We start from the raw sequence: 266,769 nt of genomic DNA on the forward strand, positions 1-266,769 counted from the left end.
CTGATCCCACGACCTCTATCATCCCTTCGGGACCCCCATCATCCCAATGGGATACCTCCCTTCTCTGCGGACCCCCCCAACTCTGTGGCCCCCATTCCTAGTGGACCCCCACCCCGTGGGACTCTATCCCACTGCAGTCCCCATCCTGGGATGACCCTATCCATGGGACCCCCATCCCCTGGGACCCCCACCCCAGTGCAGCCCCCCCATGTCCTGCTGTGCCCCCCGCCCCTGTCCCCCAGGCCAGTGGAAGCAGTGCTGTGAGGAGCTGATGCGGATCGAGGAGCCCCCCCCGCGCCGCCCCCCGGCCCCGCTGCCCCCCCCAGGGCTCCCTCTACCACCAGACGGGTGAGTGGGGCCGGGGGGGCCGGGGGGGTCTGGCTGGGGGGGCTCTGCTCTGTCTCCCCCCTCTCTGCTCTCTGCTCGCTCCTAACGCTGCTCTTCTCTCCTTGCTGTCACCCCCCTCTCTGTGTCCCCCCCTCTGTCCCCCCTTTTCTGTGCCCCCCTCTCTGCTGCTCTGCCACCCCCCGGTGCCCCCCCCAGCCCCGCCGGGCCCCCCTGGGCCCCCCCCGGGCGAGGGGCTCCTGCTGCAGGAGAACGTCTCGGCCGAGATCCGGGCGCTGCTCAGCTCCTACTACAGCGACAGGTGACGGGGGGCACGGGGGGGCCGAGACCCCACCACCACAGCACCCCTGGGGACAGCAAAGGGCCCCCAGGACTCCCCCCCCCAGCACTGGAGGGAGGCCAGTGGGGGCCTGAGAACCCCCAAAACCCATGGGGGCTGTGGGGCAGCGCTGGGAGGGGTGGGGGGGTGACTGTGGGACCCCTGAGACACCCCCCCACCCGCGGGGGCCATGGGGGGGGAAATGGGATGTCACCACCTGTGAGGGCCGTGGGGCACCTCTGGGGGTCTGGGGGGGTCTGTGCATAATGGGGGGGCTGTTTGCAGCCCCCAACCCACGGTGCAGCACCGGGGGCTCCGGGGGGCGTCTGGGGGGGCCGCTGACCTCCCCTTCCCCCCCCTTTGCCCCCCAGCTATTGACCCCTCGGACGACATCGCGGCCGTGACCGACATCCTGGCGCGGCACCGGGGGGGGTCCCCGCCCGCCGGGCCCCCCCCCGTGGCTGTCGCTGTTCGAGGGGCCCCCCCCGCGCAGCCCCAGCCCCCCCCGGCGGGGCCGCCCCCGCACCCTGTCCCTGGACGCCCGGCTCAGCACCCTCAAGGGCCGGGGGGGCCCCCCCAGGCCCCCCCACTCCAGCTCCTCCAGCAGCGGCAGCAGCAGCCCGGGACCCCCCCAGTGTGACCCCCCCAGGCCCCTCCAGTCCCGGGTCTGACCCCCAGCACCGGGGGGGCAGGGGATGGACCCCCCCCATCCCCTGCAGGGGCCGATGCCACAGGGGGTCTGGGGGGGTCTGGGGGGGTCTGGGAGCTCCCGGCTCCTTTTCTGGGGAGAAACTGGAATTTCTGCCCCCTCTGTGCTGGGGGAACAGAGCTAAACTCCAAAAAGTGGGGGGAAGGGGTGTTACCCCCCCCCCAGGGTGGGTGCTGGGGACCCCCCCACCGCGGGGTGGGTGCAGGGGTCCCCCCAGGGTGGGTGCTCAGGGTCTAACCCGGGGGGGGCACAAGGACCTCCCCCCCAGCTCTACTTTCCCTCACCTCTAACCTGGGGGGGGCAGCCCCCCCCGGCAGGACACTCCCTTATTAATAATGTGCATTAATAATTTGCATTAAAATTTATTTAACAGCTGCTGTGTGTGATTGGGGGGGTCCCTGTGCCCGCGGGGGGGTCTGTGCCCCCCAACCTCGTGCTGCTACCAGCAGGGGAGCTGGGGGTGCTGCCCCCTCCCCAAGCTGCTCGTTGGGGTGCAAGTGGAGGGTTGGGGGCTGTGCTGGGGGGTGATGTGTGGGGAGGGGGCTGTGGTGTCCCAAAAAGGGGGTGCTGGGCCCCCCGGTTACACGGCGTGGGGGGAGAGGTCCTCGTCCTCCGTGAGGGGGCTGGGACCCCCCAACAGCGGGGGGTGGGGGGTGTCACGGGCCAGCAGGAGGGCAAAGCCTGCGGGGAGAGGAGGGTGAGCTCGGGAGCCCGGGGGGGGTTCGGGAGGTTTGGGGTGGTGGGGTTTGGGGTACCTGGTGTGCCTTTGTGCAGGACAAGACTCTCGCTGGGCTCGTCCCCCCTGGAAAAATTGGGGGGGCCCTGAGGGTTCCCACAAGTCCCAGCCGTGCCCACCCCCTTTCCCAGGGGACCCCACCCCATCTCCCATCCTACCCCCACCCTGTTCTCCCCCTCCCCAGTCCCACCCCGACCCCCAGAACCAGCCCCCGGGGTCGTGTGTTCCCCCCACTCCTCTCCAGCCAGAGCCCCCCCAGCCCCAAACCAGCCCACCCCTCTTGCAGCCCCCCCAGTCCAGCCCCCACATCACCCTCACATTGCCCACAGCCCCCCACCACCCCCAGTCCCACTGCCCTCCACCACCCACGGCCCCCCCAGCCCCCATTGCCCCCAGTCCCTTCCCAGCCCCCCGCTGCCTCCATTCCCCCCAGCCCACCCTGCCCCCAGTCCGTTCCCAGCCCCCCCACTGCCCCCATTCCCCCCCATACCTGTCCCGGGACAGGTCCTGGCTCCCAGGGGGCCTCCCAGCCCCCCCACTCGTGCCCCCCAATTCCATTGCGCCCCAAGTCCTGGGGGTCCTGCATCAGGCAGGGGGGGCTGGGCCTGGGTGGGGGGGGCCTCTCTGGGGGTATCGGGGACCCCCCTCGTGGGCTGGGGACCCCCTCACCCAGTGGCCCCAGAGACCCCCATGCGGGGGGGCTGGGGAGGGGAGGAGTGTCCGGAGGGGGCCCCTCCTCATCCCGGGGGGTGCCAGGGGGGCTGGGGAGGGGGGGGAGTGTCCGGAGGGGGGCCCTCCTCATCCCGGGGGGGTCTGGGGGGCGACCCCAAACCAGGAGTACTGGGGAGGAGCAAGGGCTCTACCCCATAAATGCTGTCAGGGTACCCCGACCCAGGGGGGGCAGGGGGGGCCTCCATCCTGGGGGGGCTGAAGGGGGGCCCAGATGTGGCAGGTGGGGACCCCGACATGGTGGTGGCAGAACTGGGGGTCCCCGGGGTGATAGAGTGAGGGGTCCCTGTCCCCATGGGGCTGGGAGGGGTCCCAGTGGTGCCACTTTTGGGGGTCCCCATCACCACAGGGCTTGAGGGGCTCCTTGGGGTGACAGAGGGAGGAGTCCCACTCCCCGTGGGGCTGGTGGGGGTCCCGGTGGTGGCACGTTGGGGGGTCCCTGTCCCCACAGGACTGGTGGCATGGGGGGACCCTGCTCGGGCTGGGCTCGGGGGGGTCCCCAGAGTGGCAGAGGGAGGGGTCCCACTCCCCGTGGGGCTGATGGGGGTCCCGGTGGTGGCACATGGTGGGGTCCCTGTCCCTACAGGACTGGTGGCACGGGGGGACCCTGCTTGGGCTGGGCTCGGGGGGGTCCCCAGGGTGGCACACGGCGGAGTCCCTGTCCCCGCGGGGCTGGGGGGCAGGGGAGGCGGGGGTCGGCCCGGGCTGGGGGGCGGTGCCCCGCGGGAGGCGCCGGGCGGGGGGGGCCTGGGGGGGCTCCGGCCGGCGGAAGATGAAGGCGGATTCCGTCAGGCTGCGCTGGTACCGCAGGAACGGCCGGCGGGCACCTGGGGGGAGGGGGGTCAGCAGGGACCCCCGGCACCTCCCGCAACCCCGAACCCCGCCATGGGGGCACCTACCGGGGGGGCCGCCGGGCACGGCGGGGCCGGACGTGGACCCGGAGCGCTCCCGCTGCCGGAAGAATTCCCGGGGGTTCTGAGTGCGCTGCGAGACGAGGATGGCGGCTTCCTGCGGGATCGGGGGGTCAGCGGGGACAGGGCACAGGGACAGGGCACGGGGACAGGGCACTGAGTGTCCCCGTGACCCGGGGGCAGGGTGGGACCCGTCCCGGCACTCACGGCCGCCGTCCCGCTGCCCCCTCTGCTCCCCCTGCGCTCCCGCTCGGCCGCCTCGTGTTCCCGCTGCTGCTGCTCCTGCGGGACACGGGAACGATGGGAACCACGGATTCCCCGGGATGGAGCCCTGGATCCCCTGAGAGCGACTCCCTGGGTCCTGCTGGGATGGAGCCCTCACATCCCTCCGGGATAGATCCCCCCAGGATGCCCCTGAGACAGACTCCCTGCATTCCCTAGGGTGGATCCCGCAGGATGGACCCCCTAGATCCCTTGAGATGGACTCCCTCGATCTTCCCAGATCCCCTGGCATGGACACCCTGGATCCTGCAGGGATGGAGGCCCTGGATCTCCCAGGACAGACTCCCCGGATTCCCCCAGGACCCCCCTCCCCGCCCCCTCCCCTCTCACCCATCGCTCCTGCTCCTTCCTCCGCTCCTCCGCGTCCAGCCGTGCCTGCTCCTGCCTGCGGGGCCGGGACGGGGGTCAGGGGGGCCGGCTGGGCCTCCGTGCTTGGGACAGGGGGATGGGACACAGGGACGGGAGGTGGGCGTGGGAACATGGGGATGGCGGATGGGACACGGGGGCGGGACACGGCCGGGGCCCCACGCTGCCCCTCACCGCCGCTCCTCGATGAGCCGCTCCCGCTCCTGCAGCCGCCGCTCCCGCTCCGCGGCCCCGCGCCGCTCCTCCTCCAAGCGCTCCCGCTCCCAGCGCCGCCGCTGCTCCCGCTCCCGCCGCCGCTCCTCCTCCTTCCGCTGCTGCTCCTCCCGCTGCGCACACACCGGGATCGGCACCGGCACCGGGACACCCAGCGGCACCGGGAACCAGTGACCTCGGCACCGGGACAGGCACAGGGCCCCCACTGCCGTGGGCAACGGCACAGGGAACTGGCACTGGGAGTGGGACCCCCCAGCCTCGGCACCAGGACCGGGACCCCCCCCAACCTCGGCACCGGGACTGGGAACCCCGCCACACTCGGCACTGGGACCCCCCCAACGTCCACACCGGGACCCCACAGCCTCAGCACTGGGACCGGGACCCCGCTGCGCTCCACACCGGGACTGGGACCCCCACCGGGCTCGGCACCGGGACCCCCGGGCTCAGCCCCGTGGCCTGAGGCGACAGCCGTGACTCCATCTCCGGGGCACCGTGAGGACCCCCCAGCCCCTCCCCAGCCCTCCGCGGTCCCCACCTCGGCCTGTTCCCAGAAGGAATGGCGCTGGGTGCGCTGGATCTCCAGCGCCGGGTTGGTCTTGCGGTAGTTGGTTCCCTGGGGAGCACAGGGGGGGTCAGGGTGGGACCCCCGGCACCCCTCAACAACTCCCGGCCCCCCCTGCCCGGGGACCCCCGGGAAGGGTGAGCGAGTACCCGTCGCCCACCGGGTGCCCTCCCCATCTCTCCCCCCGAGACCCCCACTCACCACCAGCTCCGGGATGTCGGGGAGGGTTCCCCTCCTGGGGGGTCGGGGGCCGGGGGGCTCCAGCTGTGCCAGCGCCCGGCGCAGCCCCTCCAGCGTCACATCCTCAGGACGGCGGGCGCTGACCAGGGCCGTGGCCTCCTGCCACCGGGACGGGACCGCGTCACCCCCCCGGCACCCACAGCCCTCCCTGCACCCCCGCCCCCCTCAGGGATCCGGGGAATCCCGGCGCCATTCCCTTGGATGTGTCGGATGTGGGCTGGATCCAGATGTGAGGCCGGACCCAGATGTGGGACCGGATCCAGATCCCAGAGCCAGGCGGATCTCCGGAAGCCGGGCTGAGAGGATGGGGAGGGCAGGACCCCCCCCGTCAGGGCGGAATGGGGGGGCAGGGATCCCAACCACAGCTCCGGCGCCGCGGCCAAGACTGGGAGCACTGGGAACGCGGCGGCTGAGTCAGCAGCGCCAGGAATGCGCCCGGGCACAGGCAAAGGTCGGGCCGGCGGGATGGAGGGGTTGGGGGGGGAAGGAATGGGGGTCACGGGGGGAGTGGAGACCCCCACAGCCCTCCCGAAGCCCCCCGGGGGCTCCGCGCCCCCCACTCACCCTGAAGAAGCTCCGGATGGCCGGCAGGTGCCCGGCACGCTCCGCCCGCTGCGATTCCGGCACCTTCTCCCCGACCTGGCACCGCACCCACCGCTCAGCACGGGGGGTCCCATCCAGGGGTCCCCCCGGGCCTCCTCCCCACCACTCACCCAGCTGATGAGGACGATCCGGGGGGCGCCAGCGCCGGGATCGGGGACCCGGCACAGCCCGTACATGACGCTGCCGGCGGAGAATTTTCCAGCGAGCTCATCCGGCCCCCCGGCTGCAAGGAGGGGGCGTCAGGGGGGACATGGGGACATGAGGGACCCCCAGTATCTCCCCAGAAGCATCGCTCCCGGTACCTCCGGAATCCAGGAGCTTGAGGTCGTGGTGCTTCTCATAGCCGAAGACGGCCCTGGGGGGGCGAGGTCAAGGTGGGAGGGTCAGGGTGGGGGTCCCACAAGGGGGACCTGCCAGGTTGGGGCACCCCCCATGTTCCCCCATGCCACCAGCACAGGATGAATTCATGGAAGTGCCGCCGGCAGCATCCGCCCCCGGGACAATGGGAACGTGGGAAGCGCCGGAGCGGCGCAGCCCCCTCAAAGCCACCCCCCCCCGGCGACCCGGGACCCCCCGCCCGGCGCTGGGTGGGCTCCGAGGGCCCCATCCCGGAGGGACCCTCCTCCCCCGGCACTCCCAGAGCTCTGCTCTGCCCGCCTTTGTCTCCGCGTGGCTCCGGTTCCGGGCGCACGCGGGACACGGCTCGGCACGGCCCCGGGAGCACGCGTGGAGCGCGGCACGGCATGTCACGCGTGTCACGGCATGTCGCGACAGGCTGTGGCGTCACATGGCGGGACAGGGCCCGGCACGCGGGCGGGCGGGCGCCGGGAGGAGCCGGCGCTGGAGCGGGTCCAGCCGCGCTGCCGGGGCAGGGGGCAGTGCCCGGCAGGCCGGTGGCCACGGTGACGGGCGGCCCCGTGTCGCCGGGGGGCTGCGGGACCGGCGCAGTCCCGGGGCCGTCACCCCCGGCCCCGGGATGGGGGCTTTGGGGGACACCGGCTCCAGCCCCTCAGCACCGGCACCGGTGCGGGGCCGTCCCGGGACCACCATCCCGGGACCGTCCCGGGCCCCGCTTCTCCCCCGTGCAGCGGGGCAGGGCCCCCCCTCCGGCACCCCGGGGTGCCCCTCCGGCCCCACAGCCCCCCCCGTGCCCGCCCTGCCCCCTCCCAGGGTGGCGGCGCCGCTCCCAGCCCGGCGGCACCGGGAGGGACCGGGCAGGACGGGACGGGACGGGACCGGGCGGGTCTCCTGGTTCCCAGCACGGCGGCGGGCGGGGCTCAGGCCCAGGACCCCCCCTTCGGGCCTGCACCCCCCGGCCGGGACCCCGGTGCGCGCTGGACCCCTGTCCCGGTGCCGGTAGCGGTGCCTCTCGGACCGGCCCCGCCGTCCTGACGCGTGCTCCTGCCCGTTCCTGCTCCCGATTCCCGATCCCGGTGCCTGTTCCCAGTTCCCGGACCCAGTCCCCTCTTCCGTCCCCATTCCCGGTGCCGATTCCCCGTTCCCGTCCCCGTTCCCAGTCCCCATTCCCGGTCCTCCCCGCCCCCAGTCTCACCAGTCGGTCCCAGCCCGGGGGTTCCCCACGTCCTCCCGCGCCGCCAGCAGCGCCAGCCGGTACCGCTCCAGCCCCGGCCCCGCCATCCCGAGCCCGGGGCCGATCCCAAACCCGGGGCCGGCTCCGCCGCCGCCCTGCGCCCGCCCCTCCCTCCCCCGCCGCCCCCCCGGCACCTTCCGCCGCCCACGGGCGGCACCGGGCGGGGCGGGGGCGGGAGCGGCCGGGAGGCACCGGGACGGGACGGGACAGGCGGCGCTGGGAGCGCTGGGAGCGCTGGGACGCGGGTGCTGGGACGGGGCCCCGCACTGGGATGAGGTCCAGCACTGGGGCAGAGTCCCGTACTGGGATGGTGGCCCTGGATTGGAATTATGGTCCTGTAGTGGGATGTGGGTCCTGCACTGGGATGAGGGTCCCAGACTGAGATGAGGGTGCTGTGCCAGATTCCTGCTCTGGGACACGGGTGCAGGTCCCAGGATCCCTCAGAGGGATGTGGGTGCTGTGCCCGGGTCAGCTTTGGAATGTGGGTGCGGTGCCAGGGTCCCACACCAGGATGAGGGTCCCAGACTGGGATGTGTCCCAAGGGTCCCATGCTGGGATAAGGGTGCTGTGCCAGGATCCTATACTGGGATGACGGTTCCACACTGGAATGTGGATGCTGGGCCAGGGTTCTGGACTGGGATGTGGGTGCTGTGCACCGTCCCAGACTGGGATGTTGGCCCAGGTCCCAGGGTCCTACACTGGGATGAGGGTGCTGTGCCAGGATCCAGCACCGGGCCAAGGGGAGGGGTCCCCATCCCCATCCTGCCCCATTTACCCCCTGTCTGTTCCCCCTGTCCCCGAAGCCTCTCCCGCAGTTCCTTTATTATGCCAGAAAAGAGGATTTTGGGGTGCTGGGGGTGCCCCCAGTCTCCCCCCCTGACCATGAATATGGCCCTGGGGACACCCCCAGCCCAGCGTCTGGCCCGCCCCGTCCCCCCCTCCCTGTCCCGGAGCCTCTCCTGCCGTTCCCTTATTTGGGCACCGTGACTGGAAAATCCCAAACCCCCAGGGAGGGAAAAAATGCTGGGAAATGGGATCTTGGCCCCAGGGATGCTCCCAGCCCAGTGCCTGGCCCACCCTGTCGCCCCCCGTCCTAGTGCCCTAACTGGTGTGGCTGGTGTTACTGGTATGACTGGTGCTACTGGCACTACTGGTGTCATTGGTGTTACTGGTGCTGCTGGTCTCACTGGTGTTACTGCTGGCACTGGTGTAACTGGTGTTACTTGTCACTGGTGTCACTGATGTTACTGGTGCCACTGGTGTCACTGGTGTCACTGGTGCAAGTGGTGTTATTTGTCACTGGTGTCACTGGTGTCACTGGTGTAACTGGTGTCCAAGGTGTAACTGGTGTTACTTGTGCCACTGGTGTCACTGGTGCAACTGGTGCCACTGGTGCAACGGTTGCCACTGGTGCCCCTGGTGTCACTGGTGTCACTGGTGTCACTGGTGTCACTGGTATCACTGGTGTCACTGGTGTCCCTGGTGTCACTGGTGTCACTGGTGTCGCTGTGGCCGCTGGTGTCACTGGTGCCATCGCTGTCGCCGTTGTCGCCGGTCCCTGTCCCCCCCGTTCTCCCCCCGCGATCCCTCCGGTGGGCGTGGCATACTGAGGGGCGTGTCCCTGAGCACGCCCATTTGTGGGCGTGGCCGTACCCGGGTGGGCGTGACCGGGGCGGTGCAGTCACGTGGCGCGCGGCGCCCCCTGGCGGCGCTCCTTTGTCCGCGCGCGGGGCGTGGCGGCGGGGGGCGGGGCAGTGCGGGCGGTGCCGCGCGGGATTGGCGGGGCGGGGCGGGGCGGGGCGGGGCGTGCCGCGGCCACGCGCGCTGATTGGGCGAGTGGCGGGGAGGGGCGGGGCGGGAGGGGCGGGGGTCGGTAACGGGCCGGGCCCGGGTCGGGGCCGCGCGGGGGGCGCCGAGCGGGGACCCCCGCGCCCCCATGGACCCCGACGTGGACTACGAGCGCCCCAACGTCGAGACCATCAAGTGCGTCGTGGTGGGCGACAACGCGGTGGGCAAGACGCGGCTGATCTGCGCCCGCGCCTGCAACGCCACGCTGAGCCAGTACCGGCTGCTGGCCACGCACGTGCCCACCGTGTGGGCCATCGACCAGTACCGCGTCTGCCAGGAGGTGAGGGCGGGGGGCACCGCCGGGCACCGCCGGGCATCGGGAGGGCGACAGCGGGAGGGGGGCTACCGGGGGACGCCGGGCACGGGGGGCACCAGGGCGGGGGAGGCACCGGGGGCCACCGGGCACCGGGAGGGACACCGAGGGGGGAACCGGGAGGGGACACCGGGAGTATAGCGGGGTGGTGCTGGGTTTACCGGGCAGGGCGGTCGGTGATGGTGCCGTTCCCGGTGCCGGTCCCGGTGCCGGCAGGTGCTGGAGCGCTCCCGGGATGTGGTGGACGAGGTCAGCGTCTCCCTGCGCCTCTGGGACACCTTCGGGGACCATCATAAGGATCGGCGCTTCGCCTACGGCAGGTGGGACCCCGACCTGCCACCGGCACCCCGAACCCCCCAGCGGCACCCCGACCCCTCCAGCCCTGCCCACCCAGCGCACACAGAGCCAAAGGAGCCCCTTGGGCTCCTGCCAGCGCCCAGAGAGCAGCTCCGGCACCCCAAACCCTCCGAGGGGCGGTGGGACTGCCCCGCCCCCGGCCGGGGATGGCTTTGGGGGTACCCTGACCCCAACACTGCATCCCCCAAGCCCCTGCCCCGAGCAGAGATCCCGGGGGCTCGCGGCCCCCCCGGCGCTGTGGGTGGGGGGGCGTCTCTGAGGGGTTGTTGGAGTGTGGAACCCTTCCCTGGGCGCCTGGCCGCAGGAGGGGCCCCCCCCGGTTCCCCCCCCGGTTCCCTCGGCTGTAAACAGCCTTCCCCGTGGCCGCCGGCACGTCCGGGCTCTTATCGCCGCCGCCCCGCGCCAGCCCCGCGGCACCGCTAATCAACCCGCGGCACGGCGGGGGCGCGGGGCCGGGGGGGCGGGGGGGGGCCGGTGGCGGCTATCTTGGTCCGGGACACGGGCCCGGCTCCAGCGGCACCTCCCGGTCACGTCCCGGTCGAGCACGGACTAAAAACAACCCGGGCCTGGGGCCACGCGGCTGCTGCGGGGACCTGGGGGTGCTGGCACTCTCCCCGTGTCCCCTGGCACCTGCCCGGTGTCCCCTGGCACCCCCGTGTCCCCTGGCAACCCCTCGTGTCCCCTGGCAAGCCCCCATGCGCCCTGGCACCTTGCACCCCTCGAGCCAGGGCCAGGAGGACGGTGACAGCCCCACCGTGGGCACAGGGACAGGGCTGGGGGTGGCTGGCAGGGTCTGTCCCTGGTACTGGGGGCTGGCACCCACCCGGCCAGCCCCTGTGGGACCCCCCCGTGGATGCTCGGGGGCCAGGCCCCCCCGGTGCTGACCCAAGCCAGGGCAGCCCATGGCTTGGCTGATGGGGTGACCCGGAGCCAGGTCCCATCGGGTCCCTCTTTGGCCTCACTGCCCCTGCCATGGGGCCCTGGGGGCTGTGGGGCTCCTCGGGGAGATCATGGGGCCTCTGGGCTCTGTGGGGCTCCTAGGGTGTCCTGGGACCCCCTGGAGACCATGGGGCTCCCCTGGCCATGGGACTCTTGGGGGTCTGTGGGACTCTTGGGGGTCTGGGGGTGCCCTGGGGGTCTGTGGGGTTTCTGAGGGTCTGTGAGACCACCACAGTCAAGGGGCTCTCAGTGAGTCATGGGACTCCTGAAGGCTGGGGGCAGTGTCCCAGGATGGTGCCCCCTGAGCAGGGGGTGTTTGGAGCCGCAGGGTGACAGTGCCTGTGGCCGTGGGGTGACGCTGGGGTGGCACCGGGGCAGCGCTGCCCTCCCGTCCTGCTCGTGCCCCCAGGTCGGACGTGGTCGTGCTCTGCTTCTCGTTGGCGAACCCCAACTCGCTGCGGCACGTGAAGACCATGTGGTACCCCGAGATCAAGCACTTCTGCCCCCGCACGCCCATCGTGCTGGTGGGCTGCCAGCTGGACCTGCGCTACGCCGACCTGGACGCCGTCAACCGCGCGCGCCGGCCGCTGGCCAAGTGAGCCCCCGGGCCACCCACCTGGGGCACCCCCAGTGCTGGGACCACCCCAGCCCCACGGGGACGGGGACAGGGACCCCCCAGTGTACCATCCTGGGGACCCCAGCCGGTGCCATGGGAATGGGGACCCCTCCCTCTGCCACCCAGGGGACCCCCCGTTTTGCCACTACCAGGTCAGGGTGTGTCCCTGCCCGTGCCTGCGTCCCCCCGACTCCCCTGGGAGGGGGCCCCTGACAGCACCTGTGGGGTAGAGCCCCTGTCCACCCCAGCACTCCTTGGTTGGGGTGTCCCCCCGGAGCCCCCAGCACCCCCTGGGATGCCTGGGGAGCCGCTCCTCAGCCCCCCCAGCCCCTGCCCTGTCCGTGCCCCCACAGGCCCATCAAGCCCTCGGACATCCTGCCGCCGGAGCGGGGGCACGAGGTGGCTCAGGAGCTGGGGGTGCCGTACTACGAGACCAGCGTGGTGGCGCAGTTCGGGGTGAAGGACGTGTTTGACAATGCCATCCGCGCCGCGCTTGTGTCCCGCCGCCACCTGCAGTTCTGGAAGTCCCACCTGCGCAAGATGCAGCGCCCGCTGCTGCAGGCGCCCTTCCTGCCCCCCAAGCCCCCCCCGCCCCTCATCCAGGTGCCCGACGCGCCCCCCGGGCTGGGGGGTGGCCCGGCCGCGCTGTTCCGGGCCCCGCTCTGCGCCGACGTCGTGTTCCAGCTGCAGGGCGGGCACCGCGTCTTCGCCCACCGCGTGTTCCTGGCCACCGCCTGCTCCCGCTTCTACGACCTGTTCACGCTCGAGGGGACCCCCGGCGAGGGGGACGGGGGCACCCGCGACCTGTCGGGGTGGGGCCGGGGGTTCCTGAGCCTGCGCTGGGAGGAGGTGCCGGAGCCGGCGGCGGGGCGGGAGCGGCGCATGGCGGTGGTGGCCATGGACTCGGCCGTGCGGCCGGAGCCGCTGCGCGCCGTGCTGGAGTACCTGTACACCGGGCGGCTGGAGCGGCCCCACGCCGACCTGCGCCAGGTGGGCGCCGTGGCCGAGCTGCTCGAGGTGTTCGACCTGCGCATGATGGTGGCCAACGAGCTCAACCAGGAGAGCTTCATGAACCAGGAGATCACCAAGGCCTTCCACGTGCGCCGCGCCAACCGCGTCAAGGAGTGCCTGGCCAAGGGCGTCTTCGCGGGTACGGGGGCCCTGGGGGGGCTGTGGGGACAGGGGGGTCACCCAGCTCCGTCCCCTCCGGCCGGTGTGTCCCTCCTGTGATGTCGGCTTGGACACAGGGCTCCAGTCACCCTGATCCCCTCCCACCACTGAGGCCGTTGGGGTCTGGGGTCCCGGAGCCCTTGTCACAGTCGGTCATGGTGGGTGGGGCTGCCGGGAGTCCGGTGCTGACAGTTCTGGGCAGGGGTGACCAAGAGGTGATTGTCCCATAGTGGGGGGCTCTGGTGGCCAAGGGGGGCCTCTCCCTGGGCTGGGGTGGGCAAGGGGTGTCCAAGGGGTGGGTGGTTGTCCCCGGTCTATGGTGTCCGAGGGGTGTCTGTCCCCCCGAGCTGTCCCCTGTCCCCCCTGAGCTGTCCCCTGTCCCCAGACGTGGTGTTCCGTGTGGATGACGGGCTGGTGCCGGCGCACAAGCCGCTGCTCATCGCTGGCTGCGACTGGATGAGGGCCATGTTCCGGGGGGGCTTCCGTGAGAGCTACGCCCAAGAGGTAGGGGCTGGGGGGACTGGGGGGACCCACTGGCTCTACCACGGGGCTGCTGGAAGGGGGGCATCTTTGGGTGGGGTCTGGGGGCTGCTTGGACCCCCCTCCGAGCCCTGACACAGCTGGGTCCTGCTTCCCTTCCGCTGGGGAGAAAGTGGGGGGCTCTGCTGGGTCAGGGAGTTCTGTGCTGGGCCTGGGGGGATTATTCCAGGGCTGGGGGGCTCTGCTGGATCGGGGGGGGCTGTGCCAGGGCTGGGGGGGCTATGTTGGGGCTGGAGGAGCTGTTCTGGGTGAGGGGGATGGTATCAGGGCTGGAGGCCTGTGCCAGACAGGGGACTCTGTGCCAAAGTTGTGGGATGGTTGTGCTGGGTCAGGAGGGGCTGTGCCGGGGCTGAGGGGGCTGTGCTGGGTCAGGAGGGGCTGTACCAGAGTTGTGGAGGGGCTGTGCCGGGGCTGAGGGAGCTGTGCCAGGTCGGGCACTGCCAGGAGGGTCCCTCCTTGCCCCGGCCCCCCTGGGGGTGGCTCCAGCCCTGCCAAACCCGTCCCTGGTGCCGCAGGTATCCCTGCCCGGCACCAACTGCGCCTGCCTCCGCGCCGTGCTCGACTTCCTCTACACGGGGGTCTTCACCCCCACGCCCGACCTGGACGCCATGGAGCTGCTCATCCTCACGGACCGGCTGTGCCTGCCGCGGCTGCAGGCGCTCACCGGTGAGACCCCCCCGCCCCCGGCCCCGCCGTGTCCCCTGACGTCACCCGCCAATACACTGCCGGTGCCGCGGGGTCGGATCGATCGTCCCTCTGTGTCATTCCCCGGCCTTGCGCAATCCCGGGGGGGCCTGGCTCACCCCGGGGGGCACGTCCCCGGTGAGTGACCCCCCTGACTCGCTGCCCCCCAGAGCAATACGCCGTGGACGAGCTGCTCCGAGCCTTCATGCAGCGCGTGGAGATCGACGAGCAGGTCATCATCTACCTGGAGATGACGCAGGTACGGGGGGCTGGGGGGCACGGAGACCCCCAGGGGCAGCACAGAGACCCCCGAGGGGGTGCAGGCAGTGGGGTGACTCTCCCTGTGCCCCCCCCAGTTCCACAATGCCCACCAGCTGGCCGCGTGGTGCCTGCACTACATCTGCACCAACTACAACCGCGTGTGCCGCCGCTTCCCCCGCGAGATGAAGTTCATGTCCCCAGGTACGGGGGGCACTTGGGGCACGGGGGGACTCAGGGGGCGTCCCTGCCGTGCCCTAACCCCCGGGCTGCCCCCACAGAGAACCAGGCGCACTTCGAGCGGCACCGCTGGCCCCCGGTGTGGTACCTGAAGGAGGAGGATCTGTACCTGCGCTCCAAGAAGGAGCGGGAGCGCGAGGAGCAGCTCCAGCGCAAGCAGCACCCCCGCAGCAAGTGGTGCTTCTGGCGGCCCTCGCCCCCCGTGTCCTGAGCTGGGGACGAGGGGCTGGGACCCCCGCGTGGGGCTGGGGGGCTTGGCTGGACTGGGAGCCCCTGTGTGGGGCTGGGGGGCTCGGCCGGGCTGGGGGTCCCTGTGTTGGGCCGAAGGGCTCGAGGCTGGGACCCCCACATGGAGCTGGGGGCTTGGATGGGCTGGGGGTCCCTGGGCTGAGCTGAGGGGCTTGAGGCTGGGACCCTCACACTGGGCAGGGGAGCTCAGCTGGGCTGGGGGTCCCTGTTCTAAGTGAGGGGCTTGGGGCTGTGGCTCCCATGCTGGGCTGGGGGGCTTGGTTGGGCTGGGGCTCCAACGCTGGGCTGGGGGTCCCTGTGCTGGGCTGGGGCTCCCATGCTGAGCTGGGGGTCCCTGTGCTGGGCTGTGCGGCTCAGGCTCGGGACCCCCACGCTGGAATGGGGGGCTCAGCCCCGGGGACTGCACAGAACTGAAGGGCTGGGCCCTATGACCCCCACCCTGGGCTGGGGGGCTCGGCCAGCCCGCCCCAAGGGCCTGTTTACCTGCCCCACCCCTGGCTGTTTACAGGCTCTGCTGGGGCACAGCCCCCTGCCCACCGTGCCTTCCCCCGGGGGGCCATGCTGAGCCCCCCGGCAGGGCCCCCACCCCGGCCAACGCTGGTGCTACCTCTGACCGAGCAGTATTTGGGGCTGGGGGTGGGCAGGGAGCGGGGGCTCTGCCGCCCCCCCGTCTTTCTTGAGGGCTTCTCCCCCCGCAGGGCTCTCTGGTGCTGTATTTTCTCCCCCCCAGGGGGCGGGGGGGCCAAGCTGTGAGCAGGGGGGGGGGGTGGGCGTGGGGGGGGTCCCTGGGTGCTTGTGTGGCTGCGAGAGCCCCCGGCTCATCTCTGTGCCTTGGACGGGCCCCCGGGCTCTGGGCCCAGGGGGGACATTGTCCCTGTCCCTGGGCTGTGTCCCCCTGGAGTGGGGGTGGCACCGTCCAACCCCTCCGGGCTGAACTGCACAACCATTTTTACACTTTTTTACCCCAGGAGCACAGCGGCCCCTGGGCCTTCCAGGGCCCCCCCGGCCTGGAGTGGGCCCCCCCGGCCTGGAGTGGGCCCCCCTGGCCTGGAGTGGGCCCCCCTGGCCTGGAGTGGGCCCCCCCGCCTCAGCAGCAGCTGTTTTAACCTTTAATAAAGCTTTTTGTAACAGACCCTGACTCTGAGTGCCCCCCATCCTGCTCTGCCCCCCAAACCCCTTCCCACAGGAAGGAGCAACACTGGGGGGGCTTCATTGGGGTGTATTTATTGGGGTGGATATGAAGTACATGAGGGTTGGGAACAGGAATGGGGGGCCCTGACCCACACATGGGGGTGCAGCTCACGGGTTGGGGGAGACACAAGTGGGACACAGGGGTGGGGTCATTTACTGGGGGGGCAGATCCCTGTCCGTGGCTCGTCCCCCAGCGTGGCAGGAGTGGCTGGGGGGGCAGGCTGGGGGCTCCCCCCCGTCAGGGCCTGTCCCAGGCTGAGCCCCCCTTGTCTCTGTGTCCTCCCCACGGCCTCACAAGGCCCTGGGAGCAGAGCCTGGGGTCACGGCAGCTCCTGCGGGGGGGCCAGGGCAGGGCAGCCCCCCGGGGGGGTCAGGGGCAGCCGGGGGGACCTGAGGACGTCCCTGAGGTACTGCTGCAGCTGCTGCTGCAGTTTCCAGCCCCGGAGCACAGCTGGGGCCTCGCACATCTGGCCAGTGGCTGTGGGGCTGTGGGGTCCCACGGGGGTGTGGGTTCCCACGGGAGCTTGGGGTCCCATGAGGCTGTGGGGTCGTGGGGTCCTAGAAGAGGTTGGGGTCCCACAGGGCTGTGAGGTCCCACGGGGGTGCGGGGTCTCCCAGACTCCCCGTGTCCCCACTGTTCCCCCACTCCCTCCCATCCCGGTCCCCGTGTGACCGGAGTTCTCGGGGCGGGGCCGGCGGGAGCTGCCCCGTGGCTGGGCCGGGCTCAGGGCTGGGCCGGGCTCAGGGCTGGGCCGGGCTCAGGGCTCTCCTGGCCGGGGCAGAGCAGCAGGTAGCACAGGTTTCCCAGGATCCTCCCGTCTGGGCCGAGCCCGTTCCCAGCCACGCAGCCCTCCGGGAAGGGTGGGGGCCACGGGAGGATCCCAGGACCTGGAGGGGGGGCCATGGGAGTATCTCGGGGATCCCCTTGATGGGCTGGCTCCGGAGCAGCTCCGGCCCTCGGCAGGGCTTCGGGCACGGGGGGATCCGGCCCAGCTCCCCCCTCACATCCCCTCGGAGCTGGAGGGGGGTCTGTGCTCACCCCTCACCCTTGGTGCTGGATGGGCCCGACGTTCCCGACGTTCCCGGCGTTCCCGGCTCAGGCCGGGCCGTAGCAGAGGATCTCGCTCAGGTCGTAGCCGGTGACAGCGAAGGTGTCCCCGGCGGGGTCACAGAAGCGGGCGCCACAGACCTGCGTGTCCGTCACGCACTCGGCGTGGCAGTGCCGGATCTGTGCGGGAGCGGGGCCGGAGCAACGCCGGGACCGGGGCAGCCACGGCTCCCGGGGACACGGCCCAGGCCGCAAGGAGCAGATGTGGCTCCAAGGGCCACATCCCTGTCCCGGGCCCAGACTCACCTCGACGTCATCTGTGTCCGGGTCCCTGCTGAGCTTCCAGACGTGGACAAAGGAATCCTCTGCGCCCGACAGCAGCTGCGGGGGGAGCGGAGGGACCGTGGGGACACCGCGGAGGTGGCAGTGCCAGGGCCAGGGTGGGACACTGGGGTGGGATTCCAGGTGGGATTCCAGGGTGGGATGCCAGGGTGGGATGCCAGTGGGATTCCAGGTGTGAAGCCAGCTTGGCACGCAGGTGGGATGCCAGTGTGGGATGCCAGTGTGGGATGCTGGGGTGTGATGCCGGGTGTGATTCCGGGTGGGACGCCGGGTGGGATGCCCTGACCCCCCCGTACCTTTCCGGTGAGCGGTGCCAGGTCCAGGGCGTAGATCCAGCGGGCGTGGGCGCTCACCTGGGCACGGAGCTGCCCCGTCCCTGCCTCCCACAGCCGGATCTGCCCATTCCCGTAGCCCGCAGCCACGATCCCGTTCCACAGCGTCACCGACGAGCAGGTGCAGCTGGGGACAGGGGCTCGTGTCACCTCCTGCCTGGGGTCCCCCCAGTCACCCTCCCATGTGTCCGACACCCCACAGGACCCCCGGGGCTCACCCAGATCCCGGGATCTTTCCGAGCAGGGTGAACTCCTCCCCGGTGCTCCACAAGCAGAGGGTCCCAGAGTCATCAGCTGTCACCAGATCCCCAGCTGCCTCCTGTGAAAGAGGTGGCTCAGGATGGGCCCTGGCACTGCCCCTGGCTCCGGGGCTGCCCCACAGGCCCCGGAGGAGCTGACACAGCTCCCAAAGTGCTGACGGATCCGCCCGAGCGGGGCCGGGAGCGCCCGCAGCGGCTCCGTTGGGACACGTCCCTGTTTGCCCAAACAGCCACAGCAAGGGCGGATTTCGAGGAACAGTCAGGGTACCCCTCCCTCCAGGATGAGTCTCGGCTCCTCCCAGCCCCGGGAATCCCACACCCTGGCCCCAGGAGCCTCTGGAACCCATGGAGCAAAGTCCAGGGGGGCGTGTGAGGGGACGGTGACACAACAGCTCCATGTCCCTGTGGTGACACAACAGCTCTGGGAACTGGTTCTGGGGATGAATTCCTTGGGGATCCCAGTGCAGGAAAGTTCTGTGTGACTCATCAGGGAAAGTGCTGAGCAGTCTCGTGTGCAGGGAGGAGGCTGATGAGCATCTGCAGGGACCCAGCCCCGGCAGCTTCCAGTGCCTAACGGAGATCCAGGAGAGCTGGGAGGGACTTTGGACAAGGGATGGAGGGACAGGACAAGGGGGAATGGCTTCCCACTGGAAAAGGGGTGATTTGGTAGGACTTTGGGAAGAAATCCTTCCCTGTGAGAGTAGTGAGGCCCTGGCCCAGGTTACCCAGAGAAGCTGTGGCTGCCCCATCCCTGGATGTGTCCAAGGCCAGGTTGGACAGGGCTTGGAGCAACCTGGGCTGGTGGGAGGTGTCCCTGCCCATGGCAGGGGGTGGGATCGATGGGATTTAGGGCCCCCCCCCCCCCCCTTACCGGGGCCTGGCCCTGCTCGGCCGCGATGTCGGTGACGGGATCCCGGTGCTGCTCCAGGACCTCGCTCAGGGTCACGTTGGTGCCTTTGGGGGGGATGTCAAACACCAGCACAGCCCCGGAGGACGTCCCTGCGGGTCAGGGGGTCAGCAGGGCTCAGCCCTCCCGGGCTCCCTGCCCTGCCCACAGCCAGCCCAGCTCACCCACACAGATGAAGCGCTCCCCGGCCGCGGAGATGCCTCGGGCAAACACGGAATGTGCTGGAAGGGAAGGGTTTGTGTCACCCCTGGGGGACCCCAGGGCAGGGACTGAACCCTGTGCCAGGCACTGGGGGGTCACTCCCCAACCCTGGGGCAGGTTTGGGCACCTCACAAGACACTGAGGGGCTGGAGCGTGTCCAGGGAAGGAGCTGGGAAGGGGCTGGAGCAGCAGGAGCAGCTGAGGGAGCTGGGGGGGCTCAGCCTGGTGAGAAGGAGGCTCAGGGGGGACCTTCTGGCTCTGCAACTCCCTGACAGGAGGGGGGAGCCGGGGGGGGTCGGGCTCTGCTCCCAGGGAACAAGGGACAGGAGGAGAGGGAACGGCCTCCAGCTGTGCCAGGGGAGGGTCAGGTTGGATATTGGGAAAATTCCCCCTGGAAAGGGCTGTCCAGCCCTGGCACAGCTGCCCAGGGCGGGGGGATTTAACCCCCTGTGGATGTGGCACTTGGGGCATGGCCAGGCGTGTCCCTGGCCGTGCTGGGGGGCTCGGGGCACTCACCCGCCGGGTGCTCCGGGACGTCCAGCGCGTGCCAGAACACCAGGGTGGAGCCGTCGGCCTCGTACATCTGGGACAGGGGGGACAGGGTGGGACCCGGGGGGTGACAGCCCTGGGGGGGCAGCGGGACCTCCAGGGACCCCCCCGAGCCCCCCAGCCCTCACCTGGACACCGCGTTGGGACGTGAGGACCAGGAGCACCCGGGCTGGCAGCTCGCACCAGGCGGCCTGGGGGGACAGAGCGGGGTGGGAGGGAGGCAGGGGCAGGACCCCCACACCCTCCTCCTGGGGCAGGACTCCCACACCCTCCTGCTGGGACCCCCCAAAACCTTCCACCAGAGACAGGACCCCCCTCTGCTCTCCTGGGGCCCCCCCAGACCCCACTCCTGGGGGTGAGCCCGGCCATAGCCCCCCAGGGCCAGGTGTTATTTGGGGATCCCACGGGTGGGTACCTGTCAGCCTTGGGGACCCCCCCCAGTGTCCCACAACCCCCCCAAGGGGCTGCTTCCCTCTTCCCCTCCCCACAATTAGGGCACTGTGGGACCCTGGGACCCCCTCACTCTCCTCCCTGGCTCCGATGTCACCCGTAGTGCCAGGAGGGTGCCAGGCCCCCCCCAGGGCTACAAGGGCCCGGGCAGGGCCCCACCTGTGCCCCCTGCCCCTCACCTGTGTGAGCAGGGGGGTGCTGAGGGCCGAGCCCCCCCCCCGCGCCGGCAGCTGCCGGGGGGGCCCCTCGGGTCCCAGCAGGCTGAGGGTGGTGCCGTGCACGGCGCCGAAGGCCCGGGGGGGCCGCGCGGGGGGGCACAGCACGGTCAGGTTGTTGTACAGGGCGGAGCTGCTGTTCCGCAGGGCCAGGGCCCGCTCCCGGCGGTACCTGGGGGGCACAGAGAGCCGGGGCGTCACACCGGGCCGGGGGGGCCGAACTGATACAGGGGCACCGGGCGCAGATCCAGAGCGGTCACGGATAGATCCGGAGAGCCGGGGCAGCTCCAAGGGCTCCGAACAGCTCCAGGGGGCTCGGGGGCAGGGCCGGGGGGTTCGGGGGCAAATCCACCGCCCCTCCCCTCCCAGGGCCCTCCTGCCCCCCGGCCCAACGTTCTGTGCCAGGGACCCCAGAAATCCCCCCTGCCCAGCCCCCGGGCCGCCCCCAGTTCCCCCCAGCTCCCCCCGTCTCCCCCCCGCTCACCCGCTGCCCGCCGCCGCCATGGAGACGCGTCGCGGCGTGATGGCGCAAGGGAGGAGCGGCGCGCTGTGATGACGTCAGCGTTACCGTGGAGACCGGGACGCCAAGGAACGGGATGGCCGAGGTGGGACGGGGGGGGCACCGGGGCGGGGAAAGGGGCACAGGGGGGTGGGAGGAGCTGGGGCGTGTGTGGGTGTGGGGAGTTGGAGTGTACTGGGATCAGCTGGGATGTACTGGGATGAGCTGGGGGTCCGCGCTGGGGTGGGCTGTGCTGTACTGGTCTATACTGGGATGAGCTGGGGGCTGGGATGGGTTAGGGTGTACTGGTCTATACTGGGACGTACTGGGATGAGCTGGGGGTCCGCGCTGGGGTGGGCTGTGCTGTACTGGTCTACACTGGGGTGCGCTGGGTCAGTCCCACCCGGGATGCGGTGTCCCCGCTCGGCTGGGCAGGGGGAGCTGTGTGGGTCTCCTGTCCCCGCGCAGAAAAAGAGATCGTCAGCCCCCAAAGCGCGACGGGACAAGTCGCGCCCCCCCGCCCGGGCCTCCCCCCGGACTTCCACCCACTCTGACCACACGTCCTCGGCCGAGGGCGGGAGGGGGTCCCCGCCCGGGGAACCCCTGGACGTCGAGGACATCCTGGCCGAGCTCCTGGACCGGGTGATAGCCGAGAGCGTGCGGGCGGCGGTGGCGCGGCAGGTGAGAGACCCCCCTCCCCCGATTTGGGGGTCCTAGGGGTGTCTGGTGGGTCCGGGCGGGGGTCTCAGCGCTGTCTCTGCAGCGGGTGCCCTACACGGTGTCCCGGGCGCGGGACGCCATCCTGTGTGTCGTTGAGTGGCGGTTCCTGGCGCGGGACGAGGGGGACCCCGACCCCGACGAGGACCCGGACCCCGAGCGAGCCCGAGCCTGGAGCGAGGACGAGGAGCCCCAGCCCTGCACCCTGGACACCGGGGCGCAGGGCGTTGTCCCCGTCCGGCTGGTCCCTCCGTCCCTGGGAGAGGTGAGACGTGCCCCGACCACCCCGGAACCGCCCGGGGCCGCGGGACACCGGGTGTCACCCGCACCGGCCCCTCTTTGTCCCCCGGGCAGGTCCCGTCTCAGGAATCCCCCTTGACAGACGAGGCTTCCTCCGACCATCCTCTCCGGGCCCTCGACGCTGTCACCGTCCCGGCTGTCCGTCTGTCCCGGGGAGAGGTGAGACGTGCCCCGTCCCGCCCGGTGACCCCCCCCGCGCTGAGCCCCTGTAGCTCCGGGGCCACCCGGAGTGTCACCCGCCCCGGCTCACCCCACGGGGCACCCCGGCACCCCCACCCACACCGGCTCCCCTCTGCCCCCGGCAGGTCCCCGATGCGAAGTCACCGAGCCAGGACCCCCCCGCAGCCACCGGAGCTCCCCCCGCGGTTCCCGGCCGGGTCCCCGGCGCTGTTCCCACCCTGCCCGCGCCAGGGCCACCCCGCCCGAAGCCTCCCACCGCCCACCGGTCCCCCGACAGAGAATCCCGTCCCTCGCGGCCGCCGCGGCCCCGCCCGGCCCCGCTGGGCCCCCCCCGGCCCCCGGCCCCTCGCCCGGCCGAGCCCCCGGAGCCCCCGGCGCGGGGGGAACAGCGGGCATCCCGCGGGGCCGGGCCGGGCGACCAAGAGCCAGCACCGCCATCGTCCCCCCGCGCCAGCCTGGGCTCCCTCCAGCCGGGGAGACCCCCTCGCGGCTCGGAGGGGCCCGGCCCCGCCCCGGTGGTCGCCAGGCCGGGTCCCCGGCGCGGCTCCACGCGGGTCCGGCCGCAGGTGAAGGTGCTGGACGTGTTCACCGAGCCCGAGCGGCCGCGGCCCCGCGCTGCCCCCCGCGCCAGCCGGGCACCGGAGACGGGGGGCCGTCGGGGCCAGCCGCCCCCGCCGGGGCCCCCGCAGCCCCCACCGGGGCCCCCCAGCCCCGAGCCCCCGCCGTGTGACTCCTGGCTGAGCTCGGCGCTGCTGGCGCCCGGGGTCACCGTGCGCTGGGCCGGCGGCGAGCGGCGCGGGCCGGGCACGGCGGGGCACGGCGAGGACGAGGAGGAGGAGGAGGAGGGCGAGGTGAGCGAGGCCGAGCGGGAGCTGAGGCCCATCCTCTCCGTCCCGGCGTTCCGGCTCGCGTCGGACGGCGAGCGCTGAGGGCAGCGCCTGGAAAACCCGCTGGGAATGCGGCTGCGTCGGGCGCTGCCCCTCTTGGGATTGTCCCAGCTCCGGGGGGACCCCCGGCCCTCGGGGGGTCCTCGGCACCCCGTGTCCTACCTCCAGTCGCGCCGGGGCCGGCACCGGGACCGGAGCTCGGGGCCCTTTGCCAGAGCTGCTGAAGAGAACAGGAATAAAATCAAATCAGAGGGGTTTTCCGTCGCCGGGCTCCCGTCGCTGCCCGGCACCGGGAACGGGGCCCGGGCGGTCCCACCGGAGCGGGGCCGGGAACTCCGGCCGCAGCAGCCGCGGTGCCACCACCCCCCGAACCCACCCGCGGCGCGTCCCCGCAGCCCACCTGCCCCCAGAGGAGAAACCAGGGGGATGGAACGGGGTGACACGGGTGGTTTCACCCCATGAGCAAGCCGTGGGCCTCGCCCTGTCCCCGGCCTGCCCGTCCTGGAGGACCCGGACCCCGGGTCGGGGCTGCTCCGGGCATGGACCCTCCTGCAGCCGCCCCGGGGTGACAGGGAGGTGGGTGAACAGCCCTGAGGTGGCTCCGGGGACACTGAGGTGGCACAGGGGGCACCGGAGCGGCACCTGGAAACAACGCCTACTACTCTCTGTTGCTAGTGAGGCGTGGGTTTCAGTTCCTCATTAGCATAAGAGGGGAGTGGGCGTGGTTTTCGGATCTTCATTAGAATGAGGTGAGAGTGGGCGTGGTTTCAGTTCATAGCGTGATGCGCAGTGGGCGTGGTCTCGCCGTCGCACGTGCTCGGCACTTCATTCGGTCGAGCAAGACAAGTACCCCAAAATCAAGTGTCCTATTTGTCCCGCTCCCTACCCTTGTGCAGCTCCTCCCTTGTCACACAACGCACCGCAGGAAAACTTTGGGGTGAAAAGTAGCTGTTTGGGTCCCTCCTGGGCAGGCACAGAACTGAAACCTTGTTCCTTTTGCGGCTGGGGCGGAGGCAGCGCCCGCGGAGTTTTCAGTGACAGGTTTCACCACCGAGTGTTGATTAGAGGAAATACCGCAACTGTCGTTAACCCTTTCCAGCGGGGTGGCTCACGGGACACCGGGGTGGCACAGGGGGCACACAGCTCACCCTCCTGCCCGCTCCAGCCACTCTCCCGTCTGTCCCGGTGTCCCGGCAGCTCCCGGGCCAGAGGGGCCCGTGCCGTGCCCTACTGCCGGCTGGGCAAAGGTCCTGCTCCGACCTCTGTCCCCGGCCCCACCCGCGCCCGGCCATGGAGCTGCCGGGGGCCCTGAGCCCCCCGTGGTGGCTCCTGCTGCTCCTGCCCTCGGGGCTGCTGCTCTGGGCCAGGCGCAGACCCCCCTGGGACCCCCGCAAGTGTCCCACCGACCTGACGGGCAAGACGGTGATTGTCACCGGAGCCAACAGCGGTGAGCGGGGACGGGACATGTGTGTGGGTGACACGGAGCTGTGGGGTGTCCTGTGGAGAACATGGGTGTCCCTTCTCCAGCCCTGGAGCCCAGCCCCTGCCTCGGGGCTGCAAACGGCTGTGGGAGCAGTCGGTGGCTGGTCCCTGGGAACCCACAATGGGATCCCCATGCCCCGTGCCCATGGCACCTCATGCCGGGTGGGCACTCCCCGTGCCCCCTGCCCACTCTCGGTGTCCAGACTCTGTCCCGGCTGTGTTAATGACCGACAGCCAAGGTCACCACACTGCCGGCCACCACGGCCACCCCGTCACACCAGGGAGGGGGGCACTGCTCCCACCTGTGTCCCACTGCTGAGCACGGGGTCGGGCTGGCACAGCCGGGGACACTGGGACCCCCAGGTTGGGATTGGGGTGTCCCCGCGTGCCCAGGGACAGGGTGGCCCCACATGTGCTCGGCTCCATTCCCGCCCCGGTGCCCGTGGCTTCCCGCTGTGCCAGAGCACTGACACAGAGCTGTGTGGGCACTGGGCTGTGGGGGGGTTTGGGGCCCGCAGCAGGGGCTGCCCGGACCCTGGGGACAGCAGGTGATCCCCGGGGACCCCTCGCCGTGGGGACCTGGTGGGGATCAGCCCGGCCCGCTCCGTGTGCCGCAGGCATCGGCAAGTGCGTGGCCATGGACCTGGCGCGCCGGAACGCCCGCACCATCCTGGCGTGCCGGAGCCGGGAGCGGGGCCAGGCGGCGGTGGAGGAGATCCGGGCGGCCACCGGGAACCCGGCGGTGGTGCTGCGACTGCTGGACACGGGCTCGCTGGCCTCGGTGCGCGCCTTCACCCGCGCCGTGCTGCAGGAGGAGCCGCGGCTCGACGTGCTGGTCAACAACGCCGGTGTCACCGGTACGGCCTCGCGGCCCCGGGGGTCCAGCGCCCCGCCCCTTTTGTGCTGCCCACACAGTGCCCACCCCCCTTTTCCAGGGCTGCCCTTCACCATCACTTCCGAGCGGCTGGAGCAAACCTTCACCATTAACTACCTGGGCCCGTTCCTGCTCACCAACCTGCTGCTGGGTGTGTGGGGGACTGGGGGGCTCCGGGGTGCCCTCCCCTCTCACACCATTCCTGCTCCCCCCCTGCTGCTGGGTGAGCACAGGGGTGTGGGGGATCCCGGGACCCCTCCCCGCTCACCCCTGCTCCTCACAGACCTGCTGAAGGCCTCGGCGCCCTCGCGGGTGGTCAATGTCTCGTCGTTCCGGCACAGCGTGGGCACGGCTGACAGCAGGTTCCTCACGGGGCAGCGGCACCCGGGTGGGTACGACGCTGCCTACAGCAGCACCAAGCTGATGAATCTGCTCTTCACCGTGGAGCTGGCGCGGCGTCTGCGCGGCACAGGTGGGTGCCAGGCTCGGCCGTGCCGTGGGGCACCCGGGCACACCCAAGGGCCACCCCCATCCCAACCCCTCTGTGCTCTTGTGCCATGGCCCAGGGGCTGCTGATGGCGCTGGGGGGTCTCACCCCAGTCGGAGACTCCCCAGAACACGTGTGGGCAGCAGAACCCTGGCCAGGGTGGCCCTGGTGCCAGGCATGGCGGGGGCCCTGCTCCGAGGCCGGGCTGGGGGTTCTCCCACCGTTCCCTGTGGTGCCCTGGCGTGGCACTGATGCTGTGGCCTGGCAGGGGTGACGGCCAACGCGCTGAGCCCCGGCGTGGTGAGCACCAGCATCATGCGCCACTTCAGCTGGGCCGTGCGGGCGCTCTTCGTGCTCCTGCGCCCCTTCATGAAGGTGAGCGGGGCCGAGTCCTGCCCGGCCCGGGGCAGAGGGCGGGCAGGGGCTGCAGGACCCCCCTGACCCCCGTCCCCCGCAGTCGGCCGAGCAGGGCGCTGCCAGCACCATCTTCTGCGCCGTGTCGGAGGAGGCCGAGGGCATCAGTGGGAAGTACTTCGACAGCTCGTGCCGGCTGGCGCTGCCCTCGGCGCCCGCCCGCGACGCCGCGCTGGCACGGAAGCTCTGGGAGGCGTCGGAGCAGCTGACGGGGCTCACGGAGGGACCCCGGGGCTGAGCCCTCGGGACGTGGCCACACAGGGAGACCCTCAGGGTGGGGAGGGAGACAGGATCACCCCTCTGGTTGCCGTGTCCCCCCCGTGCCACCCAAGGGATGACACAGCACCAGCCAGGTGGGACTGTGACCCTTTATTAAAGCCCCCAGTGCCGTCACTCCCAGGTGATGTCCAGGTCCAGGCGCTGCCTCCGCACAAACTGCAGGAACCCGTCGTAGTCGCGCCGGTGGATGTCGGGGCAGCGGGACAGGTCCAGGCGCCGCAGGGGCCCCTCGGAGCCCAGCAGGTGCCACACGGTGTGGGGGGACACTTGGCTCCCAGCCAGCGAGAGCTCCTGCAGCTCCCCCAGCTCCGGCTCCAGCACCGAGTCCAGCGGGAAGGGCAGGGCGAGCAGGCGCAGGCTCTGCAGCCGCGGGGCCTGGCTCAGCACCGAGGCCAGCGTGGAGCCCAGCACCGGCACGTGGGCGGCCGGCACGGGCCCGGCCAGGGCCAGCGAGAAGCTCTGGAGCTGGGGCAGCCCCTGGGGCAGCAGGTCGGTGGCCCAGCGGGGCGGCAGGGCGGGGGGCTCGGCAGGGGCGTGGGGGTCCAGAGGAACGTGCAGCTCGGTGCTGAAGCTCTGCAGGCCGGGGCAGCTGGCGAGCAGGGCGGGCAGCGACAGCGGGTCTGGGCAGCTGAAGCCGTGCAGGGTCAGGGCGTGCAGGCGGGCGCCCAGGGCCTCTGCCAGCGGCAGCACCTCTGCCAGCGCCCGGCCACGCTGCCCGGCACAGCCCAGCGTCAGCCGGGACAGGCGCTCCCAGCCCGGCAGCTCCCGCAGCCCCGCGGGGCCGGGCCCGTCCCCCAGCCACACGCTGAGCTCCTCGGCCCGGGGACACACGGCGTGGACGGTGCCCAGGGCGTCCTCCTCCAGCTCCTCGAGCTGCCGCAGGGGCAGGGTGAGCGGGGGCCCCCCCGGCGCCGCCCCCCGGCCCCGCGCCAGCTCCCGCAGCGCCGGGAAGCCCTCGGGGTCGGCGGTGCCGTCCAGCTGCCCCGCGCGGAGCAGGCGCAGCGCGTCCGGCACGGCCCCGTGCGCCAGCACGTCCAGGTGCGGCAGGGCCAGCAGCAGGAAGGCCACGGCGGCCACCGCGTCCCCGTCGGGCTCCAGGTCGCGGGCCAGCAGCACGCGCAGCGCGGGGCAGCCGGGGGTCCGTGCCACGGGGTCGTAGCCCAGGTGCCGCAGGGCGCGCGGGGTCACCTTCCTGCAGCCGGACACGTCGAGCTCCCGCAGGAGGCGGCAGCAGGAGCCCACGGCCGACAGCACCTGCACGTTGGCCTGCGTGTGTGCCAGCCCCAGGCGGCTCAGCCGGGGCAGCCCCTCGGCCACGTCCACCAGCACGGCCGGGGAGAGCCGCCCGCAGCCCCCCAGGTCCAGGGAGCTCAGGCCCTGCAGTCACACGGGGAGACCCTCAGCGGGGCGGGCAGGGGGCACTGATCCCCTGTACCCACCCGTGGTGGGTGGGCACCCCCTGCCCCACAGAGGGTGGGCACCCCAAGATGCCAAGCAAGGTCTGGGACCCCCACCCACTGCCCCTTTCCCATGGACCCTGGCACCCCCAGCCCCACTTCCCCGGCCCCATGGTGGGTGGGCATCTCCAGTGTCACAGAGGATGGGCCCCACTCTCCCAATCCCATGGAGCACAGCACCCCCAGCCCCATGGAAGGTGGGCTTCCCCAGCTCCATGGACCATGGCACCCCCAGCCCCATGGAAGGTGGGCTTCCCCAGCTCCATGGACCATTGCACCCCCAGCCCCACAGAAGGTGGGCTTCCCCAGCTCCATCAACCATTGCACCCCAGCCCCTCTCCCCCATCCCCGCAGAGAGTGGCACCCTGAGCCCGAAGGCCCGTGGCAGCCCCCCAGGGAAGCTGTGCCCCCGCTGCCCCGTGCCCACCTGGCAGCGCAGGACGATGAGGTGCCCCAGGGCGTTGTTGGCCAGGGCGGGGCAGTGCCGCAGGCTGAGCTGGCGCAGGTGAGGCAGCAGCAGCAGGTGCAGCGCCGCGCGCGACAGGCGCCGGCTCGTCCCCAGCAGCCGCAGCAGCTCCTGCACCAGCCCGCAGGCTGGGGGCACGGCTCAGTGGGGCACCCACCCACCAGGGCAGTGGGGGCCAGCAGGGCTTGGGACCCCCACTCACCCCACACAAGGGTCAGCGGTGCCCGGCACCTCCACCCGCCCCGCACGGTGGTCTCAGGGCCCTGGCACGGCCACCCGCCCACCTGAGGGTCAGCGATACCCCTCCACCCATCTGGGGGTCCCAGGGCCCTGGCACCACCTCCTGCCCAGCATGGGGGGCTCAGGGACCCTGGCACACCCCCTCCCCTCCCCTGGGGGTCCCAGGGCTCACCCAGGTCGTTGAAGGGGCCCACGAGGAAGCGGAACTCGTACTCGTCCAGGTAGTTGTCACTGTAGTCCTTGGCCCAGAAGCTCTGCATGTGCTGGGCCAGGCTCTGCAGGCACAGTGAGGCCAGCGTGGGCACTGCCCGCCGACGGGGCATCCCTGGGGTGGCACAGGGATGGGGACAGTCAGGGATCAGCCCCCACGGCCGCCGCTGTGGGGACAGGGACACTCAGGGACGGGACGCGGCCCCGCCGCCCGGCACGGCCCGACCTCATTTTGGGGTCCCTCTCTCCCAGCCGGGGCAGAGCCGGCCCCGCCCGGCCCGGCCGTGCCCTCGGCCCCGCCCGGTGCCCGTTTTGGTTTCGGTTTCACTCTGTTCCCGGCTTTATCCCGGGCGGAATCCCACCGCGATCCAGGGATGAACCAGCGCGGCTCAACCTCCGAAACCCCCCCTGGACCCCCCCCGGGACCCCCCAAACCTCACCCGCAGCTCCCGGCGGGCAGCGGCGGCTCCGGGAGCGGGCCAGGAGTTATCCCGGGGTTAGCTGGGTCCGGGGACTCCCGGGGGGTGGCACCGGCCCGTGTCCCTGGAATTCAGCAAGGAACGAGGGGGTGAATCCCGAGGGGACATTAAAGCCTCGGCCCGACACCGAATTCCAGCTCCTGGATGTGTAAACCTGGGAGACATCCCGGAGCTCCCAGTGGGGTGGGGAAGGGTCACCGGGGTGGAAACTGGAGAGGGGGAACACCAGCCCTGCTGCCGGGGGGGCCGGGGACATGGGAACATGGAGACCGGGAAAGGACCCTCCGGGACTGGGAAAAGACCCTCTGAAACCCGGAAAAGACCCTCTGGGAGAGGGAAAAGACTCCCAGGGACAGGGAAAAGACTCCCAGGGACAGGGAAAAGACCCTCCGGGAGAGGGAAAAGACCCTCCTGGACTAGGACGAGATCATTGGAGACTTGGAAAAACTCCCGGGGACTGGGAAAAGACCCTCCAGGGCCAGGAAGAGACCCTCAAGACACTGGGAAAAGCCCCTCTGGGACCGGGATAAGACCCCCACGGGAGCGGGAAAAGCCCCTCCGGGGAGCAGCGCCAGGCACCGGCCGGTGGGAAGGGGCGGCGGGCACGGCAGGACCTCGGGAGCACGGGGGTAGGGGAAGGAGGTGCCCCCCGGTGCCGGGCACGGTGACACCGTCACTGTCACCGTCACCGTCATCGCCACAGCCCCGGGCACGGCCCCCGGGGGGAAAACTGCGGGACAGGGGCGGGAAAGGGGCGGCGGCGCCGGGATCCGGGCGCGGGGAGCGGCGGGACTCGGGACGGCACCGCAGCGCTGGGATCCGGAGCGGGTCGGGATCGCAGCGCTGGGATCCGGAGCGGGTCGGGATCGCAGCCCTGGGACACGGGGCGGCCGCGAGGGGGATCGGGGGCGGCGGGGGCACGGGGCCAGACCCCTCCCGGTGCCGGGATCAGCGGGGAAGGTCCGAGGCAGGGGGATCTCTCCCCCACACCGGCCGCTTTGGGGACCCCTCCTTGGGGACCCTCACTCAAGAGACCCCTCCTTTGAGACCCTTCCTTGGGGATACCCCCTTAGGGACTCCTCCTCAGAGACCCCTCCCCAGGGACCCCTTCCTTGGGGAACCCCCCTTTGGGACCCCTCCTTTGGGGACCCTTCCTTGGGGATATCCCCTTAGGGACTCCTCCTCAGAGAACAGCACCCCCCCCAGGGACCCCCTCCTTGGGGAACTCCCCCTTTGGGGATACTTCCTTGTGATGCCCCCCTTCGAGACCCCACCCCAGGGACCCTTCCTTGGGGAACCCCCTTTTGGGATCCCCTAATTGGAGACCCCCTCTTTTGGGACCCCTCTTTTAGGACACCCCCTTAAGGACTCCCCCTCAGAGACCCCACCCCAGGGACCCTTCCTTGGGGAACCCCCTTTGGGACCCCTCCTTTGGGGACCCTTCCTTGAGAAACCCCCTTTTGGGATCCCCTAATTGGAGACCGCCTTCTTTGAGACCCCTCTTTTAGGACAGCCCCTCAGAGACCCCTCCCCAGGGACCTCTTTTGGGGATGCCCCCCCTTCAGCGACCCCCCTCTTTGGGGACTCCCCCCTTTGGGACCCCTCCTTTGGGGACCCTTCCTTGGGGAACCCCCTTTTGGGATCCCCTAATTGCAGACCCCCTCTTTTAGGACACCCCCTTAAGGACTCCCCCTCAGAGACCCCTCCCCAGGGACTCTCCTCAGGGACCTCTTTTGGGGATGCCCCCCCTTCAGCGACCCCCCTCCTTGGGGCCCCCCCCCTTTGGGACCCCTCCTTTGGGGACCCTTCCTTGGGGAACCCCCTTTTGGGGGTTCTTTTAGGACACCCCCTTAAGGACTCCCCCTCAGAGACCCCTCCCCAGGGACTCTCCTCAGCGAGCACTTTTGGGGACCCCTCCCCTTCAGCGACCCCCCTCCTTGGGGACCCCCCCACTTTGGGACTCCTCCCCTTCAGCGACCCCCCTCCTTGGGGACCCCCCCCCTTTGGGACCCCTCCTTTGGGGACCCTTCCTTGGGGAATCCCCTTTTGGGGGTTCTTTTAGGACACCCCCTTAAGGACTCCCCCTCAGAGACCCCTCCCCAGGGACTCTCCTCAGCGAGCACTTTTGGGGACCCCCCCCTTCAGCGACCCCCCTCCTTGGGGACTCCCCGCCTTTAGCGACCCCCCCCTTCCCTTTGGGACCCCCTTGGGGGTCTCCTCCCCCCCCCCCCCTCCCGCGCTGGAATCAACACCAAGACCACACCACCAGGCCCAAGACCGAGCCCACCCCGCCCTGAGTGTAAACAACCCGTCTCCACGGCAACACCTCCCGGGACCACCCCTCCCCTCGCTACCACTGGCACCCACCAGCACCCACCGGCGGCTCCTCTCCCCGTCTTATCCCTTCTCTTCCCGTCTTATCCGTTCTCTTCCCGTCCCGTCCCGACTGGTCCCATCCCCTTTTTTTCCTTCCTCTTCCTCCTCCTCCTCCTCCCCTCTCTGCCAGGTCCCGCCATGACTACACTTCCCAGGCGTCACTGCGCGCTTTGCGCCTGCGCACAACGCGAAGGACCCCTTTTGCCCTTACTGACCCCCTCCGGGCTGCCCCGCGCCGTGCCTGACGCCCAGCGCGGCCGTACGGCCGCGCTGGGCGTCAGGCACGACGCGGGGCAGCCCGAGGGGGGGCCTTGTGGTCGGGCGTGGTCGGCGGTACCGGGAGCGGCCGGGCCGGAGGTACCGGGGGGGGGGGACATGAGGAGGGGAGGATTATGGGGGGACAAAGGGGGAGATTTGGGGCGCGGGGGGACACGGGGAGGTGTGGCGGGGGTGGCGGGGAGCGGAGCGGCCCCGGTTATGGGGGTGCGGGGGGTTGGTGTAAGGAGGGGGGGGGTGGGGGGCGTGTAAAGGGGGATTTTAGAGGGGGGGTCCAGGGGGTGTTTGGGGGTGTGGGGGGGTGTATAGGGGGTCTGTGGGGGTGTTTGAGGTCTGGGGGAGGGGTCTGGGGGCGATTATGGGGGTGTAGAGGCGTCTATGGCGGGCGTGGGGGGGTCTAAAGGGGGTTTTGGGGGGGTTCTGGGGGTGTTTGGGGTGTGTGGGAGGGGTCTTTGGGGGTTTTTGGGGTGTGTGGGACTGTCCATGGTGTGTGGGAGGGGTCTAGGGGTGATTGTGGGGATGTAGAGGGGTCTGTGGGGGCGATTATGGGGGAGTAGATGCGTCTATGGGGGGGTTAAGGGGGCGTGGGGGTGTCTGAAGGGGGTTTTGGGGGGGTCTGGGGGTGTTTGGGGTGTGTGGGAGGGGTTTTTGGGGTCTGTGGGGGTGTCTGAAGTCTGGGGGAGGGGTCTGGGGGCGATTATGGAGGTGTAGAGGCGTCTATGGGGAGCGTGGGGGCATCTAAAGGGGGTTTTGGGGGGGTCTGGGGGTGTTTGGGAGGGGTCTTTGGGGGTGTTTGGGGTGTGTGGGGCTGTCCATGGTGTGTGGGAGGGGTGTGGGGGTGATTGTGGGGATGTAGAGGGGTCTGTGGGGGCGACTATGGGGGGGTAGAGGCATCTATGGGGGACTTAAGGGGGCATGGGGGCGTCTGAAGGGAGTTTTGGGGGGGTCTGGGGGTGTTTGGGGTGTGGGGGAGGGGTTTTTGGGGTCTGTGGGGGTGTCTGAAGTCTGGGGGAGGGGTCTGGGGGCGATTATGGAGGAGTAGAGGCGTCTATGGGGGGCGTGGGGGCGTCTAAAGGGGGTTTTGGGGGGGTCTGGGGGTGTTTGGGAGGGGTCTTTGGGGGTGTTTGGGGTGTGTGGGGCTGTCCATGGTGTGTGGGAGGGGTGTGGGGGTGATTGTGGGGATGTAGAGGGGTCTGTGGGGGCGACTATGGGGGGGTAGAGGCATCTATGGGGGACTTAAGGGGGCATGGGGGCGTCTGAAGGGAGTTTTGGGGGGGTCTGGGGGTGTTTGGGGTGTGGGGGAGGGGTTTTTGGGGTCTGTGGGGGTGTCTGAAGTCTGGGGGAGGGGTCTGGGGGCGATTATGGAGGAGTAGAGGCGTCTATGGGGGGCGTGGGGGCGTCTAAAGGGGGTTTTGGGGGGGTTCTGGGGGTGTTTGGGGTGTGTGGGAGGGGTTTTTGGGGTGTGTGGGGCTGTCCATGGTGTGTGGGAGGGGTCTGGGGGTGATTGTGGGGATGTAGAGAGGTGTATGGGGGCGTCTGGGGGGATGTGGGGACATCTAAAGGGGGTTTTGGGGGGGTCTGGGGGTGTTTGGGAGGGGTCTTTGGGGGTTTTTGGGGTCTGTGGGGCTGTCCATGGTGTGTGGGAGGGGTCTGGGGGTGATTGTGGGGATGCAGAGGGGTGTATGGGGGCGTCTTGGGGGGATGTGGGGACGTCTAAAGGGGGTTTTTGGGAGGGTCTGGGGGTGTTTGGGGTGTGTGGGAGGGGTCTGGGGGCGATTATAGGGGTGTACAGTGTTCTAAGGGGGTGTGGGGGCACATAAAGAGGGGGTTTGGGGGGGTCTGGGGTGTTTACAGTATGTGGGAGGGCTCTGTGAAGGTGACTATGGGAGTGTAGAGGGGTCTGGGGGTGACTATGGGGGTGTAGAGGGGTCTATGGGGGTCTGGGGGTGACTATGGGGGTGTAGAGGGGTCTATGGGGGTCTAGGGGTGACTATGGGGGTGTAGAGGGGTCTATGGGGGTCTGGGGGTGACTATGGGGGTGTAGAGGGGTCTATGGGGGTCTGGGGGTGACTATGGGGGTGTAGAGGGGTCTATGGGGGCATCTGGAGGGAGTGTGGGGGTGTGTAAAGGGGCGTTTGGGGGTCTGTGTGAGGGATTTGGGGGGTCTGGGGGTGTTTGAGGTGTGTGTGCAGAGTCTGTGGGGTCTAAAGGGGAGATGGGGGTCTGTGTTTGGGTCTCAGGGGGCATATGGGGGTGTTTGGGGTTCTGTGTAAGGGGTTTATGGGGCATTTGGGGGGGGCTGAGGGGGTATGTGGGTGTGTTTGGGGGTCTGTATGAGGCGATAATGGGGATTTTGAGGGGGTCTATGGGGACCTACAGGCATGTGTGGGAGGCAGAGGAGTGTTTGGGGGTCTTGTGGGGGTCTTTGTGGGGGATCTGTGGTGGTGATGGGGGTAAAAAGATGTAGGAGGGAGTCTTTGGGGTCTGTGTGAGGGGGGTCTGTGTGAGGGGGGTCTGTGTGAGGGGGGTCTGTGTGAGGGGGTCTGTGGGGTCTGTGTGAGATGGGTTTTGGGGGTCTGTACCGCAGCAGGGCTCAGTCCAGGGTCTGTTACCCCCTGTGGGGTCCCCCCAATGCCCCCCCATTCCCCAGGGACCCCTAAAGATCCCCATTCCCTGGGCCCCCCGAGGTTCCCCCTCAGGGCCCCCCTTTTCCCAGGCGCTGCCTGTGGCTGCAGATCCCGGGGCTGTTCCCACTGCAATTCCCCTTTTCCCAGTGGTGCCAGGACCCTCCGCTCCCTGTGGGATGTTGGGGGCTCCTGGGGGGGCTCAGGGGGAGGAGTTTGGGGTGAAGGAAACCCCCCCAGTCCCTCGGGATTGCAGTGTGGGAGTGGGAAGGTTTGATGTGGAGCCGAGGTGGGAATGAGTCAGTAATTAGCGCCCGGGCTAATTGGGGGAGCTCATTAGGGCTGGCAGGGACAGAGCGGGGTTGGCACGGCCGGGAATTCCCAGTCCTGCATCCAGAGGGGGCCCAGCACCTTCCAGCAGGGAATTCTGACTGCTGGGAATTCTGTCAGCCCTGGTTAGTACAACTCGTGAATAATTAATTAATGGGATCAATTCTCTGTTAATTAATTACTAATTGGGGGGAGCTCGTTAGGGCTGGCAGGGCTGGATATCCCCAGTCCTGGATGCAGGGAAGGCAGAGCCCTTTCCAGCCGGGAATTCTGCCTGCTGGGAATTCCGTCGGAGCACGGCCCACCCCTGTTAGCACAGTGTGTGAATAAACAATGGGATGGATTAGCTGTTAATTAATTCCCTTAATTAAATTAACAGACCCCGGTTAATTAAGGGGGTCCAGGCCGTACCTGTGTGGGCTCCGAGGGGTCCCGGGGGCTCTGCTGGTGCCATCCATCCCTCGCTCCGGGGGCTCCTGGAATTCCGGGATCCGGACTGGTTGGGTGGGGACGGACCTTCCCGCGCCATTCCCGGGCCGTGGGGTCCTGGCAGGCCCCAGTTCCACGCAGCATTTTCAGGTTTCCATGTCTGTCACCCAAAGTTCCGGGTGCGCTCGTGTCCATCGGGAATTCCCGGGGCTGTCCCAGGGCACCTTCCCGGGGCTGCCAGGGGCTCCAGGCCGGGTGTTTGAGCACCTGCCCAGGTGACCTTGGAGCCATTCCTTCAGTCCTTCCTCCCTCTGCTCCCAAAGGAGCCGGGCGGTGGCTGTCACCTCCCTCAGGGCTGCGGGATTAAACCCGGGGATCGGATTCCTTTGGTGTGTCTGAGGGGGAAAACGGGGAATTTTAATGGATTTCAGCCTGAGCAGCTGTTGGGGCTGCCCAGGAGGTCACGTGTGACTGATGATCCAGAGCCCCAAATTCCACCCCCATGCGGCAGAGGAAAATTTTGGGGGGGTTTTGCACCCGTTCCTGAGCTTTCCAGTCTGCCCTGTTTGCTGGAAAAATGCCTGAGGAATGGAAAACAGCAGGGCAGGACGTGGGGGGTGGGGATGGCAGGGGTGCAGGAGCTTGGGGGGCAGTGCCCCCCGGCTGGATTGGCCCCTCAGCTCTGCAGCCAGCTATTCCAGGGATTGGGGTGCTCCAGGGATTGGGGTGCTCCAGGGATTGCAGTGTTCCGTGGATTGGGGTGTTGCATGAACTGGGGTGTTGCATGAATTGGGGTGTTCCAGGGATTGGGATGTTGATGGAATGGGGTTTATGGATTATGGAATCCCTGGGTATTCTCCCCCCCCCCGCCCTCCTTTACCTGCCCTCTGAGGGAGGAGGACGGCCAGGAATTCCGTAAGGAATGAGGGAGACAAGTTGAGGGCTGGGAATTGCTCGGAGCAGGATCCCGGGGGGTTTGTGAGGGAGGAAATCCGGGAGCTGCTGCTCCCGCAGCCGAGCAAAGTCCCGCAGGGAGCGGGCAGTTCTGCCGTTCCCCTTCCCCGAGCGGTGGAGCGGAGCAGGGACGCGGTTAAATTGGCTTTCCTGGGAATGATCCCACCTGGAATTGGCCGGGAATGCCGGGGGGGTTGGATGGGGATGAGCTGGAATCACTGACCTCCCGCCGCGTCCTTGGCGTGTCCGGGCGTTGCTGTGGCTGCGGAGCATCGATCCCATCCCGGATCCCTCTGGAGCTGGGATTGCGCCGGAGGGACCCGCGGGGGCTGCGGTGCCGCGGAGATCCGGGAGGGCGCAGAATCCAGCGGCTCAGCCGGGTCCTAGTGCCGGGATCAGCCCCACCTGGAGCGGGGGGGGGCTCAGCCTGGAGAGAAGGAGGCTCAGGGGGGACCTTCTGGCTCTGCAACCCCCTGACAGGAGGGGGGAGCCGGGGGGGGTCGGGCTCTGCTCCCGGGGAACAAGGGAACGGCCTCAGGCTGTGCCAGGGGAGGTTTAGTTGGATATTGAGAAAATTCCTTCCTGGAAAGGGCTGTGCAGCCCTGGCACAGGGGTGGAAACACAATCCCTGGGGGGATTTAACAGCCCTGTGGATGTGGCACTTGGGGACATGGTCAGGGCAGTGCTGGGCAGTGAGTGGACCTGGGGGTCTCAGAGGGATTTTTCACCCTAAGCTGTTCCATAATTCCATGGAAATCGGGGTGTGATCCCTGCAGGGAGTGCAGTGCTGGCCTTGGTGACATCCTGTCCCCCCCTCAGGTTGTTCCCAAGTGACCTGGCTGAGGAACTTCATTTTAGGTGCTGGATGTCCCTAATTTGGGGGGGCTGGTGAAGCCCCTGCATCCCTGAGCTCTGTGGCAGGAGAGGGAGGGGGGACAAGGGATGGAGGGACAGGACAGGGGGAATGGCTTCCCACTGCCAGAGGGTTAGATGGAATATTGGGAAGGAATTGCTGGCTGTGAGGGTGGGGAGGCCCTGGCCCAGGTTGGGCAGAGAAGCTGTGGCTGCCCCTGGATCCCTGGGAGTGTCCCAGGCCAGGTTGGACGGGGCTTGGAGCAGCCTGGGACAGTGGAAGGTGTCCCTGCCCGTGGCAGGGGTGGCACTGGATGGGCTTTAATGTCCCTTCCCACCCAAACCATTCCATGACTCCTTTATTCTGTGATTCCCCTCCTCAGGCAGAGCAGAGCCCAGGCTGACTTTTGGGGTCCCTGAGGGGTGTGCAGGGCTTAGAGAGGAATTAAAAGTCTCAAACTCATCAGAATTGATTATTGACACAACAACAACGAAACCCCAAGTGCTGGTTTAGAATTTCTCTCCTGAACTGAGTTTTCTGGCAAACTCATCTGATCCCAACCCCAAAGTCCCTTTTGTGAAGGGATTTCGTGGGGGACTGGGTGTATAAAATATGTATAAATGCAATAAGGTTGAGCTTTTTCTTGTGCTGGACGAATAGTGGGAGATTCTGAAGGGTTTTAACCTCCTGTTCCATGTGCTCCCTGAGCTGGGGGTGTTCCAGCTGGGTTTATCCCAGATCCCAGGGAAAAGCCTGGAGCATCGGGTGGGGTGTTTTTGGGGCTTTTTCATCTGTGATGAGGAGTTTCAGGGAGAGTTTGGGCACAAGAAAATCCATGTGGGTCCTGCAGGGCAATGGCTGGAGCGGTGTGTGGGGAGATCCGTGTGCTGGGAAGCGGAGTGGGGGTGGGATGGGTGGCACTGGGGATCCCTGGAGGTCTGTGACACCTCCTGCTTCCTCCCAGGGTCGCCCCAAGCCCGGCCAGTTGTGACCCCCGTGTGTGGAGGATGCTCCAGGCTGCTCCAGAGACTCTCTGAGTGGCAGTGGGATCACCCAGCAGCACTTGGGGTACGTGGCATTCCTGATAAATCCCCAAATTCCTGGGAAGGGGCTGGGCTGGGGTCCTGCTCCCTGTGACAGTCCTGTCCCCACCATGCCCACCCTGCTCAGAACAGCAGTGCAGTTATTGCCCAGGATTAATCACAAAGTGGGTGTGTTTCCATGGAAAATGGGACACTGGAGTTTCTGGGAGCCTCAGGAAGGTTTGTTCACCCTGGGGATTTCTGTGGCTGGAGCAGCTGCTCATCCTGACGTGGCTCTGCCTGACTTTGGGGAACAAATGGAATTGTTTTCCTCTGCACAGAGCAGGTTTGGGCCCAAATCCACAGGCTGTGCCGAGGCTGGAGCAGCCAAAGCCTCTTGGTGGTTGGGGTGTGCCTGGAATGCTCTGGAGCATCTCACAGTGCTTTAATAACTCCCCAAACTTCCCCTGTCCCCGTGATTCCAGCACTAATAAAGCTCCTGTCCCACCCTAACTTCTTGTCCTGGGCTCAGGATGCTTGTGGGTCCCTTCCAGCTCAGGGCATTCCATGATTCCTTCCCCCAGGGGTTCCTGTCCATGCACAGGGCAGGCAGTAAATAAACCAGGAGATGGGGAGTGGTGCTTGTGGCTTTGTTATGTTGGGAAATGGGATGGTGCCAATGGGATATCCATCAAAACCAGGGATTTAATGTCACTTCCATGACTTACTTCCAAAGTCTCTTCGTTTGTTTTTTGTGTTTGTACCCAATTTAGTGTGGCTTTAGGAATTCCCAGTGCACAGGGAATGTTGGGACATGTGTGGCCTTGTGGTGCAAGGCTGTGGGGACCCCCCAGTGCTGCAGCTGAGCACCCTCTGAGGGGTCTCCAAGGTTTTAATTCCAATTTAGCTCCAAGTGACCTAAAACTGGGGCTCTCCCCCCTTTTTGGCAGCATCTGTCCAGGCTGAGAGGCTCCACATAGCCATGGAATCCCTGTCCTTTGGGGCCACCAGGGCCTGGATTGGAACAGAAAATGGGTTTGGGTTTTCACAATGATGGAGTCGCCGTCCCTGGAGGGGTTTGGGTTGGATATTGGGAAAATTCCCCCTGGAAAGGGCTGTGCAGCCCTGGCACAGCTGCCCAGGGCAGGGGGGAGTCCCCATCCCTGGGGGGATTTAACACCCTGTGGATGTGGCACTTGGGGACACGGTCAGGGGTGACCTTGGCAGAGCAGATGGACTTTGAGGGTCTCAGAGTGATTCTCCAGCCTAAGGATTCCATGATTCTGTGATTCCATGGCTGTTTTCAGCACAGGTTGCCCAGAGAAGCTGTGGCTGCCCCATCCCTGCAAGTGTCCAAGGCCAGGTTGGACAGGGCTTGGAGCTGCCTGGGACAGTGGGAGGCAGGGAGTGGCACTGGGTGGTCATTGAGGTCCCTTCCAACCCAAACCGTCCCATGATCCTATGAAATTGTGTTTCTGTGGGAAAAATTGTCTCATGTTTCAGGTTTAAGGTGGAAAACTCTGACTGGGGAGGAGGGAGAAGGAGCTGTGTGGTATCTGTTTATTTTTGAACAAAGAACTGCTCTTCTACTCCACCTGGGAGCAAGGCCTGGCTGGTATTTCCTGGTATTCCCCTTGGTTTGGGTCTGTCCTGCTGTGCCCAGGGCTCTGTGGGAAGGGCAGTGGTGAGTTCCCATCCTTTGGAGGGTGGTATCCCAGGCCCCCCCCCTCCTGGAGCTGCCAGAGCACTCCCCCTTCCTCCCTGTCTGAATTCCTCACGAAATTCTGTGTCTCTTTCCATGTTTTCCTTGCACTTGGAGGGAGGTTTCTTTAATTTGAGTTCCCTCTTGGCATTCCAGCCCCTCCTTGGAACACAACTGCCGTGGGGTGAGCACCCTCCAAATGTTTGTGCACCAGGGCTGTGTCCCAGTCCAGGCTGCTCCCTGGATCTGGGACTGGCTGCAGGGGACAGGAACAGCAGAAATCCTTTAGGGTTTAGAAATTAGGAAGAAATTCCTCTCTGTGAGGGTGGGGAGGCCCTGGCACAGGTTGCCCAGAGAAGCTGTGGCTGCCCCTGGATCCCTGGAAGTGTCCAAGGCCAGGTTGGAGCAACCTGGGCTGGTGGGAGGTGTCCCTGCCCATGGCAGGGGGTGGAGTGGGATGGGCTCTGAGGTCCTTTCCCACCCAAACCATTCCAGGATTCTATAAACAGGTGACAGAGGTGATATTCCCTCCCAGATTCCCAGGGAAGCACTGGCAGCTTCCGATGCCGGAGGAGGTTCTTCCCTCTGGGGATAAAATCACTCAGATTTTCTAAAAGGGAAGAATTTTGCTTTAATACTTACCATGGAATCACGGAACAGTTTGGTTGGGAAGAGACCTTAAATCCCAATGATTCCACCCCTGCCATGGGCAGGGACACCTTCCACTAGCCCAGGTTACTCCAAGCCCCATCCACCCTGGCCTTGGACACTTCCAGGGGTGGGGAAGATACTGGAGAGACCCTGTGGATCCTGAGTGGAGCAGGGAGCCCCAGCATGTGCTGGGCCTGGGAGAGGCATGAGGGGGAGTCTGAGGGCAGGGGTGGTGTTTGTTTTGGGGTCTCTCTGTCCCACAGCCGTTGGGTTTGGGTGCCACGGGACCAGGACCCCCCCTGCTCCCAGTGCCCATCTGTGCTGGGTGTTCAGCTGCTTTGGGTGTGTTCCACTGTCTGGACAGTGCAGGCTTTGGCACTGAATGTCCTGGTTGTCCCTGGAGCTGAGGGGAAAGGGAAGGAGCTCGTTCTCTTTGTAGCTTTTTGGAGACTTTTGGGTGGATTCTGTGTGTGGGACGTTTCCCTTAAACCAGCGTGGAGAGGGGGAGCAGCTGGAGCTCCGGTGACCAGCAGGGCTCTGGGGTGGCTCTGCTTGAGGTCTTGGTGGCTCCAGTGAGAAATCCCCATTTTCCAGCAGGGTTTGGTGTTGTTTATCCCAGTTGTGTGTTGTTAAAGCTCATTCCCTTCAATGCCATTGCTGTGTCCTCGATGGCCACCAGCTTCATCCTGGCCTTCCTCTCTCTGTCTGTGCAATGCTTGGTGCCATGGCTGCTTTTCTGGGGCACATCCATGGTTTCCTCACTGTTCTCCTGGCTCCTGAAGCCCCGTTCCAGCTCAGGTGCTGGTGTTGGGTCACTCGTCCAGCCTGGAGGAGGCTGAGGGGACGCTCCCAAGGGGCAGCTCTGACCTGTGCTCTCTGTGAGCAGGGACAGGATCCAAGGGAGCGGCTGGAGCTGTGCCAGGGCAGGGTCAGGTTGGATCTCAGGGGAAGGTTCTTCCCCCAGAGGCTGGTTGGGCACTGCCCAGGCTCCCCAGGACAGTGGGCACAGCCCCAAGGCTGCCAGAGCTCAGGGAGGGTTTGGACACCGCTCTGAGGGACAGGGTGGGATTGTTGGGATGTCCTGGGCAGGACCAGGAGCTGGACTGGATGGTCCTTGTGGGTCCTTTCCAGCTCAGGATGTTCCATGGCTCTGTGGTTTGGGGGTGGTTCCGTGTGTCAGGGTCCCGGGGGGACACGCTGGGCACGGGATCCTGGGATGGGGGTGTCAGTCCTGGTGGCTCCCGAAGCCCCGTTAGCCTGATCAGCGCCGGGGACGTTAATTTGGGATCTGTCAGCTCAGCCAGGAACAGGACAATTAGTGATTGTTAACAACGCCCCTAATTAACCCCTTGGGCTCCGCTCACCTGTACCTGGGGGGAGGTTGGCACAGACCCTGCTCCGGGGGGCTGTTTTTCCTCAAATTCCACCATGGAGGGAAGAGCAGGACATGGCTGGGGGGGACAAGCCTTGGCTGTGTGCGGGGGCACAGCTTGGCTGTGTGCGGGGGCACAGCTTGGCTGTGTGCGGGGGCACACCTTGGCTGTGTGGGGGCACACCTTGGCTGTGTGGGGGCACACCTTGGCTGTGTGGGGGCACACCTTGGCTGTGGGGGCACACCTGGGCTGTGTGTGGGCACACCTTGGCTGTGTGGGGGCACACCTTGGCTGTGGGGGCACAGCTTGGCTGTATGGGGGCACACCTTGGCTGTGTGTGGGGGCACACCTTGGCTGTGGGGGCACAGCTTGGCTGTGTGGGGGCACACCTTGGCTGTGGGGGCACAGCTTGGCTGTATGGGGGCACACCTTGGCTGTGTGTGGGGGCACACCTTGGCTGTGGGGGCACACCTTGGCTGTGTGGGGGCACACCTTGGCTGTGGGGGCACAGCTTGGCTGTGTGGGGGCACACCTGGGCTGTGTGGGCACACCTTGGCTGTGTGGGCACACCTGGGCTGTGTGGGGGCACACCTTGGCTGTTGTGGGGGCACACCTGGGCTGTGTGGGGGCACACCTTGGCTGTTGTGGGGGCACACCTTGGCTGTTGTGGGGGCACACCTGGGCTGTGTGGGGGCACACCTGGGCTGTGTGGGGGCACACCTTGGCTGTGTGGGGGCACACCTGGGCTGTGTGGGGGCACACCTGGGCTGTGTGGGGGCACACCTTGGCTGTGTGGGGGCACACCTTGGCTGTTGTGGGGGCACACCTTGGCTGTTGTGGGGGCACACCTGGGCTGTGTGTGGGCACACCTGGGCTGTGTGGGGGCACACCTTGGCTGTTGTGGGGGCACACCTGGGCTGTTGTGCGGGCACACCTTGGCTGTGTGGGCACACCTTGGCTGTGCGGGCACACCTGGGCTGTGTGGGGGCACACCTTGGCTGTGTGGGCACACCTTGGCTGTGTGCAGGCACACCACCGCGGTGACGGCCGGGGGGTCCCTGTCGGGGGGAATGCGGGGGGTCCCTGCCCGGTGCCCGCAGCGGGAGGAGGCTTGGAATGGCGTGGGAGCCGTGGCCGTGCCCTGGCCGAGCCCGCTCCTGCTCCTGCTCCTGCTCCTGCTCCTGCTCCTGCTCCTGCTCCTGCGGGGAGCGTTAGGACCCAGCGAGCCGCCGGCGCGGTGACAAGTCTGGAGCAGCACTGGCGCAGAGTGGCTCCATCGGCAGCGCTGGAATTCTCTGTATCCCTCCCTCGGAGCATCCTCGCCCAGAAAAGGGCTTTTCCCCCTCTGTGCCGCCCGGCGGAGCCCCGGGAGGGGAGGGACGCGCGCGGGGATGCTGGGATCGGCCGGGACGCTGGGAAGCGCCGCTGGATGAGCTGAGAGCGTTGGCTGGGGTTCGGGAATCTCGGCGGCAGCATGGCCCAGGGCAGGAGGCACGCGTCCGGCCGGGTAAGGGGGGCTCCCCGGCTCCTGTCGCGACCGATCGCGGTGCCGTGGCAGCGAAAATCCCTGGATTTGTGCTGAGGTCTCGATTGTGCTCCCTGCGCTCCCGCATCCCTGGAATGTGGCACCTCCCTCGCCGACAATGATGCTGGGGGGGGTGGATGCTCCGGGCTGCACCAGGGCCGTGTCCTTTGGCCGGAGTTACCTGCCCGTGCCGGGAATTAACCCCGGCTAATTCCCCCGGTTAATTACCCCCGCTAATCCCCCCGGCATCGCGGCACAGCCTTCCTGGGGCTCGGGCACAGCCTTCCCGGGGCCGCTCGGCACAAAGATCCCGGGTGTTTTCCTCCCTGCGGCGGGTGTTCCCTCCCTCCGGGCCGCTTTTCCAGGCTGCACGGGAGCGACGCCGGAGCTTCCGCGGGCCTGGCGAGCGCTTCCAGGTTTTTCCGTATTGCAGCTGCCCCCGGGCTGTGCGGTGCCAGCGGGCCCCCGGCCCCCCCGGCCCGGCCTTTCCCGGGAGTTTGTGTCCCTCCGGCCGCGGTGACATTGTGTCCCAGCCCCGCTGGGCACCGCGGCTGGGCCCCTCTGTGCCAACTTGGCAGAGGGACTCCAGGCTGGAGCCGGGGAGGGCAGACCCTTCCCACCGCTCCCTGGGACCCCAGACCCGCCGTGGGCACCGTGCCCTGACACGGGATGTGCCAGGCCTGGAGCCGGGGGGATCTGAGCTGTGGCTGAAGGGATTTGGCTGCCGAGGGAGCAGCTGCCACTTGGGAAAGGCTCCAGGCTGGGAAGTTGCTTTGCCCACCCTGGGAGGGGCTGTGGGGGCAGGTGGGGGGCTTGAGCTGCCTGCCCCCCAAACCTCCCTGTGTTCCATGGGGGGGATGAAGGGGTGGAATTCCAGCCTGAGTCCTGGCAGCTCCGTGGTGACACCGCGGTGGCTGTCGGTGTGTTTGGGGGTTTGGGGGCTCCCAGGGGTGGGGGCACAGGGAGGGAGCTGGGCACTGGCTCCAAGGGCCCATGGAGACATGGCTTGGCCTGCGGGAGCAATGGCAGCACTGGGGGATCCTGGGGGTGCCAGGGGGATCCTGGGGGTGCCAGGGGGATCCTGGGGATGCCGGGGCATCCTGGGGATGCCGGGGGGTCCTGGGGATGCCGGGGGGTCCTGGGGGTGCTGGGGGATCCTGGGGGTGCCAGGGGGTCCCAAGGCAACGTGGCACACTGCAGGCAGGGCACTGTGAGCAGGTTATCCGTGCTTAGCTCACATGAGTTTTGGAATGGGCACTGCAGGCACTGAGGCTGTGCCAGCCCTTCCTGGGGCTGAGGCCACTGGCTGCCCTGGCCGTGTGCCTGAAGGGTTTTGGGGACACTGTGCCTAATGTCACAGTGTCCAGAGACACCCACAACCTCCCCATTTGGCTTCGTGCTCCCCAGCTGGAGTCCAGTGCCACCATGGTGCTGGGAACCCCATCCTGGTGCTGCCATGGGGTGCTGGGGCCACTCTCAATCCCGGGGTGATCCCTCCTTCCCATGGGATGGTGTGGCAGTGCCACGTGCCATCGACTCGCTGCTGACCAGCCTTAAACCCACAACTGTTTCCAAGTCTTTCCCTGTTCCAGCCCTGCTGGGTCACCCCTGGAATTTGGATCTCGTCAGAGGTGGCTGCTGGGCTCAGGATTCTCCTGAAACTTGTGATCTGAGCTCTGAGTGACAGTTTGAGGCTCAGTTAGTCTCACCTGCCAGCTGAGCCTGGCTGCTGCAGGAATGCACTGAGTATTCCCGGGGTGATCTGCTGGGATGGAGCAGAACACTGACACCGTCGAGCTCGGGGGAAACACGGGAATGACCCAAATCACTGGGAATTCATCCCCTTTTCAGTGGCTCAGGATCTCCCCATAGTGGAGCAGACGGTCTGTGGATGTGTGCAATGCTTCAAAAAGGGGGGAGAACTGAAAAATCGGGATTTCAGAGTGGTGCCAGGCGGGAAGTTGTGGGGAGCAGTGTCCTGGTGGCAGCACAGCCACGGGCTTGTTCCTCGCCTGGAGCAATATCCCTGTGAACAGGTGTCCCTGGAGCAGGACAGAAGCTCCAGGGTGTGGGACAGGCTCCTCCTGGGCCCGTGGGTTCATCCAGCCTGGGACTGTCCTGCTGGAATCTGTCCCGGTGGTGGTGGCTGCTCCAGAGGCTCGGCATTCCCAGGTGCTCCTCTGGCTGCCCCATCCCCACCACCTGCCCTGTGCCCCCTCAGCTGTCCCCACCTGGCCCCTGGTACCCCGGGGGGTGACCATGGGTGCAGCAGTGCTGCCTCCACCAGGACTCCCCACATTCCTCATTTACTGGGATTTAGGAGCTTGTTCCCTGTCCGTGTGCCGGGAGCGGTGACGGGGCTGTCACTGTGAGTGGCCCCTGCCATGTGTGTCCAGCCCTTCTCCTTTCCCATGTGTTCCCACAGCTCTGCTCCTCCATCCTCTTCCCTCACCATCCGTGCTCAGGACTGGGGTATCCAGAGCCCTGGGGTGTCCAGAGCCCTGGGGTGTCCCCCTGGGAAGGTCAGAGTGGCAGAGGGGATCCATGAGGAGCTGGCACATCCCTGGAGGCCCCAGGAAATTCTGGGCTGTGTCCCTGGCTGCCACGGAGCTGTTGTGCCCTGGTGTCCCCAAGGATGGCTGTCCCCATGTTTTGGGGGCTGTCCCTCCCTGCTCCTCCCTCTGCAGCTGGACAGGGATGCCAGGAGTGACCACGGCTGGGCACTGGGCTCTGTCCTCCCATCCCTCCTGGAGTGGCCATCGGGTCCCCAGCCACGGTCACCTGGCTGGGAAGGTGGGTGGGAATGTGCATCCCACCTGCTTCCAGCCTGGACAGCTCCTCCTCTTTGTTCTGGTGTTGTTTTGAATCTTCACGGGAATTCCAGCCTGGGGTTTATCCCTTGGACAGGAGCTGTCCTCATGCTGGAGCAGCACACAGATCCCATGGATTGATTTCTGATAGCTGGAAACAACAGGTGGAGACCCATTGCCTTGTCCTGAGGGATGAGATGGGAGAGTTCTGTGCTCTCCTGCTTTCCCAAACGTGAAGGACTCAGGAAATGTTTCTGTGAAATTAATGCTGGTTGGCAACTGTCCCATCAGGGACAGGCTGGGAGAGCTGGGAATGTCCACCCTGGAGAGGAGATGGCTCCAGGGAGACCTTAGGGCCCTTTCCAGTACCTAAAGGGGCTCCAGGAGAGCTGGAGAGGGACTGGGGACAAGGGATGGAGGGACAGGACAATTGGGAATGGCTTCCCATGGACAGAGGTATCCACAGGGTTTGGGGTGTCTCACACTCTGATGGATCCTGCCTGGCTGCAGGTGCCCCTGGGAAGCAGAAACGAGGAGGATAAAAGCTTCTGACATTGCTGAGCAGGAACTTTTCGTTTGACTGGGAATTCTGGCTTTTCCTTTGGGCTTTTCTTTGGGCTTCTTATTTTCTTGGAGCTCTGCTCTCACTTTCCATAACATGTGGGACACGATGTTCCAGGTGCAGGTGTTGGCAGGATGCTGCTGCAGCTCTGACAGCTGGGAGGAGCCAGAACCTGGGGAGACATTTGGGTCTGGAGCAGAAATTTTGCCTTTGAGGTTTTGGGTCTGTTTGTTGGGTGATGGATTTGGGGTTTTAACACGAGAGTGTTTCGTGCCTTTGATTTCTCCCGATTGTGTTTGATCTCTCCCAGTTTTGTTTGGTTTCTCCCGGTTGTGTTTGGTTTCTCCCCGTTGTGTTTGGATGGAACATGGAATTCAGGCTTGTGGAAAACTGACATCCCTGGTTTTAGTCCCAGAACTCCCCAGACACGGTGGGTTCACTCAGCATTCCGACCCCGGGCAGTGACGTGCAGGGGGAGAGGATGGTTTGTTGGGGTTCCAGGAACTTCCACAATCCCCTTGGTTCTTCCACAGGCTGAGAATTCCCTGAATCCCCCAAACCCCCCGTGGTGTCCAGCTGTGGCTGAGGTTTGTCCCCACATCCATTGGCTCTGCAGGGCCCTTCCCGGCCGTTCCCCGCCGTGCTGGGTGAAAGAGCCTCTGTTTTCCTGGGATAAAGGACAGATTCTTCCACTGAAACTGGGCCCAGAGAGGCCAAAACTTGACATTTCTGCACAATGACCAGAACCAGTGACACACAGGGTGTGGGAATTGCCACACTGGTCCCGTTTCAGGACCACTGGGAGGTCAGGGTGAATGGGAGGTGGAGCTGAGCGGGGCAGGGAACATCCCCATTCCCTCTGGGATAGGGGCACTGGCATTGAAAGGTGTCAGAGTTTGAGGAGGGGGCTCCAAGAGAGCAGGAGAGGGGCTTTGAACACAGGATGGAGTGACAAGACGAGGGGGAATGGCTTCACACCTGGAAAGGGGAAATTTAGAGGGATACTGGGGAGAAATTCTTCCCTGTGAGGGTGGGAGGCCCTGGCCCAGGTTGGGCAGAGAAGCTGTGGCTGCCCCTGGATCCCTGGAAGTGTCCAAGGCCAGGTTGGAGCAACCTGGGCTAGTGGAAGGTGTCCCTGCCCACGGCAGGGGATGGAACTGGGTGGGATTTAAGGTCCCTTCCAACCCAACCCATTCTGGGATTCTGTGATTTCACTCAGGCTGGTTTCAGAGGTGTTGAGGGTGGATCCCAACAAACTTCCCTATGATTTCCATGATCCTGAGGGTCTCCAGTACCCCCTGGAGTTCCTCACACCCTTCACCTCGTGGCTGCTGTAAGAGGTGGCCCTGGGTAACCACCCCTGGGCCCAGGAGCAACCCGGGACACCACACCTGGAATGGAATGGTGCCACTGGAATGTGAGTGGGGATTAATGGTTAGGATGGAATCAGGGAATCACAGAATGGGTGAGATTGGAAAAGCCTCTGAGACCCCTGAGTCCAGTCACTCCCCCAGCACTGCCAAGGCCACCCCTGACCGTCTCCCCAGGTGCCACATCCACAGGGTGTTAAATCCCCCCAGGGATGGGGACTCCCCCCCGCCCTGGGCAGCTGGGCCAGGGCTGGACAGCCCTTTCCAGGAAGGAATTTTCCCAATATCCAACCTGAGCCTCCCCTGGCACAGCCTGAGGCCGTTTCCTCTGTCCTGGATAACGACAGTCACACCTGGAAAGCTGGATGACCACATTCCCTGGGGGGATACCCCGAGTCCGGGCATGGGGGGTGCCCAGGGACACAGTGGGGGCTGGGCCACCAGATCCCCCAAAATCTCAACAGTCCAAAGGGAAGGGACAGCGACCTGTGTCAGAAACAGGCTGCCTGCTCCTGGGCAGGGAATTCCCAGGCTGGAAGGCCGTGGGCAGTGCTGATACAATGCATAAGGTGGAGCAAGATAAGGCCCTGAACTGTGCTGCTCTCGGCCGCTTCGCTCGCTGTGGGGTTTTTTTTCCCCCTAAGGCTTATAAAGATGCTATAAAAACATTATAAAGGGTCATAAATGGGGTTTGTGAGTCCAGGGTGACCAGTGGTGGTGGTTGTGCCGTGGTTTGTGGCTCCTGTTCCGGAGCTGTAATGGCAGGAATTGCCCTTGGCTGGCTCCCAGCTCAGAGGGGGCGGAGGTGGAGGGGACGGAGCCCTGGGGTCGTGCTGCTGGAGGGTGATGAGGTGTCCCACGATGAGGTGTCCCAGGCCCAAACCCCGTGTCTGTCCCTGTTCTCAGCCCGCTCTCCCCGCTCCACAGGCCTCCAGCACCCCCAGGATGAGCGCGGAGGGCGGGAGCAGGCCCCTCAAGGTGGGCTCCCGCGTGGAGGTCATCGGGAAGGGGCACCGCGGCACCGTGGCCTACGTGGGGGCCACCCTGTTCGCCACCGGCAAGTGGGTCGGGGTCATCCTGGACGAGCCCCGGGGCAAGAACGACGGCACCGTGCAGGGCAGGAAGTACTTCACCTGCGAGGAGAACCACGGCATCTTCGTGCGCCAGTCACAGGTGAGCGCAGCGGCTCCCGGGAGCCGGGGGAGCTGCTTCCTGGGATCCTGAGGGGAACTGCTCCTGGGATCCTGAGGGGAACTGCTCCTGGGATCCTGAGGGGAACTGCTCCTGGGATCCTGAGGGGAGCTGCTTCCCAGGATCCGGGGGGGAATCTGCTTCCTGGGATCCAGGGGGAGCTGCTTCCCAGGATTGGGGGGGACCTGCTTCCAGGGACCCTCAGGGGGAGCTGCTTCCAGGGGTCCGGGGGATCTGCTTCCCGGGATTTGGGGGGAACTGCTCCTGGAATCCAGGGGGAATCTGCTTCCCAGGATCTTGGGGGGAACTGCTCCTGGGATCCTGGGGGAATCTGCTTCCTGGGATCCTGAGGGGAGTTGCTTCCGGGGATCCTGGGGGGAACTGCTCCTGGGATCCTGGGGGAATCTGCTTCTCGGGATCTTGGGGGGAACTGTTTCCTGGGATCCTGGGGGGAGCTGCTTCGCAGGATCTTGTGGGGAACTGCTCCTGGGATCCAGGGGGAATCTACTTCTCGGGATCTTAGGGGGAACTGCTCCTGGGATCCTGGGGGAATCTGCTTCCCGGGATCCTCAGTGGGCTCTGCTTCCCGGGATCTTCAGGGGGAACTGCTTCCTGGGATCCTTGGGGGCATCCACTCCTGGGATCCTCAGGGGGATGCACTTCTCTGGATCCTCACGGGGATCAGCTTCCTGGGACCCTCAGGGGGCTCTGCTTCCTGGGATCCTTGGAGGGATCCGCTTCCTGGGACTCTCAGAGGGGCTCTGCTTCCCAGGATCCTCAGGGGGACCCACTTCCTGGGATCCTGGGGGAGACCTACTTCCCAGGATCCTTGGTGAGATCCGCTTCCTGGGATCCTCAGTGTCCCTTGGTGGGCTCCACTTGCCAGGATCTTTGGTGTCCCTCAGAGGGCTCTGCTTCCCAGGGTCCTTGGTGTCCTTCAGAGGGCTCCACTTCCCACTATCCTTGGTGGGCTCTGCTTCCCAGGATCCTCAGGTGCTCATCAAATAGAGGGAACCAGCCCTTCCCACCTGGGTGGGGAGAGAGAAACCAGCTCCCATTGCTCCCAGGGCTGTGGGGTTCCCGGGACTCCCTGTATCCATGTGGGAGGGAGCAGTGCACTCCAGGCAGGTGGAACCTCCCCTGGGACTGGGGCCAGGCCTCTCCACAAGGATCCTTGAGGTCTTGGTCAGCCCATGGGTTATTGTGGGGTGTTTCCAGGGGAATGGGGTGAAAACAGCCCAGTGAATTCCAAAGGGTTTTATTCCACCTCCCAGGGAAGTTCCCAGTTACCCCCTGGAGCAGGTGGAGTTTGGGGTCGATCTCGGTGTTTACCTGTTAGCAGAGCTGGGGTATTTTAATTAAACTGTGTTTACCTGGAAGTAGATAAAACACCCTGGCTGGGTGCAGCTGCTGACTCTGCTGCTCCTGGGCTGCAGCAGGACCCAGGAGCTCCCTGGGGCAAACACCTTCCAGGGGAATTCCCTGTGTCACCTTCCCAAGGCAGAGGTGGCACTGGAGCCCCCAGATCCGGGTGTCCCCAGCCCCATTTCCCAGCCAGATCCTGTCCTCCTCCCTGGAAAAAGGGGCTGCTCTGTATCCCAGCCCATGGCATCTCCAGCTCTTCCCGCTTTCCTGCTGCCCCTCTGGGCACTGCCAGGACCTTGGCACTGGGTGACACATGGACCCGACTCCCTTGTCCATCACTCGGCCTCACCTGCCAGCTGGGAAAGGCTTCCAGGGCTTTACAGGGAAAATGTTGGGTCTGCAGGACCAGGAGGGTCGGGGGGTGCTGAGCACAAGGCTCAGGAATGGTCTGGATTGATCTGGGAAGCTGCTCCTCAGTTCATCCCATGGATTTCATCCACAGGGATCATGGACAAGGCTTGGAGCAGCCTGGGCAGTGGGAGGTGTCCCTGCCCATGGCAGGGGGTGGCACTGGCCGGGATTTAAGGTCCTCCCCAACCCAACCCTGTCCGGGATTCTGGAGCTCTTTTGCCATGGAGCCAGGCTGGGAGAGTTGGGAATGTCCAACCTGGAGAAGAGAAGGCTCCAGGGAGAGCTGAGAGCCCCTTCCAGTGCTTAAAGGGGCTCCAAGAGCTGGAGAGGGACTGGGGACAAGGGATGGAGGGACAGGACACAGGGAATGGCTTCCCAGTGCCAGAGGGCAGGGATAGATGGGATATTGGGAAGAAGATCCTCCCTGTGAGGGTGGTGAGGGGCTGGAATGAATTTCCCAGAGAAGCTGTGCCTGTCCCACACCTGGAAGTGTCCAAGGCCAGGCTGGACGGGGCTTGGAGCAACCTGGGATAGTGGGAGGTGTCCCTGCCCATGGCAGGGGGTGGCACTGGGTGGGATTTAAGTTCCCTTCCAGCCCAAGCCATTCCAGGATTCCCTGATTGTGCCTGGGCTGGCTGTTCCAAACATGACTGTTCCTTTTTTGGTGTGGGGAACCATCATCCCTGACTTGGGCATCCCCTGGAGCTGCCTTTGGCTCCTGCCTGGCACAGGAGCTCGGGCCTGTCTGGTCAGAGGTGGCACTTCCCGGTGTCACCCGGAGCCAGCCCCGCTCTGCCCCTGCCCTGGGCCTCTCCTGCAGCTCTGGGGTTCCCACCTGGGCTGTGCCTGCTGGGGGACACCCAGACCATTTGGGATTCCCACCCTGGTTTCCTGCAGGCCTCACAATTTCTGTGGCATCATTTTTCCCGGTCTCCCTGTGGCTTTTAATTCAGTTTTAATCATTCCTGGTGCTGGGAATCTTCCCAAAATGGAATCCCTGACTGACAGCTTCCCAGGTGATTTTGGTTTTTAAGCTGAACTCCCCTGTGGGAGGTGGTCATGGATCAGGCAGATTCCTGCAGGGACAATCCGGGAGGTGCTGATCTGAGGCACGAGGGTGGTTCTCCCACAGGGATCTAATCCCTTCCAGCCCACTTTTCCATGTTTATCCGGGAAAAATGTGTCCAAAAATAGTTCACAAAGAGAAATCCCTGAACCTGCAATGGATATTCAGGGCTGTCAAATCCAGACCTTTGACTTTCCTCATTACCTGTGTGAATATTCCTTATTCCCAGTGGGAATAAAAGCCTGTGGCTGTTCTCAGGGAGCCTATGGAAGGAGGATGGTTGATGGCAAAGCTGGAATGATGAAATGAAAAATTTGTGCCAAAAACATGGGATCTGCTCTGCTGAACCCACTGCCAGAGGGACCCGTTCCCTGGACTCCCTGTTTGGGAATTTTTGGCAATAGTGGTTGTTGTCCTTTTTCCAGATCCAGGTGTTTGAGGATGGAGCCGACACAACGTCCCCAGAAACCCCGGAATCTGCTGCCATGAAGGTCCCCAAGAGAGGTACAGCCTGGGTGGGAAATCCTTCCCAAAGGGGTGGGAAATCTTTCCTGGAGAGGTGGGAATTTTGTACTGGAGGGAATGGGAAATTATTCCCCAAGGGGATGGGAATCCTTCCTGGAGAGATGGGAAATCCCTCCTGGAGAGGTGGGAGATCCTTCCTGGAGGGAGTGTGAAATCCTTCCTGAAAGGGTGGGAATCCTTCCCAGATGGAATGGGAAGTCCTTCCTGGAGAGAGGGAGCTCTCTCTGGTGGGAATCCTTCCTGGAGGGTTGGAAACTCTTCCCAGAGGGATGAGCACATAGAATGCAGCCCTGACCCACTCTGAGGCTCTGGAATTGCAGTGTCTGTGTGTCCAGCCCCATTCCCACCCTTGGGCAGCCATCCCTCCACTGATCATTCCTTCCCCATTCCCAGCCCTGGGCAGTGATCCCTCCACTGATCATTCCTTCCCCATTCCCAGCCCTGGGCAGTGATCCCTCCACTGATCATTCCTTCCCCATTCCCAGCCCTGGGCAGTGATCCCTCCCTCCACTGATCATTCCTTCCCCATTCCCAGCCCTGGGCAGTGATCCCTCCATTGATCATTCCTTCCCCATTCCCAGCCCTGGGCAGTGATCCCTCCACTGATCATTCCTTCCCCATTCCCAGCCCTGATAGTGATCCCTCCATTGATCATTCCTTCCCCATTCCCACCCTTGGGCATTGATCCCTCCATTGATCATTCCTTCCCCATTCCCACCCTGGGCAGTGATCCCTCCCTCCATTGATCATTCCTTCCCCATTCCCAGCCCTGGGCAGTGATCCCTCCCTCCATTGATCATTCCTTCCCCATTCCCAGCCCTGGCAGTGATCCCTCCATTGATCATTCCTTCCCCATTCCCACCCTTGGGCAGTGATCCCTCCCTCCATTGATCATTCCTTCCCCATTCCCACCCTTGGGCATTGATCCTTCCACTGATCATTCCTTCCCCATTCCCACCCTTGGGCATTGATCCTTCCACTGATCATTCCTTCCCCATTCCCACCTCGGCTGTGCTGTTCCTGGCTGAGGGCCCAGGCAGCCCCACCTCCCCAGGCTGGGCTTTGTTGGGAATGTTCCCCAGCTCTGTGGGATCCCGGGAGCTGTGGAAGGGGCTCTGCCAACTTCCTGGCCTGGCTGCTCCGTCGGTGCCGCTGCCAAGGGGAGCGTTTGTGGGACACGGGATAAGGGATCGGGATGGGGGGAGGGCTGGGGGTGGTTTTTCCCCTCTCACAGATGGTGGAAACTGAAATTCCTGTTTAGATTCCATAAGAAAATACTTCCCTTTTACTTGGGAAAGTGAAATGGATCTTTCATTCCTCTCTGCTTTGGATCCTGCAGTCAGCACAGAATCATGGAATTGTTGAAGCTGGAAAAGCCCGTTGAGTCCAACCGTTCCCAGCTCTGCCAAGGCCTCCCCTGGCCATGTCCCCGAGTGCCACATCCACAGGGTGTTAAATCCCCCCGGGGATGGGGACTCCCCCCCGCCCTGGGCAGCTGTGCCAGGGCTGCACAGCCCTTTCCAAGAGGAATTTTCCCATTCCCTCTCCTCCTGTCCCTTGTTCCCTGGGAGCAGAGCCCGACCCCCCCCTGCTTCCCCCTCCTGTCAGGGGGTTGCAGAGCCAGAAGGTCCCCCCTGAGCCTCCTTTTCTCCAGGCTGAGCCCCCCCAGCTCCCTCAGCCCCTCCTGCTGCTCCAGCCCCTTCCCAGCTCCCTTCCCTTTCCCTTCCCTGCACACGGCTGGATGTGATGACAGGAGGGGCTGTGCTGGGCCAGGACAGACGGACACCGGCCGGGTCTGGAGCAGGGGGAGCTGCAGGTCGGGAGTGGGATGATGCAGTCAGGGATGCAGGGCTGGGATGTGGCTGCCTGCCAAGGTTTCCATGGAAACAGCAGCTGCTGCAGTGGGACTGCAGTGGGGGATGCAGGGACAGCTCTGCCATGGATCCAGCTCCAGCCATGGATCCAGCTCCATGCCATGGATCCAGCTCCAGCCCCTCCCACCTGGCACAGGAGGGGGCACACGGGGGGAGCTGGGGGTGCCCCCAGACACCTGGGAAAAGGGGGGAATCCAGCCAGGCCTGTCCTGGGGACCTGCAGGGAGGGACAGGACACGGGAGAATGGCTTCCCACTGGAAAAGGGGAAGTTTGTGTGGGATTTTGAGAAGAAATCCTTCCCTGTGAGGGTGGGAAGGCCCTGGCACAGGTTGCCCAGAGAAGCTGTGACTGCCCCTGGATTCCTGGAAGTGTCCAAGGCCAGGCTGGACAGGGCTGGGAGCAATGTGGGATAGTGGACAGTGTCCCTGCCCGTGGCAGGGCATTGGAATCAATGGAATTTACAACACCTTCCAACCCAAAGCATTCCACGATTCCATGATTCTGTGTCCCCAAGTGCCACATCCACACGGGTTCAAACCCCCCAGGGAAGGGGCCTCCACTGCTCCCAGGACAGCCCATGCCAGTGTCTGTTCCGAGGAGTGTCCAAGTGTTTGCCTTCCTCAGGCAGCAGCTCCAGTAAGGAATTCCCTGTTCCCCCAAACCCACTCCCCGTTGTGCCCCCGTTTCCTGGCGGATCCTGGCTCTGCTTCACTCCCACTTCCCAAAGGCTCCTTCCCAGCCCACTTCCCAGCCTTGGACACCCTCTGGCTGCAGGGACACGGGGCTGGGGTCAGGGCTGTCCCTGGGGCTCACAGGGCTGGGGTCAGGGCTGTCCCTGGGGCTCACAGGGCTGTCCCTGGGGCTCACAGGGCTGGAGCTCACAGGGCTGTCCCTGGGGCTCACAGGGCTGTCCATGGGGCTGTCCCTGGGGCTCACAGGGCTGGGGTCAGGGCTGTCCATGGGGCTCACAGGGCTGGGGCTCACAGGGCTGTCCCTGGGGCTCACGGGGCTGTCCCTGGGGCTCACAGGGCTGGGGTCAGGGCTGTCCCTGGGGCTCACAGGGCTGGGACCAGGGCTGTTCCTGGGGCTCACAGGGCTGTCCCTGGGGCTCACAGGGCTGTCCCTGGGGCTCACAGGGCTGTCCCTGGGGCTCACAGGGCTGGGGCCAGGGCTGTCCCTGGGGCTCACAGGGCTGGGGCTCACAGGGCTGCCCATGGGGCTCACAGGGCTGTCCCTGGGGCTCACAGGGCTGGGGTCAGGGCTGTCCCTGGGGCTCACAGCTCTGCCTGTACTCTCTCCACAGATTCCGTGGATGCTGCCAAGACCAGCAAACTGGTGAGTGACCCCGATGCTTCAGCACCTCTGAAGGCTTTCATCCCTTTGGGAAGAGCACACGGACACACACGTTCAGCTCAGTGCTCTGGGATAAAGTGCCCGTGGAAAAGTGAATTTATTCTGAGCCCATGGGAAACAAGGTGTAAAAATGTCGTTCTCGGCCACTGGCTGGGAATTGGTTGGTTCCTGAGGGATCACCCAGTGCTGGTCCTGGTGTTCCATGTTTTGGTCTGAGTCCAGCTGATAATGCAGCATTCCCTGGCTGCTTCCTTCAAACCCTGATCCTCATGAAATCATGGAATGATATGGGTTGAAAGGGACCTTAAATCCCATCCAGTCCCACCTGACACCTTCCACTATCCCAGGTTGCTCCAAACCCTGTCCAACCTGGTGTTGGACAGTTCCAGGGATGGGGCAGCTCCAAGGACTCTCTCATCCCACAGGAAGAGTGCATTCCTTGGAATAAGTGGCATTGGCTCTCTCTGGCTTCTGCACCTCCGAGTGTCTTTATCCAGGAGCTCCAGTGGCTCCTGGGACATGGATAGAGACATGTCATATCCATTTGGGATGGGCATTTCCTAAGGAACAGGAAACTGGAGCAGGTTCCTGTCTCCAGGTACTGCTGAAATCCACCCAAACAGCTGTGCAGGTGTGGGATGGTGAGGAATCATGGAATACTGAGGTTGGAAAAGCCCCCTGAGACCGTGGAGTCCAGCTGGTCCCCAGCACTGCCCAGGTCACCACTCCTGGGGAGCAGTGATGACACTGGGTGATCCTGGGGACACAGAGGATGGATTTGTGTGTTTGGGGTAGAAACTGGATTTTCCTCAGGGATAAACTGGTCCAGCTGGGGTGTGGGAGCTGTGGGAAAGGAAATGGCTCCCCTGGGGACAAGGGGCTGCTCCCGTGTGTGGCACCTGCAGGGCTGGGTCGGGGCACATCGAGGCCCAGCCTCCTGCACTGCCATTCCAGACAATTCCCAGGAGTGGGAATTCTCCTCCCCATCCTGCTGTGGAGCTGGGTGCTGGGTCAGAGTCAGCATCTGGGCACAGCTGGGATGGGGATGGAGCAGCATTGTGGGGTGCTCCAGGGGGCTCAGACCCCGGGGGATGTGAGCTGCAGCCAGAGGGGAGGGTAGAGGAGAATTCCCTTCCCTGTACTAAAGGGATTTGGGAAGGTTTTTTGGTTTTTCCTGCTGTGTGCTGGCAGGCCCCTGGCACTGCTGGGGCCTCTGCCCCGTGTGTTCCCTGCCTGACCCACAGCATCGAGGCTCCTGCTTTAATTATACCCTGGAGTTAATTAAAAGGCAAAGAGTGTTTAGTAAGTGAAATCAGGATGCTGAAATGGGGATTGTTCTTGGAATGTTTTATGCTGCTGGTGTGGAGAAGGGATCAGGACAGGAGGTGCTGCTTGATGCAGTGCTGTGCTCCAGGGCATTCCCACTGGTTTGGTGTGGAACCATGGAATAGTTTGGGAGGGACCTTAAATCCCATCCAGTTCCATGGGCAGGGACACCTTCCACTGTCCCAGGCTGCTCCAAGTTCATCCAACCTGGCCTTGGACACTTCCAGGGATCCAGGGGCAGCCACAGCTTCTCTGGGCAACCTGTGCCAGGGCCTCCCCACCCTCACAAGGACGATCTGCTTCCCAATAGCCAATTTGTCCCTGCCCTCTGGCACTGGGAAGCCATTCCCCCTTGTCCTGGCACCCTTGGCACCCTCTCCCTCCTGCACCCTGGGAGATCCTGGCACCCCAATTCCTTCTTTGGTTTACTTGTCTGTGCCCCATGAGATGATCTGTTTCCCCTTGGATGTGTCCTGGTTCCCCAGGTTCCCCGTGCTGGGGGTGGATCTGTGTCCCTGGGGTGAGGGGGTGATCCTGAGGCTGCCGAGGAGCCCCGTCGTGGTTTCCACCTTGTTTCACTTTCCCCGGATACATTCCCGCTCCTGCCCGTCCTGCAGGCCGGGTGTTCTGGGGACATTCCCCAGTCCCTGCAGGGCCTGTCTAACGTTCCTTCTGTTCCCTCCTCACGCAGCGCGGAGCGAAGCCCAAGAAGGTGCTGTGTGACCCGGGTGACCCTGTGTGTGCGGGGGGCATGTGGGGCCATCGCCATCCTCACCTGCCATCCCGCCCATCCCAGCCCTGCATGGCTGCTCCCTGCATGTGCTCCCACATCCACATGGCATCATGGAATGGTCGGGTGGGAAAGGCCTCGGAGACCCCCGAGCTCCCCCGGCGCTGCCGAGGCCACCGCTGACCCCCAGTGTCCCCCAGTGCCACATCTGCAGGGCTGCTAAACCCCCCGGGGTGGGGACTCCCCCCTGCCCTGGGCAGCCTCTTCCGATGCTTTACAACCCTTTCCAGGAAGGAATTTTCTCGGTATCCAACCTGAACCTCCCCTGGCACAAGCTGATGCTGTTCCCTCATAGATGTTTTTATAAAACCCTCTGGTGACTCGGGGACAAGTGGCACCTTCTCAGGGCTGTCCCGTCCTGTCCCTGGGCTCTGGCCCGTCCTGGGGACACCCAAAATCAGCTGGTTTGGGACAATTAGTGAAGCCAAAAATATTTCGTACCAGGATGAGCCAAAACTCCAAAGGTCTTGGCAAAGAATCCCGGAATGGTTTGGGTTGGGAGGGATGTTAAAGCCCATCTCTTTTCGTGCCCTGCTGTGGGCAGGGACACCAAATCACCATTCCCTGCAGGGCCTTTGGGGAATATTTTTTCCCCGTGGGAATCTTGCCAAAGTGAGCACTGCAGACATGGAAAGGACCCGGCATTAGCACTGGGAGGGAGGGAGGAAGGGAGGGAGATGGTACCTGGAGCCCTCGGCGTCCCTTCGGCCCAGCTTTCCTTTCCAGCCGCTTCCGTGTCGATTTTTGGGGGAAGGAATGGTGCAAACAGCTCTGTCTGTCCATGGGAAATCCAGAGGCGAGGAGCAGTGTGGAAGCCCTCGGTGAAGGTGCAGAGAGCTGTGGAGGGGGCCAGGAGCACCTGCCCCCAGGTGTCCCCTCCTCGTGTCCTCCCAGGTCCAGGTCTCTGCATGTCCCGAGGCTCCAGGGGCATGTGGGTCCCCTCATGCCAGTTCTGCCAGCTCCAAGGGGTGCCTGGCTGTCGGGGCTCTCCATGGGATGAAATTCCCATTTGGAACACTGGGTTCTTCCCCTCCTGTCCTGTCCTGGTGGGTTTGACAGCTGCTGTGTGTCCCTGCTGCGTCCCCACCGTCTGCTCAGAGCTGGGGCTGGGGGAGGGATTAGGATCATGGGGGTGTGACTGTCACTGGCCTGGGGATCATGGATCTGTCACTGCCCTGGGGATCTGTGACTGTCACTGTCCTGGGGATCATGGATCTGTCACTGTCCTGGGGATCTGTGACTGTCACTGTCCTGGGGATCATGGATCTGTCACTGCCCTGGGGATCATGGATCTGTCACTGTCCTGGGGATCTGTGACTGTCACTGGCCTGGGGATCATGGATCTGTCACTGTCCTGGGGATCTGTGATTGTCACTGTCCTGGGGATCATGGATCTGTCACTGCCCTGGGGATCATGGATCTGTCACTGTCCTGGGGATCTGTGACTGTCACTGGCCTGGGGATCATGGATCTGTCACTGGCCTGAGAATCTGTGACTGTCACTGCCCTGGGGATCTGTGATTGTCACTGTCCTGGGGATCATGGATCTGTCACTGCCCTGGGGATCTGTGATTGTCACTGTCCTGGGGATCATGGATCTGTCACTGCCCTGGGGATCATGGATCTGTCACTGTCCTGGGGATCTGTGACTGTCACTGTCCTGAGGATCTGTGATTGTCACTGCCCTGAGGATCTGTGACTATCATGCCCTGGGGATCTGGGGTTGTGACTGTCACTGTCCTGACCCCAGTCCTGGCAGCTCACACAGGGCCGTCCCCCAGCCCAGTGCCAGGCTCTGCTGCCCCCTCAGAACTGAACATTTTTGGCCGTCAATGACCCCATGACCCGCCCCCCTCCAGCAGCCCCTCCCCAGCAGGGCGGTTCCAGCCGGGGGCAGCGGATAACGAGTGTAATTAGCGGGTAAATCCTCGTTCCGGGGATTATCAAATATAGACTCTAATCGTCCCCGGAGCTGCAGCCGTGGGGTGCCAGATGGGCCTCGCTGCCCCGCCGTGCTCCCTCCCTGCTCTCCGTGGGTTCGGGAGTGCTGGGGGCAGGTGGGGCTGGGGCAGAGGGGCCTCTGGACACTGAGGTCATGATGGCCTTTGGGCTGTGCTGTTCCCAGGGCTTGGAGCAGGGGGGCAGCTCCAGGGGCACATCGGGGGCTGCAGGACTCTGGGGGTCCTGTCCCTTGGCTGTGACACCGTGTTGGGATGTCCTTGTTCTTGGAGCAGTGTCTCCAGGCAGGAGCTCGTGGCCCAGGCTGTCCCTGGGAGGTGCTGGCCTCTGTCCTGGGCCAGTCTGGTTGGGAAGGACCCCAAAGGGATCCCAAAGGGACCCCAGAGGGACCCCAAAGTCTGTTTAAAGAGCAGGAAGAGGGTGTTTCCTGGCTAATTTTTGGGATGAAATGGGTTGTGAATGCTTCATCCCTGTGTGACCTGAGATGTGAGAGTGACAGGCTGATCCCTTCTCCTGCTGCAGGGCTGGGTGGCACTGGGTCACAGATGCCACCTCTCAGGGATGTGGAGGTGGCAGGGCCGTGGTGGGTCCTGTGTGTGCCAGAGCAGGGCTGGGAATGGGGAGACTCCCAGGAATGCAGGGAAAGGCTGGTCCATGGCTCCTGCCTCGCTCAGGGCGTGTCAGGGTGGGCTCCCGGGCTCTGACACACTCTGGAATCATGGAATATTTAGGTTGGAAAAGCCCCCTGAGCCCACCAAGTCCAACTGTTCCCCACTGACCGTGTCCCCAAGTGCCACATCCACACGTGGCACGTGCCCAGCACTGTCACCCTGGGGGTGGCTCCAGTCCTGTCCCCTCAGGTCACTGTCCCCTGCAGCCAGTTTGATCCCTGGGGTGTCCCCTCTGATGGGTCAGGTTTGTCCTGCCCCAGTGACATCCCTGTTCCTGTCGTCCTCCCACCGGCATTCCGTGTGCCAGGGCTGGATTCCCAGCAGTGTGTGCTGGGGCTGGATCTCCCTCTCTGCTGGGCACCTGATCCCGCTCTGATCCCGCTCTGATCCCGCTCTGATCCCGCTCTGACCCCGTCCTGGGGTGACCAGCCGGTGGCCAGGTCAGTGGCCAGGTCGGTGGCCAGGTCATTATCCCGGTGTTATCCAGGTCTCCATGTGGGAGCAGATGGCCCGTTCCAGCCCGGAGCAGGTCCCAGATGGTCTGTTTAATGCAGATGGGCCACCCCAAGCCCTGTTAATCCTTTAAAGGAAGGACTAATCCGATGAGCTCCCAAACCCGCCCCATCCCAGCTGCCCAAACCGCTCGGATGGCGCGGCAGGGCCTGGATGAACCCGGGAACTGCTGTTCCTTGGGCTGGGTGACATCCCCATGGCAGCCCTCTGTGTCCCCAGGGGAGCTTGGGGTGAGATCCCAGGGGATTATTTTGGTGTTAATTGAGGGAAGGGGCCGTGACCCTTTGGAGTGGGGAGCTGAGCAGCACCTGGCACCACGAGCTGGGGGCTCCACGGGAAAGAGCTGGAGTTAACCCTGTCAGCTCCTCTCCAAACCCTCGGAGCCAGGAATCCTCTCAGCTGCGATGATGCCAAAAGCTCCTTCTCCCCTCTCGTGGATTTAGGATCAATAACCTCCCTTACGTGTCCCTGAGGGGTTTCAGGGGCAGCCCAAAGCATCCTACACTGTTCTCCTGTTGGTAAATTGCATTTCCTCACTGCTGCAGCATTTACTGGATCCTGGATGTGGAAAGAGCTTATATAGTCTGGATTTAGGGAGTGGAGCTGTGTGTGAGGAGAGGAGCTGGTTCATTAGAGCAGCTCTAATATCCTTAATTATCTTAAGGTTAAATCTGGGTGAGCCTGCACGTGGCTCCTCAGGGCTGGACACGGCCCTTGGATCACTCAGGGTTACGGCCACGGATCCAGGGTGCTTTTGTCTGGAAAAGCCCAGTAAGTGGTTCAGTAAGTGGTTCCTTCTCCCTGTGGTTTGGGAACACCTTCCACTAGCCCAGGTTGCTCCAAGCCCCATCCAACCTGGCCTTGGACACTTCCAGGGATCCAGGGGCAGCCACAGCTTCTCTGGCCAACCTGGGCCAGGGCCTCCCCACCCTCACAGCCAGAAATTCTTTCCCAATATCCCTTCTCTCCCTGCCCTCTGTCAGTGGGAAGCCATTCCCTGTGTCCTGTCCCTCCCTCCCTTGTCCCCAGTCCCTCTCCAGCTCTCCTGGAGCCCCTTCAGGCCCTGCCAGGGGCTCTCAGCTCTCCCTGGAGCCTTCTCTTCTCCAGGGGAACCCCCCCAGCTCTCCCAGCCTGGCTCCAGAGCAGAGGGGCTCCAGAATCCTGGAATGGGTTGGGTTGGGAGATACTGTAAATCCCACTGATTCCAACTCTCTTCCGTGGCCAGGGACACCTTCCACTTAGCAGGTTGCTCCATGCCCTGTCCAGCCTGGCCTTGGACTCTTCCAGGCATTTGTGCCAGCTCCCAGAGCTGCTCGATTCCCTGATCCAGAGGTTATTCAGGAATCAGACCCCACCACAGATCAGTTGGGCACCGGGTGTCCCCATGTCATGGCAAACTGTGGGGCTGCCTCCAGGGAATGCCAGCCTGCTGGAGACAGGGGCCTTTAAAGGCTTTTTCCAGGACATGGGAAGGATTGTGCTGGGGGTCTGGGATTGCTGGAGGTGAAATTCCCTCTGTGTGTGGAGGGTCAGGTGTGCAGGTGCTGCTGGAGGGGGACGGTGGTGCTGCAGGTGCCAGGCAGGAATTTGGGGTCTGGGCCTGGCAGGGCAGCGAGGCTTGGGGACACTGTGTGTGGTTCCATTGGAGTCCTGCTCCAGGGACAAGGATGCCAGGCAGGAATTTGGGATCTGGGCCTGGAAGAGCAGTGAGGCTTGGGGACATGGCAGTGAGGCTTGGGGACACGGCGTCTGGCTGATGTGCTGGGTGCCCAGCACTCTCCATGGTGACTCCTTGGGGCAGGGGATCTTTAGGGCTGGGATCTTTAGGGCAGAGATCCTCAGGGCAGGAGATCTTTAGGGCAGGGATCTTTAGGGCAGAGGTCCTCAGGGCAGGGGATCTTTAGGGCAGGGATCTTTAGGGCAGGGATCCTCAGGGCAGGGGATCTTTAGGGCAGGGATCTTTAGGGCAGAGATCCTCAGGGCAGGGGATCTTTAGGGCAGAGATCCTCAGGGCAGGGGATCTTTAGGGCTGGGATCTTTAGGGCTGGGATCTTTATGGCAGGGATCCTCAGGGCAGGGGTCCTCAGGGCAGGGGATCTTTAGGGCAGAGATCCTCAGGGCAGGGGATCTTTAGGGCTGGGATCTTTAGGGAAGGAGATCTTTATGGCTGGGATCTTTAGGGCTGGGATCCTCAGGGCAGAGATCCTCAGGGCAGGGTGTCTCCGAGGCCGTGGTGGTCTCTGCACACCCTCAGCCGTGCAGGGGTGCCCTGAGCTCCTGGGATTCCCCCCGTGTTGGCGGGAGGCGCTGGGTGGGAGCGCGGCAGGATGGACGCGGCCCTGCAGCTGTCCGTGCGTCCATCTGTCCGTCCATCGGGCTCAGTTCCGCCCGTGTGTCCATCTGTCTGTGCCCGGGGGCTGTGCCCGGCGGTCCCGGCGGGGGCGGGTCGGCCGCGGGCGCACCCACGGAGCCGTCTGGCCGTGCCGGGGGTGCTGAGCCGCTGCGGACCCCCCTCCCGGGAGCGGCATCGCCGTGCCCATCCTCACTCGCCATCCCGCTCATCCCATCGCCATCCGCGCCCCGCGGCTCGAGCGGCGCCGCCGGCGCGGCCCCTCCGCGGTGATGTCATGAGCCACCGGGGCGGTGGTTGGAGCCACCGCCGAGCGGGGACGAGCGGCCGCGGCCGGGGGGGCTGCGCTGGACCCCCTGAGCCCCCGCTGAGCCCCCGCTGAGCCCCCGCTGGGCCCCGCCGACCCCCCCGACCCCCTCCCGAGCCCCCGCAGGACCCGGCGGCGGCCGCGGCCATTTGCCGTGTCCGGCCGCGCTGACCCGCTGCTCCGTCTGCTCCCGCTCCTCCGCCGCGATGAGACAGGCCCCGGCCACCCGCAAGGTACGGTCCGTGCCCGCAGCCCCCGGCCCCCCGGCCCCGCATCCTCCGGCCCCGCATCCCCCGGCCCCGCATCCTCCGGCCCCGCATCCTCCGGCACCGCATCCCCGGCATCGCATCCCCGGCATCGCATCCCCGCTTCCCGACCCGCCTCCTCCCCTTTTTCCCCGTTTTCCCCGCGTTGATGCTGCCGGGCTGTAATTGGGAGCGTGACGGGCTCGGGGGGGCGGTGGGGGAGCAGCAGCAGCAGCAGCGGGTCATGGCTGGCTTTGCCTCCCGAGCTCCCGGGTCCCCTCTCCGTGTCTCCGGCCGTGCCCGCGGCGGATGCAGCGGCTCTGCGGCTCCGCCGTTCCCGGCCCCGTCCCTGCCTCCGGTGCCATCCCTGTCCCTGCCTCCGGTGCCATCCCTGTCCCTGCTGCCGATGCCATCCCCACTGCCTTGGGGGTGCCGATGCCATCCCTGCTTCCAGGTGCCCACCCCGGGGAATCTGCATGTCCACACTCCCATTTTTCCTGCCGCCGGGATCAGCCCCCGGCATTCCCAGAGGCTGGCAGTGCCCGGGTCCCTGCCAGGCTGCCGTTCCCGCAGGTGACAGCGCGGGCACGGCCTCTATGTTTATTTTTAGCGTAACCAGGATGACACTGCTCAGCTTAAAGAGAAATCCTGGGAATTTCTGGCTGATGCCGGGGAACAGACCCGAGCTGGGCTGGCTGTGCCTGTGCCTGGCAGTAAATGCTCCTGGTTTACACCTGCACGTCCCGAGCTCAGACACCGACACACCTGGTCACATGTCCCTGCTAATCTGCTTCCAAATGGAAAGTTTTAGGGATGCTGTTTCCCTCCTCCCCAGCGGGAGCAGGGGCTGCCGGTGCTCAGCACCACACCTGGATTTCATCCTGCTTTTCCCGTTGTTCCTCCCCCTGCACACGGGATCACACCTGTGGGACTGGGTGTGGGCTGGGTGGTTGTTTAAAATGCAGAATTCCCAGGAATAGCCCAGGTAGCCACACCTTGAGTGGCTCGTCCTGCTGCGGGTTGTGTCTGGAGAGGGCTGGTCCAAAATTCCCGAGAGGTGAGTGGGATGGCATCCTGCCTGCTCGGGTGGGCAGCATGGGCCTGCAGAGGGTCAGTTCCCAGGCATCACCTCCAGCACTGCCTGCCCTGCTCGGGAGCTGCTGCAGGAACCCCCCTGGAAACTCCAGGGAATCCTTGGCAGCAGCAGCTGCGGTCTGGGAAGTTGGGCTTTTCCACATCAGGAACCCCCAGACCTCATCCAGGAGAAGCGTTCAGTGGCTCCTCCCCTGTCCTGCTGGAAGGTGACATTCCCACAGACCTGCTCACCCCCCTGATGCTCCGTGTTCCCACCTGGATCAGGATCCCCACGCTTGGAGCAGAACAAAGTCAGGAGGGACCTGTGGGACCCGCACCCCACGTTCAGCAGGCGATGCCAGCCCTGCCATGGGCAGTCCGTTGTTCCAGGAGGATTTCCAGGAGGATTTCCAGGAGGATGTTTCCAGAGTTGCTGCTGCCAGGAGCCAAGTCCATCTCGGAGCGCGCCGATTCGGAGCCCCCGGAGCTCCCCGGGGATTGGAGGTTTTATAATGGCATCAAATATTGATGCAGCAGCATTACACAGCAGAGCCTGGAACCTCTGAGTGGAGCAGCATTCCCAGAGGGGTGCTCGGAGCATCCTGGATCCAGGGGCCAGGTGTGGTTGGAGCGTCTGCTCCCAGCGCGATGCCGCAATCCAGAGAATCCATGTTCCATCCTGGTCACCATCCTGCCAAGGGCTTCCCAGAGCCCAGGGGTGACTGGCTGGTGCCAGCCGTGCCATGGGGACAGACAGATGGACAGGGACAGCCAGCACGGAGAGGAGGCCAGCCCTGGTGGAGAGAGCAGCTGGAGCATCCCAGAGCATCCCAGAGCTTCCCTCTGCCCCCTCTCCAAGGATCCCGTGGCTCTCAGAGCTTCAGCTTTTGGTGGTCTGCACATGGAGAGGACCAAAGCCTGGAGGAGGCACAGAGCAGGATAATTCCCTGTCATTCCACAGGGGTTTAGGGATAGTTACCAGGAGGTTTCTCCCCGGTTTTAGGGCTCGGTGTGGTTTGAGGTGGGGTTTGGGTTGGAGTCCCCCCATCCCATGGCCTGGACAGGGCTCAGTGTCCCCCAGGAAAAGGCTTGCTGTCCCCCCCTCATTGTCCCCCATCCCATGGCCCAGGACAAGGCTCAGTGATCTCTGGTGACATTTCCCCGTGTCCAGGGACTCTGAGGTCGGTGTGGGACCCCCAGCCCTGCCCCACTGCAGGGGCTCCCATGCCAACAGGGCAGGGCACCGGGAGCACCGTGCCCAGCGTGTGTGGCAGGGAGTGGGGGCATCTCCACGGGTGCAATCCCCAAGTGGTTTTCAGTTTTCCGAGTGTTTCCCAGATTTTTGTTGCTGCTCCATGTAATCAGCGCTCAGTTGGACTCCGGGAAGATGCCAGAGTGCTCCTGAAGGGCTTCCTGAGCCAGCCCCGAGGGTTTGGAGTTTGCACTGTCGTCATTCCGTTTTCCTGGCAAGTTTGGCCACGCAGATGCTGTGGAAGATGGGAATGTCTCCCTTGGGGTTGAAGTGGGTGTCCTGTGGAGTGCAGCCTTTGGGAAAAGGCTGGAAGTGAGCGGAGAAGGGTTTAGCCGAAGGAATGCCAGAGGACATTTGGAAGTGAAAACACATCCAGGTTTATTCTGAAGAAAGAAAATTCAGTTCCGAGGTGTCCTGGGCCTCAGGGGGAGCACGGCTGTGTTGGATATTGATCCCTGAGGGGCTCCCTGTGCCCCCTGTCCCAGCTGCATCCTGGACTGGGATCGTGTGGCAGCACCATTATCCATCTGTTCTGTTCCTGGTTATTCCCAGCTGGGATTAGGTAATGGAATCAAATGAAGGACAGTGTGGAAGGTTTGACACGTACTCCAAAGCTGCCTCTGGACAGATGTTCCCTCTGCCCATGCTGGGGGTTCCTGCCCATCCACTGCCCCCCGGACTAGCCTCGCCACTCCCTCTTTGCCATCAATTAGGGATTGTTTTTAATGGGAAAAATACTCATTAATTTCATATTTGTCTCTCCATGGCCTCCCCCCCTCTGAGCTGCTGCCGGGCACTGCTGCATGTGTGGGTGCATGGAGGGGTGGGGGGGTCCTGCTCCAAAGGCATGGATGGTTTAATTCCAGCCATGGATGGAAAAGTTGGAAGTGTGGGAGCAGCTCTGTGATGTCCCTGGGATTTATGGTTAAAGAGTTCAGAGCCCTGGGGGCTCCAGGCCCTTTGGAAAACAGAGGGATGAGGGGAGGGAGTAATCCTGTCTCAAATGAATCCCTTCAGCCTCCTGCTCCGGGGGCATCTGGGAAAGGTGGGGGGGGTCAAACCCCCTGTGGAGCCTGGAGTGCCCTGCCAGCCTGGACCAGGCTGTGCCTCTGGAGATATAAATTCCTTGGAAATAAAGGTGGATGTGCCCCGGGGTATCCGTGGGGTCGGGGTGGGGGTTCAGGCAGTTCTCCCTGTCCCCGGCTCTGTCCCCGCGTGGGGCTGGAGGGGGAGAACAGGGCCAGGCTGGGGGGGAGCAGGGGCTACTCTGGCTCTGGGCTCCCCTGGACCCATGGGATCTGTGCCAGGGGGTCCATGGGATCTGTGCCAGGGGACACCATGGGATCTGTGCCAGGGGGTCCATGGGATCTGTGCCAGGGGGTCCACGGGAGCTGTGCCAGGGGATCCCACGGGATCTGTGCATGGGGCTCCACGGGAGCTGTGCCAGTGGTTCCCTGGCAGCTGTGCCTGCAGGTCCCCTGGACTGGCCTTGGGGGTGTGTTAACGAGCTCCCACCTGCTGCCAGCTCACTAACGATGCCGGGCTCAGCTGGTGCCGCCGGGCACACTAACGATGCCGGGCACTAACGAGGCCGTGCTGTGTTTTGTCTCCTTTCCTGCTCTACCGCCGCCGGCTGTTCTGTGCTCCGGCTGTTCTCTGCTCCTCTGTCCTGTGACTGTCTGTCCTCTCTGCTTCTGCTCCCGCTGCCCTCCAGACCAGCACCCGCCGGCCCAAGGTGAGCAGCCGGGGGGGCACCGAGCGTGGGGGGCACCGGGCACTGACAGCTCCGGGGGTGCCAGTCCCACACAAACATGGCTCATGGGGTGCCAACCTCACACAAACACAGCTCATTGGGTGCCAACCTCACCCAAACACGGCTCATGGGGTGCCAGTCCCACCCAAACACAGCTCATGGGGTGCCAACCCCACCCCAAACCTGGCCCATCAGGTGCCAACCCCACCCAAACACAGCCCATTGGGTGCCAACCCCACACAAACACAGCTCATGGGGTGCCAACCCCACCTCAAACATGGCCCATTGGGTGCCAGTCTCACCCAGACATGGTCCATCAGGTGCCAACCCCACCCCAAACACGGCTCATGGGGTGCCAGTCCCACCCAAACACAGCCCATCGGGTGCTGACCCTACACAAACACAGCTCATGGGGTGCCAACCCCACCCCAAACCTGGCCCATGGGGTGCCAGTCCCACCCAAACCTGGCCCATGGGGTGCCAGTCCCGCCGTTGGTCCCTGTTGTCCTTCCAGCTGGTTATGCAGAGCCCAGAGGAGCTCCCTGCAGTGATGGGCCCCTCTGGAGCAGGTCCAGATCCCTGGGGATCCCTTCCCTGGGTGAAATGGCCGTGGGAGAGCTCGGCTGAGGGAGCAGAGTGTGGGATCCGTGTGGCAGTGCCCAGGCTCTGCTGGGGGGTCTCTGCTGGGGGGTCCCTGCGGGGGTTGCTGATCCCTGACTGTCCCACCCTGTGTGGGGTGTTTTTTGGTGGGATCTTGAACATTTCCTGTCAGAGGAGAGAGAGGAGAGCCCGAGGTGTCCTGCAGGGCTCTGTGGTTCCAGCCTGTGCTTGGGACCAGCAGGATTCACCTTGGGAAGGGGCTTGTGGCTGGAGGAGAGGAAACGTGGAGAGAAATCCTCAAAAAGCTCTATAGCAGTGGAGTTTGGGTTTGGAAATGGAGAATATTCTGTCTCCCCTGTGCTGGGGGGGGGCTGCAGGAAGGGCTCCATCCTCCCTGGCTGCTCCCTGGCTGATTCCATCAGCCCCAGGGCACTGGGATCCCGTCCCATTCCCTCGGTTTGAGTGGCTCTTGTTCCTGGTCTCTGTGCTGGGTGGAGCTGTGATGGGATGTCCTGTGGGACCTCCTGATCCTTTGGCCTCACAGCAGCACTGGGCAGGGGTTGGATGGAGTTAGGAGTTGGGATGGAGTGGGTTGGTTTGGAAGGGACCCAAAGCCCATCCAGTATCCCAGGTTGCTCCAAGCCCTGGCCAACCTGGCCTTGGACACTTCCAGGGATGGGGCAGCCACAGCTTCTCTGGAAAATCCATTCCAGTGCCTCACCACCCTCACAGGGAGGAGCCTCTTCCCAGTATCCCACCTCTCCCTGCCCTCTGTGAGGGGTTTGTGGTCCCTAAAGCACCAGGAGCACAAACATCCCTGGTTTGAGTTGTGTCTGGGAGGAGGCACACGGGGCCCGGTGCTGCTGAGATGTTTCCTGTTCTCCATCCCTGGGAGAGCCAGGATCACCCCAGGAGGGCAGGCTGGCCATGTCCAAGGGGCTCTGGACCTGCGGCAGTCGATTTAACTCCGATTTGCCTCTATTTTGGGAAAAATAAGGGGAGAGGGCGGGTGCTGCTCCTGCCTGGCTGTGTCCCTGCCCAGCCACGGGTGGAACCACACACCTGGTGAAACCTCAACAAATCCAATTTCCAGGAGTAAAGTAAAGTCAGGAAATTTAATTTACACAGCCAGAGGTGAGTGCTCCAGAAACAGGGTGTGTGAGGAGACCAGCAGGGCCTGGGGGCACCCGGTGCTTCCCTCGGGCACCAGCTCCCCTTTACCCATTCCTGGGTTCAGCCTCGGTGCTGGGTCCCAGTGATTAATTAACAGCCTCTTAAGCACTAATGAAGCAGCTCCAGGCCCTGGACTGTGGGAACTTGCTCCTTGTTCATTTTTCCTTTGTTTCCTTAAAACTGGGTTCCTGTCTTGGTGAGCTCCATGTTTTTGCTGTCTCACCCTCTGGAGCAGGGACCTTTAATCCTGGAATCCTGGAATGGTGTGGCTTGGGAGGGACCTTGGAGATCATCCAGTGCCACCCCCTGCCATGGTGGCACTAGGACCAGGTTGCTCCAAGCCCTGTCCAACCTGGCCTTGGACACATCTGGGGATGGGGCAGCCACAGCCGGTCTGGGAGCTTCCCTTCCCCAGTGGATTGTCCATGAATTCTGGCTGAGCCCGGCTCCTCTGGAGCAGTGTGGGCTCCCAGCCTTCCCGGGGATCACAAGTGGCACAGGCAGGGCTGGGTGTCCCCACTGTCACCTGGGAACGGGCGTCTGGGCACCACCTGGAGCAGCACCCGGGGGGCTGAGGGATCCCCTCCCTGGTGTACCCTGACCCCTCCCTGTGCTGTGTTCCAGCCCACCCGCACCCCCACATCGTCCGGCGGGGCCGGGCCCTCGGGGTCGGCCTCGGCCTCGGGGGGGGAGATGAGCAGCAGCGAGCCCGGGACCCCCGCCCAGACCCCGCTGGTGGCCCCCGTGATCCCCACGCCCGGCCTGCCCTCCCCGGGGGCACCCCCCGTGCCCTCGCCCACCAAGGTGAGTCGTGCCCAGGTGAGCCCAGGGCTCTCCCTCCTGCCTGGGGAGGCAAAGCCCACCCGGACAGCTCTGACATTTCCCAAACTTGGGGGGTTCCAGTCGTTACATCAGCAGAGTTATTCCTGCCTTGATCTTTAAAGTCGTTCTTCATCACTTCTATCCTGGTTTGATTAATTAATTAATTAGGGCTTGGGAGAGATTTGGGGCACAAGGGTAGGGAGGGAGTAGTGGGAGAGGACAAGGAGCTGGTTCTGGGGTTGGGTACGGAGGGGAGGGGGCTGGAGAAGGCACCAGGGGGTGGGAAGAGGGGATATTCCCACCCATGTCCCCGGTTCCCTGAGCTCTCTGGGAACTGGTTTCTGTACCTGGGTGCAGAAATGGTTTTATTGGTGGTGCCGCTGGCATTGGAGTGTCCAGGGCTGGGGAAGCACCAGAGGGGGAATCCAGGGGGGTTTCCCATGTTGTGTAGGGTTTTCCAAGACCTGTTCCTTGCTGTCCCTAGCTTTGGGAGTTGGAGCTTTATCCATGAAGCTGCTGCCAGGGAGCAGGGTCACATCCCCTCATCCCTGCAGCCCTTCCCCTGGGTCCTGCTGTGCTGGCTCAGCCTTTCCCTACCCCGGGAGCTGAGCTGCTGGAAAAGGACCTGGATCAGTTTTCCTTGGGGGCAGATCACCTGGGAATGACCTGGATGCTGCAGTGGGATCGAGCAGGTGCTAGTGGAGAGTGCAGGGTCATCTCAGGGGGAGCCAGAGGCATCACTGCCAGCGATGGGGGCAGCCACAGCTGCTCTGGAAAAATCCATTCCAGGGCCTCCCCACCCTCCCAGGGAGGAACTCCTTCCCAGTATCCCATCTAGCCCTGCCCTCTGGCAGTGGGAAGCCGTTCCCCCTTGTCCTGGCACTCCAGGCCCTTGTCCCTCTCTTAAACTGCCCCAAACTTGATGCCAAAAGTCAGGCCAGGTTCCACGGGGTTCCAGGAATGTCCCCAGAACCCTGTCCAAGGGATGTCCCTGCTCCTTTCCTAACTCTTGGCTCGCTGCTGCAGGAGGAGGAGAATCTCCGTGCCCAGGTCAGGGACCTGGAGGAGAAGCTGGAGACACTGAAGATCAAACGGAATGAGGACAAGGCAAAGCTCAAAGAGCTGGAGAAGTACAAGATCCAGCTGGAGCAGGTGCAGGAATGGAAGAGCAAGATGCAGGAGCAGCAGGCCGACCTCCAGAAGCGCCTGAAGGAGGCCAAGAAGGTCAGTGAGTGTCCCTGGGAGAGGGGCAGCGCTGGGAGAGGTGACTCCAGGGCAAATTCCAGCCTTGATTGCCTTTCCATGAAGAAATTTTCCCGGTATCCAACCTAAACCTCCCCTTATCCCCTCATACAACCTGAGGCCATTTCCTCTACTTCTGATCCGTGTCAGGTTTATTTGGGAATTGGGCTGAGGCAGGTGGGATGTTGCTTCCCCTCTTCCCTCTCTTCAGGTACTTCCCCTCTCTCCAGGTGCTCTCTTCCCCCTCTCTCCCCATGGACAGGTGTCCTTGTCCTGGCACCTGTGCCTGCAGTTCCCAGCACTCCATCCAAGCAGCCAAGGAGCATTTCCTTCTCCCTGCCCTGCTTTTCCAGGGTGGATTCCTGGTTTGTTTCCCCTAAGGATTTATTTGTCTGCTCCAGTATTCCCTGTCTCCATACCTTCATCCTCACCTGGAGATGGTTTTCCTGCCAGGCTCTCTGTGGGTGTGGAGCAGGGAGGAGGGGAGTGGGACACCCCGGAGCGCTGCCCGTGGGCCGTCCCCTCTCATCCCAGATAAAGCTGGTGTTCCTTGGATTTGACCTCGGCTGGGAGAGCCCCGGGGGACACTGATGGCCTGAGGCCCATTGTGGGGTGTCCCCAGGCTGTGCCGGGGGTGCCCTGAGGCCTGTTGTGGGGTGTTCCCAGGCTGTGCCGGGGGTGCCCTGACCCCCTGTGCCCCGCAGGAGGCCAAGGATGCCCTGGAGGCCAAGGAGCGGTACATGGAGGAGATGGCGGACACGGCCGACGCCATCGAGATGGCCACGCTGGACAAGGAGATGGCCGAGGAACGCGCCGAGTCCCTGCAGCAGGAGGTGGACTCCCTCAAGGAGAAGGTGGAATATCTCACCATGGACCTGGAGATCCTCAAGCACGAGATCGAGGAGAAAGGTGGGACGGGAGAGGGGCTTCGGAAAAGGTCCTGGAGGGACAGGACGAGGGGGAACGGCTTCCCACTGCCAGAGGGCAGGGCTAGGTGGGATATTGGGAAGGAATTCCTCCCTGGGAGGGTGGGGAGGCCCTGGAATGCATTTTTCCAGAGCAGCTGTGGCTGCCCCATCCCTGGCAGTGTCCAAGGCCAGGTTGGAGCAACCTGGTCTAGTGGAAGGTGCCCCTGCCTGTGGCAGGGGTGGCACTGGGTGGGAGTTAAGGTCCCTTCCCACCCAAACCAGTCTGGGATGCTGTGATTCCACAGCTCTTCCCTTGCTCCGCAGGCTCTGATGGAGCAGCATCCAGCTACCAGGTCAAACAGCTGGAGGAGCAGAACGCCCGGCTCAAGGAGGCTCTGGTCAGGTGGGAGCCCAGCTCTGCTTCCCAAAGCTCCCTCCCAGGCCCCCTGTGCTCCCCCAGGCCCTCCCCGGAGCAGCCCGTGGAATTCCTGCTGATGGGCAGTGTCTGGGGAGGGAACAGGGCCTTGTCCCTGCCTGGGCCCTGACGGGAGCTGTGGCTGTCCCAGGATGAGGGACCTGTCGGCCTCGGAGAAGCAGGAGCACGTGAAGCTGCAGAAGCAGATGGAGAAGAAGAACACGGAGCTGGAGTCGCTGCGGCAGCAGAGGGAGAAGCTGCAGGAGGAGGTGAAGCAGGCGGAGAAGACGGTGGATGAGCTGAAGGAGCAGGTGAGTCCTTGGGGAGGAGGTGGGAAGGGAGGTTTGGGGGCATTTGGGGCTCTTTGGGGCCATTTGGGGCGTTGAGCAGCTGCTGGGTCAGCTCCTGGAGAGCTGCACGCAGGGATGCCGTGGTGATACACCCCTGGTCCCATATTCCCTAATTCCAAGCCATATTCCAGCAGTGGGGCAGTGCTGGGCTCTGACTGGCCATGGGATGACTCCTGAGCACTGGGCATGGATGATGCTCTCTGTTCCCGGGGCTGCTCCATGTGGTCACTGTCAACTGAGCTGGAATTCCAGCCTTGTGCCCTGAGCCACAGCCCAGGAGCCAGGATCAGCTCCAGGAGCCAAAGCCAAGGCTCTTCCCACGTGGGGTCTTCCTCCTGGAGCTGCCAGCTGGTCTGGATAGGTTTGCTCTCCTGAGGGATGCTTTTCCCTGCTCCCAGGAGGGAGCTGAGCACTGTCTGCCCTGCCCTCAACCCAGGATGGGGCGAGGAGTTCCTCAGCCATGTGCCACAGCCTGGCAGAGGGATCCCACGGGGTGTGACAGGATTTGGGAGCTGCTGGCTGTGGTGCTGAGCTCCAGGATGGAGTGGGATGTGTGTCCTGGCAGGGGAATGGATTGGGATGTGAATTTGGATTGGGTTGCAGAGGGATGGATCAGCATGCGTGTCATAGCAGGGGGGTGGGATAGGGTGTGGATGTGGATTTGGATTGGATTGCAGATGGATGGATGTGGATGTGGATGTGGATGTGGATGTGGATGTGGATGTGGATGTGGATGTGGATGTGGATGTGGATGTGGATGTGGATGTGGATGTGGATGTGGATGTGGATGTGGATGTGGATGTGGATTTGATTGGATTGCAGGTGGATGGATTGGGATGTGGATTTGGATTGGATTGCAAGGGAATGGATGTGGATGTGGATGGGGATGTGGATGGGGATGGGGATGGGGATGGGGATGGGGATGTGGATGTGGATGTGGATGTGGATGTGGATTGGATTGCAGGTGGATGCAGCTCTGGGTGCCGAGGAGATGGTGGAGACTCTGACGGAGAGAAACCTGGACCTGGAGGAGAAGGTCCGGGAGCTGCGTGAGACCGTCGGGGACCTGGTGAGGAGGATTCCCCCGGGATCGGGGCTGCTCCGGGGGGCCGGGGCTGGAATGCTGGGAGGGCTGGGGGCTGGCCCAGCACCGGGAGCTGTGGGATCCAGGGAAGCTCCCCCGGACCCCGGGGTGTGACCGTGTGCCCCCTGCCCCTCCCCGCAGGAGGCCATGAACGAGATGAACGACGAGCTGCAGGAGAACGCGCGGGAGACGGAGCTGGAGCTGCGGGAGCAGCTGGACATGGCCACGGGCCGCGTGAGAGAGGCCGAGAAGCGCGTGGAGGCGGCGCAGGAGACCGTGGCCGACTACCAGCAGACCATCAAGAAGTACCGGGAGCTCACGGCTCACCTCCAGGTGCTGCCCTCGGAGCCCCCAGTGCTCATCCCGGAGCCCCCCCGGCGGGAGCGTCCCCAGGGAAGGTGTCCCTGGGGCAGGACAGGCGGCTGCCTCCTGCTCCCGTGGGATCTGGGCACAGCTGCCTCCTGCTCCCATGGGATCTGGGCACGGCAGGACACGGCTGGTGCCTGGGAGTGGTTCCTCATGGAGCTTCTCTGGGAAAGCCCCCAGTGCATTCTCCTATGGGGATAAGCTGGGAGAGCTGGAGGTGTCCAGCCTGGAGAAAAGAAGGCTCCAGGGAGGCCTTAGAGCCCCTTCCAGTGCCAGGGGCTCCAAGAGAGCTGGAGAGGGACTTTGGGCAAGGGCCTGGAGGGACATGGAATGCCTTCCCGCTGGAAAAGTGGAGATTTAGATGGGATATTGGGAACAAATTCTTCCTGGCGATGGTTGTCCCAGCCCTGGGCTCAGGTCTCCTGGCAGGGAAGGGAGGCAGGGAATGAGCCTGGGGATTCCTTGGCTGTGGGACAGTGCCTGGAATGCACTCGGTGCCTCTCCCTCCCACCCACCCGTCACTGGGTGTTGCAGAAGGAGCCCCCCAAGAGGGGGCACCGGGAGGTTTGGGGGGGCTTGCTGAGGGTGTGGGGTTCCCTGTCTCTGTGCTGGTGTCCCTGTGTCCCACCACCCCCTCCCTGTGCCCAGGACGTGAACCGGGAGCTCATGAGCCAGCAGGAAGCGTCTGCGGAGAAGCAGCAGCAGCCGCCCCCCGAGATGTTCGACTTCAAGATCAAGTTTGCGGAGACGAAAGCCCACGCCAAGGTAGGGAGAGCTGGGTGGGGCAGCCGTGCCCTGGGACACGCTCCTGAGGCACCGGCACCAGGGTGTTCCCAGAGCTGTGGCTGCCCCTGGATCCCTGGCAGTGTCCCAGGCCAGGTTGGACGGGGCTTTGGAGCAGCCTGGGATAGTGGGAGGTGTCCCTGCCCGTGGCAGGGGGTGGCAGTGAGATCCCAGTCAGGGAATGAGGCTTTGCCATGTCCTGGAGGAGCAGGATTGCCACTGCTGAGGAGCCTGGGCTGGGCTGTGCCGGGGGTGCAGAGCAGCTGGTGACTCTGTGTCCCGCAGGCCATCGAGATGGAGCTGCGGCAGATGGAAGTGCAGCAGGCGAACCGCCACGTGTCCCTCCTCACCTCCTTCATGCCTGACAGCTTCCTGCGGCACGGCGGGGACCACGACTGCGTCCTGGTGCTGCTGCTCATCCCCCGCCTCATCTGCAAGGTGGGACAGGCTGGCAGTGAACACCTGGGCTCTCTGTCCTGCCTGGAGTCGGGATTTGCAGTGTTTAGTATTGGAGAACTTCCAAAAGTTCATGGGAGACTGCAGTTCCCCCCCTGGTGGGGATTAGGCTGGATATTGGGAAAATTCCTTCCTGGAGACGATTGTAAAGCATTGGAAGAGGCTGCCCAGGGCAGGGGGGAGTCCCCATCCCTGGGGGGAATTAACAGCCCTGTGGATGTTGGTGGTCTTGGACCTGGGGACATGGTCAGCGGTGGCCTTGGCAGTGCTGGGGGAGCAGTTGGGCTTGATGGTCTTAAGGACCTTTATCCAACCCAAATAATTCCGTGATTCCATGATTCTAAAGTGGTCTGGGAGAAGGGAGGGGGAGGAGGCAGGCCCCTGCCCGTGGGGGTGGTGGCACTGGTGGGTCACTCTTTCCCAGGACCCGTCACTTTTGGGGATGTGGAGGGGGTGTGGCTGCTCCGTGGCTGAGCGGGATGGAGCAGGGAAGCTCGGGGTGCCCTGAGGGCTCTCCCTGTGTGTCCCCAGGCGGAGCTGATCAGCAAACAGGCCCAGGAGAGGTTCGAGCTGAGCGAGAGCTGCGCAGAGCGCGCGGGGCTGCGCGGGGCCGCGGGGGAGCAGCTCAGCTTCGCCGCCGGGCTCGTGTACTCCCTGAGCCTGCTCCAGGCCACGCTCCACAAATACGAGCAGTGAGTACCTGCGCCCCCAATCCCACCCCCACGGCCTCGGGGAGCCGAGTCACAGGGCCTTTGGGGTCTGGGCTGGAAAGGAGTGTTGGGATCCCCCTTATTGCCTTGGGAGGGGTCACTTCTCAATGACCCTCCTTGTGTTCCCCCCGAGAGGTGACGTGGGAAGGGATTTTGGGAGCAAGCCAGAATAGAAATAAGCAGCAGGATCCCCTTACTGCCTTGGGAGGGGTCACTTCTCTGTGCCCCCCTTGTGTCCCCCCGGAGGTGACCCGGGAAGGGCCCAGCTCTCAGCACCAGCCAGGGCTCGACCGTGTCTCTGTCCCAAGGCAGCACCTCGGGGCTCCCACTTCCCGTGTCCTGCCCAGAGGTGCATCCCAGCCCCTTTCTGACTGTCCCTGTGCTCCAGGGCCCTCAACAAGTGCAGTGTGGAGGTGTACAAGAAGGTGGGCACCCTGTACCCCGAGATGAGCGTCCACGAGCGCTCCCTGGACTTCCTGATCGAGCTGCTCCACAAGGACCAGCTGGACGAGACCGTCAACGTGGAGCCGCTCACCAAAGCCATCAAGTACTACCAGGTGGGGCTGGGGGGACATGGGGGGACAGGTATCACCTCACCTGTTGGGTGTCCTGCCTTGGGTCCGTCACTCACAGGGCACATGGATCAGCTGGGGTTTGGTTCCTTGGCAGCCCTTTCCTTTGGGTGTCCTCACCCAGGACACCCAGGACTGGGGCTGTGTCCCCTGGGGCCGTGTCCCTGCACCGTGTCCCCAGGGATGTGGTTCTCCCATCCCACATTCCTGTACCCCACCTGCAGGCCAGGTTGGCTGACCTGTGGAATTAAGAACCACCTGCTCTTTTGGGGGGTCTCTGGTGGAGTCACTGCACAAATTGTCACTTCCAGTTAAAAACTGGGCCAAACCCTCGAGGTTTGGAGTTTGTTGGGGGTTCCCTCATTGGGTTGTTCACCTGCACCTGTGGGAACAATCCTGCCATTCCCACAGCACCTGTACAGCATCCACCTGGCTGACCAGGCTGAGGACTGCACCCTGCAGCTGGCTGACCACATCAAGGTGAGAGGGGACCCCGACCCTTCCCTGATCCCTGGTCTCTGCCTTTGTGCCCCCCGGGATCCCTCTGGGAGCTGAGGTGCCCCTGCTGCCCCTTTCCCAGTGCAGTAGCTCTTCCCCAGTGGTGGCACGAGGGCTCTGGGGTCAGGAGGGGGGACATGGGGACAGGGGGGATGAGAAGAGGGAGGGGAGCATGGAGACCCTTGTGTCTGCGGGGCAGGGTGTATCCCAGAGTTCCTGAGGGAAGGATCAGTGTCCTGCTCCCCACAGAGTGAAACCAAAATAGGCCAGAAATAGCCTGACTGCCTCAGCCCATTTCCCTGTGCCTGGAAATCCCAGGGTGGTGGGAGGGTCCATCCTGGAATTCCCGGGGCCCCAGCTGGCCCCAGTTTGCCCCAGAGTGCCCCAGTTTGCCCCAGAGTGCCCCAGGGCCCTCTCTGACCTGTGCTTGTGCCCACAGTTCACCCAGAGTGCCTTGGACTGCATGGGGGTGGAGGTGTGTCGGCTCCGAGCCTTCCTCCAGGTAGGACCTTCCTCCAGGTAGGACCTGCTGGGATTGGGGTGTGTGTGTGCCAGCTCCCTGCTGTCCCTGGGCCTGAGGTCCCTCTGTGTCCCCGTGTCCCTCTGAGGTCCCTCTCTATCCCAATGTCCCTCTGAGGTGCCCCTGTGTCCCCGTGTCCCTCTGAGGTCCCTCTGTGTCCCCGTGTCCCTCTGAGGTGCCCCTGTGTCCCCGTGTCCCTCTGAGGTCCCTCTGTGTCCCCGTGTCCCTCTGAGGTGCCCCTGTGTCCCCGTGTCCCTCTGAGGTCCCTCTCTATCCCAATGTCCCTCTGAGGTGCCCCTGTGTCCCCGTGTCCCTCTGAGGTCCCTGTGTGTCCCCGTGTCCCTCTGTTCCTGTGTCCCTCTGAGGTCCTTGTGTGTCCCTGTGTCCCTCTGAGGTCCCTGTGTGTCCCCATGTCCCTCTGAGGTGCCCCTGTGTCCCCAGGCCGGGCAGGAGGCAGCAGACCTGGCCATCCTGCTCAAGGACCTGGAGACGTCCTGCAGTGACATCCGCCAGTTCTGCAAGAAGATCCGTCGCCGGATGCCGGGCACGGATGCGCCGGGAATCCCCGCGGCCCTGGGCTTTGGAACACAGGTGAGTGGGGCAGGGACCCCCTCAGCCACAGGCTGGGAGCTGTGGGATGGACTGGGCAGCAGCAGATGCCCTGTGGAAGCTGAGCAGCAGCTCAGGGCAGAGGGAAATGGTGTGAGCTGAGCTGGGATCATGGAATCAGGGAATGGTTTAGGTTGGAAAATCCCACTTAGTCCATTGAGTCCAGACATTCCCCAGCACTGCCAAGGCCACCCCTGACCGTGTCCCCAAGTGCCACATCCACAGGGTGTTAAATCCCCCCAGGGATGGGGACTCCCCCCCGCCCTGGGCAGCTGTGCCAGGGCTGGACAGCCCTTTCCAGGGGGAATTTTCCCAATATCCAACCTGACCCTCCCCTGGCACAGCTGGAGGCCGTTCCCTCTCCTCCTGTCCCTTGTTCCCTGGGAGCAGAGCCCGACCCCCCCGGCTCCCCCCTCCTGTCAGGGGGTTGCAGAGCCAGAAGGTCCCCCCCGAGCCTCCTTTTCTCCAGGCTGAGCCCCCCCAGCTCCCTCAGCTGCTCCTGCTGCTCCAGCCCCTTCCCAGCTCCTTCCCTGGACACAGACGGACATGGTGTCTGTGGGGTTTGTGTTCCCAGCTGGGATGGGGGTCTGGGCTCACACCTGCCTCTCTCCATCCCTCAGTTATTCTCCCCTATCCTGGTGTTTCCCCCCTCCCAATGACACTCCCTGAGCCGGGCAGGATCCCAGCCCAGGGGGGTGTGTTCCCAGAGCCATGCCCTTCCCTGCCATCCCGTTTCCCTGGAGCTGTGCCCTTCCCTGCCATCCCATTTCCCTGGAACTGTGCCATTCCCTGCCATCCCATTTCCCTGGAACTGTGCCATTCCCTGCCATCCCATTTCCCTGGAGCTGTGCCCTTCCCTGCCATCCCATTTCCCTGGAGCTGTGCCCTTCCCTGCCATCCCATTTCCTGGAGCTGTGCCCTTCCCTGCCATCCCATTTCCTGGAGCTGTGCCCTTCCCTGCCATCCTGTTCCCTGGAGCTGTGCCATTCCCTGCCATCCCATTTCCCTGGAGCTGTGCCCTTCCCTGCCATCCCGTTTCCCTGGAGCTGTGCCCTTCCCTGCCATCCTGTTCCCTGGAGCTGTGCCCTTCCCTGCCATCCCGTTTCCCTGGAGCTGTGCCCTTCCCTGCCATCCCGTTTCCTGGAGCTGTGCCCTTCCCTGCCATCCCATTTCCCTGGAGCTGTGCCCTTCCCTGCCATCCTGTTTCCTGGAGCCATGCCATTCCCTGCCATCCTGTTTCCTGGAGCTGTGCCATTCCCTGCCATCCCGTTTCCTGGAGCTGTGCCCTTCCCTGCCATCCTGTTCCCTGGAGCTGTGCCCTTCCCTGCCATCCCATTTCCCTGGAGCTGTGCCCTTCCCTGCCATCCCGTTTCCCTGGAGCTGTGCCCTTCCCTGCCATCCCATTTCCTGGAGCTGTGCCCTTCCCTGCCATCCCGTTCCCTGGAGCTGTGCCCTTCCCTGCCATCCCGTTTCCTGGAGCTGTGCCCTTCCCTGCCATCCTGTTCCCTGGAGCTGTGCCCTTCCCTGCCATCCCGTTCCCTGGAGCTGTGCCCTTCCCTGCCATCCCGTTTCCTGGAGCTGTGCCCTTCCCTGCCATCCTGTTCCCTGGAGCTGTGCCCTTCCCTGCCATCCCGTTTCCTGGAGCCATGCCATTCCCTGCCATCCCATTTCCCTGGAGCTGTGCCCTTCCCTGCCATCCTGTTCCCTGGAGCTGTGCCCTTCCCTGCCATCCTGTTCCCTGGAGCTGTGCCATTCCCTGCCATCCTGTTCCCTGGAGCTGTGCCATTCCCTGCCATCCCGTTTCCCCCCAGGTGTCGGACACGCTGCTGGAGTGCCGCAAGCACCTGACCTGGGTGGTGGCCGTGCTGCAGGAGGTGGCAGCAGCCGGGGCCCAGCTCATCGCGCCCCTGGCCGAGACCGAGGGGCTGCCGGCCCCCCGCCTGGAGGAGCTGGCCTTCAAAGTCAGCGAGCAGGTGGGGCCAGGGGCGGCTCCGGGGCTCAGCCCGCTGGGAATGAGCCGGGAATGCCGCCGGGAAAGGCCACATGGGGTGTGCGGCCCCTGCCCTGTGCTGCCTGTCCCTGCGGCTCCGGGGGATGTGGTGGAATTCCAGCCGGTGTGGGCAGGGCAGGGACACAGGGCAGGGACACGCCACAGCCACAGCCTGGAGCTGTGGGAGCTGAGCTGGGATGGGGCAGTGTGAGCTGAGCTGGGATCAGGGCAGAGTGAGCTGAGCTGGGATGGGACAGTGTGAGCTGAGCTGGGATGGGGCAGAGTGAGCTGAGCTGGGATGGGGCAGTGTGAGCTGAGCTGGGATCAGGGCAGTGTGAGCTGAGCTGGGATCAGGGCAGAGTGAGCTGAGCTGGGATGGGACAGTGTGAGCTGAGCTGGGATGGGGCAGAGTGAGCTGAGCTGGGATCGGGGCAGTGTGAGCTGAGCTGGGATCAGGGCAGTGTGAGCTGAGCTGGGATCAGGGCAGAGTGAGCTGAGCTGGGATGGGACAGTGTGAGCTGAGCTGGGATGGGGCAGAGTGAGCTGAGCTGGGATGGGGCAGTGTGAGCTGAGCTGGGATCAGGGCAGTGTGAGCTGAGCTGAGGTCGGGGCATCCTGGGATGGTTTAGGTGGGAAAATCCCTCTGAGCCCATCGAGTCCAACCATTCCCCAGCACTGCCAAGGCCAGCACCTCGTGGAATATCTCTTCCATATTCCCACATCCCATAGAGGGGAATGATTATGGGGGATTCTTATAGAAAGTGAGAAGGTCCCCCCGAGCCTTCTTTGAGCCCCCCCAGCTCCCTCAGCCACTCCTGGTGCTCCAGCCCCTTCCCCAGCCCCTTCCCTGGACACGAGGGATGTGGAGTCTCTGGGTTTTGTGCTGATTTTGGTGTAATTGTGGTGAAGGGACAAGGGGTGGATTTTGTGTAAATTGCCCCACTTTGATTCGGTGTTGGGATGATTTTGATGATTATTTTGATTTTTGTGGGGGGAATTTTTTTGTTTTGGTTTGGTTTGGTTTGGGTGGTTTTGTTGATGGAAGGGAAGGTGTGTGATGGATGTGGGTTTTAATGGTAATTCCTAAATATCAGAGGGACATTCCTGGACATCAGAGGGACATTCCTAAACATCAGAGGGATATTCTTAAATATCAGAGGGACATTCCTGAGCATCAGAGGGAAACCCTGAGGGCTGTGGGGTGTGAAGGGGGTTGTCCTGGGGGCTGTGAGCGTGGCCCAGGGGTCCAGCCACGTCCTTCCTGCCCTTCCCAGATCTACGGCTCGCCGGGGATCAATCCCTACGAGTGCCTGAGGCAGTCCTGCAGCATCCTCATGGCCACCATGAACAAGATGGCCACGGCCATGCAGGAGGGCGAGTACGACGCCGACCGCCCGCAGAACAAGGTGGGTCCGGCCGTGCCCCGGCACCAGCCACGGGCCCTGCCCTGCCGGGAGGGACGTGGGCAGGGAGCTGGGCAGGGCAGTTCCTGGGGCTGTCCCTGCCATCCCAACCCGCCCTGTCCCGCTGTGCCAGCCCACGCCCCCGGCAGAGCTCCGGGCGGCCGCGCTCCGGGCGGAGATCACGGACGCCGAGGGGCTGGGGCTGAAGCTGGAGGACAGGGAGACGGTCATCAAGGAGCTGAAGAAGTCCCTCAAGATCAAGGTAAGGTGTTCCTTACTGATCCCTGCCTGTTCCTTACTCATCCCTGCCTTCCTGGCTATTTGTCACCCATCCCTGCCTGTTCCTCACCCATCCCTGCCTGTCCCTCCCCAATCCCTGTCTGTTCCTCACCCATCCCTGTCTGTTCCTCACCCATCCCTGTCTGTTCCTCACCCATCCCTGTCTGTTCCTCACCCATCCCTGCCTGTTCCTCACCCATCCCTGCCTGTTCCTCACCCATCCCTGCCTGTTCCTCACCCATCCCTGCCTGTTCCTCACCCATCCCTGCCTGTTCCTCACCCATCCTTGCCTATTCCTCACCCATCCCTGCCTGTTCCTCACCCATCCTTGCCTATTCCTCACCCATCCCTGCCTGTTCCTCACCCATCCTTGCCTATTCCTCACCCATCCCTGCCTGTTCCTCACCCATCCCTGCCTGTTCCTCACCCATCCCTGCCTGTTCCTCACCCATCCCTGCCTGTTCCTCACCCATCCCTGCCTGTTCCTCACCCATCCCTGCCTGTTCCTCACCCATCCCTGCCTGTTCCTCACCCATCCCTGCCTGTTCCTCACCCATCCCTGCCTGTTCCTCACCCATCCCTGCCTGTTCCTCACCCATCCCTGCCTCCCCGGCTGCTGTGGGAGTCACCTCCCTGCTCAGGGTGGCTTGTTACCTGTGGAGCTGATGATCCCAAATCCTAGCCAGATCTCCTGGGGGTGTTCTTCCTGTGGGCAGGGAGGTACTGCCTTCCAGACCCTGCCCTGGCCTCTCCCCATGATGTGTTGGGATGCTCAGGGTCGGACTGGGATCTGTTCCTGGGTTCCAGCTGTGGGTTCTGGTGGTTTTGGGGCTCCCCCAGCTCCCAGAGCTCCCTGATTCCCTCCCTGCTGCTCCAGGGCGAGGAGCTCAGCGAGGCCAACGTGCGGCTCAGCCTCCTGGAGAAGAAGCTGGACAGTGCATCCAAGGACGCAGATGATCGTGTGGAAAAGATCCAGACGAAGCTGGATGAGACCCAGACACTGCTCAAAAAGAAGGAGAAGTGAGTGTGGGATGGGCTGGGGATGTGGAGCTGCTGGAGAGAATCCAGAGGAGGCCCTGGAGGTGCTCCAGGGGTTGGAGCCCCTCTGCTCTGGAGCCAGGCTGGGAGAGCTGGGGGGGTTCCCCTGGGGAAGAGAAGGCTCCAGGGAGAGCTGAGAGCCCCTGGCAGGGCCTGAAGGGGCTCCAGGAGAGCTGGAGAGGGACTGGGGACAAGGCAGGGAGGGACAGGACAGGGGGTCCTGGTCTGCAGCGTCCCTGGCTCAGCCATCCCTCCGTGTGCCCTTCCCAGGGAGTTTGAGGAGACCATGGACGCTCTGCAGGCCGACATCGACCAGCTGGAGTCGGAGAAGGTGGAGCTGAAGCAGCGGCTGAACAACCAGTCCAAGCGGACGATCGAGGGGCTCCGGGGGGGTCCGGCCTCGGGCGTCGCCTCCATCGTGTCCGGCATCGCCGGCGGTGCGTGACCGGAGCGGGAACGGGGCGTCCTCCCGGCACAGGCTCCAGGGGTCCTGTGGGAATGGTGCTCCCACGGCTGCCTTGGGCAGGCAGGGCAGGGGGCACCTCCATGGAGCCACCCGGGGAGTCCCTGCATGGCATGATCCCTGGAGCCACCCGGGGTATCCTTGCACTGGATGATCCCTGGAGCCATCCAGGGTGTCCCTTTGGCAGGATGATCCCATGGGATCTGTGCCTGCTGGGGCTCTCCTGGGCAGGGATGGGTGCTGGAGCTCTGCTGCTCAAAATGTCTACAAAACCCCCCTGGAGCAGGAGCAGGTGTTTGGTGTCTGGGGGGCTCTGGCTGCAGGACAATGTGTGGCCTCCAGAACGGAGAGCTGGGGTGTCCTTCAGGAATGACCAGGTGGCCATAGAGCAGCCTGGTGGGTCTGCAGCCTGAGCCTTTGGCCCTGATCTGGGATGGGTGACACCTGGATGAGCATCCTCTGCATGCAGGGTGCAGCATCCTCTGGATGCAGCAGCCCTGGAATACAGCATCCTCTGGATGCAGCAGCCCTGGAATACAGCATCCTCTGGATGCAGCAGCCCCTGTCCCTCCTCAGCATCTCCAGTGTCCCCACATTCCCAGCCCTGGCTCCGGGACACTGCTGGCACGTTCTCACTCCCAGAGGAGCATGAGCAGCCCAGGAGCTCTGTGCCATTCCCCAGGTCCTGCTGGGGTCACTCCCAGCTGCTGGGATGTTGCTCCCAGAGCTGGGAATGGGATGAGCCCTGGACAGGGCCATGGGGAATGGGAGTTGCTCCAGTCCTAGCTCCATTCCCACCCAATCCAGGGCTTTAATCCTGCTTTTTCTTGTCTCTCCCTGTGCTGCAGAGGAGCAGCAGCGAGGTACAGACACACCCAGTGCATGAGGGGGGGAAAGGTGTCCTCGGGTGCCCAAATCCCTGGGTTTGGGAGCAGGGGAAGGATCCGGGTCCTGCTCAAATGCTGCCTACCCTGGGAGCTGCTGGCTGGTGCCTCCCGGGGGACCGGGAAGGGAGGGATGAGTGTGGGACTGTGGAGGGGGCAGAGTGGGGTGACTCCCACCTGGAGAGCTGGGTCCCTGGAGTGCCTGGCACAGCCCTCACCCTCGGGAAGGGGCACTGGGAATGCTGAGGGGGCGTGGGGGGTGAGGGGTGCCGGGGACCTCTCCAGGGAAGTGCCACGTGTTGGGAATGTTTCTGTCGGTGCCAGGGCACCCCTGGCAGCCACCGTGTCCCTGTGCCCGGTGCCACCACCCCAGGTGACACTGGTGCCTGTCCATCCCTCCCCTCCAGGTGTGGGTGCCGGGCAGGTGCCGGGGGGCGGCTCCGGCCCCGTGCAGGTGAAGGACTCTCCGCTGCTGCTGCAGCAGATCGACGCCCTGCAGCTCTCCCTGAAGCACCTCAAGAACGAGAACAACATGCTCAAGGTGGGGGGCCGGGCTCAGAGGGGTGGGGGTGTCCAGGGGTATCATGGGATGTGGTGTGAGTGGGATGTGGTCCGGGTGGGATGAGCCTGGGTGTGCCAGGGCGAGCCTGGGTGTCCATGGGCATCCCTGGGTGTCCCAGGGCTTCCCTGGGTGTGCCAGGGCTTCCCTGGGTGTCCACGGGCATCCCTGGGTGTCCCAGGGCTTCCCTGGGTGTCCGTGGGCATCCCTGGGTGTCCCAGGGCTTCCCTGGGTGTCCCAAGCTTCCCTGGATGTCCGTGGGCATCCCTGGGTGTCCACGGGCATCCCTGGGTGTCCCAGGGCTTCCCTGGGTGTCCGTGGGCATCCCTGGGTGTCCCAAGGCTTCCCTGGGTGTCCATGGGCTTCCCTGGGTGTCCCAAGGCTTCCCTGGGTGTCCGTGGGCATCCCTGCTCCCACCCCTGGGAGATCCATGCTCTGCTGGCCTTGGTGGAGTTTTATCCCCCAGTTTTCCGTTTTCATCCCGTTTTTCCACGCGGCTGCTCCTCGCAAACCTCTCCCCGGCATTCCCCCGTGTCCCCGCCGCAGGGTGCCCAGATGAAGATGGAGCTGGCCAGCCTGGCCCCGCTGCAGGTGCCGCGGGTGGCCCTGCCCCGGGAGCGCCCCGGGGAGGGGCTGCCCACGCAGACCCTGTTCCGCAAGACCACCCAACTCCTGGAGACCCTGTACCAGCTCAGCGCCAACGCCAAGGTGCTGGACATGAGGCAGAACAAGTCCAGTACGTCCCACACAGACATTCCCGAGGGAATGACGGGGGGGCTGTGGCACAGGGGGCTCGGCCACGGGCTGGGGGCGTCACTGCAACAACCCGAGCAGGTCAAAACCCCCCGAATCCCCCCCACACCAACCTGAGGAGGTCAAACCCCCCCAACCCCCTGAAGCCCCCCGGTAACAACCTGAAGAGGTCAAAACCCCCAAAACCAACCCAAGGAGGTCAAAACTCAGCAATTCCAACCCCCAAAAACCCCCAGCACCAATCTGAGGTCAAAATCTCCCCGAAGCCCCCCGGGACTAACCTGAGGAGGTGAGACCCCCCTCAAGCCCCCAGTACCCACCCCAAAACCCCCCTCTGTACCAATTTGAGGAATTCAAACTCCCCCAAGCCCCCCTGTACCCCCTGAGGGGGTCATGCCTGCCTCACCCTGTCCATGTGCCACATATCCTGTGCCATCCCTGGTGCTGTGTCTGTGTCCCATCCCATCCCACACCATCCCCGTGCCGTGTCTCATCCCCTCCCACACCACCCCTGGTGCTGTGTCCCTGTCCCATCCCCTCCCACACCATCCCCGTGCCGTGTCCCATCCCCTCCCACACCATCCCTTGTCCCTGTCCCATCCCCTCCCACACCATCCCCGTGCCGTGTCCCATCCCCTCCCACACCGTCGGTGCCGTTCCCGCAGCCCGCAGTTCCTCGGCTCGCCTCCTGGAGCAGACAGCTCGGCTCTGCGCCCTCAAGAACACCATCGACGCCCTGAAGGTGAGGAGGGGCCTTCCCCAGGGTGGGGGGACCGGTGGCACCCCCTGCCCAGCCCCCCGGGCCCCCAGGGGGTCACATCTCAGGGCAGCCCCGTGGCTGGGCCTGGGGGCTTCTCCGTGCTGCCCCTTCCCATTCCCGTTCCAAAACAGTCGGGTCTGATCCCTCTGGCTCGTGCCCGGGGATGCAGGGGGGGCAGGGGGCTCTCTGGGGTGGCAGGGGGGTCTGTGGGTTGGGCAAGGGGCTCTATTGAGACTGCAAGGGGCTTCCTGAGGCAGATGAGGGGCTCTGTGGGGGGGGTGAGGGGCTCCGTGGGGTGGGTGAGGGGCTCCGTGGGGCAGTTGTGGTGGTGACAGTGCCGTGCCCCCCAGGACGACACCCTGAGGGAGATGGTGCAGCAGCAGCCGGGTGCTGGAGTCAGCACCACCTTCGGCACCTTCCCCTCCTCCTCCTTCCTCAAGGTGAGACCCCCATCCCCAGACATCCCCCTGATCCCCAGAGATCCCCCTGATCCCCAGAGATCCCCCTAATCCCCAGGGACCCCTGATCCCCAGGGATCCCCCAAATCCCCAGGGACCTCCATCCCCAGGGACCCCTGATCCCCAGGGATCCCCCAAATCCCCAGGGACCCCTGATCCCCAGGGATCCCCCAAATCCCCAGGGACCCCTAATGCCCAGGGCCCCCCCAATCCTGAGAGCCCCTTGATCTCAAGGGACCCTTGATCCTGAGGGATCCCCAGTCCCAAGGAACACCAACCCCGTGGGATCCCCCAGTCCCAAGGAACCCTGACCCCAAGGAACCCCAGATCCTGAGGGAACCCGGTCCTAAGAGACCCCCAATCCAGAAGGGCCCTGATCCCAAAGGACCCCCAATCCTAATGAACCCCAGTCTCGAGGGAACCCCCCCAATGCCAAGGCACTCCCGTTCCGAGGGACCCCGATCCCCAAGGGATGGGGCGGGTCAGGATCCCCAGCTCCTCCCACGGGGCTCAGCCCATCCGGGGGTCGCGGTGGGGATGCGGTGGCTGGGTGGGACCCCCGTGTGCGGGATGGGGGTGCCGGGGGTTCCGGTGCCTCACGCTCTGTCCCGCAGGCCAAGCAGGAGCAGGCGCAGGGCCCGGCGCTGTGCGGGCGGGTGTCGTTCCCGTGCCCCCCGGGGCAGGGCCAGGCGCACCGGCTGCTGCTCACCCCGGACCTGCTGCAGCACCTCCGACAACACTTCGTCGCCTGAGGGTCCCCCGGAACGGGATGAGGGTCCCCTGCGCCCCCCCCGCCCCCCGGGGTCCCCGCACTGCCCCCCCCGGCCCCACTCGCGGGTGGAGCCGGAGCCGCTTCCCCGGGGGGATCCGGGACCCCCCCCGCTGCTCTCAGACACTACAGACCCCGGGACCCCCCCGGCCTGGGCCGTCCCGGGGGGGCCGGAGCCCCCCGCGCCCCCCTGTGCCCCCGGGCCGGGGCTGCGACCCCCCCGCGCTCCTGCTCTCCAATAAAATGCCCTGAACCTGAACCCGCCCGCGGACCCTGCACCGGCACTGGGGGGGACACGGCGGGGACGGGGGTTCACAGCACACCGGGGGTCCCAGGAGGGGTCCGAGAAGGGCACTGGGGGCCCGGGATGGGAGCGGGGGACAGTGGGGGCTCCCAGCAGGGCACTGGGGGGCACAGGGCAATACTGGGGGAACACGGAGGGGTCCGAGGGGGGCACTGGGGACCACGGAAGGGGACTGGGAGGGCACTGGGGGGCACGGGGAGACCCGGAGTGGGACCAGGGCAGCTCTGGCCGTCCCGGGATGGGAGCGGGGACAGTTGGGGTCCCGAGAGGGGGCACTGGGGACACACTTGGGGTCTCATCTGGGGTCCCATTCAGGCTCCCAGGGGTGGCACTGGGGACACACTTGGGGTCTCATCTGGGGTCCCATTCAGGCTCCCAGGGGTGGCACTGGGGACACATTTGGGGTCTCATCTAGGGTCCCATTTAGGGTCCCAGGGGTGACACTGGGGACACACTGGGGGTCCCATTTGGGGGTCGCGGTCCCGCCACGTGCGGCCGCGCGCGCATGAAACCGCGCGGGAAGGGGCGGGGCCGGCGCGGGCGGCGGCTCCCATTGGCCCACGCGCAGGAAAGGGCGGGACGAAACGCCTGTCCCCGAGTCTGATTGGCAGGAGCGGCAAAGGGAGGCGGGACCTCCCCGTCGTCAATCTGATTGGCTGCGGGGCGGATCCATCAGGAGACACCCCTGCGGTGATTGGCGGTGGGTCAGGGCGCGGGCGCTGATTGGTGGCTGTGGAAGAGGGCGGGGTTCCGGTCTGTGTCGGGGCGGCATTTCCTGGCGGCGGCGGCAGGAGGAGGAGGATGGTGAGAGCCGGGGGGGCCGCACCGCATCCAGCGGCATCGGGGACGGGCGGGGACGGGCGGGGACGGGGGGCCGCGGGGCCGCACCGGGATGGCGGGGAGCGGGGCCGGGCCGGGGGGAGCGGCGGGCGCAGGGCGGGGGGGGGGGCTCGGCGCGGCCCCGGCGGAGCCGCCGGTGAGCGCGGCCCCCGGTGAGCGCGGCCTCTGGTGCCGCCGCAGGTGCTGCTGCACGTGCTGTTCGAACATGCGGCCGGGTACGCGCTGTTCGCCGTGCGGGAGGTGGAGGAGATCGGGCTGCAGCTGCCGCAGGTACGGGGCGGGAGCGGGGAGCGCGGGGAACGGGAACAGGGCGGGAAGCGGGGAACGGGAATGAGAACGGGAACAGGAGCGAGAAGGGGGGCGGAGAGGAATGGGAGCAGTGTATAACGGGAGCGGTATATAACGGGAACGGGCAGCGGGGGGTCCGGGAACGGGAGGGAGTGGATCGGGACTGGGGGAACCCGCGGGGAGGAGCCGACCCCGTGCGGGGGGAGCGGTCCGTGTGCCCGGGGGTCGCACCCGGGGCGTTCCCGCCTCCCAAATGACCCGGTGCCCGGCCCCCCGGGCCCTGCCGTGTCCCCCTGCCCAGGTGGAGGACAGTGTCCTCACGATCGGCAAGTTCCACAACATGGTGAAGCTCGTGGCGTTCTCGCCGTTCCGGTCGGCGCAGAGCGCCCTGGAGAACATGAACGCCGTGTCCGAGGGTGAGTTGGGGTCTGGGGGGCACAGGGACCCTCCCGCGGCCCCCCCTGACCTCCCGATGTCCGGCAGGGGTCCTGCACGAGGACCTGCGGCTGCTGCTGGACACGGCGCTGCCCCCCAAGAGGAAGAAGGTGGTGCTGGGGGTGGGCGACGCCAAGATGGGGGCAGCCGTGCAGGAGGAGCTGGGGGTGCAGTGCCAGACCGGGGGCGTCGTGGCTGAGCTCATGCGGGGTGAGTGGGGACGGGGGACACCCCGGGGGGGCTGCCATGGGGCTGGGGGGGCCATCGGGGGTGTGCTGGGGGCTGTCCCTGGGCCTGGCCCTGAGCTGCACACAGTGACACCTCTGTCGCCGTGTGGTGGCACCTCAGTTGCTGTGTGGTGGCATCTCTGCTCCCTCCCTGTCCCCATGTGATGAACCCTCTGTCCCCCACGTGGTGACACCTGTGACTCCCCTCTCCCCTGCACGGTGTCATCCCTGTCCCCCCACGGTGACCCCTTTTCCCTGCGTGGTGATGTCTGGGTCCTACACGGTGATAGCTCAGTTCCCACATTGTGTGACTCCTGTCCCCCTGGTGACTGGTGACCCCTGACCCCCCTGGTGACCCCTGACCCCCCTGTCCCCCCGGTGTCCCGCAGGGATCCGGCTGCACTTCCCAGTGCTGGTGCGGGGCCTCACGGCGCAGTCGGCGGCCAAGGCCCAGCTGGGGCTCGGCCACAGCTACTCCCGGGCCAAGGTGAAGTTCAACGTGCACCGTGTGGACAACATGATCATCCAGTCCATCAGCCTGCTGGACCAGCTGGACAAGGACATCAACACCTTCTCCATGCGCGTCCGGTGAGCGGGGAGGGGTTTGGGGGGTCTGGGGGTCCCGTCTCCCCTCGCTTACCGCAGGCAGCTGCTGCTCCGGCCGCCTGTACAGACCGGGGAGCAACAGCACAGCCCCTGGGGCCACCGGCCGGGCCACGGGCCATGGCGGGGACCCAGGGGGACACAGGGACATGGGGGGGGCATGGGGGGACACAGGGACATGGGGGGGGCATGGGGGGACACAGGGACATGGGGGGGGCATGGGGGGACACAGGGACATAGGGGGGGCATGGGGGGACACAGGGACATGGGGGGGGCATGGGGGGACACAGGGACATGGGGGGGGCACGGGGGGACACAGGGACATAGGGGGACCATGGGGGGACACAGGGACATGGAGGGGGCACGGGGGGACACAGGGACATAGGGGGACCATGGGGGGACACAGGGACATGGAGGGGGCATGGGGGGACACAGGGACATAGGGGGACCATGGGGGGACACAGGGGCATGGAGGGGGCATGGGGGGACACAGGGCCATGGCGGGGACCTGGGGGGACACAGGGACATGGGGGGGCATGGGGAGACACAGGGCCATGGCGGGGACCTGGGGGGACACAGGGACATGGGGGGGCATGGGGGGACACAGGGACATGGGGGGGGCACGGGGGGACACAGGGACATAGGGGGACCATGGGGGGACACAGGGACATGGAGTGACCTGGAGGGACACAGGGCCTTGGGGGGCCGTGGGTCCGGGTGTGAGTGCTGAGCCTGTCCCTGTCCCGCAGGGAGTGGTATGGGTACCACTTCCCCGAGCTGATCAAGATCGTCCCCGAGAACTCCATGTACTGCCGGGTGGCCAAATTCATCGGGAACCGGCGGGAGCTGAGCGAGGAGAGCCTGGAGGGGCTGGAGGAGATCGTCATGGACAGCGCCAAGGCCCAGGCCATCCTGGAGGCCTCGCGCTCCTCCATGGGTGAGAGGGGCTCTGGGGGGCACGGGGTGGTCACGGCTGTGGGTTCAGTGCTGCCACTCGCCCTGTGTCCCCCCAGGGATGGACATCTCCCCCCTGGACCTCATCAACATCGAGAGCTTCTCGCGCCGCGTGATCTCGCTGTCCGAGTACCGCCGGGGGCTGCAGGAGTACCTGCGCTCCAAGATGAGCCAGGTGGCCCCCAGCCTGTCCGCCCTCATCGGGGAGGTGGTGAGTGTCCCTGGGACCCCCGGGACCCCTCGGCCACGGAGATGATGTCAGAGTGAATCTGTCAATCCACTGAGCAGAGCTGCTGACACCTCACTGCTGATCCCTGGCCTGGGAGGGCTCTGTGTGCCCTGGGGTGGGCTGCGTGACCTGGGGGGGACTCTGGGTGGCCTGGAGGGGAGGAGGGGGGCTCTGTGGGGAGCTGTGTGTGTGCCCTGGGTGGTCTGTGTGTGTCCCTGGATTGTCTCTGTGTCCTGTGGTGGGCTCTGTGTGTCTGTGTGTGCCCTGTGGGGCTGTGGCAGCCGTAACCCCCTGTGGTGCCCCCCAGGTGGGTGCCCGGCTCATCTCTCACGCCGGCAGCCTGACGAACCTGGCCAAGTACCCGGCGTCGACGGTGCAGATCCTGGGGGCCGAGAAGGCCCTGTTCAGGTACCGCCGGGTGGTCGCGGTGATGGCGGGGCCGGGGCCGCGGCTGTGACGCGCCGGGGCTGGCGGGGGTGAGCAGCCGGGCCCAGTCTGAGCGACCACCGCGGCTGCGGGGCCAGCCCAGGGCTCCCCGAGGTCAGCGGGGCTGGGGGGGACCAGGGGAGGGGAGGGGGCTGTCCCGGGGGCTGTCCCACCCATTGGGGGCCGACAGAAGGGTCTGTCCCACGGGCACAGCGGGTGCTGCTGGCAGAGGGGGTGAGTGGGGGCTCCGTCTGGGGGTCCCTGACGCCCCCGGCCCCTCGCAGGGCTCTGAAGACACGCGGGAACACCCCCAAGTACGGGCTCATCTTCCACTCCACCTTCATCGGGAGAGCGGCCGCCAAGAACAAGGGGCGCATCTCGCGGTACCTGGCCAACAAGTGCACCATCGCCTCCCGCATCGACTGCTTCTCGGGTGGGTTGGGGGGCACGGGGGGTGGGACAGACCTGCCAACAAGGGCACCATCGCCTCCCGCATCGACTGCTTCTCGGGTGGGTCGGGGGGCACGGGGGACAGTCACCTCGTGCCTCGACTGCTTCTCAGGGGCACAGCCGGGGTCGGGTTCGGGGCCGCTCTGCCGTGATGGGACCATTTTTCGTCAGCAGCATCTCACACCCGTGTGAATGGTGACTCTGTTGGGCTGAGCAGAGCTGGGGGGTGCAGGGGGCCTGGGGGGGTTTGGGGTACAGGAGGGGGCTGACCCTGTCCCCTCCCCTCCCACAGAGGTCCCCACCAGCGTGTTCGGGGACAAGCTGCGGGAGCAGGTGGAGGAGCGTTTGGCCTTCTACGAGACCGGGGAGCCCCCCCGGAAGAACCTGGAGGTGATGAAGGAGGCCGTGGTGGAGGTGAGCAGGAGTTGGGGGGCCATGGGGGGGTGGAGGTGCTGGGGATGAAGAAGAGTGGTAGGAATGATGAAAGAGACGGTGGGGGTGAGGTACTGGGGGAGGAAGAAGGTGGAGGTGAGACTGCAGGGAGGGGTGGAGGGGGTGAGGGGCTGCAGGGGGGGATGGACAGGGATGTGGAGAAGTGCTGGGGTGATGGAGGGGGAGGTGGAGAGGAAGTGCTGGGGGGTGGAGGAGGCGGTGATAGTGGTGAGGTGTGAAGATGATGGTGAGGGCCCGTGTCGGAGGTGATGTCACTGTGCCAACCTGACCCGCTGTGGAGGCAAAAGACTGATTTAATGAGTCTGATCCGACCAGTGCCGGGGGTGGAGGTGGGCCCTGGGACCCTCCCCACGCTGATGCCCCCCGTGTGTCCCCCAGGCCAACGAGGTGGTGGCTGAGGTGAAGAGGAGGCAGGAGAAGAAGGAGAAGAAGAGGAAGAAGCGGGAGAAGCGGCGGCTGGAGGCCCTGGCAGCGGCAGCCGAGGAGGCAAAGGAGGAGAACTCGGTGATGGAGACTGAGGTGAGGAGGGGGCTGGGGATGGGACCCTCACGGGGAGCTGTGGGGTTGCCTCGACCCCACAGGGTGGGGGAGGCAGGATGGGGGGCAGAGCTCCCCCTGAGCCTGGGTCTCCCCTCAGGAGAACGATGTGGGGGCCAAGAAGAAGAAGAAAAAGAAGAAGCAGCAGGCAGAGGAGTCAGAGCCAGAGGCTGAGCCCGAGGAGAACGGGCTGGAGGAGGAGGAGGAGGAGGAGCAGCCCCTGCCCAAGAAGAAAAGGAAACTCACGGTGGAGCCCGAGCAGGAGGAGGAGGAGGAGAAGAAGAAGAAAAAGAAGAAGAAGAAGAAGGCAGTGGCCCAGGACTTGGAGGAGGATTAGGGAGCAAGGGCTGGAGCAGGAGCTCCAGCACACGGACAGACGGACTGAGAGACTGAGGGACAGGAGGAGCTCGGGGTGACCCCTTGCTGTGTCCTTGCAGTGTCCTGGGCGTGTCCTGTGGCACAGTAGCCACACTGAACGTGTTGTGGCCCCTCAGGGCCTGGGTGAGTCCTTTGGGCACCAGCAGCCCCTGGGCTGTGCCTTACACAGTGTTGCCCCAGCCCCCCGTGTCCCTTCCCTGGGGGGTTTGGGTGCATGTGGGGTGTCCCTGGGCCGTGTCCCCTGCCCTGGGGGGCTTGGGCCGTGTGTGGCCCTGTCCCCCCCCGTGCCATGCAGGGGGCAGGACCCGCTGGGGCTGACCAGGCCCCAATAAAGGGCTGAGGTTGTTGTGTATCCCTCCTGTCCTGGTGTGTGCCAGGGGGTGCCCTCGCTCTCCCCTCTGGCACAGGGACACGATGGCACCGTGGTCACGCCTGAGGCCACTTTATTGGAGGGAAGGAGTGATTTACCAGGTGGGCAGGGCAGGAGCCGGGAGGGGCACCACCCCGGGCACTACCCCTCCAGGGCAGCTATCACGGCCTGGGTGAAATCCAGGGAGGTGGAGTAGCCCCCCATGTCCGCCGTGCGCACCTGCAAGGAGAGGGAGGGTTAGGGAGGGGGAGGGACCCCGGCAAAGGGACCCCCAGCCCCAGCCTGGGCAGTGCTGCCCTGGGACAGGGGCCCTGGTGGGACAGGGGCCCTCGGCAGCCCCCAGACTGTCCCTGCACCCCGGAGGCTGGAGGGGGAGCCGTGGGGACACAGGGCGAGGCTGAAGCCCCCCCCCACGCCCCACACATGGTGGGGGGCATCAGACACCCCAAACTCTGGGTGCCCACAGGCACTGCAGTCTCTGGTTCCAGCACTGCCCCCCCCCCCCCCCCTTGCAGAGCTGCTCCCCAGGAGGGGATGGTGGGGGGCTGGGGCTGAGCCCCCCCTCTCCCCCAGCCCAGCACCCCCCAGGCTGTGACCCCCCGGCCGGAGGGAAGCGTTGGACCCTTTATTAGCAAGCAAGAGTTACAGAGCACAGCACGATGACACAGCCCAGCACCCACCCCACAGCAACCCAGGAGCCACAGGGACCCCTGGGCTCACACTGGGGCTGGTCCCAGGAGCCACCAGGACCCCCAGGGTGGCACCACTGCTGGTCCCAGGAGCCACAGGGCCCCCTGTCCCTGTGCCAGCAGCAGACGGGGGGGGGGGGGGGGGGGGAAGGAGGGTGGGGGAGCCCTGTGGTCCCGTTTATTGCTTAAAGCTTCATGGGAATGGTGGTCCCACAGTGACGGGGGTCCCATGGGAATGGTGGTCCCATAGTCACGAGGGGCCATGGAATGGTGGTCCCACAGTACTGGTGGTCCCAATGTCCCTGGAAGCTGCCTGTGCGTTTGGGGCACTGCCCTGTCCCCCCCATCACCCCAATGGACCCCGACATCCGCCCCGGCCTCTCATGGAGCCATCCCTACTGGGGGAACTGGGAGTGGGGGGACGGGGTTACTGGGCTGGGCAGGGGGAGCCCCCCTTCTCCCCGGGGGGACTGGGGCAACTGGGCCGGGGCAGGGGGGGCTGGGGAGGGGTTTGGGGGCCGAGGTGCTGTGGGGGCTGCCGGGGGTCCTAAGCCCCGTAGTGGGGGTGCAGGTTGTCAATGACGGACTTGACGAAGTCGGAGGTGGTGGAGTAACCGCCCAAGTCCCGAGTCCGGACCTGCAAATCCAACACAGGGAGGGGAGAAACGGGGAAACTGCTGTGAACGAGGGAAACGGCTCCCAGAGGGAGAGGAGAGGAGAGAGAGGAGCCCCTCCAGTGCCCTGGGGATGGAGCCATGGAGGGTCCCTTGAGCGCCCTGCTGGGACTTGGGGTGGGGAAAAGGCCATGGACGGTCCCCCAGCCCTGCCAGAGGTCCCTCCCTTGCCAGCACATGACCCCGGGGACAAGTGCAGGAGAGAGAAGAGGAGAGCAGCCAGGATTCCAGCTGGAAAGAGGAAAGGAGCCAGGATTCCAGCTGGAGAGAGGAGCCAGAATTCCAGCTGGAAAGAGGAAAGGAGCCAGGATTCCAGCTAGAAGAGAAGAGGCGCTGGAATTCCAGCTGGGAGAGGAGCTGGAATTGCAGCTGAAGAGAGGAGAGGAGCCAGAGCCCCGCCCAGGACACAGAGCAGACACGGCACAGTGACACCGGAGGGTGACAGAGCCCCGCCCGACCCACCGCCCCACACTCACTTTGCCGCCTTTGATCACCTTCTTCACCGCGTCCGAGATCACGTTGGAGTGGTGTTCCAGGCTGGGGAGGGGGAGGGCAGTGGGTCAGCCCCCAGCAGCCCCCAGTAGCCCCCCAGCAGCCCCCAGGCCCAGCCCAGCACGTACTTGAGGTGCCGCAGCATGTTGGAGGCCGACAGCAGCATGGCCGTGGGGTTGGCGATGTTCCTGCCCACGGCCTGGGCAAAGGGGTGCCGGGCACCCTGCGGGACAGAGACCACAGTGAGGGGCCCCGTGCCCCCCTCCGTGTCCCCCGTGCCCCCCAGCCCCCCCAGCCCAGCTCACCAGCTCGAACACGGCGTACTCGGCGCTGTAGCTCTCCCCGGGCACGACGCCCGCGCCGCCCACCAGCCCCGCCGCCAGGTTGTCCACGATGTTCCCGTACAGGTTGGGCATCACCAGCACGTCAAACTGGTACGGGTTCTGCACCAGCTGGGGGGCACGGGGGGCACGTGAGGCCCTACATACCTGGGGGCAGCTCAACCCACCCCTGGGACACGGGAGGGGGGCAGAACACAGGGAGGGCTGGGGGGGCTGGGTGAGCTCCAAGGTCTCCTCCAGAGCCTAACGGAGCTCCAGGAGAGCTGGAGAGGGATTTGGACAAGGGATGGAGGGACAGGGCAAGGGTCCAGGTGCAGCTTTTGGGGTTCCATCTCCTGGGGGAGCAGCGGTGGGTGGTGCAGGAGGGCTCAGGTTTGGGGGGCTCACCTGCATGCAGCAGTTGTCGATGATCATGGTGTCGAATTTGATCTTGGGGTACAGCTCTGCCACCTCCTTACAGCACTGCAGGAACAGCCCGTCCCCCAGCTTCCTGCAGAGGGCAAACACCGGGAAGGGTTGGTGGGAAACAGGGGAATCCTTATGGCACCAGGGGTCCAACAGGAACTGCCCAACTGGAACTGGGGTCTGTGATAAGAGCTGGGGTTTCTGGTGCTGCTTTGTTCCTCCCCCCTCAGCCCCTCTCTCCCTTTCTGCCACCTCTGAGAGGAATGTGGTTTGTGCCAGGTAAACACACCTGGAAGGACTTGGAGAGCACAATTTCCTGTCTCAAGCACCGTCAAGGCCACAAAAAGGAACCTCCCAGGAGATAAACCAGCACGGCAGGAACTTGAGGTAAGCACAGATGGCAGAATTTACACCAGGACGGTGCTAATTCCAGGTTTGGTCAGTTAATGCACTCCCATCAGATTCCCACACTGGCAAACTGTGGGAAAGGAACTGACTGCTCACACAGGGCACCCCAAGTCATGGGAGCATCCGTGACCTCCCTGTCAGAGCTGGGGCTGTGCAGAGGTGGGAGAGCACAGCTTTGTTCTGCAGCTGCTGCCCCTCAGCCCCGTGTCCCGCTCACTGCAGGCCCTGTGACACCGCTGACACCACACACTGCAGACGGGATCCCAGGGGTGTCCCCAGCCCCCAGGGGACAGTGGTGTCCCCAGGGCACTCACATGATGTTGGCCTTGTGCACGGCTGTGACCTTGGCCCGGCCCTTCTTGGTGGCGTAGTCAAAGGCAAACTTGGCGATGCGCTGGGACTTGGCGCGGGTGATGATCTTCAGGCACTCGATCACCCCCTTCACACTCTGGGGGCACACAGGGGGCACACGGGGGGTCACACACAGCACAGCCCCCCCAGCCCCCTCAGTGGGTCACTCTGGGGCCACAGGGGGGCACACAGGGGGTCACACACAGCACAGCCCCCTCAGTGGGTCACTCTGGGGGCACAGGGGGGGCACACAGGGGGGCACACACAGCACAGCCCCCCCAGCCCCCTCAGTGGGTCACTCTTGGGGCACACAGGGGGTCACACACAGCACAGCCCCCCCAGCCCCCTCAGTGGGTCACTCTTGGGGCACAGGGGGGTCACACACAGCACAGCCCCCCCAGCAGGTCCCCAGCACCCCCCTGGCTCGGGCTGGACAGAGTTCTGTCCCCAGTGGCTGGGATTTAGGGTGAGGATGATGATGACAACAGGCAGATGTTGTGGGGGCTGCTCACCCCAAATTAAGGACATTTCAGTGCCCCCCCCTCTGCCAGGGCACGAGAATTTGGGGCAGGACTGGCCAAAGGGGGGTCCCAGCTCACAGAATGTCCTGGTCAGGACAGAAACTGGGGGGGAGCAGTTACTGCTGGGCACTGGTCAGTGGGTGGTGGGAGAGTGACTGGGCATCACTTGTTCCACCTGGGGTCTGTTCATCTCCCTCTCCTCATCATTATATTTATTATATTGCATTTATGTAATTTATTATGTATAATGTATTATTATCTGTATTATTCTTGTATGTATGTTATAATTGTATTAACAATATTTATATTTTAGTACCAGTAGTTAGCATCAGTACTGCTGCTCTTATTATTTTGTTTCAATCATTAAATTTTTCTTATCCCAATCCATGTCCACCTTTTTTTCCTGCTCTCCTCCATCTGGGAAGGGAGAGGGGGGTACTGAGGGCTGGGGTCAACCCAGGACAACATCCATGTCCCCTTGTCCCTTTTTCCTGGCGCTATCCCTCCTGCAGCACCATCCTCACTGGGGCTGGGTGTGTTCATATCCCTAAAAACTCCTGTAATTCCATCACTGCTGCTCCAGGCGCTTCCACACTGTGCTCAGCACGGAATCAGGGAATCGTGGAACGGTTTGGGTTGGAGAGAACTAAGAGCTCATCCAGGCTCACCCAGGGACACCTTCCACTATCCCAGGCCTTGGACACTCCCAGGGATCCAGGGGCAGCCACAGCTTCTCTGGGAAATTCATTCCAGGGCCTGCCCACCCTCCCAGGGAGGAATTCCTTCCCCATATCCCATCTGACCCCGGGAAGCCATTCCCCGTGTGCTGTCCCTCCCTCCCTTGTCCCCAGTCCCTCTCCAGCTCTCCTGGAGCCCCTTTAGCCCTGGAAGTGGCTCCAAGGTGTCCCTGGAGCCTGCCCCTCTCGGGGCTGCCCCTTCCCAGCCGTGCCAGGCCCGGGCGGTGCCCACCTCGTGCTCCAGGGAGCTGTACTCGCCCTCGGTCTGCTCGCGGATGATCACCAGGTCCAGGTTGTTGTGCCGGGTCTGGTACCCGGGCAGGCTCTTCACGTGCACCACGTTGGCAAACAGGTCCAGCTTCCGCCTGGCAGGGAGGGCAGCGCTGGGCTGGGCACACGGGCACACCCCTGGGGCCCGGGCAGCGGGGCACAGCGGGCAGGGGCACACTCGGTAACCAGTAATTAACAGGGGTGGCCCAGTAATTGCACCCAAAAACTCAGTAATTATCAATTAATAGGGCTTTCCCAGTCAATGCCCCAATAACTCAGTAATTACTAATTAACAATTAGTAATTAATTATTAAGTAATTGATCCAGTGATTATCCCCAATAACTCATTAATTAATAATTAATAGAGCTTTCCCAGTGACTGACCCCAATAACTCAGTAAGTAATAATTAATAGGGCTCTCCCAGTGATTATCCCCAATAAGTCAGTAATCAGGAATTAATAGGGCTTTCCCAGTGAATGCCCCCAATAACTCATTAATTACTAATTAACAATTAGTAATTAATTATTAAGTAATTGATCCAGTGATTATCCCCAATAACTCACTAATTAGGAATTAACTGAGCTTTCCCAGTGACTGATCCCAATAACTCAGTAAGTAATAATTAATAGGGCTTTCCCAGTGAATGTCCCCAATAACTCAGTAATTACTAATTAACAATTAGTAATTAATTATTAAGTAATTGATCCAGTGATTATCCCCAATAACTCAGTAATTACTAATTAATAGGGCTTTCCCAGTGACTGTCCCCAGGAACTCAGTAATTAGGAATTAATAGGGTTTTCCCACTGATTAAGCCCCAGTAACTCATTAATTACTAATTAACAATTAGTAATTAATTATTAATTAATTGTTCCAGTGATTATCCCCAATAACTCAGTAATTAGGAATTAATAGAGCTTTCCCAGTCAATGCCCCAATAACTCAGTAATTACTAAGTAATAGGGTTTTTCCAGTGACTGACCCCAATAACTCAGTAATTAGGAATTAATTGAGCTTTCCCAGTGACTGTCCCAAATAACTCAGTAATTAATAATTAATAGGGCTTTCCCAGTGATTATCCCCAATAACTCAGTAATCAGGAATTAATAGGGCTTTCCCAGTGAATGTCCCCAATAACTCATTAATTACTAATTAACAATTAGTAATTAATTATTAATCAATTGATCCAGTGATTATCCCCAATAACTCACTAATTAGGAATTAACTGAGCTTTCCCAGTGACTGACCCCAATAACTCAGTAATTACTAATTAATAGGGCTTTCCCAGTGACTGTCCCCAGGAACTCAGTAATTAGGAATTAATAGGGTTTTCCCACTGATTAAGCCCCAGTAACTCATTAATTACTAAGTAATAGGGTTTTTCCAGTGACTGACCCCAATAACTCAGTAATTAGGAATTAATAGGGCTCTCCCAGTGATTATCCCCAATAACTCAGTAATCAGGAATTAATAGGGCTTTCCCACTGATTGTCCCCAATAACTCATTAATTACTAATTAACAATTATTAATTATTAATTAATTATTAATTAATTGATCCAGTGATTATCCCTAATAACTCAGTAATTAGGAATTAATAGGGCTTTCCCACTGATTAAGCCCCAGTAACTCATTAATTATTAAGTAATAGGGTTTTTCCAGTGACTGACCCCAATATCTCAGTAATTACTAATTAATAGGGTTCTCCCAGCAACTGTCCTCAATATCTCAGTAATTAGGAATTAATTGAGCTTTCCCAGTGACTGTCCCCAATATCTCAGTAATTAATAATTAATAGGGCTTTCCCAGTGATTATCCCCAATAACTCAGTAATCAGTAATTGATAGGGCTTTCCCAGTGAATGTCCCCAATAACTCATTAATTACTAATTAACAATTAGTAATTAATTATTAATTAATTATTAATTAATTGTTCCAGTGATTATCCCTAATAACTCAGTAATTAGGAATTAATAGGGCTTTCCCACTGATTGTCCCCAATAACTCATTAATTACTAATTAACAATTAGTAATTATTAAGTAATTGATCCAGTGATTATCCCCAATAACTCAGTAATTAGGAATTAATAGGGCTTTCCCACTGATTGACCCCAATAACTCATTAATTACTAACTAATAGGGTTTTCCCAATGATTGTCCCCAATAACTCAGTAATTACTAATTAATAGGGCTCTCCCAGTGATCATCCCCAATAACTCATTAATACTAATTAAGAGGGCTTTCCCACTAACTATCCCCAGTAGCTCATAAATTATTAATTGAGCTTTCCCAGTGATTGTCCCCAATAACTGAATAATTAGGAATTAATAGGGTTTTTCCAGTGACTCACCTCAACAGCTCACTAATTAGGAATTAATAGGAGTTTCCCACTGACTGTCCCCAGTAGCTCAGTAATTAGGAATTAATAGGGCTTTCCCACTGATTGACCCCAATAACTCCTTATTAGGAATTAATATGTTTTCCCAGGGATTGTCCACAATAACTCGTTAATTACTAATTAGTAATTAATTATCAATTAATTGATCCAGTGATTATCCCAAATAACTCAGCAATTAGGAATTAATAGGGCTTTCCCAGCGAGTGTCCCCAATAACTCAGTAATTACTAATTAACAATTATTTATTAATTATTAATTAATTATTAATTAATTGATCCAGTGATTATCCCAAATAACTCAGTAATTAGGAATTAATAGGGCAATCCCATGGATTGCCACAGTAACTCATTAATTACTAATTAATAGGGCTTTCCCACTGATTGTCCCCAATAACTCAGTAATTACTAATTATAGGGTTTTCCCAAGGATTGTCCCCAATAACTCAGTAATTACTAATTATAGGGTTTTCCTACTGATTGTCCCAATAACTCATTAAATAGTAATAGGGCTTTCCTATTGATTATCCCCAATAACTCATTAATTACTAATTAAGAGGGCTTTCCCACTGATTGACCCCTGGAACTCAGTAATTAGGAATTAATAGGGCTTTCCCACTGATTAAGCCCCAGTAACTCATTAATTACTAAGTAATAGGGTTTTTCCAGTGACTGACCCCAATAACTCAGTAATTAGGAATTAAAGGGCTTTCCCACTGACTATCCCCAATAACTCATTAATTAATAATTAATAGGGCTTTCCCAGTGATTATCCCCAATAACTCAGTAATTAGTAATAGGGCTTTCCCACTGATTGACCCCAAAAAATCATTAATTACTAATTATAGGATTTTCCCACTGATTGTCCCCAATAACTGAGTAATTACTAATTATAGGGTTTTCCCACTGATTGTCCCCAATAACTCATTAAATAGTAATAGGGCTTTCCTATTGATTATCCCCAATAACTCCTTAATTACTAATTAAGAGGGTTTTCCCACTGATTGACTCCAATAACTCATTATCAGGAATTAATAGGGTTTTCCCAAGGATTGTTCACAATAACTCGTTAATTACTAATTAATAATTAGTAATTAATTATCAATTAATTGATCCAGTGTTTATCCCAAATAACTCAGTAATTACTAATTAACAATTATTTATTAATTATTAATTAATTATTAATTAATTGATCCAGTGATTATCCCAAATAACTCAGTAATTAGGAATTAATAGGGCATTCCCATTGATTGCCACAATAACTCATTAATTACTAATTAATAGGGCTTTCCCACTGATTAAGCTCCAGTAACTCATTAATTACTAAGTAATAGGGTTTTTCCAGTGACTGACCCCAATAACCCAGTAATTAGGAATTAAAGGGCTTTCCCAGTGACTATCCCCAATAACTCAGTAATTACTAATTATAAGGTTTTCCCAGTGATTGTCCCCAATAACTCAGTAATTAGGAATTAATAGGGCGTTCCCATGGATTGCCAGAATAACTCATTAATTAGTAATTAATAGGGCTTTCCTACTGATTGACCCCAGAAATTCATTAATTACGAATTAATAGGGCTTTCCCACTGATTGCCCAAATAACTCATTAATTAATAATTAATAGGGTTTTTCCAGTGACTGACCCCAATAACTCAGTAATTAGGAATTAAAAGGATGTTCCCATGGATTGCCCCCAAAAACTCATTAATTATTAATTAATATGGCTTTCCCAATGATTGTCCCCAATAACTCATTAATTATTAATTAATAGGGCTTTCCCAATGATTGTTCAAAAAAACTCATTAATTATTAATTAATAGGGTTTTCCCACCGATTGCCCCAAAACCTCATTAATTATTAATTAATAGGGCTTTCCTAATGATTGACCCCAATAACTCAGTAATTAGGAATTAATAGGGTTTTTCCAGTGACTGACCCCAATAACTCAGTAATTTGGAATTAATAAGGCTTTCCTAATGATTGCCCCCAATAACTCATTAATTAGGAATTAACAGGACTTTCCCACTGATTGACCCCAAAAACTCATTAAATAGTAATAGGGCTTTCCTAGTCATTGTCCTCAATAACTCAAGAATTAATAGGGCGTTCCCATGGATTGCCAGAATAACTCATTAATTAGTAATTAATAGGGCTTTCCTACTGATTGACCCCAGAAACTCATTAATTATGAATTAAGAGGGCTTTCCCACTGATTGCCCAAATAACTCATTAATTATTAATAGGGTTTTTCCAGTGACTGACCCCAATAACTCAGTAATTAATAGGGCTTTCCCAATGATTGTCCCCAAAAACTTTTTAATTATTAATTAATAGGGCTTTCCCAATGATTGCCCCAAAAACTCACTAATTATTAATTAATAGGGCTTTCCTAATGATTGACCCCAAAAACTCATTAATTATTAATTAATAGGGCTTTCCCAATGATTGTTCCCAAAAACTCATTAATTATTAATTAATAGGGCTTTCCCAGTGACTGTCCCCAATAACTCAGTAATTAGGAATTAATTGGATTTTCTCAGTGAGTGTCCCCAATAACTCAGTAATTAGTAATTAGTAACTAATAGGGCATCCCCAGTGATTGTTCCCTATCAGTACTAGTAATTAGTAACTAATAATTAATAATTAGTAACTAATAGGGCATCCCCAGTGATTGTTCCCTATCAGTACTAGTAATTAATAACTAATAATTAATAATTAGTAACTAATAGGGCATTCCCAGTGATTGCTCCCTATCAGTACTAGTAATTAGTAATTAGTAATTAATAATTAGTAATTAATAGGGCATTCCCAGTGATTGCTCCCTATCAGTACTAGTAATTAATAACTAATAATTAATAATTAGTAACTAATAGGGCATTCCCAGTGATTGCTCCCTATCAGTACTAGTAGTTAGTAATTAATAATTAGTAATTAATAGGGCATTCCCAGTGATTGCTCCCTATCAGTACTAGTAGTTAGTAATTAATAATTAGTAACTAATAGGGCATCCCCAGTGACTGTTCCCTATCAGTACTAGTAATTAGTAACTAATAATTAATAATTAGTAACTAATAGGGCATCCCCAGTGATTGTTCCCTATCAGTACTAGTAATTAGTAACTAATAATTAATAATTAGTAATTAATAGGGCATTCCCAGTGATTGCTCCCTATCAGTACTAGTAGTTAGTAATTAATAATTAGTAACTAATAGGGCATCCCCAGTGATTGTTCCCTATCAGTACTAGTTACTAGTAACTAATTATTAATAATTAGTAACTAATAGGGCATTCCCAGTGATTGCTCCCTATCAGCACTGGGGACCACCCCCCCCATCCAGGACCCCCAAGGCATCAGGACCACAGTGCACAGGGACAGCTCCAGGCCACAGAGGGGCCCCCAGGATCTTCTGCTTCCCCATAATCATTAATCATTAATTAGTGGGGTTTCCCCAGTGATTGTGCCCTGTGAGCACTGGGGCCACCCCCTTCTCCAGGACCCCCTGGGCAGTGGGGTCACACTGATCCAGGGCCACACACGGTCCCTCGGGAGTTTGGCTTCCCAGGCCACAGCCAGGCCCTCGGATCTTCTGCTCCCCAGCAGCTCATTAATTACTAATTAACACCCGTTCCCAGCAGCGGGCAGGTGACAGGGCCCTCCCTCACCTGAGCCTCATGTCATAGGATGCCAGGTCTCCCTTGTACTCCATGGGCGTGTGGATCTTCCCTGCAGGACACGGGGCAGGATGAGGATATGGGGCAGGATGAGGATATGGGGCAGGATGAGGATATGGGGCAGGATGAGGATATGGGGCAGGATGAGGATATGGGGCAGGATGAACACACGGGGCAGGATGAGGATATGGGGCAGGATGAGGATATGGGGCAGGATGAACACACGGGGCAGGATGAGGATATGGGGCAGGATGAGGATATGGGGCAGGATGAGGATATGGGGCAGGATGAGGATATGGGGCAGGATGAACACACGGGGCAGGATGAGGACATGGGGCAGGATGAGGATATGGGGCAGGATGAGGATATGGGGCAGGATGAGGACATGGGGCAGGATGAACACACGGGGCAGGATGAGGATATGGGGCAGGATGAGGATATGGGGCAGGATGAGGATATGGGGCAGGATGAGGACATGGGGCAGGATGAACACACGGGGCAGGATGAGGATATGGGGCAGGATGAGGATATGGGGCAGGATGAGGACATGGGGCAGGATGAACACACGGGGCAGGATGAGGATATGGGGCAGGATGAGGATATGGGGCAGGATGAGGATATGGGGCAGGATGAGGACATGGGGCAGGATGAGGATATGGGGCAGGATGAGGACATGGGGCAGGATGAGGATATGGGGCAGGATGAGGACATGGGGCAGGATGAGGACATGGGGCAGGATGAGGATATGGGGCAGGATGAGGATATGGGGCAGGATGAGCACACGGAGCAGGATGAGCACATGGAGCAGGATGAGCACACGGAGCAGGATGAGCACACGGAGCAGGATGAGCACACGGAGCAGGATGAGCACACGGAGCAGGATGAGCACACGGAGCAGGATGAGCACACGGAGCAGGATGAGCACACGGAGCAGGATGAGCACACGGAGCAGGATGAGCACACGGGGCAGGATGAACACACGGAGCAGGATGAACACATGGAGCAGGATGAGCACATGGAGCAGGATGAGCACACGGAGCACAGGGACATGCCCTGCCCCAGGGGCAGTGAGGGGGGGCCCGGGGGGCTCCAGCATCCCCTCAACCAGGGGTGGGGGCCGAGCTCTTGGACACGGAGCCCCCCGAGCCCCTGGGCTGCCCTGGGAGCCCTGGGTTACCAGCAGGAGCTGGGCTGAGCCCACGGGAGGGGTGCCAGGCGTGCTGTGGGCACAGCTCACCTATGAGGGCCACCTTGCTCTCCTTCATGGAGTCCACGACGCGGTCCAGCTTCTCCTCGGACGCCGTGTTCTGCACCTCGCTCAGGTGGTGCTCGTCGAACACCACGGGGACACTGGCAGCCTGGCACAGGGAGGGAGTCACCGGGACCCCTGGGGACGTGGCACTGCCCGGGACAGGGGGGTCTGGCAGCCCTGACCCAGCCAGGCCCCGCTCAGGGAACTGGGATCAGGGAAAGCTGACCCTGGACCTCGGGGTCGCTTCAGTCCCAGTGGAGTAGTGACACTGATAAAATCATGGAATATTTAGGGTGGGAAATACCTCTGAGATGTCCCCAGCACTGCCAAGGCCACCCCTGACCATGTCCCCAAGTGTCACATCCACAGGGCTATTAAATCCCCCCAGGGATGGGGACTCCCCCCTGCCCTGGGCAGCTGTGCCAGGGCTGGACAGCCCTTTCCAGGGGGAATTTCTCCAGTATCCAACCTAAATCCCTCCAAGGCTGGTGACCACTCCATGCCATGGGCAGTCTGTACCAGGGCTGGAGAGCCCTTTCCAGGAGGAATTTTCCAGGAAGGAATTTTCCTGCTGTGTAACAGCTATGGTGCCCCTTGGCTGTGCCCGTGGCAGGACTCGTGTGACAGACAAGGGACAGCTCCCGAGTGCCCCCGAGCTCGGCAGTGAGGACACAGGCCCCAGGACACCCAGGGACACCGGGCAGTGCCAGCCCTGCCCCGGGGGCAGCAGGAGGGGCTGTGGGGCAGGGCTCTGTCCGGGGCAGGGCCCTTACCTTGAACACCTCCTTGACCGCGTGCATGAGCTCCGGGCCCACTCCATCCCCCGGGAGCATCGTCACCTGGAATGTGCCCTCGGCCTTGGCATTCTGGGACTGTGGGGACACGGGGGGTCAGGGCCAGGGGACCCCCGACCTGCCCACCTGCACCAGGGGCAAAATGTCCCCCCCCAGCACACATCTGCTGTGGGCACAGGGACACTGAGCTCACAGGGCTCGGGGGTCTTACAGCATCATGGAATGCTGGGTTGGAAAAGCCCCTGAGCCCCCCAGCACTGCCAGGGCCACCCCTGACCGTGTCCCCAAGTGCCACATCCACAGGGTGTTAAATCCCCCCAGGGATGGGGACTCCCCCCTGCCCTGGGCAGCTGTGCCAGGGCTGGACAGCCCTTTCCAGGGGGAATTTTCCCAATATCCAACCTGACCCTCCCCTGGCACAGCCTGAGGCCGTTCCCTCTCCTCCTGTCCCTTGTTCCCTGGGAGCAGAGCCCGACCCCCCCGGCTCCCCCCTCCTGTCAGGGGGTTGCAGAGCCAGAAGGTCCCCCCTGAGCCTCCTTCTCTCCAGGCTGAGCCCCCCCAGCTCCCTCAGCTGCTCCTGCTGCTCCAGCCCTTTCCCAGCTCCTTCCCTGGACATGCTCCAGCCCCTCAGTGTCCTGTGAAGGGCCCAAACCTGCCCAAGAATTGGGGGTGTGACCCCCCCAGTGCTGCTCTGCCCTGTCCTGAGGCCACCCCAGGGTGACACCTGAGCACAAGGGACACCCGACACTCCAACCCTGTGCCAGTGCAGAGACCTTTTCCTCAGGCAGCACTTCCTGAAATAGCCTCTCCCTGCATCCAGCAGGATTCCATGAGCTGCCAGCAGGTCTGGTGCTCCTGACCCTTCCCATGGGACCCTCCCCCTGTGCTCCCACAACCTCATGGATTTTTGCCAAACACGAGTTTTGTGGCCCAGGACCCAAATCAGCCCCACAGATAATTCCTGGGTCGTTCCACACCCATCCCTGTGCCCTCCAGAGCTGTCTGCTGTCCTGACACCCTCCTTCCACTGCTCCCACCTTCCTCAGCGCAGAATTCCCTGCTCAGAGCTGGGATCCAACATGGATCTCCCAGATCCAGCATCAGGGATCCACAGGTAGGGACAGGGATTTACCCACAAGAACACGAGGGGACAGGCAGTGGGACTCCAGGATTCCACGTGGCCACGGGAAGGGGGAATGAAGGAGTAAGGGGGGACTGAAAGAGGAGTCACGAATTTGGAGCTTTAATATCCTGGGATCAGATTTCCAGAGCACACACTCGGCTCCTGCTCAGCCAGGAAATACCAGGAGGCAAAGCTGAGGGACAGGCAGGGCTGGGCCTGGCTCAAGGGCACGGGGACACCCCGGGCTCAGCCCTTCCCACATGGATCAGGGAATCTTCTGGGTGGGAAAAGCCTCAGAGACCCCCCCAGTTCCCCAGAGCCACCCCCGACCATGTCCCCAAGTGCCACATCCACAGGGCTGGGGCCTCCCCCCTGCCCTGGGCAGCTGTGCCAGGGCTGGACAGGAGGAATTCCAGGAGCAATTTCCCCATATCCAACCTGACCCTCCCCTGGCACAGCCCGAGGCCATTTCCCCTTGTCCTGTCCCTTGATCCCTGGGAGCAGAGCCCGACCCCCCCGGCTCCCCCCTCCTATCAGGGCGTTGTGGGGAGGAGAAGGTCCCCCCGAGCCCCTTTTCCCCCCTCATCCCCCACTCCCAGCCCCATTCCCACCCCGCTGCCCCCTCACCTTGGCCTGGGGCATCTGTGGGAGGGCGGCCGTGGTTCTCAGGCCCCTCCACCCCCCGAGGCTCTGGGCACGCAGGAGGCCCTGGGGGGGGCCACGGAGGGGTCAGAGGTCAGACAGCCCCGTCGGGGGGTGCCCCCCATCCCCAAACACCCCGCTGACCCCCCAGGCTGGGATGACCCCCCCCACTCCCCACATGTTCCTCCAGCCCAAAGTAACCCCCGGACCAGTCACCCCCAAAGCGAGTAGTCCGACCCTCCCCAACCCGATCCCCCCAGCCTGAACAGCCCCCCCGAAATGACCCCCCAGCCCTGACCTTACACCCTGTCCCAGACTGACCCCCTGACCCCAAAGTGACCCCTCATCCCCCCCCCCACTGACCCCTCCGACCCGGACGGACCCTTCACCCCTGGAGCCTCGACCTTGACCCCAGCCCAGTGTGACACCCCCCGGCCCACACTGACCCCTCCGGCCCAGACAGACACCCCCGGCCCACACTGACCCCCAGCCCAGCCCGACCCCCCAAACCCGGTGTGACCCCACAGCCGGTGTGACCCTCTGACCCGCACAGCCCGACCCCTCTCTCCCCGGCCAACCCCCCCATCCCTGTGCCCCCCGATGCCGCCCGCCGTGCCCGCACACCCCCCGTCCCCGCTGTCCCCCCCGTCCCCCCTCACCGCCGCCGCCCGGCTCGCGCCCAGCGCCGCCATCTTTGCGGCCCCACAATGCACCGCGGCACCGCGCGGCACGTGACCCGAGTGGGCGGGGCCGGGAGCGCTCCGCGGCGCCCCCTGGCGGGCAGGGGAGGCACTGCGGGGACGGGACCCCTCGGGACCCTTGGGGACACCCCGGGGCCTTTGGGGACACCCTGGGACCCTTGGGGACACCCCGGGATCCTTGGGGACACCCCGGGATCTTTGGGGACACCCCGGGATCCTTGGGGACACCCTGGGATCCTTGGGGACACCCCGGGACCTTTGGGGACACCCTGGGATCCTTGGGGACACCCAGGGACCCTTAGGGACACCCCGGGATCCTTGGGGACACCCTGGGACCTTTGGGGACATCCAGGGACCCTTGGGGACACCCAGGGACCTTTGGGGACAACCTGGGACCCTTGGGGACACCCCGGGACCCTTGGGGACACCCCAGGACCTTTGAGGACAACTCGGGACCTTTGGGGACACCCAGGGACCCTTAGGGACACCCCGGCACCCTTGAGGACACCCAGAGACCTTTGGGAACACCCTGGGACCCTTGGGGACACCCAGGGACACCTGGGGACATCCAGAGACCTTTGGGGACACCCCGGGACCTTTGGGGACACCCTGGGATCCTTGGGGACACCCAGGGACCCTTAGGAACACCCCGGGATCCTTGGGGACACCCCGGGACCTTTGGGGACATCCAGGGACCCTTGGAGACACCCCGGGACCCCTGGGGACCCCCTGGGATCCTTGGGGACACCAGGGACCCTTGAAGACACCCAGGGACCCCTGGGGACACCCAGAGACCCTTGGGGACACCCAGGGACCTCCCCTTCCACACCCTCCCAGGGCCTGCCCCGGGAACCCCCCTGGAACCCCTCTTCAACCCCAGTGTCCTCCCTGAATGAGTCCCACAGGACCCCTTTGAGGGTCCCAGGCACACCCCCAGGGGACCCCCAGTGTCTCCCCAGGACCCCTTCGGGACACCCAATGACCTCCCCTTCCACACCCCCCCAGGGCCTGCTCCAGGAACCCCTCCTGGACCCCAGTGTCCCCCCTGACTGCCCCCCTTGAATGGGGCATCTGAGACCAGAGACAGGAGCGGGAGCTCTTCTCTTTATTGAACCGGGAGGGAGGGGCCGTGGTGGGAGGGTGGGGGTCCCCCTGCCCCCAGGCTGGGGGTCCTGCATCACTTGGGGTCTCAGTGCCGTGTTTGGTTTCCCAAACTCGTGCTGGGAGCAGCTGCCAGAGGACACGGACACCTCGCTGCCATCCCCCTCCCCCGGGCACAGATCCCCGGGGGGGGGCTGTGAGGGGCTGGGGGTGTCCCTGCAGCCCCCCGGGGTCACTTCTTGAGCAGCTGTGCCCGGGCCCGGGTGAGTTTCTCGGCCAGGGCGCCGTCGGTGCCGGGGGAGCAGCGGGACAGCACCAGGTTCATCTCGGCCTCGCTCTTGTGCTCCATGGCCGCCTCGGCCGCCTGCTCCAGGTCCCTGGGGGCACCCACAGCGTGGGCACAGGGCGGGGGTGCCACCCCACAGCCCCCCACAGCCCCCACAGCCTGAGTCACCAACCCCTGCTGGGGGTACACAGCTCAGGGTGCCCCCACAGCCACCCCCGAGAGCCCCAAACCCCCGGTGCTGCTGCACCAGGGACCCCTGCCCTGTGTGACCCCACATCCCACGGCCGCCCCAAACTCACCCCACGAGGACAAAGGCCTTGACCCGCTGCTCGGGGGGCACCCGGGGGGCGTATTTGCGGGCCTCGTACCGGTTGTGGTGCTTCACGGCCACCTCCACGAAGGGCTGGGAGGGCACAGAGAGCAGGGGGTGGAGAGAGAAAGGAGGAGGGTGGAGGGGCACAGGGGGGGTGGTGCCTGGTGCCACCCCCCTCAAGCAGGAAAAGCTCTCACCAGGTACCCGATGGGCGACTTCTTGCTCTTGGAGAACTTCTCCATCTCCTCCCAGTCCCCCCGCGTGGCCAAGGCGCTGATCTTCAGCCACCAGTACCTGGGCACGGGGGTCAGGGGGCTCACGGAGCTGAGAGCCCCCTCCCCAGCCCCCAGCCCCCCTGCCCAGCCCCCCCTCAGCCCCCCACACCTCTTGTCGGGGATCTTGAACTCTCGGTAGAGCTGCTCTGCCCGCTTGTGGTGCCCGTCCAGGATGAGGGTGGACACGGTGTCGTGCAGGGACAGGTCCAGGTAGGGCTTGTCAAAGTCCTCCTGCAGGTGCCGCTGCAGCCGCAGCAGCTTGATCTGCTCCTCGGTGGCCTGGGACACAGTAGTGACCCTGGGGTCCCTGTCCCGGCCTTGGGATCCCTCTCCTAGCCTTGGGAACCTTGTCCTGGCCTTGGGATCCCTGTCCCGGCCTTGGGATCCCTGTCCTGGCCTCAGGGTCCCTGTCCTGGCCTTGAGATCCCTGTCCCAGCCTTGGGATCCCTGTCCCAGCCTTGGGATCCCTGTCCTGGTCTCAGGGTCCCTGTCCCAGCCTTGGGATCCCTGTCCTGGTCTCAGGGTCCCTGTCCCGGCCTTGGGATCCCTGTCCCAGCCTTGGGATCCCTGTCCTGGCCTCACAGTCCCTGTCCCGGCCTTGAGATCCCTGTCCCGGCCTCAGGGTCCCTGTCCTGGTCTTGGGGTCCCTGTCCTGGCCTCAGGGTCCCTGTCCCGGCCTTGGGATCCCTGTCCCAGCCTTGGGATCCCTGTCCCGGCCTCAGGATCCCCATCCCAGCCTCGATGTTCCTAGCCCAGCTCAGAGGTCCCCATCCCAGCCCTGGGATCATCCCAGCCCAAGGATCCCCATCCCAACACCAGGATCCCCAACCCAGCTCCAGGATCCCCAACCCAGCTCCAGGATCCCCATCCCAGCCCCAGAGTCCCATCAAAGCCCTGAGATCCCTATCCCAGCTCTGAGATCCCTATCTAAGCCCTGGGATCCCCAACCCAGCCCTGGGATCATGCCAGTCCCCAGGATCCCTGTTCCAGTCTCAGAGTCCCCATCCCAGCCCCAGGGTCCCATCCCAGCCCTTTGGTCCCTGTCCCAGTCTCAGGATTCCCATTCCAGCCCCAGAGTCCCATCCCAGCCCAGGAGTCCCATCCCAGCCCCTCACCTTGGCAGCGAAGTCGTTCCTGGCCTTGTTGAACTCGTCCAGGGCGTTCTGCAGGGCCCCCACACGGCCCTCGATCCGCTGGGACACGGCAGGGACGTGTCACCCCACACAGGGACAGGGACACGCCGGAGGGGTGGCAGGGAGCACCCTCAGACCCCGACCCCCCGGGGGGGCTCCTCACCTTCTCGGAGTAGCTGGAGTGCACGTGGAAGTTGCCCAGCTCCTGGTGGTTGTCGTCCTGGTTGTACAGATCCTTCAGCGTGTCCCGCTCCTGGTGCCGGCAGAACTGGGGGGACGGGGGGTCAGGGGTGGGGGCAGCACACGGGGGGGGCATGGGAGGGCAGGGGGTCAGGGGGGTCTCTCTGCCCTCACCTGCCTGTACAGGCTCAGAGGGGGTCAGGGGGGCCAGGGGGGTCTCTCTGCCCTCACCTGTCTGTACAGGCTCAGGGGGGTCAGGGGGGGTCTCTCTGCCCTCACCTGCCTGTACAGGCTCAGGGGGGTCAGGGGGGGTCTCTCTGCCCTCACCTGCCTGTACAGGCTCAGGGGGGTCAGGGGGGTCTCTCTGCCCTCACCTGCCTGTACAGGCTCAGGGCCACGGGCTGGTTCTGCAGCGTCATGAAAAAGGTGCCGCGGTTCAGCTCGTTCTTGAGGTGCAGCACGACCGTGTAAACTGGGGGGGACAGCAGGGGTTGGGTTTGGTTTTTATGCACCTCCCGACACCCCGTGTGCCCCTCGACACCCCCCCAGATCTCACAAGGCTCCCAAGGGGCTCCTCCAGACCACAAAATGCTCCTGCCCATCCCCGAGCCCAAAATGCTCCCAAGGGGCTCCCCCAGACCCTAAAACACTCCCAAGGCCTCCCCCAACCCACCCACCCCTCCCCAGCCCCTCCACTGTGCCCCCCTTTATCTAGGTCGGTGTTCCCACTCTTGGTGGCCCCCCCAGCCCCCCATTGTCCCCCTCACCCAGGTCAGTGTCCCCACTCTCAATGGCTCCCCCAGCCCCCTGCTGTCCCCCATTGTCCCCCTCCTCATCCAGATCCACATCCCCACTCTCGATGGCCCCCCCCAGCTCCCTGCTGTCCCCCCATTGTCCCCCTCACCCAGGTCAGTGTCCCCACTCTCGATGGCTCCCCCAGACCCCCATTGTCCCCCTCCTCACCCAGGTCAGTGTCCCCACTCTCGATGGCCTTCCCCAGGGCCAGTTTGCTCCGTTTCATCTTCAGCAGCAGCGGGACCTGTTCCCCGGAGCGCGGCTCGTACTCCAGGAGCTGGGGGGGCAGAGGAGGGTCACTGGGTGCCCCCCCCGTCCCCACCGTCCCCTCCCCTGCCCCAGAGCCCACCTTGATGGCCAGCTCGGCCCGGCCGCAGTCGTAGGCGCGCGTGGCGATCTCGGAGTACGAGATCCCGGGGGTGTCCCCCAGCTTCTGGTTGATGGCCTGGGCCACCTCCTCGTCCGACTTGTCCTTCTGCTGCACCTGCGGGGGCACCACAGGGCGTCCCCCGGTGTCCCCCCGCCGGCAGGGCCCCCCGGCACAGCCCCCTCACCTTGGAGCAGGCCCAGTGCGCCAGGATCCGGCTCACGCCCTGGATCTCCGGGAGCCGCAGGAACTCGCAGATCCGGATGGCCAAGGGGTACAGGCGGCGCAGCACCAGCCTGGGGCACGGGGGGACGGGGGGAACAAGGGGGGCACACACGGAGGGCACGAGGAGTCGAGGAGCTCGGATGGGCTTGGGGGGTCCCCAAGTGCTTGGAGCTGCTCAGCCCCCAGATTTGGGGATGGGGATTGTGGGATGGGGACTGTGGGATGGGGGAATGTGGGATGGGGGAATGTGGGATGGGGGAATGTGGGATGGGGGAATGTGGGATGGGGGAATGTGGGATGGGGGGCTGTGGGATGGGGACTGTGGGATGGGGGACTGTGGGATGGGGACTGTGGGATGGGGGAATGTGGGATGGGGGACTGTGGGATGGGGGAACGTGGGATGGGGACTGTGGGATGGGGGACTGTGGGATGGGGGAATGTGAGATGGCGACTGTGGGATGGGGGACTGTGGGATGGGGGAATGTGGGATGGGGGAATGTGGGATGGGGGACTGTGGGATGGGACTGTGGGATGGGGGACTGTGGGATGGGGACTGTGGGATAGGGGAACATGGGATGGGGGAATGTGGGATAGGGGAACGTGGGATGGGGGAATGCGGGATGGGGGAATGTGGGATGGGGGAATGTGGGATGGGGGAATGTGGGATGGGGGAATGTGGGATAGGGGAATGCGGGATGGGGCCCCTCACCTGTCCAGTAGGACCTCGATGGTGAGTTGTTTGTATCTGTGGGGATGGTCAAGGGAAATGCGGGATCACAAACCCCTCGGAGCTCAGGGAAGGAGCACCAGGCACTTCCCAGGCTCTGGAAGCTTCCCTGCTCCAGGATGGGGCACCTGTGCCAGGTGTGGTGAGCGTGGGGGTCTCAGCCATGACCTTTCCACGATTCCCAGGTGTGATGAGTGTGGAGGGGTCTCAGCCATGACCTTTCCATGTTTCCCAGGTATGATGAGTGTGGGGGTCTCAGCCATGACCTTTCCATGTTTCCCAGGTGTGATGAGTGTGGAGGGGTCTCAGCCATGACCTTTCCATGTTTCCCAGGTGTGATGAGTGTGAGGGGTCTCAGCCATGACCCTTCCATGATTCCCAGGTGTGATGAGTGTGAGGGGTCTCAGCCATGACCCTTCCATGATTCCCAGGAGTGATGAGTGTGAGGGGTCTCAGCCATGACCCTTCCATGATTCCCAGGAGTGTCCCAGCCCTTGCAGCCCTGGCACCGAGGGGCTCCATCCCCCCTGGAGAGGCCCCTCCGGCCCCGATCCCACCCTGGATGCCATCCCAGCCCCTCGAGCTGTGGATACTGGGTGAAGGTGAGCGGGATGCCGATCTGGTAGTCCCGGATGGCGTTGAGGACCCGCAGGTCCTGGCACATCCGCACGAAGCTCTCCGGGGGGAACTTGTCGAGGAAGCACTTCCCGAAGGAAGCTGCCTGTGGGATCAGGTGTGAGGGGGGAGGGAGGGAGGATCTTGGGCCTCCCCCTGCTCCCCCTCGCCCTGGCTCACCCTCAGCAGCGATTTCTGGGTGTGGGGCTCGTGCTCGTAGCCCGCGGCCTCGATGCACTGGCCCACGGCCTCGGGGAGCAGCTGCTGCTCCCGGATCTCCCGCAGGTACTCGTCGGCCTTCTGGCTCTCCTTCTGCAGGGATGGGGAAGGGGGAACCACGGGAATGGGGGACACAGAGCTCAGGATGGGCCCCCGGGAATGGGGAACACGGAGCTCTGGATGTCCCCGGGAATGGGGGACATGGAGCTCAGGATGGGCCCCCGGGAATGGGGAACATGGAGCTCAGGATGGACCCCTGGGAATGCGGGACACAGAGCTCAGGATGGGCCCCCAGGAAAGGGGGACATGGAGCTCTGGATGGACCCCTGAGAATGGGGGATAGGGATCAGCTCAGGATGGGCCCCCGGGGATGGGGGACACAGAGCTCAGGATGGATTCCCAGGAACGGGGGATAGGGATCAGCTCAGGATGGACCCCTGGGAATTGGGGACCCCCAGGAATGGGGGACACAGAGCACTAAGGATGGACCCTTGGGAATGGGGGACTCCCTGGAATAAGGGACACAGAGTTCAGCATGGACCCCCAGAAATGGGAGACCCCCAGGAACGGGAACATGGAGTGCTCAGGATGGGGCCCTGGGAATGGGGGACCCCCAGGAATAGGGACACAGAAAGCTCAGGATGGACCCCTGGGATGGCCCCGCTCCCACCCCAGAAGGGGGGATGTACCTCGTACTCCTTCTGTGCCTCCAGCAGCAGAGCCCCCGGGGCCATGGAGGCAATCCGGAAGATTTCCTGGCTGGCCTCTGTGGGAATTGGGGTCAAACACACCTGAGAGGCTGCTCTGGACCAGGGGTGTCACCTGCACCTGCTGGCACTGCTCCCATCCCCCCGTGTGCAGCACCTGGCACAGGGACTGTGGAATGGGTTGGGTGGGAAAGGACCTCAAATCCCACCCAGTGCCATCCCCTGCCATGGGCAGGGACACCTTCCACTAGCCCAGGTAGCTCCAAACCCCGTCCAACCTGGCCCTGGGCACTCCCAGGGATGGGGCAGCCACATCCCAGGTGCCCAGCAGGGATGTGCCACCCACCCACCTCACCTGGGATCTCGTGCAGGAACTCGTGGGAGGTGCGGGACAGGATCCGGACCCCGTCCAGCTCGGGCACCAGGTGGGAATCCTCATCCAGGACAAAGCTGTGCTCCCGCTAAGGGCTGGGGGGACACGGCTCCGGGGGCAGCCCCAACCCCCCCACTGCTGAGGGCAGCACGGGGCTGTGTGCTCACAGGGGAGGGTCCCTTCCTCCCCTTCTCCCTGCCAGGATGGGGCCAGGTACCCCTGTAAATACCTGTCTCTGGGACAGCGGGAGGAAGGACTTGGGAGGGAATGGGGGGACTGGGAGCATCCCATGGGACAGGGAAAGGGCCTGGGAGAGACTGTGGGGGCTGCAGAGCACTTGGGGGGGCAGGAATCCCCCACCCACCCCTGGCAGGGCCCGTGTTCCCACCACAGGGAGTGGGACCCCCAGAAGAGAGGGGGCTGGGAGGGGTTGGGAAGGGCCAGGGGGGGCTTTGCTGCTCCCCAGGAGCAGGAGGGGAGGGGGGATCCCAACAGCACATGGGCAGTGCCCTGAGCCCACCCTGGGGGGCTCCGAGGTGACCCCCGGGGACAGCAGTGACTGGGATGGAGCCAGGAGTTTGGGCTGGCTTTTGGGAACACCCCCGGCCCCTCTTCCCAAAGGATACCGGATGCACTCCGAGGAATTCCCCACCACCATGAGCTGCCTCTCCCAGGCCACCACCACGGCTCGCTGCCGGCTGCGGGGCCGCGTGCACCTGTGGGACCCCCACCCATTAACCCTTAACCACGGCCCCTGCACCCCCAGCGCTGAGGGGGGACACTGGGGGGTCCCACAGAGCCCAGGGGACCCCCACCCCTTAACCACGGCCCCTGCACCCCCAGGGCTGGGGGGGACACCAGAGGATTCCACAGAGCCCAGGGGACCCCCACCCCTTAATCCCAGCCCCTGCAGCCCCCCAGGCTGAGTGGGGACACCAGGGGGTCCCACAGAGCCCAGGGGACCCCCACCCATTAACCCTTAACCCCAACCCCTGCACCCCCAGGGCTGGGGAGGACACTGGGGGGTCCCACAGAGCCCATGGGACCCCCACCCCTTAACCCCAACCTCTGTAGCCCCCAGGGCTGAGGGGGGACACCAGGGGGTCCCACAGAGCCCAGGGGACCCCCACCCCTTAACCATGGCCCCTGCACCCCCAGGGCTGAGTGGGGACACCAGGGGGTCCCACAGAGCCCAGGGGATCCCAGGAAAGGCTCAGGGGGTCCCGGGTGGGCAGTGCCAGGGGCAGGGGTGGGGCAGGGACCACCCACTCACCAAACCATCTGCTTGGGGGGGGATCGGATGGTGCTGTTGAACTCACAGAACTTCTCCTGGGGGAGAGAGGGGGGATCAGGGAACACACCTGGACAGGTGGGAAGGGCCCCAGCAGTGTGGGAGCCAGGGTAAACTCAGGTGAAGGAACCCGGATTTTCATTTGCTTTTAATCCAACTAAACCAAGTCCATTCTAATTCCAATTTAAGGAAATTAATTTTTTGCCTGATTATTAAACATATATCCCCACTGCTGTGGCTCCAGCAGTTCAGAGTTGCTACACTCCTGAACTCCCTCCTCAGACTTCCAGCATGACCACAGACAGACAATTCTGATACATGACATGAATCAAATGTTATATATTATATATATACACATGGGCTCCTGCAGCCCTGAGCCCGTGGGGACCCCCAGGGACCCCGTGTGACCCCCCAGTGACCCCCCAGGCTCACCTTGAGCGTGGCCAGGCCCATCCAGATGTATCCAGAGTCGCAGAACAGGGCGAGGAGCCGGTGGTTGAAGGACACAGCCATGTGCAGGAACGGCCCTGCCGAGGGGCTCAGCCCGGGGGGGGTCTGGGTAGGACAGGGGGGACGTGGGGACACGTCCTGGGGTCCCAGAGTGTCCCCCTGGGTGGGAGGGGCTGGGGGAGCGTCAGAGCTGGGGGGCCCTTCCCTCCCACTCAGCCCTGTGGGCAGGATGGGGCACAAATGGGACAGTGGGAGGGAGGAGCTGGGAGAGAGTGTGGAGCGCTGGGAGCATCCCATGGGACAGGGAAAGGACCTGGGAGCATCCCATGGGACAGGGAAAGGACCTGGGAGCATCCCATGGGACAGGGAAGGACCAGGGAGCATCCCATGGGACAGGGAAAGGACCTGGGAGCATCCCATGGGACAGGGAAGGACCTGCCATGGAGTGTGGGGAGATGGGAGCATCTCATGGGACAGGGGAAGGACCTGGGAGTGAGTGTGGGGGCTGGGAGCATCCCATGGGACACTGGGGACAGGGGAAGGGCCTGGGAACATCCCCTGGGACACTGGGACTGGGGAAGGATCTGGAGCACCCCCTGGGACACAGGGACAGGGGAAGCACCTGGGAACATCCCCTGAGACAGTGGGACAGGGCCCACAGCCCCCCGTTCCCACGTTCCCACATCTCCTCACCACGCTGGAGCAGGAGGTGTTGTCCAGCAGGAAGAGCTCCGGTCCCACAGCCAGGAGCACCACGGTCACCCTGTCCTGGGACAGCACAGCCCAGCACCCCGGGGGCTGCTGCAGCCCTGGGGGGACAGCGTGAGACAGGCACGGGGGGACAGGGGGACACAGGGGGGCACAGGGAACACAGGGGGGCACAGGGAGGCACAGGGGGGCACAGGGGACACAGAGGGGACACAGGGGGGCACAGGGAGGCACAGGGGGACACAGGGGGGCACAGGGGACACAGGGGGGCAGAGGGGGGCACAGGGGACACAGGGGGGCAGAGGGGTGCACAGGGAACACAGGGGGGCAGAGGGGGGCAGAGGGGGACACAGGGGGGCACAGGGGGCACAGGGGAGCACAGAGGGACACAGGGGGGCACACGGGGGCACAGGGGACACAGGGGGCACAGGGGGGCACAGGGGGGCACAGGGGAGCACAGAGGGACACAGGGGGGCACAGGGGGACACAGGGGGACACAGGGGGACACAGGGGGGCACAGGGGACACAGGGGGGCACAGGGGACACAAGAGGGCACGGGGGACACAGGGGGGCACAGGGGAGCACAGGGGGGCACAGGGGGGCACAGGGAACACAGGGGGACACAGGGGGGCACAGGGGGGCACAGGGGACACAGGGGACACAGGGGGGCACAGGGGGGCACAGGGGGGCACAGGGGGGCACAGGGGGACACAGGAGGGCACAGGGGACACAGGAGGGCACAGGGGGACACAGGAGGGCACAGGAGGGCACAGGGGACACAGGGGGACACAGGGGGGCACAGGGGAGTAAAGGGGAGCACAGAGAGACACAGGAGGGCACAGAGGGACACAGGGGGACACAGGGGGACACAGGGGGACACAGAGGGGCACAGGGGACACAGGGGGGCAGAGGGGGGCACAGGGGACACAGGGGGGCAGAGGGGGACACAGGGACACCCACCAGGGACCTCGGGCAGGCGGCGCAGCTTGAGGTCGTCGATGTTGGTGGCCAGGGAGAAGCGGAAGGCCCCGGTCAGGATGGCCACGCCCGTCCCAAACTCCGTGTGGAAAACCTGAGCCTCCAGCACGTGGTTCTGCAGCACCTCCTGCACCCAGAGACGGTGTGGGGGCACTGGGGGCACTGGGGGGGCCCAGCTCACAGAGCCAGCACGGAGGGGATTGTCCTGGCCTCAGGAGCCACCGGGACACATCCATCCCAGTGCACTCCCGAGGGCTGGGAGAGCCCCTCACTCGATTCCATGTCCCCCAAACCCCACCCTGGGCTTCTCACAAGGGCCTGGAGGGATAGGACAAGGGGGAATGGCTTCCCACTGGAAAATGGGAGGTTTGGGTGGGATACTGGGAGGGAATTCCCCCCTGTGAGGGTGGGGAGGCCCTGGCATAGGCTGCCCAGAGAAGCTGTGGCTGCCCCTGGATCCCTGGAAGTGTCCAAGGCCAGGCTGGATGGGGCTTGGAGCAACCTGGTCAATGGAAGGTGTCCCTGCCCACGGCAGGGGGTGGGATCGATGGGATCTGAGGAGCCCTCCCCCAGCCCCCCGTGCCCCCAGCCCCTCACGTTTCCCATGCTGAAGTGCCGTTTGAACTCGCAGAACAGGTTGTAGACCAGCACAGTCCCGTCCTCCTGGATGCACAGCAGGTCCTCCCCCGCCGTCCAGCCCAGGTGCACCAGGCGGCCGCTCTTCCACTGGGGAACGGTGGGAATGGGGTGGGAATGGGGCGGGAATGGGGTGGGAATGGGGTGGGAATGGTCACCCCGGGGTGCTCCAGACAGCCCAGAGCCAGGGCAGCCCTCCAGGGACACACGAGAGGCCACGGCTGAGGCTGAGCTCTGACTCCTTCTCCAGAGCCTGGAGACCTCACCTGGAGGTCCAACACCTCCTCCAAAGGTCTGACACCTCCTCCAAAGGCCTGGTACCCCACCTGCCCTGGCACTGTTCCCTGACCCTCCACTGCCCCATGTCCACCATGGGCAGAAGGAAGGGAGGATGTTCCTGCTGCTCCAACTCCCAGCCCATCCTCTTCTCCCAGTCCTGGGCAGCAGGGAGAGAGGGATGTTCCTGTTGCTCTAATTCTACTGCTCCAATTCCGTCCCATCCTTTTCTCCCAGGCCAAGTCAGGGAGGAAGAGAAGATGCTCCTGCTGCTCCAGTTCTGCTCCAACCTCATCCCACCCTCTTCTCTCATCCCTGGGCAGCTCCTTCCCCCCACTCCCCCACTCTCCCTTGCACCCCCCACCCCTCCCATCCCGGTGCCCCCGAGGGGGTCTGTCCCTGCCCCCCATCCCCGTCCCCCCCAGAGGGGGTCCCAGCCCCCCCAGCTCACCGGGACACTGGCCAGGAGCAGCCCCGAGGCCGAGTAGATCTCCAGGAGCGGGCGGGAGCTGGGGGCCTTGTCCCTCCGGGAATTCCTCAGCAGGGCTGGGGGGGGACAGTCCGTCAGCAAAGCTGGGGGGGCTTGGGTGTCCGGGGGGGGGGGGGGGGCTGCACCCACCTATGGGCCCCCCGTACGGGGCAGCGGCCACCACACAGTCCCGCAGGTCCTCCCGCAGCCCCCATTCCATGGAGTACAGCTCCAGCTTCCTGCGGGACACCCGGACAGAGGGATGGACAGATGGATGGATAGACAGGCGGAGGGATGGGGGGGGCGAGGGACGGTGCTCACCCCGCAGCCAGCCCTGGGACCCCTGACAGGCCCCGGGAGCTCCCAGACCAACCCCAAGACCCACGGACACCCTGGGATCCCCCAGCTGGACATAGGACCTCCAGCGACCCTCGGGACCCCCCCAGCCAGCCCCGAGACCCAGAGCCACCACAGGACCCCCCAGTCAGCCCTGGGACCCCCCCAGACCATCCCGGAGACCCACGGTCACCGTGGGACCCCCCAGCCAACCCCGGGACGCCCCGAACCACCCTCCCAGCCCCGAGACCCCCCTCCCAGCCAGCCCCAACAGCCCCACCCTGGGACCGCCCGAGCACCCCCAAGATCCCCCAGACACCCCATTCCACCCCATCCGCCCCGGGACCCCCCAACCACCCCCAGCACCGCCTTCCCAAAACCCAGGGCCATGCCGGGACCCTTCCGAGCAGCCGCAAGACCCTCCAGACACCTCGGAGATCCCCCTCCCAATCCCAGGACTCCCCCCAACATCCCCGAAACCCCCCGAGCATCCCCCGGGGACAGTCCTCCCAGCCCCGGAACGCCTCCCAACCCCGCCGGGACCCCCGAGCAGCCCTGGGACCCCCTCCCAGCCCGCCCGAACACCCACGGCCACGCCGGGACCCCGCTCCCACCCAGCCCCGGCACTCCCGACCGGCCCCGGTTCGGGCAGCGCTGCCCCCGCCGTCTCTCACCGGTAAAAGGCCTCCTCGCCCAGCGGGTACCAGTTGGCCGTGTAACAGTCCATGGTGCGGCCGGGACGGGGGAAGGGGACGGGGATCGGGGGGATCGGGATCGGGGGGAATCGGGACCGGGATCGGGACCGGGCGGTCCCGGCGCTTCCCTCCCCAAAGCCACGCCCCTCACGTGATGCCGTGACGCCAGGTTGGCCGCCGCCATCTTGGGTGAGGGCATTGAGAGGAAGCGAGACGGAACCGCCGCCATCTTGGGTGAGGGCACTGGGGGGGTGGAAGGGGAACCGCCGCCATCTTGGGTGAGGGCACTGGGAGGGAGGGGGGGAAAAGGGGAACCGCTGCCATCTTGAGTGAGGGCATGGACACCCACACCCCTCTGGGTCTGGGGTGTCCCCTGACCCCCAAAGTGTCTGTCCTGTGTCCCCCAGTGTCCCCTGCCTGTCCCTCAAGATGTCCTACATCCCCTAAGATGTCCCCTTGCCCCCAAAGTGTCCCCTGTCCTCCAAGATTTCCCCTGTCCCTCAAGGTGTCCATTGTCCCCGAATGTGCCCCTTGCCCCCAAAGTGTCCCCTGTCCCCCAAGATGTCCCTCGTCCCGCGGGGTGTCCCCCATTCCCCAAGATGTCTCTTGTCACACATACTGTTCCCACAGGTCTCTCTTTATTTCCCGCTGCCAGAAATCCAGGAAAGGCCCTGGCAGCGCATCTGGGCACCGCCAACGCCCCACAGCCAACCCACACGTATGTGCCAGGGCCAGGGCAGGGTACCAGGGCAGTGTGCCAGGGCCGGGGTCTGGAGTGCCAAGGTTGGGGTCAGGGGTGCCAGAGCTGTGCCAAGGGTGCCAGGGCTGGGGTGCTGTGGCAGCGTCTCTTGTGCCAGGGCTGGGGTTTGGGTGCCCGGTGGTGCCTCCTGTGCCAGGGTCAGGTGCCACGGCAGTGCCGTGTGCCCCAGGCTGGGGTGTCGTGGCAGTGCCTCATGTCCCGGGGTCACAGTGACGGCACAGTCAGTGCTGCTGTGCTGAGGCTGCAGTTCGGGTGCCACAGCAGTGCCACGTGTGCCAGGGTTGGGGTGCTGTGGTAGTGCTTTGTGTGCCGAGCCTGGAGTGCCGTGGTGGTGCCTCACGTCCTGGAGCTGCGGTGCCGTGGCAGCACTTCACATGCTGGGGCTGGGTTTGGGTGCCCTGGCAGTGCCACAGGGGCCAGGGTCGGGGAGCCATGGCAGTGCCTCACATCCTGGGGGCACATGTTGGTGTTGCTGTGCTGGGGCTGGAGTTGGGGTGCCATGGCAGTGCCTTCTGTCCTGAGTTTGGGGTGCTGTGGTGGTGCCATGGTGGAGCTTCATGTCCCAGAGTTGGGGTGCCGTGGCAGTGCCTCGTGTGCCAAATTTGGGGTGCCGTGGAAGTGCCTCATGTGCCAAATTTGGGGTGCCATGGAAGTGCCTCATGTGCCAAGTTTGAGATGCTCGGGTAGTGCTGTGGTGGAGCCCCACGTCCTGGGCTCGGGCGCCACAGCTGTGCCTCGTGTGCTGGGGCTGGAGTTTGGGTGCCACGGCAGCGCCACAGGTGCCGGGGTTGTGGTGCCATGTTGGTGCTGCCGTGCCAGGGCAGTGCCTCGTGTCCCAGGGAGCGCCTCGTGTGCCAGGTTTGGGGTGCCACGGCAGTGCCACACGTCCCAGGACCCCTGTGCCACGGCAGTGCCCCCCGTGCCCGCGGTGTCCCACCGGCGCTACTCGGCCTTGGCGCCGTCGCGGGCGCCCAGGTCGCAGCGGTAGTGGAAGATCTGGAAGTGCAGGATGGTGCCCAGCAGGGAGGGGCTGGAGGCGCCCACCCTGCGGAATCCCTGCCCCTCGTAGAGCCGCTGCGCCGCCACCTGCACCATGGAGGTGCTGAGCACCACGGCGCCGAAGCCGCGGGCGCGGGCGAAGGCCATCACCTCCCGGCACAGCGCCCGCGCCAGCCCGCGCCCGCGCTGCTCCCGGCTCACCGACATCCGCCGCAGCTCCAGCGCCCCGGGCACGTCCCGCGAGGGCACCGCGGCCACCATGCCCACCACGGAGCCCCCCACCTCGGCCACCCAGAAGCCGCAGTCGGGCGCCCGCAGGTACGCGCCGGGGATGTCACACAGGTCGGTGCCCAGCGCGTCGCGCACGTACTCGGCACTGAGGGAGCGCACGAGCAGCCAGAGCAGCACCAGCGCCAGCCCCACGGCGCCCAGGCCCAGCACCCAGGACCCGCCGCCCGCCCGAGCGCCCACAAACAGCACGAGCAGCACCAGCCGCACCCGCGCCAAGCGCAGCATGTACCGGAACCCGGCCGGGGCGTGCTCCAGGATCCCGCGGGCAAACAGCGCCCGAACCGCATCCGAGTCCTGCTCCCGGAACGCACGGATCCGGAACGACGCCATGGCACCTGCGGGGGCACAGCGGGGTTAGCGAGGGGACGGGGGGGGACAGGGACGGGGGCACCTGCGCAGGGCACAGGGGTCAGGGATGGGACAGGGATGGGGCACCCATGGGGTCAGGGATGGGAAAGGAATGGGGGCACCTGTGGAGTAAGGGATGGGACAGGGATGGGGGCACCTGTGGAGTAAGGGATGGGACAGGGATGGGACAGGGATGGGGGCACCTGTGGAGTAAGGGATGGGAGAGGGATGGGGGCACCTGTGGAGTAAGGGATGGGACAGGGATGGGGCACCTGTGGAGTAAGGGATGGGACAGGGATGGGGCACCTGTGGGGTCAGGGATGGGACAGGGATGGGGTAACACAGATCCCAGGGCCAGGATGGCACAGGGCAGTCAGGGCAGTGCCCAGCTCCACAGGGACCCTCGGGATACCCCCAGGTCCCAGCACCAGGGTGGAGCAGGGGATCGGGTCAGTGCCCACCTCCCTGGGCACTGCCAACCTCCACAGAGACCCCCAGGGTACCCACAGACCCATTTGTGGGACGGCACAGGGGAGCAGGGCAGTGCCACAGGGATGGGGACACCCGGGGTACCCCCAGAGCCGTCCTTGGGGTGGCACGGGGGGTCAGGGCTGTGCCGGTGCCTCTCCCACCCGGGGGTCCCCTGTGACGTGGGCTGGGGGGGTCCCGAGGGATTCATCCCCCCGCTCCCAGCTGGGGAGGGGGTTTAACTGGGACACCCGGGAGGAGGCGGGGACTGGAGGGGGGGCAGAGGGAAGGACAGGAGGAGCCGGGGTTGTGTCCCCCCCACCCGGGACCCCAACACTCACCCCGCGAGTGAGTACAACGAGCCCGGGACAAAGGTGGGCAGCGCTGGGCACTGGCCTTTGGTCCCAGGACACAGGGACACGGGGGGGGGGGGGCACGGGGACACGGGGGGAGGCACGGGGACACGGAGGGGCACAGGAACACGGGAGGGGCACAGGGACACGGGGGGGGCACGGAGACACGGGGGGGGCACGGGAGGGGCACGGGGACACGGGGGGGGCACGGGGACACGGGGGGGGCACGGGGCCAGACCGCCTGAGGGGTTGGTCAGTGCGGGGGGGGCTCAGCTCCCAGCGCACGGGGAAGGGGAACAGCCCCACCCTGCCCCGGGGAAGGGATTGAGGGTCCCCAAACTGCCCCAAACCCCGCGGGGGTCCGGGTCACACCCCCTTACCCCCCATCCCACCCCCGCCCGGGGCCCCGGCACCCCCCACTCCCCAAAATTGCCCCTCGCCCCCCCCACCTGCTGCTCCCGGCGCGGTCGCTCCTCAAAGCGGGGTCGCGGCTCTGCAGCTCCTCGGGGCGAACCGGGGGGTCCTCCCAGGGCCGGGGGGTCCGGTCACCCCCCCGGCACGGCCCGGGGGGTCTCTGGGGAGGGTCTTTGTCTCCCTTAGCCCCCGCCCCGGCCTGTGCCGGCCGCTCCCGCGGAGGAGGTGCGGGATGCGCTCAGCCCATCGCCCCGCAGCGCTGGGGGCGGCTCGCTCGGCTTGGGGGGTGGGTCTCTCTCAGTTTCGGGGGGTCTCCGGTGGCAGCACGGGGGGGTTTCCTCTCATTCAGCCCGTTCCCAGGCCCACGGAGGCTCCGGTGGCGCGGCCAGCGCAGGCGCGGGTGGGAAGTGCCGCCGCCGCCGGGGTGGGATGATGCCATAAACCGATCCCGGGAAGGTTATGGGGTCACGGGGGAGGATCGGGGGGGAGCGGCATCTGGGCAGGGCATGGGGGTCCCGAGCAGTGGCGGGGGACAGACAAAACCACTGCCCGGCCCCCCATCCCCGCCCAATCCAGGGGATGGGGCAGCCCTGGATCCGAACGGCGATGGACGGAACCGGGATGAGGGTCCAGCCCCTCACCAGGGAGTGTCCCCACTGCAGGAGACCCCCACCCCCTGCCCAGGGCCCCCCACTGGCACAAGGGACTGGGGGGGTCATCACAGCGATGCCTCGGGGGTCTGGGGTGAAATCCCCCCCCACCCCGCGCTGGAGCCTTCCCGGGGGGGCCATGGGGGGCCGTGCGGTGCCGGGGACCCCCGTCGTGCTGGGGACCCCCCCCGAAGAACGGCTCAGCCCAGTGTGGGGGACAGTCCTTTATTTCGGGCAGTGCCCGGCCCGCGGGCACCGGGGAGGGTGGAGGAGGACGGGACATGCGGGTGGGGGTCCTGGGGTTCCCTTGGGCAGCCAGAAGCCCCCCAGGGGACGTGGTGGCATCAGGACCAAGCAGGGCACTGCCCCCCCGCCCCGGGGAGCTGGACCCCTGCCCTGGCAGGGCTCCCGGGAGGCTGAGGGCCCCTTCTTTGCACCCCGCAGACCCCCCAGTGTGGGGCTCGACGGTCCGCCCCCCCCGTGCCACCCCCGTGCCCGTGTGCCACCCACTCCCTGGGGTTCGGGGGTGCCGGTGCCCGGTTCCTGTGCCCTGCCGGTTCTCCTGGGGGTGCAGGGGGTGCTGGTTCCGATGCCAGTACCAGAAGTGTGTGTGCCCCAGGGCTGTGCCAGGGGTCGGGAGGTACCAGTCCCGACTCCTGTGCCCCCCAGGCTCTCCCAGTGCCGGTGCCTGATGCTGATGCCCAATTCCTGTGCCCCTCTCACGTTCTCCCGGGGGCTCCGGGGGTGCCGGTGCCCAATTCCTGCGCCGGCCCGTGTTCCCCTGAGGGCACGGTCACGGCACCCCCCTGGGCCCTCTCCAAGTGCCCCGTAGTCCCAACAGCCCCCCGTGTCCCCACGGCCCGGACCCCCCTGTTGTCCCCATGAGCCCCCCAGTGTCCCCACGGCCCCAGCGCTCCCCGGGCTCCCCGCACTGGAGAACCCCCATTGTCCCGGCACTGCCGAGCCCCTCATTGTCCCCATGAGCCCCCCGGGCCCCCCGAACCCTCCCAGGGACCCCCCGGATCCCCCTGGTCCCCATGACCCCCAAGCCCCGCCCACCCGCCGCCAGCAGCCAATGGGAGCCCCGCGAGGGTGGAGGGGGCGGGGCCAATGGGTGTCGGGGCGGGGCCTACGGGGGGCGGGGTTTGTGGCGGAGCCTCCGTTGGTCAGCGGGGGTGGGCGGAGCTTCCGCGGAGGGGCCATTGGTGGACAGGGAGGGGGCGTGGCCTCCACAAGGGGGCGTGGCCTCCCGTAGTTCCCACGCGGGGCCCGGGGTCGGTCCAGCCCCTTTCCCGATCCCTTTCCCGATCCCGGTCCCGATCCCGTTCCCGGTCCCGTTGTCATTCCCGGTCCCCCCCAGCCCCGCAGAGGCGCAGCGGCAGCGCAGCCAACTTTACTGGGAGCCGTCCCGTCCCGCCGGGCGCGCCCGCCCTGGCCCCGACCCCCGCGCCCCCCGGGCCGAGCCCGCGGCCCCGGGAGCCCCCGGTCACGGTCCCGGTGCCGGTCCCGGCCAGTGGCCGCGGCCGTGGGCGCGCAGGCGGCGCAGGCGCTGCCGCCGCAGCCGCAGGGTTGGGTCGGGGGCCGGGCGGGACCCCCGGGGCCGCCCCCGCGCCCGCTCCAGGCGGAAGCTGCAGGGGGTCGGAACGTTCTCGAAGGACACCCAGCACGACCGCGTGGCCGCCTCGTAGCCCTCGGCCCGCGCCGTCACCTCGTACTCGCCCGGGTTCAGCAGCCGCCAATAGTCCCCGTCCACGGCTGAGGGGGGGGGCAGGTGCCCCAGGGGGGGTCACACACCCGTCCCCATCCCTGTGCCCATCCCTGTCCTTATCCATATCTCTGTCCCCAACCCTGCCCCATTCCTGTGCTCAGCCCCAGCCCCATTCCATTCCCATTCCCAATCCCATTGTCTCGTCCCTATTCCCAACCTCTTCCCATTCCATCCCTATTCCTGTCTCCATTCCCAGTCTAATCCTGTTTCCACTGCCATCTGCAAATCCCATCCCTGTCCCCAGCTCTATCCCATTCATATCCACAGTCCCATTCCAGTCCCATCCCACCCCATTCCCAGCCCTGTTCTTTGCCCTCATCCTCATCCCCAGCCCCATCCCATTCACACCCCCCAATCCCATTCCTGTCCCCTTCCCATCCCCTTTCCCGGTCTTATCCTATTTCCATTCCCATCTGCAATCCCCAATCCCATCCCATCCTCAAATCCCATCTCATTCTTCTCCCTGTCCCCATCCCTGTCCCCTATCCTCATGCCCACCCCATTCACATCTTCAGTCCTATTCCTGTTCCCAACCCCATTCCCAACTTCATCCCATTCCCGTCCCAATCCCATTGCTGTCCCTATCCCATCCCATTCCCCCCGTACCGGTCCGGACGTCGTGGTTGATCCCATCCACGGAGATGATGGCGTTGGGGATGCCCTGCTCGGTGTCACTGTCCCGGACCACGCCCTTAATCCCTCGGTGCACCTGGGGCGGGGCCCGGGGGGTGTCAGAGGGGGGGCAGGTGGCACATGTGCACCCCCCGGGGCCACCCCCAGTGTTTGGGGACCCCTGACCATGTCCCACTGCCATCCTGCTCAAACCCCGATCCCTCAGTGCCCACATCCCCCCTGCTGCCCCCAAGTGTGACCCCCTGGCGTGTCCCCCCAGGCTCAGGGAGCCCCCCCAGGGGGGTCTGCTGTCCCTGACGGGTCCATGACCCAGCGGCCCCACAGCACCTGTGCCCCCAGAACCCACACCCTGGACACCCCTCCCCTATTGTCCCCGTGACCCCAGCACCCCCAGAGCCCCCAGTGCCCCCACGGCCCCAGCACCCCTGACCCCACCCAGGACACCCCTTTCCCGGTCCCCCCCTGGTTCCAGCACACTCCGGACAGACAGACAGACCTCGGAGCACTTTGGGGCCCCCTGAGCCGTGTCCTCCCTGCCGAGACCCCCCCCCCGATGCCTCTGTCCCCCCCCGGCCCCCATCCCGACCTGCTCCATGAAGAGCAGCAGCGACTCGCGGTTGTTCTCCCACTCCTGGGGCAGCTCCGAGGCGTGCGGGAACTTGTCGCAGGAGAGCTCCACGGTGATCTCGAAGCAGTTGGTGTGCAGGTAGCTGAAGTCGTTCATACCTGGGCGGGACGGGGGGTGTCGGGGGGTGCCCGGCCCGCCCCCCGCGCCTCCCCCCCGGTCCCCCACTCACTGCCGGCCACCGTGTGCCAGTTGGCCCCGTTGATGACGTTGCCCAGGCGGGCGAAGTCGTCGTAGTGGCAGCGCCGGCGGTCCCCGCTGGCCATGGCCAGGTTGGCGGTGGCGTAGACCGTGGCCAGCCAGCGGAACACGCCGTCGTCGGGCGTGGGGGTGAGTTCCTGCGCCTTCCAGTAGGTGCGGGTCATGTCGAAGGGGTAGGTGACCACCAGCTCCCCCCCGTGCAGGTTGGCGCTCAGCACGAACGGGAAGCGCTGCATCCACGCGATCACCGCCCGCGTCTCGGGGGCCACCTGCGGCGGGGGCTCCGCGTCACGGGGGGGGCCGGGGGACACGCTCCCGGTGACCCCCTGCCCGGGGCACAGCGCTGAGACCCCCCCGGGTCTGTCCCCAGCGCAGCCCCCCCGGGGGTGGGCAGCCCCCGGGGCGCTGGTGTGGGAGGATGGGGGGCTATGGGGGGGTTTGGGGGGCTCACTGTGGCACTGGAGTGGGAGGATGAGGGGTTTTGAGGGGGTTTGGGGGGCTCACCGTGGCATTGGGGCAGGAGGATGAGGGGGTTTGAGGGGGTTTGAGGGGGTTTGGGGGGCTCACTGTGGCATTGGGGCAGGAGGATGAGGGGGTTTGAGGGGGTTTGGGGGGCTCACTGTGGCACTGGAGTGGGAGGATGAGGGGGCTCCAGGGGGGTCGCTGTGGTTGAGGGGATTTCACGGGCTCATGACAGCACCAGTGCAGGAGGGTGGGCAGGTTTGGGGGCTCACCGTGGCACTGGGGCAGGAGGTCAGGGTGCAGGAGGAGGGGGGTTTCAGGGGGTTCACCACGGTGTTGGCATGAGGGATTCTGGGGGGTTCACTGCCGTGCCAGCACAGGAGAATGGGGGGATTTGGGGGGGCTCACCACAGTATTGGGGTGGGAGGAAGGGGAGTCTGGGGGGTATCGGGGGGGGTCACCACGGCATCAGCACGGGAGGATGGGGGCTTTCGGGGGGCTCGCCGTGGCATTGGCACAGACTGGGGGGTTTCAGGGGGCCCATCGTGGTGTTGGCACAGCCTGGGGGGTCTCGGGGGCTCACCGTGGCGTTGGCCAGGGTGTAGTACTCGGGGATGGGGATGTAGTGGTTGGGGAACTCGTGGGGCACCAGGTCGTTGTCCTCGGCGTCCCACAGCGCCGTGTTCAGGTCGGCGAAGTTGTGGTTGAGGTCGATGCCCTCGTAGGTCCAGCGGCCCATGGCCCAGCCCGCCAGCTCCGAGCCCTGGGGGGGCACCGGGGGCACTGGGATGGGCACTGGGATGGGCACTGGGATGGGCACTGGGATGGGCCCCGGGGCGGCCCCAGGGGTTCCTGTCCCCCGTCCCTACCAGCTCGTAGGCGGTCTCGTATCCGTCGGGGTTCATGGAGGGCAGCAGGTGGATCCGGGTGTCCGTGACCAGCTGCACCACGCGGGGGTTGCCCCTCCGGAATTCCCGGCACAGGTATTCCATGAGGTTGAGCAGCAGCTCCCGGCCCAGCACCTCGTTCCCGTGCATCCCGGCCACGTAGCGGAACTCGGGCTCCCCTGCCGGGCACGGGGACGTGGCTGTGGGGGCACGGCCACCCCCCCCTCTGTGCCCCGAGCCAGCCTGGGTGTCCCTGGGACCGACCCTGTCACCTGCACTGCCCTGGGCATCCCAAATCACCCCGTCCTGCACCAGTCTGGGTGTCCTTGGAGACTGTCCCCATCCACCTGCACCATCCTGGATGTCCCTGTCCTCCCCTGTCCCCATCCTGCACCAGTCTGTGTCACAGCACACCCCGTCCCTATCCTCGGCATCCCCATCCACCCTGTCCCTGTGCTGTGCCAGCCTGGGCATCCCTGGTGACTGTGCCCATCCCCTGCACCAGCCTGGGTGTTCCCAGTGACCCCATCCCCATCCTGGGCATTCCCAGCCACCCCATCCCCATCCAGCACCAGCCTGGGTGTCCCCAGTCACCCCATCCTGCACCTGACTGTGTGTCCCTGTCCCCCCATCCCCATCCCGGGTGTCCCCGTCCCCCCCGTGTCGCACCGAGCTCGTGCTGCCCGGGGTGGTCGGAGATCTCCATGACGTAGAGGCGGCGCCCGCGGGAGCTGTGCCCGATGCTGTACACGCGGGTGATGTCGGGGCACTCCTCGCTCACCCGCTTCATCAGCTGGGGGGCAGCGGGGTCAGCGGCACCGGGGGGGCACAGAGACCCCCCTGCCCCGCGCTGGGGTGCCCCCGGTGACACACAGACCCCCTGCCCCACACCACAGTGCCCCTGGGGGTGCGGAGACCCCCCGCCCCACTCTGGGGTGTCCCCGAGGGGATGAGACCCTCTGCCTCCAGCTGAGGTGCCCCCCGAGGGACAGAGAGCCCTCGTCCCATGCCAGGATGCCTCATGGGTGCAGAGATGCCCCCTCTCCATACTGAGGTGCCCCTGGGGACACACAGACCCCCTGCCCCACACTGGAGTCCCCTCAGGGACACGGAGACCCCCCACCCCGCCCCGCCCCTCCAGGGCTGGCACCTTTCTCATCTCCTTGTAGTTGTGGTGTCGGAAATCCAGGTCGGAGGCGGGCGGGGCCGGGCCGTGCCAGGCGTAGGCATCGCTGGGGTCTGGGGGAGCCGGGTGGGCACGGGGGGGACACGGGTGGGCACGGTCAGAGACCCCGGGGACAGCCCAGCCCCCGACCCTGGGGACGGCCCCGTGCTGGGCGCCGGTGGGTCGGGCTGTGGGGACCCACCGGGCACCCCCGGGGCAGGGACCACCCCCGGGCACCCCCCGGTACCCACCGGGCAGGGGGCAGCCCAGCACCTCGGCCCGCAGGCAGATGGTGCCGTTGGGGAACCAGCTCTGGGGGTTGATGCGCAGGAACCGCCCCACCAGGGGCGTGGGCAGCACGTTCAGCACCGGGGTCTCGGGGTCCTTGTTCCCGGGGAACACCTGGGGGCACAGGGATGTGCCGAGGGGTCGGGGGGGGACAGAGAGTGGCCCCTCAGGGCCCAAGGGGTGACAGGAGCTCCAGCCCCCCCCAGACCCTGCAGCCCCTGAGGGGGGCACACACAGCTGAGGGAGGTGAACCCACTGGGGCCGCGGGGTCCGGGCTGCTTGTGCTGCTCTGGCCCCCAAAACCCGCCACCCCACAGGGGAGGGACCCCAGGGAGGGGCACAGGGACCCCCAAACCTGACTCTGGCTCGGCTCTGGCACAGGGACCCCCAAACCCATTCTGGTACAGGGACCCCCAAACCCACCCTGGTACAGGGACCCCAAACCCACCCAGCACCAGGCTGCTGTGCTCACCCCTGGGCGTGGCTGTGCCACCCAGTGCCACACACACAACATGTGCGTGACTGGCATGTGCCCAAGGGGGTTGGCATGTGCCCGGGGGGGTTGGCATGTGCCCAAGGGGGGGTTGGCATGTGCCCGGGGGGGGTCCTGGCCCACAGCCAGGGCAGCCCAGGGGACAAGCAGCCTTTGTGCTGGGGGGAAGTGCTGGAGGGTGCCCGGGGTGGGGAGGCCAAGGGCAGCAGAGCCAGGGCCCGGTGCCAGCTGGCACAGCTCCCCCGGGGTGGTTAACCCGGCCAGGGAGGTTAACCCCAGCATGGCTTCCCCACCTGGCACTGTTAACTCACCTGGTGCGGTTAACCCAGCATGGTTAACCCCCTCTCCAGCATGGTTAACCCAACATAGTTAACCTGGCATGGTTAACCCCTTCTCCGGCATGGTTAACCCACATAGTTAACCCAGCATGGTTAACCCCTTCTCTGGCATGGTTAACCCTCCTGCCATAGTTAACCCAGCATGGTTAAACCTCTCTCTAGCATGATTAACCTACATGGTTAACCCAGCATGGTTAACGTCCTCTCTAGCAAGGTTAACCCTCCTGCCATGGTTAACCCAGCAAGGTTACCCCCTTTCCAGCATGGTTAACCCCCATAGTTAACCCAGCATGGTTAACCTCCTCTCTAGCATGGTTAACTCACATAGTTAACCCAGCATGGTTAACCTCCTCTCCAGCATAGTTAACCCCCCATAGTTAACCCAGCATGATTAAATCCCTCTCCAGCATGGTTAACCCAGCAAGGTTAACCTGGCATGGCTAACCCCCTCTCCAGCATAGTTAACCTGGCATGGTTAACCCCCTCTCCAGCCTCTCCTGCCATAGTTAACCCGGCATGGTTAACCCCCTCTCCAGCATGGTTAACCCCCCAACACAGTTAACCCCGGCGTGTTTAACCCACCCAGCGTGGTTAAATCACCCAGCACCATTAACCCCAGCACACCTAAGCCCCTGTATGGCTAATTAACCCCGGCACACCTAATTAACCCCACCCCCCCCTCAGCGCAGCCACTCCCCTCTCTGCTCAGGGACCTCCTCCCACAGTCCGGGGGTGCCGCGTTAGGGGTTTCCCACTCCCCTTCTTTTTTCCCCCCCCCTTTGGGATCTCCCCCCGAGCACCCACCGCCTCCTCGGAGCCGTTCCTGCTCGGCACCCACGCGTGGGAGTCGTTGCTGACCTGCACCTTGTAGGACGTCACCCAGTCGTACCTGGGGGAGAGGATCGAGGGGGATGCTCGGGGAGCCCCCCAGGGATTTTTTTTCCCCTCTCTACACCCCTCATCCCTTACGTCCAGATGGAGTTGAGCCCCTGGGTGACCACGCCGGTGAAGAGGGTGAGGCGCCGGGCGTCCACCCGCAGCCACTGCGCCGAGTCCTCCCTCCCCGCGCACCACCCACCGTCGAAAGGATCCCCGTCGTACAGCCCCGACTGCGGGAAGGGGGGCGGAATTAAGGGCAAAACCCCCTCCACCCCACCCACCGCACCCCACACACCCCCCCCCCCCCCCGTACGGGGCGGGGGGGGGTGTGTGGGGTACGGTGGGTGGGTGGGGGTTTTTTGTTACCTGCGTGTTGTGGGGTTTGGGGTTGTGTTACCTGGATGTTGAGGCGGCCCCGGTGGGCGCCCAGCCCGGGGCGTTTGTGGCTGGACGCGTGGAGCTGCGTGTCGTCCACCCGCAGGGATTCCAGCCCCAGGGGGGGGCAGGCTGGGAAAAATCGGGGGTCACCCCCCCATCCTTACGCGGGATGTGCGGGCGTGTCCCCCCCGCCTCTCCCCGTTCCCGGTGGACCTACAGGGTTCCTGTGGGGCGGCCGGAGCCTTCGGCGGCTTCTTCTTCCTCACCACTTTCTTCCTCACCACTTTCTTCCTCACCACCACCACCTTCTTCTTCCTCACCGCGGGGACCTTCGCCACCTTTGGGGCCGGGGCTGGGGGAAGAGGGGGGCGGGCATAGGGACGCCAGGGCAGGGGGGGCTCGGGCAATACGTGAAGACCCCTCCCCAACTTCCCCATAGGGCAGGGGCACCCCCAGTGCCTGGCACCCCATGGTGAACCCCCCTCAGCACCCCGTCAGCTCCATCACCCCCTCCAGGCACCCCCTCCCAATCCCCCTTCCCCAAATGCAGCCCCACCCGTGGCACTCCGTCTGTGTCCCCCCCCGTGGACCCCCATGCCCCCCCCATGTAACCCCCCCCGGGCACACTCAGTGCACAGACACACACACCCCCACACGCGTGTTCGTGTCCACACGTGTGTGCTCACGCTCCCACGGCCAAGTGCTCACGCATGTGCACACACACACCCCTTAAACCCCGCCCTCTGCACGTCTGTGCACGCACAGACATGTACACACACATGTGCACACACAGTCCTGTGCACACACACACCTTAAACCCCTCCCTTCACACAGGGCCCTGTGCACACACATGTGCACACACAGACATGTACACACACGTGTGCACACACACACACGCATGCACACACACGGCCCTGCGCGCACACGTGCACACACATGTGCACACACAGTCCTGTGCACACACACAGAGTTCTGTGCACACACACACACACACACGCATGGACATGTACACACACGTGCACACACAGTCTTGTGCACACACACAGAGCTCTGTGCACACACAGCTCTGCACTCACACACATGTGCACACACAGCCATGTGCACACACAGCCATGTGCACACACACAGATCTGTGCACACACAGCCCTGCACTCACACACATGTGCACACACAGCCATGTGCACACACAGCCATGTGCACAGAGATGGACAAACACACACATCTGTGCACACACAGCCCTGCACTCACACACACGTGCACACACACAGATCTGTGCACACACAGCCCTGCACACAGAGATGAACACACACACACACACACACACACACACATCTGTGCACACACAGCCCTGCACACAGAGATGGACAAACACACACACACACACACACACACACACACACACACAGATCTGTGCACACACAGCCCTGCACACAGAGATGAACACACACACACACACACACACACACACACATCTGTGCACACACAGCCATGCACACAGAGATGGACAAACACACACACACACACACACACACACACAGATCTGTGCACACACAGCCCTGCACTCACACACACGCGCACACACGTGGAATTGTGCGTGCACAAACACACTCAGAGCCGTGCACACACACTTGTGCACACACACGGAGCTGTGCACACACAGCCCTGCACGTACAGCCTTGCACACATAGAGCTGGGCACTCACGTTTGCACACACATCCCTCTGCGCACACATCCCTGTGCACACACATCCCTGTGCACACACATCCCTGTGCACACACACACAGTGCCATGAACACACACATCCCTCTGCACACACAGCCACACACGAACACAGAGCTGTGCACACACACACACACACACACACACAGTGCCATGAACACACACATCCCTGTGCACACACACCCCATCCCCTCTCACACGGCCTCGCACACCCACGCTGTGCACACCCACACCTCCCCCCGCACACCCGTGTGCTCAGCCCCCGCCCCCAGCTCACCCTCAGCCCCCCAACTCCTACCTGTGGCCGCGGGGTCCCCCTCCCGCAGCCCCCCGCGACGAGAGGGGTCGGGGCTGGGGGGGGTCCCGCTGCCCCGCGGGGGGGTCACCGGGGTTGCCCTCGGGGGGGACACCCCGCTGCCCCTGGGGGGTCCCGTCGTGGTGCCTCTCGGAGGGGACACCCCGCTGCTTTTAGGGGGTCCCGTCGTGGTGCCCCTCGGGTGGGACACCCCTCCGCCTTTGGGGGGTCCCGTCGTGATGACCCTCGGGGGGGCGGCCGTGGTGCCCCTCGGGGGGGACCCCCCGCCGCCTTTGGGGGGTCCCGCCGCCGTGCCCTTTGGGGGGGACACCGCCTCGCCTTTGGGGAGTCCCGTCGCGGAGCCTCTCGGGGGGGCGGCCGTGGTGCCCCTCGGGGGGGACTCCCCGCCGCCTTTGGGGGTTCCCGCCGCCGTGCCCTTTGGGGGGGACCCCCCGCCGCCTCTGGGGGGTCCCGCCGCCGTGCCCACCCCCGTGGGCTGGGCGGGGGGGGTCGGCAGCCCGCGGGGGCGGGGGGTGGCGCGGGCGGGGGGCGCTGCCCGGGCGGGGGGCGGCGGGGGGCTCAGCAGGAGCAGCAGCAGCAGCGGGGCGAGGGGCACCCCCGGCATGGCCGCGGCCCTGCCTGTCCCTGCCCGCTCCTGCCTGTCCCGCTCCTGCCCATCCCGGCCCTTCCCCGCCCCTCCCCGCCTCCCGCGCCCCCCGCCCACTCCCGCCCGGCCGGGACCCCCGCCCGCATCCTGCCCGCCCTCTCTGCCCGCCCCCTGCCCGGGACCCCCGCCCGCATCCTGCCCGCCCTCTCTGCCCGCCCCCTGCCCGGGACCCCCGCCCGTTCCGTGTTCATCCCCTGCCCGCCCCTGCCCGCACCCCCCCGCTCCCTGCCCGGGACCCCCGCCCGCCCCGCCCCGTTAAACTGTCCCGCCCCCCCCCGTGTGACCCGTGCCCTCGAACGGGGACTCGGGGTCCCCCCCGCTCCCCTGCGGGTCTCACCCCGTGTCCCCCCGTCCCCAGCACCGCAGTGTCCCCGCTGGCCCCATCCCCACGTCCCCGCCGATCCCGGTACCCCCGCCGTGTCCCCCCCGTCCCCCCGCTGTACCCCCACGATCCCATCACCGTGTCCTCGCTGTCCCCACCCCCGGCGGTGTCCCCCCCGTCCCGTCCCCGTGTCCCCGTGTCCCCTCCCCACGCCGGCGGTGCCCGGGGGTCCCGGGGGTCCCCTCCTCGCCGCCGCCGCGGCCCCGCCGGCCGAGCCCGGGGACCCGGCCGGTCCCGGAGCCGCCGGTGCGGGCGGAGCGGGGCCGGGCCCGGCGGGGAGGGGGCCCCGGACCCCCGCAGTGCCCCGGGTGGGAGCGGGGGGCGCGGGCCGGGCTGGCGGGGAAGGGGTCCGGGTCCTGCTTCTCCCCCCACCCTCCGCGGGGTCCCCCGAGCTGCCGCCAGACTCAGAGGAGCTCATTTTCCACCCTGAAGAAACTTTCCTGGCTTGACTTCTCCTTCTTTTATTGGGATTTTGTGGAGCCGCGGAGGGGGGAGGGAGCGGGGCAGCTCCGGTCCGGGGGGCAGTGCTGGCACCCACCAGCCCACCCCTGGCCCTGCTCCCTGTGCCGCATCCGCGGGGGCTGTCCCGGAGCCCCGCTCGGCCGAGGGGGCGGCGGGACGGGGTCCTCCAGCCCTGTGTCACCCGGGGGGGCTCCCACGGGACGGGTCCTTCGGTCCCACAACACCCGGGGGTGCTCCTGAGGGATGGAGTCCTTTGGACCTGCAGCCCCCAGGGATGCTCCTCTGGGATGGGTCCCCCCCTGACCCAGGGATGCTCCTCTGGGATGGGTCCCCCCCTGCCCCAGGGATGCTCCTTGCCCAGGCGGGGAGCAGGGCCGGGGCTGGCGGGGCCGGGGCACGCCCGGCCCACAGGACGGAGCCGTTCCCTGTCTGTCTCCCGGGGCTGGATGCTGGGAAGGCTTTTGTTCTGGCCCGAGGCATCTCCCGCATCCCGCCGAGGCGCTGGAAAGGGCCCAGGAGGGGCGGCCGTGACTCAGCCCCCACGTGATGGGACTTTCGAGGTTTGCAGAAGTGCCGGCCCCTCTCCGCCCGCTCCTGGCCCCGTTCCCGGCTCCGGGGGCCAAGGCACACAGCCCTGCGCTGCGATTGTGCCTGCTCAGCACTTCCCGGGATGTCAGGAATTTCCTGGTGCCGTTGGCCGGGGGTCGGCGGCTGCGTCCCGGCACCAGCGCTGCCAGATCCCGCTGCCGAGGTGCCTTAAAGGCGCCGCGGAGTGTCCCGGCAGGAATCCCACTGGATGCTGCCCTGGCCCCCCCAGCACCCCCCAGGCAGAGGGGGGGCGGCAGTGGGGCCAAACCCACTCCCCAGCCGTGCTGCTGCTCTGGGACAGGCCCTGGCACTGGATGAGAACTCCCAGGTCCTTCCCGCAGGGATGCTCCCCGTGCCAGCCCGTGCCCTGCCCGGGATTGCCCCGACCCGGCTGCAGCACCGGGTACCTGGCCCGGCTGAACCTTGTCGAGTGTGCCCAGGTCCCCCCGGGTGGCCCCGTCCTTCTGTGGTGTCACCTGCCCCACTCACTCCCTGTCACCTGCACACCTGGGGGACAAACCCCCCTGCAAAGGTGGGGAACGAGTCCCTCTGCACCCCCCAGAGCAGGGGCCAAACCCTCACAGGGCTCTGGGCACAGCAGGGCTGCGGGTCCAGGGGTGCCCCAGGCTGGTTCCACAAGGTTCCAGGTGGTTCCATGGCCGTTGGGGTGCTGGGATGTCCCTTTGTGACCCTGGGGGGTTCAAGGGCACAGAGCCTGGGGTGCCACTCCCAGGAGAGCCCCTCCCTGCGGAGGGAGCAGCTCCAGGACCCCTCTGTGGCACAGGAGGATGGAGATGCCCACGGGGAAGGCAGAGCCCAGCTCCAATCCGGCCCAGGGAATGCTGAGCCCCTGGTCCCAGGAAGGACAGGGGACAGTGGCCGTGGAGGAGGAGGAGTGGGGAGTCTGCAGCCCCTGGGAGCTGTGCCAGGGGGAACGTGGCAGAGCCCCACTGCTCTCCCAAGGGGTGTGCCAGGGGAAAGCCAATGGATACAAAGATCTGTCCCAGTGGTCAGAACTAATCAACCAGGAGATGTCCCAGATGGAAGAATTCATTGATCAGCAGCCCTGCCCAAGGAAAGCCAAGAGACAGCAGGAACTGTGCCAAGGGCAAGGTAACAGGTACAAAGAACTGTCCCAGTGGGAGGGTTACACTGGCCAAGAGTTGTGCCAAGGGCAAGGCAACAGATCCCAAGGGCTGTGCCACAGGGAAGTCAACGGACACAAAGATCTGTGCCAGTGGGAAGCCCTCATCAGCCAGGAGATGTCCCACTGGGAAGACCACATGGAGCGAGGGCTGTGCCAAGGGAAAGCCAGGACACACCCAAAGGGGGGCCAACAGGAAGGTGAGAGAGACCCAGAGCTGTGCCAAGGGAGGGTCAATGGGTACAGAAGTCTGTCCCAATGGGAAGAATTAATCAACCAAGAGATGTCCCAGCTGGAAGAACACATCGACCAACAGCTGTGCCAAAGGAAAGCCAAGAGGCAGCAGGAGCTGTGCCAAGGGCAGGGCAGGGGATACAAAGAACTGTCCCAATGGGAAGACTTAATCAACCAGGAGATGTCCCAGATGGAAGACTTCATTGACCAAGAGCTGTGCCAAGGGAAAGCCAAGAGACACCAAGAGACACCCAGAGCTGTGCCAAGGACAAGCCAAGAGACCCCAGGAGCGGTGCCAGGGGGAGGTCAGTGCATACAAAGATCCCTCCCAACGGTCCATCAACCCAGAGGTGTCCCAGTGGGAAAGACTCCATTGCCCAAGGGCTGTGCCAAGGACAAGCCAGCAGAACAGGCAGCACATCCCACCCTCCCCACCCGTGCCAGGGCTCAGCACCCTCCAGCCCGTTGCCCACCTTGGCCCCCAGGGCCTTCCCCCCCTGCCCGGCTCTCCAGCCCCCCGGCACCGCCAGGACCCAGCCCAGCTCAGCTCAGGGAAGTTCAACTTCCCAGGGAGTTCATCCAGGCCTCCCCTTCCCCACCCACCCCCGGGGAGGAATGGTGCCCCCGTGCTCCCCAGAGAGGCAGCGGGTGCCACCCGGCCCAGCCACCAGGAAATAAATTATAGGAATCCAAGGAATTCCTGCTGCGGCTCCACTGGCTGTGAACAGTCCAGGGGAGGGGCTGGGAGCTCCAGAGGGGTCCCTGAGCTGGGAATGTCACCACAAAACACGGGGCTGGGGCAGGGTGAGGCACATGGCCGGGCAGCAGGGCAGGGAGTCCTGGAATCAGCAAATCATGGGATTGTTTGGGCTGGAAAACCCCTCTGAGACCATCGAATCCAACTGTCCCCCAGCACTGCCAGGGACACCCCTGACCATGTCCCCAGTGCCACACCCACAGGGTGTTAAATCCCCCTGCCCTGGGGAACAGCCCTTTCCAGGAGCAATTTTCCCCATTTCCCCTCCTCCTGTCCCTTGTTCCCTGGCAGCAGAGCCCGACCCCCCAGGTCCCCCCTCCTGTCAGGGAGTTGCAGAGCCAGAAGGTCCCCCCTGAGCCTCCTTTGCTCCAGGCTGAGCCCCCCCAGCTCCCTCAGCTGCTCCAGCTGCTCCAGCCCCTTCCCCAGCTCTCCACTGGAGTCTCTCCATCGATCCCCTGGATCCTCCAGTGTGACCCAGAGTTACCAAACCCCAAGGAATGACCCCAAACACAGCCCTGGGGTAACTATACAGTGAGAACATTTATTTCCTGCCAACACTGGGACCAGTCTGTCCCACGCCGGGTGACTGGAGACACAAATCCAGCCCAGCAGCTCCGGGGTCTCCTCCCAGCTCCAATTCCCACACCACAAACGCTCCTTCCTGACCCCAAAGGACACATGGAACCCAAACACACAGCACTGAGTGGCCCCAAAGTGTCCCTCTGTCCTCCATCACCTGGAGCTCGGCTCTTCTCCGTCGTTATCCTGCTGCTTGGCCATGAATTTCTGTGGGAACAAGGGGAGAGGACGCTGCAGGGACATCCCAGATCACATTCCAGAGGCAGGGCAGGTGTCAGAACACCGGGGCTCCAGCTCAGCTGGCTCCTCCCTCTGCCAGGGGGGGATCTGCCCCAAAACACCCCAGTTTGGCTCCCAAGCAAACAGCTTGGGAAGCTCCTGAGGGGAATGTGGCCAAAGCTCAGGGATCAGGGTTCCCCACAATGACACCCGGGCATGGAACAGAAAACATTCCACATTCCCACGGGCTGTGTGTTCCCAAAGCCCTGAGGGGTGACCAGGAGCCCACCAGAGCCGGGTTCGGGGCTTTTCCCTGTTCCCAAAGCCCTGAGGGGTGACCAGGAGACCCCCAGAGCCCTGGGTTTGGGGTTGTTCCCTTGTTCCCAAATCCCTGAGGGGTGACCAGGAGCCCCCCAGAGCCCTGGGTTTGGGGCTGTTCTCTGTTCCCAAACCCCCAAGGGGTGACCAGGAGCCCCCCCAGCCCCAGGCCTGGGGCTGTTCCCTGTTCCCAAACCCCCAAGGGGTGACCAGGAGCCCCCCCAGCCCCAGGTCTGGGGCTGTTCCCTATTCCCAAATCCCTGAGGAGTGACCAGGAGCCCCCCCAGCCCCGGGTCTGGGGCTGTTCCTTGTTCCCAAACCCCCAGGGGGTGACCAGGAGCCCCCCCAGCCCCGGGCCTGCTCCCTGTTCCCAGGGTACCTCCATGTTGTGCCGGTGCAGGGGGGTCCGGCAGTGCTGGATCATGGAGGGCTCGTCGGCGTAGAACAGGGAGCAGATCTGGCAGAAGAACCCGGCCTTGGGCACCAGGATGTCCAGGGCTGAGGGAGCAGCACATGACAGTCACCACACGCAGCTCCAGACACACCCCAACCCCACACTCCCTCCCCAAACCGGGGGAATTTGGGGTTCCTGGGTGGAAATCACAGGGTTTCAGCCTTCAAAAAACCCGGTTTCTCACTCGAGCTGGTCCCTGTTTCAACCCACACATCATTTCCATGGGCAATAACCACAGCAATTTCTGGGAATATTCTGGATCCCAAGGTCCCTGCAACTTCCTCGGCATCTTCTGGCCTTTGAAGTGTTTCATCTCCAACTCCTGGGCCAGGTGTGGCTCTGCAGTGTCCCACCAGCCCCATCCTTCCAGGGAATGTCCCCCAAGCCATCAGACCAGGAGCCAGATGTTCCCAGCAACTCCTTTTCCAGTTCCAGTGTTCTCAGCAGTTTTATGGAAAAGGAATTTAGAGGAGGATCTTATTTAAAAAAAAGGAAATATATCTCTACACCCCCACTTCAAAGCTGTGTCAGCTTTGTTCCCTCCTTCCTAGGCTTGGAAAGTTGGAAATAAAACTCGTCCCAGGATGGGAATGCTCAGGAGGTATCCCACTGCCCTGTGCTGACCATCAATAAATTTGCCTGTATTTGTAAATTTTAGGAAAAAAGTACTTTCCCTGTTGAGCTTTCAACTGGTTAAACATGGATTTGGAGGAGCAAAGGAAAAAACCATGGATTCTGGGCCCTGACTTCGAGGTTCAGTGTGGTGGTAGGACACAGAAGGAGTTTTAAACAGACAGGAAAGTCCTTCCTGCCAGGAAAGCCTGGAGAGGTTGGGGTGGTTCCTCTGGATTTACCTTTGGGAGTGCTCTGTGCCTTGGGGACACCCAGAACAGTCGCTTTCTTCTGCTTGGACTCTGGTTCTGCCCCTCCTGATCCCAGCTGAGCTGCTGGAGACAGAAATGCACATTGGAATGGAATCATGGAATGGTTTGGGTTGGAAGGGACCCAAAGCCCATTGATCCCACCCCTGCCACGGGCAGGGACACCTCCCACCAGCCCAGGTGGCTCCAAGCCCCCTCCAACCTGGCCTTGAGGTCCCTCACCTTTTGGCTTGGAGATTGCAGAGATTTCCTCTTCTGGATTCGGATCCCCCAAAATTCCTATTTCTTCTGGTCCTGCAACAGCAACAATGTCCTCCTCCTCTGGTCCTGCACTGGCAGCGATTTCCTCCTCTTCTGGTCCTGCCACAGCAATGATGTCTTCCTCCTCCTCGTCCTTGTGTGCACTCTTCCCTGGGGAAGCGTTTTCCTCCTCCTCCTCCTCGTCCCCGACTTCGTCGACCGTGACGAAGTTCAGCTCCTCTTTGAGGTGGTTGAAATCCGCCAGGAAATCGTCCTCCTCCTCGTTCACCTCGTCCAGGGTCACCAGGGGGTTGTCCTCGTTGTCCTCCTGGAGCTCGTCCACGGTCACCAGGGCCGCGGGGTCGTCGGGCACCTGCGAGGACGCGAAGTCCGCGGCGCCGCCCTTGCCCTCCTCGCCGCCCAGCTCCGCGGGCTCGTTCAGGGGCAGCTCCTCCACCTCCCCGATCTCATCCACCGTCACCAGGGGCTCGGCCTTCAGGTCCCGCTCCTTGAACCCAGGCTGGGGGAGGTCCCTGTGGGCTCCAGGCTCCTCCTGCTCCGAGATCTCGTCCAGGGTGAGCAGCGCCTGCGGGTCCTTCACCGCCTCCGACAGCTCCTCCTCCTCCAGCACCTCGTCCACCACCAGCAGCCCCTGGGGGTCCCCCGGCGGGGCGGGCGCGTCCTCCTCCTCCCCGATCTCGTCCAGGGTGACGAAGGACGGCTCCCCCTTGGCCCCGGAGCCCTTCCCTTTCCTCCTCTTGGACGGGGGCTCCGACGGGCTGGGCTTGGCTCCCTCTTTCCTCTTGCCCCTGGGGGGGTTTCGCCGCGGCACAACCGGAGACTCCACCTCTTCCACCACCTCGTCCACGGTGACAAACTCATCCAGGTTAAACGGGAACAGCTCTTCCTCCTGGGAAGTGTCAAAGTGAGAATGTAACACTCAACTTCACCCCCACCCACAGCCTCGGGAGAAACATCCACAGCCTGCCTGCAGGGGGAAAAACCAACTCCATTTGAGGGCAGGGAAAACTGTCCAGGCCTCCAGTCCCAGGGGGGAGGAGTCTTGTGCTAATTCATTGGATTTCACTCGGATTTAATTCAGGAAACCAAAGCACTCTGCGAAATCCCAGTGGATCAATTGACAGCATCCCACAGTGCCCGGGGTGGGAAGAGCAGCCTGGCAGCGCTGGCTGCCTTTGGCAAAGGGACTGGACACCACGGGCTGGGAACAGAGATCTGGGGCAGCTCTGGGTGGTGCTTTAGGGCCAGATGGTTCCCAGGGATGGATTTCATGGCATCTGATCCCAGCTGGGGCTTCCTGGCGGTCCCGGCTCCTGGGAACAGTGACCGAGAGATCTGGGGGGGAACCAACCACGTGGGAAGATCCCAAAGCAATTCCAGCATCCCAGAGCCCACGGCATCGACACTGGGTGCAGGAAGGGCAGGGACTTGGTGATCCCACTGCGTGGGAGGTGGGGAAGGATTCCTGAGAGCAGCACCCAGGCCTGGGGTCAAGGAACCATGGAATGGTTTGGGTTGGAAAAGACCTGAAATCCCATCCAGAGCCACCCCCTGTCCATGGGCAGGGAAACCTTCTCCCAGCTCAGGCTGCTCCAAGCCCTGTCCAGCCTGGCCTGGAACATCAAACCTCACTTTTCCAACACCCTCTGCACCTTCAATCCCCCCATGAATCCCCCCCTTACCTCCTTCTGCTTCCCACTGCTGCCAGTGCCACTGGTCCTGTCCCCACCAGGACCCTGCAAAACGAGAGTGGGATTCCCATGGAACGGGGGCAGCCCCTGCCCCGCTCCCAGGAGACCAAACCCACCACCAGACTCGGCTATTCCTGGCCCCGAGGAGCTGCTCTGGGACGTCCCCAGGGCTGCTCCTGCTCCGGGTTGGGCAGAGCCAGCGCTCCAGGGACCGGCCACCGACCATGAGGTGACACCTCAGGAGCCTCTTCCTGGTGCCCAGTGCCTGTGCAGGACTGGGCACAGTAAATCCCAGCTCCCAGTGCCTGTGCAGGACTGGGCACAGCAAATCCCAGCTCCCAGTGCCTGTGCAGGACTGGGCACAGCAAATCCCAGCTCCCAGTGCCCATGCAGGACTGGGCACAGCAAATCCCAGCTCCCAGTGCCCATGCAGGACTGGGCACAGCAAATCCCAGCTCCCAGTGCCCGTGCAGGACTGGGCACAGCAAATCCCAGCTCCCTGGAGGACACACAGCTCAGCTCCCATCCGGAACTACTCCGAGGACACACAGTCAGGATACAACCAGGACTCACTTCCAGAACACCTCCGCAGGATTTTCCCACCAGTTCCACCCTTGTGTTGCACACACAGCAGATAAAGGAACTGGCCGCCCGTCAGCTCGTGTGGATTTATGGAAAAGGGAAGGGGACCATGGAGCCACTGTCCCGGGCTGGGAGAAGCCCGGAGTCAGTGCCGGCACGGGGACCTTCCTGCCTCTCACCTGAGCGCTGCCGGGGTCCTCCTCCGTGCCGGGGCTTCCACTCTCTCCCTCTTGGCTCTGTTTTGAACCAGCCCTAGATTCCACCTGGGAGTCCTTCTCCTGCTGGGATGAGCTCCTCCCACTGCCTCCCAGTCCATCCACTCCGGAGCTGCCGCTCCCTCTCCCCTGGGTGCTCCCTGCTGCGGGCTGGGCTGGTTTGGAGGGGGTTTTCTTGTCCCCCCCTGTCTGGCCCTCGGCTCTGGAGGGGTTCTGCTCCCCCCCTTTGCCCGGGGAGGGCTCGCTGCTCTTCGCTGGGGCCCTGGCCTTGAAGATATCCGGGATAGACACCACTGCCCTCAGGAGGGTTTTACCCACAGCGGGCTCCTTGAGGGACAAAAAGGGGTTCAGTGGAGCTCCCGGGTGGCTTCTGTCGGGGTTTGCCGCTCCCGTCCCTTTGTTTTGGTGGCTTTTGACCAAACTTCCCGCGTTGCTCCCACCGACGGCACTCGGAGCATCTTCCAGAGCAGCCCCAGCCTTGGCTGCTGCTTTTCCAAGCTGCTTCTCCAGCTCTGCCCCAGTCTTGCCCAAGAGCTTCCCGGGGTTCTCCTCTGCAGCGTGTCCAGCTTTGAGCACACCCTCCTCTGCTCCAGCCACATCCAGTCTCTTCCCTGGGGCCTCCCTGCTTTTAGGGACAGGTTTCCTCTCGGCCACCGGAGCTCCAGACGTTTCAGGGTTGCTTTTCCCAGCCTCAGGAACAGGGCTCTTCCCAGGAGCAGCCAGCTCGTTGGCTGGCTGGGTGACAGCAGGTGACACCGTGTCCATGGGAGCTCCCTCAGCCCCGGGGGTCACTGCTCCAGGGCTGGGCCCCGCTGGCTCCCCGGCTGCTGGGATCACCCCACGACCTGCTGGATCCCCCTCAGCCCTGCTGGACGATCCCAGTGCTTCCATGGCAGGGCCAGATGACTCCTCATCCCCCTCTTTGCTTCCCTTCTCCGGCAGCTTTGGTTCAGGAGGAGCTTTAGGAGCCTCTTCCGTCCCCGCACCGGAAGGCGGCAGCGGCTTCTCCTCCGACCTCTCTCCAGGTGATCTGGTGCCAGCAGGTTTCCCGGGAACACCAATCCCAGTATCCGTGTCCTCCGCGGCCGTCCGGGCCAGGCTTCCAGGCGATTCCCTCGCTGCTCCTCCCGGCTGGGGCTCGGGGGGCTCCGTCTGTCCCGCTGCAATCTCCTCCGCGCCACTGGAGGCGGGAATGGCTCCTCTCTTTGCCCCCCTGGGCTCTCCTGGCGGATCAGCAGCTGCTCTTGGCACCACTCCTGATCCCTCGGGAGATTTTTTCGAGCCAGCGCTAAATGCATTTAAAAGAAACAGAAGAAATCAAACCATGTTGAGAACTCTACACTCACAGAACCCTCCTGGTGGGGCCTTTCCTGCGCCCGGCCCTGGGGATTGGGCTGGTGCTGCCAAACATGAGGTGAGCAATGTGATGGTGCTGAGAACTCACCTCAGCACCTCGAGGGCAGGATCGTGGGCAGGACTGTGGGCAGGCCCCGTTCCAGGAGTGCCCCGGGACCTCAGGGCTCACACGGCCCCCAGAATTTACATCCCGGAGCGGGAAAGTGAATGCACAGTGAAAACAAAGCTCCAGTGCCTCTGGATTAAGGAATGAGCAGTTTGGCTCTGTCTCCAGACGGGGCAGTCAGCAGCCCGGAGAGCTCTGCCAGGAGCAGCAGGTTTGGGTCTGGGCTCAGTTTTTGGGAAGGGAGGGGTTGCTCTGGGTTTAAACCACGCTGACCTCGCACAAGAGGCACAGAGGCTCCCTCGGGCTCTGCTTTCCCTGGATAACCCACTGCCAGCCCCGGGGTGACACAGCCCAAGGTGCCAACACAGAGCATGGAGCTCCTCAGAGAACTCCTGAGACACAACGGGTGTTTTCGTTCTCTGAAGGAAAGAATCCCCCATGGAGATCTTGGGAGACACTGGAGTCAGAGATGCCTGTTATCCCACAAAGCTCCAGCAGAGGAGCATCCAGCACCTCCCAGTTCAGTCAGACCCCCCCCAGCAAGGGATGGAGCTGGACAGAATGGACTCAGCTCAGGGAAGGGTTAAGCCTGGAAGTGGCCAAGGTGAGGGATAAGGAGATGAAGAGACAAACATGGAGCAACAGGAAGACTCAGTAAGAAGAGGAAGATTCCACAAGAACAGGTAAATCCATTCAGATGGTGCAAACACCAGCTCCAAGGGAGGGTATGGAGACAAAACGTATGGATAGAAGAGAAGGGATGGGAATTCTGCTCCCAGACCCTTCCCAGCGCCAGTGTAACACTGGAGATGGAAAAGCCCTGCCTGTCACCAGGGGCAGCAGGGCTGGGGACACTCCTGCCCTCAGTCCCTCCTCTGCTCTCCATGGGCTTGGCCCCCTCAGCCAGGACACAGAAGGGATTCTGACATCAATGAAACATTTCTGTTTGTGCCCATGGATTTTCCTCTTCTGTCTGAGCATCTTCCACTGGGATTTCCTGAAGTCTCCCCTGCCTGTGGAGCAGGGCACAGCCTGGGGCCATCAGAGCCCGAAGTGTAGATCCAGGCCCAGGGTTAGACTTGAATTAAATAAAGCTCCAGCCCTGCCCTGCCCTCCCAGCCTCTGCTGAGGCACTTCTGGGAGGGAATGGAGCAGTGTCTGGGAACAAGGATGACACACCAAGCACAGGGCTCAGCACAGCTGGATTATCACAGCTCCAGCAAGGCATCACCCCCCGAATCCTGAGGGGAAAAAACACCCACCCTGGGCCTTCCCAGGGCCCTGGGGGGCCCCAAAACCCACCTGTGGGCTCAGACCAGGCTGAGGGGCAGAGAGGGATGGGCAGAGGGACAGGAGGGACCCCCAGGAAGGATCCAGAACACTGGGATCACTGCCAGGCACTGCCTGCACAGGGATGTGAGAGGTGAATCCAGCCCCTGCCCAGCACAGAGCCTGGGCCACATCCTGCTCCATACCTGGCAAACCAGGAGTACAGGGAGCAGTGGGATGAGCCAGGAGTCACAACCTGGAGAAGAACCCCCAGGACAACAAATCCCAAACAAAGGCAGCCAGGAAAGAACATCAGTGCTCAAACCAAGTGTGAGGAATTCCCAGCTCAGGGGAACTTCCAGAGGTTCTTCAGCCCCTTCTGCTCCCCGAATTTCACTAATCCCTCCCTCTCCAGAAACACAGGGAAGGGCTTCAGATCTATAATAATATTTAAAATGTTTTCTGCTTCTTATGAAATGAACTAAAGAAACGGAGTCCCAAAGGCTCAGAGGGAGAAGACAAGGAGAGCGTGTGGAGTAGGGAATTTGGAGGGGAAAAGGGCAGCTTCCCACGAGTTCAGCAGCCACAGCAGGGCTGGGATTCATGGAAGAGTCACCTGATCATCAGGAATTAACTGCACTAGTTAAAGCCCACCTGGCTGGAACCAAAAAGGTTCCCTGTGTGGCTGCAAAGCTGAGAGGAAGAGATGGTTTGGGAACTGAATGTTCCCAAAATGGAGGAGTTTCATGGAATAAGGAATGACAACTCGACTTCTGAAAGGAATAATGTCTGAAAATATAGAGCAGTGTATATAGAGAGAGAGTATAATGGCATGACTTGAAATTTAGGACCATCATCACACACTTTTGGGGGTTTTTAACAACAAAACTTTTCCAGAAATACGGGTTTGAGTGACAGAAAGTGATTTAAGTCATATTTGTTAACAAAAACTTATAATGCTCTATCCATTTATAAAACAAATCATGATCAGAACTACAATCAACAAACAGTTACTCCACAAATAGAAAGTTTACTACAACCAGCATCCATAAACCAGCTTGAAATGGCACAAACCAACCCCATTTCTGGGTCCTGGTGTTCTAGAGCAGACAAACATTTCCATAAATCCCTTCAGGACCTGGATCACAGCGTGAAGTTCACGTTAATAAGTTAAACAAGGAAATTTCAGTGCATTTTTAGCATTTGGAAACAGAAAGAACAGAGCCAGGGGCTGTGACAGAGGGAGGAGCTGCAGGATGAAAGAAACCCTTGGGGGTTAAACACCCCCCAAATTCTCTCACCAACACGTGGAGCCAGACACACCTGCCAGGCCTGGGGTAAAACCCTGGCCAGAGCAGCAAAACAGTGACAAAAGAGGATTTCCTCCTGTTTTCCATGGGTTTGGAATGCAACCCCAAACACTGGCTCTGTGGGGACACACAGAGCACACGGAGGGAGGAGCAGCAGGACACGGCTGGGGGAGCTCCCAGCAGGATTTTCCATGGAGCTGGGCTGGAGAGAGGCTCAGCACCCCCCAGATCATGGACAGGGCATTCCAAGGAAAGGGAGACACAACCCCCCAACACCTGCAGGCCATACCTTGCTCTGCTCCCTTCCTCTCTCTTCGGGTCTCTCTTCCCAGCTTCGGCCTGAAAGGCAAAACCCAGGGTCAGTGTTCAGCACTTCCAGAGGCTCCAGCATTCCAGAGCCCACCACCCCAAACATGGGAGATCAAAGCACAGGGAATTGTTCCACAGCTCAGGGCAGGGATTCCCTGAGCTGACACTGGAGGGGGTGGCACAGCACTCTGCAGACAGTGGCACAGCACTCAGGGTTTGTGTCCCTTCAGAGCCCTCGTGGTTGGGAGCAGAACTGGCTCTGGGTCCGGGATACACCTGGAGGAGAGGGATGTTCAACACTCCTCTGCCCACACAGCACCTTCTTTGCTGTACTGTGAGGATGTGAATGGCTGCAGAGCTCAGGGGGAACATGTTCTTGCCCTTTTCTTCTTCTCCTTCTCCTCCTCCTTCTTCCCCTTCTTCTCCTTCCCCTTCTCTTCCTCCTTTCCCCCCTTCTTCTTCTTCTTCTCTTCCTCCTTTCCCCCCTTCTTCTTCCCCTTCTCCTCCTTCTTCTTCTCTTCCTCCTTTCCCCCCTTCTTCTCCTTCTTCTTCCCCTTCTCCTCCTTCTTCTTATCTTTCTCCTCTTTCTTCTCCTTCTGCCCTTTCTTCTTCTTCTTTCTCCTCTTTCTTCTCCTTCTTCTCCTCTTTCTTCTCCTTCTTCCCTTTCTTCTCCTCCTCCTTCTTCCCCTTCTCTTCCTTTTTATTACTGATATTATTAATATTATTAAGCAAACAGCCACACACCTTCTCTAACAAATTACACCCCAAGCTGAGCAAGTACCTACAAGACCCCCAGGCCAGTCCCTATCCCTTAAATCCAGCCATTCCCTGCAGGATGACTGTGTGTTCCTACAGAATAAACTCCTGGATTGGCTGTTAAATGAAATAAGGTCTCCTGAAAAAGGCACCACAACCAAAAAACCCTTTAATCCTCAGTGCTGAGATCTCCACCTCCTTTCCAAAGGCACTTCCCAAACTCACTGCAGACAATCAGGATTAGGAAGAGCAGAATTCACTTTTATTTATGGATGTGATTCCAAGGCCTTCAGTTTTCTGTAAACGTTTATCCCAGAGAAAAGTGCCCAAAGTAACAGAGTATCTTCTAAGGAATTAACAACTACTTGGTTTTTTCTCCAGAATCTGACTGAAAGGTTTCCAGAGGAATTAACCCCATGTTCCTTTGGGTCCCCAGGCACAGAGCCCAGACTTTGGCAGGGAATGGAGAAGATGGACAAGAGGGAACAGACTCCAAATGCAGTGGAGGAAAACAGCTGGGAAAAAAATCAGTTTTCCCTCTTCTCAGGCATTTCTGTCTCCCCCTCAGTTACAGACAGAAATAAAGCCCTGAGTTTAACCCCAAAGCACAGGCTGGCTGTGACACTGGGGCAAAAGCTGTGACAGGGGCACTGCCAGCAGGGAATGATCCTGTGCTCCAGTGGCACATCCTCCTTCCTGCTCCAACACTTCCTCCCTATTTTTGGCATTAAATTCAGACACTATCAGCAAAATTCCAGAAATCCAACTCTAAAGGGATGGAGCAGCACTTCCATGGCTGCTCCCCCCCTACATCAGCTCTAAGTGCCCCAAAACGTGCAGCTGGGAAGAAATGTTTGGAAAACAGGGTGGGAATGCCCTTCTTTGTTGGCACTGACTTCGGATGAAACGTTCCCAGGGACAAAGGGATGTTCTTCTGTCACTCCAGACACAGGGAGCAGCTGGAAAAGCAGATTTGAATCACTCTGGTGGATGTTCCTCACTGTGAGGACTACAAGGAAGGGTCTTTTCCTTATTTTTCAGTGCTAAGGGAGCTTATTCCTTACAATTATTAGACTTGAGTAAAAGCTTGTTAAGGATTTGTTAATTTTCCTCAGCTACAAAGTTCAGGTAATGAAAGATGTGGAAGAAGGAGGGAGGGGAAAAGTGGGACTATCCTGAATTGAGGCTCATTAATTGCTCCTAAAGAGGGAACTGCAGCACTTCCACCACGGATGAGGGGTCAGGACAGGATGGGAAGAGCTGGGAAGGCAGCTGGGGCCTGTTTTCCCTCCCTGTGGAAGAAAAGGATGGATGCCCTTGTTGTCATTTGGAACTTTCTCCTGTGAATAAAAGTGAAGGCAGAAACCAGAACCTCCAGCACATCCTGGTGTGGGAATGGGATCCCAAAGGCATGGGAAAGGGAACAGCAACACCTGGGGAATGAGAGCTCCAAGAAAGGAATTCACAGGGATAATCACCCACTGTCTCCTGGGGAGCCAGGCTGGGAGAGCTGGGGGGGTTCCCCTGGAGAAGAGAAGGCTCCAGGGAGAGCTGAGAGCCCCTGGCAGGGCCTGAAGGGGCTCCAGGAGAGCTGGAGAGGGACTGGGGACAAGGGAGGGAGGGATGGACACAGGGAATGGCTTCCCACTGCCAGAGGGAAGGGATAGATGGGATATTGGGAAGGAATTCCTGGCTGGGAGGGTGGGGAGGCCCTGGCCCAGGTTGGGCAAAGAAGCTGTGGCTGCCCCTGGATCCCTGGAAGTGTCCAAGGCCAGGTTGGAGCACCTGGGACAGTGGGAGGTGTCCCTGCCCATGGCAGGGGGTGGCACTGGATGGGCTTTGAGGCTCCTTCCCACCCAAACCATTGCAGGATTCCATCCCAGAGCACAGACTGGCTGATCCAGCTCCAGCTGCTGGACAGTCCCATCCCCAGCAGCAGATCCCGAGGGAGCAGTGGCAGTGCCATCCCAGCTCCCTGGGCACAGGCTGTTCCATCCCACCTCCCTGTTCCATCCCAGCTCCCTGGGCACAGGCTGCTCCATCCCAGCTCCCTGGGCACAGGCTGTTCCAGTCCCAGCTCCCTGTTCCATCCCAGCTCCCTGGGCACAGACTGTTCCATCCCAGTTCCCTGGGCACAGGCTGTTCCATCCCAGCTCCCTGTTCCATCCCAGCTCCCTGTTCCAGTCCCAGTTCCCTGGGCACAGGCTGTTCCATCCCCAGCTCCCTGTTCCAGCCCAGCTCCCTGTTCCAGCCCAGCTCCCTGTTCCATCCCAGCTCCCTGTTCCAGCCCAGCTCCCTGTTCCAGCCCAGCTCCCTGTTCCAGCCCAGCTCCCTGTTCCATCCCCAGTTCCCTGGGCACAGGCTGTTCCAGTCCCAGCTCCCTGTTCCATCCCAGCTCCCTGTTCCAGTCCCAGTTCCCTGGGCACAGGCTGTTCCATCCCAGCTCCCTGTTCCATCCCAGCTCCCTGTTCCATCCCAGCTCCCTGCTCCAGTCCCAGTTCCCTGGGCACAGGCTGTTCCATCCCAGTTCCCTGGGCACAGGCTGTTCCATCCCAGCTCCCTGTTCCATCCCAGCTCCCTGTTCCAGTCCCAGTTCCCTGGGCACAGGCTGTTCCATCCCCAGCTCCCTGTTCCAGCCCAGCTCCCTGTTCCAGCCCAGCTCCCTGTTCCATCCCAGCTCCCTGTTCCAGCCCAGCTCCCTGTTCCAGCCCAGCTCCCTGTTCCAGCCCAGCTCCCTGTTCCATCCCCAGTTCCCTGGGCACAGGCTGTTCCAGTCCCAGCTCCCTGTTCCATCCCAGCTCCCTGTTCCAGTCCCAGTTCCCTGGGCACAGGCTGTTCCATCCCAGCTCCCTGTTCCATCCCAGCTCCCTGTTCCATCCCAGCTCCCTGTTCCATCCCAGCTCCCTGCTCCATCCCAGCTCCCTGTTCCATCCCAGCTCCCTGCTCCATCCCAGCTCCCTGCTCCATCCCAGCTCCCTGTTCCATCCCCAGCTCCCTGTTCCATCCCAGTTCCCTGGGCACAGGCTGTTCCAGTCCCAGCTCCCTGTTCCATCCCAGCTCCCTGTTCCAGTCCCAGTTCCCTGGGCACAGGCTGTTCCAGTCCCAGCTCCCTGTTCCATCCCCAGCTCCCTGTTCCATCCCAGTTCCCTGGGCACAGGCTGTTCCAGTCCCAGCTCCCTGTTCCATCCCAGCTCCCTGTTCCAGTCCCAGTTCCCTGGGCACAGGCTGTTCCATCCCAGCTCCCTGTTCCATCCCAGCTCCCTGTTCCAGTCCCAGTTCCCTGGGCACAGGCTGTTCCAGTCCCAGCTCCCTGTTCCATCCCAGCTCCCTGTTCCATCCCAGCTCCCTGTTCCATCCCCAGCTCCCTGTTCCATCCCAGCTCCCTGGGCACAGGCTGTTCCATCCCCCCGAGCCCCGGGGCAGACAGAGCAGGAGTTACCTGGGCAGGGTCCCCCCTTGGGGACAGGGAGCAGCTGAGGGTGTGCTCCCCCATGCTGTAGGGGTACTGCTGCAGGAAGCTGTGCATGGAGCGGGCTGACCTGGGGGTGTCCAGCTGCAGGATGGCCTGGGGGGAACAGAGCACAGGCTGCAAACATTCCTCCCCTTCCCTGCTCCTGAACAGACCCAGCAAAGCACCTTCCCTGCTGGGACCTCCCACCTTTCAGCCATGAGGGGTTTGTAAAGTCACCTTTAAAAAGTTCCAACCCGTGGCCTGAAGCTGAAAACACCTCAGGTTTTGGATTTTTAGATTTACACATGAAAATATGAAAACTAAATAAAAAAGCAGAGCGAGTCACTGCCTTTGAAACGTCCCAAAACAAAAATTTCAGCAATTCTGACATTTTCACTCCTCCTCAGAAATTCATTTTTTTCCCAGGTTTCCCCCATGAAAAACCTAACTTTTTTCCCCTCCCCAAAAGGTCCTTTGCAGAATTCATTTAATGTGTTTACCTTGTTTTTATTCTTCAGCACAACATAATGGTCGACTTTCCCGAAGCGAAGCCCCACACAAACCACCTCCAGCTCCCTGTATCCATCATCTGGCAAATTCCCAAGGTGCACAAACTGGTTATGGATGGATTCAGTGTTCACCTAAAAAGAAAAGGGATGGCAAAACCTGCTTTAACCTTGGCACACACTTTATGGGGCAGAAGAGCCTCAGAGACACCTCATTCCCCAGGCAGTGCCCAGGAACATCAAATAAATCCCAGGATTTTGGGAGGATCAAAGGGACACAAAGGCACCAGCAGACTCCTGAAATCCCACATAAGTCTGACCTTTTATATTTGGAAGTTGGGTGTGTTTTGCAAACACTGATTCCCAACAAACTGGAGCAGTTTTGTCTGTACCCAGGAGAACCATAAGGAGGGAGCAGATCTCCCCAGGAACATTCCCAATGGGAAATTCAAGCCTTTGGGGTTCCTTGGGAAGTGGTTTATTGCTGGCTTTAAGCAAATCCTTCTGTCACTGCTGTTCTTGGAGTCACTCCTGGGGGCTCCTGTGCCAACATTCCCACAGTTCCATCCCCAAGGACTGACCCTCCATCCCTAAGGACTGACCCATCATCCCCAGGGCCTGACCCTCCATCCCCAAGGACTGACCCTCCATCCCCAGGGACTGACCCTCCATCCCCAAGGACTGACCCTCCATCCCCAGGGACTGACCCTCCATCCCCAAGGACTGACCCTCCATCCCTAAGGACTGACCCATCATCCCCAGGGCCTGACCCTCCATCCCCAGGGACTGACCCTCCATCCCTAAGGACTGACCCTCCATCCCCAGGGACTGACCCTCCATCCCTAAGGACTGACCCTCCATCCCCAGGGACTGACCCTCCTGCAGGAACAGCCTGGAAATGCCTTTCCCAGCAGAAATAAAAATACAGTTTAACTCAGCTGTACCTGCACTGTACAGAAATGCTGTGTATGTTCATTCCCAGCTTCCAGGAAACATTTAACTCAAGAGGAAACTGAGACAACAGTTCAGTTCCCCATATTTCAACAGGAAGGACACTAATGCCAGTTAAATTAAGGGATTGGAGAGTATGTGGAGGAAAGGTTGGGAGTAACTCACCTGAGGGTCAGAATCTTTAATCAGGGCAGTAAATATGGCTTCCTTCAAAAAGAAAAAAGAGAAAAGATAAGATGTGAGCTGTAAAATACAGTCATTGACTCCCCACAAATGATTAATTTGGGCTTTATTACTCAAACCAACACCTCCCTGCCCCTCTGCTCCTCTCACACCAGAGCAGCACCCCAAGGACATTTAACAGGATCAGTTTTCAGTGGCACAAACCCCTTGTTTTAAACACCAGACAGTGTTTAAAATCCATCTTAAACAAAAACATCCTGCTCTGAAGGGAGGTGTCCCCAGCTGAGCAGGAGCTTCCCTGGATTCCCTCACTCACTTCATCCCTGACAGTCTGGTACTGAGGCACCATGCTGATGGAGAGCTGCTTTCCATCCAGGGACATGGGGAAGCAGGTGTAGAATTTCACCATGGAATCTGCAGCTTTCCTGTTGATTTCCAGATATGCCTGAGAGAAAGACAAAAACTTAAAGGAAAACTGGAATTTATCAAAGGCGTCTCCCACCGATGCTTCCCGCACCTCATTTACACTCCTTACAGACTCCACTGCTGCTCCTCCAGGCAGAAACACCACCAAACCCCATGGAAATACCTTTTTGTGAGAGGACAGAATCAGCACATCCTTCAGGCCTCCAAAGGGCTTTGCCAGGTTGGAAACTTCCTCCACGGAATATCCCTTGTCGGGCAGGTTGGAAACCAGGACCACACACAGGTCCTCGAGGTCCTGCAAGACACAAGGCACTTTATATGGCACTGCCACTCCTTCCACCCTAAATCCCAGCTGGCTGCACAGAGCTGGGGCTGCCCAAGCCCTGGAGGTGTCCCAGGCCAGGCTGGATGGGCTTGGAGCAACCTGGGTTAGTGGAAGGTGTCCCTGGAGGGGATGGGATTAGATGGGATTTAAGGTCCCTCTGCACCCAAACCAGTCTGGGAGTGTGTTCTCACCAGAAACAAACAGGAAGGGGGTTAAACTGGACGTTTTCAGACATTACAGCAACACCTGGAAACGGCTCCAGGTGTGTTCCTGCAATTCCCACCCTCACACTGACCTTCCTGGCGGGATCTGTGGATTCCTCGCTCGGAGTGCCCGTTCCTGGAGGCTCTGAAAAACAGGGAAGGAGGAGTTCAGTGCTGCAGGTTGCTTTAAACACCTCAGAGCTTTAAGAACTTCCTGCATTGCCTTTTATCCCTTGTGAAAAATCAATATTAAATGTTTAACAGTGACAAATTGGTGAGACACAGACAGTGTTATGGAAATGTTCCCAGAAAGAACAGGTCCAAGGTGGGAATGTCCAGCCTGGAGAAGAGAAGGCTCCAGGGAGAGCTGAGACCCCCTTCCAGTGCCTAAAGGGGCTCCAAGAGAGCTGGAGAGGGACCTGGGACAAGGGATGGAGGGACAGGACACAGGGAATGACTTCAAATTGGGAAAATGGAGATTTGGGTGGGATATTGGGAAGGAATTCTTCCCTGTGAGCGTGGCAAGGGACTGGAATGAATTTCCCAGAGAAGCTGTGGCTGCCCCTGGATCTCTGGGAGTGTCCAAGGCCAGGTTGGATGGGGCTTGGAGCAGCCTGGGATAGTGGGAGGTGTCCCTGCCCATGGCAAGGGTGGAACTGGGCAGGATTTAAGGTCTCTCCCAGCCCAAACCATTCCATGATTCCAGGATTCTGTGACCTTTCCTTATCAGTACTATCTCAGGCACAGTAACTGAGAATTAATCCACACTTGAGCTGGGTTTAACACCCAGTCTGCTATGGATGAGTTACAGAACATGGGGAGAACAGGAACAACTGATCCAACGGGATTAAATCAGAGGTGGAGCTGCAGACAGAGCACCCCGAGAGCCTGGATCCATGGGGGTCAGTGCAAGTGTCCAAGTCACACTGACAGCTCCTGCTAGGACTGTCCTGGCTGCTGAAACACAGAATTCTCAGGGGTCTGCAGCCACTCTGGGGGCTTTCAGCCCCTTCACCACCCCGATGAACTCCCCAGTTCTGGTCCAGCCCCTGCACCTGCTCTAACAGATTTTATTTCCGGGAATCCCGTGTCCTTTCCATTTCCTGGCTGGAAAGGAGCTCACGGAGCCCCCAAGAGCAGAGAGGTTTAAGACAACCTTGCAGTTTGCCTGGTTTAATTAAAGCTTTATCAGCCTCAGGCACATCCAGTGCCGGCACCTGAGGGGGTTGGGATGGGCTCCCTGACAAACAAACAAATCCATAAAACACCTCCCTGTCCAACTGCACACCCCCCATGGCACAGGGCAGGACAGACCCAGGGGTTACCTGGCACAGGTGAGGGACTGGGCTGGCTCTCCATGGGCATTGCAGGCTCTGGGATTCCATCCCCTTCCGTGACACCCTTTGGATCTGACGGCTCCGCTCCCTCAGCTCCCACCCCGGGCTCTGCCGAGGGCTCGGGATCTCCATCCTCAGCTTGTTCTGGCAGGGACCAGCAGGAAAAGGCATTTGTTGTTTCTACAGGTCAATCAATCCATTTGCAGCAGCAGAATGAGCTGCACTGTGCATCTTCTGTCACATACTCAGAGGCCTCCCAACAATAAATCCCTGCTCCTCCTCGAACATGGACAGAAAATGGACACCCAGGGAAACCTCTGTCCCAGACTCACCCACTTCCCTGGATTTTTGGCCATTCCCGACCTACAAACAGCCCTGACAATCCCTGCAAGGAGGGTGTTTGCCTGTGGAACGATCCACTGGTGGGCAAGGCCAGGAGAGGTGAGGAAACCTGGGCTGCCAGCCTGGAGTGGCTGTGCTGGGGAGGGAAAAGCACCTCCTGCTTCCCCAGGGAAGGGTGAAAGTCCTCCCTCCTCTCACCTGCAGCACTCGGAGCTTTCTTCACCTTTCGTTCTCCTGGCACTGCTGATTTCTTGAGCTTTTCCTTTTTACCTACAAAAACACCCCAAAACCAGCTGTCAGCAGAAATGCTGATTATATGTAACTTAAAACCAATATGAAGTATTATACATAGAACAAATATTATACACATACTACAGTAAAATAGCACAGCAATATTACACATGCATGCTAATAATAAATTAATTGTTGAGACAAATATTGCTTATCAATATTATAGTAATATTGATATTACATTACCGTGAAGAAAAAGACATTATACATGCAATATAATAATACCATAAAAGATGGAAAGTGATTATAATAATGAAGTATAATAGAAATAAAATATAACAATGAAATAGAATATTATACATACAATAATATACACACACATGTACAATATACACACAAAAATCAGCTTAACCTGTAGCAATTCAACTGATGTGACCAAAAAACCCACCCAAAACCTAACCCAGCAGTTCAGCCCCACAAAGATGCTGAGGAATGAATCAATAAATCTGTAAAACCCACAATTTCCCACAGAAATCATGGCTGCTCCCTAAGTGAGAGTTGCTCAGGAAAGGTAATAAAATAAATCAATCAAGGCAATAAATTAATTAATAAAGACAACAGACAACCTCCCCCTCCCAGTCTCACCTGTCAGGGGTTTGGGGGTCTTGGTGCTGGTGGTTGGAACTTTTCTATTAGGAGAATAAAAAATAATCAGTTTTAAAGACAATTAGCAAATATTAAAACAGCTTTAAAAAGCTCAAACCCAGGAAAAAAACCCCCCAAACAGATATGAGCCCATTTGGTTCCCAGCCATTATCATTAACTCTAATTTAGGCAAAGGCAACACTCACTTGGTACTTGCTGAAGTTTTTTTAACAGTCAGAACTCGTTTTTTTATGGTCTTTTTGACCTGGAATGGAAAGAAAAACAGTGACTGCAGCACTTGGACTTTATTTGTAAATATGTGTGGCCACATAAAAATCATTAATAATTATCAACAGTAATTAAGTGTATATAAAGTATATGTTGTGTTCTTCACTGTTCAGCTGTTATTTTTCACATATGATCTCTACTTTTTATAAATCTGTTTGTGTAGACGTACACACATATATAAATAGGATTATTCTTAAAAGTAGTATTAATAATTAATAGTATTTAACACATATATAAATACAGCTGGCATCTTTCACTGCTTGCTAAACTGTTATTATCCACAGATCTCCATCAGCATTCACACGTTTGCATCCCAAATTTACCCAAGGAAAAGGCAAATCTGGAAGGAGGGAGTGCCTTTGCATATCTGTTTTTACCCAAGCAGGGGAATTCTGGGATGGAGAGGAGCACTTCCCATGGATTTTAAGCAGCTGTTTCTGCAGCTGAAGCCATTGACCCCTCCCTGTGTTTCCCGGGGTGTCTGGAGCAGAATTCCAGCCCGGTTTGGGATGTGAGGCTCCCACCCCTGGGGTGTCTGGAGCAGAATTCCAGCCCAGTTTGGGGTGTGGGGCTCCCACCTGGCCAGGGGGTGCCCGGAGCACAATTCCAGCCCAGTTTGGGGTGTGATGCTCCCACCTGGCCGGGGGGTGCCCAGGCTGTCTGGAGCAGAATTCCAGCCTGGATTGGGGTGTGAGGCTCCCAACCCCTGGGGTGTCTGGAGCAGAATTCCAGCCTGGTTTGGGGTGTGAGGCTCCCAACCCCTGGGGTGTCTGGAGCAGAATTCCAGCCTGGTTTGGGGTGTGAGGCTCCCAACCCCTGGGGTGTCTGGAGCAGAATTCCAGCCCGGTTTGGGGTGTGATGCTCCCACCTGGCCAGGGGGTGCCCAGGCTGTCTGGAGCAGAATTCCAGCCCAGTTTGGGATGTGATGCTCCCACCTGTCTGGGGGGTTTCTGGAGCAGAATTCCAGCCCGGATTGGGGTGTGATGCTCCCACCTGGCCAGGGGGTGTCTGGAGTAGAATTCCAGCCGAGTTTGGGGTGTGGGGCTCCCACCTGGCTGGGGGGTGTCTGGAGCAGAACTCCAGCCCAGTTTGGGGTGTGGGGCTCCCACTTGGCCGGGGGGTGCCTGGAGCAGAACTCCAGCCCAGTTTGGGGTGTGGGGCTCCCACCTGGCCGGGGGGTGCCCGTGGTTTCTCGGCCACGCTGATCCGGATGCGTTTCCCGTTGAGCAGCACCGGCTGCGTCTCCCCGAACTTGACGGCAGCGATCACGGCCTCCTTGTAGTTCATCTCCAGGTAGGCCTGGAACACAGGGAATTCCAGCTCTCACCGTGCCTCCAGGCACAAGGGACAGCTCACTGGGATCCCTCCTCAGCCAGCCTGCTGGTCATGGTGCTCAATCCACATGGAATGTGACGGGCAAGTCTGGATTTCAGTGCTACACCAGAACCACCCCACTGCCTCCAGCTGCCACGGCTCAGGGAGAATAAAACAGAACAATTTAAAAATGACATACAGATAATTTATAATTATACATAATATACGTTATAGATATTAAAGTATACATTGTATGTAACCTATAACGTATTATGTTATTATATATAATGTATAGCACATAATTTATAGGTAAAATTAAATAGATGTAAACAGATAAAGACGTGATATATTATATGTTATATATATTATATAGTATAATATACGACATAATACATTATAAATTATATGCATTATATCATATACTACATATATAATATACAACATATTATATATTAAGAATCCATAAGTTATATGTACAAATCATACATATATATATATATATATATATATATATATATATATATATATATATATATATATATATATATATATATAAAAAATAAAATGAAGAAACGTAGAGTCTGAATTTGTATCAGTTTCCCAGTTCCAGCTATTCCCAGATAACATGTGATCTTAAAGCTTCTCAGTAGTTTGTCATTAGTGCCATGTTCCCCTGAGGTTCCCCATGTCCCTCATGTTCCCTGTTCCCCTGAGGTTCCCCATGTCCCTCATGTTCCCTGTTGCCCTGAGGTTCCCCATGTCCCTCATGTTCCATGTTGCCCTGAGGTTCCCCGTGCCCCTCATGTTCCCTGTTGCCCTGAGGTTCCCCTGAGGTTCCCCGTGTCCCTCGTGTTCCCTGTTCCCCTGAGGTTCCCCTGAGGTTCCCCGTGTCCCTCGTGTTCCCTGTTCCCCTGAGGTTCCCCTGAGGTTCCCCACGTCCCTCGTGTTCCCTGTTGCCCAGAGGTTCCCTGTGTCCCTCGTGTCCCATGTTCCCCTGAGGTTCCCCGTGTCCCTTGTGTTCCCTGTTGCCCTGAGGTTCCCCGTGTCCCTTGTGTTCCCTGTTCCCCTGAGGTTCCCCGTGTCCCTCGTGTTCCCTGTTGCCCTGAGGTTCCCCGTGTCCCTTGTGTTCCCTGTTCCCCTGAGGTTCCCCGTGTCCCTCGTGTTCCCTGTTCCCCTGAGGTTCCCCGTGTCCCTCGTGTTCCCTGTTCCCCTGAGGTTCCCCATATCCCTCGTGTTCCCTGTTCCCCTGAGGTTCCCCATGTCCCTCGTGTTCCCTGTTCCCCTGAGGTTCCCCGTGTCCCTCGTGTTCCCTGTTCCCCTGAGGTTCCCCGTGCCCCTGGTTCTCCCTGCCTGGCTGGTTCCCTGCCCCTCTCACCTCGTTCCTGGAGCGCAGTACGATCAGGTCGCTCACTTTGCCGAAGGGCTGCACCAGCTTTTTGATGTCCTGATCCGAAAATCCGTCGTCCGGCAGGTCCGAGATCTGCAGGACGGTCCCACAGCTCAGCAGGTCCTCCCTCAGCAGCTACACACGGGACAAGGAAGGAAAACAGACACTTCCCAAGTCAGGGATTTTGCCACAATCCCGTTGTTTTGCCGCTCTGCCTCAGTCTCTATCCCTGGCAGTGTCCAAGGCCAGGTTGGACGGGGCTTGGAGCAGCCCGGGATAGTGGGAGGTGCCCCTACACGTGGCAGGGGGTGGGACTGGATGGGCTTGAAGGTCTCTCCCAAGCCAAACCATTCCATGATTCCAGGATCCCCACCCTTCCCTGCAGCCAGCAGACCTCAGTGTCGCGTGGAATGGGTCACCCTGCCAGCGACCCCCTGAAGGGAAACACCAACCAAGTCCTTAAAAAGCAGGGAAAACCCGCAGGAACTCACCCTGTTGTACGAAGCAGACTGAGGTTTGCTGCTCCCTGCGGATTCATCTTCCTCATCCTCTTCCCCCTCCTTGTTTTGGGCGGATTCCTCCGTTTTGGACGAGGCAGAACTCGGCCCGGGCGCAGCAGTCCCATCCTTCTTGGGAGCCTTTGGAGCAGCACTTGTCTTCAGCGGCTTCTTCACGCTCCCAGACACCTTCCCCGGGGGTCCATGAGTGGATGAGGATCTTCCCGACCCCAAGGATCCCTGCACAGCTGCCTGGAGTGATTTGTGTTTCTTGAACTCTGCCAGGAACTCAGGCCCCAGGGTTTTCATGACGGCCTCGAGTGCTGCCTTTCTGTCTGGGGGGGGGGGAAACCAGGGGGGTTGGATTTATCCTTAAATACAATTTACAGGTATTTCTGTTCTTTCCTACAGTTTCAGCTTCATCACCCACTCCTGAGCCAACCCTGAGACTGCCTGAGCTTAGAGAACCTTCACAGTAAATATTAATAAACCTCAGGACGTGACACTCCAAAACAACATCTACAAAAATCCCAAGGGCCGGACAAAAGAAAACGCAAAATATCGTTTAATGTTCTATGTCAGGGATGGAAAAGAGGGATTTTTGAAGCCTCTGCTCCTCTCTCACACTGAGGCCCAGCAGTACTTACTATCTTGGTGCCTTCTGCTAAATTCTGCCTCCTTCTCTTGCTCTTTGTTGGTTTTAATTATTCTTTAACGAGCTGCTACAACAATAATTTCCTGTCTGCTGGCTTTCTGTGGAGAATTCACATTTGGGTTATTCGTTGCTTCTCCCCCTCCTCCATTTCCACGGTTTGTATTTGACCCTTAACAAAGCTCCTGGAACCTGCCTGTCCCTTCACAACTTCCCACCTGGGCCTCTGTCCCACAGAACCTCCCGAAGCTCTGGAAGCACACAAAGGAAGCAGCCCGGGTCGGGATTTTCCAGGGAAAGCTCTGGAAGCCAGCTGGGTGCTGCCGAAGTGGCAGGAGGTCCTGCTCTGGCAGCGCATCCCCATCCCCATGGCCATCCCCATGCCCATGGCCATCCCCATCCCCATGGCCATCCCCATGCTCATCCCCATCCCCATGCCCACCCCCATGCCCATGCCCATGCCCATGCCCATCCCCATGCCCACCTTCGGAGCGGCTGGACCTGCGGGAGGAGCGCTCGGAGCTGGAGGAGCGGTGGGAGCGGGAGCTGGGCCTCAGGGAGCTCCTGGGGCGCTGGGGGGAGCGGGACCTGTGCCGGGGGCTGGGCCGTCGCAGGTACCGGGGGGGGCTGCGGCTCCGGGGCCGGCGGAAGCGCCCGGGGCTGCGGGAGCGGGAGCGGAAGCGCCGCAGGGGGTACCCGGAGCCCCCCGGGCGGTAACGCCGCCGGCTCGGGCTGGAGGAGCTGGAGCGGTGCTTCGGGGTCTGGTTCTCCTTCCTGTCCCCAGCATTCCTGTGGGAACGAGGGAACACGGAGAGCTTGGGCAAGGCGGGAAAGAGGAATGCACTGGGAGAGCTGGGGGGGTTCCCCTGGAGAAGAGAAGGCTCCAGGGAGAGCTGAGAGCCCCTGGCAGGGCCTGAAGGGGCTCCAGGAGAGCTGGAGAGGGACTGGGGACAAGGGAGGGAGGGACAGCACACAGGGAATGGCTTCCCACTGCCAGAGGGTTAGATGGGATATAGGGAAAGAATTCCTGGCTGTGAGGGTGGGGAGGCCCTGGCACAGGTTGGGCAGAGAAGCTGTGGCTGCCCCTGGATCCCTGGGAGTGTCCAAGGCCAGGTTGGAGCAACCTGGGATAGTGGGAGGTGTCCCTGCCCATGGCAGGGGTGGCACTGGATGGGCTTTAAAGTCCCTTCCAACCCAAACCATTCCGTGATTCTGTGATTATTCTCCTCACGGAAGTTTCAGAAGTTTATTTGCTTTTTTCCTCCTGGTTTGTAACAGAGAGACCTCACTCAGCAAAGCAGCCTGGCCTGCACACCCAGCTTTGGAACTCAGCTTCCCAGGAAGGATGTCAAACCAATTAATGCAAAATCTCAGGAAAATCCAAGGACAATTCCAGTGCTATCCCCCCTATTTGTACACGAGGCAAAACACTTTCAAATGCTGAAGCAGTAAACCAGCCCAACTCTGCTGAGCTTCAAAGGGAATTAATGCACAGGGTGTGTTTTTAAAAAGAATTCATCACAGACAGTAAAGGTCAGAGATGGGAGTTGATGAATTCCAGGGTTTTTTCAGCCTGTGATGATGTCATTCCCCAAGGGATCTCTGGAGGCCAGGCTGCAAACAGGATTAACTGGACCAAGACTAGTGGAATTCCCTGGTGGAATGAGATGGGCTTCATGGTCCCTCCAACCCAACCTAACCCAGCCTGGGATTCTACAAACTCAGGAGAAACTCCCCAAAACCACCCCCTAATTCTCCACCAGAACTACGACCCCATGAGAGAGGCTGCAGGGGGCAAACCAGGGAAAGGAACTGCCTTAATTACAGCCAGTAATTGGGACAGCTGGGAAAGCACAGGCAGTTACCTGCTGGAGGAGTGAGCCTCGGGGTTCCATTCCGGGTACCTGCCAGGGGGAACACAGGTGTCACTGCAAAAGCCAGATCTCCCACCTGCAGCACAAACCCCACCTTTTACCCTAAAAACAGGCTGCCCCATCCCTGGGAGTGTGCCAGGCTGGAGCCCTGGGCTGGGGGAAGGTGTCCCTGCCCATGGCAGGGGTGGCACTGGGTGAGATTTATCGTCCCTCCCCTCCCAAGCCATTCCCAGTGGATCCCAAGCAGATCCCTCACTGCTGCTGGGATTTATTGTCCCTCCCCTCCCAAGCAGATCCCCACAGATCCCTTACTGCTGGCGGAGCTTGCGGCAGCTCTCGATGTGGGAAGGGTTGTTCTGGTGCAGGATCCAGTCCTGGGGGGGGGAAAGGACACCCAGAGAGGTTGGATCAGAGTGGAACATGTCAGCACTGCCCACAGTCCCTAGTGATGTTTGGTGTGTTCTGCCTTCCACCACATTTCACCTTAGGAACGGTCTTAAGGTCAAATTTCCACTTGGGATATTAAAACCACTAAAACATTATCACCACAGGGTGTCACAGAACACAGAGGTGAACAAAATGCATCGTGTTCCATGAAACAAATGAAGGAATTAACCCCCCCCAGCACCCCGGGGGCTGTCACCACACGGATCAGGAAAGGCTGATCCAATAACTGGGCAAATTAAAGGAAATAAAGCCATTACTGGCTTTCACAGCCTGTCAGACCAATGAGCACCCCCAGCAAACCCGGAAAACACAGAAGCCCAGACGTGGCATCTCCAAGTCAAATCTCATTCCCACCCCAGCCTGGCTTCCCACGCCTGGAGCCCCAGAACATTCACCCCCAATCACGTCACGGCTGAAGGTCACCCCAGAGCCTCGGGACGTTCTTCACACACACACTGATTTATTTTACATTAAAGAACCTCAGCAAGGGGTTTATCTTGAGGAAAACTGAGGGGTTCAGTAGAGACAGTGCAAGCCCTCGAGCTTGAAAAATATCTTAACCTTACTTACAAATCCTTAAGCTCAGGTTTAACTGTGAGCACAGACAGTCCCCAGTGTGGGGAGCTGGGAGGCAAAGGAGCCAGTTTGCTGTGGAGAAGGGATATTCCATGGCCTGAAACTCTAAGGTGCAATGTATCGGTGATAATTATTAAACATTCCTAAAAAACCAACTTCCAGCTGCTCTAGGAGTATAAAATACAATCAGATGTGTAATAATTAATATAAAATAACAGCTGTGTAACGCAGCTGGCAGGCCGGGCTGGGCAAGTAATTCCCAGCTGTGAAATTCCACGTCACTTTTCCCAAGCACAAGCTGGTCTGGAAGACAAAAGATGCTCCAACGTGTCCCTGGCAGCATCAGACCCTCTTGTTCCTCTGCCAAGGCTCTGACACAGAGCTCGTGGTGGGAGAAGAAGGATCCCTGGGAAGGGCACAGCTCCAGCAGGGAATGGCCACTCCTGGTACTCACACCACCAGCTCAGATGTGCTCCAGGAATTCCCAAACTCCCAGAAACCTGTGGGCTTAATGGAACTAACCTGCATTTGAAGCACAAGACTTGGTGTGGCTTCCTGCAGACACCAACAACCCACCTCAAGAGGCACTGGAGGATCCACTCACCGTGTTCCCAACATTCTGCTCATCCCAACTGCCCCAAACGGGGCAGGAAACCTGTTTGGGATCACTCTGCATCCAGCTCACGAGTCAGAAGCAGCAATTCACCAGCACACACTGGTTTTCCCTAATTCCAGGCCATCTCTAAGCAATCCTGTCCAAAGGATCCCATTTTTCCAGTCAGTTTAGCCAGGACACAAGGGCTAAATCAAACGAGCTGGTAGAAATTAAAGGGAATTTGGCTCCCAGAATTCCGCTTCCACGGTGCCAGAGAAAGGGACACGGTGCCAGTGAGGCCCAGGGAGGGCATTTGCTTTCCAAGTGCCTCCAGCTGCTGATCCAATGCCGTTCCTGGGATTACAAAGGGAGATTCTCCTCCCAGCAGACAAGGACAACGTTCTTCTCTTCGCCAAGTCTTGGCTGTGCCAAAGCCCTCCTGCATCCCAGAGCTACAGGACTCTGGATTTATGGGTGTTGCTCCTCTTTGACTCATTCCTGGCCCTTCTCAGTCTTCAGGAATATTCCACTGTCTACAGACTCACCACGAAATCCCAGAAAAGTCTGGGTTGGAAAAGTCCATCTCATCCCACTCCTGCTGTGGGCAGGGACACCTTCCACCAGCCCAGGCTGCCCCAAGCCCCTTCCAGCCTGGCCTTGGACACTCCCAGGGATCTCTGGGCATCCATCAGTCCCCAGAGACGGATCCCTCCCCCACAGGACAGGATCCCTTCCCATCACATCCTGCTAAGAGGAAGAACTTCCATCCAGACTCCTCCGGCAGCTGCTCCACAACCCAACTCCCCCCCTTCCCTCATCCCAGCCCGCCCTCCTCTGCCTCAGGGATCTCCACCAGCGAGGTCCTGACACAGCAGGGGAGGGAGCAAAGTGTTTCCAGTCTCACACTCCCCTCGGCAAAGGAATTCCCAGTGCAATTCTCCGTGAAGAACAAGGAGTCCCCGTGACTTCACGCGGTTCCAGGTCCAAGACGCCGCCGCCGTCCCTTTACAGCGGTTTGGAGAACAAAGCTTGTGATAAATACACAGGAAACACGATCCCTTTGTGCTGGAAACTCCAAATCCACTGCATTCCAAACGGGACGTGTTTGGAGGCGGAGAAATCCCACTCTGTTATCCCAGCATAACACGAGCTGAAGGGGGAAAAGGAGCTGCTCCATGAAATATTCACACAGCACTTCCACACACTGAGGGGTTTGGGAACAGCTGAGAGGAGACAAGAGGGAGGTGACATTCCACCTGACCAAGGGCAGAGCTGGACACTCTGCCCTGAACACGCTGCAGGACACGAAGACACCAATTTTTGACAACACCTTCCAGGCCAAGCAGCACCAATTTCTGTCTCCAATCCCACTTTTAAGGCTCAAAAAGCCGACCTTGTGTGAGGGTTCCCTTTCCTACAACCCTGAGGGAGCCACAGCGACCTTCCCAGACTCACTGAGGTGGGAAAAGCCCTCTGAGATCATCCAGTCCAACCTCCCCAGCACTGCCAAACCCACCACTGACCACGTCCCTTCCTACCCAGCAGAAACAAGGTGGGATCTGTCCCCTTTGGGATGCTGCTCCAAACCCACCTTTCAGCCCCTGGGCACCTCCACTGACCCCAAACCCACGATGTCTGGGGCAGGTGAGGGGCCTGTTGATCTGCCATCAGTCACTGCACCCCAGGGTCATCCACATCTTGCCAGAAGGGTTCCAAGACCAAAAATATCTATTTTTCCCAGGCAGATCCAGCACAACTCTGGATGTAGATGGGAGATACCACAACTTGTGACTTCTGAACTGTGTATTAGCCAAAAACCACCTTAAAAACACATCAAAGTCCGTAGGAGGGAGGTCCAGGATGGTTTCTTCGTTACAGAAGAGCAAGAAAATACATTTTCTGTCTGACACTCCAACCTCTGTGTTTTGGTACTGCAGACACCTCCAGGCCATCTTCAGCTTGGATTTCATCAGAGCTCCTTGATTCGGGGAGATAATTAAGGAAGAGCTGCAGGGACAGCCAACAGGACGACTTGGGCAACAACAGAAGGGATTTTCAATCCAGAGAACACTCAGCTCCAGTGTTGGCACGTTCAGGGCAGAGCCAGGCTGGAGGGACTGGAGGGGAGGATGTCTCACATCCAGGTGTTAAACCCCTGGTTTTACTGACCAATGGCAGGGAATGTGCTGGAATTCTCTTCCAAGGGGCAACGCAGCTTCTCCTTCAGCCCCGTTGAATCTGAGGTGAGTCTGGGCTTCAGTCCAAGAGGGGACTAAGGGTAACTATGAAAAACTGCAGCTCTTCACTGTGAGAAACCTGAACTGGGAACCCCCCACTGTAACATGACTGGAACCTGCCCTTCAGACACTCAGCACCTTCAGGAGTGGGATGGAGAGAAGTGTTTCCACCGTCCTCGGCTGCTCTCGGGTCACACTCTGCCCTTTGCTGCCTGGCTCCAGAGCAGAGGGGCTCCAGCCTCAGGGCCTCCTCTGGACTCTCTGCAGTAGCTCCACGTCCTTGTGCTGTTGTTCCCAGGGCTGGAGCAGCTCTGCAGGGGGGTCTCAGCTGAGACAGGTGATTTGCAGAACCAAACCACAGGGATTGTTCGTTCGCTGCACTTCACCCACCCACAAGACGAGCGTTTCTTCAACAAACTTTTCTTTTTTGCAGTGAAACCTCGACTCTTCTGGTTCTTTGGCTCCACTGTTGTGTCACCAGGGCCGGTCCCATGAGGCCTGAGGTGCACAGACACCAACCAGTGCCCTGGAGGAAGCTAATCCAGGCCAGAGCCAAGGGAGGCGGGACAGGAGCAGAGGCTGGGAGGCTGCAGTCGGATCAGGATGTCTGGGAACACACATCCTGTGCTGCAGGGCCACCAGGACAAGAACTCATAACCTTTAATCCACCCCCAAAACCTCCCAGCTAATTTGTCAACAAGTATTTTTAGTAACAACATTTGGTTCATTTTCCCAGGCTCCCGTAAGCGAGAGACTGGAGAATTCCCATTTACACAGATCCCGCTTTCCCAAAGTGCTTCTTTTCTTCCCTTTATTTTTCCCTTCAATTTTTTAATTCCCTTTCCCCCTTTATTAACATCCCCCCCCCAGATTTGTTCGATTTCACCCATTTTTATTTTAAATCACACTTCCTTTCCCACTTCCAAGCTGCCCATCTCCCTGGCCCTCAGTGCTTCCTGGGGGAAAGACCTTGGGAATTCCTGTTTATTTTTCCCTAACCCACCTTCAGTCAGTCAGTTTTTTAATCCACAGCAGAAACAGGGCCCAAAACCTCTGGGATTTTGCCAAATTACAAAAAGTCCCTCCCCCCCCCAGCCTTTCCCCATGTTGCTCAAACACTGTGTGCAATATAAACACGTGAAAAAATTATTAATGAATTATCCAATGTTTTTCGTTACCCTCTCCCTTATTTTTGATATATCAAATGCTGGGCCTTCCAGGAAAAGCCACAGCTTCCAGGATGTTTTTTATCTCCCAGTATCCACCAGTTTTCCCTTTTATTCTCCCTTCAAGGCTGGACTGTGAGTGCCTTCAGAGCTGGAAGCTGGGCCGGATGAATGGAGGCATTTCGTGCGGCCCCCCCGAGCCAGGCTCCAGCCTCTGGAACATTCACACAGAGCACGTCTGGAAGATGAAATTTCGGGTTCTAAATGGGCTGGTTTGTTTGAAGGCAGGGTTTGGAGCAGGGAGGGTGAACACACGAACATCTCCCCACCCTGTGACATGATTTTAGTCCCCCCGGTGACGTTAATGTTTCCCTCCACCGCCAAGGGTTTGTGTCGCTGCTGTTTGAAACCCGCTGCAAAGGCAGAAACCACTCGTGATGTTAAACAGAATTAAAAATCAACGTGTAAAACAGCTGTGAAGTGCAACTGGGAAAGGGAACACAGCGTTACAGCCATTTCCAAGCACAGCAGGCACTCGGGCTGGCGACCAGCACCCCAATCCATGAACTCCCAGGAAAACAATCTGCCCCCAAAACGGGGCGGCAGGAGAGGTGCCGGGCACACGCTTAGGGGATAATCTGGGAAAGACACTCACCTTCATCTGAGTGCATTCAAGGTTACACAGAGAACACAAATGTGGGAATATTCGCGGCGACGTCGCATAGTAGTCGTTCATCATGGACGGGGTGGGCAGGCGTTTGCTCTTCTGGGAGTCGGAGAACACGGGCAGCCAGGACGCCTTCACCACCCCGAACGGGGACTTGATGGGCCCCTCGGAGTGGAAGCCTTTGTGGCCCCCTCCGGACCTCCCGGAGGCGCCGGAGCCGCTGCCGGAGTCGCGCTGCTTCTGCTCGTGCTGGCTGATGGCGGCCAGGAGCCCGGCGGAGAAGGGCGGCGGCGTCATGGGCAGGCAGGACGTGCTGGGGACACGGGCGGCTGCACCAGCGGCGGCATCACGGGCGGCAGCAGGGGCTGCGCCAGCGGCGTGGGCAGCAGGGCCGGCATCATGGGCGGCAGCACCGGCGGCATCGGCGCCTGCGACACGGGCGTCACCACGGGCAGCGCGGCGGGCGCCGGGCACAGCCCCGACACCCTTGGCCGGGGGCTCGGCCGGGAAGAACGGCGGGGCGCCGGAGGAGTCGCCCTGGAAGCCGGGCAGCTTCATCAGGTCGTCGGCCGGGAACACGGGGTTGCAGGGCACGGCGGGCGGCGGGACGGGCACCGGCACGCTCTGCTCCCGCGGCACGTCCTCCCGGCCGTCCGCGCCCGGGCCCTCGGCGTTGTACACGCAGGCCTCCAGGGGCGGCTCCGGGAGCCCCTCGGGGCCGTAGGGGCACACCTCCAGCGGGTCCTCGGTGTAGCCGTACTTGCTGGCGTGCCCGTAGTCGATGACCTTGCCCTTGACGGCCGCGCGCCCGGCTCGGCCCACCCGCTAGTCCCCGCGGGCGGGGTGCGCAGGAGCCGGGCACGGGCTGGCCCATACTTGCGATGCGGATCTCGCGCAGGATCCGCGGCATGTTCTCCGGGGTTCAGCTGGTCGTCGGGGTGGTAGCGGCTGAGCTCCTCCAGGTCCTCGTGGACAGCCCGAAGCTCGCTAAAATGCTGGAGGCGCTCTCGGGCGTGTAGCGGTTCTGGGCGCTCGAGTTCTGCTCCAGCACCGGCACCGGCGCGGGCGGCTTTGGCGCGGCCGTCCCGGCCGGGCACGGGCCGCTGTCCAGCGGTTGGGGCGAGGGTCTCCTTCTGCTCCTGGTGCAGGTTGGTCTTCTCCTTGCCCTTCCTGGATCCGCCCTGTGCAGCGTGACCCGCACGTTGATCCTCTGGGAGCCCGTCCACTGCGGCGAGTCCTGGCCCGGGGGTCTCTGGGGCGCTGCCTGGGGGGCTCCCGGCGCCGGTTTCCTCTGCGGCCCCGCCGCCCCTCCTCCCCCGAAGGATCCCGGAGGCTTGCTGCCCGAGGGGTTGGGTCCCCTGGGCCTGGGGGGCAAGGTTCCTCTGGGGCTAAACATTGCGTCTTTGGGCAATGCCTGGCGGAACCCAGCGTGGGCAGGGGCCGCGCCGCCGCCGGACACCGAGGACCACGACTGCAGAGCCAAGTGGGTCTTAATTTGGGCAAGCTGAAAGGGAGGAGGGCCCAACACAAGGGGGCCGGCAAGGCCAAGGTTCAGGGAATTCACAAGTGGTGCGAAACTTTCCAAGAACAACACAAAGCTGCAAGTTAAAAGACAAGGATTAGATGGTTCGTCTCGTCACCTGCTCACAGCGGGTGAGAAAAGCAACCCAAGGCACAAAACGGGGTCTGCGGGACAGTTAAAGAGCTCAAAACTCCGTTAAACAAAAACATTTGCTTTCACTGCGTAAAACCTTAATATAGAGAACAGGTAATTAAGTCAACGAGCTTCAGCCAACGAGCTCAAGGTCACAGGTCACACGACCAGAGAGGACACTTGGAACAGCACCGGTTCAAACCTGGCACTTCACTGCCCCAGGACAACAGAGTTTGGGGTTGTTTACAGGTCATTGTATAAGCAATGAGGCAGAGGGTGAAACCCCTCTCCAAAGGCTGACGAGGGATGGGATGGACTGGAAGTGAAACCATTACATGGAGAACTCAAACCGGTTACAACTCGGTGTCAGGTCGCTGTGGAGCCGAGCTGAGGTCGGAGGAGCTTCCAGGAGGACACTCCCATGACACTCTCATGGGTAACAACTAAACCCTGCAAGAATTCACGGGGTGTGACAATGCTCGGGTTCTGTGGATAGAAAATTTCCATTTCCCAGATGTTAAAAGCAAGAGCTTAAACCGAAAGGACTCGAAACAGAGAGCTGTAAAATCGTACAGAAACAAAAAAACCATCTAGACACATAGGAAAGCACCATGGCCGTGGGAACTGGGTCTCATTTTGGGGCAAACCACCGAGAGTTCAGTCCTGTAAGGCAGGAAAAGCAGGTACAAAGAGAGGGAGAGTAAAATTAAACACCACAGAGTTCTGGAAATAGAATCACAGAGTGGTTTGGAAGGGACCTTAAAGACCATCTGACTCCAGCCCCTGCCATGGGCAGGGACACCTTCCACCAGACCAGGCTGTTCCAAGCCTTGTCCGGCACGGCTTCGGACACTTCCAGGGATGAAGGTTGAGACAAGAACAGTAAAACAACAGAATTGTGGCAAAGTTCTGGTGCAGCTCCTCGCTGGCCGAGCAGGGGACACCGGGAAGTCCTCGGTTTAGGGCGAGCACAACAACAGCCAAAACTCAGCGTGTTCTCAGCAGCATCCTCACCCCCAGCCCAAAACACGGCCCTGCAGGAGCAGCTCTGGGATTAAAACGTTCCCTCTGGCCCAGCCCAGCCCGGGAGAGCCCCGAAGGGCACAACCAGCACAGGCAGAGGCACCCCCAGAGCCCTCCCTCGGCCCGGCCGCTCTGTGGTCCCCAGAACTGCCCGACTGCTGCTCTGGCTCCTGCAGTGGCACTCGAGGGTCACGGAGTGTTCCCGGCTCCCGCTGCTCCCGCTGCTCCCGCTGCTCCCGCTGCTCCGGGTTCCTGCACGCCGAGGTTCTCGTCTCACCAGCCCCAGCCCCGTCACAGGGCTGGTTTTCCAGGCTCGGGGAGGTGACTCCACACAGCAGCTGTTGGCAGGCAGGGGTGACTCTCCCGAGGTGTCACCTGGAAGGACTGAAGTGCTGAAGCCTGAGGACCACGAGGAACAAACCCTACAGGGAGTGACCCACACACGGGCGCTGGAGAGGATTTTCCAGCTCCGTTCCCGGAGCTCGTTCCTATCTGTGTGCACCTTCTATAGGAATCACTTCGTTTGGACTCAGTACAAACTGCTCAGGCCAAGGACAAACATCAGTCCTATTACACACAGGGAGCCATAACAACCAGATTCCCACCAGACAGCAATCCCAAACTCTGGCCTCTCATCCAGGGTTCCTGGCCCAATATCCCTCCTCCCTCCACAAGGTCAATGGGACTTCAGTGGGAGCTGCATGTGGGGCCAAGTTTGCCCGAGACAGTTTCCAAGCAGACACGAACACCCCAAGCAATCTCCTGCCTTTCAGTTTGGGGTTTCTCTGGAACTCTCAGCACTGGAGGGCAAAAAATCCCTCCTGGCCCATTCCTGGGGGAAGCAGCTGGAGAGGGAACACTATCAAAGCCACCCATCGCCAGAACAACCACGAATATTCGAGGAGAGCAAATTTTAAACACAACCAACAGGTCGGGAATCTCCCAGAGGAGAGAACGAACCAGAATTCCAGCAGGATGAAGTTTTACCAATAAGGCACCTCCAGGTGGGGCAGGTCAGTGGGTCACCCGTGTGCTGGGAGCAGGGATGATCCCACCCCAGGATCTGGAACCACTGCCACAGCTCATCCCAACACACCTCAGCTCACACCTCCCCAGCCTGGCCAGGGAGGGTGATCCAGGCTGGAATGGGCTTGGAGCAACCTGGGCTATGGAAGGTGTGCCTGGCCAGGGCACTGGGTGGGATTTAAGGTCCTTTCCCACCCAGACCAGTGAGGGATCCTAGGATACACTGCACAGAAGCCTCTGTCAGCTGGGGGTCCGGAGTGACCTTTCCAAAGGAAGTGCTGGAAACGACAGCAGGAAATGCTGCCTAAGGAAATCCAAGACCAAGGAAACAATGGCCAGGGATGTCAGGGGGGAGGCTCCCCTTCCTCCTCAGAGCAGCTCTGTTTGGGGGGTGCCTGAGCCAGGGCACTGCTGGGACAGGGACAGCCCCGGCATTCCCAGAGCAGGGCCCGGGATCCGAGCTGGGGCTGCAGTGCCAGTGGAGCCGTGGGATGGTCTGGGGTGGGAGAGACCTCAGAGCCCCCCCATCCCACCCCAGGGACACCCCCCACTAGAGCAGGTTGCTGTGAGCCCCGTCCAGCCTGGCCTTGGAGGAGTCCTCAGGGGAAAAGCAGGGAGGTGGTGTGGGTAGAGGGAGGGATGAGAGCACCCCCAGCACTGCCGAGGTGTCCCAGTTCCTCCCAGTGCCCATTCAGGCTGGAGCAGAGGGGTTGCTCACACCCAGCCCAGCAGCCCCCTCACCCACTCCTGTCCCTGTCCCCAGCCCCCCCAGGGCCTCGTGGAGTCCAAGCTCTGCGTGCTGCAGGTCAGAAGGAACGATCCCAACCCCTTGGAGCCGTGTCCATGGTCACTGTGAGCACCAAACTCCTGCCAGCCCCAGCACAACATGGACACCAACCCCAACATCCGCCCGGGGCACTGCCAGGCTGGCTCTGCCACCTCAGGACAGGGGGGAGGTGGATTTCTGGAGTCCCCTGGAAGGTTCATCAGAAGAGAAAGTCTGGTGAGCCACTGGAAGGAGAATTTTCTGATTTGTCCCTATAAATAGCACGGAATTTTCTGGCTCTGTGCTAATTGCAGAGCAGATAAATAAAGATGGCCCTGCACCCCCCAGGCTGGGAGAGCTGCTCCAGGACTGACCATATCCCCAGGGATGGGGCCAGGGCCACCTCCCCTCGCCACAGCCCAACAACCAGATCTCTTCTGCAGGTTCCTCGGTGTTCCTCTGACAGCCAAAGCAGCCTCTGGAGGGACCTGGATTCTCCTCTTCCTCGCTGTTCCCAGCAGAGATGGTGTCCAGTGGGAGCTCAGGGGCTCCACCCGCCCCAGGCCCTGGCAGAGCCCGTGGTCCCTCAGGGGGGACTCCTGGTCGGATCACTCCTCATCCAGCTCCTGCCACGGCAGCCTGGACACGCCTCCATCAGGCTCAGGAAGTGGCAAGGCACTCCCAGCCATCCTCCTGCACCTGGAGCAGCGATCCACCCTCCGGGATGGCCCCACCACCCCGGGCACTGCCCACCGGGGTGATCCCTGCTGGCACCACCCGGAGCCCTGGGACTGTCCCTCGGGACCTTCCTCAGGTGCCACACAGGGTGCTGCCCCTGCCAGCACAGACCCCTGCAGGGACACCCCCCTTCAGCTGCTTTATCCACTGTCCATCCATGGTATCCCTCGAGCCAGGGACGCTCCAGCTCCTCTGAGGGTGCTGAGCCTGGCCCAGGGGAGCCCGGCCCAGGGGAGCCCGGCCCAGGGGAGCCCGGCCCAGGGGAGCCCGGCCCAGGGGAGCCCGGCCCAGGTCCAGCTTGGCCTTCCCTGGTCTTGGCAGAGCCAGGGCAGCCCCTCCTCCGGGTGGTCTGTCATTCCAGCAGGATCCCCTGCCTGCTCAGGTAAAGATCCCCAGGATGACAGAGGTGAAAACTGCTCCCAAATCCTCCCACCCCTGGGCCACCCAGGAGCTGCCTCCGGGCACATTCCTGCTGCCATCTCCAGATCCAGCAGGATCCGAATTCCAAGAGCCAAGCCCAAGCCCAGGCTCCCAGCTCCCAGCACCGGGAATGCTCTGGACACACCAAGACACAGAGGGGTGTCTGCAGCACGGCAGGATCTGCCCTGGAGCAGGGGGAGAGAGGCAGGAGGGCTGTTTGCCCCCAGGGAATGGTGCTGGAGCACCTGGATGGCAGGAACAGAGGCCACATCCCAGCCCAGGCTCCACACGGGATCCTGAGCTTCCCAGGGCAAAGCAAACAGCAAAGCTGGGCTGGAATCCCAGAGCCCAGCAACAGGCAGAGCCCAGCAACAGGCAGAGCCCAGCAACAGGCAGAGCCCAGCAACAGGCAGAGCCCAGCAACAGGCAGAGCCCAGCAACAGGCAGAGCCCAGCAACAGGTAGCTGAACACCAACCCCAGAATGGACCAGGGGTTGTTGGGCCCCAAAAAGGCACGGGAAGGGAAAGGAAGCACTTAGGGAAGAGAACTCCTGGGAGAAGATAAGGACAACATGCCAGGGGAAGGAGACAAAGGCCAAGCCAAGGCCCTTGTTCCTCCCCTCCCACTGCACACAACAGCACCCTGGGAGCCAAACTGCCCCTGTCCTCCCTCCTCTGCCCCGGTTTCACCATGGAACAGGACACTGCAGGTGTGGAACATCCCTGCAGCCAGGTGTGGAACATCCCTGCAGCCAGGTGTGGAACATCCCTGCAGCCAGGTGTGGAACATCCCTGCAGCCAGGTGTGGAACATCCCTCCAGCCAGGTCTGGAACATCCCTCCAGCCAGGTCTGGAACATCCCTCCAGCCAGGTCTGGAACATCCCTCCAGCCAGGTCTGGAACATCCCTCCAGCCAGGTGTGGAACATCCCTCCAGCCAGGTGTGGAACATCCCTCCAGCCCCTCCAGGCTGCAGCCCTGCCCTTCCCAGCCCGGGCTGCAGGGAAGGCCTGACCTTGGCCAAGCTCAGCTCAGCCCAGATCCGCCTGGTTTAGCCACAGATCCCGAGCACAGCTCCCAGGAAGAGGGAATTCCATCCCTGCCAGAGCCAGGGCTGCTGGAACACCACCACCAGCCACGGGATCCACTGAACTACCCCCAAAACTGCTCCATCCCGGCCTGCCCAGCAGCAGGCTTATAACAAACACACAAAGCACCACCTGCACGAGTCTTCCAGCAAGGAATTCCTGGACCAGGACACAGAAAGGGGCACTTTGGCACCAGGAATCCACCGGACATCTTCAAATTTCCCTTTCCACGTCAGACTTCCGAGCAGCACAAACCCTGCCCTGTTTCACAAACATGTTTATACACAAGCACCAGCTCTGTGTGTACACAAAAGCCTCACAGACAGAGCAAACACCAATATTTCTGCCTAAAACTCCCTGAAAAAAGCCCAAATTCCACGCAGGGTATTTAACTCGGTGGCGAAGAAACAGGAAAACTTTTATTTACCTTCAAATGTGAAGCACAAAAGGAAAACAAAGGTCCCTGTGTTGTTCCTCAGACCCGGAGGAGCTCCCTGTCTGGCAGCTGAGCTCAGCCCCAGAACCCAAGCCCGAGGAATTTGGGGAAGAAAACGAGGGAAGAGAAGGAACCCGGCAGGTTTTGACAGCCTTGGGAACCCCACCCTTGGACAAACATCCTCAGTTCCATCAGAATTTGGGGAAGAGGAGGCCGGGCTTGTCCCTTCCACCCCCCACCCTGGAGCCAGAGGGATCCTTTGGGCACGTTGTAATTATCATAAATCAGGGTAACTATCATAAATCAGGGAAAAGAAACGAAACTCAGGATCCTCCTGGCCCTTGGAGAGCGGCTGCTCCCAGGGAAAAGAGTGAGCTCATGTCAGGTCCACCCTGCCCACGGTCGGTGTTTAATGTTTCAGAACACACCCGGGAGAAGCAGCAAAACCCAAAATAACAACACTTAAACAGCAGCTGGGGCCCAGCAGGGACGGCTGGGCTGGGGCTTCTGGGGGCTCGGGGTTTGCATTAAAAAAAAAAAAAAACACAACGGATTTTAATCAGGTAAGAAGGATTCCTATAAAAAGACAATTTAGAAAACAAACAAACAAACAGACAACAACCCGTATTACATTTCTGCCTTAAGTTAATAATAACAGTAAAAGCGGTGAAGGAGCACGAGTTTAAATTGAGGGAAAAAAAAAAAAAAAAGGTTAAATCCCCCAATCGAGGAGGTTCCTGCAAGGCACGTGACGAGACACAGACACAACACTCGGCCTGGGGGGGGGGGTAAAGAATTCAATTCCTCTTTCGATTATTTTCGGTTGTTTGTGGTTGTAACACCCAAAATTCAGCTCAACCGTCCCAAAGCGCAAAAGGGCGAAAAGCCCCGGTTTTAACCCCAAAGCAGGAGCGCGAGGCGCACTCGGGGGGGGGGGGGGTGTAAAACCCGACCCGAGCCGGGTATTGCTCCAATAGCGAAAAAAACCCGACCCGAGCCGGGTATTGCTCCAATAGCGACCAAGTTCAACCCGAACAAGGGGGCCCTCTGGTGGTCTAGTGGTTAGGATGCGGCGCTTTCACCGCCGCGGCCCGGGTTCGGGTCCCGGTCAGAGGAGTCCCCCGGGTAGATGGAGCTCGTCAGCCCTGTAAGGCCATCCATCTAAGAGAAGGTCACTCTAAACAAACCTACATCCTGAGGACCTCACTGCCACTGTCCAAGCTTGCTCGGCCCCGGCAGATGAACCTTAGGATTAAAGGGTGGGCTCAGCTCAGCGCACGCTGTGTCTCACCTAAAAAATCCACTGCGCAGGCTCGAAGGGCAAAGACCCTTCCCAAATCTTCGTTCGCGAAGACTGGCCATACATTTCAACCCGAACAACGATTCCCAGCGGCCAGACCGCTTTGTTTGTAAACAAATGGAGAATTTTGTTTGGAAACAACGGGAGAATTCAGGGAGCGGGAGGCCCGCGATGGGCTGGGCTGGGCTGGGGGGCTGAGCGAGGCACGGGGGGCTGCAGGGAACACCCGCGGACGGGGGAGGAAATGAGGGCCAGGGGAGCCTTAAAAACGCGTGATTCCGAGATTTTAAGGTAAAAAGAGCGAGCCCGAGGCCCGCGGCGGGTGTGAAAGGCGGCGGGTCCCTCGCGGGGCACAGGGACGGTTTATCCGCCTGCCGGGGGATCATCCCTCAGGGATGGAGATAAGGGATGGACGTAAAGGATAAGGGATGAAGATAAAGGCTGAGGGATGAGGGATAAGGGATAAAAGTTGAGGGATAAAGGATAAGGACGAAGGATAACCCCCCCTGCCCGGGGTCCCCCGTAAGGGCCCCTCGCCCCCCCCCCGCCCCGGCCGCCATTACGCGCGTCCCCCTCCGGCCCCGCCGCGCCGGGGGGTGAGGGGGGGAGGCCGGCGCTCCCCTCCTACCTCTGCCTGGGCGCGGCCGCGGCTCGCTCCGCGTCCCCCGCCGCCGGGAAACCGGGGAAAAGCGGCGGGAAGGGCGTTAAAGGCGCCGGGAGCGGCGCCGGGGGCGGCGCGCGGAGGGACACGGCGCGCTCCGCGTACTGCGGCTGCGCGCGGGGCGGAGGGGGGGGGGGGGGGTGCGCCCCGCCCCCCGGCTTCAGCGGGAGGGACTGCGCGTGCGCGCCGTGCGCAGAGGGGCGGGGCCGCCCTCGCCGCGGGGTACGCTGGGAGCCGGCCCGCCCTATATAAGCGGCGCGGGGAGGAGTGGCCCATCAGAGCGGTAGCTGCGGCCGCGCGCTGGTGTTGCCTTAGTGTGATTTTAATGCCCGTTTTCGCTCTTTCGCGGTCCCGCTGTGGTAATTCCTAAAGCCGCCTTCCTTTTTTATCTCCTCGGTCGCTCATCCTGCTGCTCGCGGTCCCGATGGCGACATCTCAAGGGTCAAAAATAAGAACAATTTGCCCCGGCGGTTACAGGGAACGAGACCGGGGGTTATGAAACGGGGTCCTGCCTGATTGTTGCAAAACGTGGAATGTGTAAAAGTCTTCTTCAGAAAAGACGGTCTTTGTAACTTTCAAGCCTAATGAAAATGAAGGGAGACTTAATCCACGAATCACAGAGCAGCTCTAAGGGATGTCCAGGTGTTAAAAATACAAATTACTTGTTAAAGTTTAGGGCTTGGTGATCTTGGGTCTCGGGGGAGGTTAACAAGGCTTGGGGAAAAAAAGGATGCTCATGGATAGAGGATGCAAGGAATTTGGTTTATGGGACATCAGGCAGAACTCCCTAGATCAGGAAGAAATTATTAAAGAACTCAGCAACTGTGCTGAAATCAGCTCCGAATGGGTAAAGAAGGTAATTCTGGCAGGGGCAGATCCTGAGCACCGACCAAAAACCCACAAACCCAAAAGAGGGGAAGGACTGAGCCCGGCACTAATTACCACGGGGAGCGAGAGGGTCGTTAACTGACAGAAGATGGAACACGAATTAATGAGAGAACTGTGTAACTTGTGGCCGATGAACACTCACTGCTTTGCTCGCTGAAATGGATAAATCGTGGAAGGTTTGGGAGCTGGGGGTTTGATCTGTGGGATTCCAGCTCTGAAATAAAGGATCCGGGCCCGTCTCCAGGGTCACTGCTGGCCTGCTGCACTCCAGGGAGTGGATCCCATGGCTGGGACAGCAGTGGCACTGCTGGGAACCAGGGGCAGCAGGGACCCAGCTCTTTCCCATCCCCTGAGCCCCCCTGGGCACCACCGGGAGCTTCTGGAACGTTCCTCTCAGGTGGTTCCCACCTGGTGCTTCTCCAGCCTCACCCACACGTGGATCCCCTTCGGGGTGTCCTGGCCTTGTGGAGACACACGGGGAGCCCCAGTTTTTCCAGGGAAAAGCAGCCCGGGATGGGTGAGGAGCTTGGGATGGAGCTGCCCATCCCTGGGAGTGTCCCAGGCCACGCTGGACGGGGCTGGGAGCAACCTGGGACAGTGGAAGGTGTCCCTGCCTGTGCCACTGGGTGGCATTTAAGGTCCCTCCCCACCCAAACCAGTCTGGGATTTGCTCTGGAGCAGCAGCAGGAGCACCTGGTACCTCCAATGAGTTGTTCTCCTGGGGATACACTGAGTCAGGGTTCCCAAATCCAGCCTTTCCACAGCCTGTGGGGCTGGACCTGACCCGGAAAGGGGACTCCAAAACCCTCTGTCCCCTCAGGTGGCCCCAGGAGCTCCTGTCCCTCCAGATTCCCTCATGCTCTGTCCCACAGAGCACCTTTGGAGTCACAGGCTCCCAGGAGACAGAAAACACCTCTAAAACTTCCACATTAATTCCTGAAAATCCCCAAAGCAGGCGCCAAACACCTCTAAAACTTCCACATTAATTCCTAAAAACATCCAAAGCGGTGCAAACATCAGACATTCCTCACTCCCACCACGCCCAGCGAGGGGCAGGAGGGATCCTTCTGGAGTGGGAACCTGTATTCCCTACACTTCAGAATCCAGTTTTCACTAAATTCCACGAACTGTGGCTGTTTGGCCACTTTGGGGAGCAGCCTTTGGGGTGAGGCTCTGGGAAATGAGGTCGTTGGAGCTCTGAGCCCCTTGGGAATGCCAATATTGGGGCTGCCTGTGCAACCTGAGCTGTTCCAGGTGTCCTGGTGTCCCACGGGATCCCTGAGCTGTTCCAGGTGTCCTGGTGTCCCACGGGATCCCTGAGCTGTTCCAGGTGTCCTGGTGTCCCACGGGATCCCTGAGCTGTTCCAGGTGTCCTGGTGTCCCACGGGATCCCGGGGATGCCGGGACAGGGTTGGGCCCCCGCAGGACCCGTTTGGTGCCAGGCTTTGCCTCCTGTGCTGCAAAATTTGGGAGATGCAAAAGGGCTGCGAGAAAAGCCCGGTGGTGCCCCAAGAGCTGCAGCCAGAGGCAGGTCCTGGCCTGGCTGCTGGGAGGGAATTCCCCCCCGGAATGCCGGACAGGTCCCTCCATCCAGCTCCCCTGGGGAGTTTGCTGCGCTCCCAGCGCACCTGAGGGATCCTAAATGTTCAAAGCACAAAGGATGGGCTCAGGGAATCTCGCTCTTTTGGGGATGCCGAGTGATCCCAAACTGCCTTGAGCTCTTGGGATGTGCTGGGTCAAACCAAGGGCCCAAAAGAGCCGGACAGGGGAGCAAATCCCAAACCTGCTGCCAGAACAGCTCCAGGAGACACCCGAGGGCTCAGCTCTGCTCCAGCCCTGGGGCTGCCCCCAAATCCCGCTGTATCCCACAGGGATTCGGGGCAGGTGGGAGGAGACTCTTGGGCTGCAGCCAGAAAGTGAGAAGGGAGGATTTTTGGGATCTGGGATCCACCTCCAGGTGATTCCCAAACCCCCAGGACAAGACAGTCAAAGCTGAGGAGCAGGATGTGAATCCTGGAGCTGGGATGGGGCTGGATGTGAGTCCTGGAGTTGGGATGGGGCTGGATGTGAATCCTGGAGCTGGGATGGGGCTGGATGTGGGTTCTGGAGTTGGGATGGGGCTGGATGTGAATCCTGGAGCTGGGATGGGGCTGGATGTGGGTTCTGGAGTCGGGATGGGACTTGTTGTGGGTTCTGGAGTTGGGATGGGGCTGGATGTGGGTTCTGGAGTCAGGATGGGCTGGATGTGGGTTCTGGAGTTGGGATGGGGCTGATGCAGCACCAGTGAAGGACTTGGGCAGCTCCTGAAACGTCCTGGGCGAGGGATTTGGGATTACACCTGTAGGAAAGGTGTGTCCTATCCCAAAAAAGGGGTGGGAGCCAGGGCTGGGGGTGGAGGGGCGGGAGTAGAGCCCAGACAGAGGTTGTGTCACAGCTCCATGAATTTGGGAGCTTTGCCACCACAACTCCCCAAGGTGTGCTCCTGGAATGGCAGGTGCATCCCTGGGGACCCCGGGACAGCTGGGGGGGTGGGCAGGAGCTCTGGATCCCCCCTGGCTCCTTGTCCTGCTCTAAAGAGCCAAGTGTGGGACGACACCTACCCAGATCCCACCATTTCCTCCTTATCCACATTCCAGGCCTCCCAGGAGAGGAGCCTGTGCTCCCTGGGAGCCGTTGGCTCTGTGTTCCCCGGGCCACGTCCCAGGGGGATCAGGGGACACGGGTCATGTCCCTCCCGCAGCCCCTCCGCGGTCCCTGCGCTCCCCACGGGGCAGATCCAGCTCTGCCCTCTCCCGTCTCCTGCTGCCCTCGGGATGCCGAGCTCCCAAAAATCTCGGGAGGGACGTTTAAAGCTCCGTTCAGACAGTGGGGAAGGGGGCGAGGCCTGGGGAGACGGGATGGGCTCCATGAGGGGCTGAGCACAGGGATGAGCCCCGGGGCTGCTGGAACAGGAGGATGGCTCCGAGGGGCAGGAATGGGGGAGGGAACGGACACTGAGGGGCTGGAGAGAGTCCAGGGCAGGAGCTGGGAAGGGGCTGGAGCAGCAGGAGCAGCTGAGGGAGCTGGGGGGGCTCAGCCTGGAGAAAAGGAGGCTCAGGGGGGACCTTCTGGCTCTGCAACCCCCTGACAGGAGGGGGGAGCCGGGGGGGGTCGGGCTCTGCTCCCAAAAAACAAGTGACAGGATGAAAGGAAACGGCCTCAAGTTGCACCAGGGGAGGCTCAGGTTGGATATTGGGAAAATTCCTCCTGGAAAGGGCTGCCCAGCCCTGGCACAGCTGCCCAGGGCGGGGGGAGTCCCCATCCCTGGGGGGATTTAACAGCCCCTGGATGTGGCACCTGGGGACATGCGGTGGCCCTGGGTTAATGGTGGCACTCGATGCTCCGAGGGGGCCCTTGGCAGCTGCTGCCCCCAATTAACTCATTAACTCATTAACTCATCAGCCTGAGGTGACCCTGGGGCGGCCCCGGGGGTCTCTGCTCTCACCGCTGTCACCAGAGTGTGACAGCCCCCGGCTCCAGACGGGGCCACCAGCCCGGGGGTCCCCGCGGGGCTGGGGCTGCGTGACAGCGGCGCCGGGGCGGGGACAGACCCCGACAGTCCCCCCGGGCCCCAAGAGCCCCCCCAGACCCCAAGAGCCGCCCCCCACAGCCCCCGGCCGTGCTGGGAGCAGGGATGGAGCCCCAGCTGAGGCACTGGGTGGAGCGGGAGCCACAGCACTGGGAAGACTGGGAGCTGTGGTACTGGGAGCCCCGTGTCCCTGCTGGGGACAGAGCAGGGGACACCCAGCCCCGTGTCCCTGTTGGGGACAGAGCAGGGGACACCCAGCCCCGTGTCCTTGTTGGGGACAGAGCAGGGGACACCCAGCCCCGTGTCCCTGCTGGGGACAGAGCAGGGGACACCCAGCCCCGTGTCCTTGTTGGGGACAGAGCAGGGGACACCCAGCCCCGTGTCCCTCTGTCCCCGTGGCCGGGAGCACACGCGGTGCCAAGCGAGCCCGTGTGTGACATTCCCGGTCTGTGTCTCACATTCCCGGTGCTTGTGTGACATTCCCGGTGGCGCTGGGGCCGGGCCGGGCCGGGCCCGGGTGTTGGTGACATTCCCGGACTGACTGGGTGACCTTGCGGGGCTGCCCTGGCCCGTCACAGCCCCGTCCCCCCCCGGATTTGGGATGGATTTGGGGCACAGCCCTGACCGTGCCCGGGGCCTCTCGTACCCCCAAACCACCCGAGAGCCGCGGGAGGGCCCCGCCACAAGGACAAACGTCCCCAGCCCTGGGGACACCCCGGGCCGCCTCTCCAGGGCCATCCCCGGCACTGCCGAGCCCCCCGTGCCGGCGGCACCCCCAGACCCCTCCGGCACCCCCAGACCCCCCCGGCACCCCCAGACCCTGCAGCCGGGGTTCATCCCGACATTTCCCGGGCTCAGCCCCTTCGCCCCGGGCTATTCCCGTCCCCTCCGGTGCCCCCCCTGTCCCGGCCATACAAGGAGCCGCCCGGCAGGTCATTAGTCCCCGAGGTGCCACGGGCGGCACAAGTGCAGGACAGCGACCCGGGGAGCGGGACTGTCACCTCCAGGGAGCCACCTGCTCCCGTCACGGGCCCCGGGGACACCCCGCTGGCCTCCCGGGGACACCTCGTGCTGCCGGTGCCCCCAACCCCATCCCCTTGTTTGGGAACCCGGCGGGGGGAGGTTCCCGAGGGATGAGGGCACAGCATGGAAATAGCTCCCCTCGGGGGGCCCTGGCGACAGTGCCACCAGCAGATGCTGGGCTGGGGGGACAAGGGGGGCTCTGCCCTCGATCCGGCCCCCCCGCCCCGTCCCCAGCCCCGCCGGGCGCGTTTTGCTCCATCGGGAATCCCCCCATCCATTGGGAAAAGCCGTGACACGCCCGGGGGCACCCGGGCAGGGACACGGGGATCACCCCCCAACCCGGGGGGGACCACCCCCCACCCGGGGGGCTGGGCACGGCAGGACCCCCACACTCAGGGGGTCAAACCCGCAGGCTCGGGGGGTCCCTGACCCCGCAGCACCCCCGGGTGACCCCCAAACCGCCCATGGAACCTCCGGGGACCCCCCAGGGCACGGGGACCCCCCAGGCTGCTGCCCCCCACCCCCCAAAATCCCAGCCCGGAGCGGGGAAGGGGTTTGGGGTCACGCCGAGGGTGTGGGGAGATTTTGGCTCCCCCCTTTCTGCCTTGGGGGTCCCAAAGGGGTGCCCCCCCTCTCGCGGTCCCGCTCCTGCCAGAGCCCCACCCGGGCAGGCGGGACCCCCCCGCAGTACCGCGATACCCCCACACCGGGGGGAGGGGCTGCTCCGCCGAACCCCAAAATCCGGGTCGGGGGGGGCACCCGGGGCCGGCAAAGGCTCAGATCCCCCCCAAACCCTCCGTGCGGGGGGCGCGGGGGCCCGGGGGGGGCTGCGGGGACCCCGGGCCGGGCACTCACCGTCCGAGCGGGTCGGGGGGCAGCGGGCGGGGGGCCGGGGGGGTCCGGGGCCCCCGCGCTCGGGGGGTCGCGGAGCCGCCGCCGCCCGAAGGCATCGCGGGGGTCGCGGCGCGGGCGCTCCCGGCGCGGCCCCGCTCGGGGCTGGCGGCTGTCCCGGGACGGCACCGGCACCGCCGCCGCGGGGGGGGCGCGGGGGGGCCCGGGGGCGGCGCTGGGGGGGCCCCGAGCGCGAGGGTGCGGGAAGGGACCCCCCGGGGGTCCCCTCGTTCTGGGGGGGCAGGGCTGAGTCACCCCCTCGAGGTGCCCCCGACCCTGGGGTGCAGCTCCGAGTCCTCCCCCCGGGGGTCCCCCCGCCCTGGGGGGGCAGGGATGGGTGGCCCCCCCCACCCCGGGTGTCCCAAACACTGGGGGTGCGGGGATGGCACCCCCGGGGATCCCCCCGTTCTGGGGCTGCAGGGCCAGGTGCCCCCCCCGGTGCCCCCAATAGGGGGGTGCAGAGCTGGGCGCCTCCACCCCGAGGTGCCCCCGAAACTGGGGGCGTAGGATGGGCCCTCCCGGGTGTCCCCAGTCCTGGGGGGCGGCTCCGAGGCCCCCCCGTGCTCCACTTTGGGGGTGCAGGGCCGGGTGCCCCCCCGCCCCCGAGGTGCCCCCAAAGCTGGGGGTGCGGGGCTCGGTGCCCCCCGCGAGGTGCCCCCAAACCTGGGGGTGCCAGCCGGGCCTCCAGGGTGCCCCCCTGGTTCTGGGGGTGCAGGGCCAGGTCCCCCTCCACCCCCCCCCCCCTCCGCCCCCCAAAATCCAGCTTTGGGTGCTCCCCCCCACGCGCCGGCCACGTGACCGCCCCGCCCCCTCCCTGTGTTTACATCAACCCGCCAATCAGCGCCGCTCTGACATCGCTCCCGAGCGTCTGCGCGCGCGGCTTGTGTCGTCTCTCCCCATTGGTCGTCGCGACCGCCAATCACCGCCCGCGGCGCGGGGGCGGGGCCCCGTGGTTATTTACATCGCGTCTGGCCCCTCCCCCGCCGCCCGGCCCCGCCCCCGCGCCCTGCCCGTCTGACCCACGTGGGGGACGCGTGCGAGCGGCCAATCAGAGCCGCCGGGGTCAGCCAATCCGGAGCACGGCTCGGCGGGCGGGGCTGAGGGCGCGATTGACAGCGCAGTAAACCAATAGCGACGCGCTCCATCCCCCTCCCGCCCAACCCGGGCGCGGGGGGGCGGGGCCTGGCGGCGGGGCAGGCCAATGGGGGCGGGGGGCGTGTCCCCGGCGGGAGGGGCGGGGCCTGGCGGCGGCGGCGGCGGAGAGCGCGGAGCGGGACCGGCCGGGCCGAGGTAACGGGGGGGACACGGGGGGACACGGGGGGACACGGACACAGGGACCGGGGGGACACAGGGGGGTGACACGGACACGGGGGCCAAGGGGGGACACGGGCCGAGGGACCGGGGGGCACACGGGGGGGACAGGGACAGAGGGACCAGGGTGACACGGGGGGGGGGACACGGGCCGAGGGACCGGGGTGACACGGCCCCAGTGACCGGGGGCTCTCCGGGGGGCGCAGGCCCGGCCCAGCTCAGCTGGATCCCGGGCGGGAGCGGAGCGCTCCCTGCCCCTCGTGCCCTCCCGGCCGCCCCTCGGGAGCAGCAGCCCGGGGCAGCCCCGGCGCTCCCAGAACATTCCTCCGGCTCCCAAAGCCCTCCCCGGGCTCCCCGAACATCCCCCCCCGCCCTCTGTACGGACCAGGCCAGGGGGCCGAGCCCCGTCCCCGGTGACCCCGGAGCGGGGACAGGACCTGTGGGGCGGGGGGACACCGGCTGCTCCCCCTGTCCCTGCTCCGACCCCTCCCGCGGCACGATCCCCCTTCCCAGGCCGGGATCCCCCTTCCCACGGGGCGGGCAGAGCTCCCACGCTCTCCAGGTGTTCTCGGCCCGGGGAGGGATCTGGGGGGACAGGGGGTGGCCGTCCCTGCCAGCCGGGATTTGGGGGCTCTGGGACACGTTCCGGGGGGCTCAGCCCGGCCCAGCTCTGCCCGGGGGGTGTTTTCCCTGCTGGCTCTCGGGTTCCAGCCCCACGTGCTGGGACAGCGTGGGAATTCCTGCAGGAGCCAGAGGGGAAACCTGTGTGGGGTGGGACAGACATGGCTCCGTCCCTTTGGGAGCAACTGCTCGGGATCCACATCCCCGTGGGATCCATGTCCCTCTGGATCCACATCCTCCTGGGGTCCACGTCCTTCTGGATCCACATCCCTCTGGATCCACATCCCTCTGGGATCCACGTCCCTCTGGATCCACATCCCCCTGGGATCCATGTCCCTCTGGATCCATGTCCCCCTGGGATCCACATCCCTCTGGATCCACATCCCTCTGGGATCCACGTCCCTCTGGATCCACGTCCCTCTGGATCCACATCCCTCTGGATCCACATCCCCCTGGGATCCACGTCCCTCTGGATCCACGTCCCCCTGGGATCCATGTCCCTCTGGATCGACGTCCCCCTGGAATCCACATCCCTCTGGGATCCACATCCCTCTGGATCCATGTCCCCCTGGGATCCACATCCCTCTGGATCCACATCCCTCTGGGATCCACGTCCCTCTGGATCCACATCCCTCTGGATCCACATCCCTCTGGGATCCACGTCCCTCTGGATCCACATCCCTCTGGATCCATGTCCCCCTGGGATCCATGTCCCTCTGGATCCACGTCCCCCTGGGATCCACGTCCCTCTGGATCCACATCCCTCTGGGATCCACATCCCTCTGGATCCATGTCCCCCTGGGATCCACATCCCTCTGGATCCATGTCCCTCTGGGATCCATGTCCCTCTGGATCCACATCCCTCTGGGATCCCGGGCTGTGGGAGCTGCAGGGAAGGCTGAGGGAACCTCAGGGCTGTGTTTGGGGCTCAGCAACTCCAGATAAAATTGTGTGTTGGAACATTGTCCTGAAACCCCCCAGTGCTGCTCCTGTGCGAGGGATCCGGCGGGTTTTCCCTCGGGATTGAGGGAATGGCACTTTTCCAGGCTGGGAAAGGGAGAGCCAGGGGTGGGTGTGTGAGATCCACAAGTGTCCCTGCAGGACTGGGACAGGGACAAAGCCCAGCCCAGGGCAGGGGGACAGTGCAGGGTCAGAGAGAGGGAGCTGTGGAAATTCCAGGTGTTCCACAGAATCATGGAATAGTTTGGGTGGGAAGGGGATTTATATCCCATCAAGTCCCATGCCCTGCCATGGGCAGGGACACCTTCTACTATTCCAGGTTTCTCCAACCTGGTCGTGGACACTTCCAGGGATCCAGGGGCAGCCACAGCTTCCCTGGGAAATTAATTCCAGTCCCTCACCACCATCAAGGGAAAGAATTCCTTGCCAATATCCCGTTTAAATCTCCCCTCTTCCATTTAGAAGCCATTCCCTGTGTCCTGTCCCTCCCTCCCTTGTCCCCAGTCCCTCTCCAGCTCTCCTGGAGCCCCTTCAGGCCCTGCCAGGGGCTCTCAGCTCTCCCTGGAGCCTTCTCTTCTCCAGGGGAACCCCCCCAGCTCTCCCAGCCTGGCTCCAGAGCAGAGGGGCTCCAGCCCTGGCAGCAGCTCCGGGGCCTCCTCTGGACTCTCTGCAGCAGCTCCAGAGCTCAGGGAGGTTTCACCATCCCGAAATTTGTCCCCAGTATCCCCTCCAACCCTCCTCTCTGCCGGTGTAGAGCCCCTTGTCCTGTCCCTCCCTGCCCTGGAGCTGGGGAAGGAGCAGCTGGGGGAGGAGCAGGATTGTTCCTGTCCGTGCAGCAGCTGTTTGTTTTCCCTTGGGATGATGATCCCAGACCCTCGGGACTCATCCCGGGTCACCCATTCCCGCCGGGAAACGGGGCTGTCATCGCTCCTCCAGTGATAATTCCAAACAGGACGGGGCTGTCATCATTCCCTGCAGGATGGGGCTGTCATCATTCCCTGCAGGATGGGGCTGTCAGCACCCAGATCCCGGAGCTGACGGGTGGCTCCAGCCGGTGCCCTGTCCTGGCCTCTCCCATGGGCACAGGGCCCATTCCCATGGGATTTGGGGTCGGTGACCCCCTGGCACAGCCACGGCTGAGCTGCCAAACCCGGGGGCAGATCAGGGAACCGTGGAATTGTTCAGGTGGGAAAGGAGCTCCGACAGCATCAGATCCACCCAGGGACCTCTCTGTGCTTGGCTTCCCGTCCCTTCTCCCAGGGAATGCAGGTGTCCAGCCCTGGGAATGTGTGTCCAGCCCCGGGAATGTGTGTCCAGCCCTGGGAATGTGTGTCCAGCCCTGGGAATGTGTGTCCAGCCCTGGGAATGTGTGTCCAGTCCCAGGAAGGTGTGTCCCCGTGTCCCAGCGGGGCCTCCAGCACAAACAGAGATAAAGCTGCTCCCATGGATCCAGAGGCCTGGCACAGGGATCACTGGGATTGCACCACTGGCACAGGGATCACTGGGATTGCACCACTGGCACAGGGATCACTGGGATTGCACCACTGGCACAGGGACCACTGTGCAGCCCTGGAATTCCACTGCTGGCTGTTGCTGTCTCCCTGCCTGCAGCCAGGCAGGGAATGCTGTCCCTGCCCTGGGGGAAGGGCAGCTCCTGGCCCCAGTCCCTTAGAAAAGTCCAGCTCTCTCCTAGAGAGGGGCTTTTCCAAGGGTCTGGAGTGCCAGGACCAGGGGGAACAGCTTCCCACTGGCAGAGGACAGGGTTAGATGGGATATTGGGAAGAAAGTCCTCTAGTTAACCCTTTCTGTGCCAAGGAGCTGCTGGAGAGAGTCCAGAGGAGGCCCCGGAGCTGCTGCCAGGGCTGGAGCCCCTCTGCTCTGGAGCCAGGCTGGGAGAGCTGGGGGGGTTCCCCTGGAGAAGAGAAGGCTCCAGGGAGAGCTGAGAGCTCCTTCCAGGGCCTAAAGGGGCTCCAGGAGAGCTGGAGAGGGACTGGGACAAGGGAGGGAGGGACAGGACACAGGGAATGGCTTCCCACTGGAAAAGGGGAGATTTAAATGGGATTTGGGAAGGAATTGCTGGCTGTGAGGGTGGGCAGGCCCTGGCCCAGGTTTCCCGGAGAAGCTGTGGATCCTGGAGGGCTGCAGGATCCATGAGCTGTCGGGAGCAGGACGTGGCTGATCCTGGCAGCAGCTCGAGGAGGAGCTGTTTGGGCTGAATTTGGAATGAGGCTCCCGAGCATTCCTTGGCCTGGGCTCAGGAGCAGCGCCGGGTGTTCCGGGGAGGCTCCTCGCGCGGAGCCGGAGCGGGGCCGGGGCTGTTGTGGTGGCTGTGGATTAAAACAGGGCGGGAGGAGATTATCCCCCCCCCGGCCGGGAGGGAAATAGGCCTCGGTTCCTCGGCAACTGGGAGAGCTGGGAATGGAGACTCCACATCTGCGGGCAGGGCCCGGCACCCCCCGGGAGCCCGGCCAGGGAACTCCGGGAGCATCCGGAGGATCCCAGGACACTCAGCCTTCCCTGCTTGGGGGCCAGAGCCGGCGGGGGCAGGGGGTCACTCCCCAGCTCAGCTCCGGAGCAGGGAATAAAAACTCGGGAATAAACCCGTGGAATGGGAAGGAGAAGCCTGGAGGGGGAACATTGTACTTGGAGGAGTCAGGGGGCGGTGGTGGAGTGTGGGCCGGGGCTGTGGCCTGAGGGAAGAGCCGGGCCCGGGGAGGCTGTTCCAGGAGGGATCCGGCTGGGAGCAGGGAATGTCCCAGGGCCGGGAGCAGGGAATGTCCCAGGGCCGTGTGGGGCAGCTGGGAGCGCTCCCAGCCGGTGGAAAAATCCACAGGGCCGGGAGATAAAGCGGGATGAGAGGTGCAGTTTGGGCCTCTGGAGCGCAGAGACTTTATCTGGGAAGGGAGATTGGAGGCAGGTGATCGGGATCCCATGGCGTGGGAGAGACAGGGAGTCAGGGAAGGAGCGCTGGGAGAGTGGCTGGACCAGCCAGACCTGTGGAGCAGAGCTGGAATGGGAGAATCCATCCCTTGGGAGAGGAGGCTGACGAGGTGCTTTTCCCTAATTGCTGCTTCGGGGCAGTTCAGGGGTGGCCCGAGAAAGGGGTTCCCTTTGTGACTCTCTCGGGGTTGGAATCCAGGTGCTGTGGATCCCGCAGTGCAGGAGCTCAGAGGGGCAGCCCCAGCTCTGCCCTCCCTCGCTCCGGAGCCCTCGGAGGGCAGTCGGGAAGGGGGAGCCATGGAAAACTCGGAGAAGGGCCCAGCGCGGGCTTTTCCCCAGGTCTGGGTCTCCCGGGTGGGTTTTCCTGCTGAACCACGAGCCTGTCTGCAGACACAATGATTCCCAAAGCTATTTATAGCTCTGGGAGCCCTGGCCCGCCGGGCTCTCTGGCAAAACCCGGGAATGCTGCCTCGGGATCGCGGCCTCGGCTTGGGAGGGAGAGCGGGACCATCTGTGCTGCCCTGAGCCAGGACACAGCTGGGGCTTCTCCTGTGCTCCCTTCTCCTGTGTTCCCTTCTCCTGTATTCCCTTCTCCTATGTTCCCTTCTCCTGTATTCCCTTCTCCCGTATTCCCTGCACCTTTATTCCCTTCTCCTGTATTCCCTGCACCTTTATTCCCTTCTCCTGTGTTCCCTTCTCCTGTATTCCCTTCTCCTATGTTCCCTTCTCCTGTATTCCCTTCTCCTGTATTCCCTTCCCCTGTATTCCCTTCCCCTGTGTTCCCTTCTCCTGTATTCCCTTCTCCTGTGTTCCCTTCTCCTGTGTTCCCTTCTCCTATGTTCCCTTCTCCTGTATTCCCTTCCCCTGTGTTCCCTTCTCCTGTATTCCCTTCTCCTGTGTTCCTTCTCCCCCCTGCCAGAGGGCAGGGTTAGGTGGGTTATTGGGCAGGAATTCCTGGCTGGGAGGGTGGGGAGGCCCTGGCACAGGTTTTCCCAGAGAAGCTGTGGCTGCCCCTGGATCCCTGGAAGTGTCCAAGGCCAGGTTGGAGCAACCTGGGCTCGTGGAAGGTGTCCCTGCCCATGGACAGGGGGTGGCTCTGGATGGGATTTCAGGTCTTTTCCAACCCAAACCATTCCATGGTTCCTTGACCCCAGGCCTGGGTGCTGCTCTCAGGGATCCTTCCCCACCTCCCACGCAGTGGGATCACCAAGTCCCTGCCCTTCCTGCACCCAGTGTCGGTGCCGTGGGCTCTGGGATGCTGGAATTGCTTTGGGATCTTCCCACGTGGTTGGTTTCCCCCCAGATCTCTCGGTCACTGTTCCCAGGAGCCGGGATGGCCAGGAAGCCCCAGCTGGGATCAGATGCCATGAAATCCATCCCTGGGAACCATCTGGCCCTAAAGCACCACCCAGAGCTGCCCCAGATCTCTGTTCCCAGCCCGTGGTGTCCAGTCCCTTTTCCACAGGCAGCCAGCGCAGTGTGGGATTGCTGGGAAAGGGCCCTCCCAGGGCGCTCCCTCCCTCTGGGCAGAGATCCTTGGGATTTTCCGTGCTCTGGAGCAGCCCCAGGTGCTCTGTGTGCTCTGGATGTGCTTCCTGAGCTCCAACAGTCCCGCTCTTTTTTTTTTGGATCTATTTAATTTTCCATAGGAAAACAGAAACAAATCCAAGAAACCTTCGTTATGAAAGAGCCAGGTTTTGGATTTATTTGCTTTTTGGTGGAGTCACATATCCCAGTTCCCGGAGCTCTGGGAGCCCTTGGAGCATCCCCAGCCTGGCAGGTCCAGCTCCGGTGACTCACAGAGGGAACACACAGCCCAGAACGGACACTGAGCCTGGAAAACACTCCCTGGGAAGGTGCTTTTCCAGGCAGGAATGCTCTGCGTGGCCAGGGCTGCTCTGGCTGAGAGGGGAAAAGCAAGACTTTGCATCCTGGAGACCCGGCTGGGAAAAATGGGGATAAACCACACTTTGGTTGGATTTGATTCCGTGTTTGGGTCCGTTGGCACATCCCACCCCTCCCTCCTGTGCTGCCACCAGACTGCCCAGCCCGGAAAATCTGGGGGCCAGTTTGCTTGTTTAGTGAGTGTTTTCCCCCCGGATATTCCCGGGGGATGCCCAGGGATCCCCCAGGATCAGGGCCTCTCCTTCCCTCTGCTTCTCCCGGCACAACTCTGGGATATCGCTCTGCCCAGGGGTCCCCTGGAGATGGCACCCCCAGGTATCCATGCTGGCATCTCCCAGCATCCTCGTTCCCATTTGGAAAGCTCTGGCTCCAGCAGGTGGGGGTGGCTTGGGAAGCTTTGGGGTGGCTCAAATCCGAGAGGTGGGAATAGTGTGGTAGGGACTGGGTCTGATATCCACAGGGAAGCAGCTTCCAGGAGGGATCTGGGGTGCTCTGGGTCTGCTGGGAATGGGGCTTTGGACCCCTTTGCTGCTCCCTGTCCACCTGGAAAAGCCTCAGGAACTGGGATGAGCTTCCTGGTGCTGCCATATAAACCTGGGAGGGGAATGAGACGGGAGAGTCCTTCCCTGTCCCTGCTCCCAAAGCAGGGATGGAGGGATGGGTGGGGGGTTGTGGTGGATGTAAAACAACTGGGATGGATGGATGGATGGATGGATGGAGGGAGGGATGGATGGATGGATGGGGGGATGGATGGATGGATGGGAGGATGGATGGATGGATGGGAGGATGGATGGATGGATGGATGGATGGATGGATGGATGGATGGATGGAGGGATGGATGGATAGCTGGATGGAGGGATGGATGGATGGAGGGATGGAGGGATGGAGGGATGGATAGCTGGAGGGATGGATGGATGGGATGTGGGGAGCCGGTGCCTTCCCAGACCTTGTTCCCAGCATCTCCAGGAGCTCCTGGTGGGATCAGCCCTTGGTCTAAGCCCAGACAAATACATTCAAACTGTCCCTGGTGGCTCAAAATCCCAAAAAATAAATGCTGAAAAAAAATAAATCCCCCCAAAATGCCACTGCCAGGGGGGTGTGGTGCTGCTGCCAGGGAGAGAGGAGGAGCTGGGAACTGCACCATGCAGCCTGGAAGCAGCGGGATCTGAAATTCCTGAAGTTATGGAATCATGAAGGTTGGCAAAGACCTCCAGGATCATCCAGCCCAAGCACTCCTGTGCTGGAAGGCGGTGGCAGCGTCCCTGTGGGAGCTGAGGTGGATCTGGGGACACGGGTCCTCAGCAGCTCCCTCATCCCCACATTTCCCCCCCCAGAGTCCGTAAGGATGAATGGCTCCGAGCTCGCCAGCACCACGGCATCCAGTCCCAAATCCAAGGAGGATCCGGTGGTGAACGGGCACGATGAGAAGGAGAACAACCCCTTTGCTGAGTACATGTGGATGGAGAACGAGGAGGACTTCAACAGGCAGGTGAGATTCCCAGCTCCAGGGAAACACAGGGATGGGGGGCTGGAGGACTTCAACAGGCAGGTGAGATTCCCAGCTCCAGGGAAACACAGGGATGGGGGGATGGAGGACGAGGAGGACTTCAACAGGCAGGTGAGACACGGGGGAGTTCCCAGCTCTGTGTATCCACAGGGAAAATGGAGTGTGTGTCCTTTGGTGGCCCTGTGGCAGTCCCAGCCCTGCACGGGAAGGGTGGCTCAGGGAAGAGTCATCCTGTTTGTGTTGGACCTGCCTGGAAGGACGTGGGATGGATGGAGCTGGAAAGGAGCCCTCACGCTGCCTTTGATCCCCTTGGTGACATCACTGCTCCCAAGCTTTTGGGATCCAGGCCTTCCCTGTCCACATGCTCAGCTGGAGGCACAGGACCAGCATCCTGCTGAGCCCTTGGAATTGGAATGTTCCCATCCTGGTTATTCCAGCAGGGAGATCCTGCAGCCTCGGTTTGGGGAGAAATCTCTTGTTTCAGTGGAATCATCCTGGATGCACTTGGAGCAGCCGGAGCTGGAGCCTCGGGATGTTGTGTCCATAAGGGACAACGAAGCTCCCGAGAGCTCCTGGAAGACTCAAACAGCTCTTGGTTGTGGAGTAAGGACCTGGGAGCAGCTCCACAGTGTCCTCCTCGTCCGAATCCGAATCCCAGGGCAGCCCAAGGCAGTGGGAAGGGCTCTCTGGAGGCTCCTGGGATTCTCCTGCCACCATCCCAGCAGCTGGAGAGAACTTGGACTGGGAGAGGAGGGAGCTTGTCCCTCCAGCTGAACTCCTGGACACTTGTCCCCTCCCTGGAATGTCCCTGTGACCGTGGCCCGGCACCGATTCCCACCCCTGGGGTGTCCAGGAAGGATCCTCTGGAGCTGTGGGCAGGCTGGGCAGAGGGAATTCCCACCCCCTGCTCTCCAGAGGAAGATTCCATCAGCATTCCTGGTGTCCTCAGAGAAACTCTCTCTGCCAGTGGCCACCCTCACATTCCAGTGCTTTGGGGCTGCTCTGGGATTGGGATCTGGGGCTGGATCTCCCTCTGCATCCCTTGCTCTCCCCTCTCCCTGAACTCCCCGGAGCCACGTGGCTTCCCTGCCTCCTCCACAGGGCTTTGGGCCGTGCAGGCCCCAGGCAGGGCACAGGCAGCAGCTCCAGGTGCTCCCCCAGCCTGGCACGTTCCTCCCGGACTTGTGCCACCGACATTCCTTTCCCAGGGAACCGCATCCCGAGGGCAAACAGGGAGTGGTGGGAGCAGGAACTGCTGACAGCAGGGAGCTGGAGCAGGCAGAGGTGTCAGAGGCAGGTGGGACGTGGAGCACAGGGAATATCCACCTGGATTGCAGGGCTGGGAGAGGCACCGAGCCCTGGGCTCGCTGTGTCCGTGCCCCGTGGAAGGGCAGATCCCGGGACAGTCGCTGTCCTTGTCTCCTGTGGGATGAGCCAGCACTGCTGGGCCCTTCATTGTCCAATGTCCTCATGTCACCTGCTCCTGCCAGTGAGGAGTTTCAGGAATTCCTTGCCAATATTCCATCTAAATCTCCACTTTTCCAAGGGGAAACCACCCCCTTCTTGTCCTGTCCCTCCCTCCCTTGTCCCCAGTCCCTCTCCAGCTCTCCTGGAGCCCCTTCAGGCCCTGCCAGGGGCTCTCAGCTCTCCCTGGAGCCTTCTCTTCTCCAGGGGAACCCCCCCAGCTCTCCCAGCCTGGCTCCAGAGCAGAGGGGCTCCAGCCCTGGCAGCAGCTCCAGGGCCTCCTCTGGACTCTCTCCAGCAGCTCCACGTCCTTGTGCTGTTGTTCCCAGGGCTGGAGCAGCTCTGCAGGGGGGTCTCAGCTGAGACAGGGGCAGAGGGGCAGAATCCCCCCCTGCCCTGCTGCCCTGTGACATGGAAGGGTTTGAGCTTTCCAGAGCATTTTGTGGATCGTGGATTCACTCAGCCCTCTTGGACTCAATGGGAATCCAGAGAAAACCAGCCTGGGAGATGGGATTGGCTGGTCAGTGTGACCCACTGATGGTTCAGGAAGGACGGACCCCAGCCCCATCCTGCCCCTCTCCTGCCTCCCTCTGCTCCCACGCCCCTGCCTGAGCAGCTCCAGGAGCTCCAGGGGCTTTCCTGATCCTCAGGAGGAGGTTTCCTGCAGTGTCATCCCTGGAGCTCTCGTGGGAGCCAAGTGCCACCTTCTGTCACCACCTGCAGGTGTGACAAACCTGCAGGGAGCAGGAAAGGCTGGGAGAGCTCTGGGATTGCTCCAGAGCAGAGAGGATCCGCCCAGCAATCCAGCTGGGATGGCTTCAGCCAGTTTGGAGCAAGGAAAGGGAGAAATCCTGGAGCAAAGGAGGCTCAGGGGGGACCTTCTGGCTCTGCAACCCCCTGACAGGAGGGGGGAGCCGGGGGGGGTCGGGCTCTGCTCGAAGGGAACAAGGGACAGGAGGAGAAGGAATGGCCTCAGGCTGTGCCAGGGGAGGCTCAGGTTGGACATCGGGAAAATTCCTCCTGGAAAGGGCTGTGCAGCCCTGGCACAGCTGCCCAGGGAGGGGGGATGTGGCACTCGGGGCCACGGCCGGGGGTGTCCCTGCAGTGCTGGGGGAGCTCCATGGTCTCTGAGGGCTTTTCCATGCTGAGTGATTCCATGATCCCGTGAGCTGTGCCAGAGCCTGGCAGACACTGCAGACCCTCCCCAGGTGCTGGAAAACCCCGGGATGTCCTTTCCTTTTCCCCGGGATGTCCTTTCCTTTTCCCCGGGATGTCCTTTCCTTTTCCCCGGGATGTCCTTTCCTTTCCCCCCGGAACTAACGAATCTCTCCGGGCAGGTGGAGGAGGAGCTGCAGGAGCAGGAATTCCTGGACCGCTGCTTCCAGGAGATGCTGGAGGAGGAGGACCAGGACTGGTTCATCCCGTCCCGGGACCTGCCCCAGGGCGTGGGGCAGCTGCAGCAGCAGCTCCACGGGCTCTCGGTGGGGGACGGCCACGGCTCCGAGGACATTCTGGTGAGGGGCTGTGCCCCTGGATCCCTGGACACTGGGTTGGCACAGTGGGAAGTGTCCCTGCCCCTGGCAGGGCTGGCACTGGGTGGGCTCTGAGGTCCCTTCCAGCCCCAAACCATTCCGTGGTTCCGTGAAGTCGCTCCCCGGGAGCCCCGGGATGGGGCTGCTGCTTTCCCACGTGGCACAGCACGAACAGGGAGACTGGATCCACGGATTGGCCTGTGTTCCCCCAAAACCTGTGTGTTCCCCCAAAACCCGTGTGTTCCCCCAAAACCCGTGTGTTCCCCCAAAACCCAGCCTGGGAGCAGAGACCGTGGAGCTGGGTGATGGTCCCGCTCATCCCGGGCCTGTGGGGCCACGAGGGACCCTCGGGGTGTGGGGCTTTGGGGTGCAGGTCCATCCTTGGGGTGCAGGGGTTTGAGGTGCAGGGGTTTGGGGTGCAGGTCCATCCCTGGGGTGCAGGGATTTGGGGTGCAGGTCCATCCTTGGGGTGCAGGGGTTTGGGGTGCAGGTCCATCCATGGGGTGCAGGTCCATCCTTGGGGTGCAGGGATTTGGGGTACAGATCCATCCTTGGAGTGCAGGGATTTGGGGTGCAGGGGTTTGGAGTGCAGGGGTTTGGGGTGCAGGTCTGTCCTTGGAGTGCAGGGATTTGGGGTGCAGGGGCTTGGGGTGCAGGTCCATCCTTGGAGTACAGGGATTTGGGGTGCAGGTCCATTCTAAGGGTGCAGGGGTTTGGGGTGCAGGGATTTGGGGTACAGGTCCATCCTTGGAGTACAGGGATTTGGGGTGCAGGGGTTTGGGGTGCAGGGGTTTGGGGTACAGGTCCATCCTTGGAGTACAGGGATTTGGGGTGCAGGGGTTTGGGGTGCAGGTCTGTCCTTGGAGTGCAGGGATTTGGGGTACAGGGGTTTGGGGTGCAGGTCCATCCTTGGAGTACAGGGATTTGGGGTGCAGGGATTTGGGGTGCAGGTCCATCCTTAGAGTGCAGGGGTTTGGGGTGCAGGGGTTTGGGGCGCAGGGATTTGGAGTGCAGGGGTTTGGGGTGCAGGGATTTGGGGTGCAGCTCCCTGGAATGCAGCTCCCTGGGGGATCCCGGCCTCGGGGCACTGATGGATCCTCGGGGCACTGATGGATCCTCGGGGCACTGATGGATCCCTGTTCCCTCTTCTCTTCCAGAGCAAAAGCAACTTGAATCCAGATGCCAAGGAGTTTGTGCCGGGTGTGAAGTACTGACAGGCCAGGCCTGGAGAGAGACTGAATCCCTGCTCCAGGGAATGCCAGGGGATAGAGGGGGGACAGCCCGGCTGGACTCGGCGCCGGGATCTGCTCCAGCTTCAAGTACCTGTTTTTTTCCTCCTTTATTTTTTTTTTTTTTAACACTTTGTATCGTCCCATCACCTTTTTTTGGCGGTTTTTTTGCTTCCTGGGACGTGTGGCCCTTTGGGCCTGTCCTGGATTCCAGCCTCCCCCTGCTCCAGAGGCCCATTCCTGCGTGTGCTTCAGCCCTGCTAGTGGGAAAATCACGGGGAAGTCCCGGGAAAATCGGGTGTGCTTGTTTCAGTAGGATTTTTAGGGCTCCCCTGCCAGCAGCCAGCCCGGGCTGGGAGCTGCACCCGCCTTCCCCGATTCCCTTCGAGCGGATTCCTTCACTCCAGGTGAAGTGCACCGAGCTGGGATCCCGAAATTCCTCCGGGCAGGAGCTGCCCTGGCTCCACGATGGAAGCTGAGCACTCATTCCCACATTCCCGTGCTGGCAGGGGGGTCCTTCCTGCTCCAGCAGTTCTGGGGGTGCTCAGGGGGGCCCAGACCCCTGGGAAGGGCAGCTCCTCCCAAACTCCCCCTTAGGGAATTCCCTCCCCAGCTCTTGAGCTCATCCAGCACTACAGGCCGGGGCTCTGAAGCCTCCTCCTAATTCCTCTGGGATATAAATCCGTTCTTGGCACAAGGTGAGGGGGGTGTGGAGCAGCTTCCCTGGGGGAGGAGCGGGATCCTCCTTTGGGATGAGCCTGAGCCCCGAGGAGCCCCCAGGAGGGATGTTTTTGGGAGGGGATGGGCAGAGCCTGGTGCTGGTCCCTTTTCCGAGGCTCTGGTGCTGCCTTAGGGCAGAGCCCCTGGAGCAGCTGTTGGAGCAGGATCCGTGTCTCCCTCAGCTGAGCTCCCGGGAACCTCCTTCCCCACCCATGGGAGCTGCAGCTCCCAAACCACGGCCCTGGGCACTTCCAGGGGTCTGAATCATGGGCTTCACGGGATCCTTTGGAGAGCTGGGGCTGGAAATCCCCTTCCAGGGCAAGTGGGAGCTCCTGGGGGTCAGGAATCCCTGTCCAGGGAATACAGGCGTGTCCCAGGGCCAGAAATCCCTATCCAGAGAAAGCAGGAGCTCCTTGGGGTAGGAAATCCCTATCCAGGAAAAGTGGGAGCTTCCCAGGTCAGAAATCCCTGAGAAAGCAGGAGGTTCCCAGGGTCAGAAAGGGTCAGAAATCCCTATCCATGAAAAGTACGAGCTCTTTGGGGTCAGCAGTCCCTGTCCAGGGAACACAGGAGCATCCCAGGGCAAGAAATGCTCATCCAGAAAAATCAGGAACTTCCTGGGGTTGGAAATCCATGAGAAAACAGGAGCTTCTCCAGGTCAGAGATCCATATCCAGGGAAAGTCAGAGCTTCCCAGCTCAGAAATCCATGAGAAAGCAGGAGCTGCTCGGGGCCAGAGATCCTTATCCAGAGAAACCAGGAACCTCCCAGGGTTGAAAATCCACGTCTGGGGAAAGCAGGAGCCTCCCAGGGTCAGAAATCCCGATCCAGGGGAAGTGGGAGCTCCTTGAGGCCAGAAATCCCTATCCATGGAAAACGGGAGCTTCTTGGGGTCAGAAATCCCTATGCGGAGAAACCAGGAGCTTTCTGGGGTTGGGAATTCCTATCCATAGAAAGTGGGAGCTCCTGGGGGTCAGAAATCCCCCGTCCAGAGAAAAAGGGAGCTCGTCACGGTTATAAATCCATGGAAAGCAGGAGCTCCCGATCCAGGACGATTAGCACCGTTCCCGCTGGATGAGCCGCTGCTCATCCGTGTAAATCCCCCTCCCGGGCGCGGTTCCTCCCCCATTCCCGGCCCTAAAGGAGCCGCTAATGGATCGGGACGGGGATCCTGCTGGCCATTAACTCGTGAGGCCGTCGGACCGTGAACAGGGCCGAGCCCACGGAATTCCCAGCTCCCGGTGCGCTCCGGAGCCTCCCAGTTCTCCCAGCTCCGGCTGCGGGGCTTGATCCCGGCGCTGAACCCCGGCGGAGCCGCGGCTGGAGCCGGCAGCCCTGGGCGAGCCCCATCCAAATATTCCAGGCTGGGGGGAGCTCTCCCCTTTCCCGGTGCCTCCAGCGGCCGGAGGCTCCCCCCGGCTGGGCAGGATGGGATCCGGGGCGCTGGGATGGGCAGCGGGAACCGGGATGGGCAGCGGGACACCGAGCGAACCCCTGGAGCGATCCCACACTCCCTCCTTCCCTTTTCCCGGTTTTCCTTTGATTTCCTACTTCCTTCCCCGCCCCCCCCCCCCCCCTCCACGTGCTGTAAATTTCGGACAAGGCGTTATCAAAAATAAACTTTTTTTGGAAGGGAGCGGGGCCAGAGTTTTCCCTGGAAAACCGGGGGAGGGGTCTCCATCCCACGGCAGCTCCAGCGGGGCCCCCGCAGGGCGGTTTGTCTGCCCCCCCCATCCCAGCGACCCCCGTCATTCCCACTTCGGGCGTTAGATGGCTCTGCTGCCGCTGCTTGGAGCCGTATCCCTGATTTCCTTTGGCTCTGCTGCCGCTGCTTGGAGCCGTATCCCTGATTTCCTTTGGCTCTGCGGCGCTGCTTGGAGCCGTATCCCTGATTTCCTTTGGCTCTGCGGCGCTGCTTGGAGCCCTGTCCCTGATTTCCTTCGGAAAATCTCCCGGTGGATTTCCCCCCCGCCCTCCCCTCCCTGCGCTGGCACCTTTTTGGGCAGTTTTGGGGTTGTGCTTTGGGCCGGGCACAGCTCCCTCTGCTGATCCCAGGCAAAAATAACCCGAAAGGGCTTTTCATCCTTATTTTTCCCTTTCAAAGCTCAGCCCCAAAGGCTGCGGGAGCAGGGGCAGGACCGGCCCCCGCAGCTCCGTGTCCATTCCCTGGTCACGGGTGTCACATCCCCTGTCCCCACCTCCCAGGTCCCCTCGGTGCTGGCAGGGCCCAGAGGTGTCATCCTTCCTCCTCTTCCTCTTCCCTCCCTTTCTGCTTGGATCCAGCTGCTCCCTGAGCCCCAGCCCCTCCCTGGCAGGCTCAGCACCCCATTCCCATCCCCATTCCCATCCCCATTCCCATCCCCATCCCCATTCCCATCCCCATTCCCATCCCCATCCCCATTCCCATCCCCATCCCCATTCCCATCCCCATCCCCATTCCCATCCCATGGCCACGCTGCAGCCCGGCCCCCTCGGGCACCAAAGGGGAAACGAAACAGGAACCTTCAGGGGTTTCCCAGCAGCCCCCCCTCGGCTCGGGGGGTTCCCACCCCCAGCAGGGCTGAGCTGGGGACAGTTCCTGTCCCGTGGCTGCTGTTCCTGGCCCCACACTTCCAGCCCCAGGCCCGTCCTGCCCATCCCCGTGCTCCCACCCCCATCCCCTGCTCTCCCAGCCCCATCCCGGCCTCCAGCCCCATTTTTCTCCAGTCCCACTCTCTCAGTTCTCTCCTGCCCCATCCCCGTTGTGCCCCATGCCCACACTCCCAGCCCCACCCTGCACTATCCTGCCCCATCCCTGTGCTTCCAGCCCCACATTTCCATCCCCATCTTGCCCCATCCCCACAATCTCAGCCCCATCCCCACAGTCTCAGCCCCATCCCCACAATCTCAGCCCCATCCCCACAATCTCAGCCCCATCCCCACAGTCTCAGCCCCATCCCCACAGTCTCAGCCCCATCCCCACAGTCTCAGCCCCATCCCCACAATCTCAGCCCCATCCCCACAGTCTCAGCCCCATCCCCACAATCTCAGCCCCATCCCCACTCTCCCACCCCCCCAGCCCCTCTCCCCACCTCACCCCACTCCCCTTCGGGCAGTGCAACCTTTTTATTGCCAAACCACAAACCCCTCAGTCCGAGCCCCCCCCGTTGCTGGGGTGTCCCCCCGTTTTTGGGGCGTGCCCCCGTTTTTGGGGTCCCTCAGAACACGTGTGTGTAGAACACATCCACGTTCCCAGCTCGGTCCAGGGGCAGGGCCATCCCCACATTCCGGGCCCCCAGCCGGGCCCCCCCCAGGGCCGACGAGCGCTTCAGCTTCAGGAGGCTGAACCGGGAGAACACGCGGCCCGGGGCCTCATCCCGGGCCTGGGCCAGCACCTGGATGAACCCTGGGGACGGGGACACACGGGGGGGACACACGGGGGGGTCACGAGGGACCCCCGGGCCCTCCCGTCCCCCCGTCCCTGCGCTCACCCGCCTGCATCCGCTCCCAGCTGTTCCACACGGAGCCCACGCACACGATGGGCAGCCCCAGCTCCCCCAGGAACAGGCTCTGGGGGGGTCGGGGTGGGTGAGGGGAGGGTGCCGAGACCCCTCCCACCCCTGAGCCCCCCCCCCAGCCCCAGGTGGGCGCTCACCTGGTCGATCTTGGGCAGCACGGCCACCACGTGCCGCGCCAGCACCTCGCCCGCCTTGGTGAAGATGTGGCAGCACAGAGGGTCCCCGGCCTGGGCGCCTGGGGACGGGGTGGGGGGGTGGGACGGGGACCTGGGACCCCCCCTGCGCCCCCCGGGGGTCCCACAAGCTGCAGGGGACGGGGTGGCACCCGTGTGTCCCAACCCCCCCGAGGAGGGCAGAGGGTGCTCAGGGTGCGCCCGGGGCAGAGATCGGGGAGTGGCACCGGGAGGGACAAACGGGGTGACACTGCCCAGGGGGGCCGGGACAGCTCCCCCCCCCCGAAGGGGCCTCCCTACCCTCTGCCAGCTTCTGGCAAAACCCCGCGAACTTGGACTTCTCGAAGGTGCGGTAGAGGTGGGTCAGGAGCCCCATCCTGTCCGAGATCTGGGGGGCAGCGATGGGGGGGGCACAGGGGAGCTCTGGGGCCCGGCTGCACAGGGGACCCGCCCTGGGGACAGGGACCCCATCCCACTGTGCAGCTGAGAGCATCCCCTGCACCCCACACACAGCCTAGAGACCCCCCTGGATCCCAGTACTGAGCCCAGAGCCCCCCGGACCCCAGAACACAGCCCAGAGTCCCCTGGACCCCAAAACACAGCCCAGAGTCCCCTGGACCCCAAAACACAGCCCAGAGTCCCCTTGTACCCAAAACACAGCCCAGAGTCCCCTTGTACCCAGAACACAGCCCAGAGTCCCCTTGTACCCAGAACACAGCCCAGAGTCCCCTTGTACCCAGAACACAGCCCAGAGCTCCCCCTTACCCTGACACCCAGCCCAGAGCCCCCAGGACCCTGCACACACCCCAGAGCCCCCCCAGAACCCTTCACACACCCCAGAGCCCCCCCAGGACCCCAGCCCCCATCCCAGAGCCCACTGGGACCCCAATACACATCCCAGAGCCCACTGGGACCCCAACAACCATCCTGGAGCCCACTGGGACTCTGATACACATCCCAGAGCCCCCCCAGACCCTGACACCCATCCTGGAGCCCACTGGGACCCTGATACACATCCCAGAGCCCACCCCAGTTCCCTGCCAGCCCCCCCAGCCCCTGACACCCCCCCAGCCCCCTGCCAGCCCCCCGCAGCACCTGGAAGTAGTCGAACATGGCCTGCCTGACGTATCCGACGTCGTGGGGCGGCACCTCCAGGTTGTCCATGCAGTCAAACACCATCTTCACGGCCTGGTGGGCGATCCAGTACGCTGGGGGGGGGTCAGGGGCCGCCTCGGCCCCCCCCCCCGGAGCTCCCCGGCCCCCCCGGCCCCCCCGGGCTCACCGGAGCCTTCGTCGCCCATCATGTGCCCCCATCCTCCGCAGCCGGTCTCGGAGCCGTCGGGGTTGATGAGTTTGCAGTTGGAGCCGGTGCCCGAGATCAGCACGATCCCCCCTGCGGGGCCGGGGGGCGGCACCGTCACCCCCTGTGCCGGGTTGTCCCCCCGCCGCGCCCCCCCCCGGGGTCCCCACCGTGGTCGGTGGCCGTGGCCATGGCCCCCACGGCGTCGGTGGTGATGAAGTAGCTCTGGCTCAGGTGGGGGAAGCGCCGGTGCAGCTCCTCCGTCAGCTTCCCAATGGCGTCCTGCTGGTCCCCCCCGCTCAGGGACAGCCCCTGCCCCCCCGAGGGTCCCCGTCAGCCCCGGGGTGTGCCCGGGGGGGGGTCCCGGGGCGGGGGGACGGGGGGGCCTCACCAGGGAGCGCAGGGGGACCTGGGGGTCGGCCCCCGCCTTGCTCTTGGCCTCGCTGACCATGCGCTCGATCCTCTCCAGGCACTTCTCGGAGCCGATGAGCTGGGACACGGGGGGGACACCCTAAAGCCCCCCCGGCCCGCCCCAGGCTCCCTCCCCGGGGGTCCCACGTGGCTCCACGGCAGCCACGAGAGGGGGGACACCCCGGAACCTTCTCCAGTGGCTTCATCCCACCCAAGCGTCCTGGGAGCGTGGGGACAGCCAGAACCAGCCCCCCGTGTCCTGCGTCCCCCCTCCGTGCCCTGTACCCCCCTCCAGGCCTCAGACCCCCTCCCCATGTCCCGTGCCCCCCTCCATGCCCTGTACCCCCCCGGGCTGGGGAGGGGGTGTCCCCCAGCTCACCCAGTGGTTGGTGCAGGGTCCCTCTGTCTCGGCCAGGATTTGCCCATCTCCAGACACCAGCACCACCCTGGAGTGGGTGCCCCCGCTGCCGAGAGAGGGGGGGACACACTGCCAGCACCACCCCACAGCCCCCCACACCCCAGCCCACCGAGGGGGGGACCCCCACTCAGCCCCACCAGCCCCTAGAGCAGCACTTAGGGGTGATAGGAGGAGGGTGGGACCAGGATGGGGGTCCCTGGAGGGGGGTGGGACCAGGATGGGGGTCCCTGCGAGTGGCGGGGTGCTGACCCTGCCCCACTGACCTCGGTCCCCGGCCACACCCTGGACAGGGCAGGAGGGGTCGGGGGGGCAGGAGTCGATCGGGGAGGGGGCCGGATGGGGTCCTCGGCTGCTCCTCCATCGGTTCCTGCCCCCGCGACCCCTCCTGCGACCCCCCCTAGGCTGGGGGTCCCCGGGAGCGGCGGGTCGGGGGCCATCAGGGAGGTGGGGGTGCCCGGGGGATGGGGGTGAGGAGCCTCGGGGAGCCCCTCTGCCCGCGGCGCGACCCCTCAGCCCTCCCCAGGACCCCTCAGCCCTACAGACACCCCTCACCCCTCCAGAGACCCCTCATCCCTCCCGAGATCCCTCATCCCTCCACGGGACCCTCATCCCTCCACGGGACCCTCATCCCTCCACGGGACCCTCATCCCTCCACGGGACCCTCACCCCTCCAGACACCCCTTACTCCTCCCGGGGACCCCTCACCCCTCCCGGGCTCCCTCACCCTCCCGTGACCCCTCACCCCTTCAGACACCCCTCACCCCTCCCGGGACCCCTCACCCCTCCACGCCGCCGAACAGCGACGCCATCGTGGCCGCCACAGCCCCGCCCCCTCGGGCCCCGCCCATGGGCGTGACATCGCAACCGGCCACACCCACTGCCGTATATATTCTATGGACACGCCCATCGCCATAGATAGATCTGGACACGCCCCCTATGGGCGTGGCTTCACAGCCAGACACACCATGTCCCGCCCATGGCCACGCCCACCCGGCACGCCACAGATCGAGCCCCCGCCCTCTCCCCGCCCCCTAAGCGTTGGCCACGCCCCCTGAGCGTTGGCCCCGCCCTCCCGCCCGCCCCGGGTCCTTGTGCCCACCCCGTGTCGCCGTCCTGCCCCCCTCGGGGGTCCCGGGCCCCCCGGGATCACCCGGGACACAGCCCGGCGGTCCCACCCGCGACACGGCCCCACGCGCGGCCTCAGATACAGCCCCTATCGCGACATAACCCCTCCGCACTCACCCGCCCCCCACCCGCCCGTGAGACACCCCCCAGTCCCTCACCCAGACACGCACCCCCCGTGACACCGCGCCCCACGCACACAACCCCCCCTACAGCCCCCCACAACCCCCCCACAGCCCCCCCACAGCCCCCCCACAACCCTTCCACAGCCCCCCCGCAGCCCCCCCACAGCCCCCCCACAGCCCCCCCACAACTCCCCCCACAACCCCCCCCCAGCCCCCCGCAATCGGACCCGATCCAACCGCTCCGGCCCCGCACGGGGGGTCCCCCCACTGCCGCCCCCCCTCCCCACGGAGCGCTTGGGGACGCGCCCACCGCGGCACCGGGGGCCCCTCTGTCCCCACGGCCCCGTCCCCCATGGGGTGGGTCCTCCCGTGGGTCCCCCCCACGAGTGTCCCCGTGGGTGGGGGACGCGAGGGCAGCTGTGAGACCCCCCGGCCGCGGGGGGCGAGGGGCGGGGGGCGGGGGGCACAGCTGAGCCCCTCCCGCGGGCGGGCGGCCCCTCCGCGGGGGACAGAGGTGACAGTGATGGCAGCGGGGGCAGCGGGGACAGCCACGTGTCCCCGGGGCCGGGGAGGGAGGGAGAGGGAGGGAGGGAGAGGGAGGGACAGATGGAGGGACAGATGGAGGGAGAGGACGGAGAGTGGGCGGAGGGTGGGTGGGCAGAGAGAGGGAGGGAGAAAATGGACGGAGGGATAAGATGGAGGGATGGAGGGAGGGGGAGATGGAGGGAGGGAGGGAGGGAGGGAGGGATGGAGGGAGGGATGGGGGAATGGAGGAGTGGAGAGCACGAAGGGAGGGATGGAGGGATGGAGAGGGTGGAGGGACAGAGCGATGGGCAGATGAGATGGGTGGCTGGAGAAGAGGGAAGGGTGGATGGATCGAAAGGGTGGAGGTGTGGATGGAGGCAGAGGACAGGCAGGAGGATGGATGGGGGTGGATGCAGGGATGGAAGGAAGGACGGAGAGGATGGGAAGGCAGAGGGATGGAGAGGATGGTGGAGATGGTGGAGAGAGGGATGGTTGAGCAGATGGATGGAGAGGATGGAGGGAGGGGCAGATGGAGAAGGCAGAGGGGTGGGTGGATGAAGAGGATGGATGGAGGGATGGATGGAGGGATGGACGGAGGGATGGATGGAGGGAGGGATGGATGGAGGGATGGATGAAGGGGAGGGAGGGAGAAAGGGAGGGATAAGCCAGGTGGGCAGAGGGATGGAGACGATGGAGAGGTGAATGGTGGGAGCAGATGGATGGATGAAGAGGATGGATGGATGTGTGGAGGGATAAGCTGGAAGGGCAGAGGGATGCAGAGGATGATGGATGATGAAGGCTGGAGAGAGATGGAGAAGTGGCCAAGGGAGCAGATGGAGGATTAGAGGGATGGAGGAATGGAGGATGGATGGATGGAAGGAGGGATGGAAGGATGGATGGATGGAGGGATGGAAGGATTGATGGAGGGTTGGATGGAGGGATGGAGGGATGGAGGGATGGATGGAGAGATGGATGGAAGGATGGATGGAGGGATGAATGGAGGGATGGAGGGATGGATGGATGGATGGAGGGATGGATGGAGGGAGGGATGGATGGAGGGATGGATGAGGGATAGGCTCCATTTCCATCAGAATGGAAAGGGAAGGTGTGGGAAGCAGGGCAGGTGGGATGAGCAGTGGGAGGGACTGTGACCGGGTGGGGCAGTGGGGACCGAGCCAGAGGAGGGATCAGGGGGCCCAGCATGGCCGGGGGCTCGTTCCCACCTGGCAGCACCAGCCAGGTCACCCCACTCCCGGCACGGCCACGGTGCTGCTGCCGGGGCTTCCCTGGTCCCGAGGGCAGAAATGGGGACACCAGTGGAGCGGCAGGAGCCAGGACTGGGGTCAGCTCCCCCCAGCCCTTCTGTGGGGTGGGGGGTGACACCCGGGGCTGGGGGGTCCCTCCTCCCCAGGGGGACCCTCCTTCCCGGGGCCGGGGGTGCCCCGTGGCCACGAGGTGCTGCGGAGGGACATGGTGGGCTGAGGGCTGGGACCAGCCAGAAGATGCTCGGGATTATCCACATCCTTCCAGGCGTTTTCCAGGCCGGGGGTCTTGGGGTGCTGCGGGAGGGACCCCCCCCAGGCCGGGAGCAGGTGCAGGGAGCCCGGCCCCCCCAAAGGCGGGGGAGGAGCGGCAGGGGAAGGGTTAAGGCGCCGCGTGTGCGTGTGCAGCCCCTGAGCCCACCGCCCTCGTGCCCTCATTAAGTCCTGGTGGCACCAGCCTGTCTGGGGACAGCAGGGCCGGGGGACAGGGGACGGCACCCGCCGCCTTTGTCTCAACTTGTGGCAAAGTTTGAGCGGAGCCGCCGCGGGCCGGGAGCTGCCGGTGAGTCCGCGGGGCCGGGGCCGTGTCCCACCAGGCCCGCGGGGTGGGACAGCGCTGTCCCCGCGGGGCCGGTGCCACCCTGGGCTCCGGGAGCGCCCAGACCGCGTCCCACCACCCCGCTCGGGAGCCAGGGCTGGAGGGCAGCGCTCCCCAGGGCCCCCCGAGCTCCCCCCGCCGGGGATCCGAGCGGGTGGCACCGGAGGGATCCCTCGGGCGGGATCGAAGCCCGGGCGCGTGGGAGGGTTGGGGGGAGACACGGGCATCTGGGGGTTGTGGGCAAACGGGCAGCGAACCTCCTGGTGCCTCTGCAGACTCCCAGGAACAGAGTGTGGGAGCTGGGAATGCTCCAGGGGACACCCCGACCCCACCAGACCCCAGGTATTCCCGGGCGGCTCCGTCCCCGTGGGTTCCGTGCGGGTGTGGGGAGGGTGAGCGAGGGCAGCGGGACAGAGGGGGGACATCGGAGCGTGGGAAGGTGGGCTGAGCCCCCCAAGCGTGGGCTGAGCCCCCCAAACCTGGGCTGAGCTCCCTCGGTTACCCCGGCTCAGCCCCGCTCCATGCTCTGGGTGCCGGAGCCGCACAGGACCCGGCTGGGGAGGCAGAGGAAGGAGATGCGGAGGAAGGCCCAGCCAGGAACGGATTTATTCCATGAACGGATTTATTCCACGTGGAAGCAGTGATTTTGGAGGGGCTGAGCTGTATTTCGGGGCTGGGATCCATCCCGCCGGGATTTGGGCTGTGGTGCCGGCGCTGAGCCGGGGCCGGAGCGGCACCGGGGACATCCCGGGGACATCCCGGGGACGTCCTGTGTGGAAGAAGAGGATGGTGAGCGGGAGAACGGGGCTGGGGCGGTGGTGGGATGGGGTGGGCGACTGCCCCATGGCCAGGCAGCCCTTGGGACCGGATTTGGGGCGACTCTGCACCGATCCCCATCCCCATCCCCATCCCCAGCCGGCGCGGCGGTGCCAGGGCTGTGGTGGCTCCTGCCGTGGTGGCACAGCACAGGGACTTGTCCCTGCCGCTGGCACTGGCACAAGGCACCAACCAGGAGAGCTGGGACACGCAGGGAAGTGGGACCTGTCCGTGTGTCCTTCCCTGTGCCCACCTGCCCTCTCCCAGCTCTGGAACCCGCTCTGCTCCCGGAGGCTCCAGCTCAGCGGTAGGTTCTGTCTGTCCCTCTGCCTGCTCCCAGAGTCCATCCATCCGTCTGTCTGTTCATCCCTCTGCCCATTCCCAGAGTCCATCCATCCGTCTGTCTGTTCATCCCTCTGCCCATTCCCAGAGTCCATCCATCCATGTGTCTGTTCATCCATCAGTCCAGCCATTCCTCCAGCCATCCTTCCATCCTCCTATCCATGCATCCATGCATCCATGCATAGATCCATGCATCCATGCATCCATCCATGCATCCATCCAACTCAGCATCCGCCCCCTTGTCCCTCCATCCTCTCGTCCCTCCCTCTGTCCATCCGTCCCTCCCTGAATCCCTCTGCCCTTCTTTCCCTCCATCCCTTCACTGCTTCACCCTCCATCCATTCATCCATCCATCCCCATCCATCCATTCCTCTATCCCCCTTTCCTCCATCCCTTCATCACTTCATCCCTCCATTCCTCCCTCCATCCTCTCATCCATCCATCCATCCATCCATCCATCCACCCATCCATCCATCCCCCATCCCTCTGTCTCTCCATCCATCCACACCTCCATCCCTCCATCCATCCGTTGATCCCTCCCTCCCTCCCTCCTTCCTTCCATCCATCCCTCCATGCATCCACCCGTCCATCTCTCTCTCCATCCCTCCATCCCATCCCATATTCCCGGGTGTCTCCACTGTGCCCTCCTGGGGTTTTCCCGGCCCCATCCCCCCAGGAAGGGGATCGTGTGGGTGCCGTTTGTGCCCAGGATCTGCCCCGTTCCACCCGGACACTGCGGAGAGGCCGCGGAGGTGAATTCCGGAGGGGCAGGGGGAGGTGGGAGGGCAGGGGGTGACCCGGGGTGGGGGGATTTGGGGGCTGGGGGTGGCAGTGTTGGGGTCCCAGCTCAGGCAGCTGCTCTGGGGTGGTGGCACTGGGGACACCCAGGGTGGCTCCCGTGGCTCCGGCCCATTCCAGGGGCTCCCGCGTGTCCCGGGGCAGCGGCTCCGAGGGTCGGGGCCCAGCACTGGGATGGGCTCACGGCTTTCCATCAGGGAATGACACCCACGTGCACCCACAGAGCTCCCACCCTGCCTGCACAGGCGGGACAGGGACAGGGATGGAATGGGGCAGGGACAGGGATAGTGGCAGGGACAGGGATGGAATGGGGTAGGGACGGGGATAGTGGCAGGGACAAGGGTGGAATGGGAACAGGAACAGGGATAGTGACAGGGACAAGGGTGGAATGGGGCAGGAACAGGGATAGTGACAGGGACAAGGGTGGAATGGGGCAGGAACAGGGATAGTGACAGGGACAAGGGTGGAATGGGGCAGGAACAGGGATAGTGACAGGGACAAGGGTGGAATGGGGCAGGGACAGGGATAGTGACAGGGACAAGGGTGGAATGGGGCAGGGACAGGGATAGTGATGGGGACAGGGATGGAATGGGGCAGGGACAGGGATAGCGGCAGGGAAAAGGATGGAATGGGGCAGGGACAGGGATAGTGATAGGGACAAGGATGGAATGGGGCAGGGACAGGGATAGTGATAGGGACAGGGATGGAATGGGGCAGGGACAGGGATAGCGAGAAGGGAGAAGGATGGAATGGGGCAGGGACAGGGATAGTGATAGGGACAAGGATGGAATGGGGCAGGGACAGGGATGTGGATGGAGAATGGGGACGGGGAAGGGAATAGGGATGGGGATGGGAATGGGAACAGGGATGGGGATGGGGACAGGGAGAGGGACATTGATAAGGACAGAAGGATGGGAACAGGGATAAGGATGGAGATGGGGATGAGGACGAGGATGGGATGGGGACAGGGACAGGGACAGGGTTGGGGGTAGTGATGGGGGGGAATGGGGATGGGGACAGGGATAAAGATGGGGACAGGAATAGGGGCAGGGATGGGGATGGGGATGGTGCCAGGGATTGGAATGGGGATGGGGAGGGGCTATGGATGAGTCCAGGGTTGGGGATGGGGTGGGGATAGAGGACGGGCACAGAGATGGAGACAGGAGTGGGGATGAGGACTGGGATAGGGGCAGGGATATGGACAGGCACAGATCCAGCTCCAGGCCCCCCCAGTCCAGGGGAGATGCTGAGGGGGTGCCCATCACCCCCAGACCGGACCCCCACCCCTCCCACACCCACCCCGCCCTCCGCCGAAGCAGATTTGCCGACTCAGCATTTCGCAGCCCCGACCCCACCCAGCAAGCCCCGGGAGCCCCGAACCCCCCCAGCGCGGGGGTCCCGGTGCCGGGGGGGGGCTCGGGGCCCCTCCTCGGAGGCAGAGCATTGCCGGGGCCGGGGGGGGTCTGCTGGGGGCGGGAGCCGCTCGTTAACCCCGATCGCTGCTGCGCTAATTGATCTTATTGCCGGCAGCGGGGGGGTGTGGAGAGGATCCCCCCGAGCCCTTTGGGGCAGCACCGCCGCCCCCCCGTTCCTCAGTGTCCCCCCCGCCCGGATCCACGCGCACACACACACACACACACACACACACATGTGCGGAGCGCACGTGGCCGCGCACACGCGTGGGGAGCCGCGTGCCCGCACCCGGCGGGGACGCGCGGCCGCCAACGTGTCACCGCCCCGCCCGTGCCGCGTCCCCGAGCGGGGGGTGACGCGGTGGGGGACCGGCCGGGCCCGTGGGACCCCCCCGCCCCCGTGGGGTCACCCGTGGGGTCGCCGCGTGGCCGCGGCACACGCCTGACCTACTTCGGTGCCGCGCGGCCGCCGCGGGGCCGGCGCTGAAAACGAGTTAATAAACTCCCGAGGAGGGATTTTTTCCGGCTCACAGGAGGGATTTGGAGCCGCGCTGGTGTCGCCGGGCTGGCGTCACCCGGCTGGTGGCCCCGCGCTGGCCGTGGCCCGCTGACCCGGGGGTGCCGGCCCCGCTCCTCCCGCCACGCGCGGGTGTGCGCTGGGACGTGCCGGGACTCTCCCGGTGCTCCCCGGGAGCCGGGAATGAGCCCGGAGCCAGCGCGGGGGGCGAGGTCTCAGGGTGCCACACCGGGGTGCGGGGCTTGTCCCTAAAAAGCTCCTTCTCCCCCCCTCCCCGTGGGTGCAGAGCCCGAGTGGGATGGGCAGGAGGGTCCCAGCCCCGCACCGGCCACCTGAGAATCACCCCCTGCAGCAAGGGACCCCCGGACCCTGCACGGGCGAGGATTTGGGGGGCAGCCCACGGGCGACGCCGGCTCTGCCACCTCCTCTCTGTGTCCCCACGTCCCTCCGGGGGTCGGGGAGCCGGTGACGGCTTCGGGTGGCGTCAGGGGCCGCTAAGCCCCCTCCGGGCGGGCGCGGGGGCCCCCGGACTAAGCGGGATCACGGGCTCAGGCGGATCCCGGCCCCGCTAATCCCCCGCTGACGCAGCCCCCGGCCCCCTCGGCCCCCCCGGCCCGGCACTCGGGGGCTGCCCACGGGGGGTTGGGGTCGCCGAGGGGGATCCTGATCCTGCCCATCCCCCGTGGCGGTGGGGAGGGACCCCGCGGCGCCCCCGTGTCCTGCTGGGCTGGGTGGGTGCGGGGGGTCGGGGTGCTGTGCCGAGGGGGTGCTCCCCCCGGGACACCCGCTCCGAGGGGTGTTTGGGGTTGGGGGGACTGTCACCACGCACGGGGTCACCCCAGCACCCCCCGCCCCGCGGGGGTCTCGGGGGAAGGGGACCCGAGGGGGTGACGATGTGCTGTCGCCGTGTCCGTGTCCCCGCACCGAGGGACGGTGGCCCCGGAGCCGCTCGGGGGTGTCACCCGGGGGGATCCCGCTGGGTGGGCATCCGGGGGGTCCTGCCGAGGAGCCACCCCGGGAGGTCCCCGCTGTGTCCCCGCCAGCCGGGAACTAGAGGGCAGTCCAGGCTCGGGAGAGCCCGGCAGGGAGAGGCGGCGGTGGCGGCAGCGTGGAGCATCGGGGGGAGACGGGACCCCCGAACCCCCACAGAGGGGACACGGGACCCCCGAACCCCCACTGAGGGGAGATGGAGCCCCTGAACCCCACCGAGGGGAAACGGGACCCCTGAGCTCCCACCAAGGGGAGACATGACCCCTGAGCCCCCCAAAGCTTGTCCAAAGGGAGATGGGATCCGTGAAGCCTCACCGAGGGGAGATGGAACCCCCAAACCTCGTCTAAGGGGAGACGGGACATTTGAACTGCCACCAAGGGGAGATGGGACCCCCAGACCTCAGCTAAAGGAAGATGGGACCACTGAACCCCAGCCAAGGGGAAAATGGGGACCCCCAAAACCCACCAAGGGAAGATGGGACCCTCAAACCCTGACCGAGGGGAGACGGGACCCCTGAACCCTCACTGATGGGAGATGGGACCCCCGAACCCCCACCGAGGCGGGACAGCACCCCCGAAACAGCTCCCCCCGGGCCTGACGGGGACATGCTGGTGCCATGTGTGGGGCGCTGGGGCGGGGGAGCAGGTTCAGGGCTGCGGGGGGGGAGTATCGCTCTGGTTCCTACAGCTCTCAGAGCTCCCCTGCCACCGGGACCCCCAAACCCCCACCCCGGGGTCCCCTCGCCTCTCCCCTCCCCTTGCTGTGGCTACCTCGGGGCGAGGGCAGGGGGGTGTCCCCTGTCTTGGGGTCCCGTCGCCTCGACCGTCCCCGAGCTGTGGCGATTTGGGGTCTATGGGATTGGGGTGCCCCCCGCTCTGGGGTCCCACCGCCTCGGCGCTCTGGGGGAGGAGAGCAGGGTGGGGCCCCATCGCCTCTTCTCTCCTCAGCGATCGGGGGGCGCTGATAACGGGGTGCCCCCCGCTCGGGGGTCCCATCGCCTCTGCCCTCCCCGACCCCCGCTGCTCCGGGGGCTCTGGCAGCGGGAGCCCCCCAGTCCCCACCCCCGGCCCCCGCGCCGCGGAGCCGCCGGGCTCACATGGCCGGTCCCCGGCTGCGTTGCATTCACAGTTCGGGGAGCACGTCAAGGCTAAGGGGAGCTGACAGGAAAACCTTTCCCGGAACAAACGGGAATATAGTATCAGGCAGGGCTGACCGGAGCGTGAACCGCAGCCCAACACGGAGCAAATTAGCATCAACCAAAATAGCAGGAGGCTCCGGCCGGGATGTGCGAGGTACCAAATGCACCCGGGCTGTCAGGCTGCATCAGCGCACGGATGCATAAGGAATGGGGCCGGGCCCCGCCAGCCGCTGCCCCCCTGCTCCGACTGACCCCCCCTCATCCTGGCTGCCCCCCATCCTTCCTGATTGATCCACATCCTTCCTGATTGATCCCAGTCCCTCCTGACTGCCCCCCATCCTTCCTGATTGATCCCCACCCTTCCTGATTGATCCCAGTCCCTCCTGACTGCCCCCCATCCTTCCTGATTGATCCCCACCCTTCCTGATTGATCCCCGTCCTTCCTGACTGCCCCCCATCCTTCCTGAGTGCCCCCCATCCTTCCTGATTGATCCCAGTCCTTCCCGATTGATCCCCATCCTTCCTGATTGATCCCCATCCTTCCTGAGTGCCCCCCATCCTTCCTGATTGATCCCAGTCCTTCCCGATTGATCCCCATCCTTCCTGATTGATCCCCATCCTTCCTGAGTGCCCCCCATCCTTCCTGATTGATCCCCATCCTTCCTGATTGATCCCCATCCTTCCTGAGTGCCCCCCACCCTTCCTGATCGATCCCCTCATCCCTGATTGATCCCAATCTTCCCTGACTGATCCTTCTTCCTAACTGACCCCCCCCCCCCCGTTCCTGACTGTCCCCCAACCTTCCTGACTGCCCCCCTTTCCTCCCTGCCCCCCATCCTTCCTCACCCCCTTTCTGCCCGCCCCCCTCTTTCCTGGCTGCGCCCCCAGACCCGGAGGGGTGGGGAAGGTGTGTGGGGTGGGGGAGGACGGATGGGGTGGGGAGGACAAAGGTCATGGCTGGGGGGTGGGAAGAGGGAAGGAAACTCCAGCCGGGGGGGCTGGGGGTGCAAATCCCATCCGTGGGGGTGGTCAGGGATTGAGGCACAAAATGCCATCCATGGAGGTGCTCGGGATTTGGGGGTCAAAATCCCATCCAGAGCTGGGAGAGGGGGGGCTTTGGGGGAAAATCCCATCCGTGTGGGATGTCTGGGGGGGTAAATCCCACCCGTGGGAATGAGCAGGGCTCATTCCCCAGCCCGTGGCAGAGGGGGGGCACGGAGCTGGGGGGTGACAGACAGGGTTCGTGGGGGTCCATGGAAGGGGGGGGACCCCCACCCCGGTCCCTGAGGACGCAGAGGGGCTGCGGGGAGCGAGAACCCCCAAAACCCGGGGGTTCCAGGGGGCAGCAGAATTGGGGTGCCCTGCGCCCTGCGGGCAGGGAGGGGGGAGGCAGAGGGAGGGAGGGGGAGCCGGAGGGGTGTGAGGGAGCGGGGGCAGCAGCAAAAAGCTCTGTCAAATACATAAAGAGCTGGAAAAGAGACGGGCAGCGCCGGTCGCGCCCGCTCCCGGGGTGCTCTCGCACATTACTCGCGCCTGGGCGCGCCGGCAGCGCGGGCAGCTCCCGGCGGGGCGCGGGAGCGACTTCACGGGCCTTTGGCTGCTGGGTTGAACCGGGAAAACACAAAACAAAAAGGGAAAAGAAGTCCCTAAAAATAGCCCCCGCACAGCCCAGCCCCGGGGGCAGCGCCCGCACCCCCGCGGCCGCACCCGGGGGGTCCCAAAGCCCCTCGGCCGGGGACGGATCCGGCACCCTCCGGTCCCGGCACCGCTGGGAAAGTGTCCCCGAGGGCCGGGACGGAGACACAGCGACTTGGGGGGGCCGTGGGTGCTTGGCTGGGGGGCCCCGGGGGGCTGTGGGGGGTAAGGACCACCCTGGTGGGGTACCTGGGGAGCTCGGGGTGCCCACGATGCCTTGGGGTGCCCGGGGTGCTTCAGGTGCTCGGGGTGCCTGGGTTTGGTGGCTCCCCAAAGGGGCAGAAAAGGGGGATTCGTGGGGAAAATGGGAAACCTCGGGGCGGGGGGACACGGAGAGAGGGTGGGGGGACACGGGGAGAGGGTGAGGGGACACGGGGAGAGGGCGGGGGGGGGACGGGAGAGGGTGAGGGGACACGGGGAGGGGTCCCCGGCCCAGGGCACCGCAGGCTCTGCCGCCCCCACTCCGGACCCGAGCCCCCCAGACCCGCGGTGTCCTCATTCCAAAGGGTCCCCAGCAGCTTCCAGGGATTTATACGGCGTTCCCAGGCCCAGGGTGGGTCTGGAAATGGGCAGGAGCAGAGCAGGGAGCAGGTCGGGACTTCACAGGTGGCACGGGGTGCTCTGTGCCCAGCGAGGGGAGGAGAGGAGCCGAAAGGGGTCCCCAGGGGACGCGGCCACACCCACCCCTGAACCACCCCTGTACCACCCCTGTACCCACCCCTGAACCACCCCTGTACCCACACCTGAACCACCCCTGTACCCACTCCTGAACCACCCCTGTACCACCCCTGTACCCACCCCTGAACCACCCCTGTACCCACCCCTGAACCACCCCTGTACCCACATCTGAACCACCCCTGTACCCACATCTGAACCACCGCTGAACCACCCCTGTACCCACATCTGAACCACCCCTGTACCCACATCTGAACCACCCCTGAACCACCCCTGAACCCACCGCTGAACCACCCCTGTACCCACACCTGTGCCACCCCTGAACCACCCCTGTTCCCACACTCACCTCTGAACCACCCCTTTAACTGCCCCCATTCCTGTACCTGCTCCCCCCCTCCTGCCCCAGCCCCTTTCCCCCCCAGCTCTCTCTCCCGGGCCCTGTGTGTTTGTGGGGGTCCAGCTGCAGCCCCCCCCCTTTTGGGGGGGTCGCCGGGCGGTCACAGACCCCCCGGGTCAGCGGTGCCGGCCGTGCCAGGGCCGCGGGGGGGGCTCGGGGCCGGCCCCGCACTGTCCCCTGCCCACCCCCCCCCCCGCACACACACGGGACCCCCCCGCGCCCCCCGCACGGACACGGCACACACGAGTGTCCCCCGCACCCCCTCCCCACGCACCCCCCGCACGGGCACGGCACACACGAGTGTCCCCCGCACCATCCCCCCCACGCACCCCCCGCAAATCCAGCCCCCCGTGCACCCCCTCCACGCACCCCCTATACACAGGCACCCCCGTTCCTGGGGGGGCCGCGGGCACACGGGGGGCTACGGGGAGGGGGCAGGGGCTGCACCCCAAAAATGAGCCTCCCCAGCACCCCCAAAGGGAATATTCCTGCATCCCCGAAGTCAGCCCCCCAGCCCCCCAAAACGAACCCCCCAGCACCCCCAAAGGGAATATTCCAGCATCCCGCAGGGAGCCCCCAGCACCCCCGAAGTCAGCCCCCCAGCACCCCAAACGAGCCCCCCAGCACCCCAAAATCCTCCCTGCAGGTCCAGTGCAGTCCAGTACCAACCCAGTGCAGCCCAGTCAGCCCACCCAGTACAGCCCAGTGTAGCCCAGTATGGCCCAGCACCAACCCAGTACGGCCCAGTACCAACCCAGTACGGCCCAGTACATCCCAAGGAAGCCCAGTACAGCCCAGTACCAACCCAGTACGGCCCAGTACATCCCAAGGAAGCCCAGTACAGCCCAGTGCCCGCCCAGTACAAACCCAGCACAGCCCACCCGGTACAGCCCAGTGCCTCCCAGTGCCTCCCAGCGCATCCCAGTGCAGTCCAGCCCACCCAGTCCCAACCCAGAACCCCCCAGTTTGGGCCCCCCCAGCCCGAGGGCAGGGAGGGCACTGAGGGTCCCCCCGGGGGGTGCCCGAGCTGTGGGGTGGGGCCGGGGTCCCTCTTTGGGGTCCCTGTGTGGGGGTGGGGGGGCCCCAACCCAGAGTGGGGGTCCCTATATGTGTGTTGGGGTTCCTTTGGAGGTGAAGGGGGTCCCCGGGTGGTTTCAGGGGGTCCCTAGAAAGGTTTGTGGGGGCACTTACTCAGTTTTGGGGGTCCCTATGGAGTTGGGGGTCCCTTTATGGTTTGGGGGGGATCCGTGTGAGGTTTGGGGGTTCCCGTGCGGTTTTGGGGTGACCCCATAGGGTTGGGGGTCCCCATATGTTTTAGGGGGTCCCTGTATGGTTTGGGGGTCCCTGTGCGATTTTAGGGTGTCTCCATATGGTTCAGGGTCCCCATATGTTTTAGGGGGTCCCTGGGTGGTTTGGGGGTTCCTGTACGGTTTGGGGGCATCTCTGTACAATTCGGGGGTGGGTGCCTGTACATTTTGGGGTCACCCCGAGTTTCGAGGTCCCCGCACAGTTCTGGGGTCCCTGTACATTTCGGGGTGTCTGCACGATTTGGGGGTGCGGGCACCTCCACGGTTTGGGGGTCCCTATACCCTGTGGGGGTCCCTGCATATTCCGGGGTCTCCCCCCCGCATTTCGGGTCCCTCCACAGTTTGCGGGTCCCTGTACACTTTGGGGGTCCCCCCCGCACATTTCCGGGTCCCCGCACATTTTAGGGGTCCCTGCACAGTCCGAGGGTCCCTGTACACTTTGGGGGTACCTGCACGTTCCAGGGGTCTCTGTATATTCCGGAGTTCCCTCCCCCCCGCAGATTTCGGGGTCCCTGTACACTTTATGGGTCCCTGCACATCCCGGGGTCTCTGTATATTTGGGGGGATCTCTCTGTATATTTGGGGTTCCCCTCTCACATTCCGAGGTCTCTGTACATTTTAGGGGGCCCTGTACACTTTGGGGGGCCCTGCACATCCCGGGGTTCCCTGTATATTTGGGGATCCCCCACATCCCGGGGTTCCCTGTATATTTGGGTCTCCCATATCCCAGGGGTCCCTGTATATTTGGGGGTCCCCCACATCCCGAGGTTCCCGGTATATCTGGGAGTCCCCCACATCCCGAGGTTCCCTGTATATTTGGGGGTCCCCCATATCTCAGAGGTTCCTGTATATTTGGGAGTCCCCCACATCCCGAGGTTCCCTGTATATTTGGGAGTCCCCCACATCCCAGGGGTCCCTGTATATTTGGGGATCCCCCACATCCCGGGGATCCCTGTATATTTGGGGATCCCCCACATCCCGGGGATCCCTGTATATTTAGGGATCCCCCACATCCCTGGGTTCCCGGTATATTTGGGGGTCCCCCCCATCCCGGGGTTCCCTGTATATTTGGGGATCCCCCACATCCCGGGTTTCCCGGTATATTTAGGGATCCCCCACATCCCTGGGTTCCCGGTATATTTGGGGGTCCCCCCCATCCCGGGGTTCCCTGTATATTTGGGGATCCCCCACATCCCGGGGATCCCTGTATATTTGGGGATCCCCCACATCCCGGGTTTCCCGGTATATTTAGGGATCCCCCACATCCCTGGGTTCCCTGTATATTTGGGGGTCCCCCACATCCCGGCGTTCCCTGTATATTTAGGGATCCCCCACATCCGTGGGTTTCCGGTATATTTAGGGATCCCCCACATCCGTGGTTTCCCTGTATATTTGGGGGTCCCCCCGTCCCTGCCGTCGCCGCCGTGCCCCGAGTCCTCCGCGCCTGCAGGGGGCGCTGTTGGCGGCCCGCCCAGCGCGGCCCCTCCGCTCGGTGGTTCCGGCGCCGCGTGTTCCCGGAGCGGGCCCGGGATTGCTCCGGGAGCGGCCCCGGGAGCGGCCCGGCCCGGCCCCGCCATGTGGTTCATGTACGCGCTCAGCTGGCTGTCCCTGCTCGTGCAGGTGGCCTTCGTCACCCTGGCCATCGGTGAGACCCCCGGCGGGCCGGCCCGCCCCGCGCCGTGTCGCGATATGTCGCGAGGGAGGCGCCGGGGAGGGGGCGGCCGGGGCTGGGGGAGCCGAGCTGGGCACGGGACCCCCTGGGAGTGCGGGGGACTGGGGGTCCCTGGGTGTTCCTGGGATTGGGGGTCCCTGGGTGCCCCCTCAGAGTGACCCTGAGGTTGGGGGTCCCTGGGTGTCCCTGAGCCCCGAGGTTTGGTGTCCGAGTGATTGGGGGTCCCTTGTGGTCCCCAGGAGTCCCGGAGATTTGGGGTCCCTGAGATTTGGGGGTTCCTGGGTGTCCCTGAGCCCCGAGGTTTGGTGTCCGAGTGATTGGGGGTCCCTTGTGGTCCCCGGGAGTCCCGGAGATTTGGGGTCCCTGAGATTTGGGGGTTCCTGGGGGTCCCTGGGTGTCCAAGGGACTGGGGATCACTTGGGTGTCCCAGAAACTGGGAGTCCCTGGGTGTCCCCAAGGGCCCCTGTGCTGTTTGGGGAGGGAGGGTCCCCCTTGTGCCCTCCCCCAGGCTGATCCCGGTGATCCCGGTACTGATCCCGGTGCTGATCCCGGTGATCCCGGTGCTGCTCCCGGTGTTCCCGCAGCGGCCGGGCTGTACTACCTGGCGGAGCTGATCGAGGAGTACACGGTGGTCACCAGGAGGATCATCAAGTACATGATCTGGGTGAGTCCCGGGGGGGGACCTTTGGGGGGACTTGGGGCTGAAATCCCCCCGGGAGGGCAGAGCAGCTGTGCCGTGGGATGGGGGGAAAAGCGCGTGGGAAGCTCCTGATTCCCAGAGGGAGGGTGGCAGGGGCTGCTGCCATCCCATCCCATCCCATCCCATCCCCCCTGGGGACAGGGGGGTGCTGCCCCACCCCTGGGTGACCCCTGTCCCACCTGCGGGGGAATCCGGGTGTGTCCCACCAGGAGCAGGGCGGGATTCCCACTGGGACCTTCTCCCAGGGTGGGAGGCACGTGGGGGATGTGGCACCAAAACCCACCGTGGCAGATCCCTGTGCCCCCCCCAGCTGACCCCAGCTGACCCCAGCTGACCCCGGCTGACCCCTGCTGACCCCAGCTGACCCCGGCTGACCCCAGCTGACCCCAGCTGACCCCGGCTGACCCCTGTCCCCGCAGTTCTCCTCGGCCGTGCTGGTGGGGCTGTACCTGTTCGAGCACTTCCCGGGGTTCCTGGTGGGCGTGGGGCTCTTCACCAACCTGGTGTACTTTGGATTGCTCCAGACCTTCCCCTTCATCGTCCTCACCTCCTCCAACTTCATCCTGTCCTGCGGTGAGGGGGCAATTCCCACCTGGGGCAGGGGGAACGGGGGGTGGGAGCGGGAGCTGGGGAGGGGGAGCCTCGTCCCCCCATCCCAGGGGGGCTCTGGGTCATCCCCGGGGGGCTCTGGGGGGCAGCAGAGCTTTGGGAATTGCTGTCCCTGCCCGGGAAGGACTTTGAGCCCCGGGTGGCACTTTAATGGCAGGTGCTGATGTGGCTGGGATCGATCTGGGCATGGGGGGTGTGGAGCTAGGAATGCCGGCCTTTCCTGGGAATACTGGGCTTTCCTGGGAATGCTGGGCTTCCTGGGCACCCTCTGCTTCCATTCAGACTGGTTTGGGTTGGGAGGGACCTTAAATCCCACCCAGGGACACCTCCCACTAACCCAGGCTGCTCCAAGTCCCGTCCAACCTGGTCTTGGACACTCCCAGGGATCCAGGGGCAGCCACAGCTTCTCTGGGCCTCCCCACCCTCCCAGCCAGCAATTCCTGCCCAATATCCCATTTAAATCTTCACTTTTCCAGTGGGAAGCCATTCCCTGTGTCCTGTCCCTCCCTCCCTTGTCCCCAGTCCCTCTCCAGCTCTCCTGGAGCCCCTTCAGGCCCTGCCAGGGGCTCTCAGCTCTCCCTGGAGCCTTCTCTTCTCCAGGGGAACCCCCCCAGCTCTCCCAGCCTGGCTCCAGAGCAGAGGGGCTCCAGAACCCTGGAATGGATCGGGTTGGGAGGGACCTCAAAGCCCATCCAGTGCCACCCCCGAGTTTGGGGGTCCCTGAGGCCTTGGAGTGTCCCCGAGTTTGGGGGTGGCTGCTCGCCCCATGGGGGGGGTTTACAAGTGTTTTAGGACGAGCAGGATTGGGGGTGTGGGGCTGTGGGAAGGGGCAGGGGGGGCTGTCCCCATTCCAGGGGCTGGGATTCTCCCGTGGGAGGTCCCTGACCCCCCGTCCCCCTGCAGTGCTGGTCGTGCTCAACCACTACCTGGCCTTCCAGTTCTTTGCTGAGGAGTTCTACCTGTTCTCTGAGGTGAGTCCTTGGGAAGGGGCTCAGCCCTGTTCTCCTGCTGCTCCTGGGAGGGAGGGAGGGAGGGAGGGAGGAAAATGCCAGTTTTTGGGTCAGCAGCTCCAGCACTTCCAGGGTTATTTTTGCAGCCCTTCTCTGGGGGTTCCTGAGCTTGTTCCCTCCCAGGTACCTGGGAAGCTGCAGGTTCTTCTTCCAGGTGTGGGTTTGGGGCTTTCCCAGCCAAATCCAAGCACAAATACAAGTTATTTCTTTTTTTATTATTATTTTTTTTTAAAAGAAGTTATTTTCTTATTTATCTTCCTATTTTTATTTTTTTTTCCAAAATCCTAAAAGCTAGGAAAAATAGAAAATAACATTATTTTATTTATTTATTTATTTATTTATTTATTTATTTATTTATTTATTTTACAATCTGACCCCAAATCACTTCCCTTTTGGAATTATTGCCCCTCCCTTCTGCATCTTTTGTGCTCTAGTTCCGTGTCCCATCCTCACACCCTTTGCCAAGGCAAAGACCCACGTTCCCCAAGGGGCTTCTTTGGGCCCCCCCCCCCCCAAATTGCTGCTGCTTGGTGCAAATTCTAAAAGCAAACTGAAAAAGTCACCAAGATAAATAAACCCCCATCTTTTTTTAAGGAAGTTTGACACTTTTAAGGAGGTTTAACACTTTTTTGGGGCTCGGGGAGGCTGGTTGGTGGCTCAGCACCTCGGGGCTCGTCTCCCCCTGAGGAAATATGGGAAAAAAGGGCGTTTTATGGTTAGAAGGAATGAGAACCCCGGGGCAGGAGGAGCCAGCCCAGCTCTTCCCTCTTCCTTTTATTCCCTGGAAGGCGTGGGGAGGATTTAATGACCTGCCTGTTTAATTGTGCTCCGCAGCAGTGGGAGCAGCAGAGCTCTGGGATCCCCTGCCCTTCCCCTGTCCCCGATCCTGGGGCAGGGCCGGCTCTGGGAGCTGCAGGGCAGGTCCCACCCCGTCCGTGTCGGGCTCCAGGTGGGAATTGGGGCTGCTCTGCCCACAGGTCCTGGCCTACTTCACCTTCTGCCTCTGGCTGATCCCCTTCGCCTTCTTCGTGTCGCTGTCGGCCGGGGAGAACGTCCTGCCCTCCACGGTGCAGCCCGGAGGTGAGGGGGGACAGGGGGGGGATAGGGGTGGGATAGGGTGGGATAGGGTGGGATAGGGTGGGACACGTGTGCCCCCTGCACCCCATTCCCTCCTGGGGCTGTGGGGAAGGTGGGCAGGGAATCCCGGCTCCGTCCTGCACCTCTTCAGCCCTGGGCTGATGGAATGGCTGGGCTGGGAAGGGACCTTAAAGCCCATCTGGTTCCAGCCCCAGGGACACTTCCCACTAGCCCAGGTTGCTCCAAGCCCTGTCCAGCTCGACCTTGGACACTCCCAGGGATCCAGGGGCAGCCACAGCTTCTCTGCCCAACCTGTGCCAGGGCCTCCCCACCCTCACAGCCAGGAATTCCTTCCCAATATCCCATCTAACCCTCTGGCACTGGGAAGCCATTCCCTGTGTCCTGTCCCTCCCTCCCTTGTCCCCAGTCCCTCTCCAGCTCTCCTGGAGCCCCTTCAGGCCCTGCCAGGGGCTCTCAGCTCTCCCTGGAGCCTTCCCATCTCCAGACTGAGCAATCCCAATTCTCCCAGCCTGGCTCCAGAGCAGAACTGTGGGATCCTGGAAATGTTTGGGTGGGAAGGGACCTTAAAGCCCATCCAGTTCCAACCCCAGGGACACCTCCCACTCTCCCGGGTTGCTCCAAGCCCCATCCCACCCTGCCCTGGGACACTCCCAGGGATGGAGCAGCCGCAGCATTCCTGGGTGCTGTCGCTTTCCCTGGATTCCCCCTGCATCCCAGGAAAGGGGGATCAGGCTCTGGGCTCCCTGCAGCAGGTGGAACACGGGGGTGGGCTGGGTGGGACGTCCCCCCGGGGTCCCGTGGCATTCCCAGGGAACGTCTGGCTGTGATTCCCTCCCTCCTCCCACAGACGACGTGGTGTCCAACTACTTCACCAAGGGGAAGAGAGGGAAGCGTTCTGGGATCCTGCTCATCTTCTCCTTCATCAAGGAGGCCATCCTGCCCAGCAGGCAGAAGATCTACTGAGCTGGGAGAGCGGGGACAGAGCCGGGACGGAGCCGGGACGGAGCCGGGACACCACAGACTGTGCCGAGGGCCCCACAGCTCAGCCAGCCCTCCCCCTGGCTCCCGAGGGGATTTCCCTGGGAATGGATGGACTGGGACACGCCTGGAGCTGCCAGACACACGGGGAGGGCTGGCACTGCCTCCTCCAGCTCTGCTGATCCCTCGGGAATGTGGCCCAGGAGGATCTCGGGCTCCGGCTGAGCTGAGCAGGGCCCGGCCCCGGGAAGTGTCACCTGTGGGAGTTCCCAGCCAGGTGTTTGTGCCTGGGGGGTTCTGGGGAGCAGCTCCCTCGGGATGGCACAGGACGGGCTCCAGCTTTCCCTGAGGTTTACACAGAGCCATTAATTAAAAAGAAAAGGAGGAATTGGAATAAATCCGGAGGATTCCGACGTTCCCGGGGAAGGGACGGCGAGGGCGGGACCTGTCCCTGCCCCCCTGGAAGGACCCAGCTGCTGGTTTGGTTTGGTTTTAGCGTTGGGAATTCCCGTTTTTCTCTCTGGTTTGGCCAGGACTGTCCAGGATGCTCCAGCTGCTGGGGAGCCGTTCATGGAAGTGAAGTCTCCGCTCCATGGGAATCTCCTCAGCTTCTCCCGGGCCTCTGCTGGGCATTCCCAGAGCTCTGAGCTCTCCAGGCCCCCCTCCTTTCCCAAAGGGAAAGATTCATACTGAGGAGGAGGTGAACCCTTTGTTCTCGTTCCCTGTAACCATAAAAATCCCCTTTTTTCCATGTTTTTGGCCACCTTCAGCCTGTACCAGGACGGGATCCCCCCACGCCAGCCGGGCACAGGAATTCCCGGGATCCACCAGGGCAGGAAAGCTTTGGGAGGAGCTTCTGAGGAAAATGGCTCCTGGGAGAAGTTTGCCCTGTTGGAGAGGCTGGATGTGGCAGCTCCTGAGCATTCCTGGAATCCTGGAATGGTTTGGGGGGGGAAGGGACCTTAAATCCCACCCAGGGACACCTTCCATAGGTGCTCCTTCCAGGGTGCTCCAAGCCTTGTCCAGCCTGGCCTTGGACACTCCCAGGGATGGAGTTGGTGCCATGGGAGGAATCTCCCTCTGTGCATAACAATTAATTTTGGAGATTTCAGGGAATAATACGTTGGAAAAGCTGCTGTCCAGTCCAGGGGCTGGAATTTTGCTCCAAGGTGGCAGGGTGAGGTTTTCTCCCTCTGAACCTGATGCAGGAGAGATGGAAAACTCCTGGAGAGCCGTGACAGGAGCCCAGGGCAGGATGGAGGGATGGACCAGGATGGAAAGGAGGAGGATCAGGAGCCTTCGTGTCCCTCCTGATCCCTTGTAATCCCCATTTTCCCGACCACTCAACCAGGAGCCAGGGTTGGTTACTTGTGTTTTTCCAGCTGCCAAGTCCATTTTTCCTGCCTGGATCACATTCAGGACACTCCTTTCCTGGAGCTGAACCAGATTTCAGGGAAGTTGTGTAACCCCATAAATGTTTAACGAGGGAAAGGAGAAGGAAAGGCCACAGGGAAGCAAAGACCAGGCTGGGATCCATCCCCTGCCCTGAGCAGGGAGGTTTGGGGTGAAACACACCCTCAGGAGCCCAACTTGGGCCAAAGCATCCCCCTGACACGCAGGGAACATGGGAAATTGGGGGGATAAGATGGAAAATCTCTGGTTATTCACCGGGACAAGGTAGGAGCGATCCAGGGGTTGGGAGGTGCTCCAGCTTCAAACAAGGTGGGAGTTACCACTTGGACAAAGTGTTTGATTGTTATTATGATTATGCCCCACCCCTGGAAGTGGTGCTCCATCCCTGGAAGTGTCCAAGGCCAGGTTGGACGGAGCTTGGAGCACCCTGGGCCGGGGGAAGGTGTCCCAGGGGGTGGAACCGGGTGAACTTTAAGGCCCCTTCCCACCCACATTCCATGGTTCCATTTGGGAGTCATGGATTAACACCCAGACAGCTGCTCTCCGAGGCGTCTCTGTCTGCTCCTGGCTCTCCCATCCCGTGGGATCATTGATTTTCATGGATGTTTGGAGGGAGTAATGAGGGGAGAGGAGCTCACTCGATACGGAGCGGGCACAGGGAAAGGGCAGGACGGGGGGGACTCTCCCTCCTTGGGCCCTGACATTTCCCTGGTGCTGAGCTGGGAGGGGAGGGAGAGGTGGGAGCAGGTGGGGCTGGGAATGGCCCCAAAAGCTGGATTGGGAGACGCTCAGGAAGCAGGAGAGGGGTCACCCCAGCCCCGGCCCCCCGAGCGCTCCCAGCCCCTCCCTGGGGCTCTGCCGCCTTTCCCAGCACCAGGGGCCTTGTCCAGGCAGGGGTGAGGCCTCTCCATGCCTGCTTCCCACAGGGCAGCGCTCCTGGAGGGTCCAGAGGGAGGAGGAGGAGCTGTGGAATCGGGGAGGTTACTCCACACCTTAAATATTTCAGTTCGACTCGAGAGGAGCAGGAAAAAAAAGGGATGGAAAAAGCCAAGTGCTGGAGTGTTGTGACAGCAGCGTGTCCTGGCTGTTCCCAGGGAATGGGGGGACCACGGATCCGTGGGAAGGGATCTGTCCCCTCCTTGGGGATGCTGGGAGCAGCCACAGTCCTGCCTGTCCCCAACTGCTCCAGCCCCCAAGGGAATAACTGATTTTAGGATCGTGTTGTGTTGGAGAAGGGCCACGGCCGGAGGGCAGGGATGGGGGGAGTTGGGGGAAGGAATTCCCTCCTGGGAGGGTGGGGAGGCCCTGGCACAGGTTGCCCAGACAGAGCTTGGGATAGTGGAAGGTGTCCCTGCTCATGGCAGGGGGTGGGACTGGGTGGGGTTTAAGGTCCCTCCCAACACAAACCAGTCTGGAATTCCATGAAAACCCATCTCCCGGGGACCCCAAGGCTTAAAACCAAGCGTGGGCTGAAGAGCATCATCCCTTCCCAGCCCGTGTCCTGCTCTGGTCCCACCAGGGCTCTTCAGGGCCTGTTGGCAGCAGCTCCAGCCCCATTCCCGGTCCCAGTCCCATTCCCAGTCCCATTCCCAGCCCCATTCCCAGCCCCATTCCCAGTCCCATTCCCAGCCCATTTCCAGTCCCATTCCCAGCCCCATTTCCGGTCCCATTCCCAGCCCCGTTCGCATTCCCAGTCCCATTCCCAGTCCCATTCCCAGTCCCATTCCCAACTCCATTCCCAGTCCCATTCCCAGCCCCATTCCCAGCCCCATTCCCAGCCTCGTTCCCATTCCCAGCCCCATTCCCAGTCCCATTCCCAGCCCCATTCCCAGCCCCATTCCCAGCCTTGTTCCCATTCCCAGTCCCATTCCCAGCCCCGTCCCACTGTCCCCCCCTCGGCCAGCACGCAGTGACAACGTGACACGCGGGGACACGGGGCCACCTCACTCTCATTGAAGCCCGGGAGGGTGGGAAGTGCTGGAGAACGAGGGCGGGAGGGGCTGAGGGGGCTTTGGCAGCGCCTTGGGAAGCTGCTCCTGCTCCTGCTCCTGCTCCTGCTCCTGCTCCTGCTGCTGCTCCTGCCCCTGCTGCTGCTCCTGCCCGGGGCTCCCGCTGCCTCCGGCCCGGCGGCTCGGGGGACGTGTCCTGGGGAGGCCACCACCCACCCGGGGCCTGAACGGGCCCCTGTCCCCGTCCCTGCCCTCCGGGGGACACCCGGCTGGGGCCGTGCCCGTGTTCCCTGGGGAGAGACGGAGGGAGAGGGGTGAGAGGGGCGGGGAGCCCGGGAGCGGTGACAGGAGGGGCCAGGGCTGGGTGTCACCCCTGCGCCGCTCCCCGGGGACATCCCCGCTCCAGGAGGGTCACCCAGCCCCACCCCTGCATCCCACCCTGCTCCGTACCGGGCTCTGGACCGCTCACAGCCCCGGCCTGCTCCTGGGCGGGGGGGCTGCGGGTGCCCACGGAGGTGTCCTTGGAGGTGCCCGTGGAAGTGCCCGTGGAGGTGCCCGCGGATGCATCCACGGCCCGGCGCCGCCGCTGCAGGATGGATTCCAGCTGCCGGTCCCGGCCCTTGGCGCTGCCCCGGCGCCCGCTGCACCTCCGGCTCGGCCTCCTCATGGCACCCTGGGACACGGCCGAGGGGCTGACGGGTCACACCGGGCACGGGGACCCCCCAGGGCAGTGGGAGAGGTGTCCCCCCGTGGGACGGGGCCGCTCACCAGGATTCCCTGCAGCTCCAGCACCGCGCTCCTCCTCTTCCCGGCCACCGGCTCCTGGGAGGGGAGGGACGGGGGGCTCATCCTGCTGCTCCCGCTCCTCCCTGGGGCTGCCGGTGCTTCCCAAGTCCGCCCCAGTCCTGCCCAGGGACATTGTTGGGACCCATCCCTGCCTACCTGGCCCAGGTGTGCCCTGTCCTTGGCTGGCCGCAGGACCACCCCGCTCCTGATCCGCTCCATCATCTCCTGCACGGCCCGAGCTCTGACATCCTGGGCTCTGACATCCTGGGCTCTGACATCCTGGGCTTTTAGGTTACCTGCACAGGTAACAACCACGCTGAGACCCCCCAAGCTCATGACAGACCCCCCCCAGCCCCCCCATGCCCGGGGTCCCTCCCTTGGCCGTGTCCCAGCATGGTCCCACTCTGCCAGGGCCATGTCCCCCCTGTGCTGGGTGGTACAGGGGTGCTGAGCACCCTCCTTTGGGGGGCGGGGTCTGCAGGGCACCCCGAACCCCAAATCGGCCTCTCCCACCCCGTCCTCCCCGTGCCCGAGGGTCCCCCGTCCCCGTGGCGCTGTGGGGCCCCCCCGGCACCGGGAGCCCCCCGGCACTTACTGTGCTGCCGCTTTGCCACCCCCTTCCTCAGCCTGATGGCGGCGAGGGGGCTGCAAGGGAGAGGGGGGTGAGAGCTGCCCCCGCACCCCAAACCCGTCAGCCGTACCCACTGCCCCCCAGAGAGGGGCGGCCGGACCCCCAGCACGGCCAGACACCCCCAGCCCCCAAAACCTGCTGGGGACTGACCCCCCCATCCTGCACCTCCCGCCGGGGGCGATGCCTGGACACGGCTCGGGGACAGCCCGGACAGAGCGGGACACAGATCGGGGACAGCCCGTCATGGCTCGGGGACAGCCCGGACAGAGCGGGACACAGCTCGGGGACAGCGTGTCATGGCTCGGGGACAGCCCGGACAGAGTGGGACACAGATCGGGGACAGCGTGTCATGGCTCGGGGACAGCTGAGGGACAGCCCGGGGACAGTTGAGGGACAGCACGGCTCAGGGACGGCTCAGGGACGGCTCAGGGACGGCTCAGGGACAGCTGAGGGACAGCCCGGCACGGCTCGGGGACAGTTCGGGGACAGCCGGGCACGGCTCGGGGACAGCCGAGGGGCGGGTGGGCCAAGGTTTGCCCCCATCCCGCGGTGTTCCCTGTGGCAGCCCCACGCCGGCAGCCCCCGGGGTTGCTGGGGCCGTGCCCGGGGTGTCACCTACTCCACGGGGACAGCGGGGCCCGGCGGTGGCAGCGGTGGGGGCGGCGGGGGCTCGGGGGTCCGGTGCTGTGGCGGAGGGTCCCGGGCCAGCTTCTCCCGCAGGGATCCCACTGGAATGGGGTGGGATTGGAACCGGTGACCCTCGGAGCCCGAGCCCACCCGGCCGCGGGCACCTCCGTCCTCCCTCCGCGCGGGGCAGAGCACCCACCTTCCTCCTCCAGCCCCCCCAGCCGCCCCTCAGCCTCCTCCAGCCTCCTCCTCAGCTCCAGCTTCTCCTCCTCCGCCTCCACCAGAGCTTCCCGGGCCCGATCCAGCTCCTCCGGCTCCGGCCGCGTCCGCAGCTGCTCCTCCAGCTCCTCCACCTGCGGGATGGGGGATCCCAGAGATGGGGGACCCCCGGGCCGACCCTGCCGGGGCGGGGATGTGCCACAGCCCCACAGATCGGCCACTTGGCAGGAACTTCAAGCGGCTTTTAGGACAAATCCCGCTGGGTGATGGAGCACCCGCAGCGTGTGGGGCAGCCCCACTATGGGACCCGAAATGCGCTGGGGGAAATCCATGGAAGAACCTCTCCAGGGTGGGCACAGGGAGCGGGGATGGAGGGGTCTGATCGCGGTCCCAGCCAGTTCCTGCACCCGGCGGACCCACCCCCCGCCCCAGGGCCGAGTTGGGAACCGGCCTTGCTCCCCACACCGTGTGCCCCCACCCCCGGGGACAACCCATCACCCCCGAGGACAGCCCTTCACCCCCGGGGACAGCCCCCCACCTCTGGGACAGCCCCCCACCCCCGGGGACAGCCCCCCACCCCCGGGGACAGCCCCTCACCCCCGGGGACAGCCCCCCACCTCTGGGACAGCCCCTCACCCCTGGGACAGCCCCCCACCCCTGAGGACAGCCCCCCACCCCTGGGACAGCCCCCCACCCCCGGGGACAGCCCTCCACCCCCGGACACAGCCCCTCACCCCCGGACACAGCCCCTCACCCGCTGCCGCTGCTCCCTCCTGGTCTCCTCCAGCTCCCGGCTGAGCCGCCCCAGCTCCTGCAGCGCGGCCCCCACCCGGGCCTCGGGCCCGTCCCGCAGCAGGATCGAGCTCTGCCTGTTCGCCTCCTTCTGCTGCACCAGCATCTGCCCGAGGGCCGGTTCAGCGAGGGACCGACCCCCGGACCACCGGAATGCGCTTTGGGGGCACCGGGGGCAACCCCCCCCGGCCTCATGCCAGGGTGGGTGCCCGGGAGAATCCCACCCAGCCCGGGATCCGGCGGTGGGATGAGCACTGAGGTGCCGAGGGATGCCGAGACAAGCCCCCCCCCCCTCTCCCACCCCCCGGGGGTGCCCCCCACCCCCCAGCACCGCCCGGGGTCTGCAGGCACCTCGTGGGCGAAGGCTTCGGCGTGGAGCCGCAGGTCCTGCTCCAGCTCCAGCTGCTCCAGCGCCTCCCAGTAATCCTGGGTGACGATCTGGGACACTGCAGGGGACAGCGGGGGTCGGGGGGGGCCGATGCCAGCACGGGGGGCCGGTGCCACCATGAACACCTCAGCACAGCCACCCCCGTGGGTGGGACACCCCCTCCCCGGTCATCCCCCCGCAGGTCCCGGCCTTTGGCTGCACCAGTTCGCCGGACGGGGCGGCACTGGTGGCACTGGGAGCTGCCAGGGGCTGGGCAGGGGCCGTGGGGACCCCGCTCACCTCTCTTGAAGGACCCGAGTGCCCGCTGGCTGGTGCCCAGGGCCGCCCGCAGGCGCTGCCGCTCCTCCTGCTCCAGCTCCAGCTGCGCCAGGACAAGACCCCCCCTCAGCCCCGGGTTCACTGGGGGGTCCCACCGTGCCCAGCCCACCCCCCCGGGACATCAGGGGCTGTAGAGGGGGGTCTTCCCTCCCAAACCCCTGCCCTGAGCTCAGCGAGGAGCCGCGGGGATGAGGAGGGGACGGGGAAGGAGGAGGAGGGGGGGGGTCCTGCCCGGCCGGGGGGCCCGGGAGGTACCTGGGAGGTACCTGGGAGGTACCTGGGAGGTACCTGGGCCTGCAGGTGCTGGTTCTGCCTCTGCAGCTCCTGGACCTGCCCCGTGAGCTCCTCCTGCTGCTCCAGGAGCCGGGAGAGCCGTTCCTGCAGCTCTGGGAGCAAAGGGGGGAGCGAGGGGTGGGAAAGGGGGGAGCGAGGGGTGGCAGAGGGGAGTGCAGCCCCCCTCGAGCCAGACTCAGTCCCCAGGTCCCCCCTGTCCCTGCTGTGTCACCAGGGGCCCTGCTGGAAGCTGGATCTGGGAGGTGGCCGGAGGGGAGGACGTGTGGCAACGGGGGTGGGACCCCTGGGACCCCTGGGACTGTGCTCAGCACCCCGAGCACCCCAAGGGTGACCCCAAGGGTGACCCCAAGGGTGAGCCCAGGGGTGGAGTCAGAGGATCTCCTGCACATGGAAGGTTCAGAGGGAATGGGGTGACCCCAGGGGTCCGTCCCCGCAGAAGGGCACCTCTGCCAGGGGTGCAGCCCCTCGAGGGGAGCTCCCCCAGCCCCCTCGGCTCCCACAGGCTGCAAACAGCCGGAATCGCTGACGTGGGAAAACAGGATGGGAAAGGGGAAGCGGGGGCAGCTGCGCTTTCCCTTCGCCGTTCGCGGCTCATTTCGGTCTCGCTTTCGCCTGGTTTAACCCCGGACAGGGCTCAGGCACAGCCCAAACCGCGGCTGAGCCGGGCTTAGGGGACATTGCGGGTCGGGGACCCCTGGGACGGGATGGGCTGGGCCGGGACCCCCCCGGCTCACCTGGGAGCTGCTGCCCGGAGCGCGGGGCAGGGTCGGGGTCCTCCTCCGCGGTCACCCCCTCGGGTGGCATCTCCTCGGGTGTCCCCTCCTCGGGTGTCCCCTCCTCGGGTGTCCCCTCCTGGGCCGCCCCGAGCGGGCTGAGCCGCCTCGGCCGCGCCTTCTCCTGCTGCCCCTGAGGGGGAGAGAGACCCCCCGTCCCAGGATCGGGGTTTCCAGAGCACCCCCCGAGCCCGCCGTGCAGGGGGGATGCCCTGGCACCCCTGTGCCCTCGAGGGGAGGGTGGTGGGGTGGTTGCCCCCCCTACCTGTGCCACAAAGGCCTGGACTCGCTGCCGGCACAGCTGCTCCAGCTCCACCTCCGCCTCCAGTGCCTCCAGCTCTGCCAGCAGTGCCTGCGATGCTGCCGGGGGCACACGGGGGTTTGGGTGCCCTCCAGGCCCCCAGTGCGGGTCCTGCCCACAGCCCCCCACACCCAGTGGCTGGCAGAGCCCAGCCAGGTCACCCAGGAGCAGGGCTGGCACCCGACTCCGTGCCAGGGCAGGGATTTTCCCACTGGCACCGTCACTGTCAGGGTCTGTGAGGGGCTGCAGCTGCCCCGAGACCCCCACAGGGATGTGCCAGGGTGGGGCACAGAGATGGGACACAGGGGTGGGACACAGGGATGGGACACAGGGATGTGCCAGGGTGGGACACAGGGGTGGGACAGAGGAGTGGGACACTGGGGTGGGACGCAGAGATGGGACACAGGGGTGGGGCACAGGGGTGGGACAGACGAGTGGGACACTGGGGTGGGACACAGGGGTGGGACAGGGCTCACCTTCCTCGAGCTGTGCCAGCCGCCCCTCGGCATTGCCCAGCTCCGGGTCGAGGAGTGGGTGCAGCTGGGGGAGAAACGGGCATGAGGAACTGGGTTGGCACAGCATTCCATTGGCACAGCATTCCATTGGCACAGCATTCCATTGGCACAGCATTCCATAGGCCTAGCTTGGCCTTGGCAGGGTATTGCATTGGCACAGCACGGCTTTGGCATGGCGTGGAAACGACGCGGCACCGCATGGCACTGGGGTGGCACTCCATTGGCACAGCATTGATTGGCAGGGCACTGTTTTGGCACGGCAGTGACACAGCATTCCATTGGCATGGCAGTGCCTTGGGATGGCGTTGGCACGGCCCTGCTTTGGCGTGGCATGGCACTGGCACAGCATTCCGTTGTCACAGCGTTCCATTGGCACAACATTCCACTGGCACAGTGTTCCACTGGCACAGCGTTCCATTTGCATGGTCCTATGTCGCCATAGCATTCCATCGGCAGGGCATTGCGTTGGCAGAGCAGGGAAGGGAGCAGGCGAGACCTTCCATTGGCACGGCATTCCATTGGCATTCCACTGGCATTCCACTGGCATTCCATTGCCACAGGCGCTGCCAGGTCTCTGGATGAGCCCCGAGCCACCCGGACGCTGCCAGTGCTGGGGACGCTGTGCCTGTGCCACCCCCGGGGATGCTGTGTCTGTGCCACCCCCGGGGACCTTGTGTCTGTGCCACCCCCGGGCTCAGCCCCCGGAGCCGGGACACCCAGCCGGGATGGGGGGGACCCGGGGGACACCCGCCCTTCACCCCCCTCGAGTTATGGGGGCGGGAGGGGGAAATCCAACAGAAAACGATTCTGGAAGCGATACCTGTCCCGTAGCTGTCTCTGCATCCTCCTCTTCCTCCTCCTCCTCTGCGCTGCTCCCGGACTCCAGGATGGCTGCAGGGAACCGGCCCAGGGGTGTGGGGGGAGACGGGGGGCGAGGGGGGTGACACGGGGGCCAGGGGGGTGACACGGGGGCCTGGCCGGTCCCCGGCAGCCCTGGGTGTCCCCGCGGGGCGCTGGGGTGAAGGATCTGGGGGAGGGGATGCTGTGAGACCCCCCCACGTACTGGGGGAAGCGGCCCCGGGGACAGTCACAGGGGGGCCGGGGGTCCCCGATGCTGGGCCTGGGGACAGCCCTTGTCTCCAAGCGTTCCGGGGTCCTCGCGGTACGGGGGAATTTGGGGGGGGGGCTGTTTACCCGGCTCCCCCCAGGCAGCTCCCAGAGGGGCTGAGGCGCATCCCGGCCTCCCACCCTTCCCGGAATCCCCAATCGGGTGGGGCATGAGCTCTGGAATGTAAATCCCACCCGTCTCCTTCGCTTCCTTCCTCCCCCCCCCCCCACTTTGTAATCCACCCCCCTCCCCACCCCGGACCTCACACCCCCCGTGGGACCCGCGGTGCTGTGAGTGAAGACCCCCAGGACCCTCCGCTGGGGAGAGAAAATCCCCCTCCAGCCCCAGTTCTGGGCTGGTCTCACTCCCTGCAAACCCTCTCCCACTGGAGAGAACTGGGAACCTTCTGGAGGCCACGGTGGTGGCCACAGGGACAGACAGGCAGGCAGACAGACAGACAGACCCCCGGACACGCCTGAGCCCCCCCCCCGATCTCCCGAGGCCGGACCTTACCTGCGAGGGGCCCCCCGAGCCCTTGCCTGGCCCCGGCCATGGTGGGGGCTGCGGCCCCGACCCCACAGAGCGGGGGGAGCTGCCCCTGCCCCTGCCCCTGCCCCGGCTCTGCCACCTCCTCTCGCCGCTGCAGGGAAGTGAAACCGCCCCCTGACTCCCCCGGGAGGGGGGACCCCGATCCGGGCAGGGGGGAACCGAAACCTGCCCCGCCCCAGCCGCGGGTGCTCGGGCTGGGGAGGTGCTGGGACCCTGCCCAGGGAGCTCTGCGGGACCCTCATGGCATGGGCACCCCCCAGGGCACCCAAAATATGGAAATGGGGGGGTTTGAGGAGATGCAGCTCAGTGGGGGGATGTGTGTGGCTGCCTGTACCTCTGCCTGCACCTCTGCTTGCACCCCTGCCTGCATTGGGCAGCACAGACTGGGCAGGGGCTGCTGCTCCACAGAGCACCCCGGGGTCTCCAGGGATCTCCAGGGATCTCCAGGGATCTCCAGGGATCCCTGGGCTGGGAAGGGCAGGGCCACAGAGGGAGCAGCAGAGCACAGGGGGTTGGTACCACAGCGCTTTATTCCCCAAGGAAAGGAGGTTCCTCCCGGTCCCGGGACACCCTCGGTGCCCCCCCGGCAGCCCGGCCCAGGCAGCCCCTCCGGGGGCCCTCGGGTGCTCCGGGGGGATCTGGGGGGTCACAGGGCCGTGCCCACCGGGCCCTGCCCGGGCACCTTGGCCTCGCGGGGGTAGAACTCGGCCAGGATGTTCTCCGGGATCCGCTTCAGCAGCTGCTTGGGGAAGATGCGCAGGAGCTGCCAGCCCAGGTCCAGGGACTCGAAGATGCTCCGGTTCTCGTAGGGGCCTGGCAAGGCAGGGAGGGCGGTGCAGGAGCCGGGGGGTGCCGGGGGGCAGCCCCAGCCCCCAGCCCCCCATGCGGGGCCCCCCGTGCGGGGCCCCCCGCTCACCCTGGGAGATGAACTGCTTCTCGAACTTGTGCAGGAACTCCAGGTACAGCAGGTCATCGGCAGACAGAGCCTCCTCCCCCACCACCGCCTTCATGGCCTGCACGTCCTTCCCGATGGCATAGCAGGCGTACTGGGAGAGCCATGGGACACGGGAATGGGGGGGCTTGGGAGGGGCCTCAGAGCCCACCCAGGGACACCTTCCAGCAGGCCAGGTTGGCCTTGGACACTCCCAGGGATCCAGGGGCAGCCACAGCTTCTCTGGGCAACCTGGGCCAGGGTCTTCCCTCACAGGGAAGGATTCCTTCCCAAGATCCCATTTAAATCTCCCCTCTTCCATTTAGGAGCCATTCCCTGTGTGCTGTCCCTCCCTCCCTTGTCCCCAGTCCCTCTCCAGCTCTCCTGGAGCCCCTTCAGGCCCTGCCAGGGGCTCTCAGCTCTCCCTGGAGCCTTCTCTTCTCCAGGGGAACCCCCCCAGCTCTCCCACCCTGGCTCCAGAGCAGAGGGGCTCCAGCCCTGGCAGCATCTCCAGGGCCTCCTCTGGACTCTCTCCAGCAGCTCCACGTCCTCCTGCTGCTGTTCCCAGGGTTGGAGCAGCTCTGCAGGGGGGTCTCAGCTGAGCCCCCCCAGTGAGGGGCAGAGGGTTCTGAAGGGACAAACCAACCCCCCCCCAGTGTCCCCCAGCCCTCACCAGCTGGTTGGAGACGTCCCCGTGGTCCTTCCTGGTCATTCCCTCCCCGATGGCCGATTTCATCAGCCGGGACAGGGACGGCAGGACGTTGATGGGGGGGTAGATCTGCAGGGTGAGAGGGACCCCAATGTACACCTGTCCAGCACCCACCCCCTGCCCTGGCCACCCCCACCCTGCTGCTCCGGGGTGGTCTCTGGGCCCCCAATCCGACCCTGGAGCCGGGAAGGGGCTCGGGAACGAACCTGCCGGTTGTGGAGTTGCCGGTCCACGTAGATCTGCCCCTCGGTGATGAAACCCGTCAGGTCGGGGATGGGGTGGGTGATGTCTGGGGGGGAACCAGGGTGCTGTGAGCCCCCCCCGTGGGTGTGGCTGCTCGGGACACGGCCGTGCCCCATGTCGGGGGTCACAGGGGCAGCACGGCCCCCCTGGGGCTGCTATGGGGGGTCTCGGTGTCACCCCCTGCCCAGGAGCCGGGCACCCCAAGGGGAACTGATGAAGGGTGGCTTGGCTGGTTTGTGTCCCCTCTGGGGCACCCGGGCAGGTGGGGTGTCCTGGGGCACCCGTGGGTGCTCCCCATGTCCCCCAACCCCACCCTTTGGTTGATACCCTTCTCCCGCTTGGGGGGCCCAGAGGGGTGATTTGGGGGGGACAATAACCCCAAAGCACCCCAGTGAGCACCCAGGGCTTCACCACCCCAGGAGCTCCCAAAAACCGGGTTGGAACAATCCGGCATTTCCCAGCCCTGCAGTGTCCTGGCTTGGGGAAGACCCAGCCCCGCCGCATCCCCAGAGTCCCCCCTGCGTCCCCAGAGTCCCCCCACATCCCCGGTGCCCCCTGTGTCCCCAGAGTCCCCCCGTGTTCCCAGAATCCCCTCCCCGTCCCCGGTGCCCCCCGTGCCCCCCAGAGTCCTCTCTGCGTCCCCAGAGTCCCCCCCGCGTCCCCAGAGTCCCCCCGTGTCCCCGGTGCCCCCCGTGCCCCGCTGACCGTCGTTGGGCATGGTGAGGATGGGGATCTGGGTGATGGAGCCGTTCCTGCCCTCCACCCGCCCCGCCCGCTCGTAGATGGTGGCCAGGTCCGTGTACATGTAGCCCGGGAAGCCGCGCCGGCCCGGAACCTCCTCCCGGGCTGCCGACACCTGCAGGGGGGGCTGCGCTGGGGCTGGGGGGGTTCCAGCACCCCAAAAACCCCGGGAACACCGGGGGACATCAGTGCCACAAGTGCCCCGGGCACCCCCAGCAACCCGAGCGCCCTGAGCACCCCAAGAGCCCTGGGAACCCCAGATATCCTGGGCACCCCAAGAGCCCTGGGAACCCCAGGTGTCCTGGGCACCCCAAAAACCCTGGGAACCCCACGTGTCCTGGGCACTCTGAGCATCCCGAACACCCCAAGAACCCCAGATGTCCTGGGCGCCCAAGGTACTCCCAGCACCCTGGACACCCTGAGCACCCCCGGCACCCCAAAATCCCCTGGGCACCCCAGGTGTGCTGGACACCCCGAGTATCCCAAACACCCCAAGAACCCTGGGAAGCCCAAGCACCCCAAACACCCCAAAACCACAAGCACCCTTGGAACCACTGTCCCAGGCAGCCTAAGTACCCCAAGCTCCCCAGGCACCATAAGAACCCCAGGCACCCCAGGTACCCCAGGTTTCCTGGGCACCCTGGGCACCCCAAGCACGGCAGGCACCCCAAACACCCCGGGGACTCCAGGTAGCCCAAGTACCCCAATTACTTGGGCACCCCGAGCAGCCCGAGTCCCCTGGGCACCCCAGGCTCCCCAACAGGCCCGTCCCCATCCCCTACCAGCCGGGGAGGACCCAGGGGACAGAATGGGGACAGTCCCCATCCCCTGCCAGCTGGGGAGGACCCAGGGGACAGAATGGGGACAGTCCCCATCCCCTGTCAGCCGAGGAGGACCCGGGGCACAGGGACAGTCCCCGCTGACCTCCCGCAGGGCCTCGGCGTAGGAGCTCATGTCGGTCAGGATCACCAGCACGTGCTTCTCGCACTGGTAGGCCAGGAACTCGGCCGTGGTGAGCGCCAGGCGGGGGGTGATGATCCTCTCGATCCTGCCGGGCACGGGGGGCACCCCCGGGGCACGGTCAGTCCCCGCAGAGCAGGTCCGGGGGGACCGGGAGGGCAGGAGGGGGGTCCCCCCGCTTCTGCAGCCCCCGGGGCAGGGCTGGATCTCAGGGAGGGACCCGCAGCTTTGGGGTCCCAGAATAGCCCCCCCCGACCCACCTGAGGGTGGGCAGGGCCTCGTGGGGGGAGAGGAGGGGGGAGAGGAGAGAGAGAGAGGAGAGAGGAGAAAGAGAGGAGAAAGGAGAGGGAGAAAGGAGAGGGAGAAAGGAGAGGGAGAAAGGAGAGGGAGAAAGGAGAGGGAGAAAGGAGAGGGAGAAAGGAGAGGAAGGAGGAAAGGGAAAAGGAAAAGGAGAGAGAGGAGAAAGAGAGGGAGAAAGGCCAAGGAGAAGAGAGAAGGAGAAAGAAAATGGAGGAAAATGGAGAAGACAAGAAGGAGAAAGAGGGAGGAGGGAGAAGGAGGGAGAAGGAAAAGGAGAAGGAGGAAGGAGGAGGAGGAAGGAGAAGAAGAAGGAAAAAGGAGAAGGAAGGAGAAAGAATAAGAAAGAAGGAGGAGGAGGAGGGAAAAGTGAGAAGGAGAAGGGAAAAGGAGGAGAAAGGAGGAGGGAGAAGGAAAAGGAGAAGGAAGAAGGAGGAGGAGGAGCGGGTGCCGGAGCCAGGGGAGTGTCTCACGTGGGGTCGTTGGCCAGGTTGAGGAACAGGCACACGTTCTCCATGGAGCCGTTCTCCTCAAAGTCCGACTTGAAGAACCGGGCGGTCTCCATGTTCACCTGCCCGGGGCGGGGACAGCGCTCAGCGGGGCCGGGGACACCGGGCCAGGGCGGGGCAGAGCTGCGGCTGTGCCGGGGCTGTCCCTGCTCACCCCCATGGCGGCGAAGACGATGGCGAAGTTGTCCTCGTGGTAATCCACCACATCCTTGGACTTCTTCACCAGCCCCGCCTGGCGACAGATCTGCGCCGCGATCTGGGGGGGACAGAGGAGGGGGCAGCACGGACCCCCCGGAGGGGACACGGCCCCCCCGGGACCGGGACACGGCCCCGTGGCAGCGGGGACAGGGCACGGAGACAGGAGAGGGCACCCCAGGAGGGACCCCCGCACCCCCAGCTGCCCGCCCAGCCCACGGGGGGTGCCCCCCCAAGGGTCGGGGGGCAGTGGGATGTCCCCCTCCCTGTGACACCATCGTACCGTGCCCGTGGTCACCCTCTGCTGTCACCGCCCAGCTGTTTCCATCCCATCCCATCCCATCCCCCTCCGGCACTTCCAGCCCCTCCTGCTCTGCCCCCCCGTGTCACGGCCGCCCCCCGGGGATTTGGGGTACTCTGCAGCCCCCCAGCCCGGTCTGGGCTCCCACATGAGCCCAGATTCCCTTCCCCCCCAGCTCTTGGTGCTCAGGGTTTGCTTCCCCCTCGGTGTGTCAGCAGAGACCGAGGCACGGGCTGCCGGGGCTCCCCTGGGACAGGAGAGAGGCTCCAGCCCCCCCAGATCCCTCCTCCTGCCCCCCCGGGCCCCCACCTCGTTGTGGGGCAGCCCGGCAGCAGAGAAGATGGGGATCTTCTGCCCGCGGGCGATGCTGTTCATGACGTCGATGGGCGAGATCCCGGTCTGGATCATCTCCTCGGGGTAGATGCGCCCGTGGGGGTTGATGGGCTGGCCTGGAGCGGGACAGGGACGGGGGGCACCCCGGAAAGGGGGAGTCATGGAATGGGGCCGGTTGGAAGGGACCTTAAAGCCCATCCGGTTCCACCCGGGGACACCTCCCACCAGCCCGCGTTGCTCCAAGCCCCGTCCGGCACGGCCCTGCACACTGCCGGGGGTGGGGCGGCCTCATTCGCCCCGGTGGGTGCCAAAAATTAGGGAACAAATTCTGGAGATAAGGAGGGAGCAGCTCCTGGGGCAGCATCCCCAGCCCTGGGGTGGGACAGGCACCGCCCTGGCACTCGGACACCCCCCTGGGCACCCCCGTGGGGACGGATGGAGGGATGGACAGACGGATGGAGGGTTGGAGGGAGGGATGGAAGGAAGGACGGACGGATGGAGGGAGGGATGGAAGGATGGACGGGCGGATGGAGGGATGGGGTGACACCACGGGGTCGCTCTGACCACCAGCGCTACCCCCCGTGCCAGGCTGTCCCCGAGTCCCTCCCGCACTCCCGGGGCCGGCCGGGGCAGCCCCGCGGGGCCGGAGCCGTCACCGTTGATGTCCAGGAAGTCCTCGGCCATCACCGGGGGGCCGCTGTCGATGGGTTTGGCGGAGCCGTTGAACACCCGACCTGCAAGGACAGAGGGGTTCGTCCCTGCCCGGGGCCACCAGCCGGGGTGGGGGGAGGCTGCCGGGGGGCACCTGCCGGCCCGTGGGCGTGGGGCAGGGTCCCCATCCCGATCCCAGTCCCCATCCCGATCCCGGTCCCCATCCCGATCCCGGTCCCCAGCGCTCCCACAGGACACCCCTGGGGTGCCCAGAGGGGACACCGGTACCGGTGCTGGGGCGCTGTGGGTGGGGAGCAGAGGAATTGGCACCAGGGGGGCTGTGGGTACCCCCAGACCCCATCCCAGGGAACGAGGTGTGCCCGTGTCACCGCGCGGGGTGGGCGGTGTCACCCGGGGGCTGGGTGACACCACGGCTCTCGTGGCAGGAAGGTGCCAGCCCATGGGGACGAGAGCCCCGGGACCCCCTTCCCATGTCCCCAGCCACCCCATCACCTCTCCCTTGGGGTCCCCGGCTCCTGGGAGGGGGGGTGACACCGAGAGCCCCCCCGCCTGCCCGAGGGGGGGGTCACACGGCATTACCGCTCCCTCTCAGCCTCATCGACCGGCTCGGAGCCGCGGCATCGATCGCCACGAAGCCGCTGCGCCCACACGCCGCCTCCCCCCCGGCCCCCCCCCGCCCCGCTGCCGCCCCACGGGACGTTCTGCCGGTCCCCAGCAGGGCCGGGGACACGTCACGGGTGTCAGAGCGGATCAGGGTGATGGCAGGGCCGGGGCGCCGAGCGCGGAGCATGAAAGGTCAGCGGGCACGGCAGAGCCGCGGCCCCGGCCCCGAGCCCGCGCGGGGACAGGGGGGACCGGCCAGGGAGGGGGGACCCCGGCCAGGGAGGGGGGACCCCGGCCAGGGAGGGGGGACCCCGGCCAGGGCTGAGGGGCGGCACTGCGGGAGCGCTGGGGGGACGCGCTGGCCGACCCTGTACGGGGACAGACGGACCCTGGCTGTGGGGAGCTGGGGGTCTCTTGCTGGGTGAGGAGGGGGTCCCTGGCTGCGGAAGAAGGGGTCCCTGGCTGGGGCAGGAGGGGTCTCTGGCTGGGGCAGAATGGGGGTCCCTGGCTGTTGGGAGCTGGGGGTCCCTGGCTGGGGAAGGAGGGGTCTCTAGCTGGGGTAGAATGGGGGTCCCTGGCTGCGGGAGCAGGGGTCCCCGGCTGGGGGAAGCGGAGCAGGTCCCTCCCCGTGCCCGGCCGTCACCGCTGGCAGCCGAACCGCGCTCGACACGTGCCCTTTGCGCTGCCCTTTGCGGCGGGGCGCGGGCGCTGCCGAGCCCCGGGCACCGGGATCCGTCCACGGCGGGATGGAGATCGCGGCAGACACGCGGCCCCCGGACCATGGAGCGGCACAGGAGCCCAGGGTCCCCGTCCCCCCCGCGACCCCGAGTGACCCCCGTCACCGGCCGTGACCCCTCTGGCGCTGGGGGACACTCAGGAACCTCTAACGTGGTTTGGGGGGGTTGAACACCCCCGGGGGAGGCTGGGGGGGCTCAGGGGGGGCTGCCGGCACCCAGCTGTGCAGGGGGTCTGTGGGGATGGAGGGGGGCTCACACCCGGCCATAATGAATCCCAGACCGGTTTGGGTGGGAAGGGACCTTAAATCCCATCCAGTCCCACCCCTGCCATGGGCAGGGCCACCTCCCACTATCCCGGGTTGCTCCAAGCCTTGTCCAGCCTGGCTTTGGACACTTCCAGGGATGGGAGGGTCATGTACTCAGCCCCAGAGCTGAACCCACCCCCCAAACATCCCCAAACTGCCCCTCCTGGGTGACCCCCCACCCACGCCCCGAGCTGTGCCTGGGCTCAGCCGCGGGCGGGGCTTACCCAGCATGTCCTCGGACACGGGGGTGCGCAGGATGTCCCCCGTGAACTCGCAGGAGGTTTGCTTGGCGTCGATCCCAGATGTTCCCTCAAACACCTGCGGAGCCCCCGGGGCAGCGGGCGGGTGGGGGGCAATTAGTGGGGATTAATGGACACGGAGGGGAGGGGGTGTGCGGGGGGATGTGATCCGCGCTCACCCGAACCCCCCCCCGGGGAGGAGAGACAAAAGAAGGGGGGGAGCCCTCGGGGTTAAGAAAACCCCCTTCTGAGGGGCTCTGGGGAGGGGGAACCCCGAAGAGGGGGGGGATCCCGCTCCCTTATGCAGCGCCCAGGGCAGGGCGGGGAAGCCAAAGGCTTTTTGTTTGATCAGTGTAATATTTGACATCATTTGTATTAATTAACCTCCAAATCGTTGCTTTAATTGGAGCCGGGTGGCCCCTGGGGGGGGGGCGGGGGACACCGACGGGTCTGAGGGGGGGCGATGGCCGCAGCCCCCCGCGGGGCTGCAGGTGCTGCGGGTCACCCCCAACAACGCCGGGTCTGCGAAAAGCTCATTTTCTTCCCTTTTATCCCTGTTTCCCCCCCTTTCCCCCCGAGCCTGACTCCCTAATAGGATTAAAAGGGCATCACAGAGACGCAGGTGCCATTAGAGGAGTGATTTTGGGCAGCTGCGCAGCCCCCCCGAGCCCTGGGGGAGGGGGGGGGGCTGGTTTAGGGGGGATCCGGCGTAATTAGGCAGGATGACCCCAAACAGTCCCAGTGTCCCCAGGGAGCCCCCAGTGCCCCGGACTGGGGGTACCCCAGAACCCACCGCCCGTCCCAGTCGGGGCCCCACTGGGGGCCGATGGTGAGGGGGGGGCTTGGCAGGGGGTCCCGGGTTTTCCTGCGGGGATGGAGCGGGAGGTCGGTGGGGGGGACGTGGGGATAAGGGATGGGGACAACACCTGTCCCAGGACAATCCGGGACAACACAAATCCCGGGAGCCCCCTGCCTGTCCCGGGATATCCCCTGTCCCCGGGCACTTGTACCGGGACACTGCCCGTGCCAGGACATCGCCCATTCCAGGACACCACCCGCCCCAGGACAGTGCTCATCCCAGGACACCGCGTGTCCCAGGACATCGCCCATTCCAGGACACCACCCGCCCCAGGACACTGCTCATCCCAGAACACTGCGTGTCCCAGGACATCGCTCATCCCAGGACAGTGCTCATCCCAGGACATCGCTCATCCCAGGACACCGCGTGTCCCAGGACAGTGCTCATCCCAGGACACCGCGTGTCCCAGGACAGCGGGTCTGCAGCCCGACAGCGCTGGGACAAGGACGCGGCAGCTACCGCTGGAGGGGGACAGAGCCCCGGGACAGAGCCCTGGGACAGATTCCTGGGACAGAGCCCCGGGACAGATCCTTGGGACAGATCCCTGGGACAGATCTCCGGGACAGATCCCTGGGACAGAGCCCCGGGACACATTCCCGGGCCGTGGGGTCCCGCGTGTCCCCCGGGCTCACCTGGACGATGGCTTTGGAGCCCATCACCTCCAGCACCTGCCCGCTGCGGGTGCTGCCGTTGGGCAGCGTGAAGTTCACGATCTCGGCGTACTGGGCGAACTGCGGGGACAGGGCAGGGGGGAGTTGGGGCGGGGGGCTCCTCTGTGACCCCCCAGCCCGCCCCTGCCCCCCCAACCCTGCCAGGCTGCCCCATTTCCCCTCCCGAGGGGCGGGTTTGTGCTCCCCGAGGCCACCGCACACCGAGGGGGGACACGGGACAGCGCTGGGGGTCGGGGGAAGGTGCTGCCTGTCCCTGCCCCGTCCTGGAGCCGCTCCAGGCTCTGCACCGCTCCTGCCTCGGTTTCCACAACACTGGGCAATGCTCCCAACAATGGGGACAGTCCCGGTACCGCCAATTCACACAGTCCCTGCCAGGCACGGGGCCACCATGGTGCCACCTCGCACTGGCCACGGGGACGAGTGGGACTCGGCACCCCAGGGGATACCACCCACCCTCCCCAACTCCCCCAGGGCGAGTGGAGGGGACTTTTGTGCCGCCCTTTGGCTGAGGGGACACGTCCTGCTCTGGGGAACACGTCCAAAGGGTCTCTCCCCTGCCCAGCCCTGCCTGCCCAGCACACTCCCGGCCCTCCTCTTCCTCCTCCTCCTCACTCCCAGCCGCCACCGGGGCTGCCTCCGGCCCTGTGAACTTTGGACTTTAATTCTTCTGGAAAGACCTTTGGATAAAGGGACGACAAAGGCGAGGAAACCCCCGCCACGGGCTGGCTCTTTAACTGAGCTGGTTAATTCCCGTCCCGCCGGGCTCGGCGTGAAAGGGGCCATGGAAACGAGCCAGCGGGCAACAAAGCCCCTCAGAGGGTCCCCCAGGGGCCCGGAGCCCACCCAAGAGAGCTCAGACCCTGCGCCGGGAGCAGGGACAGGCAGGGTGACACCAAGGTGCCGCCCCGGGCTGGGACACGGGCCGTGGTCTCACTCAGAGCGGGGTCCCGGAGGGAGCTGGAAGTTGGGCAGGGGACAAGGGACAAGGGACAGGAGCCACAGGTTGGACAGGGGACAAGGGACGGAGCCTGGAGAGAAGGGCTGGATTTTGGGCAGGGGCACAGGAGAACAGGGGCAGGGGCCGAGCTCGGGCAGGACGCGGGGACAGGACACGGGGACAGGACACGGGGACAGGACACTGGGGCCGGAGCGCAGTGCCCCCGGGCCGAGCGTACACTCGTCCCCCCCGGGGCACACACCGCCCGCACGGGGACACGGGGACACGACAATCGCACGGGGACACGGGGACACGGGCTCTGCTGCCGACCGCGTCCAGAGGAGGGAGCTCGGACCCCGGAGAGGAGGGGACAGCCCGGGGGAGAGGGGACAGCCCAGGGGACAGCCCGAGGGACAGTGGAGAGGAGACAGGGGACAGGGGACAGTTCAGGGGAACAGGGGACAGGAGAGACGGGACAGGAGACCAGTCCAGGGGACAGGGGACGAGTGACAAGGGACCAGCCTGGAAAACGGCCCAGGGGATGAGGGATGGGGAGAAGGGATGTGGGACAGGGGAGAGGGGACAGCCCGGGGGACACGAGAGAGGTGATGAGGGACAAGCTCCCCCCGGTGCCCTCTCCCTGCCTGGGTGACAGCCCAGCCCAGGGGGGACAGCAGGGTGGTCCCTGCCCAGCCCCAGGTGACACTGCCGAGGTGTCCCCTTGTCACCCCCCCAGACAGGTTCCTACCTTCACATTGTCCAGCACCACGAGTGGCCCGTTGACCCCACACACCGTCCTGTAGGCTGGGGAAGGGAGGACACACCGTCAGTCCCGGGGGGGCTCCCACCCCCATCCCAGCACTGGCAGCACCAAACCCTGGGATCCATCCCACTCCAGTGCCACCCCCTCCTGCTGTCCCATTCCTTATCCCAGGGCCAGCCCCAGTGACCAGTGGCAGCTGAACTGGAGACCTGGAGCACCCACCCTGCGGGAATGTCACTCCTGCCGTGGTGCCTGGTGACAGCTGGATGTGTCACCTCCCGGAGGTGTTCCCACACACCTGGCAGGGATGTCACAACTGGGAATGTCACCACAACCAGCAGTGAGGCCTCTCCTCGTCCCCCAGCTTCCCTGGCTCACCCCTCCAGCAGCACCAGGAGAGGTTCCCTGCCTTGGGACACCCCATCCCAGCAGGGTGCCACCACAGCCTGGTGACCTGCTGGAACTCCAGTGGCTCCTGCAGGTCCCAGCAGGGCATCTCCATCCCACCAGGCCTTTCCCACCCACCCCACGTCCTCTGTCCCAGCCCGGGCACAGACCCCTCACCCCCCAAAACCCCCGGGCCCAGCCCTGACCCCCTGAGATGGGCACAGCCCTGCAGAGAGTCACGGAACGCAATGGTTTGGGTTGGGAGGGACCTTTAAATGTCACCCAGTGCCACCCCTGCCATGGGCACGGACACCTCTCAGTAGCCCAGGTTGCTCCAAGCCCTGTCCAACCTGGTTTTGGACACTTCCAGGGGTGGGGCAGCCAGGGCCTCCCCACCCTCACAGGGAAGAGTTTCTTCCCAATATCCCATCGAAATCCCCCTCTTCTGGTTTAAAACCACCATCCTTTGAGAGTCCTGGTGGGATGCAGAGGGCACTGCCCCGAGACCCCACGGGGCACCAGGGACACACCCGGGGTGACACTCGGGTGAGGACAGGGGGGTGCTGGGGGTGTGGCCCCCCAGGGACCCCCGTGGGGCAGGAGACACCCGGGCCATTAAGGACAAGGGTGCCAAAGGGGCCGAGGCCGTGCGGGAGCCCAGGGAGAGGCAGCAGGGCCAGGGGTGCCAGGATTGGGCTCAGCCCTGGTGGGTGTAGGAGCCCAGGGAGAGGCAGCAGGGCCAGGGGTGCCAGGATTGGGCTCAGCCCCAGTGGGGGGAGCCCAGGGAGAGGCAGCAGGGCCAGGGGTGCCGGGATTGGGCTCAGCCCCGGTGGGTGTGGGGGCACTGAGCCGGCCCTGAGCTGCCCTTGATCATCCCAGGATGTGTCAGTGCCCAAATCCTGCCCTGGCAGGGGGGGCTCGCTGACCCCGCCGGGCCCTTTCACCCCTCTGCCCCCTCTCCTCCCGCCGGGGCTGGGATTCCCTCGTGATCCCGGTGGGATGGGAGGGGCCGGGCCGGCTGCAGGGCTCCTCACCCCCCCTCCTGCCGGCCCTGGGATGGGGGGGCCGTGTCCTGGCACTGGGAGGGGGTTCCTGCCCCTCAGCCCCCCGGCTGTCCCTGGGGTGGTGCTGGCATTGTCCCCAGCTGGATCAGCCCCGGGGACTCCATTTCTAGGGGATGGGTCCCCTTTGCTCCCCGCTGGCCACAGTTTGGGGAGCACCAATCCCTGCACAACCCACAGAGCAGCGTGGGGTCACCCCCGTGGCACAGCTGCACCCCCAGTGTCCCCCTCCCCTCTCCCAGCCCATGCCAGGGCACAGAACTGGCAGTGCCAGTGACCCCTGACACTTCTGCATGAGGATCACAGAATTCCAACCTGGTTTGGGTGGGAAGGGACCTGAAAGCCCATCCAGTCCCTCCCTCTGCCACGGGAGCCTAGGTTGTTCCAAGCCCCATACAACCTGGCCTTGGACACTGCCAGGGATCCAGGGGCAGCCACAGCTTCTCTGCCCAACCTGGGCACAGAGACGGATGATCCATCCATCCATCCACCCACACATCCACCCACCCATCCATCCAACTATCCATGCAATCTAATTATCTATCTTTTCATCCCTCCATCCATCCCTCGACCCACCCATCCCGTTCATCCCTCCATCCACCCATCCACCCATCCACCCATCTAACCATCCACTCCATCCAGCTATCCCTCTTTTCATCCATCCATCCATCCATCCATCCATCCATCCATCCATCCATCCATCCATCTAGCATGGAAAAAGTGAAGGAGAAGGAGGAGAAGGAGGCAGAGGAGGCAGAGGAGGGGGAGGGCCGAGGCAGCGGCGGGGGAGCCCCGGGAAGCTCCAATTCCCATAATTAGGCAGCGGAGCGGGGCCGGGCCGGGCCGGCGGGGTGGGTGGGCTGCGGCGGCCGGCCGGGGGCACGGCCGGGGAGCGGGGGGCGGAGGCAGAGGGGCCGAGGGAAAAGAAAAGTCTTTCAACCTGGCCTTTCCACACCCCCAGCCCCAAATTCACAGCTCCTGTCAGATGCGATCTCCGTTAGCGCCCGCGCTCACGCACTGCTGCCCACCGCGCCGGCCGGGGGGGGACACGGCCCCGCGCACAAAGGGGGCCCCGCCCGCCGCTAATTGCTGCCGCTCGCCCGCCCTGCCCTCGCCAGCCCCCCCCCGGCCCTCCCGGCCCCGGCCCCTCCGCCCCGGCCCCCCCGGGCCGCGCCCGCCTTAGGGCTCGACTCCAAAGTGCGCCCGCGGCCCCTTCCCACCGCCCGAGGGGGGGCACGGACCGCTGAGATCAGGGAATCGTGGAAGGCTTTGGTCGGAGGGACCTTAAAGCCCATCCAGTGCCAACCCCAGGGACACCTTTCTCCAGCCCGGGGGGCTCCAGCCTGGCCTTGGACACTTCCAGGGATCCAGGGGCAGCCGCGGCTTCTCTGGGCGACCTGTGCCAGGGCCTCCCCACCCTCACAGGGGAGAATTCCCTCTCAGTGTCCCATCTAACCCTGCCCTCTGGCACTGGGAAGCCATTCCCTGTGTCCTGTCCCCGGGGCAGGGTCACCTTGGCCTCTGGAGCGGGAATGCAGCGAGGGATGCTCAGCCCTATCCCGAATTACGGAGTGGGACCCAGCTGGGGCAGAGATGGGAGATGGGACAGATAAACAGCCCCCAAGTGCCCCAGGGCAAGGACAGGGAGGAGGAGGAGGCTCAACGGGTCTGTAGATTATCCCATGGATTTCATCAGAAGGATGTTGGACGGGGCTTGGATCCACCCGGTCGGGGGGAGGGGTCCCTGCCATGGCAGGGGGTGGCACCGGGGGGGGGCTTTAAGGTCTCTCCCAACGCAAACCAGCCTGGGATTTCAGGATTCCGTAAATGCTGAGTTTTTAACCAAACTGCTGATGTCTGAAGTGACCCGGCCCCGTTCCCAGGATGGGACACGAGTCCATCCCCGACGGCAACCCCGCGCTCAAAATCCCGCTCGGCCCGACCCCACCCCCTCCTCCCGAGCCACCATCCTGCCCCGGGGCCATCCTGGGACTTTTCCGACAGTCCCTAAGTGACCGTTTCCCCCCTCCACAACCTGCCCATTGTGCCGTGTGTCACTTTGTGCCGCGCTGTCAAACCCACCGGCCTGTCCCAGCCCGGCAGAGCCCGTGAAAGGCGCGGCGGGGGGTCACACTCTATGCCACTAATTAGGGCCCGGCGGGCGAGGGTTCCCATACACACCTGCACGTCATGTGAGGGCAGCCAAAGAAAGGCAGCCCCAGCCAAGCGTGAACCGAACAAGCAGCCCGAGGAAGGGGGAAAAAAAAAAAAAAAAAAAAGGAGAAATAAATTGCTGGGCTTGCTGCCGCGTTCGCCGGCAGACAAAACAGGGCTGGGGGCGTGGGAGGCGGGGAGGGGGCTGCGGACCCCGCGCCGGGCCAGCTGGGCTGAGGGAGCCGGGAGGGGGGGGCTCCGAGGGGAAAGAGAAGAGGTGGAGGGCTCAGGGATCCCCCCACGCTGTGGGGCAGAGGGGCCCGTGCCAGTGGAGTGGACCAGGGGGTGCTGGAGGGATGGAGGGAGGGAGGGAGGGATGGAGGGAGGGAAGGATGGATGGATGGATGGGTGGATGGGTGGATGGATGGATGGGTGGATGGATGGATGGATGGATGGATGGATGGAGGGATGGATGGATGGATGGAGGGATGGATGGGTGGGTGGGTGGGTGGATGGAGGGATGGGTGGATGGATGGATGGATGGATGGATGGATGGATGGATGGTGGATGGATGGATGGAGGGATGGATGGAGGGATGGATGGATGGAGGGATGGATGGTGGATGGATGGGTGGGTGGGTGGATGGAGGGATGGATGGATGGATGGATGGAGGGATGGATGGAGGGATGGATGGATGGATGGATGGATGGATGGATGGATGGGTGGATGGATGGATGGATGGAGGGATGGATGGATGGAGGGATGGATGGATGGATGGATGGGTGGATGGATGGGTGGGTGGGTGGATGGAGGGATGGATGGATGGATGGATGGATGGATGGAGGGATGGATGGATGGATGGATGGATGGAGGGATGGATGGATGGAGGGATGGATGGATGGAGGGATGGATGGATGGAGGGATGGATGGAGGGATGGAGGAGGGATGGATGGATGGATGGATGGATGGAGGGATGGGTAGATGGATGGATGGATGGATCCATCAGCTGCGGCCCCAGGACCCCGCCAGCCCCTTCCCCACAGCCCCCTGGCACTGCCAGCCCCCGTGGTCACGCCGAGGACACCAGCCCTGCTCTGCTTCCCAGAGGGTGGGGGGCAGCTCCAGAGGGTGGGGGGCCCCAAGGTACCCACGCCCCTCCCGTCTGCAGCACTGGGAAGGGGGCAGGGGGCTGGCAGAGCTGGCAAGAGGGCGAGGGGAGCAGCGAGCCCAGCTCTCCACCACCGGCTGCCTCCTGCTGCCCGGGACCCGACGGCTGCCGGGGTTTATATATTTAAAAATCCAATTTTGGGATTTGGAAATGGGCAGGGGGGGTGGCTCACACCTCCCCACGGGGCCTCCCCGGGCTCTGCCACAGCCCCCAGACCTCCCAGAACCACCCCGCCTCCCCAAGGCTCTTGGGGAGCAACCTCAGGTCCGAAACTGTCCCTCCATCTGTCTGTCCCTCCGTCTCTCCATCTCTCCACCCCTCCGTTTATTCATTCCTGCATTTATCCCTCCATCCCCCCATCCCTCCATTTATTAATTCCTGCACCTATCCCCCCATCCCTCCATTTATTCATTCCTGCACCTATCCCCCCATCCCTCCATCTATTCATTCCTACATCTATCCCTCCATCCCTCCATTTATTCATTCCTGCATCTCTCCCTCCATCCCTCTATTTATTCATTCCTGCACCTATCCCCCCACCCCTCCATTTATTCATTCCTGCATCTATCCCTCCATCCCTCCATTTATTCATTCCTGCACCTATCCCCCCATCCCTCCATCTATTCATTCCTGCATCCATCCCTCCATCCTCCCATCCCTCTCCAGCCCAGCTCCCGGGCTGCTCTCGCTAAGTTTGAAGCAGCGGGTGGGACGGGGGGGGACAGGCGGGGACCCCCCCCCCCCCGCACAGGTACGGGCACGTGCGGGCAGGGCCCCGAGCCCACGTGCGGGACCGGCGGCGGGATCGCTCCCGGGGCTGCTTTTCCCGGCGCTGGGTCGAGCCAAAGGCCGGGAGGTGAGAAGTGGCTCTTTCGTGCTAATGGATTCGCGGCGCTGGGGAGCGGCCGCCGGTCGCTCGGCTGTCTCTCGGGAGAGCGGGCTCTGGATGGGCACTGCGGGCACTGCCTACCCCTGCCTGCCGTCCCTGCCAACCCTGGCTGCCCACGGCACTGCTTGACCACCCTCCCTGTGCCCAGCGCCACTCTGGGACCCCACTCTGGGACCTCAAACTTGGGGGGCACCGCGTGGGGCTGAGGGACACACGGCATGTGAAGCTGGCACTGTGGCGCACACCTGAGACCCCCCTGGCACGGGGGCGGTGCCCACCTCGGCCCGGACCCACAGCACCCCCCCGTCCCACCCAAACCCGCCCCACTGTGCCCAGGTGGCACCCCGAGGAGCTCAGGCGCCCTCAGCCACACCCTGCTCCTTCCCCCAAATTCGGGGGTGTCCTTATACCTCCCCCAGACCCCCCTGTCACCCTCAGGTTCCCTGCCAGCTGCCCCCTTGCTGGGGTCCCTCCTCCCGGTGCCACCCCTGCCGTCCCCTCGCAGCCCATTTTGGGGCGCCGGGACCCCCCTCTCCCGGCCCTCCATCGGCAGGGAGCCCACCCTGTGCCCCTCACGCGCCCCCCACCCGGGTGGCAGCGACACCCCGGGCAGGACTTTGTGCCAGCCTGGATGGGGGGGCCGGGTTTGGCCGCGCAGAACCAGCCTGGCAAAGCCGGCACTGCCCGTCCCGCTCCCAGGGGGAAACGCGGCAGGGGGGGGAATGAACACGGAAATGAGCATTTTTGCCTCGGAAAGGGACAGCCGGGCCAAGGGCTGGCGCTCAGCCAGGTGACCGGGACACGAGTCACCCCCGGGTGGCCGCTCCCGGCTCCGTGTTGACACCAAACACGGCGGGGCCGGGCAGGGCCGGCCGGGCTGGGAGGGAGCGGCCGGGACCGTGCCAGCCCGGAGCCACCCGGCTCGGGACCGGCGAGGTGGCGTCCTGGGAGGTGACTTCCGAACTCCCTCCGACCACCCCGACCCGGCAGCGAAGGCACAAAGGTCACAGCAAACGTCCTTGGTGCCGCGGGCGGTCGGGGAGGGGGTGCTGGGGGGCTCACCCACCCCCCGGTGTGGGGCGGGCACCGTGCCAGGCTCCCCGAGGTCGGGGCGGGACGGGAGTGCCAGCGCTGAGCCCCCAGGCCCCCAGGAGCCCCCAGGCCCCCAGGAGCCCCCAGACCCTCAGGAGCCACGGGGGGCACACGGGGACGGACGGAGCACCCACGGGTGTGACACAAAGTCCCGCTGGTGTCACACCGACGTCCCCTCGATGGACACGTCCCCACCCCCCGACACGCGTGGCTCACCCCAGGGACACCTTGGCTGGTCCCACACCCTGTCGGAGCGGGGGAGAGGGACACCCGGGGCACCCCCGCACCCCTGTGGGGTTACCGCAGCCCCCGCGCACCCCACGGCCCTCGGGGGGCCGGGACGCCTTCCCCGGCCCCTGCAGTGCGGAGCCCAGGAGGGGGGGCACCCCCACAGCCCCACACGGCCCCTGTGCCCCCCGAGAGACACACACGGCCCCTGTGCCCCCCCGAGAGACACACACGGCCCCTGTGCCCCCCCGAGAGACACGCACGGCCCCTGTGCCACCCGCTCACCCCTGCCTGCCCCGGTGTCACCCCCCGTCCCTGCCTGCCCCGGTGTCACCCCCGTCCCCCCTGCCTGTCCCGGTGCCACCTCCATCCCTTCCCGACCCGGTGCCACCCACCCACCTCTGCCCGGTGTCACCCACTCGTCCCTGCCGCCCCGGGGTACCCACGGCGCCCACCCTGCCCGGGGGCACAGGGGTGCCGTGCCCGCCCCCGGCGCTCTCCGCCCCGTCCCCCCGTGCCCCCCGTGCCCCCCGCTCACTCAGCCGGGGGTTGCTGCTGTAGTCTCTGCTCACGGCCAGCCCGTGCTCCCGGGCTGCTGCCAGCGCTGCCGCCACTGCCGGTGCCTTGGTGGCGGCCATGGCACGGACACGGGCACGGTCACGGACACGGGCACGGACAAGGTCACGGTCACGGTCACGGTCACGGCGGGACCGGGCAGGACGCGCCAGCGCCCCGGGCTTTGTACCCCCGGCCCGGCCCCTGCCCGGCCCGCCCGCCCGGGCGGCCCCGCCCGCGGACCCGGCGGCACCTGAGGCAGCGGCGACACAGGTGACACCGACAGCACAGGTGACACCGGCAGCACAGGTGACACCGGCGACACAAGGGACACCGGCGACACAAGGGACACCGGCAACACAAGGGACACCGGCGGCACCGTCGGCCTCGGGGAGGGAGAACGGGGGTAGGGATAGGGAATGGGATAGGGATAAGGATAGGGAATGGGATAGGGATAAGGGATAGGGAATGGGATAGGGATAAGGGACAGGAATGGGATAGGGAATGAGATAGGGATAAGGGTAGGGATGGGGTAGGGATAAGGGATAGGGATAAAGGATAGGGATGGGGTAGGGATAAGAATAGGGATGGGATAGGGATAAGGGATAGGGAATGAGATAGGGATAAGGGATAGGGAATGAGATAGGGATAAGGGATAGGGAATGGGATAGGGATAAGGCATAGGGATGGGGTAGGGATAGGGGATAAGGATAGGGATAAGGATAGGGATGGCGTAGGGATAAGGGATAAGGATAGGGATAAGGGGTATGGGTAGGGGTAAGGGACAGGGATGGGGTAGGGATAAGAAATAAGGATAGGGATAAGGGGTATGGGTAGGGGTAAGGGACAGGGATGGGGTAGGGATAAGGGATAAGGATAGGGATAAGGGGTATGGGTAGGGGTAAGGGACAGGGATGGGGTAGGGATAAGGGATAAGGATAGGGATAAGGGGTATGGGTAGGGGTAAGGGCTAGGGAATGATACGGGGACAGGGACATGGCCAGTGATAAGGGCAGGGACAGGGATGGGGACAGGGGTTGGGATAGGGACAGGGATACAGGAGAAGGGAAAATGGATGGGTATAAGGAAAAGGGGTAAGGAATAAGGGTAGTGACAAGAGACAGGGATAGGGTTAGGGATAAGGGGGGAAGGGTGCAGGTATCCCCATGGTGCGGGGATTCATTCCGAGGGACGGGGTAGTGGAAGTGTCCCCAGAGGGGGGGGATTCACTCCTGGGGGGCTCTGAGGAGAGCAGGACACGCTGGGCTTCGAAATGCCACCCTGGGATGGCACCCACGGGGCTGGGGACACCCACGGGGCTGGGGACACCCACGAGACTGAGGACACCCACGAGACTGGGGACACCCACAAGGTTTGGTGGCACCCAGAGCAGGGGGCGAGGGATTCCCAACCCTGGATCCCAAAGGCAATGGAGGACGAGGTGGAGGCAGGAGGCAGGACATGACTTTTATTAACCATTAGAAACCATAAGAAACCACATTATTCCTTAAAGTTTTACATCCAGTAGTTGCTGGGGTTTTTTAGCTCTTCCCCCGATCCCCTCAGGCTGGAGGAGCCGCTGGATTGGGATGAACTGGGGGGGAACGGGTGTCCCCACGGCCCCCCACGACCCCCGGGACAGCTTCGCTTTGGAGAAGGAACTTTGGAGAAGCAGCAGCTTTGGATCCGATCTGGGACCTCTGTGAAAGCAGCATTTGGGTTTCAAGGGGAGGAAGGAGCGGCCCGCGGTCTCCCCGCTGTGCTTCCCGCGGATCCCTCGGGACGGGGAGCAGCGGGAGGAGGATGCGGGAGAGCCACGAGGATGCTCCGGGCCGGGAAAACACATCGGGGACCCTCCCAAAACCGAACTGGGCTTTGCTTTCTCTGAAACGCCCCCAAACCTCCTCCAGCCAAGAAGGTTGAGGGGGGTTCCCTTCTCCAGCAAACCCCGGGTTCCTCCCGGCGAGCCCAGAGCGGGAGGAAGAGGGGATGGAAAGCTTGGAAAATCCCTGCGGTTCGGCTGGGAAGAGGGAAAACCAAAGCAAAGCGAGTCCCGAAGGGGGTTTGAGGGCGGGATTTCACGCCCGGGGGGGGCACGGCTGCCCCGCCGCCAGCAGCCCCCGCCCGCCGGGAGCGGGACCGACGGGATAAATATAAATTAAGTGACGAGGGGGAGGGCGAAGGGTCCCGGCAAACCCCAAACCTCACACACGGCGTTGGGGTGGCGGGGTTGGAGCACCCCGGGAGCACCCGGCGAATGCCAGGGAGAAGAACGGAGATGCTGGCGGCGAGCCGTGCTCTGAGCCGGGGGGGCCGGGGGGGCTCGGGACCCCCAACCAAACCCTGTCCCTGCTCCTGCCTCAGTTTCCCCACCTGCGCCGGGGGTGCCGACCCCCCCCGAGCTCCCCTTAAGAGCTCCAAAGGGAGGGAACAATAAATACTATTTCGTAGAAAGGCTCCGTTTTGAGGAAAAAATAAAAAAATCACCGAAACCTTCTCATAAAATCATTTATTTTAAATATTTCCCTGCAAACCCCTGGGAAGACGCGGGCTGGGAGTTGCGTCCCCGGGAGGGAGCGGTCCCGGTGGAGCAGCAGCCCGGGGGGGACACTCAGCGTTAATTATCGTTGTTAATTATTAGACGGCGGCGGGAGGGGGCTGCGGGCCCCGGGTTTGGGGGGTGTGGGGGGGGGATGTGAGCCCCCACGGCAGCTCCTGGGCTTGGGGAGGGGGCTCGGGGCGTCCCCCCGATCCTGTCACAGCGATGACCCCGCAGCGCATCCTGACAGCACGGACCTGCCCAGCGCAGCCGTCCCCCAGCAGGGACCGGGGGGGCCACTCTGCCCCTGTCCCCAAAAGCCACCTCACGCAGTGCCCTTCTGGTTCTCGCCCCCACGGAGCCACATCGTGCCCGAGGCCGGATCCTGCCCCGCGCGAAGCCACCGTCACCTCCGGGATCAGGTGCCGGGCGGGAAGAGGCCGCCCGGGGGGATCAGCACCCCTCTGGGACGGACCCCGGGGCTGCCGGGGGTGGGATCGAGGTGTACGGGGGGTACTGCGAGCCCAGTGCTCAGGGTGGGGCTCCCTGCAGTGCTCAGCACCCCGCTGTGGGTCTGGGGGTGCTTCAGGCTCCCGGCGGTGGTAAAGACCCCCCGGGACCCCAGAGGGCCAGATCCCAGTGTCGCAACTGTCCACAACTCTGCCACGTCCCCCTCGGGGGGTCTCCTTGGGGGGGTTCAGGACGGTGGTCGGTCCCCGGTTCCCCACAGCCCCCTCGGGGAGGTCGGAGGGGGCCCCTGAGGGATTTGCCAGGCTGGGACGGCACCGAAGCGGGTGCAGGGCGGTGCTTTGGCTCTGCACGAGCAGAGGAGGAGCCTGGGGATGTCCCACGAGTAGGGGCAGCGTCTTGGTCCCATCACAGGGACCCCTGGGGGGGTTGAGGACATCACTCACCCCCCCGGACCCGGCGGACCTCCCTCAGCTGTGCCCTGGAAGTACCAGTATCCCACGGGAGCAGCGCCTGGAGCCCACGGCCACCGGGATGCTGCGAGGAGACCTCGGGTAGGACACGCAGCCCTTTGCAGGTGGAGAAACTGAGGCACGGCCCTCGTCCAGGGACACCCCGGCCGGGCGGGGACAGAGCCCGGCGCCACCCTGCGCTCTCCCTTTTGGGGCCCCCTCCTGCCCCCCGGGGTGACCCCAAAACCGCGGACCCCGGGGGGACAGTCCGGGGGGGTCAGAGCTCCGCGGTCCCACCCGTGAGAGGCACCGAAAGCCCACGGGGCAGCGGCGACCCCCCGATCCCCCCCCGAGCTGCCGCTCCCCCGGCACAGACCGCGGGCGGTACCTGGAGGGGGGGGCGGCGGCAGGTCCAGCGGCGTCGGTGAGGGACGGGGCAGCACCGGTGACACGGGACCCCCGGGGACCCCCCGTGTGTGACATCCACGGCTCCGGCGCTGTGCCTGGGGCGGGGGCCGGGCGTGCACATTCCCATCGGGACGAACCATCTCCCGCATCCCACGAGCCGAACGAGGCCCCGGCGCGGGGCGCGGGGCGCGCGGGGGGCGCAGGGGACGGCGGAGGAGGGGGGACGACACGACACCTTTTGACACTCGTTTTGATTTAAGGGCTCGGCTTCTTGCTGGGTATAGAATTGTCTTTCCTCTCCAGCCGCGTGTAAGGCTCGAAGGCGGAGGTGCCCAGTCCGTACGCGCCCGGCAGGTCGTGCAGGCTGCCCAGCAGGGGCCCCCCGAAGCACAGCGGCCCCCCCGGCAGCCGCGGCGAGGAGGAGGAGGAGGAGGACGAGGAGGCGAGAGACGGGACCTGCAGGCTGAAGGCTGCCGCTGCCGGGGGGCTGCTCCCGCCGCCCAGCCCGGGGGACGCGGGGCCCGGCGTGGCCAGGCCGGAGCCGTTGCCCGCGGGGCTGGCGAGGGGGTTGGAGGCGGGGGACAGGAGGCTGGGGGGGGCCGGCACCGACAGCAGCCGGCCCTGCTCCAGCAGCCGGAGGATGTTGCAGGTGGCGAAGGACTCGGAGGTGGTGGAGGAGCGTTTCTCAGAGTCCCTGCTCTGGTCCTTCTTCTGCTTCGTGCGGCGGTTCTGGAACCAGACCTTGACCTTGGGGGGGGGGGGGGGGGGGGAAACGGGGGGACGGGGTGGGAAGGGAGGGGGGACAGAAAGGCACGGACGGAAAGAGAACGCGGGGGGGCCGGGGAGAGAGAGGCGAGAACCAGGAGAGAGTGAGAGATACGAGAAAGAGAGAGAGACGTATTAAAATAAACGCCCAAGCGAGATCCATCCTCCGCCGGGGGAACTGCGCAGAGCCGCCCCCGCCTGCCGCTCCCGGGGAGAGGGAAATTCCTGCAGCGCCGGGAGGGAGCGGGACAGGAGCCTGGGGCTGGGACCCTGGGGATGGGAGCCCAGCGAAGGGCGCCTGGGGATGAGAGCCCAGGAACTGAACTCTTGGGAATGGAAGCCTGGGGATGGGAGCCCAGGGACGGGACTCGGGACAGGAGCCCGGGGTTGGGAACCCGAGGATGGGACCCCAGGGACGGGAGCCTGGGGATAGGACCCCATGGATGGGACCCCAGAGATGGAACCCTGGGGGTGGGACCACATGGATGAGACCCCAGAGATGGGACCCTGGGGGTGGGACCACATGGATGGGACCCCAGAGATGGGACCCTGGGGGTGGGACCACATGGATGGGACCCCAGAGATGGGACCGTGGGGGTGGGACCCCATGGGTGGGACCCCAGAGATGGGACCCTGGGGGTGGGACCCCATGGGTGGGACCCCAGAGATGGGACCCTGGGGGTGGGACCCCAGAGATGGGACCCCATGGGTGGGACCCCAGAGATGGACCCTGGGGATGAGACCTCATGGGTGGGACCCCAGAGATGGGACCCTGGGGATGGGCCCCCAGGGACAGGAGCCTGGGGATGGGACCCCATGGATGGGACCCCAGAGATGGACCCTGGGGACAGGAGCCCGGAGCGCAGAGCCCGGGGCTGAGCCCCCCCCCGCCGCGCCCGGCTCTGCCCTGTGCTGGTTCTCCCGGGAATGTTGAGCTACGGGACGTGCTGGGTTCTCCTCGCAGATGCTCATCAGACCCCAATTTATGTCCCCACCTGCAAACCCTTCCCTCGCGGGGCAGGGGGAGGGTCCCCGGCCGTGCTGGGGTCCCCGTGAGGGGACAGGGTGGCTCCTGGTGGCCCTGGATCTCTGGGCACGTACCCAGCTGGGGACACCCTCACCCCAACCTGCCTCTGGCCACGGTCAGGAACGAGCCCAGGCTGAGGCCCGCGGGATCCCCCTGCCCCAAACTGCCCCTGCCTCCCTCGGGTGGGACCCGGCCCCCAGCCCACGGCCCCCCCTGCGGCTGCCCCCTCACCCCTGAGCTGGGAGGGCAGCCCCCCTTCCCTCCCTCCCTGGCAGAGCAGAGGGGCAGGAGAGGCAGAGAGACAGACAGAGAGAGGCGTGAGGGACAGACAGACGGAGACGGAGGTGAGGGAAGGAGATGGATGGGAAGACACTCGGATTAGAGCGCGGTGGGCGGGGGGCGGCACGAGCGGGGCCGGGCCGGACTCTGGCGGGACCCCGGGGTAGGACACGGCCGGGCCGCGTCCCCCCTGCTCCGGGGCCAGCAGGTCTCGGACCCCTCGGAGTCATCGGAAGCTCGCGGGGGCAGGACAGTCCCTCGGTGGCACGGCCCTCACGCGTCCCCAGCACAATAGAGCCACAGTGCAGAGCTAATGGAGCGTGGGGGTGGAGGAGGTCCCGGCGCCCCGGCCCCTTCCCAGGGACACAACAGAGGAGCTGCCGCCGGCCCGGGCGGCTGGAGGCTGGGGAGGAGCTCCCGGGCAATGGGGGACACCAGGACCGCGGGGCCAGCACCCCCTGGGACCACCGGTGCTGCCGGCCCACGCCCTGCCCCCCCTCGTCCCACGTGGAAGCTCCCAAGGGCATCCCCTGCCCACACACACCCGCACAGGGAATGTCCCTCCCTGCCCCAGGGCTGATGTCCCCACCCCACCGTCCCCACGTCACTCCATGCTGGCAGTTAGGGTGGTTTTGGGCACAGCCCCTTGTCCCTGGGCACGGCCTGAGGCAGAATCACCATCCCACCAGCTCCTCCCGTGGGGACATCCTGGAGCTGCCGAATCCTGGGCAGTGCAGACCCCAAACACGCAGTGGGTGGGGACAAACAGGGCCCACAGAGCCCCTCAAACCAGCTCAGCAGTGACACCCTGACAAAGGCCCAGCACAAATCCGACCAGGAGCACACAGCCCTGGCACTCTCTGCTCCAAACATCCCCCAGGCAGCAACTCCGGAAGAGCAGGAGCTCAAAAAAAATCCCCCTCAGTGGGATTATGACCTGGAGGATGGGCAGGAAGAGCCCACGGGTCAGGTCTGGCATCTCCTGGGGCAGGAAGAGCCCACGGGTCAGGTCTGGCATCTCCTGGGTGCAGCTGCCCCATCCCTGTGCCGGGGAGGTCAGAGATGATGGGATGTGCTGGATCCCACCCTCTGGGCTGGGGGGCACTTCCAGCCCTGAACCCCAAACCAGGGGATGCTCCAGAGCCCCCCTGACACAGTCCCTGCCCAGGGACACCTTCCACCAGCCCAGGCTGCTCCAAGCCCCGTCCAACCTGGACTTGGGCACAGCCAGGGGCAGCCACAGCTTCTCTGGGCAACCTGGGCCAGGGCCTCCCCACCCTCACGGCCAGGAATTCCTTCCCAATATCCTTCCCAATATTCCTTCCCAATTCCTATCCCAATATCCAACCTGACACCAGGGCATCAGTTCCCTCTCTCGCTGCTGTTGGAAGAAACCACCCGGGCAGAGCCACAGCCCTGACACATCAGAGCAGGAGCCTCCGGAGCATCCAGAAGGAAGGACCAAGTCCCTCAGGAAGAGGCAGGAGCAGCTGATCCCACTGTGCAGCGTCACAGCTGGGGCAAGAAAGGGAACAGCCCCAGGGTTTCAGGGAATGCAAGGACTTGGGGACATCAGATGGGGTCAGCGGGTATGGGCTGGAAACCCCTCAAGGCAGGAGCGTGGAGTGACAGTGGAAGGGGGAATGGCTTCCCACTGCCAGAGGGAAGGGATAGATGGGATATTGGGAAGGAATTCCTGGCTGGGAGGGTGGGGAGGTCCTGGCACAGGTTGCCCACAGAAGCTGTGGCTGCTCCTGGATCCCTGGAAGTGTCCAAGGCCAGGTTGGAGCAACCTGGGACAGTGGGAGGTGTCCCTGCCCATGGCAGGGGGTGGCACTGGGTGGGATTTAAGGTCCCTTCCCACCCAAACCATTCCATGACTCTGATGATTCTGACGTGGGTTCCAGTGTGAAAGGGTGGAAACATGCTCCTTACATGAAGAGGATCCACTGGGTTCCTCCTTCCCAGTGCTGCTGCTGGGAGCCTGTCCCGGCACCGAGCCCCTTCCCAGCTGGAATATCCTGTGCTCCCAGTGGCTCTGGCTGATGCCACCGGTGGTGATGCACCTCCACTTGCAGGCACAGACAGAAACACGTTCTGGGGCCCTCCCCGCCCTCCCTCTGCATCCCACCCTCTCCCACGAGGTTCTCCCATCCCAGACTCCCCTCTGTGGCTCTCCCCTGCACCCAACACCCCGCAGAGCCCGTCCCAGCTGAGCCCTCTGCACTAACCCTGTCCCCTCGAGGCTGGCTCGGGTGACAGGAGCCCTTCCCCACCCCAGCCTTCCGCACTAACCCTGTCCCGGGAGACAGGAGCCCTTCCCCACCCGAGCCCTCTGCACTAACCCTGTCCCTTGGGGGTTGGCCCGGTGACAGGAGCCCTTCCCCACCCCAGCCCTCCGCACTAACCCTGTCCCGGTGACAGGAGCCCTTCCCCACCCGAGCCCTCTGCACTAACCCTGTCCCGGGAGACAGGAGCCCTTCTCCACCCGAGCCCTCCGCACTAACCCTGTCCCTTCGGGGCTGGCCCGGGTGACACGAGCCCTTCCCCACCCCAGCCCTCTGCACTAACCCTGTCCCCTCGGGGCTGTCCCGGTGACAGGAGCCCTTCCCCACCCCAGCCCTCCGCACTAACCCTGTCCCGGTGACAGGAGCCCTTCCCCACCCCAGCCCTCTGCACTAACCCTGTCCCAGGTGACAGGAGCCCTTCCCCACCCGAGCCCTCCGCACTAACCCTGTCCCGGTGACAGGAGCCCTTCCCCACCCCAGCCCTCTGCACTAACCCTGTCCCTTGGGGGTTGGCCCGGTGACAGGAGCCCTTCCCCACCCCAGCCCTCCGCACTAACCCTGTCCCCTCGGGGCTGGCCCGGGTGACACGAGCCCTTCCCCGCCCGCCCCGGTGACATGGCAGAGGAGCGGGGGCCGCGTTTGCCTCGGCGGCTGAAGTTCATCTGCAACTTGTCCCTAATTAGTGGCTCCCTGTCCTTTTCACCCTCCATTATGCTCAGCCCCGAGTCCCTCTCGGAGGAGGCGGATGAGCTCAGCCAGACGCAGCCCTTGACAGCTCCATGAGTAATTCCCCTCCAGCCTCAGCCTCCCTCCTCGTCCCCCCTCAGTTCCTCCTCCTCCTCCCTCACTCCGCTCTCCCTCACAGCCCCCTCGGCCACCGCGGCTTTGCCAAACCGCTCCCGAGGAGCTTTTCCTTCCCTACAAAAAGCAGCTTCCTCGCTTTCCTTGCGCTGGTGCCGCAGCACCGACGCCCTTCCCGGCTCAGCCTGGAGGGGCCGGGGAGCACCACGCTGGGACATTCCCGGTGGAATTCCTTGCACCGCTCCAGCATCCATGGAGGAGGTGATGCAGCCCTCTGGAATATCT

At 63.5% G+C, this 266,769-nt stretch overlaps 21 protein-coding genes, 1 long non-coding RNA gene and 2 other non-coding genes across 46 annotated transcripts in view; 12 read left to right on the top strand and 12 right to left on the bottom strand.

Moving 5' to 3' along the window:
• RTKN (rhotekin) overlaps positions 1-1,745 on the top strand; it is a 4,635-nt gene extending 2,890 nt beyond the window's left edge. The window contains 4 exon segments of the mRNA XM_032685436.1: positions 243-316; positions 318-348; positions 1,036-1,090; positions 1,092-1,745. Coding sequence (XP_032541327.1) covers positions 243-316; positions 318-348; positions 1,036-1,090; positions 1,092-1,335 — 404 coding nt within the window. The 3' untranslated portion in view covers positions 1,336-1,745.
• A 1,083-nt stretch (positions 1,746-2,828) lies between these two features.
• LOC116785974 (drebrin-like) lies at positions 2,829-7,690 on the bottom strand. The gene is given in 12 exon segments (XM_032686217.1): positions 2,829-3,591; positions 3,593-3,665; positions 3,738-3,846; positions 3,957-4,031; positions 4,362-4,416; positions 4,572-4,723; positions 5,146-5,223; positions 5,374-5,511; positions 5,977-6,051; positions 6,126-6,238; positions 6,318-6,370; positions 7,568-7,690. Coding segments are annotated over 12 exon segments (1,752 nt in total). The 5' UTR covers positions 7,654-7,690; the 3' UTR covers positions 2,829-2,846.
• A 1,793-nt stretch (positions 7,691-9,483) lies between these two features.
• On the top strand, positions 9,484-15,079 carry LOC116785973 (rho-related BTB domain-containing protein 2-like). Its single transcript, XM_032686216.1, has 9 exons — positions 9,484-9,734; positions 9,984-10,087; positions 11,473-11,658; positions 12,033-12,829; positions 13,235-13,353; positions 13,905-14,055; positions 14,244-14,332; positions 14,430-14,535; positions 14,613-15,079. The coding sequence occupies exons 1-9, from the start codon at positions 9,543-9,545 to the stop codon at positions 14,780-14,782; spliced, it is 1,914 nt and encodes a 637-aa protein (XP_032542107.1). The 5' UTR covers positions 9,484-9,542; the 3' UTR covers positions 14,783-15,079.
• A 949-nt stretch (positions 15,080-16,028) lies between these two features.
• WDR54 (WD repeat domain 54) lies at positions 16,029-20,830 on the bottom strand. Of its 2 annotated transcripts, XR_004356781.1 has the most exons (11): positions 20,800-20,830; positions 20,280-20,487; positions 19,779-19,841; positions 19,618-19,684; positions 19,065-19,121; positions 18,865-18,992; positions 17,952-18,052; positions 17,698-17,860; positions 17,366-17,440; positions 17,051-17,239; positions 16,029-16,899 (listed from the first exon to the last, which is right to left on the bottom strand). XR_004356781.1 is itself a non-coding variant. In XM_032686228.1 (10 exons), exons 1-10 carry the CDS (start codon positions 20,817-20,819, stop codon positions 17,108-17,110), a joined length of 1,014 nt encoding a protein of 337 aa, XP_032542119.1. In that variant the 5' UTR covers positions 20,820-20,830; the 3' UTR covers positions 16,029-17,107. The 2 variants fall into 2 exon arrangements, 1 of the variants encoding a protein (XP_032542119.1); XM_032686228.1 differs by having other exon boundaries at positions 16,029-17,239.
• A 34-nt stretch (positions 20,831-20,864) lies between these two features.
• Positions 20,865-22,940, top strand: C4H2orf81 (chromosome 4 C2orf81 homolog). The gene is made up of 5 exons (XM_032685437.1): positions 20,865-20,920; positions 21,283-21,495; positions 21,578-21,796; positions 21,886-21,990; positions 22,137-22,940. Exons 1-5 carry the CDS (start codon positions 20,912-20,914, stop codon positions 22,938-22,940), a joined length of 1,350 nt encoding a protein of 449 aa, XP_032541328.1. The 5' UTR covers positions 20,865-20,911.
• Positions 22,941-24,121: 1,181 nt separating this feature from the next.
• Positions 24,122-26,554, top strand: LOC116785981 (retinol dehydrogenase 12-like). Its single transcript, XM_032686229.1, has 6 exons — positions 24,122-24,345; positions 24,998-25,237; positions 25,316-25,405; positions 25,538-25,726; positions 26,010-26,116; positions 26,199-26,554. The coding sequence occupies exons 1-6, from the start codon at positions 24,189-24,191 to the stop codon at positions 26,391-26,393; spliced, it is 978 nt and encodes a 325-aa protein (XP_032542120.1). The 5' UTR covers positions 24,122-24,188; the 3' UTR covers positions 26,394-26,554.
• On the bottom strand, positions 26,505-36,655 carry LOC116785977. 5 transcript variants are annotated; one of them, XM_032686220.1, is made up of 7 exons: positions 36,499-36,655; positions 35,304-35,716; positions 31,664-31,785; positions 29,248-29,350; positions 28,770-28,922; positions 28,319-28,485; positions 26,505-27,811 (listed from the first exon to the last, which is right to left on the bottom strand). In XM_032686220.1, the coding sequence occupies exons 5-7, from the start codon at positions 28,918-28,920 to the stop codon at positions 26,546-26,548; spliced, it is 1,584 nt and encodes a 527-aa protein (XP_032542111.1). In that variant the 5' UTR covers positions 28,921-28,922; positions 29,248-29,350; positions 31,664-31,785; positions 35,304-35,716; positions 36,499-36,655; the 3' UTR covers positions 26,505-26,545. The 5 variants fall into 5 exon arrangements, with proteins under 5 accessions (XP_032542111.1, XP_032542114.1, XP_032542115.1 ...); XM_032686223.1 differs by lacking the exon at positions 36,499-36,655 and adding an exon at positions 36,202-36,457 and having other exon boundaries at positions 35,304-35,676; XM_032686224.1 differs by lacking the exon at positions 31,664-31,785.
• DCTN1 (dynactin subunit 1) lies at positions 31,966-88,892 on the top strand. Of its 8 annotated transcripts, none has more exons than XM_032686210.1 (31): positions 31,966-32,019; positions 49,071-49,316; positions 52,602-52,680; positions 55,880-55,911; positions 57,947-57,967; positions 68,131-68,151; positions 70,567-70,746; positions 71,791-71,988; positions 72,711-72,915; positions 73,239-73,317; positions 73,481-73,640; positions 74,644-74,748; positions 74,905-75,096; positions 75,778-75,894; positions 76,198-76,350; positions 76,900-77,060; positions 77,467-77,635; positions 78,062-78,130; positions 78,588-78,650; positions 79,110-79,259; positions 81,089-81,250; positions 82,542-82,673; positions 82,804-82,932; positions 83,827-83,969; positions 84,258-84,424; positions 85,299-85,313; positions 85,742-85,875; positions 86,440-86,629; positions 87,312-87,388; positions 87,757-87,846; positions 88,479-88,616. In XM_032686210.1, the coding sequence occupies exons 2-31, from the start codon at positions 49,089-49,091 to the stop codon at positions 88,614-88,616; spliced, it is 3,759 nt and encodes a 1,252-aa protein (XP_032542101.1). In that variant the 5' UTR covers positions 31,966-32,019; positions 49,071-49,088. The 8 variants fall into 8 exon arrangements, with proteins under 8 accessions (XP_032542101.1, XP_032542103.1, XP_032542097.1 ...); XM_032686212.1 differs by lacking the exon at positions 31,966-32,019 and adding an exon at positions 38,154-38,196; XM_032686206.1 differs by lacking the exon at positions 31,966-32,019 and adding an exon at positions 43,148-43,383 and having other exon boundaries at positions 88,479-88,892.
• A 726-nt stretch (positions 88,893-89,618) lies between these two features.
• On the top strand, positions 89,619-95,109 carry NOP56 (NOP56 ribonucleoprotein). 2 transcript variants are annotated; one of them, XM_032686219.1, is made up of 12 exons: positions 89,619-89,637; positions 89,958-90,047; positions 90,367-90,481; positions 90,549-90,710; positions 91,117-91,315; positions 92,080-92,267; positions 92,344-92,495; positions 92,821-92,921; positions 93,224-93,372; positions 93,682-93,803; positions 94,221-94,361; positions 94,480-95,109. In XM_032686219.1, the coding sequence occupies exons 3-12, from the start codon at positions 90,406-90,408 to the stop codon at positions 94,714-94,716; spliced, it is 1,527 nt and encodes a 508-aa protein (XP_032542110.1). In that variant the 5' UTR covers positions 89,619-89,637; positions 89,958-90,047; positions 90,367-90,405; the 3' UTR covers positions 94,717-95,109. The 2 variants fall into 2 exon arrangements, with proteins under 2 accessions (XP_032542110.1, XP_032542109.1); XM_032686218.1 differs by lacking the exon at positions 89,619-89,637 and adding an exon at positions 89,688-89,741.
• Positions 93,533-93,606, top strand: LOC116786507. Its single transcript, XR_004356975.1, has one exon. It is a non-coding gene; the product is annotated as a small nucleolar RNA SNORD56 (small nucleolar RNA).
• Positions 94,083-94,151, top strand: LOC116786515. The gene has a single exon (XR_004356982.1). It is a non-coding gene; the product is annotated as a small nucleolar RNA SNORD57 (small nucleolar RNA).
• A 74-nt stretch (positions 95,110-95,183) lies between the features above and the next one.
• IDH3B (isocitrate dehydrogenase (NAD(+)) 3 non-catalytic subunit beta) lies at positions 95,184-110,619 on the bottom strand. 2 transcript variants are annotated; one of them, XM_032686226.1, is made up of 12 exons: positions 110,550-110,619; positions 109,876-109,956; positions 108,105-108,203; positions 107,317-107,437; positions 106,071-106,131; positions 99,978-100,110; positions 98,451-98,584; positions 97,711-97,813; positions 97,288-97,434; positions 97,111-97,205; positions 96,967-97,027; positions 95,184-95,346 (listed from the first exon to the last, which is right to left on the bottom strand). In XM_032686226.1, the coding sequence occupies exons 1-12, from the start codon at positions 110,580-110,582 to the stop codon at positions 95,269-95,271; spliced, it is 1,146 nt and encodes a 381-aa protein (XP_032542117.1). In that variant the 5' UTR covers positions 110,583-110,619; the 3' UTR covers positions 95,184-95,268. The 2 variants fall into 2 exon arrangements, with proteins under 2 accessions (XP_032542117.1, XP_032542118.1); XM_032686227.1 differs by lacking the exon at positions 95,184-95,346 and adding an exon at positions 95,718-96,453.
• Positions 110,620-111,673: 1,054 nt separating this feature from the next.
• VPS16 (VPS16 core subunit of CORVET and HOPS complexes) lies at positions 111,674-123,889 on the bottom strand. The gene is made up of 24 exons (XM_032686215.1): positions 123,726-123,889; positions 122,866-122,954; positions 122,698-122,792; positions 121,932-122,060; positions 121,317-121,461; positions 120,342-120,457; positions 119,631-119,753; positions 119,181-119,236; positions 118,534-118,623; positions 117,890-117,984; positions 117,517-117,593; positions 116,789-116,920; positions 116,587-116,714; positions 115,976-116,011; positions 115,229-115,337; positions 115,024-115,158; positions 114,843-114,951; positions 114,254-114,351; positions 113,863-113,967; positions 113,682-113,759; positions 112,676-112,845; positions 112,489-112,585; positions 112,278-112,381; positions 111,674-112,069 (listed from the first exon to the last, which is right to left on the bottom strand). Exons 1-24 carry the CDS (start codon positions 123,776-123,778, stop codon positions 111,925-111,927), a joined length of 2,514 nt encoding a protein of 837 aa, XP_032542106.1. The 5' UTR covers positions 123,779-123,889; the 3' UTR covers positions 111,674-111,924.
• Positions 123,890-124,365: 476 nt separating this feature from the next.
• On the bottom strand, positions 124,366-151,770 carry NAT8 (N-acetyltransferase 8 (putative)). Of its 3 annotated transcripts, XM_032684823.1 has the most exons (3): positions 151,765-151,770; positions 143,315-143,324; positions 124,366-126,131 (listed from the first exon to the last, which is right to left on the bottom strand). In XM_032684823.1, exon 3 carries the CDS (start codon positions 126,124-126,126, stop codon positions 125,449-125,451), a length of 678 nt encoding a protein of 225 aa, XP_032540714.1. In that variant the 5' UTR covers positions 126,127-126,131; positions 143,315-143,324; positions 151,765-151,770; the 3' UTR covers positions 124,366-125,448. The 3 variants fall into 3 exon arrangements, with proteins under 3 accessions (XP_032540714.1, XP_032540712.1, XP_032540713.1); XM_032684821.1 differs by lacking the exons at positions 143,315-143,324; positions 151,765-151,770 and adding an exon at positions 127,415-129,037; XM_032684822.1 differs by lacking the exons at positions 143,315-143,324; positions 151,765-151,770 and adding an exon at positions 126,942-127,054.
• LOC116785612 (probable carboxypeptidase X1) lies at positions 129,516-136,617 on the bottom strand. Its single transcript, XM_032685438.1, has 14 exons — positions 136,557-136,617; positions 136,364-136,498; positions 136,166-136,275; positions 135,859-135,998; positions 135,694-135,778; positions 134,022-134,172; positions 133,756-133,844; positions 133,275-133,398; positions 132,588-132,784; positions 132,302-132,481; positions 131,228-131,525; positions 131,017-131,156; positions 130,404-130,506; positions 129,516-129,784 (listed from the first exon to the last, which is right to left on the bottom strand). Exons 1-14 carry the CDS (start codon positions 136,615-136,617, stop codon positions 129,516-129,518), a joined length of 2,082 nt encoding a protein of 693 aa, XP_032541329.1.
• On the top strand, positions 140,946-142,334 carry LOC116785393 (protein enabled homolog). Its single transcript, XM_032684820.1, has 2 exons — positions 140,946-141,372; positions 141,472-142,334. Exons 1-2 carry the CDS (start codon positions 141,048-141,050, stop codon positions 142,320-142,322), a joined length of 1,176 nt encoding a protein of 391 aa, XP_032540711.1. The 5' UTR covers positions 140,946-141,047; the 3' UTR covers positions 142,323-142,334.
• Positions 142,911-173,910, bottom strand: ZNF638 (zinc finger protein 638). Its single transcript, XM_032685440.1, has 25 exons — positions 173,881-173,910; positions 172,989-173,825; positions 167,625-167,686; positions 167,304-167,342; positions 165,923-166,227; positions 164,781-165,121; positions 164,278-164,424; positions 162,756-162,887; positions 161,507-161,565; positions 161,301-161,344; positions 160,623-160,694; positions 160,071-160,226; positions 158,838-158,890; positions 158,381-158,512; positions 158,108-158,236; positions 157,774-157,815; positions 156,652-156,792; positions 156,140-156,265; positions 151,925-151,974; positions 147,559-148,882; positions 146,789-146,842; positions 145,068-145,995; positions 144,777-144,911; positions 143,890-144,008; positions 142,911-143,180 (listed from the first exon to the last, which is right to left on the bottom strand). The coding sequence occupies exons 1-25, from the start codon at positions 173,908-173,910 to the stop codon at positions 143,127-143,129; spliced, it is 5,511 nt and encodes a 1,836-aa protein (XP_032541331.1). The 3' UTR covers positions 142,911-143,126.
• Positions 173,911-189,708: 15,798 nt separating this feature from the next.
• Positions 189,709-204,305, top strand: PAIP2B (poly(A) binding protein interacting protein 2B). Its single transcript, XM_032686461.1, has 4 exons — positions 189,709-189,771; positions 197,553-197,707; positions 200,527-200,703; positions 201,879-204,305. Exons 2-4 carry the CDS (start codon positions 197,564-197,566, stop codon positions 201,933-201,935), a joined length of 378 nt encoding a protein of 125 aa, XP_032542352.1. The 5' UTR covers positions 189,709-189,771; positions 197,553-197,563; the 3' UTR covers positions 201,936-204,305.
• A 1,454-nt stretch (positions 204,306-205,759) lies between these two features.
• Positions 205,760-209,331, bottom strand: NAGK (N-acetylglucosamine kinase). 5 transcript variants are annotated; one of them, XM_032685950.1, is made up of 10 exons: positions 209,249-209,331; positions 208,430-208,514; positions 208,031-208,129; positions 207,810-207,951; positions 207,622-207,732; positions 207,435-207,547; positions 206,640-206,727; positions 206,304-206,401; positions 206,140-206,218; positions 205,760-206,054 (listed from the first exon to the last, which is right to left on the bottom strand). In XM_032685950.1, the coding sequence occupies exons 1-10, from the start codon at positions 209,314-209,316 to the stop codon at positions 205,867-205,869; spliced, it is 1,071 nt and encodes a 356-aa protein (XP_032541841.1). In that variant the 5' UTR covers positions 209,317-209,331; the 3' UTR covers positions 205,760-205,866. The 5 variants fall into 5 exon arrangements, with proteins under 5 accessions (XP_032541841.1, XP_032541844.1, XP_032541843.1 ...); XM_032685951.1 differs by having other exon boundaries at positions 205,918-206,054; positions 206,640-206,791; XM_032685953.1 differs by lacking the exon at positions 208,430-208,514 and having other exon boundaries at positions 209,249-209,290.
• Positions 209,332-223,675: 14,344 nt separating this feature from the next.
• TEX261 (testis expressed 261) lies at positions 223,676-229,003 on the top strand. The gene is made up of 6 exons (XM_032686835.1): positions 223,676-223,833; positions 224,445-224,524; positions 224,980-225,133; positions 226,073-226,140; positions 227,157-227,259; positions 228,125-229,003. The coding sequence occupies exons 1-6, from the start codon at positions 223,764-223,766 to the stop codon at positions 228,238-228,240; spliced, it is 591 nt and encodes a 196-aa protein (XP_032542726.1). The 5' UTR covers positions 223,676-223,763; the 3' UTR covers positions 228,241-229,003.
• A 228-nt stretch (positions 229,004-229,231) lies between these two features.
• LOC116786325 lies at positions 229,232-230,889 on the top strand. Of its 2 annotated transcripts, none has more exons than XR_004356880.1 (2): positions 229,232-230,283; positions 230,595-230,889. It is a non-coding gene; the product is annotated as an uncharacterized LOC116786325 (long non-coding RNA). The 2 variants fall into 2 exon arrangements; XR_004356881.1 differs by having other exon boundaries at positions 229,232-229,932.
• A 728-nt stretch (positions 230,890-231,617) lies between these two features.
• Positions 231,618-237,506, bottom strand: LOC116785614 (shootin-1-like). The gene is made up of 15 exons (XM_032685441.1): positions 237,223-237,506; positions 236,711-236,805; positions 236,407-236,578; positions 235,667-235,764; positions 235,340-235,421; positions 235,024-235,118; positions 234,635-234,778; positions 233,861-234,014; positions 233,654-233,762; positions 232,999-233,048; positions 232,560-232,699; positions 232,386-232,439; positions 232,068-232,290; positions 231,751-231,907; positions 231,618-231,645 (listed from the first exon to the last, which is right to left on the bottom strand). Exons 1-15 carry the CDS (start codon positions 237,374-237,376, stop codon positions 231,618-231,620), a joined length of 1,755 nt encoding a protein of 584 aa, XP_032541332.1. The 5' UTR covers positions 237,377-237,506.
• Positions 237,507-239,429: 1,923 nt separating this feature from the next.
• Positions 239,430-257,608, bottom strand: ATP6V1B1 (ATPase H+ transporting V1 subunit B1). 2 transcript variants are annotated; one of them, XM_032686933.1, is made up of 14 exons: positions 257,441-257,608; positions 249,909-249,964; positions 248,185-248,283; positions 246,679-246,772; positions 244,794-244,871; positions 244,114-244,253; positions 243,463-243,564; positions 243,273-243,370; positions 242,467-242,590; positions 241,507-241,657; positions 240,765-240,847; positions 240,523-240,627; positions 239,835-239,964; positions 239,430-239,731 (listed from the first exon to the last, which is right to left on the bottom strand). In XM_032686933.1, the coding sequence occupies exons 1-14, from the start codon at positions 257,538-257,540 to the stop codon at positions 239,565-239,567; spliced, it is 1,527 nt and encodes a 508-aa protein (XP_032542824.1). In that variant the 5' UTR covers positions 257,541-257,608; the 3' UTR covers positions 239,430-239,564. The 2 variants fall into 2 exon arrangements, with proteins under 2 accessions (XP_032542824.1, XP_032542825.1); XM_032686934.1 differs by lacking the exons at positions 249,909-249,964; positions 257,441-257,608 and adding an exon at positions 248,792-249,049.
• Positions 257,609-260,622: 3,014 nt separating this feature from the next.
• The window catches only part of VAX2 (ventral anterior homeobox 2), a 26,465-nt gene continuing 20,318 nt past the window's right edge, over positions 260,623-266,769 (bottom strand). The window contains exon 4 of the mRNA XM_032686099.1: positions 260,623-262,071. Coding sequence (XP_032541990.1) covers positions 261,580-262,071 — 492 coding nt within the window. The 3' untranslated portion in view covers positions 260,623-261,579. The remainder of the gene's footprint in view (positions 262,072-266,769) is intronic.

The sequence above is a fragment of the Chiroxiphia lanceolata genome, chromosome 4, assembly GCF_009829145.1.
Source record: "Chiroxiphia lanceolata isolate bChiLan1 chromosome 4, bChiLan1.pri, whole genome shotgun sequence".
Classification (NCBI taxonomy): Eukaryota; Metazoa; Chordata; class Aves; order Passeriformes; family Pipridae; genus Chiroxiphia; species Chiroxiphia lanceolata.

Excerpts from the sequence above, each read along its gene's own strand:
- NAT8 (XM_032684823.1), bottom strand. The coding sequence starts at position 126,126 with ATGGCGTCGTTCCGGATCCGTGCGTTCCGGGAGCAGGACTCGGATGCG.
- C4H2orf81 (XM_032685437.1), top strand. Across the intron at positions 21,496-21,577 it reads GGGCGGCGGTGGCGCGGCAG|CGGGTGCCCTACACGGTGTC; the intron begins GTGAGAGACCCC and ends CTGTCTCTGCAG. Across the intron at positions 21,797-21,885 it reads TCCCTCCGTCCCTGGGAGAG|GTCCCGTCTCAGGAATCCCC; the intron begins GTGAGACGTGCC and ends TCCCCCGGGCAG.
- LOC116785977 (XM_032686224.1), bottom strand. The coding sequence starts at position 28,920 with ATGCCCCGTCGGCGGGCAGTGCCCACGCTGGCCTCACTGTGCCTGCAG. Across the intron at positions 28,486-28,769 it reads GGGCCCCTTCAACGACCTGG|CCTGCGGGCTGGTGCAGGAG; the intron begins GTGAGCCCTGGG and ends CCGTGCCCCCAG. Across the intron at positions 27,812-28,318 it reads TCATCGTCCTGCGCTGCCAG|GGCCTGAGCTCCCTGGACCT; the intron begins GTGGGCACGGGG and ends GTGTGACTGCAG.
- IDH3B (XM_032686227.1), bottom strand. The coding sequence starts at position 110,582 with ATGGCGGCGCTGGGCGCGAGCCGGGCGGCGGCG. Across the intron at positions 108,204-109,875 it reads CACAGATGCCCCAGGCCAAG|TCCCAGAATGCCAAGGCCGA; the intron begins GTGAGGGGGCAG and ends GTGTCCCCACAG. Across the intron at positions 97,814-98,450 it reads GTGCACAAGGCCAACATCAT|GAAGCTGGGGGACGGGCTGT; the intron begins GTGAGTGCCCTG and ends TGCCCTCTGCAG.
- NOP56 (XM_032686218.1), top strand. Across the intron at positions 90,711-91,116 it reads CGTGGCTGAGCTCATGCGGG|GGATCCGGCTGCACTTCCCA; the intron begins GTGAGTGGGGAC and ends GGTGTCCCGCAG. Across the intron at positions 93,373-93,681 it reads CCGCATCGACTGCTTCTCGG|AGGTCCCCACCAGCGTGTTC; the intron begins GTGGGTTGGGGG and ends CCCCTCCCACAG.
- WDR54 (XM_032686228.1), bottom strand. The coding sequence starts at position 20,819 with ATGGCGGCGGCGGGCAGCGG. Across the intron at positions 19,842-20,279 it reads GCACCCCCCTGCTCACACAG|GCCGCCTGGTGCGAGCTGCC; the intron begins GTGAGGGGCAGG and ends CTGTCCCCCCAG. Across the intron at positions 19,685-19,778 it reads CGTCCCAACGCGGTGTCCAG|ATGTACGAGGCCGACGGCTC; the intron begins GTGAGGGCTGGG and ends CCCCTGTCCCAG.
- VPS16 (XM_032686215.1), bottom strand. The coding sequence starts at position 123,778 with ATGGACTGTTACACGGCCAACTGGTACCCGCTGGGCGAGGAGGCCTTT. Across the intron at positions 118,624-119,180 it reads CCCCCCAAGCAGATGGTTTG|GTGCACGCGGCCCCGCAGCC; the intron begins GTGAGTGGGTGG and ends GGGGTCCCACAG. Across the intron at positions 116,921-117,516 it reads AGGCACAGAAGGAGTACGAG|AAGGAGAGCCAGAAGGCCGA; the intron begins GTACATCCCCCC and ends CCATCCCTGCAG.
- ZNF638 (XM_032685440.1), bottom strand. The coding sequence starts at position 173,910 with ATGCCGCGGATCCTGCGCGAGATCCGCATC. Across the intron at positions 162,888-164,277 it reads TACTGCGCTCCAGGAACGAG|GCCTACCTGGAGATGAACTA; the intron begins GTGAGAGGGGCA and ends CCTGTGTTCCAG. Across the intron at positions 151,975-156,139 it reads CAAGGGGGGACCCTGCCCAG|GCCGAAGCTGGGAAGAGAGA; the intron begins GTAACTCCTGCT and ends TTTGCCTTTCAG.
- NAGK (XM_032685950.1), bottom strand. The coding sequence starts at position 209,316 with ATGGGCGGGGCCCGAGGGGGCGGGGCTGTGGCGGCCACGATGGCGTCG. Across the intron at positions 208,130-208,429 it reads GACCCTGCACCAACCACTGG|CTCATCGGCTCCGAGAAGTG; the intron begins GTGAGCTGGGGG and ends CCCGTGTCCCAG. Across the intron at positions 206,219-206,303 it reads TGCTGCCCAAGATCGACCAG|AGCCTGTTCCTGGGGGAGCT; the intron begins GTGAGCGCCCAC and ends CGACCCCCCCAG.
- LOC116785981 (XM_032686229.1), top strand. The coding sequence starts at position 24,189 with ATGGAGCTGCCGGGGGCCCTGAGCCCCCCGTGGTGGCTCCTGCTGCTC. Across the intron at positions 24,346-24,997 it reads TGTCACCGGAGCCAACAGCG|GCATCGGCAAGTGCGTGGCC; the intron begins GTGAGCGGGGAC and ends CGTGTGCCGCAG. Across the intron at positions 25,238-25,315 it reads CAACAACGCCGGTGTCACCG|GGCTGCCCTTCACCATCACT; the intron begins GTACGGCCTCGC and ends CCCCTTTTCCAG.
- ATP6V1B1 (XM_032686933.1), bottom strand. The coding sequence starts at position 257,540 with ATGGCCGCCACCAAGGCACCGGCAGTGGCGGCAGCGCTGGCAGCAGCC. Across the intron at positions 244,872-246,678 it reads CGTGTCCGAGGACATGCTGG|GTCGGGTGTTCAACGGCTCC; the intron begins GTAAGCCCCGCC and ends CTGTCCTTGCAG. Across the intron at positions 239,965-240,522 it reads GGGACGTCTCCAACCAGCTG|TACGCCTGCTATGCCATCGG; the intron begins GTGAGGGCTGGG and ends TGGCTCTCCCAG.
- PAIP2B (XM_032686461.1), top strand. The coding sequence starts at position 197,564 with ATGAATGGCTCCGAGCTCGCCAGCACCACGGCATCCAGTCCCAAATCC. Across the intron at positions 197,708-200,526 it reads AGGAGGACTTCAACAGGCAG|GTGGAGGAGGAGCTGCAGGA; the intron begins GTGAGATTCCCA and ends CTCTCCGGGCAG. Across the intron at positions 200,704-201,878 it reads ACGGCTCCGAGGACATTCTG|AGCAAAAGCAACTTGAATCC; the intron begins GTGAGGGGCTGT and ends CTTCTCTTCCAG.
- LOC116785614 (XM_032685441.1), bottom strand. The coding sequence starts at position 237,376 with ATGCTGTGCCAATGGAATGCTGTGCCAATGGAATGCTGTGCCAATGGA. Across the intron at positions 235,422-235,666 it reads ACCAGCACCTGCAGGCCCAG|CTGGAGCTGGAGCAGGAGGA; the intron begins GTACCTCCCAGG and ends GTCCTGGCGCAG. Across the intron at positions 234,015-234,634 it reads GGAGGGAGCAGCGGCAGCGG|GTGGAGGAGCTGGAGGAGCA; the intron begins GTGAGGGGCTGT and ends CCCATCCCGCAG.
- LOC116785973 (XM_032686216.1), top strand. The coding sequence starts at position 9,543 with ATGGACCCCGACGTGGACTACGAGCGCCCCAACGTCGAGACCATCAAG. Across the intron at positions 11,659-12,032 it reads GCGCGCCGGCCGCTGGCCAA|GCCCATCAAGCCCTCGGACA; the intron begins GTGAGCCCCCGG and ends GTGCCCCCACAG. Across the intron at positions 14,056-14,243 it reads GCGGCTGCAGGCGCTCACCG|AGCAATACGCCGTGGACGAG; the intron begins GTGAGACCCCCC and ends GCTGCCCCCCAG.
- LOC116785612 (XM_032685438.1), bottom strand. The coding sequence starts at position 136,617 with ATGGGGTGCCAGGCACTGGGGGTGCCCCTGCCCTATGGGGAAGTTGGG. Across the intron at positions 134,173-135,693 it reads GGAACGGCTCCGAGGAGGCG|GTGTTCCCCGGGAACAAGGA; the intron begins GTGGGTGCTCGG and ends CTGTGCCCCCAG. Across the intron at positions 129,785-130,403 it reads CAACCACGACGTCCGGACCG|CCGTGGACGGGGACTATTGG; the intron begins GTACGGGGGGAA and ends CCCCCCCCTCAG.
- TEX261 (XM_032686835.1), top strand. The coding sequence starts at position 223,764 with ATGTGGTTCATGTACGCGCTCAGCTGGCTGTCCCTGCTCGTGCAGGTG. Across the intron at positions 223,834-224,444 it reads CTTCGTCACCCTGGCCATCG|CGGCCGGGCTGTACTACCTG; the intron begins GTGAGACCCCCG and ends GTGTTCCCGCAG. Across the intron at positions 227,260-228,124 it reads CTCCACGGTGCAGCCCGGAG|ACGACGTGGTGTCCAACTAC; the intron begins GTGAGGGGGGAC and ends CTCCTCCCACAG.
- DCTN1 (XM_032686206.1), top strand. The coding sequence starts at position 43,351 with ATGGCCCAGGGCAGGAGGCACGCGTCCGGCCGG. Across the intron at positions 57,968-68,130 it reads GCGGAGCGAAGCCCAAGAAG|ACCAGCACCCGCCGGCCCAA; the intron begins GTGCTGTGTGAC and ends GCTGCCCTCCAG. Across the intron at positions 81,251-82,541 it reads CCTTCAAAGTCAGCGAGCAG|ATCTACGGCTCGCCGGGGAT; the intron begins GTGGGGCCAGGG and ends TGCCCTTCCCAG.
- LOC116785393 (XM_032684820.1), top strand. The coding sequence starts at position 141,048 with ATGGAGATGCCCACGGGGAAGGCAGAGCCCAGCTCCAATCCGGCCCAG. Across the intron at positions 141,373-141,471 it reads GGAACTGTGCCAAGGGCAAG|TCAACGGACACAAAGATCTG; the intron begins GTAACAGGTACA and ends GCCACAGGGAAG.